Source organism: Artemia sp. Qi Xiang Cuo, chromosome 9, assembly GCF_049724085.1.
Source record: "Artemia sp. Qi Xiang Cuo chromosome 9, ASM4972408v1, whole genome shotgun sequence".
Taxonomy (NCBI): Eukaryota; Metazoa; Arthropoda; class Branchiopoda; order Anostraca; family Artemiidae; genus Artemia; species Artemia sp. Qi Xiang Cuo.
The window spans coordinates 51,419,547-51,695,700 of NC_142802.1; the positions used below are offsets into that span (position 1 = coordinate 51,419,547).

At 36.1% G+C, this 276,154-nt stretch overlaps 4 protein-coding genes across 8 annotated transcripts in view; 2 read left to right on the forward strand and 2 right to left on the reverse strand.

Annotated features, from left to right (window-relative positions):
• The window catches only part of LOC148948775 (thimet oligopeptidase-like), a 136,786-nt gene extending 75,963 nt beyond the window's left edge, over window positions 1-60,823 (forward strand). For all 3 annotated transcript variants that reach the window (XM_089094671.1, XM_089094668.1, XM_089094669.1), the window contains 9 exons: window positions 29,641-29,780; window positions 32,860-33,148; window positions 36,626-36,738; window positions 39,287-39,506; window positions 41,530-41,757; window positions 45,937-46,149; window positions 55,951-56,127; window positions 57,408-57,668; window positions 60,535-60,823. In XM_089094671.1, the coding sequence (XP_088950797.1) occupies window positions 29,641-29,780; window positions 32,860-33,148; window positions 36,626-36,738; window positions 39,287-39,506; window positions 41,530-41,757; window positions 45,937-46,149; window positions 55,951-56,127; window positions 57,408-57,668; window positions 60,535-60,735 (1,842 nt within the window). In that variant the 3' untranslated portion in view covers window positions 60,736-60,823. The remainder of the gene's footprint in view (window positions 1-29,640; window positions 29,781-32,859; window positions 33,149-36,625; window positions 36,739-39,286; window positions 39,507-41,529; window positions 41,758-45,936; window positions 46,150-55,950; window positions 56,128-57,407; window positions 57,669-60,534) is intronic.
• A 58,410-nt stretch (window positions 60,824-119,233) lies between these two features.
• On the reverse strand, window positions 119,234-128,093 carry LOC148948776 (NADH dehydrogenase [ubiquinone] 1 alpha subcomplex assembly factor 2). Its single transcript, XM_089094677.1, has 4 exons — window positions 127,914-128,093; window positions 122,376-122,456; window positions 120,943-121,103; window positions 119,234-119,334 (listed from the first exon to the last, which is right to left on the reverse strand). The coding sequence occupies exons 1-4, from the start codon at window positions 128,047-128,049 to the stop codon at window positions 119,293-119,295; spliced, it is 420 nt and encodes a 139-aa protein (XP_088950803.1). The 5' UTR covers window positions 128,050-128,093; the 3' UTR covers window positions 119,234-119,292.
• Window positions 128,094-128,169: 76 nt separating this feature from the next.
• Window positions 128,170-242,524, forward strand: LOC148948777 (proton myo-inositol cotransporter-like). 2 transcript variants are annotated; one of them, XM_089094674.1, is made up of 13 exons: window positions 128,170-128,272; window positions 135,104-135,286; window positions 152,961-153,058; window positions 157,402-157,530; window positions 194,613-194,772; window positions 209,521-209,616; window positions 217,232-217,319; window positions 223,220-223,347; window positions 225,141-225,304; window positions 228,597-228,705; window positions 234,391-234,614; window positions 238,040-238,192; window positions 240,936-242,524. In XM_089094674.1, exons 1-13 carry the CDS (start codon window positions 128,256-128,258, stop codon window positions 241,151-241,153), a joined length of 1,767 nt encoding a protein of 588 aa, XP_088950800.1. In that variant the 5' UTR covers window positions 128,170-128,255; the 3' UTR covers window positions 241,154-242,524. The 2 variants fall into 2 exon arrangements, with proteins under 2 accessions (XP_088950800.1, XP_088950802.1); XM_089094676.1 differs by lacking the exon at window positions 128,170-128,272 and adding an exon at window positions 133,945-134,012.
• Window positions 242,525-245,945: 3,421 nt separating this feature from the next.
• On the reverse strand, window positions 245,946-258,750 carry LOC148948778 (putative defense protein 1). 2 transcript variants are annotated; one of them, XM_089094678.1, is made up of 4 exons: window positions 258,607-258,750; window positions 253,111-253,273; window positions 248,102-248,324; window positions 245,946-246,106 (listed from the first exon to the last, which is right to left on the reverse strand). In XM_089094678.1, the coding sequence occupies exons 1-4, from the start codon at window positions 258,640-258,642 to the stop codon at window positions 246,043-246,045; spliced, it is 486 nt and encodes a 161-aa protein (XP_088950804.1). In that variant the 5' UTR covers window positions 258,643-258,750; the 3' UTR covers window positions 245,946-246,042. The 2 variants fall into 2 exon arrangements, with proteins under 2 accessions (XP_088950804.1, XP_088950805.1); XM_089094679.1 differs by lacking the exon at window positions 258,607-258,750 and adding an exon at window positions 258,465-258,598.
• Window positions 258,751-276,154: the final 17,404 nt, after the last annotated feature.

The window sequence follows — 276,154 nt, forward strand, 5'->3', positions numbered from 1 at the left end:
GTAACCGCAGCAGTTTTACCGACCACTGCCATGATTTTACGGATGGTGCCACAATTTTCCATTTGATTAAATAAACAGCATTAAAATAGTGACATGATATGTACCGAAATCTAAATCTCGGTTGGTAAATGCCGTGGTTTTACCGACTTGTGCAGTGGTTTTATACATTGTATTTGAAACGGATATTACGCTAATTATTGACAAAAGGTAAAAATGACCAGCCAGTCGGTAAAATCTCTAGCCCCCCCCCCCCAACATTTTGGCTAGTAACGACACTGGTTTGGAGCAGTTTGTCATCTTTGTAATTTTGTATGCATCATAGATACGACCCCCCCCCCCTCCCATAAAAAAAATAATGTAATTTTTGTTCTATAAATGCACATAAATTTAACGTCACTAAGGTGGTTTATTTTCCAAAAGTAAGGCTCTGAACGAATTTTCTCAAACTCTTCACCTATCTAGGTCGTTTTTTCAAGCCTGAAAATTCAAGGGTACCAATAAAAAAAATAAAATAAAATAAATAAAAAAAAAAAAAAAAAAAAAGAGGAAAAAGTTGAGATACACGTTTTCAAGAAAACGTGTATACATACGTACAAACGTATGTATACAGTTTCTCGGCTAAAAAGAGCAGATAAACGTGCCTTACTAGGCAAAACAAGAAAAAAGGTATTTTTGGTAAAACAAGACCGGGAAAAGGCCTTGATTAGCCATTCAAAACCCAAATTCCTGCAAATGCGCAATAGGGGAATTAGAATAAAATAAATGCCAATTAGACTTTACCGCAACATTTAAGAGAAAGAAAATCACAGCGGGTGAAGAAGAAAGGTAGAGGGTTGAGATAAATGGGAGAAATTACGAGGAATTTAAACATAAATGCTTCTTTACACAGGTTTTAAACAATTATTAAGATATCATTGAAAAGAGATTTCCTGAACAAAATACGGTTGATAACTTTGTTTACAACTATTTAATACTTAAAAGTTAGGATCGGATTGCAGAAATTGTATATTTGAAGCAGACCTAAACAAATGCTTAATATGGAAAAAAGTCTAGACAATACATCATATTAAAAGGAAGCCGAAAAACACCTTTAAAATGCGCTGCAGCATCAAGCGACCTGGGCCAACAATAATCTCTTCCCACCCCAATGGGGACAAACTTATTTTGTTTGACCCAAGGTGAATGGTTCAAAAATCTTTGGCAACCTGTCATCCTCATTCTGTAAAACGTGTCCTAGCCATTTCAACCTTCCTTTCATTATAGACCTAGGAAGTGAGTAAAACCGTATAATTTCGCACACTTTGCTGTTTGACACACGACCAGTCAAGCAGATTCCTAAAACTGTCCTTTGACAATTGTTTTGAAATTTGTTTAATAAATCTTCCGTTGCTTTCCGAAGTATTCTCGTTTAAGAGAGTACTTCAAGGCCATTTTCATTACCGTAAAGAGTAACAACGTTTTTATTTAACAAAAATTTGATACTTTAGATAATGAGTTTGGATTAAAAGTTTGACATATCATAGAAATTTGTATCATCATTGCTAGCACTGGAACATTATAGAGAGCTGTTAAAGGGCTCATTTGAAAGGAAATTGCCATATGTAAGTCTAGCTAGACTTGCAACTGAATGCTGCTGAATGGTAACCCGGTCTGTCTTAAAAAAATTGTCATAATAGACAGGATATAATTTCCTTTACAGGAATATCAGGTATCAGGACCATGAAATAAAGTTATAGTGATATAAATTTTAAATTTAACTTTCTTCTTTTCCCTTCAAACTATCATTTAGCCGCTGCTTACGCCCAAAAAAGTTCTGTAACATTAACTTTTGTACTCTAGCGTAATCGTTAATAAAAACTGGTCATATTAAAAAGTTTATGAATACCTTGTAGTGGCTGAATGGATAAAGCGGCGCCTGCTAACCGTGGGTACTGCGGTTCGATTCCTGGCTGTTGCAAGGGCGATATATAATAAATAATATAATTAAATAATAATTAATGTAATTACATAATTTTACTGTAAAAAAATCTTAATAATTTTGCTTGTATATATATATATATATTTTTCCAAACCCTGACAAAAAGGAAAAGTTTGGTTTCAAACAGTTGGTATTGAAGAAATAAAAGTAAAGAAAGAATGGTCCATATAGTTGGAATTTTTTCAAATTAAAGCAACGTTTAAACTTAAAATGATTAGTAAAAATTTAATGTATGGGAGGCAACCCTCCTTTTCACCCATTGCACCAAACAATGACATATTGTATTATATACTAATGATACTCTCAATGAAGAATGTGCTAAATTTTTAAGTAAAGAGTGGATAGGGGATTTCAAGGGCCAGCACCCCCTCAAATATTGGATTATTCAAGTCAGTTTTTAAAATTAAACAACGCCCTTGTCTCCCATAAAAAATCTTGTTTTTCTTACATTTAATTCCAATCATAATCAAACGGAACCATACAGGCTTATCAATAATAAAAATTTAGCAACATTAAAACTTAAAACAAACAAAAATTATTACGTAGGCTATATAAAGTGGGTTGCCCCTCCTCAACACCTCGATCTTTACGCTGAAGTTTTTTAGTACTTTTGATAAAGCTTCTTATTGTTCTAATTAAACGACTTTTGTTTTTCATGAGTCGTTGTTAAAGAATTGGGACAAAATTCAAACTTTAGTGTAAAGAGCAAGGTGCTGAGGAGGAGGCAACCTCTTTTATACGTAATAATTTCTGTTCGTTTTAGGTTTTAATATTGCTCCTTACTTTCAGTTGAAAAAACTTGTTTTTTTAGTTTAATTTCTGATCGTGTGTTTAAACAATGCCAGGAAATATTTCCCCACCTCCACAGAGAAATACCCTCTCCATGGAAATATCCTCTTGACACTTCAATTCCCAGTGAAAATTTACCCAGGACAATTACTCTTAACAACTCCACGCGTAAAATTAAGACGGACAAGAGAAAGCAAGACACATAAAAATTCCCCAAGTGTATAATTTCCCCTGACAAGTTCACCCTTAGAAACTTCCCTCCCCATGGAACATTCCTCCGTGGAAAAACTCCCAGAAGAGAATTCATCCCCCCCCTCAACCCACCAGAAAATGTATGCATACTTCCCATTAACAAATACTATGCGTAAACAGTGGACAAAATGTATAACTTAAAGACCTTTCCCCTGGGACTGGGGGGGGGGGGGGGGTGTTATATCCAAAGGCATAGTTATTGGACCATTCAACTATGATAAACAAAATGGCTATCTCGAAATTTTGATCGGACCATTCTGGGAAAATAGAGGCGGGGGAATGGGCCTAGTTGCCTTCAAATCTTATTGGTCACATAAAAAGAGCACTAGAACTTCTAATTTTTCGTTCGAATGAGCCCTCTCACGATATTCTAGGACCACTGGATCGACAAGGTAACCCCTGCAAAAAAAAGAAGAAAAGGAAAAACAACAAATAAACAAACACGCATCCGTGATCTTCTGGCAAAAAATACAAAATTCCTAATTTTTGCAGATAGGAGCTTGGAACCTCTACATTAAAGTTTTCTGGTACGTTGAATCTGATGGTGTGATTTTCAAAAAGATTTTATCACTTTTAAGGGTTTTTTTGAAAATACGTTAAAGTTTCTCAGACTCGTAGCCGTTAATGGGTGAAACTAAGCGTAATGAAACTTAAATATTTAAATTCAGCACAACAAGCCTATTCTTTTTATACATATATTGGTATCAAAATTCCTTTTTTTTAGAGTCTCGGTTACTATTGAGTCGGGTCGCTCCTTAATTACAGTTTGTTACCACGAACTGTTGATAAAAAATACTTTCTTTGACTACAATACCTTTCCATTTTCAAATTTAAACAAATGAAAAAACACGTGTAATCAAACAGTTCGTGATAACGAACTGTAAGTAAGGAGCGACCCGGCTCAATGGTAACCGAAACTCTAAAAAATGGAATTTTGATACTCATAGATACATCAAAAGAATTAGATTTTAATGCTGATTTCAAATATATAAGTTTCATCAAGTTTAGTCTTACCCATCAAAAGTTACGCGTGAAAATTTGGCTGATTTTAGAAAAGAAGGGGGAAAGACCCCCTAAAAGTTATAGAACCTTAATGAAAATCACACCATCATATTCAGCGTATCAGAGAACCCTACTGTAGAGGTTTCAAGCACATATCTACAAAAATATGGAATTTTGCATTTTTTGCCAGAAGAAAGATCACGGATGCGTGTTTATTTGGTTTTTTTCTCAGGGTTGATAGTATTGACCCAGTGGTCCTAGAATATCGTGAGAGGGCTCATTGGAACAGAAATTAAAAGTTCTAGTGCCCTTTTTAAGTGACCAAAAAAATGGAGGGCAACTAGGCCCCCTCCCACGCTCATTTTTTCCCAAAGTCACCCAATCAAAATTTTGAGATAGCAATTTTGTTCAGCATGGTCGAAAATATGATAACTATGTCTTTTAGGAGGACTTAATCCCCCGAAGTCCCCGGGGGGAGGGCTGAAACTTATGAACTTTACATATAGTATTGGTTATTGCGAAGTATACAGACGTTTTCAGGGGGGATTTGTTCTGGTAGGTGGAGGGGGGTGGGTGGGTCGGGGGTTATATGGGAGGATCTTTACATGAACTAAGTTTTCATGGGGGAAGGGACATTGCTATGAATGGGGTGCCGGATTTCTCATCATTATTAAAGAAAAGGATAAGAAATTAAATATAAAAAGACTATTTTATCGAATAAATGTAAGGAGGAACACCAAATCTTTAAAAAAATAGAAAATACTCTGTATTTTTGGGTTCAACCAATAGTAAGTAACTTACTGATTAAGCCAAATATTTTGAAGTATTTTAATTATACCTAATTATTCTATATAGAGGTCTTGGTGATTAAGGGGTCATTTTTAAGGAATTTGAACAAAATATGAAATTAAGATTAAATAGAAAGTTATTGACTAGGGGGTGAACCCCCTAATATACGTATTAAAAATCTATGAATATAGAGGTTCGTTACGTAAGTTAATTCGTGAGTTAATTCGTAAGTTACGTATATTTATTACTAATGAAAAACGTTCGTAAATAAAATTAAACAAGCTTCGAGAAAGCCATTTAACCAAATAAAAGTAAAATTAATATGCAAATTTTGTTTTAATTATTCGTGTACGGTGATCCAAAATCAAAACCAGCATTAATTCAAAAACGTTCAAAAATTAAATACAAAAAACAAGTTTTTTTTAATTGAAAGTAAGGAACAGCGTTAAAACTTAAAACGAACAGAAATTATTCCGTATATGAAAAGGGGGCTCCCCTCCTAAACGCCACGCTCTTTACATCTATTTTTCTAAACAATAAAAAACTTTTATGTACTTATCTAAACTTGATACACTAAAAACAAACTAAGATGCACTAAAGTAGATATAAAATGAACATTTTGATCATCTTTAAAAATGGAGCAGTATCACCATTATTAAAGTTGAATACAACAATCTCCACGCTAGATTTGCTGGAAAAAAAAACTAGTCCTCCCATATGATATATTGATGAATGCGTAGCTTCATTCAGTAGAGCTAAAGAAGTAAATCAAGGTTAAGTATATCTATACTTCAAAAGCAATATTGCAAATCATAAATGCCAAAAAAGTAAGTGCTATTGCCAAGTTAGCCTGAATAAGACTGTAGTTGCACAGATATTGTGGAGATGAATGTCACTGATAAAGTTATTTTTTAACAGGAATAGCAACCAATCCCAAATGCCGAACAAGTAAGCGTTGTTGCTGTGTTAGCCTCAAAAACAATGTTATTGCACAATTCTTTTTCTGACAGGGATTGCAACCAATCCCAAATGCCGAAAAAGTAAGCCTTGTTGCCATGTTAGCCTCAAAAACAATGTTTTTGCACAATTTTTTTTTCTAACAGGAATTGCAACCCATCCCTAATGCCAAAAAAGTAAGTGCTATTGCCTTTTTATCGTCAATAAGTGTTATTGCAAAGAGGGGGTGAAAATGAATGTCCCTGCTAAATTGTTTTTCTAACAGGAAGGTGGTAGTACTTTTTTCTTCTCTGAATCGAAATTTTTTTATCTAAAGCAAACACAACTGATCCATAGTAAATTGAAGCCTTCCAAAAAAAAAAACAAAAAACCTGCAGCCTTCAGAGCCTTAATAATACTGTTATTATACAGTATTATTAGTGTATAATCAGATGAAAGCCTCTGATAAAATCTATTCTTACAGGAATTACAACCAAAGAAATGTTTATACCCTCAGGCTAAAAAATCGTTTCTTTAGCATTCAGTTTTTATATAAATTCTGAAAAGGAATAACTGTAGACCTATCAATGTAAAGATTTCAAGCGCTAAATGACGAGGGGCTGTACACACCAGAAATGAATACCCGTCTCGCATGTAGTACTAGAATCTTAAACATTTACTTAGAGCCGATTGTGCTTTTTGACCAAAGAAATGCTCAACATTTGTTAGTTAAAAATGGAGGTTGCGTAATTGTAGTATGTGTATGTAGATGTAGAATTGTAGTTGAGTAATTCCAATGGTAACCCAACCTCCCAAACTCAATTTTCGGGTACATTCATAAAGGGGTGCATTTAGAAGGGAATCTCGAGCCCTTTCCCCCTCCCGAAGTGTCAAAATTATATCAATTTTCTATTTTTCTTTTTTTTTTCAAAATTTTATCCCGCAAATTTTTAGAAAATCGGGAGACTTTTTAAGATACTAAATGGGTAATTTTGCCCCCGATAATGTACTCTGAGTATGTATAATTCTAGAATTTTGATTCGATACTTGTATCGAATAATTCTACCTAATATTCTGCTCATATGTTTCTCTGACGCTCAATCCTAATGAAAAATACCAAAGTAAAATAAAAATATAATACTTTAGAAATAAATTTGGGCTATATATTTGAGCACTAGGGGGGGGGGGTAAAGTATAGCGAGTCTGCATGCCTAAAGTGTTAGGTACAATTATTCTGGATGTTATGTAGTAAGAATTGTTTTCTAACGTCACACTGTCCAAATACTTTACGCCCCCCCTAATGTGCAAATCTATAACTCAAATTATATGTTTTCCATCTATTCTGTCACATCTCTCTGTCTTGTCTCACGCTAAGCTGAAAGAAACTAACGAAAAAAAACCGTTCTGTATTGCGTCAATGAATGAACAACTTGAGCGGTTGGGGGGTTTATCGTACAAGTACCTTTGATTCCTATAAGCTAGTATTTTTCATATTTTAAGAAACTCTTTATACTTTATTTTTTGAACCTACTCTTCAATGCTAAGTATCTTAATAAGTTCATTTGGTGTCTACTAAAGTATTTGTACTTAATCAGAAGCAACGCTTTAGCGTTGCCTATAGTAAAGGCCATACGGCTCCAATGTTTTATTATTTATTTATTTATTTTTTTCCCAGAGGCACTTCATATGGAAGGGGTCGTCGTAGAAGCTTCAAAGGGGGCTCATTCGATTGGAAATCGAGATTTCTAGTGTTCTTTTTATTATTCAAAATTGGTTAGAGGGCAAATAGCCCCCCCCCACGCCCATCATTTCCCCAAACATATCCAATCAAAATTTTGAGACAGCTATTTTGTTCAGCGTAGTTGATTTCCAGATAGAAAATATATTTTTGAGGAGGACACTCCCCCCAACCCTCAGGACAAGGGTTTTAAGTTATGCCCTGGGGGCATACAAGGTTTTTATAGAAGGTGTTGTCGTAGAAACTTCAAAACAGGCTCATTCGACTGGAAATTAAAGGGCTAGTGGCCTTTTCAATAGTCGAAAGTGATAGGAGTGTAACTAGCCCCCCTCCCCCTCCACGCCCATTATTTCCCCAAACACGTCTGATCAAAATTTTGAGATAGCCATTTTGTTCAGCGTAGTTGATTTCCAGATAATATATATTTTTGAGGTGGACAATCCACCACAACCCTCAGGGCAAGGGTTTTAAGTTATGCCCTGGGGGCATATAAAGTTTTTATAGAAGGCGTTGTCGTAGAAACTTCAAAAAAGGCTCATTCGATTGGAAATTCAAAACGCTAGTGCCCCTTTTAATAGTCGAATGTGATTGGAGGGAAACTGGCCCCCCCCCCCCTCGCTCATTATTCCCCCAAACACATCCAATCAAAATTTTGAGATAGCCATTTTGTTCAGCGTAGTTGATTTCCAGATAGAAAATATGTTTTTGAGGTGGACACTCCCCCACAACCCTCAGGGCAAGGGTTGTAAGTTATGTCCTGTGGCCATATAAGGTTTTTATAGAAGGCGTTGTTTTAGAAACTTCAAAAAAGGCTCATTCGATTAGAAATTCAAAGGACTAGTGCCCTTTTTAATAGTCGAAAGTGATTTTTTTTGGGCCATTTTGTTGAGCGTAGTTGATTTCCAGATAGAAAATATGTTTTTGAGGAGGACACTCCCCCACAACCCTCTGGGCAAGAGTTTTAAGTTATGCCCTGGGGGCATATAAGGTTTTTATTGAAGATGTTGTCGTAGAAACTTCAAAACAGGCTCATTCGATTGGAAATTCAAAGGGCTAATGCCCTTTTTAATTGTCGAAAGTGATTGGAGGGCAACTAGGCCCCCCCCCCCCCCCCGCCCATCATTCCCCCAAACACATCCAATGAAAATTTTGAGATAGCCATTTTGTTCAGCGTAGTTGATTTCCAGATAGAAAATATATTTTTGAGGAGGACACTCCCCCACAACCCTCAGGGCAAGGGTTTTAAGTTATGCCCAGGGGGCATATAAAGTTTTTATAGAGGGCGTTATCGTAGAAACTTCAAAAAAGACTAATTCGATTGTAAATTCAAACGGCTAGTGCCCTTTTTAATAGTCGAAATTTATTGGAGGGCAACTAGCCCCCCCCCCCCCACGCTCATCATTCCCCCAAACACATTCAAGAAAAATTTTGAGATAGCCATTTTATTCGGCGTAGTTGATTTCCTGATAGAAAATATGTTTTTGAGGAGGACAATCCCCCACAACCCTCAAGGCAAGGGTTTTAAGTTATGCCCTGGGGGCATGTAAGGTTTTTATAGAAGGCGTTGTTGTAGAAACTTCAAAAAAGGCTCATTCGATTAGAAATTCAAAGGGCTACTGCCCTTTTTAATAGTCGAAAGTGATGTTTTTTGGGCCATTTTGTTCAGCGTAGTTGATTTCCAGATAGAAAATATATTTTTGAGGAGGAAAATCCCCCACAACCCTCAGGGCAAGTGTTTTAAGTTATGCCCTGGGGGCATATAAGGTTTTTATAGAAGGCGTTGTCGTAGAAACTTCAAAACAGGCACATTCAATTGGAAATTCAAAGGGCTAGTGCCCTTTTTATCGAAAATGATTGGAGGGCAACTAGCCCCCCCTCCCCCGCCCATCCTTACCCCAAACACATCCAAACAAAAATTTGAGACAGCCATTTTGTTCAGCGTAGTTGATTTCTAGATAGGAAATGTATTTTTGAGGAGGACACTCCCCCCAACCCTCAGGACAAGGGTTTTAAGTTATGCCCTGGGGGCATACAAGGTTTTTATAGACGGCGTTGTCGTAGAAACTTCAAAACAGGCTCATTCGACTGGAAATTAAAGGGCTAGTGCCCTTTTCAATAGTCGAAAGTGATAGGAGTGTAACTAGCCCCCCTCCCCCTCCACGCCCGTTCTTTCCCCAAACACATCTGATCAAAATTTGGAGATAGCCATTTTGTTCAGCGTAGTTGGTTTCCAGATAATATATATTTTTGAGGAGGACAATCCCCCCCAACCGTCAGGGCAAGGGTTTTAAGTTATGCCCTGGGGGCATATAAAGTTTTTGTAGAAGGCGTTGTCGTAGAAACTTCAAAAAAGGCTCATTCGATTGGAAATTCAAAAAGCTAGTGCCATTTTTAATAGTCGAATGTGATTGGAGGGAAACTACCCCCCCCCCCTCGCTCATTATTCCCCCCAACACATCCAATCAAGATTTTGAGATAGCCATTTTGTTCAGCGTAGTTGATATCCTGATAGAAAATATTTTTTTGAGGAAGACACTCCCCCACAACCCTCAGGGCAAGGGTTTTAAGTTATGCGCTCAGGGCATATAAGGTTTTTTATTTAACTTCAAAAAAGGCTCATTCAATTAGAAATTCAAAGGGCTGGTGTCCTTTTTAATAGTCGAAAGTGATGTTATTTGGGCCATTTTGTTCAGCGTAGTTGATTTCCAGATAGAAAATATATTTTTGAGGAGGAAACTCCCCCAGAACCCTCAGGGCAAGAGTTTTAAGTTATGCCCTGGGGGCATGTAAGGTTTTTATAGAAGGCGTTGTCGTAGAAACTTAAAAACAGGCACATTCAATTGGAAATTCAAAGGGCTTATGCCCTTTTTCAGAGTCGAAAGGTATTGGTGGGCAACTAGCCCCCCCCCCCACGCCCATCATTCCCCCACACACATCCAATGAAAATTTTGAGATAGCCATTTTGTTCAGCGTAGTTGATTTCCAGATTGAAAAAATATTTTTGAGGAGGACACTCCCTCACAACCCTCAGGGCAAGGGTTTTAAGTTATGCCCTGGGGGCATATAATGTTTTTAAAGAAGGCGTTATCGTAGAAACTTCAAAAAAGATTCATTCGATTGGAAATTCAAAGGGCTATTGCCCTTTTTAATAGTCGAAAGTTATTGGAGGGCAACTAGCCCCCCCCCCACGCTCATCATTCCCCCAAACACATTCCAGAAAAATTTTGAGATAGCCATTTTATTCGGCGTAGTTGATTTCCTGATAGAAAATATGTTTTTGAGGAGGACAATCCCCCACAACCCTCAAGGCAAGGGTTTTAAGTTATGCCCTGGGGGCATGTAAGGTTTTTATAGAAGGCGTTGTTGTAGAAACTTCAAAAAAGGCTCATTCGATTAGAAATTCAAAGGGCTACTGCCCTTTTTAAGAGTCGAAAGTGATGTTTTTTGGGCCATTTTGTTCAGTGTAGTTGATTTCGAGATATAAAATATGTTTTTGACGAGGACACTCCCCCACAACCCTCAGGGCAAGGGTTTTAAGTTATGCCCTGGGGGGCATGTCAGGTTTTTATAGAAGGTGGTGTCGTAGAAACTTCAAAAAAGGCACATTCACTTCGAAATTCAAAGGGCTAGTGCCCTTTTTATCGAAAATGATTGGAGGGCAACTAGCCCCCCCCCCCCTGCCCATCATTCCCCCAAACACATCCAATCAAAATTTTGAGACAGCCATTTTGTTCAGCGTAGTTGATTTCTAGATAGAAAATGTATTTTTGAGGAGGACACTCCCCCCAACCCTCAGGACAAGGGTTTTAAGTTATGCCCTGGGGGCATACAAGGTTTTTATAGAAGGCGTTGTCGTAGAAACTTCAAAACAGGCTCATTCGACTGGAAATTAAAGGGCTAGTGGCCTTTTCAATAGTCGACAGTGATAGGAGTGTAACTAGCCCCCCTCCCCCTCCACGCCCTTTATTTCCCCAAACACATCTGATCAAAATTTTGAGATAGCCATTTTGTTCAGCGTAGTTGATTTCCAGATAATATATGTATTTGAGGAGGACAATTCCCCACAACCCTCAGGACAAGGGTTGTAAGTTATGCCCTGGGGGCATATAAAGTTTTTTTAGAAAGCATTGTCGTAGAAACTTCTAAAAAGGCTCATTCGATTGGAAATTCAAAAAGCTAGTGCCCTTTTTAATAGTCGAATGTGATTGGAGGGAAACTAGCCCCCCCCCTCGCTCATTATTCCCCCCAACACATCCAATCAAGATTTTGAGATAGCCATTTTGTTCAGCGTAGTTGATTTCCGGATAGAAAATATATTTTTGAGGAGGACACTCCCCCACAACCCTCAGGGCAAGGGTTTTAAGTTATGCCCTGGGGGCATATAAGGTTTTTATAGAAGGCGTTGTTGTAGAAACTTCAAAAAAAGCTCATTCGATTGGAAATTCAAAGGGCTAGTGCCCTTTTTAACAGTCGAAAGTGATGTTATTTGGGCCATTTTGTTCAGCGTAGTTGATTTTCAGATAGAAAATATGTTTTTGAGGAGGAAAATCCCCCAGAACTCTTAGGGCAAGGGTTTTAAGTTATGCCCTGGGGGCATATAAGGTTTTTATAGAAGGCATTGTCGTAGAAACTTCAAAACAGGCACATACTATCGTAAATTAAAAGGGCTAGTGCCCTTTTTCATAGTCGAACGTGTTTGGAGGGCAGATAGCCCCTCCCTCCCACGCCTATCATTCCCCAAACACATCCAATGGAAATTTTGAGATAGCCCTTTCGTTCAGCGTAGTGTTTTCCAGATAGGAAATATGTTTATGAGCAGAATACTCCCCCACAACCCTTAGGGCAAAGGTTTTAAGTTGTGCCCTGGGGGCAAATAAGGTTTTTATAGAGGGCGTTATCGTAGAAACTTCAAAAAAGATTAATTCGATTGGAAATTAAAAGGGTTAGTGCCCTTTTTTATATTCCAAATTTTTTGGAGGGCAAAATCCCCCCCCCCCCCCCACGCCCATCATTCCCCCAAACACATCCAATCAAAATTTTGAGATAGCCATTTTATTCAGCGTAGTTAATTTCCTGATAGAAAGTATGTTTTTGAGGAGGACAATCCCCCACAACCCTCAAGGCAAGGGTTTTAAGTTATGCCCTGGGGGAATATAAGGTTTTTTTTTTATAGAAGGCGTTGTTGTAGAAACTTCAAAAAAGGCTCATTCGATTAGAAATTCAAAGGGCTACTGCCCTTTTTAATAGTCGAAAGTGATGTTTTTTGGGCCATTTTGTTCAGCGTAGTTGATTTCCAGATGGAAAATATTTTTTTGAGGAGGACACTCCCCCACAACCCTCAGGGCAAGGGTTTTAAGTTATGCCCTGGGGGCATATAAGGTTTTTATAGAAGGTGTCGTCGTAGAAACTTCAAAAAAGGCTCATTGGATTGGAAATTCAAAGGGCTTGTGGCTTTTTTAGATGTATATAGTATTTAGAGGGTAACTCGCCCCTCCCCCCCCCACGCCCATCATTCCCCCCAACACATCCAATCAAAATTTTGAGATAGCTATTTTTTTCAGCGTAGTTGATTTCCAGAGAGAAAATATATTTTTCAGGAGGACACTCCCCCACAACCCTCAGGGCAAGGGTTTTAAGTTATGCCCTGGGGGCATATAAGGTTTTTATAGAAGGCGTTGTCGTAGAAACTTCAAAAAAGGCTCATTCGATGGGAAATTCAAAGGTATTGTGCCCTTTTTATAGTCAAAAGTGATTGGAGGGCAAATAGCCCCCCCCCCCACGCCCATCATTCTCCCAAACACATACAATAAAAATTTTGAGATAGCCATTTTGTTCAGAGTAGTTGATTTCTAGATAGAAAATATGTCTTTGAGGAGGACACTCCCCCACAACCATCAGGGCAGGGTTTTAAGTTATACCCAGGGGGCATGTAATGTTTTTATAGAAGGCGTTGTCGTAGAGACTTCAAAAGAAAGCTCATTCGATTGGAAATTCAAAGGGATAGTGCCCTTTATAGTAGTCGAAAGTGATTGGAGGGCAACTAGCCCCCCCACGCCCATCATTCCCCCAAACACATTCAATTAAATTTTGAAATAGCGATTTTGTTCAGCGTAGTTGATTTTCAGATAAAAAACGTATTTTTTAGGAGGACACTCCCCCATACCCCTCAGGGCAAGGGTTTTAAGGTATGCCCTGGGGGCATATAAGGTTTTTATAGAAGGCGTTGTTGTAGAAACTTCAAAAAAGCTCATTTGATTGGGAATTCAAAAAGCTTATATAGCCCCCCCCCTCATGCCTATCATTCCCCTAAACACATCCAATCAAAATTTTGAGATAGCCATGTTGTTCAGCGTAGTTGATTTCCTGATAGAAAATATATTTTTGAGTAGGACACTCCCACACAACCCTCAGGGCATGGGTTTTAATTTATGCCCTGGGGGCATATAAGGTTTTTATAGAAGGCGTTCTTGTAGAAACTTCAAAAGAGGCTCATTCGATCGGAAATTAAAGGGCTAGTGCCCTTTTTAATAGTTGAAAGTGATTGGAGGGCAACTATGCCCCCCCCCACGCCCATTATTCCCCCAAACACATCCAATCAAAATTTTGAGATAGTCATTTTGTCCAGCGTAGTTGATTTCCATGTAGAAAATATATTTCTGAGGAGTACACTCCCCCAAAACCTTCAGGGCAAGGGTTTTAAGATATGCCCTGGGGGCATATAAGGTTTTTATTGAAGGTGTTGCCGTAGAAACTTCAAAAAAGGCTAATTCGATTGGAAATTCAAAGGGATAGTGCCCTTTTTAATAGTCGACAATGATTGGAGGGCAACTAGCCCCCCCCCCACGCCCACCATTCCCCGAAACACATCCAATCAAAATTTTGAGATAGCCATTTTGTTCAGCGTAGTTGATTTTCACACAGAAAACATTTTTTTGAGGATGACAATCCCCCACAACCCTCAGGGCAAGGGTTTTAAGTTATGCCCTGGGGGCATATAAGGTTTTTATAGGAGGCGTTATCATAGAAACTTGAAAAAAGGCTCATTCGATTGGAAATTCAAAGGGATAGTGTCCTTTTTAATAGTCGAAAGTAATTGGAGGGTAACTAGCCCCCCTCCCCAGGCCCATCATTCCCCTAAACAGATCCAATCAAAATTTTGAGATAGCCATTTTGTTCAGCGTAGTTGTTTTCCAGATAGAAAATATGTTTTTGAGGAGGACACTCCCCTACAAACCTCAGGGTAGGGGTTTTAAGTTATGCCCGTGGGGGCATATAAGGTTTTTATAGAAGGCGTTGTAGTAGAAACTTCAAAAAAGGCTAATTCGATTGGAAATTTAAAGGGATAGTGCCGTTTTTAATAGTCGAAAGTGATTGGAGGGCAACTAGCCCCCCCCCCCACGCTCATCATTCCCTCAAACACATCCAATCAAAATTTTGAGATAGCCATTTTGTTCAGCGTAGTTGATTTCCAGTTAGAAAATATATTTTGAGGGGAAAATCCCCCACAACCTTTAGGGCAAGGGTTTTAAGTAATGCCCTGGGGGCATATAAGGATTTTATAGAAGGTGGTGTCATAAAGACTTCAAAACAGGCTCATTAGATTGGACATTCAAAGGGCTAGGGTCCTTTTTAATAGTCGAAAGTGATTTGAGGGCAACTAACCCCCCTCTCACGCCCACCTTTTCCCCAAGCACATCCAATCAAAATTTTGAGACATTTATTTTATTAAACGTAGTTTCAAATTAGGTCTTTGAGGATGACAACTCCCCCACAGTCCTCAGGGCAAGGGTTGTAATTTAAGGATTCTTCGAATCCTTCCCATAATTTCTTATGGAAGGGATGCTCGTATAAACTTTAGAGAGGGCTCATTTGACTGAAAATTGAAAGTTCTTGTTCACTTTTTAAGAGTCTAAAGAGATCGGAGGGCGACTAGCCCCCCCCTCCTCTTCCAAGCTCGAAATACATGAGATAAAATTTTGAGAGAGATATTTTGTTAAAAATAGTTTAAAGTTCTGATAATAAAAAACTCCGGTGTCGACACAGACCCTCAGGGCCCAGGGGTAGGTGTTGTAAGTTATGCCCTGGGGCATAACTTATTAAAGGGGGCTTATAACTTATGAGAAGGGGTTTTGTATGGGAAGAACACATAGGAAATCTATTATAATTATCCAATTATAAGGTTAAAATACATACTCTGTGATAGATACAAAATGGCTTTGGCACACAAAATCATATTAAGGTCAATTCCAATCCGTATTGATTCCCTTGTGTCAGCAAGGGTAATGCTCTAAACCCTCTTATTGGAGCTAGTTTTTCAATCCATGCAAAGTTGTTAATCGCTTTCCACAAGTTATGCAAACTGTCTATCGTTCATATATAAGGTTTTTATCAAAGAGTTAATCGTATAGACTTTGAAAAAAGCCTCATTCGATTTAAATTGAAAGTTCTAGATCCGTTTTTTAAATTCAAGAATAATCGGACAGTAAGAACACCCCCCCCCCCATGCCATAAAAACTTGAAACTTTTTGCAATCAAAAACGAAGAAAAAATAATTAAAAAAAAACTTTCCGAAAAATAAGTTTTTCAAAGAAAAGTAAAGGCCATTTTAATTTTAAGGTCAGGAGATACAAATACCTGTTAAAATTCAAACTCAAAACAACCAGAAATTAATATTAAAGAATAAATGAAACCCAAAACGAACAGAAATTAAATAAACAATCATAGCAAAAAACATACAACAAGTAGTAATATACATGAATAAACAGATCTTAAAGCGAGGAATGCTTTGATTGAATATGAAAATCAAGCTTAAAACGAAAACAAATATTTTGCTATTAAAGTACAAATGAAACTTATAATGAACAGAAATTAAATAAAAAATCAATGCGAACAAACATAAAATATATATTAAGATACATAAATAAATAAACTTTAAAACAAGTGGAACTTAAAATGAATATGCAAATCAAGTTTGTATCGAATTAAAATAACTACAAACAAAACTTTCGGTATCGTCTCACTGCAGAAGCCTAAAACCAACTGCGTCATTGGCGCTTTACTGAAAACCAATTATATTACAAATGTTTTCTTTTGTATTTAATATTGAAAATAAATATTAAAATTGCAGTAAAATTTTGGACTGATGAGCTTTAAGCAATTAATATCATTATGCATCAAATATTCAGTTTGATTTATTAGTTCTTTTCAAGATTGTTCAAGACAAATATAGTTTCACTACAAACAAGAGCTTGGATACTGTCCCCTTCCTTAACGGTAACTAGAAACCAAAAGCCAACTGCGTGATTGGTGTTTCACTGCAAACGAATTATATTACAAATATTTTCTTTTCCAGTTCTTACAGAATTGAAAATAAAAATGAAATTATAGTGAAATATATTCTTGAACTAATGGATCTGTCTAATCTCCTAAATCGGGAACGGAGGAGATAAGTAAAGTTCTGCCCCGTATTAGATGAGTCTCCAACCTCACCCTCCCCCTCCCCTACTGTCTACGCTAAAGTTTTCTTCCTTATGCCAAGTACGCCGCCCCCACCCCAAAAACTTTAATAAAGTAAAGTTTTGTATGGGAAAAACACATATTGAATCTATTATAATTATCCAATTATAAGGTTAAAATACATAATCCGTGATATATGCAAAATTGCTTTGGCACACAAAATCTAATAAGGTCAATTCCAAACAGCTGTGATCCCTTTGTGTCAGCAAGTGAAATGGACAAAACACCCTTATTGGAGCTATTTTTTCAATCCATTCATTGTTGCCAATCGCTGTCCACAAGTTATGCAAGCTGTCTATTGTTCATATGTAAGGTTTTTATCAAAGAGGTAATTGTATAGACTTTGAAAAAAGCCTTATTCGATTTAAATTGAAAGGTCTAGATCCGTTTCTTAAAGTCAAGAATAATCAGACAGTAAGAACACCCCCCCCATGCAATAAAAACTTGAAACTTTTTGCAATAAAAAACAAACAAAAATTAATTAAAAAAAAACTTTCCGAAAAATAAATTTTTCAAAGAAAAGTAAAGGCCATTTTAAAACAAAGCTCAGGAGATACAAATGCTTGTTAAAATTCAAACTCAAAATGACCAGAAATTACTATTAAAGAATAAATGAAACCCAAAACGAACAGAAATTAAATAAACAATCATAGCAAAAAACATACAACAAGTAATAGTATAAATGCATAAATAGATCTTAAAGCGATTAATGCTTAAATTGAATATGAAAATCAAGCTTTAAACAAAAAAAAAAAATAGTTTGCCATTAAAGTATAAATGAACAGAAATTAAATAACCAATCAATGCAAACAAACATACAAAATATATTAATGTAAATGAATAAATAAATCTTAAAACAAGTGAAACTGAAATTGAATATGCAAATCAAGTTTGAATCGAATAAAAATAACTACAAACAATAGTTTGGGTATCGCCTCACTGCAGAAGCCTAAAACCTACTGCGTCATTGGCGCTTTACTGAAAACGAATTATATTACAAATGTTTTCTTTTGTACTTAATATTGAAAATAAATATTAAAATTACAGTAAAATTTTGAACTGATGAGCTTTCAGCAATTAATATCATTATACATCAAATATTCAGTCTAATTTATTAGTTCTTTCCAAGATTGGTCAAGACAAATATAGTTTCACATACAAGCAAAATTTGGATACTGCTCTTCTTTAACTGTAAAAACCTAAAGCCGTCTGCGTCATTGGTGCTTCACTGAAAACGAATTACTCATATATTACAAATTTATTATTTTCCAGTTCTTACAGAATTGAAAATTAAAATAAAAATTACAGTGAAAAAAAAACTTGAACTGATGGATCTGTCAACAATTAATATCTTCATATATCTAATATTCAATTTGATTTTGTTTGTACTTTCCAAGACTGTTCAAGACTCATATAGTTTTGCCATTTTTTTTTAACTCTACCATTTTTTCTAACTAATCGTGTTAGTTTGTTCTGAAAATATTCTATGGCTGCTAGGCATTTTATTTGAGCGGAAAACTGCTCCTCAATCTTTGTGGAACATGCATTTTCTTGCCTGAAACACCAAAATATAATAAAATGTCAAGTTTCGGAGTGTTCCACCACTCGCAAGCAAGTGCCATTGGTATTTTTGAATCCGCATGATCAATTTAGGGGGTTGAGGGTAGGCTAATTCTCGTAGCAGCCCCATTCCGTCGTGGTATGATTCACATTTTCAACACCTGGCGTCCGGACTATCATATAATCTACCAAGCATACAACTACCCCAAATTAGTATCAATGAATTAATGAAACCCAAAACGAAAAAAAACTAAAACAAATATGAGAGTCAAACTCAAAAGGAGCATAAATTAATGTGAGTAGGTTTCAAAACCCCTATGCTTTCTAAAAGCCAGAATATAATTTGTACTTTACTGAAAAAAAATTCAAAGGAGTATACTGAAAAAAAAATGTGCATTGTCAATTTAATATACATATGCTGATATTTATTCCCTAAAATCTTAATTAATTTTTGATTTCTTAAAGTTACAAAAGTGAAAACATTTCAAAGAATTGTTTTTAGTAAAGCGCCAATGACGCAGTAGGTTTTAGGCTTCTGCAGTGAGGCGATACCCGAAGTCTTGTTTGTAGTTATTTTTATTCGATTCAAACTTGATTTGCATATTCATTTTAAGTTTCACTCGTTTTAAGATTTATTTATTCATTTACATTAATATATATTGTATGTTTGTTCGCATTGATTGTTTATTTAATTTCTGTTCGTTATAAGTTTCATTTATACTTTAATAGCAAAATATTTGTTTTCGTTTTAAGCTTGATTTTCATATTCAATCCAAGCATTACTTGCTTTAAGATCTATTTATTCATTTATATTACTACTTGTCTTGTTGTATGTTTTTTGCTATGATTGTTTATTTAATTTCTGTTCGTTTTTTGTTTCATTTATTCTTTAATAGTAATTTCTGGTCGATTTGAGCTTGAATTTTAAAAGGTATTTGTATATACTGAGGTTAAGTTTAAAATGGCCTTTACTTTTCTTTGAAAAACTTATTTTTCGGAAAGTTATTTTTAATTAATTATGGATAAATAACAAAATGTCAATATTTATCAATTTTTCTTTTTTTTTTCTTTTCTGAAGTTTTATCCCGCAAATTTTTAGAAAGTTGGGGGACTTTTTAAGATACGAAATGGGTGATTTAGCCCCCGATAATTTACTCTGAGTGTGTATAATTGCAGCATTTTGGTTCTATATTAGTAACCTATGAGCTAGTATTTTTTCTTATTTTAAGAAATTCTTTATATTTTATTTTTTGAACCTACTCTTCAATGCTAAGTATCTTAATAAGTTCATTTGGTATCTAATAAGGTATTTGGACTTAGTTGAAATCGTTTTATTGAATAAATGACTCGAGCTTTAATAATTTAGATGACTGCAAGTGACTGAATTAGTTTCGTTAGTATTAGTAATTTAGTAATAAAAATAAACTGTTAAGTCAGAATTTGACAACCGGAATATTCAATTTTCTGAAACAAGTATTGTGGTTTTGTTTCCTCTAAAAGTCTTAGAAAACTAAATTATGGAGGATTCAGTTCTATTTTGCCTCAAAAATCTCTAAACGTCAAATATGCCGAACTCGTAAATATAGTGTGCGCAAGGTTTAGTTTAGCTCAAGAGACACTTGCTAAGTTTCATCAAGAAGTATAACATGGTCCATAACATTAAGTTTTGAAAGCTCACATTCTAATTTTTTTTTCTCTTTGGATATAATTTACTTGTAATATTGATCCTTCTATAAACTTAACTTGTTGTCAAGACTGGATAGATTGGTGGTTCTTAAAGCAGAAAATATGCTATCTAGTGAAAAACACATGAAACGATAAATAAAAAAATTAAATATCCTGAAAATCATTTGGGGCTGCTCAACTATGATATGTTTATGCACACTAACCTTTATGTATTTTTCTAAGGTCTAAATTTATGTCTGTGTCCGAATTATTAAGCATTATAAAACGATTTTTTTTTTTTGCCACGTTTCACATTTGTTTTTGTTATGCATTTCTTAAGGCGGCACATCGGTCATTGCTGTCTTCTCCAAGGTCGATACAAAATAAAAAAAATAAGTGAAAAAAGAAAAATATAAATTTAAATCCTTTTATTGCGCTAATTTCATAACAGTTCTAAAATTTTACTTGATTTAAGGCTCCTGCTGCATGGTATGTGGCGTAGAGAGCGTAGCAACTTTGTTCCTCCAGGTGGACCTATCTGCTGCAGTGAAGGAGGCCTCGACAGCAGCAATGTTGGTCATGTTGAGGAACTTCTGAAGTCTGTACTTCCATCTGGTCCGAGGTCTACCCCTCGGGCGTAACCAACCATGAGATAAAGGGTCAAAGTTGTATGTAATTCTAGCAGGGGATGTTGGTGGCATCCGAAAGAGGTGCCGAAACCATCTGAGAGGTCGCTGGGCAATTTGTGGTGAAAATGGAACTTGGTTAGTAAGGGGCAAGGAGTGGTTCATTACTCACAGAATCGTGCCATTGGAGCCCCTCGATTCGACGGCGTTGTTTTGTCTGGCAAGCGTCTATCGTGCTCAAGATGGTGGATTTGAGGCCATATCTCAGTCGCGTAGAGTAAGACTGAGCTCACGGCTGACTTATACATGTCCATCAACTTGTGTCTGGAAATATCGGGTGATCTCCACATTGTATTGAGTCTTCTGACGACAGAAGAAGCTTTCATGATTCGGCTACCCGGTTCCGTGCCCACGGAGCAATCATTCAAAGTCATTCGAAGCCAATGTAGGTGAAGTTAGTAACAACTTCAACTTAGACTCTACTAGTTGTAATAAATTCCAAGAGCACACCTAGGGCTGGTGGCTCGACTGTCTTTTTTTTTAGCCAATTTACTTTAAGCCCAAGTATTGCACCTTCTTCCTGCAGAACATTCAATGCGTGTATTAGCTGTTGTTTTGAGTCAGTAACGAGTGTAAGATCGTCTGCGAAGTCAACGTCGGCGGGACTCGATCTCCAAATTGGAGGCCAGAGAGCAATCGATTGTTTGTTCGAGTCATGGACATCGACTATTGTACAATTAAGCAATTCTAGGGTTACATCACACCCTTGTTGCAAACCAGTTTCGATAGTAACTGACGTGCTTCGCTTCCCATTCACTTCAATGCTGATCTCGGTTTCCTTGTACAGCTTTTCAAGGAGTATACAATATGTGGCTGGGAGTCCGAGAGAACGGACTATATGTCGTCGGCCGAATCGAGATTTACGGTCGGCCGAATCGACGGCAGCCTTAAAGACCACAAAGTCTTTTTGTCTTTTCTACCAGCTGCCACACTGTAAGAATCTGTTCAGTAGTAGATCTCTTGGGCATAAACCTGGCCTGTTGGATTCACCTCTTCCTTCGCAGAAAATGGCTGCAGTGGTCTAGGAAAGTCATAGCAAAGAGCTTTCCGGATGTTGAGAGAAGAGTAATCCCTCTTTAGTTTGATCATATTCTCTTGCTTCCTTTCTCTTCCCACAGAGGTAGGATGATATCCGCAAGCCAGTACCTCGGAACCCTTTTTATTTGCCATACCAGAGAGAAGAGTATTTGGAGCCAGAGCAGCATTGCTGGTCCTGCGTTTTTGAGGAGTTGTACTGATAATCCAAATAATATCGGAACTCTATTGTTCTTCAAACGTTTTGTTGCTGACTGGATTTCCGCCATCGTGAAGGGAGTTTCAATTTTCTTTGTTGACGGTTCATGGATGCTACCTGCTAGGATAGCAAGGTCCTTGTTAGTCTGCACGACATTATTGTCATTTAGGAGATTGAAGAAGTGGTCCCTCTATCGATTTAACTGGGCAGTTTCGTCATTGAGTTGCTGGCCGTCTTCAGACAACTGGTCCAAGCGAAGGAGCGTAGTCCCCTTTAAGATCGCGACGGTGTTTGTAGAGGCTCTCGACATCACCTTTCATAGCAACTTCCTCCGTATTGTTTGTCTTCTTTTCTAGAAAGACTTTCTTATCTTTCAACCTGTTGCGGATACCTTTGAGTCTTCTGTAGATCGGCGTGTCACCAAACAGCCTGGGCCTACCGTATCTGGCCTATAGTTCCGAGTGTGTCTGTCTGGATTCATGGCTTGTTCACGCGCTTCTTTCGTCCAAGTCAAGGACATTGCTTTAAAAAAAACGCCATGCCTCCTCTGAGTCAACAAATGGTAAGAGTGCGTCAAAACGATTCGAGATATCAATAGCATGTCTGGAGCATACTTCAGGTTCTTAGAGGCATGGCATATCAATCTTTGGGGGTCTCGGCTCTGTGTACTGAGCTTTGAGTCGTAGACGGACATTTTCGACTACCAGACAATGATCAGTATTGCAGATTTCAAGTGTACTGTATTTTCTGCAATTACTAATGCATGATCGCCATCTCTGTGAAATAATTATATAGTCGATCATTTTTTTTGGTACGGCCATCATTACTGCACCACATGTATTTGTAGATGTCTTTCCTGACAAACAGGGTGTTTGAGATGACATGGTTGTGAATGCTGGAAAGTTGTAGGAGTCTTAATCCATTGTCATTTAGACGGTCCTGAATAACTGGTCTCATAAAGTGCCACCACAGCTTGTGGCTATCGCACACGGTGGCATTAAAGTCGCCGAGCATGATAACAATATAATGGGATAAGACTTCAAACAGTTCATTGGTCAGGGCCAAATAGAAATTATCTTTTGTTTCAGTTATAGCTTAATTTGCTGGAGCATAACAGATAAGAACTGTCGCTTTGCTTTGCTTGTGACTGAAACGAGGACGGGTGATTCTAGTAGATACTTTTTAGACTCATCAAGGACTAGCCCTACCCCGCTCCTCCTGACATTTTGCTGACCCGAAAAGAAAAGATGATATCCTTCATCAATAGATTTAGGTCCATCCCCAGATAGATGGGTATCTGTTATTCTGGCAGTAGAAATGGGGAAACATCTTAAGTTCTATTGCCAAAAGTGACTTTGCTCCGTGGTAATCAAAAGTCAAAACATTCCAGGTGGCAATACGGAGGCCATCTTGGTCAAGAAGATTCGAACGATGGTCAATTTTTGGTCCACGGACAGGTAAGGGTCTGGGGTTAAAGAAGGTTGGTCATCCAAGGCAGTTACTATGCTTTTCATTGCAATCAATTTTGGGCGGAGGGTTGCAAGCCCAACTGACCCTTGGCGTAAGATCTGATTAGAGCTAGTTGAAACCTAAATACTGAAATCCTTGGGGTGAGCTCCAGCCGCCTCATGAGGTTGAGGCCACCCTTGTAAAGGAGCGTTCGGTTAGGAAAAATCCCGAATCCAGAGGCACGTGGTCAGCTAATAAAATGTGCCTCATCTCCGACAAACTCCACTAACCTCGTGCAGAGGCCGTTGTCCATAAATATTGATCCTACGCCCCACCGCAGTTGTCCTCCTATAGAGGATCCTCCCACGATGGTGTTCTGCTTCACCATGCAATTTAACCATTGCTGGGAAAAAGTGTTGGGACGTGTCCTTACTCCGGTGGGGCATGCTGAGTGCACGTTGAAGGGGCCTTCTTCCCCTCCACCTGTATTTATGACCCCCGGCTGAGGGTGGCCCAGTTTCTATTATGGACCCCCCAGAGACTAGCCCATCCCCTATTGGTCCGCTCCTCTTTCACTGGAGGTACCGGACATATCTGTCGGGGTTTCCCCTCGCTGCCACCTGGGGACGCGCTGAGTGGCCTGGGGGAGGCCCCTACTTAGAAGGTGAATCACATGATACTTCTTTCGTTTTTTCCTTCACAGACTCGCACACGCTGTACTAACACGCTCCACCAATACATTGTAATTTCACTTTGTCTTCCAACTGCAGATTTTGCTGTGCAACATTTTCGCTTGCAATTTATTGGGATTTTTGCTGTTTTTTGTTCTTTGTCTTTTTCTTTAGTTGTTCAGGGCAGTTTGCCATCTTTTGTAATTTTGTATGCGTCACAGATACTAAAAATGATACGACCCCCCCCCCCTGGAAAAAATGATGTTATTTTTGTTCTATAAATGCACATAAATTTAACGTCACTAATGTGGTTTATTTTCCAAAAGTAAGGCTCTAAACGAATTTTCTCAAACTCGTGACCTATCTAGGTCGCCTTTTCATACCAGAAAATCCAAGGGTGCCAATTATATAAAAAAAAAAAATCAGAAAATCTATGGAGCCGTTTTCAAGAAAAAGTGTATGCATACGTACACACGTAAATACTCAGTTTCTCGGCTAAAAATAGCGGATACACGTGCCTGACTAGGCAAAACAAGAACAAAGGTATTTTTTTGGTAAAACCAAGACCGGGAAATGGGCTTGATTAGCCATTGACACCCTCACATGAAGTTGTGACTTCCTCCAAATAATCTCTTCCCAACCCAATGGGACAAACTTATTTTTGTTTGGCTCAGGGTGAATGGTCAAAAAGCCCAATTTTTGGCAACCTGTCATCCTCATTTTGTTAAACGTGTCCTAGCCATTTAAATTTTCCTTTCATTATAGCCCTAGAAAGTGAGTAGAACCGTATAATTTCGCACAGTTTGCTGTTTGACACACGACCAGTCAAACAGGTGCCTAAAACTGTCCTTTGAAAATTCTTTTGGGAAATTTTTAATAAATCTTCCATTACTTTCTGAAGTGCTCTCATTTTAGAGAGTACTTCAAGGCCATTTTCATTACCGTAAAGATTAACAATTTTTTTATTTGACAAAAAATTGATACTTTAGAAAATGAGTTTGGAATAAAAGTTTGACATATCATAGAAATTTGTTTCGTCATTGCTAGCAGGGCACTGGAACATTATAGAGAGCTGTTAAAGGGCTCATTTGAAAGGAAATTGCCATATCTAAATCTAGCTAGACTTGCATCTGAATGCTGCGGAATGGCAATCCGCTCTGTTTTAAAGAAAATTGTCATAATAGACAGGATATAATTTCTTTTACAGAAATATCCTGTATACAGAAAAGTGAAAACCATCAGATAAAGTTACAGTGATATTAATTTCAAATTAAAATTTCTTCTTATCCCTTCAAACTATCACTCAATTGCTGTTTATGCCCAAAACAAGTTCTATAACGTTAACTTTCATACTGTAGCGTAGGCCTTCCTAAACTATAGGTCGCGACCCCAAATGGGGTCGCGTAGCAAAATCATAGGGTCGCAAGAGATTCTAAAGTCAGATATTTAAATACTAAGTAAAATATTTATAACGTATTACAGGAAAAGACATATATTGTAAAGTTGATGGACTGAAGGTCTAGAATAGAAAAATTGATGTGGAATATGCACAGATGGTGCAACATAGATGACGGGAGAAAACAATGATTTTAAGTTGTTTTTTCAAGCTACTCATTATGACCATATAACTTTTACTCACTGCCTTATTCACCGAGAGGCCCTTGCAGCAAAAAAGTTAGCGCCATAATTGAACAATGTTCTTCAGAATGCTGTTAAAATTATAAATTTTATTTAGAGCCATGCCCTTAGCGGTCACTTATTTTCAAGTCTTTGTAAGGATATGGATTCCGTCTATACAACTTTATTATTACATGCAGAAGTAAGATGGTCGTCAAGAGGTCATAGTTAAAGAAGATTATAATTATTAAAAGACGGAATATTTTTTAGCCGAACGAAAATATGAACTTGCTGCTTTTCTTCAAAACGACTTACGGCTATCCAAGCTGTGTTATTTGTCGGATATATTTGCGAAATTAAACGATCTCAACTTGTCTCTTCAAGCAAAAAATTGCGATATATTTTCTTCTAATTATAAAATTGAAAGTTCTATTAGAACGACTAAAATTTGGAAAGATAGGATAGGAAAAAAAAATCGTTCGAAATATTTTCCAGTGTCGACAATTTTATAATCAAGTGTCAAATCATTGTCAAACTTTTATTGCAAAAACTATTTTAAATCACTTAAAAGCGCTAAAAACCTTGTTCCGTACATATTTTATATTAAATATTGATTTCAAAAAGGTAATTTGGATTCAAAATCCTTATTGTATTGATTTAACTGAGATTGATCTTATGCCACTTAAAGCTCAAGAGGAATTTGCTGAGCTTTCGAGTGATTCAAACTTAAAACTACAATTTCCAAGAAAGGCCTTGACTAAATTCTGGATCAGAACTAGGACTGAATTTCACACAATTGCAGATATGGCATTGTATGTTCTTGTATGTACATTGTATGTACACCACATATTCATGTGAAGCTACTTTCTGAGCTTCAACACATCAAACCCCAATATCGTTCATCGCTAAAAAATGTTGAAGAGGTCTTACGTCCAGCAGTGTCAAACATTCCACCAAGATTTAATTTGTTATGCAATAAAAAACAGGCGCATCCATCTCGCTAAAGTTCTCCTTTCATTTTAATTTAATATTTACCACCCAACGACTGCGTTCGAATATATTCGATTGAACTAAGACAGTCAGCATTCTCTTTTATTTATGTTATTGCAAACAAAAAAAAAAATCAATTTTGATGAAAAATAGGGCATATGATTTTTATAAGTATAATAAAACCAACTATTCAACTTTTGTAGAATTTTTTTATTTTAGATTTTTGTATGTTTCTAAACAATTTTTAAAACTATACACTTTCATGTGTACATGTATACTGTTATCTTATAAATGGATTATCAAAAAATATTTATTTGTCTCTCAATTATACTTATATTGGGTCGCCAGGAAATTCGCAATTGTAAATGGGGCCGTGAATTAAAAAAGTTTAGGAAACCCTGCTCTAGCGTAATCATTAATAAAAACTGGTCACGTTAAAAAGTTTTCGGATACCTTGTAGTGGCTGAATGGATAAAGTGGCGCCTGCAAATCGTGGGTACTGCGGTTCGATTCCTGGCTGTTACAAGGGTGATATATAATAAATAATATAATTAAATAATAATTAATATAATTACATAATTTTATAGTAAAAAATATTAATAATTTTGCTTGTAAATATTTTTTTTTCAAACCCTGACAAAAAGGTGAAGTTTGGTTTCAAACAGGTCGTATTGAAGAAATAAAAGTAAAGAAAGACTGGTCCATATAGTTGGAATTTTTTTCAAATTAAAGCATAGTTTAAACTAATGTCTGGGAGGCAACCCTCCTTTTCACCCATTGCACCAAATAATGACATATTGTATTATATACTAATGATATTCTCAATTCAGAATGTGCTAAATTTTTACGTAAAGAGTGGACAGGGGATTTCAAGGGCCAGCACCCCCTTCAATATTGGATTATTCCAGTTAGTTTTAAAATTAAACAACACCCTTGTCTCCCATAAAAAAGCTTGTTTTTTCAACATTTAATTCCAATCATAATCAAACGGGACCATTCGGCCTTATCAATAATTAAATTTAAAAAAAGAAACTTTTTTTAACTGAAAGAAAGGAGCAACATTAAAACTTAAAACGAACAAAAATTATTACGTATATGAAGGGGGGTGCCCCTCCTCAACACCTTGCTCTTTACGCTGAAATTCTTAGTACTTTTGACAAGGAAGAGGAGGCAACCTCTTTTATACGTAATAATTTTTGTTTGTTATTAGTTTTAATGTTGCTCCTTACTTTCCGTTGAAAAAACTTGTTTTTTCATTTAATTTCTGACCGTTTTTTTAAATAATGCCAGGAAATCTTGCCCCACCTCCACACATAAATGCCCCCCCCCAAGGAAACATCCTCTAGACAATTCCATTCCCAGTGAAAATTTACTCAGGACAATTACTTTTAACAACTCCACGCGTAAAATTGAGACGGAAAAGAGAAAGCAAGACATAAAAAATTCTTGCAAGTTCCCCCAGTGTATAATTTCTCCTGGCAAGTTCACCCCCTGGAAACTTCCCTCCCCATGGAAGAAAAACAGAAGAAAATTCACCCCCCCCCCCTCCCACCAAAAAATATATGCATACTTGGTAATAACAAAAACTATGCGTAAACAATGGACAAATTTTATAACATAAAGACCTTTCCCCTGGGGCTGTGGGGGGGAGGTTTGTGTTATAACCAAAGGCATAGTTATTGGACCTTTCGACTATGATGAACAAAATGGCTGTCTCGAAATTTTGATCCGGCCATTTTGGGAAAAAAGAGGCAGGGGAATGGGCCTAGTTGCCTTCCAATCTTACATAAAAAGAGCACTAGAACTTTTAATTTTTTTTGTTCGAATGAGCCCTCTCACGATATTATAGGACCACTGGATCGATAAGATAACCCCTGAGAAAAAAAGAAGAAGAAAAAAAAAACAAACACGCATCCGTGACCTGCCAAAAAATACAAAATTCCACATTTTTGCAGATAGGAGCTTGAAACTTCTACACTAAGATTTTATGATACGCTGAATCTGATGATGTGATTTTCATAAAGATTCTGCTTTTAAGGGGTGTTTTTCCCTTTCTTTAAAAATGAGGCAAATTTTCTCAGGCTCGTAACCGTTAATGAGTAAAACTAAACTTAATGAAACTTATATATTTTAAATTAGCATAATAAGCCGATTCTTTTGATATATCTATCCGTATCAAAATTCCGATTTTTAGAGTTTCGGTTACTATTGAGCCGGGTCGCTCCTTACTTACAATTCGTTACCACGAACTGTTTGATTAAAAATAATTTCTTAGACTACAATACCTTTCCATTTCAAATTTAAACAAACGGAAAAAACACGTGTAATATTTCACATAAGACAAGAAAAAGAAGCAAAGTTTAAATAAACAATACAAATCTGAATATTTTGGCTTCACATTTGGAAGGCTTTATCAACGGTAACGGTAACCTTTATCCAAACAGTCCTAGACATTGTTGGAAGAATCTCTGTGCATTAATTTATTTTACTGTGTGTTTCAACCTTCTTTTCATAGTAGACCTGTGCACATATGGCACACATTCTTTTATGCTTCTTCTGTGCACATATAGAGAATCGAAGGGCTCCTCCCAAGGCTGATCTGATAGCACTGCTAGGAAAATTTTGTAATCAGAAAAATATTTCGCGTTTGTAATTGAACATTTTAAACCCGCCCTTTCCCTGCCCTCTCTTAATTTGGTCCTTCGTGTACCTGTGATAAAATAGGTGTGCTGTCAAGCAGGCTACTTTTTAATCTTGTATTTTTAAAGCCTTTATATGCTGCTGAAATTGATTTTGGCACGAGAAGTTCGTTTCTTGGATTTGTTCAACATTGTTCAAATTCGAAGGAGTTAAGGAATGCAAGCTATGAAGCTGATAAGAAACTCGAAAACTTTGCAGTAGACATGAGGTAATTACTTTTTATTTTCCAAAGTGTGTAAAGTCAGCTCTATAGGATTGAAGGCTACTCTGCAAAACTAAATGAGAAATTTAGTTCAGTGGTGGCTCAATTTCATAAAAAATGTTAAACTGAAACCAAATAAAAAAATATAATGAAGATGGATATTTTAGCCTTTCTTTGTACTTTCCCCTATTTCCAGCATGTCGAAGGGTATTATGGTGGGATTATAGAGGAAGTAGTCTTACATAGTGAGGCTACAAAGCTCTCGTTACTATAAAAAAGGAAGGGGAGTGAAAGCAAACAAAAAGGCTCACTGTGTAGACGAGACATGGTACAAAGATTTTCATCACAGGAGTATTGAACCTGTTGAAACATGAGACTTCAGTAATTTGTTATGTAAAATCAAACAATAAAGTAACTTGTGGTATAATATCGTTCCCACAAGTCTGGATGATTGTCTTCTGTGTGTCTCTCATAGGATAGGGGGTCTTGAAATGTAGAATGGCACTTCCGGCTGTTAAGAGCCAAACCATTTGACCAGCACCAATCCTTTACTTTATCAAGAAGACCTTGAGCTACGGATCTTGGCAGATTACAGGTCCACTGCAGCAATGAAAAAGTTACTATCGTCAGCAAAAAGAACGGTGCACATGCAGATGAGGATCATTAATTTAATAGAAGTGGTTATCATGTTTGCTTTACGCACTTTTTGGTTGTTCCTTGGTCGGATCCTTGCAATACTATTGTTCATTCTAGTTCTGGTTTCAGATCAGTAAGATGTATTTTTTTTTCTTTGATGAAATTAGATCGCCTGTTGAAAGCAAATGTAGGATGTTCGTCTCAAGTTCATTAACTGTGGAGGTTGATCTTGATATAGCATATTTGTTCTATGAAAACTCTCAAAACTATCACCCCAGAAGCTTATGAAAATTTAGTGTTGAATTTACATTGACCTTTATTACCTTATTTCGGCAGGTTTTGCGTGCAGCCTTTTAAGAACCTCTTGGGTGTTTTAAAACGCTCCCTCTAAAATAAATGGATATTTTCGAATGGCATGTTTATTCCAAATACAAATATTGCTGATTTCATTTTTTTTAAATTTGGATTTCTCTTTCTTTTTTTGTTGAAAAATGTTGTATCACGTTTAAAAATAAAGTAAAAGTGACAAAAGCATAAAGTACTTGAGAAAGTACTGTGTGAGCTTCTGCATTTGAGGGCTTCAAGTGTACCTGTTTCTAATCCTCTAGGTCACTGTAGAGAGATATAAAACAGTACGTTCTTCAAAATAATATCTGTCACCTAATGTCTTGGCCCGTATAAAAGCTCCTCCCATATCCTTTGTCTAAACGATCCAGTGTATGTTTCTCAGTTCCTCGATCAACTTTGAAAAACGGCGTGAACTTGTATTATTTTTTTGATATTTTTTGCGCATATGTGCATATTACGAAGTAAAATTTAAGAATCGTGAATCAACAGAAATCCCAACCAAGGAAAATAAACTAGCAAGTAATTATTTTAGTTTTAGTAGTTTAAATATAGCCTATGAGTATCTCCTTTTTTCCACAAAGAGGCAACATTTTTAAAAACTAGTATTTGATTATCTCCTTAATGAGCTCCTCAGTACTACAGACAATAAAAATCAATATCAGTAAACATATGGGAAAAAAGGAAGTGACTAAATTTAATTCAGCTGCGAGTCTGTATTCATCCCAACCACAAAATTTCCCTTTGAAAAAAAATGGATAAAGCTATAGAACTGAAATATCAATGCGAAGCGCTAAATTTCCTAATCAAATGTTTTTTTTTTACCTTGATTATCCTTATATATTCATTCTTTGTTTTTCTTCCCATTCTCAAACCAATGTTATCTTTACCTTTTGCATTATTAAAGCCAGATCAATTATCTTCCTTTTTCTTTTTTATCTCTTCAACATATTGCATTCTTCCTTATCCCCTAGATGCTTGATTCGTCTTATTTCTTTTCCTGTTCTCCAGGCTGTGAATACAGATGCCACACGCGGGCCTACCGATGAAAAGATCTAATGTCGCTTATGTTTCTCTTGGTTTATATGTTCTCTATATATGGAAGTGCAGGTGCATCTCGGTCCAACTTTGTATAATGGTTTGGATTCAAGATTTGATCGTTCTGTTTATATCTCTCTACGGTGCTCTAGGATTAAGTACTCAGAGGATGCTGTACTTTACTAAAACTAAAGTATAGTACCATATTTTCGCTCTTCCTGATTCTAATTATCTTGTTGTATGGCATCCTGTTTGTTTTATTTGGCTGTGCAATTTTCAGGTTGTTTTCTTTTCTGTTTATTCTAAAAATTGTTCGTTTTCTCTTGCTTAATGTTTGTCTGCAAAGATGAAACAAAAGTTTGTTGCAGTGATAGGGTATATTTTCCGGAATTTTTCGCTTGGAATATCAATTTTACCTATGTTTAGAGCATATTTTTGTTGCTGTGCATTAGATTTAGAAATTTAATAAAAAATGTGTTAAATTCTCGAGATTTTAATGTTTGTTTTACAGTAGGGATTCCTTAAATTCGATAATGTTTGTTAATTAGAGGGTTTTTCTTTCTGAACACTATACTGTGGTTTACCTTTTTATTAACTAGCAACAGAGGATGCCTTTCTCTGGAACTGGCATTATTGAACCTTTTGTGCGCCTCTGTAAATTCGGAAGAAAAATTATTCGAAAAAAGAAAATATGTTCTCTTTGCAGGAATGTTTTTGGCTGTTTTTTTTTTTTACTCGAATATTTATTAGGTAAATGAATTGGTATCTCAACCTGAAAAGGCTATTTAATTATTCAAAACGGTCAAATTGCTGTACGATGGAAAATATCAAACCACTTGCTGTCTTGATTTGGGTAATACTCACTCTTGATTCGTGTTGACTAAATAAAAAAAACGTTCCTGAATGAAAGTTAAAAAAAAACTTTTATTAAAAAAAGAGAGTTTACAACTCCAGTATTAATTGGAAAATTGTTCTTATTTTTGCATGTATAGTGTCATTTATAAATGCTTTAATTTATTTATTATTCTTCTTTTCATATACTTACTGATGTTTACCGCTTTTATAGCCTTCGCAAGGACATTTTTGATCGTTTGGTGGCGCTAGTGGATAAAGTAGACATGGGAGCCTTAAAACCTGAAGCAAAGCGCTTCTTAGAACGACTAGTTAAAGAAGGAAGAAGAAATGGCCTTCATTTAGAGGAGACACAAAGGGAGAGAATAAAAGAAATGCAGAAGAGAATGTCAGACTTATCACTGACATTTGGTAAAAACTTAAATGAAGATACTACAAAGCTTCACTTTTCAGCAGAAGAACTTGATGGTCTACCGGACGATTTTATGGAAGCCTTGGATAAAGTAGGAGTTTATTTATCATTTCTATATTTCCTAACTCCTGCTTCGAAAGAGATAGAGAGATAGATTCTTTGGTACATCCTCATCCTCAGGAGCGTCCCGAGGGGGGGGGGTGAGGGGTGCGCCCCAACTTTTTTGGTATTAGGTAAAATTTTTGCCGAAGGCGAAAATTTCGGCAGGAGTTTTGCAAAATCGGCAGAAATTTAGCAAAATTCTTGATTTCGAAATAAATCAGGTAGCGATTCGGTAAAATTTAAGAAGATCACCCCCTAGTAAAACGAGCCCCAGGACACCCCTGCCCATCCTTCTTTAAATTTTACTGTGTTATTGCCTATGAAGATAATTTTTAGGAACACAAAATAGGATAGAAATCCCTATGATATAAATTGCACTATCGTATATCTGGTATGTAGGGAGAGGCTAGGGAAGCAATAATGTAAACCGGGTGATATTGAAATGAAATAAAGATTATAAATGCAGCTTTTCATATATGAACCGTTCATAGGCTAAGTTGATTCCGTTCGCATTGCGTTCAATAATGAGACGTCAAAAATAAGATACTTTACTGATCTCGATAGCAAAATAATAACCAACTCTTTCGGGGAAAATGCTCTATAATTTTCTGTCTTAGTCTACGTGCCTGGGTATCTGGAAGTGACTTAAGTACACGTTAATGATGCGTTATTAAAATTTACTTCTGAAAGCATAACTATGTAAAATCTGATGCCCGAATTTTATCTTTTTTTGCAGGGGGCTCGGGTGTGGACTGGTACCCATTCTTAGTTAATGTCTTGAGCGCATATAGTTAAGAATGTTGCATTTGCTTTGATACAATATTAAATCATCTTAAATATATACTTAGAAGATTTTGTATATAATCTTTATTTTGTTCATAATTATGTCATGGGGATTTTGCTCCACTATCATTGTTTACAAAATTATTTTTTCTGTAGTGTTCAAATATTCTATCTTAGACTTGCTGCATAAAATACGCCATAAAGCTTTAGTCGGCGATTTTGTTAAAAGCAGTATAGAAATTTAAAATACTTGGCCACTTCTTGTAATATCATGTAAAATCTGATGCCCGAATTTTATCTTTTTTTGCAGGGGGCTCGGGTGTGGACTGGTACCCATTCTTAGTTAATGTCTTGAGCGCATATAGTTAAGAATGTTGCATTTGCTTTGATACAATACTAAATCATCTTAAATATATACTTAGAAGATTTTGTATATAATCTTTATTTTGTTCATAATTATGTCATGGGGATTTTGCTCCACTATCATTGTTTACAAAATTATTTTTTCTGTAGTGTTCAAATATTCTATCTTAGACTTGCTGCATAAAATACGCCATAAAGCTTTAGTCGGCGATTTTGTTAAAAGCAGTATAGAAATTTAAAATACTTGGCCACTTCTTTCTTCTTTTCGTGGCTTAGGTGAAAAGAAGTGAAATATTTATATATGATCGAAATATATAACCCCAAACCCCCCCAAAAAAATCTAGCATCTCTGCCCGCAAACACTACGATGGATATTCCTGATCGTAGAGCTTAATTTAACGCTTAAAAAACTGTATATATAAACTAATCACGACAATTCTCTTTCCTGACTTGCTGAGGAAGAATTACATAATTTCAGAAGAGCCACATAGGCAAGGAGTAGCTAGCCTTGTCACCCGTGCCGGGAGATACCTAATAGGTCCTAGTTATTATGTTGTATATCCAAAGCATTCGACACAGGCTAACAATATATAATAAAAAAGGAACATTACTTACGATATATTAGTCACTTTTTTTAGGGGCTAGATAAATGACAATGGAAAACTTAAAAAGGCTTATTAAGATTATGGTACTGCCCCTCCCCCTTTCCCAAAAAATAACTGGCATATGCTCGTCGTTCTGATGATCGTTGTATGGGCTTACTTATGCATAATGTTGGCTGATGTCTGGATTTTTCGGTGGATTCAATTTTTAATTTTGAAATTCCATATATGAAAATATAAAAATCGGCATTTTGACCCCATTTTGTTTTGTTACATATTCTTTCTTATTTTAAAGTGAAATAGTAATACTATAGTTGACGAACACCTTATATACTTCTCTGCAAAAATTTGGGTATTATAAAACCAGAAGGCTGATTACTGACTTTGATTACATAAAAAAAGAATTATAAATATCTATATGTCAAACTGCTTTGGCAAAAAAAAAAGAAATAAAACTGGTAGGTTCAGTTACTTTTTGCGGTTCAAGAATAGCAGTATGACATTGTCTTTGACAGGGAATGGATGCCCTCTCCCATTGTTTATTTGAATAGCCTTTGAAAAATCCTCCTGGAAGGAATTGAGGTAGCAGACATAACCATGAATTTGGTCAGCGTGGGCTCGTGTTTTCAGCAGTTTGCATTGCATCCCCTTAGGTTTTTTTTTTACGGACCTCCTTGCATTTTGAGAAATATTGATTTGAAAAATTAGTTTTCAACTGCTACTACAGTCATTAACTTGTCATTGTCTAACTCGTTAAACATAACAAAAATGGATATGAACAAATTTGTTATGCATTTTTTGACGTTTTTTTGTCAACTAGTCATTGTCTAACTCGTTAAAACATAACAAAAATGGATATGAACAAATTTGTTATGCGTTTTTTGACGTTTTTTTGTTTTCCAATTTATCAACTTTTTCCAATTTATTGGAAATTAACATTACTCCTGTTGTGAATAAAATACTACGGACCTCCTTGCATTTTGAGAAATATTGATTTGAAAAATTAGTTTTCAACTGCTACAGTCATTAGGTTGTATATGAAATTATATCATATTCCGAGAAAAAACAAAAGAGATGCATTTGTTACTGTATCATATAGCAAAATTTAAATGCCCGAAAAGCAAGTAGTTATCCAAGTAGTTCATGCATAATAATATCAAAAACTGTGTTTTAAACCAAATCTAAAGGGAGATATTGTTCGAAGTTTGGAAGCTTTCCAAAGTAGATTTTGCATGAGACCTGGTGTAAGTATGGCTTTAACTTACACAAATAAGTTAAAGCCACCTGCAAGCTCAGCTGCCTTGGGTCTGGAGGCAATGGGCCTTTGAGGCCGGAGCCTCGAGCCAGTTGGATCAACCCCACCACAAATTACAAATTAATTAGTGTGACTTTTTCCTTCTTGTCTCTTTAATTTTTTTTCAAATCATCTTAGTGAAAGGGTTTATGTTGACCTAGACAGAAAATATTGAATGTTTATAATCTTATTCTAATCTTTTGGTGACCAGATTTGTAAAATAAAGCCATTTTGTTCTAAAAAACAAAATGGACAAGCGTTTAATTCACTAAAATTTAAAATGCGACTTTTGTGCAAATTTGACAAAATCCCTGCCTTGAAAACTCAAATACGCTTCCAGTATGTCATATTTATACGCTAGGATAGAATTGGACAGGCTTTTCAATTTGGTCGTTTCAAATAATGTTAATCTTCTGTGTTTTAGGATGAGGAAGGAAAATATGTTGTTACATTACAATATCCTCATTATTTCCCAGTTCTTCGGAAGTGCAAAAGATCTGAAACAAGAAAAATACTTGCAACGGCATACCAGTCAAAGTAGGCATTATTTTCAGTTTCGCAAAGGGATAAACAAGGCTCGGTATTAAAATGAACCAAGTCGGTTTTCTATAACAATAAGTTCAGAATCTGTTACTAAATTCTTTTCTAAATTATTAAATTATCACAAAAAGGGTTACAGTATTTAAGTATTCAACTTGAAAGTAAACGGTGTGAAAAATTATATCCAGCTGGGATTGTTTTAACTGTTGTTAGTTTACTCTATAAGCCAATAGTTCAACCGTTACTTTTTCAGACTTGGCTCAAATTGATACCGAACTCTTCATAGTTATAATTACCTTTTTTAAGAAATTTAATTTTCGTATCTATATTGACTCGTGCACAATGTGCACATTGCCCAATGAGCTACTTCGAATTAATAGAAATTCATTATTTGCTGAAGATTATATTTCACGGTCAAATGCGCTCAGCAAGAGTAGAGCAAATCTACATAACTGACTTTGTTTTCAATTGAATACTGTATTTACTAGAGACTTAAGTTGTTGGAAAAAGGAAGGTTGAATTAAATTGTTTTCTTTGCCCGTTTGCTATTATTTAGTTTGCTTATGGTGTTGTCCAATCGCATAAGATGTGTAATTCCTGTTGTGGACATACCTTCATTGAATGGTAATCTCCCCGGATTGGGGCCTATGTGCTGATGTTTATTTTTTAAATTTTTGGATATTTGATTTGCATAATATAGAAAAACAAATCTTTATCTGAATTAGTTCTCGGCTGTCAAAATTTAAAAACGCGTGTATAAACTTTTCATTATTCTGAGAAAATCGTCTTCAAACTTTCTCAAGTTTTGTTGCACTTTTCCCGCCCATGCGTCACACTAGAAATACGATTGAAGTGAAAAGTAGTTAGGATTAGTTTTAGACAGTATTCTTTCTAATTATGTAATTAAAATACATGCCAAAGTTCGCTGACAGTGTTAAATCTCGATTATTTAACTTTGACAAATGGGGCAAAATGCTTCAGATACGTGTTTTTGCCAGAAAAATATTTGCAGGGGTTTTTATTAGGACATTCTTGCATATACCATTCGATTCACTTCTTTTGAGCTGAATTCAGTGGTATATCTAACTCGGAAAGTGACTTTTCATGTATATAGGCGTTTGTACCTTTGGACGGTCGTTCTGTAGAGATCTAAGGGAGAAGAGAAGATCTAATGACGTTGTAGTCGTGTTCATTCTTTACAAGAAGAAACAGAAAATAATTTTGCGCTTTATCTGAAATAAACGCTAATGTTTTGGTCATTTTATTATTTTAGCAAGAGTTTTGATACTTCGTCCATAATAGCCAAAGTTTAAACAGATAGAGTGAATAAATGTAAGTGTAAAAGTGTAAATAAAATTGTAATCAAAAGAAATTATTTCTTGCCAAGTTATTCACTTTAAATCATCGTCCAATTGCCTCAATTGGTCCTTGTCTTGATGGAAATACTGGTTATATTTCAATCCGTAAATCGCCATCCGTGACACTTAAAAAATATCCAGAGTAGTATAATGCCATTCATTTAAGACTCATCCGCCACTATTGGATTGTATGTCAGTGATGAAAATGTAGCACTTATTTTGTTTTCCTAAAGAGTAGATTATCCTTGCTTTTAATATAAGCAAATTAATATCTGCATTAATGCAAATTAGTATCTGTTTTTCCGTACGTGTGTACGCGGAAATTCCCCTAAGAATGGTCTGCCAAACCCTCCACGGAAAATCGGAAACAGTTGTGTATTAAAAGTGCGCTTTTTGATGATTTCAGGCAATGCCAGAATCTCTTCTGTCTCCCCTTGTTCAAATACCCTTTTATCTTACTCTTCTTGCAAAAAAATACAGGTAAACACAAGCATCAGAAAGAGAGAAATTTTGCTACCCGTTAAAAATGACGTTAAATGACGTTAATGACGTATTTGTTAAAAATGACGAAGGCCATCAGAATCCTTCTTTCTCATTTTTCTCTGTTATTACTTTTATGTGTTTGTTGGGAATGGATTTATAGATTAGATTTTTATCCCAATTATCTTGGATTCAGCTTTAATCCAATCATTTTTACGGATTGGGTTAATTGACTTGAAAAGTGAGCTCAGCCGTTCAAATAATCCATGTGTATTAAACGAACAGCTATTATGTACATTTGTTTATTTACCTTAAATTTTTTTTCTCGAAAAATAGCATTGTAAATTTTTCTGAAAATTGGCTTACTACCATTTTTCAGTGTGAAAACGATGTTGATAAGTCATGACTTCGGGAAATTCGAAATTTTTCGTATGAATTATGTCACAAATACTTCGAATAACTATAATAAATTTTGCTGAAGATGAGTGTCTGTGCTAAATATTTTAGGACGCACATTACAATTTAAATATCAATAGTATAGAAAAATTTTTCAATATAGATATGCATGAAGGTTTTCCGAATAAAATAAAATCTAAGTTGTTTTGCGAAAGGGATAAAAAAAAACTGTCTTACTCAGTCCCCTGGTATTAAAACCTGAACTACATGGCGCTGCAATTGAATACTAGCTATTATTTTTTTCCAAATAGGTGTATGAATGAAAACGTACCTATTCTCGAAGAGTTGATTCGGATTAGAAAAGAAATGGTCGACATTCTGGGTTACCCAAATTACGCAAGTTATATACACGAAATGAGAATGGCCAAAAATCCTCAAAAAGTAGCTGAATTTTTGACAAGTCTTTGCGATAAGCTGCAGCCTTTATGGAAGAAGGAGAAGGAGGAGCTACTTGAATTAAAGAAAAAAGAGGTAAATAAAGTATTTTGGCAAGTGTTTGCTAAATGCTAGTTCAGGCGCTGGTAAAATAACCTATGGACATCTAAAACGGTTCAGGAAAAATGGTGCAATATTTATAGATAGATAAATAGATGATTTTATTGCCCAATCGAAAAACTGTACAAGACCACAAATGGAGTAAATAAATAGACACAGAAAAGACTACACACAAAAAAAAGAAAGAAAATACTATATGTGCTATAATGTTTGAATATACCACTGCATAAAAATAATAGAAAACAACTAGAATGTACTTTTTCAAACAAAAAGAATCGGGAAGAGTAATACTTCCTTCTACTGTGAAGGAGGTAAATCTTTCTACTTTCATTTCGCTGTGTTTATTTGGCTTCGGCAAGGATAAATAAAATAGAACTAAGGGGAAAAATTACAGTTATCAACGATATTATTTCTAGGTTTTTCCAATAAGTTATATTTAATTTATTGTTAGCTTTGCATTCATTTTTTTCTTGGTAAATATTGTTCATGCCAAATAATTAAACTCATATTACATTTGTATACCATTCATGCAAATCATAGCAACAACTGTTAGCACAGAATAATTTTGTCCTGAAGAAACGGGTTTTAAGGACTTTCAAAATTCTCAAAAAATTGTTGTTTTTGTTCATAATTTGAACGTCTTTTTAGAAGAAAAACAAAAACAGACAGTTTAATATGAATCGCAAAAACAGGAGAGAAGAAGGATAAAGAGTTTTTTTTCTGCTTGAAATGAAATGAATCTTTTTTATTCGATATGAAATGGTTTTTGAAATGCCTTGTTGTTTGTATTTCAGTTTTTGTTTGAAATGGAATGAAAAAAGAAGAAGATAAAAGTCAGCAGTCTTGTTTTTCCAGGTCAAGCTATTGTTTTTCAAGCTGGGAGACCCAGCTTTTTCTAGGTTTTGGAGTATACCACATTTTGTCAAAACTTATATTGTTTCATCCATAATACAAGAAGAGATAGAGTCGACTAAATTTTTCATTCTTCATGCTCTCTTCTTTTATTCGGTTGTTTAAAAACCATAGTGTTCAGATTAAAAAGAATGTTTTTCAGTTTTAAAGAGTTTTTTGTGGAAACTCACATAGCTTGTTGTATTTGGTTTTTGATAATGAATTATATTTGATAACACGTTCACTGATTTTAATTTTATTATTGTTTACTTTAATGTGTAGACTACTTATATTTTAATTAGTTGAAATATTCGTTCGTATAAGATGTAACACTATTTTTATTTTATTTAATTTTTGTGCGTACATCCGTAATATTTGCGCATACATCCCTTATTCAGCGTACATATTTTATAGTATTGTTATTTTGGGATTTTTTTTCAAAATTTTGGATTTTTTTTAAGTGAATTGTGTATATCCTGGCCAGCATTCTTTGTTTTGCGTTGACATTTTTACTGAAATATTTCAAATATTAGTGCTAAAGATGGTCTAAAATACACTATTTTTCTCTTCTTTTTTTTTATCCTGCTCCAGCTTTTCACACGTTCGCCTTCTTAATATGCTTAACTTCACAAGGGTCTGCCTTGTAATATCGCCAAGCAAAGAGTATGGTATTTCGAGCATATAACTAATTCTTGACATTAGCAACAGGCAAAACTCAAGATAGAATAACAAAGGATTATGAAATAAAAGAGCTAAAAATCTGACTTGAAAGATGTATACACAATTGCTTGTCATCACTGTGTTGAAAATATAAACTAGGACTCTCTGATGGATTTGATCATATTGTAGACTTCTGAGAAAAACAACCAATAAGTAATAAAACAACTATGCAATTCACTTGATTAAATTTCTAACTCGTCCTATCCTTTTTACAATTTTTGATTCGCAAGTTGCTTTTCTCTTGCCCAATAATTTGTTTTGTTTGTTTTCACCTACATGTGATTTTTTTTATATATAAATCTATTTCTTTGATTTTTTCATTAATTACGAAAATGTGCGACAAAAGAAATTGGAGTTAATGATGAATCAATCCTCTTGTTCATTTCAGTGTGAACAATATTCCTATCCCTACAATGGAAAGATTAATTTCTGGGACACAAGATACTATGCTACAATTGTTGAAGAAACAAGGTACTCAGTTAACAAAGAAAAACTACGGCCCTATTTCCCAATGGAAAAGGTTACTCAGGGACTGTTGAAAATTTATGAAGAAATTCTTGGCTTGAATTTTACAGAAGAGAAAGAGGCGGATAAATGGCATGATGATGCTACTGTAGTAAGTCTTTTTGTTTTGCTCACCGTACATAGCTACTATTCCAGGGGACTTTCTCCTAGCAAACCTATGTTATTCTTAGGTGTAAGGCCGTGATTCTCACTTTATGAAGAGGAGGGATTTAATAGACAAATGCTTTATCCATGGGAATGACCCATCCCTTCCATCTTTTTGAAGGTAAACATATGGATATATTTTTCTATTTCAAATTCACAATATTTTTAATGTAAACCCTCATCTCAGCGTACACAGCTACTGCTCCATGTGGTTTTTCCCCACCAAAAACTTGCGATTTTTTTACGTGGGATATGAGATATTTTAAGAGCTTTAGTGGCACCCGAAATAGCGTGTGGCCGTGGCGTGGTATAAGAGGAGGAAGGGGCGAGTATCTGAGGTGAAAAATCTTGAGGCTGCAATATAGGTACACTTTTGAAATCTGTATTACAAAATTGTCACCTGTTCTTTCTCTCATTGTCTAAGTCAGGATAAATCAAATGTCCCTACTAAGCTGAATTTGCTTTATATTTTGCTGGTGGCGCGACCTCATTTAGTAATAAAGTTCTAATTTTATGTTATTCCTAGTTACCGCTTATGCCTCGGGCTTAGACAACACAAAATAATGATAATAAAAATAACACGAGGAAACATTTTATTTCCAACTACCTGCTTGTGGTGGTAAAACTCGACAAAGGGGAGTATAAAAGATGTCCTATACCGGTCATGGGTAGTCAGAGAATAGAACTTTTTTATCCATTTATTGGGATTTTGTGGGTGGGTTAGAATATGACGGCAGGGGAGAACACCTGAAACCTGATGATCCGAAAGAGCCTTTTGATTAAACCTTCTGCCCAAAGCACTCCTCTTCCGAGCCAGAGCGGTTGTGTAGGAGGAAGTGGAAGGGTCCCTTGACTATATAATTTTTAAACCCCTTTTTTAAATTGTCTATGTGCTGTGGTAAGTGCGTAGTGCCAAGCTTGGCAAGCATACTCTAAGTCAGCTCAAACAAAATGATATAAGGTCTTTGGAGGTGGGGGGGGCGGGGTTGAAAAGTTTAAGGAGAACTGAATGACCAGCTTGTGGGGTGGTTTTGCCAATATGTGATTGTTGGTTTAGGTTTGAACTGATAATCACTCCTAAGAGCTGGGTTTTTCTAAAATGAGTTTCTTGTAAAATTGATTGTAGAAATAAGGGTTCAGATTTCATGAAGTTTATTGTTAAAATTTGTGGTAATTTGGGGGTTTACCTTCTTATCCAGACCACTAGCTTCTGTATTAGCTGGTTTTGGAAGGTACAACATTAGCAACTTTAAATAAACGAGGAGAAACACCAGAAGAAAGAGAGAGGTTAGTTATGTTGAAGATGGGGTTAGAAACAAATTGACTAATTTTTTTTAAGAACATTATAACTCAAACCAAAACCATCAACAGAACGGCTACTTGGAAGCTGAGAAATTATGCAAGAAATTTCGGTATCACTGCATGGGGAAAGGAAGAATGACTTTTCTGCTAAGAGAAAGCTACTTACTCTGCTCTTTGGTGGAATAGGAACCGAAGGGAGTGTGGTGAAATACGAATTGAAGGCGCTCGCTGAAGAATTTTTGTCCACAATAGATCCATCAGCTTTTCTGTAATGACATGGGAAAGAGTTTGAGTTTCTTGCGGGAAAGAGCTTCATTAACTACAGTCCAAACCTTTCGCAAATTCCCCTTACACTCATCAATTCGACGCGAAACAGAGAGCTTTTTGGCTGCCTGTACTGAAGAAGTAAGCACATTTTTATACTTCAAAAGGTCATCCTCTGTCTTACTTTTACCTGCAGCCTTGAACAGAGACGCCTTCGTGTGTGTAGCATTGATCGAACCTCTTGACATTCATGGGCATTTGGGTGTGGAATTCCTTGGCCTCTTTCTAAGATGAAAATGCTTATCCAACAGAGCTCCCATACGACACAAAAATAAACTTGTTGAACATTCAGCATCATTAGCCTCATATATACGACGTATTTTCGACATAACACCTTTAAATTAGGTGTTGTTTTCTTAGACCACACTGCCGTTCTAAGACGAACAAATAAACTTTCAAATGGGGATAAATCTATTTATTTAAACAGTGAAAAAAAAACTGGTACAAAAGTCCAGGTATTTTGATCACATATACAGCGACCTTCTTCAGTAGAAATACTAAAAACTTTAGTATTTCTACTGTTTTTAGTATTTTTAGTATTGTAGTGTTTTTAGTAATTCTACTGAAGACGGTCGCTTTATATGTGATCGAAATATCTGGACTTTTGTACCTGTTTTTTCACTCTCTTAATAAATGGATTTAGCATATTACAATTAAAATCTCCCAAAACACAAATACGTTTTTTAGAGAAAGTCCCCACACAAGAAAGCTGATCAAGCAAATCGTAGAACAGATGTGTTGGAAAAAGAAGGGGCTTATAAAAACAAACAAACAGTATTACATGCAAGCTGGCTTTTCAGATCAATGACAAGAGAATAAACTGTCCTACTATTTGACACTACCGATGTAAACAAGGATTCAAGGTCATGCCTTCTACTAAATTCAGTATCAGATTTTATAAATAAAGAAATACCCCCTGAGCACTTTGCTACCATTCTAGGGATATGAACAGCAACATAACCATGCATATCATAAGCTATTAAATTTTCACCATCAGATAACCATGTTTCTGTTAAGCCTATTACATCAAAAGGGCAAGAGTTATCAGACCACAAATACAATTTCAGACTATCCCATTTATTTCTTATCCCATGCAAATTCAAACAAAATACATTGAAGCTATTATTTAAAGACAGTGAGGGTATAATTTTATAACAAGAATCAATGGTAGTGTGATAATTGCAACTAGGATTAACCATAGATTCAAGAAGAGGGTCAAATGTGTATGCCTCTTTTTTATCAGCACTGATTGGTTGATCAAAGATAACTGAATTAAGAATAGAAGAATTCAAAAGGAAAGAGAAATCACCCATATTTATCACAAATAACAAATGCACACATAGAAATATCAGTGGGATTGCACAAATTATCCAAAGTATTGGGCCAAAGTATAATGTGACACCAGTTGCTATAACGTGAGCTGCAAGTGTGCTGGACTGAAAAACATGTAATAGAAATCAGGCTACATGAAGGTGATAGGATCTCAAACAAACAAAGAGATATCAGTAAAATGGCTCATTTTATTCAAAGTATTGGCTCAGTTTATAATGTGGGACCAGTAAAAATTATGTGAGCTGTATGTTTACTGACATGAAAAAAAATATGATAGTAATCAGCCTACATGAAGGTGATAGGATTGCAAAAAAATATAAATAAATATCAATGGAAAGACACATGTTGTTCCAAGTATTAGCCCAAAGTATAATGTGGGTTGTAAAAATTATGTGAGCTACATATGTGCTGACGTGACAAAAATCTGATAGAATTCAGGCTACACGAGGGTGATAGGATCACAAACAAAGATAAAGAAATTATCAATCAGATGGCATATATTGTTCAAAGTATTGGCCCAAAGTATAATATGGGACCAGTAAAAATTATGTGAGTTGTAAGTGTGCTGACAAAAATATTATAGAAGCCAAGCTACATGATGGCGATAGGATCATAAACAAACATAATAAAAAAATCAGTGGGAAGGCACATATTATTCAAAGTATGGGCATAAACTATAATGTGTGACCAGTTAAAATTATGTGAGTCACAAGTATATTGACATGACAAGAATATAATAGAAATCAGGCTACATGAAAGGACATATCATCCAAACTATTGACCCAAAGTGTAATATGGCACCAGTATCGGTCGGGCGGGCAGCATATAGGACCTCTTGAAGCATGAAGCTCCATTGCTATAAGACAACTCTTGCCTAGAAATAATAAGTAGGTGTGACTTTTTTTAGTTCATAGCTAAAAGATTACTATCAAACTAATGATAAATTTTCTCAGTCATCATTTGTAACTTTAGTACAAAGGATTCTTCATATGTAGCAGATTTACCTAACGTACTGTCATCAGCGAATGCTATTAATTCTTCATGCTTATTGGATTCAGCTATTGGTGTAATTCGGGAATCATATTTCTGACATTGGCTGCACAGCGTTTGTGCAGCCACTGCTGCTGATGTTTTCTATTTTTATTTAATTTTTCTTTTTTTTTTATAGTACCGAGCAAACGATTCCGAAACCGGCGAGCTTCTGGGATATTTTGTACTTGATCTCTTCCCAAGAGATGGTAAATATGGTCATGCTGCTGTATTTCCACTAATCTCCGGTTGTCTGGATCCACATGGCAATCGAATTGTTCCTTTCTGTGCAATGCTCACAAACTTTACTAAGCCAACTTCAGATAGACCCTCACTGTTAGATCATGATGAGGTAAGTGCTTAAAGGAAGAGCTTTATATTAACTATTAGATTTTTCAAACATGCGAAATAAAATGAAACTGTCATTTTTGACGAAATTCCTTGCGCTAAGTACAGGGTGCCAAGTGGGGGGAGGGGGTGCCTCTCTAGATTTTGAAAAATATGCTTTTTGGGTATTTCCATCGGCAAAAATTCCTTTCTTTAGATTTTGAAAATAGGTTTTTTTAATATATTCTTTAAGAAAAGAACACAAAAAAAATTCCTACCCCCAATTTATCATTAATCGGCGCCTCTAGCTAAGTTTGTTGTCATTAGTACTTTTTAGAATATTTCAGGGTATTTTTAACCCTATTCTTTTTTTGTCCTACTCAACTCCTTGTATTCATGAACGATATGGGTAATTGAACAGAAAATAACATTACTCTTTGTGCTGATGACTCAACGTTTTTAGGGCCTTAGAATCAACAAAGTCTTTAGTGTCACCTTCAAAGAATCCCAAGATGGGCACAAGATTGGCTACTTGAATTCAACATTTCCAAGTACGATATCATTCACTTTGGCAGCAGCAGTCCCATCACCTCTACATATTGTTCTTACTAAAGATGGGTGCCGAAGAAAGAGACCTGTGAGTGTTGGTAGATGAACTACTGAAGTTCCGTAGCCACTGGCGACAATCAACTTCGTCAATGTATCCTATCGTAATGACAAAGAGAACCTCAACATCATCAACAATGCTACAAATCGAAATAGCTACAGAAATCGTATAAGAATGAATACATAAAACTAACTGTGTACCGAGTTATACATTAAAATTAAATTCATCTCGTAAGGGTAGCAGAGACACTTCCAACATTACGTCTTGCAAAAAGAATACAACTTCACTGGAAATCATCACTAAAATCTAAGGCACGTGTTGTGAATCAGAATATGGAAGACACATTTTAATCAAATTATTTGCCCAAGATTCAGCATTGTCTAAATAGTGGGTGTATTACCCTGTGTAAAAGGATTCAAATTCATGGATTTAGCAGTACCCAAGTTTTTCCTCTTATAATTTTATAAGGAACTCCCTATAATATAATTTTATAGTCTAGTTTTTAAGTAAATCTATTTGTATTGATAAGATATTTATTCAATAATTATTTTCTAGCATTTGATTGTTTCAACGGCCGGTGGCTGCTTTTTATCAATAAATTTCATATTATATGCTTATCTACACAAAGGCAGAGGGGAAGGGGGAGATATTATAAAGCTATTAGTTTACAGGTTCTGAAGGCAATAGGTGAATAAAAAACCTAAAGGCTATGTTTTTTTTTTCACCTTGAAAAGCCTGCAGCTAAGCACTTGATGGCTCATCTAGGGGGTAGGGGGTTAGCCCCCCCCCCCTGAAATGTTTGTCCGACTCGTAAAAAAGTAATAAAAATGCACATAAACAAATTTTTTGTGTGTTTTAAAGCTTTTTTTTGTACCCCCCCCCCCCCCACCACCACCAAAATGCAATTTAAAAAAACTAATCAATTTTTCAGGAAAAGAGTCGATATATAAGAATTTTTTTATTTTTTTTAATCCCTATTTATGTGACTTTTTTTTCTCTAAACCCTTTTTTCCAAATATATGGAAAATTTATTGTTAAACAAATTATTTAATTGTTAGCACTTATTTAGTTTTCAAAATATCTTAATAACACATTGGGGTTTGAGGGGATAAGAGCATCCCATTAATTAGTTTTAACTTCATTACTAATGAGAATGAACTGGAGTTATTCTCGGTAACAGTTAACTCTCTCAGTATCCGACTCGAGGGAAGACTCTTGGAACTAGACCCCGACGCCGCGCCGACGGATCGACCGAACGCCACCGACGAGAAGCCCGGTCGAACGCCGCCGAAGTGTCGTACCGTCGCCGGCGTGCCGCAGGCGCGCCACCGCCGGCAGAGGCGGTGGTGTTCGGTCGACGTCAAATTAATTTTGCAACAATTCTTTGTTCAGTCAACCGCAAAGTCGGAGCTTTTTCTTCTGGTGTGGTTTAGTATTTCCATTTGCCTGATTAGAAATCAAGCACTGTTTGCATTATTCACAAGTTTTCAGGTATTTCCCCAAAAACCTATGCGTCACCCCGAAAAAAAATTTGGTTCCCCAATTCCCCTAAAATCTCTCAATCATGGTGTCAATTCTAGCGATTTATCACCAGTGACTCTCCCTGCCAAATATTACTTTGCGTACCATAATTCTTCACCACTATCTTATTAATGAATTATTGTCTCATTTGTTACTTTGTAGAAGAACCCGAAACATAAAACATGCAATTGCAAATATTGCAATATACACAGTTCTTCACATGCTGACAAAAAAAGACTCATCTTCATGAAATGAGTTTGTCATTTCGAATGCAGTTTCCTAATCGCTATTTCTTACATCATTCATAGTCAAGAATTTTATTTTTAAGTTGAATAGAATTATAGAAAGCATTCACTACTATACAGCTTCAGCCTTCAGTTGGATTTTGAAATTGACAGCCGAGAGATTGTTTCTACAGTTGAATTCTAAATTTGCATATTTTTTTTTTGCTGTTTTTAGATAAGACTTTCTTAATGTTTAATACTCAATTGTTGAACCCTGATAGAAAATACAATGTTCTTTCTGAAACATTTTTACCCCGCCCCCCCCCAAAAAAAAAAAAACTTCTATTGAGACAAAATTTAGCTATAGATTAAGCTCTGTATAAGGTTGGGGAATTAAAGATTGAACCGGAAGTTACCCCAAAAATATTCTTAATAAATAAATTGTAAATTATTACCTATAGGGCGGATAGGGGGCTATCATTTTTAAATGATAATACCTCATTTTTTTTATTGAAAGCAGGGATGCCAAAAAGATAATTACTTTTTTCATTTAAAGTGGAGACAGAAGAAAATGATATCAAATTCCCTAGGAAACCATTGATATATTTTGATAGACCCCGGGCTCTCCATTAGGACTTTTTCATTGTCTTGGGTATTTTGCGATTTATCATAGACTACTGGCATAATTTGGCTTTTGTGTGTGTTCCCTTTTAATTAGATTCTTTGGATCTTATTGAATGCCGCGGCGAATCTATAACTCAGTTTTTCAGTCATTTGAGATATATCTGAATAATTTCGACATTTTTGTTGTTGTATTTGTACCCCTTTACTCATACCCTAAATTTTTTTTTCAAGGAACACTAAGCTGTTTAACGTTATTTTGTGTTTACCTAGTTAATTATTAATTAAATTATTTTTCTAATGAAAGCTGAGACGGTATCCTATCAAGGTGGTATCCAGAGGGGGGGGGGGTCGGGAGGTATTACATTTAAATGATATATCAAATTTTTTTATTGAAAGCAGGGATCCCAAAAATTTATTTTTTTTTAATTTAAAGCAGAAACGGCATCCTATCAAGGTGATATCCTGGGGGGGGGTGGTGGTAGTGAGCTATCATATTTAAATGATAATACCTCGATTTTTTTTAAAGCAGAGCTGCCAAAAGTTTATTTTTTTTATTTAAAGCAGAGACGGTATCCTATCAAGATGGTATCCAGAGGGGGGGGGGCATAGGGAGTTATTATATTTAAGTGATAGTACCTTGATTTTTTTTTTTTTTTTTTTTGAAAGCAGGGATGCCAAAAAGTTGAAAAGTTTAAAAAAATTAATAAGATTTTCGTGAGATATACTTGATACAGCACTTGCATGGTTTTGTCGTCCAAAGGGAAAGGGACATATGTGTCCAACCCATTTTTTTTCTTATTGATGAAACGGGTTTACTTTGAAAACATTCATTCATAAGTACCTGGCAAATTCACACTAAAACAAATAGGTGTGACAAAAGTGATATTGACTTACCCGCCTAACGTTGCGCTCGAGTGACAGTGGCGCCCTTGGTCCAGTGCCCAAGTAAAATTAAAAAGCCAGATCTTAATAAAAGCGTTAAGTTTGTGTGGTTCAAGGGGGAGTCTTTGACAGTCTTATGGGCTTAGGGTATTAGATGTCGTAACGTTCCTAAGTATATACCTTGGCTTAAAAAATTCGACCACCCCACAAATGATTATCAAAAATATGCTCAAATATAACAAATGTAACATTTGGAATATTATAACACTTTTTTCAAAGCTTTGAAGAAAAGCAAAAAAGGCTAAATACCCCTAACTACGCTTAAAAGCTATTTTAATAAGACACTCTTTGGAGATTTCCATGGAAATGACCATAGCATAAGCTTTCAGCCTGGGTGGGGATCAAGGAAGAGTCTTTGAGTATTTTGACCACATGTGACTTATTGTTGCGGCTTTCTTAAATTTGGTAATTTTTGTGAGCATTTGGAAATCAAAGCTTAAACTCAATAACTGATACTAAGTGTCCTAACGTTTTGCTTGGATTAAAAGTGACGAACTAGGATGAAAATCCTATCATCTTCCATGAGCTACTTTATTCTGCATATTATTTCGTTTAGTTAAATTTAAAACAGATGAGCTTTTCATATTTTATCTAAGAAAATAGCTGGCACTTAATTTTTCTTCATATCAAATATACCAATAAGTGCTTTTTGTTTCATTGTAATTGAAAATTTCTCATGTGAAGTGTTGATCATGTATTTTTCAATTTGATAAATTTACTCCTTTTAGATGCAGTTTATAATTTGACTGATATTAGGTATTTATCTGTTTATAATTTGGAATGAATCCCCAAAAGAAAAAATTAATAATATCCAAGAGAGCAGCCAGAACCAATAAAAAAGCAGCAGTTCAGCCTTAGCCTACAAGACATATATTCTATAAAGAAGCCAAAAAAACTTTAAAATCATTTTTTTTAAATTGTTATTAAAAACCAGTTTTTACAAGAAGTTTTACAAGAGTTTTTACAAGAAGGCTTTTTAGGAATCCAAAAGAGCAAAAAAAAAAAACAATCAATATCAAAGTCGCCCATTTCAACTGTTTTAAAGGTGACAAAACAGATATAGGCAAAAGGCATTAGGAAAAAATTAAGCTTCTAAGTTCAAAGTTATATTAAAAGTTTTTACCCAGATAACTGACAAATTTTGTGATACGGTACTTGAAGTTTTGTATGAGTAATGCTCCATGAAAAAAAACTACTAATTTTTATAATTATTTATGTTAAGAATACATAGCTAATAGATACTTCAACTACTCGTATTATGCAAGGGTTCTGAAACGTCACAGCAATTTCGTTTCTACCAGATTGCTACTTCTCTTGATGAATAACGAAGAAGACCAGTTTCCAGCCAGCGACTTGTGAATTTTGAACTCATGAATAGGCTTGAATAAGTCTTGAATATAAGCTGTATATTTAGAAAGAATGTTGAAAACATTAGTTTGTATGGTCAACTATGAGTACGCTGGTAGCGCACTACCAAGATCTTATCGGCGGCATGACACAACATGATATTTTTGGCCATTCCACCACTGGTCTTCCTTCATCGGCGCGGCGCCGGGGTCTACTTGGAACGATGAAAACCACTCAATTCAGTTATGTCTGAGCGACTCTTTGTTGGAGGGTCAGTCAGAAAAAGTGGATTAGTGATACATAATGGCTTCAGAACAGCAAATGTTTTGAAAGGCATATCTAAAGGTAGAAAAAAGCCAAGAACAAATATCAGACTATCTTAATATAATACCATGGAAAGAGCTTCATATACGATGTATATACTATATTCTTTTAAGCAAATGTAAATTTAGGTTCTAGACGTTTACCCCCCACCCGGCGTTTACCCCCCCCCCCCCAGAAAATACCCCCTCCCGCAGAAAATACCCCCAGAAAATACCCCCTCCCCGAGGAAAATTCCCCCCGTTGAAATACCCATCCCCTGGAAAATACCCCCCGGCTTTACCCCCCCCCCCGTGGAAAACCACGGAAACTGCCCCCCGCCGAAAATACCCCCGTACTTGTGTACTTGTGTATTATACGCCACTCACTCAAGTTTATGCTGTGTAAAACTCGAGAACAAACCGGTTTCTCCGGTAGTTTCTTTCTGCTTAGCGCGAGACAAGACAAAGACAAGTGACAGAATAGATGGTAAATATATAATTTCGGCTATATATGTGCACATAAGGGGGGGGGGTAAAGTAAAGTCAGAAAACAATTCTTACGTCATAATTTGCAGAATAATTGTACCTAACACATTTTGCATGCAGAGCCGCTGTACTATACCCCCTCCCCCCTAATGTGTAAATATATAGCCAAAATTTGTTTCTAAAGTAACGAAGAAACCGGTTTGTTCTCGAGTTTTACACATCGTAAACTTGGTTGAGTGGTATATAATACACAAGTACCGGAATTTTTCAAGGAAAGAGAGTCGGATTTCTCGCTGTTATTTGAAAAGGATCAGAAATTAAATTTAAAAAAACAAGTTTGTTCAACTGAAAGTAAGGAGCAAGATCAAAACTTAAAACGAACAGAAATTATTACGTATACGAAAAAAGTCGCCCCTTTCACAAGACCTTGCTCTTTATGCTAAAGTTTTGACTTTTTTGTCCTAATTCTTTTAGAACGATTCCTGAAACACAATGGCCGTTAATAACAATAAGCTTTGTTCTAAAATTCTATTACAAAAACTTCAGCGTAAAGAGGGAGGTCTTGACGAAGAGGCAACCCCTTTCATATACGTAATAATTTCTGTTCGTTTTAAGGTTTGAAGTTGCTCCTTACTTTCAGTTGAAAAACTTGTTTTTTTATTATTTAATTACTTACAGATAGTACTTATTAGTGAGAAACATACGGAATAAATTTTTTAACAAAGTCTATCTGCCTTAACTTTATCCTAACTTTATCTGCCTTTAAACTTTAACTTTATCGGCCATTGTGTTTCAGGAATCGTTCTTAAAGAATGACGACAAAAAATCAAAACTTTGCGTAAAGTGCAAGGTCTTGTGGAAGGGTTCTTTCATATACTTAGTAATTTCTGTTCGTTTTAAGTGTTGATGTTGCTCCTTACTTCCAGTTGAAAAAACTTGTTTTTTTTTATTTAATTTCTGATCGTTTTCAAATATTAGCGAGAAATTTGGCTCTCTTTCCTTGAAAAATTCCGGTATTTGTGTATTATATGCCACTCAATCGAGTTTACGATGTGTGGAACTCGAGAACAAACCGGTTTCTTCGTTGGTTTCTTCGTTACTTTAGAAACAAATTTGGGCTATATATTTGCAGATTGGGGGGGGGGGGGTAAAGTACAGTGGGTTTGCATGAAAAATGTATCAGGTACAATTATTCTGCATATTATGAAGCAAGAATTATGAAGCAATTATGAAGCAAGAGTTTTGCACAGTGTAAACTTGAGTGAGTGGCATGTAATACACAAGAACCAAAATTTCTTCCCCCTACGGAAAAAAACTCAAATAAAATTCTCAAATTTGGAAAGCCTTATTTTCCACGGGGGGTGGGCCCCGCCCGGCGGGGTATTTTCCGCGGGGGGGGGGGGGGGTGGATAAACGTCGCTATAGTTTTTCCCTTTTTTATCTCTTTTTTTTCTCCTTCCTCTTTTTTTTCTCCTTCTTTAGCTGATTTTAGTTTGTCTTAATTTTTTTTTTAATGTTAATAAATTCGTATTATTTTTTCGAGAATGCAGCACCTTAAAATCATTTTGTGAGTCTCGGCTTTGGCTGGTCGTCACAAAGACAACAATCCCATAATTGAATGCTCCCAGGGGACCAGCAATCGTTGAGAGCTATTGAGAATCTGTGGTTTGACTTTGAAATTTGATTGAAAAAGACCATAAAATTTTACGACCCTTTTGTCGGCCAGCCTGTGAATTAAAACGGTTAGCACCACAGGGAACTCCTGAAGCTGCCAAATTGCTTAAATGATATTTCCTTTCAGTTGATTTAGTATGCTAGAAAATGTTTAGGGACTATTCTTTCCTGAACTTTAAAAAAAAAATTATGCTCTGTTTAATCGAAAAAATTAAATTCACACTTTCTGTGATGTTTTAATAAAACAGTATTCTATCTCCGGCACATAACGGGAGAATTTAAGTGTTCTTTTTCTATGATTTTCGGGAAAGTAGATGCCAGCTTTTAGTTTTCGGTTGTTTATTCATATCTCTAATCCAAGCTCTACAAGTAATGATAAGACCACCCAATAAATTCTAAACAATATGGTCACACAAACTAAAAAAGTTTAGAGTGCATGAGATATAGGGCGATCAATACAGATCGTGGTAACGAACTGTAAGTAAGGAGTGACCCGGCTCAATAGTAACCGAAACTCTAAACGAATTTTGATACCAATAGATTTTAATGCTGATTTAAAATATATAAGTTTCATCAAGTTTAGTCCTACCCATCAAAAGTTAAGCCCCTGAGAAAATTAGCCGGATTTGCGAAAAAAAGGGGGAAACATCCCCTAAAAGATATAGAGCCTTGATGAAAATCACACCATCAAATTCACCGTATCAGAGAACCCTACTGTAGAGGTTTCAAACTCCTATATGCAAAAATGTGGAATTTTGTATTTTTTGCCAGAAGAAAGATCACGGATGCGTGTTTATTTTATTTTTATTTTTTTTTCCCAGGGGTGATCGTATCGACCCAGTGGTCCTAGAATATCGTGGGAGGGCTAATTTGAACGGAAATTAAAAGTTCTAGTGCCCTTTTTAAGTGACAAAGAAAAATATAGGGCAACTAGGCCCCCTACCACGCCCATTTTTTTCCCAAAGTCACCCGATCAAAATTTTGAGATAGCCATTTTGTTCAGCATGGTAGAAAATATAATAACTATGTTTTTTAGGATGATTTAATCCCCCAAAGCCCCCAGGGGGAGGGCTGAAAGTTATGAATTTTACCCAATGTTTACATATAGTATTGGTTATTGGGAAGCATACAGACATTTTCAGGGAGGATTTTTTCTGGTAGTGGGGGTGGGGTTGGGGGTTATGTGGGAGGATCTTTTCATGGGGAAGGGACATTGCTATGAAGGGGGCGCCGGATTTCCGGGCATTCTTTAAAAAAACGATCAGAAATTAAATAAAAAACTAAGTTTTTCGAACTGGAATTAAGGAGGAACATGAAAACTTAAAACGAACAGAAATTATTACGTATATGATTGGGTTCGCCCCCTAGTCAATACATCGCTCTTTAAGCCAAAGATTTTCAGTACTTTCATAAGAATAAAAGAATTGGAACAAAATTCGAACTTTAGCATAAAGAGCGAGGTATTGACTAGGGGGCGACCCCCACACGTATTAAAAATATATGAATATAGAAGTTCGTTACGTAAGTTAATTCGTAAGCTACGTATATTTATTACTAATAAAAAACGTTCGTAAATAAGATTAAATAACTTTCGAGAAAGCCATTTAACCAAATAAAAGTAAAATTAATATGCAAATTTTGTTTTAATTATTCATGTACGGTGAGCCAAAATCGAAAGCTGCATTAATTCAAAAACGTTCAAAAATTAAATTAAAAAAAAACAAGTTTTTTTTAACTGAAAGTAAGGAGCAACATTAAAACTTAAAACGAACAGAAATTATTCCGTATATGAAAGGGGCTGTCCCCTCCTCAACGCCTCGCTCTTTACGCTAAAGTTTGACTCTGTCTTACTGCTCTATTTTTTTAAACAATAAAAAACTTTAAATTTACTGGGACCAAAAGTAAAAAAAAAACGGACTTGATCATTATCTAAAATTTGATCCTTAATTTTGTCCTTCATCTTTTATTTCTGTTTTATATTTGGTCCCCTTTGAAAATTTTTTTGAATCAAAATTGAAACCACAATTTCTTGTTGATAATAAAAAAAAAGACATGGTGTACTGACCATTGTAGCTCTACATTTTAATATTCTGTTGTAGGTAGAAACATATTTTCATGAGTTTGGACATGCTATGCACCACATATGTTCAAAGGCTGAATTTAAGAAGTTCAGTGGTACAAGAGTCGAGAGGGATTTTGTCGAAGCTCCTAGTCAAATGCTCGAAAATTGGTGCTGGCAAGAAGAGCCTTTAAAGAGAATGTCGGGACATTATAAGGTAGATTATTCCCCCTCTCTCTCTTTTTTTCTTTCTTTCATTCTTTCTCTCTCTCTATCTTCGTCTCTTTTTTCACTTTATTGTCATTGAATCAATTTTTATATCGATCAATTTCCTGTGAATGAACGCTGCTATTTAATTTTTGATTCCATTTTATTAAGAAAAAAACTATGATAAGACAATGGTCGACGAATGATATAATTTTCAGATATGGATGGAGGTACCCACGTATGGTGGGATGGGGACCCGTGCTGCTGTGAAAGCTCGAAATTATCGCAAGTTTTCTTATGGTTTCTTTTATTTTCCAAGTAATCTGCCTACTATGTGTCTATTTTTGGATGCTATCCTCCCCCGCCTGTCCCCCATCCCCCTCAAAATAATACATCAGTACGCGTCTGTATCAGAGGTAAATGCGGTTTTCGTTATTTCTCGGAGTTTGCACAATAAAAATGCTTATTGTGCTTATTAAAGCGAATATTTTCGTATGCATGGGCTTTAAAGTGTCCTGAGCTTGTCTGAATGGGATGATTAGCAACATCATTTAATATGCAAACGGAAATAAATTAAATGCCGACTTTCTAGACGAAAAAAATGTCATAAAAATTAGAAGCTAATGTTGATTACAGTTTTTGGTTGTTAATTTAAGAATCAAGTAGGTTGAGTGGAGAGTCGCACGGAAAACGGAATGTTGGAAAATTAACCTCCTTAATTCATTAAGGAGGTTAATTCACTGCTCATTTCTTTATTTCTTGATTTATTCTTATTTGCGTTGTTATTATCTTAATAACAACCCAGGGCGGGAAAGGCTAGTAGTTATGGTAAAGAGATAGATTATTAGGTAAACATGGATTGATAACTGTGGTTGAGTAAATGATTTTGGGGTTGAAATATGGAAAAAGTTTGGTATTTCCGTACAGAACTCTGTTGTCTCATCCTAGGGAACTGAATTTGTTTGGAATTGTGTTGATGGTTGAAATGAATGGATTAAATTGAATTGTGCTCAGTAACTCAGAGTGTGTCCCATATTTTAGGCATGCTTGGCATGCATAAAGACCTTTTGTAAGTGCGAATATGTTTAATTTTAAGTCACGAGCGGCGGAGCATGATGGAATGAGAATGATTGTTTTCTTCTCGTACTGCCTGTAGAGTAGGCTGTTTTCATTACTGGACAAATAAAGATGGCTGTACACATTCATACCTTGAGCCTAAATGACCAATGCTGCATTGTGTAGTTTTTGTTATCACAAAAAATTTTAAATTTCATATATATTGTTTTTCAGACTGGGGAGCCATTACCAAGTGATTTAATGGCAACACTGCGTGCGTCTCGTTTAGCCAATGCGGCTGGTTTTAATCTTCGTCAAATTATTTTGGCTACATTTGATCAGAAGGTACATACAGAAACTGTGACGGATACTGAGAAACTGTTTTCAGATCTTTATAAGACCATATTGGATGTCGAGACCATCCCTGGTACAAATTTCGCTGGAACTTTTAATCATCTTGCCTCTGGCTATCCTGCACAATATTACGGATATCTGGTAAGAACTCTTATACTAGAATTCTATTATTCTACGAACATTCTTGGAGCTTTGGAATTAGGGTGGGGCTGAAAAGGAAATAATCATTTTACTACTATTACTATTAAAAACTCACCGCAGCATCAAGCTGCCTAGGCCAACAGAGCTACGCACGCTCCTCTTCCATCTCAATCTGTTCAAAGTCTCCCTCTTTACACCCTTTCAGGAAGTTCCCATTTTACTTAAATATTTTCCTACGATTTCCTCTCACCCTGACCGAGAACGACCTGCTTTCCGTTTAGCCCTAGGCAGTTGGCTAAAAAGGACAATCTTTGACAATCTGTTTTCTTCATCCGCAGACCGTGCCCTAGCCATCTCAACCTTTGTCTCATTATAGCCATAGGAAAAGGGGTTGAACCACACTTTTCATCTAGCAAATATTCCTGTTTTTGGCATCGCCCATGTTTCAGAGCCATATTTGACCACTGTCATCACTCTAGCTTCCTTATTCCAATCGTGGTTCGTAAACTTATCTTCCTTTTCTTACAAACTGTTTTCAACTGTGGTTAAACACACTGGGCCTTGGCTATTCTACTTTTAACACCTTCACTGCACCCACCGTCTTTACTAATAACACTACCAAGGTAAATGAAGCTGTCCACTTGATCGATCTTTTCCTTACCCATTTTCCCCTTTTCATCTTCACTTATTCCTAGCCTTAGCGACATAATCTTCTTAACATTGATTTTTAAACCTATTCTAGCATCCTTAACTCGGAAAACCTTTAAAGGTTCATTCATTTTGCTCACACTTTCATCTAGGATGCTTAAATCATCAGCATAATCTAAGTCCAGGAAAGTTTTACTTCCCCATACGATTTTGTGTTCTCCCATTGCCTTTCCCGTGCTCCTTAAGACAAAATCCATCAAAATGATCCATATAAAAGGGGATAGAACACAACTCTGCTTAACTCCTGGTCTGATACGAAACCAGCTGCTAACCTCATTTCCTACCTTAACGGCAGTAGTGCTATTCTTTTAAATAGCACTAATCACTTTAATGTATTTATAAATGAAATTTTTCCTAAGCATTGACAATTCGGTATCTAAAAATCAAGCACCAGAGTGTGAGAAATTTTCCATTTACTTCAAACCTGCCGTTGAAAATTGTACTTTTTTTCTTGAGTTTTTTTTGGTAAATCGGAATTTAATGAATTGGTGAAAAAAAGATTGGGTTTTATCTACAAATTTTTATTTTGGAAGCCGTGGACTTTTGTCCAAGGTTTAAATGCTGGCTATCACCTTTCTCTGTGTCAATGCTTAGAAAGAAATATCTGTTGCTCTGGTGCTTGGTTTTTTAGGTTGTGACATTTTACACGGAAAAAATAATTATTTTTTTTCACCAAGTTCGTTCGAAATTTCTGCATAATCCAAAAGCAACATTGTGAAAGTACCGTACGTAAAAGGGGAGGGGGGTGGGGGATTATATTTGAATTTGTTCAAAGGCAATAGCAAAGGTTTTTTTTTAAGAATAAAGTTTTTTCTAAAAAAAAAAAGACCCTTAAATAATGAAAAAGTAGCACTAAGGAATTTTTGACAGCCAGAGCCGTTTCAAGAGTTGATAAGATTGGAAAATAGAGGGTATTGTGTGTTTCATTTAATCTTTTTTAAATGCTTGTTTTATTTTGCAGTCAGTGTTGACTTTTGTAAAATAGCTAAAAATTTGTAACAAAGCCAATTACTTATCTACCCATTTAATACATTTCTACTAGAATGAGGAAATGTTCGCTGTGGAAATGTCAAAATAGTATTATTATTAGAGATGACATTATTTAGCCCTTCCCAAGGAACACACGTGATTTTTCTTGTGTTTTCTGGTCCTTTAAAAAAGAACGGATGATCGTTCATTTCATTGTAAATTAAAAGTTCGCGTGTCCTCTTCCAAAACCGAAACCGATCAGATGACAGTCTGACGACCCTTCAGTGCCTCGTTTTATCCCTGCAGCCCTTCAAGGCACAGGATCAAAATTTCGATATAATCATTTCTATCAGGGCGTTGAAGATCCAAAAAGTATGCCTTGAAGGGTAACATGATACTTTTAGTCCCACAAGCCAGAGTCTCCAATTATAGAAATAGCCCAGATTAAGCAGTCTACAGCTGAATTTTAGTAAAAGAATTTTTTTTAGTATTAACAAGAATACCACCTCCAAATGCATTACAAACCCGGTATAACGAACAGAAATTATCTCAAACATGAAGGTTGACAGCTGCTCCCTTCTAACCAAACATATTGCTTCTAAAAATGCCAATTAGAGATTCGAAAGTGCTATTTACCCATCATGTGTCCATGCTTTTTAATGAACTGAAATTAAAAAGAAAAATAGTAACGAAAAGAATTATCCTTATTAAAATAGTAGGACTAATTATCAAAAATCCATTTTTAAATATTTTCATTTTATCTGAAAGCTTGATTAGTAAAAAATTCACAATTCAAAATGTATATTGTTTTCAGTATAGTGAAAATGGGACGTAACCCCAACTTTGGATAATGAATCAGGGAGGTGGCAGCCCACCTCTTATGTCTTGCACTTTGTATCTGGTTTAAGTTTCACTTATTATGTGACTTTTTCCTGGTCGCTCCAGGTTTAAAATATTGCTATTTAATTTCCTTTAAATATTATTTTTTGTTTACAATAATATATTTTTTTTTTGTTCTAAAACACTCAATCTTAAAAGTTCAAAAATAAATTTTGAACTGGATCGAAAGAGAACAGTACCACCACGTTGGTGAGTACTGCAATATATGCTTTTTGAATAAAAAAAAAATCTACATTCAGTTCTCTTATTATTTCGCAAAAAGTTGATTTTTTTTATGCTTTTTTTCCAGTGGTCTGAAGTATTCAGTGCAGACATGTTTGAATCCAAGTTTGCCAAAGAAGGGGTCATGAATCCTAAAGTAGGGATGGAGTACAGGCGTCAAATCCTTGAGCCTGGCGGAAGTGTAGATGCTGATGTGATGATCCGCAATTTCTTAGGTAGAGATCCTACTATGGACGCCTTCTTAAGAAAGAAAGGCCTCACAGTTTAATTTGTTTTTATTTATGGTTTTGAATTAGTTTTAATGCCCTTTATAGATTTGTTATAAAGAGAAGTTCTATAATAAATTTTGCTCTGTTATTTAAGTAGTTGCTGTTGTGTTTTTAAGGTAATTTCTAAATGAGCATTTTACACCATCTATTAACTGCTATGATCGGACATTTAAAAGGATTCTATTTGAAATAGAATGCACGAATAGGTCATTTGGAATTGCAGCTCATTTTTTATTGATATGAGCGAACTATTGCATCGTTACTCGGGAACGGCTGGAAATCAGCGCTTTGACACTGAAAAAAAAATCTTTTCTGAGGTTTTTACATTCTCCCGTAATTTTCCAGAAACGAAACTGTCGTCGTTCTGTAATAAAATTCTTATGAATCATATAATGTTAGACTCGCGCAAAATGTGGGACTATCTCTTCGAGAACTCAGATATAAGTTTTGCATTTCTTGTAGATGCCATGGATAGACTTCTAGAGAAGCCAAGCTTAAAATCCCCATTCTCAAATTTGCTTCTTTCTATTTCATGAAATTTTCTGTTTTGATTGAATTTCCTGAAACTTAATGCGCATGTACAACTTTGGCTAGGCGTGTAACGAGAGTAGTCGAGCTACTAGAAGAGACTGTCAAATTCAACATAGATTGGTGAGAAGGGACAGCCGATTTCCGCTTAGTCTCAATTTGGGATCTGAACATGATCCAATCTGTAGGGAGAAGAGGTCCCTGAATTTCTTCATATGGGGAACTCAGAAAATAAATTTTTCAGCGTCAATCGAACATGAGTAGAGCAAACAAATTATGTCCTAGTTTTACTTTTAAAGCCATTGGATACCAATTTAGCCTCTTTGAGAAAGGGAGGGGGTGTGATTTTCAGTAATCAAGGTACTGCAAAATAAAGTTTTTGAGTCTCAACCAAACCTATTTAGAATTAACAGTTAAAATTCTATATATGTCTTTTCAAAGTCCAAGATTGATTTTACCTCTGAGCAAAACAGAAGAGGAGTGGCTTAAATTCTCATCATAAGCACATGGAGCAGAAGGACAAGTGGAATACTAAACAAACTTAGTGGGAAGCAAGAGCTAGGCAGATAGCTGTGCCTTTTTATGACCTGCTGTAGATCCAATCTTTGAAGGCATCAGCAACTTTTTTCATTTGTCCAATTACTAGACGGAAAGTTAGAATAATTAAATTGCATCCGTCTCTCCTGAAGATCAAAGTATTTACAAAGAGCATAATTTTAACATTCATAAAAAAATATATTGCTTTTCTGACAAAAAATGATCTTTCAAAGTACTACCCCTCCCCGGTAATTATTCTTTTCAAATTCTGCCCGACGCCCTCCTATATTACAAAAATTTCAGCTCGCATTTTTACTACTAGCCTATCTGTAGCCAATAAAATATAGTTCATAGGCAAAAGGATTAGCAAAGGCTTGCGAATTTTTAGAGTGAGTCAAAATAAGGTTGGATCTTCGATTTCAATTTGAATTTTGAAACGCTTAAACTCAGGTTGTTTTAAGTTTTTCAATCCTTGTGGTTAAAGGTCGCACTATAAATTAAAACTCTTGTCATATTCCAAAAGTTTGGCCAAATATGGGCAAAATTGTTATCGCCAATTTTTCGCAATCCATATGAAAGCAGAACAAGCCGGTGGCACCAATGAAGGGGGGATTCGTCCACCTTTTTCTGGAAAACTGGGTAGTGTAGACTACCGTTCCAATTGTATGTTTTTTAAGTATGTCACAAAAAGAATCCATAAATGGGCTGGTATGCCAAAAATCAGGAAGTGACGACGGGTTGTTTCGTTTTCTGGGAGCCTTATCAAGTTATAGGTTTGAAAAAGAAGCTGTGAGACTTACCAGAAAAGATAACAAGCTTCAAAAAATTCACAGAAATGGTCAAATAAAGAGACTATCTCACTAATTGAAGCCTAGAAGGACAACATTGATGATCGGAGAACTGGGCAAAAAACTGGAGACTGGAAAGCTGGGAGACATGTAGCAGTTTACAGTAATGTAGACTCCTACATGTCTTGTAGTTTTCCGGAAAATGCCGATGTAGACGCAGTCTAAGCTAGGTGCCACCTGAAAGTGAATTTTTTTCGCAGACGAAATTGGTGAGATCGTATCACGATAGCAAATTCGCGTGGTATGCCTCACAGAACGCGAAATTTCAAACATGATTTCTAAAAGACAGAAAAAAAGATTTGTGGATTATTACTGCTTTTATCTTTGACGTCGGAGAGATAAGCTGAAACGATCAAATAGGGTAATCCGAATGGTAATCAAATGGATCATCTGGGTAAGGCCGCTTTACCAAATAAGGGTGGTTTACCAAATAAGGGTGGTTTTTAGAAATTATTGTGTTTCGTCTTGCGAATATCTATTGTGCGACTAAAATTTGACTCGGAGTTGAAAGGTGCGAACTGCAAATTTTGGACGTACGAAGCTAAAAATATTCGTCTGACGACGCCGCCTAGCGTCAGCGAATTCGTCGTCCTCAGGCAAATATTTTCAGCTTCGCACGTATAAAATTCGTAGTTCGCACCTTTCAACTCCGAGTCAAATTTTATTCGCGCAATAGATATTCCAAAGACGAAATACAATAAACTTCTAAAAAATTCGCTTTCTCTGGGCATCTAGCTTTAGGCAAGTATTTCAATTTAAAAACACGTGAAAAGAATTAAGACGAGAAAGAGATTTTGTTGCTGTTGCTCATGTTAGTAAATTTGTAATACCGTGAGTGGTATCATTTCCAAATTTTCGAACATTAAAATGACCCACTGTTCTTAAAGCTTCTGATTTTGTGGGTTTTGCTAAATGTTTGGGTTTGCCTAACCTAGCCTATTTCTCTATTATTGAAATACAATAATAGAAACAGCTTATAAAATTTTAATTGTCTTTATGGAAAACAGTAAAAATCAATGAAAATCTGAAGCATAACTGACAAACAAATATCTTTGTACTTCTTTATCTAATTCTTTTTTTTCTTAAACCTCAAGGATAGCTGGTAAAGTTCTACAAAATCATATTATTGAGTTAGGAATAAATTGAATATACCACTCAATGCCTTTTTTGGTAAAATTCTACTTTAGCTACTTTTGATTATCTTGGAAAGGAGTTTGGTTAGGAAAATGAAACTTTCAGGGATAGATCTACAGGCTAAAGTATGTCCTAGGAAGGTATTTTGAAGCACCTACCTCCACTCCTTCTCTCTCTAGTGGGTCCTGACCTTTGATGACCTTTAAAAATTGGTGTGTTATAAAAAGTGAAACCTTGTAATATAGATCTTCTACTTAAAATGAAGTCCAACAAAATTGTTTCCAGCTTCAAAACTTTGTTCAATCCTGATTTATAGAGTTTTAAAGATATGCAAATACATTTTCTAAATTTTGAAAATTAACATTGATATGGCTTAAAATACTACTCAAATAACAGGAATTGAATTTCCAGAACTAAAGCCAGAGAAAAAAGAATCTTATAACTGAAAATTAAAGTAAAATGTTGTTTTGTCAAAATTTCAATAGGTAGAGAACTGTCATGTAGGCAAATCCTCTAAAGGGAGAAGGAGAGGAGATATGTACTTCAAAATACCTTCCCAGGACATACTTTAGCCTGTAGACCCATCCCTGAAAGTTTCATTTTTCTAGCCTCACCCCTTTCCAAGATAGGTAAAAGTAACTAAAGTAGAATTTTACCGCCTTTTTTTATGTTGATTACGAATATAATAAGCATTTCTATCAGAAATGAATTTCAGCCCCCCCCCCTATATATGCCAATTCAGGGTTAGGTTAGGTATAGCCTATATACAGGGGGGGGGGCGTTTGAAATTAATTTCCGATAGAAATGCTTATTATATTCGTAATCAGCATAAAAAAAGGCATTGAATGGTGTATTCACTTTAGTCCTAGCCTAACTCAATAATATGATTTTTTAGAACTTTACCTGATAGCCTACTGGAGTCTACATTGGTTTAAAAGTTCATATTATGCAGTTTTTGAATTCTTCCCTTCAATCCTGCCATAAGGCATTTTCATCAGAGTGGGCTCCAACTCTGTTCTGTGGTGACAGAATTCATATTTTAAAATCACTGCACCAGCCTATATGTATCCAACCTGTGTTGAGACCCATGGTATCTGAAAAGATGAGTTTAATGATTGCAAAGATAGGTCTGGATTTTGACTTTTTTTCATATAATGCTCAAAAATAATTCTTTTTTTTCAGATAGTAGGCCTTGGCAAAGTAATTCTTAGAGATTGGGTTATGCCTTAGGCTGAATTTGGAGCTTTACTCATGATTAAAACCAGTGTTCCTAGAAACAATTTATAAACAAATATTTTCAGGTTTAGCATAGGCTCTGCTTCTTTTGGGCTGAAAGCCTTGGTAAGGTCTCAGGATTTGATCCAGGTTCTAAGTCAAGTTGTAAATTTGTTCCAAGTTAGGACCCAAATTAAATTAGGGAAGGAGTGGATGTATAGGATTATAGACACCTTCCCAAACTCTTATTTGGACTGTATAGCTTTGTATGTGAGGATTTATTCCAATGCTCAGATTTTTTTTTTATTTCAAAAAATTTTTAAAGGGGGAAGGGGTAGAAGTGGTTGAGTAAAGTTACCCTCTCAGGCCCCAATTTAGGCTGTAATTACATTCCTAAAAGCCCCAATTACCTAGTTATGCAACTTTTGAAGAAAGTTGCTACACTGCATCTGGTGGCTGAAAACATGGGGCTGGGGGGATACTTATGGTCAGAGGCTCAAAGAGATCCAATTTTTAATTTAGAAGTCTACATTTCTAGTTTTTTTTAAATGTATTTAATTCTTAGTTTGTTTTTCTTTAATTTCAGGCTGTTTATGTTTAAAATGGAAAACTGGCTTTGAAAATAGCAGCATAAGTTCTGAAAGTGGTATTTGGTATAAAGTGAGTTTAAATAGGACAGTATAACGCTAGGCTTTTGAATGAGAGCAGTTTCCAAAATTCTAGCTTAACCTAACATGTGTCCTGTGTCTACATGATCAAAGAAGTGTTGTTTGGATGCCCTGAGGCATTTCTTGTGTCAACTCAATTCTACCCTGCCTTTCAATGACCCTTGTTACCCCAATTAGACAACATGTGTCTGCTCTTAGAAATTGTTCTACATTCTAAATTGTGGTCCAAAAAGGTTATTTCCAGTTTCAGTTTCCACCAATTTTCAGCTAATAACTGGTAAAACAAAAAGAGGTACTCCTATGTTAAATGGACTCTTTTATATCCTGCAATGCAAACCCATCACGAAATAGACCAAGATGCATGATGAAAAACAGGTTTACACTGGCTTGTGGGATATAAACAAAGGCAAGAACTATAATTAAACTGTTGTTTTTTGGGGTTTAGGGGGGAAATAGGTACCTAGGTTAGGTTATGTAATAATATATGCTATGCTTAACCCCCACCTCCCCCTAATGTGCCCATATATAGCCAAAATTTGTTTCTAAATTATTATATATTCATCCTATTTTATTTCATTAGCATTAACCAAACTAGCAGTATATAAAAGAGTCTGTTTAACATAGGAGTACCTAAAAAGATAGATCACTTGTTATAAAGATGTTGAAATACAATAAAATAGATATCAAGTATTTTGAATTTGTGTTTCCAACAGAAAAAAAAACAAACAACATTCAGAGAAGTAATAGCTTACAAAAATAGAGAGTAAGCCATACCTCACTAGATCTCTGTTGTGAGTAAACTGAGGTGCTTTTGTTCAAGAGAATTTCTACTTATCACTTCATTTGCATTAAAAACCATCCCTTAAGTTTTACTTCTATACTAAACTATTATGCACTCACAACATCAGCCCTATAATTGAGTATCCTGTGCTTGTCTCCTTTTTGGTTGGATTCCTTGTATAGGTCCTTCAAGGTCTTTAAAAAGAAGGAATTAAAAAATCCATGAACTCTGTACCTTAGTCCTATAAAATTTTCTCAGTTGCTGCATTATTTTTGACATAACAACCTTTTCAGTTATCTAAAAGGGAATGCTGGCCTCAATGCATGACCAAAATGTCTAATTGTGTTATATTTACTTATGTGTTTCATTATAAAGCAATTTCTCTATGCCTTAATCAACTTTGTTTCTAAAAAGTAGTCTTCAATGTATAATGTATAGTTAATACAGTTCTATAGGAATTTAATCACATTGGTTGCTAAAAAGTATCATCCTATAGTATACATGTAGATACTTAACAATTCAATATTCTAAATATTCTGTGTCAGTATTTGGCAGTTACAGTTACAGCATGATTAAACAGGAGTGAAATAATCTATGATGTTACTAGAATCAGCATCAGAATAAAAAACTCCCATTTTTCAAATGAATCTATCATCATGTTTTGTTTTTTTAACAATTAAATTACATCTTGGTTTTCCATTGGTTGTCCAAATATACTTATTACTTAGAGTTGTATAAATGTTTGGTTGAATGTTCTGCTAATTTTCTTGTGATATGAAAAGCTAATAGACTCCTCTTTATTGTATCTAATTATGTATATGGAGAATTCTCTACATTTAGGTATGACAATAAAGTTTGTTGATTAATACTTTGAAAATCATGTAAATAAAATAGTATTCTTTAAAGTATGTCCCTCTCTGCTGTACTGCACTTCTCGAATTGCCTTTTCTAACCTTTAAAACACTTGCAAAATTCTTCATCTGTTGCCCTGGATTTTTGTTAATTTTCTGGAATGGAGAAAGTCACAAGGAGCCAAATCTGGTGAGTAGGGGAGAGGGGTGTTCAAGGATTGTTGTGACTGTTTTGGATAAAAACTGCTTGACAATAAAGGCTTTATCATGGTAGTGCATTCACAACTGATCTTGCCATTAAATTGGGTCTCTTTCTGTGAATTCTTTGAAGCAGTCATTTTGCATCTGACCCTGGAGAACCCATTCTTAGAGCACAGTTCCACATTAGTTGAAAAACAAAACTAGTATGACCTTGATTTGCCCTTAATCCTTTACCTTGAAATCCTCCACTTTCTGGACCTTGCCAGTCACTTGAAGAACAAAATTCTTTTCAGAAGACAGTTCTTGTTAACTAGGTTTGTCATCTAAAGAATTCTCGAATTCGTTTCCCTGCTTTGACAAGGTGTTTTGTCACAACTTGTCACTCAACAGAGTTACAATCAGTTTCCATCATCACAATAATAAAACACATGTGAAGAAAACCAGAGCAACACTCAAGACAACTTTGTCTAAAGATCTGGAAATAATTACATGACTCAATAAAATGAGTCTGAGAATTTTATTGTCATTTTTCATAGTTGGGAGTTTCTCCCCCCCCCCATTTATCTCTTTGTATTTTCTTTTTTTAGTTTTTAGGATATATAGTGTATTCCTTCCCTCCTATTTCTTTGAGAGAGGAGTGTTTCTGTTTTTCAACTCACTTCTTTTAGATGCTGTCATATATGTAAATATTAAAACAGATAAAAAAGGGAAATGCAAACTATAACCCATTATGAGAAAATGCAAAATTGTGGTGCATTTTTATTTTTTCTGATAAAAATGATGTTGACAATAGACATTTTTTTGATAAAAGTTTCTTCCTTTCCTAGTTTTGAGTCCAAAAACCACCACAAATGAAATAAAAGTAAATAATGTTGAATCTGAATCCTTAGCCCCCCTCCCTATGTCAGAATAAAATTATATTGATGAGACCGCAAATTCAATTTAGGAAAAACAAACCTGGACATAGTACTAGAATCAGGATTGCCAGGCAGAGCTAGTGTGGAAATTGGAAATAATTATATAATTTTCTGATAACTGGTATTGTCATTAATTTTTGATTTTAGAAAGCACTCTTGTTATGATGCAATTGTCTTGTTAAGATAAGGGTCAAACAAATGCCTTGATAGAAAATTTTGACATTTTGAAAATTGCAAATCAATCAATTTTGACTTAGTCGTTGAATTGATGTAGCTTGCACTAAAAATAGAAAAATGAAGGAAGTCTCAATATTTCTTTTTCTTGCATTAAGATTTTTTTCTAATTCTTTTGTTTTGCTGTGCATTATTCTGTAATTCTAGATCTTATTGATAAGATTTCTAATAAAGAATTCACCATAAATTATGATTGATAGTGCCATATAGGCCTCATAGATGCCACCAAGGATCAATGAAGCTCCTGGGAAGCAAGAAGACACGTGTCTGATGAAATAAATTACCTGTAGTTCACAGGATTCAAAACATTTTATTTAAAAGCCACATAATAAATAAAGATCCAGACTGCAGATTCAGACTGTTAATTCCTAAAAATGAATGTGAAGGATAAGCTATTGTAAGTTTTACAGATAGGTCCACTCTGGTCTTGCTTTCAGGGGGACTCTGATTTTCTTCAAAAATCAAAGGATCTAATGTCCTGCAAAATTCATTTTTAAAACTAATTCTCATGATATTGGTCCTTTGCATAGATATTGGTTGGGGGGGGGGGCTGCTGCATATCTCACTGTTTGAATACATCAATAAATAAAGAAATTTAAGCCAAAGCTGATTCTAAAAGGGAAGTTAAAAAACATTTCTTCTAGGTTTTGAAAAATGGATGAAGATAAGCCAAACCTAAATCTGGACAAAAGCACCTGGATGGGTTGGATTAACACCTGGGTGCTATATGCTGGTGAAAATCCTACGGACTTCTTTTATTACACATTATTGATTCTTTCTCCATTTTTATTTTTATCTGCGTTATTAACGTGGAGACTAACAAAACAAATAGAAGCCACTGAAAAAAAGTCAAAAAAGAAGAAGCATAGATAATTGGCTGCCATTATACCCTATAATAATCTACCCTAGACAACAAACTCGTTCAACAAACAAACAAACAAATTTTTTTTTTTAAGAAAAAAAAGAAGAAAATGGTGCTAATCTCAAAATGTGTTCCTACTTTTGAAAAATATTCATATAAAGTGAAAGCAAAAGTGGAAAGGGCAATTTAGTCCCAGTGCATTATTATGTTTATTTGGTTTTAAAAACAGATGTATTGCTGCTAAACTGTACCTGTATGTTGGAAATTGCTTTAAAATCAAACTTAGTGCAGCTGTCAGTAATCTGTTTGGATGATATTTGGGGCAAGATTGAATTTGAGGGGTTAAAAAACCCAAACACTTTGCAATATATGTTGGAGTAGTAAAATATCTATGCAAGATATTGGAACATTGGCCAGCATTAAACATGAATAATGCAAAGGATCAAGAAATTTCCTGTCTCTACAGTCCATTAAGCTAAATCATTCCTTTTGTGTTTCTTTTACTAAAAAAAAAAGTTTAAATATAGTTTTATTCTGGCAGAACTATCATTATTACTGTTAATTTTGGAGTTGGTTCGTCTTTTTCAATGTATTTAAACTTTTCTAATTTACAGTTCTCTTTAAATTGAATAAAAGTTTAGAGATAAGTTTGAAGGCTCATATTAAAAAGCACACACCAGACTTTACCCAGGTTTTCCAAAAACATGAGTTTTTCATGCATGTAACAGAGAGCTTAGAAAATGGTAAAGAAAAGGGCTTGCATGCTTAGAAGAAGAGACTGCTTTCTAAAGTACCACTAAGAGAAGAAGGGGATCCCCCAGGATACTTTTTTCAGTGGCCCTCATATCATTCGCTGTTTTTGATAAGGAGTGAATTTACTCTACATCTTATCACAAATTATCTCTACACTCTCTTGTGTAGAGATAAATTTTGTGCCCTTTACAAACTGATTTTGAAGCATATGAAGTCGATAGGATGTAGTAGCAGTTGTTGCACCATTGAAAGCAGATAAATCTATCCTTGGCAGTAGTAGCTAGCCATTAGAATTGTATGTACTGATTGTAGTAACAGATAAATGGGTATTCACTTGTAGTAGTTGAACTATATAGAATAATAAAACGTACATTATATAGCTCTAGATTAAATACCTAAGTGGAGATTTTTAAATAAAACTTACAATCATATTAGTGACTTGACAATTTTCAGCACTTAGTAAAATTGACAATAATGTGTTATCTATAAAGATACGAAAATTACTTAAAATTTAACAAAGAAATTAATTTGTATCTAGATATTTTCTTTAATATTGACTTGTTTGTTTCAAGTTGTACTATCTTTTTGATGATTGATAATCTTGCCTTGCTTTCTTTTTGATGAAGATACAAAGAAAGGTTTCTTGATTTAAAGTTCTAGCTATTCTTCATTCAACATAAAACGTCAAGTTGTACAATCTCCGTGTCTCATCTTTGACCTCTTGTAATTATATTTGAATTAGGACGCCAATCTGAGGAAGCTGTTTTGTGAAAATCAAGTGCGAAGAGGGCAAACAAATACTATGGTTAGAAAGTGCTATAGTAATATTCGATTGGCGTTCTTGGCTGAATGACTTTTATACTTTTTCGATGGCCACTGAAAGAGAAGAGTCAATATTTTTAACAGGAAAATTTTATTCAGAATTTTGGGTGTGTTAAGAACGACTAATTTACTCAATTGGTGGAATTTTTAGACATTTTGTCCTTGTTGGCGCTTTCAAACCTATAAAAACCTTTGCTATATCGTTACTCGTGTTCACTCTGCACGCTTGTAGAAATACAAAATAGGCCTAGTTTTCCTTGATTTCGGTTTCGTCAGTTTTAAGATATGTCCATGCATCACTTTTTTTATTATTTCTGATTCTGGGATTCCTTTTACAAGAGTACCTAAATTTCCACTAGAAATCTAATACCAAGTCCTGTAAAGTGTTGCAGCATCTATGATCCATGGAATACAGGTGTGGAGCAAAAGATGCAGCTATGTTTCATTGAGAAAAAAAAATCTCTTCAATTTAAATGTGCTATTTGCATTGGAACTAGACAATTGTAGAAAGAAATTTCTTGAGGACGAAGTGACAAAAAATACAGATACACTAAAGACTACTCACCTTTTACGGGTTTCCGTATCCACTAAGCTACTGTTTAGGTTCCATTTGAGATGGACTCGAACGATGAATAGTAATTTTGGTTCGTCTGTAAAGTGGTTGGTTTGAGGTATTGAAGACACACACCCTAACCAAAAAATTCAGGAAAGTTCAAAAATTCAGATGACATTTCTTTCTACCAGCAGATGCTCTTTAGGTTTTTATATTAGCATACCCCCCCCAATAAAAAATTAAAGTTCCGTCTGCCCCCCCCCCCTTCCTTCTCCTTTGCATCCTGAAAATTTCAACCCCAGGCTGTTCCCAAGATATTGTAAATTTGGTATTTTGTTAAACTGGAGGCAAATAATTTAATTTGAAATAAAATTTAATAATTTAATTTGATAATAATTTTAATATATCTTCCCAAGTCACAGTTCAATGCCTAGTTACCCTTCCCCCCATCAGTACTCCCCGAAACTTGATACCCATGTCGTTCCTATGACTTTAAAGATATACCATTTTGATGTCCTGGCAATACATTGTGTCTTTTGATTGACATCAATTGTAAACTCTGTGTGGATTATAAGTTCCACAGGAGCAGATAATAGGGCAAAAGCATTTTGGTCGAAACGAAATTATTTAGCCCCTTACCCAATTTGAAGTCTGGTTGCCCCACCCTTGTTATTTCTTTCCCTAACAGTACCTGAAATTTCGACTTCATTAGCCAAGATGTCATAATATATTGCATATTCTATTTAGATGACCTTAAAGTTCTAAATCGTTCCACGAGATGTTCCAGATATTTTACAGGTATGTCATTTTTGAAACCTGGGCGCACTTCGTGTCTCATGATTTAGCTATACCCTCTCCCCAAAAACAAAGCTCAATGTCCACTTGCCTTTACTTCTTCCAAAATCCCTCACTGTAAGTTTCAGCTTGATACCCCAAGCTGCTCCCAAGATACTGCTAATACACCATTTTGGCAACCTTCAAAGGCACTGTGTCCTTCGATATACCTCACTATATGACTGTGTAGAGAAATTGCGTCTTCCATGTAAAAACTAAATGGTCTTTCATTTGTTTGGTTTGTTTCCTTCGCTACTCTGGTTCGATTCACTGTAATTGGAAAAATTAGTTTTTTTCTTTTATCTTCTTCACTTTTTGTTGAATGTTATGCATAGCCAGTTCGAACTCAGAACATTTTTTCGTTAAGTTTATAGGGATTATGTGGCCAAAGCTGTTTTAATTCTGCGAAAAATATGCAAATTCGATTTGTCAATTTTAATTTTTACGAGATTGCAAAATTCCATCTACAGTTAGATAGACAGTCTGATGGTCTTTTTACCCAGAAAATGGCTTTGAAATCATTAGAATACATTTTGAAAGACAATAGATACAAAAGACAATATCATTGTTTATTGTTTTTGGGTTTTAACAAAATTAATGATATTTCACAAAAGTCTTTCACATTTGGTTTCCATTTAGCTAGAAATCGCCCGTCACATAGATTTTTATCGGATGTGTTTCGGGGAATGGTGGGTTAGTTACCTTCCATTCACTTTCGACTATTAAAAAGGGCACTAGTCATCTCAATTTCCAATTGAATGAGCCCCTTTTGAAGCTTTTACGACAACTCTATCTATAAAAACCTTATATGCCCCCAGGGCATAACTTACAACCTTTGACCTGGGGACTCTGGGGGGTTTGTCATCCTTAAATTCATAATTTCCAGAACTTTCAACTACGTTGAACAAAATGGCTATCTCTATACTTTGATTGAATATTTTTGGGGAAATGGTGGGCGTGAGAGGGGGGTTAATTACTTTCCACTCACTTTCGACTATTAAAAATGGCAATTTCCAATCAAATGAGCCTTTTTTAAAATTTCTACAACAACTTGGTGTATAAACTTGATATGCTACCAGGGCATAAATTACAACCCTTGCACTGAGGCTCTGAGGGGGTTATCATCCTAAAAGACCTAATTTCCAGAACAAAATCGATATCTCAAAATTTTGATTAGATTTGTTTTGGAAAAAGGTGGGCGTGAGAGGGGGTTAGTTGCCCTTCAATCACTTTCGACTATTAAAAAGGGCACTAGCCCTTTCAATTTCCAATTGAATGAGCCTTTTTTGAAGTTTCTACAGAATCGCTTTCTACAAAAACCTTATATGCCCCCATGGCATAAATTACAACCCTTGCCCTGAGGGTTGTGGGGGAGGGGTTGTCATCCTTAAAGACCTAATTTCCAAAACTTTCAACTCTGTTGAATAAAATTGGCTATCTAAAAATTTTGATTGGATGTGTTTGGGGAAAAGGTGGGCGTGAGAGGGGAGTTAGTTGCCCTCAAATCACTTGCGGATATTAAAAAGGGCACTAGCCCTTTGAATGTCCAATCGAATGAGCCCTTTTTCAAGCTTCTACGACAAAGACTTCAATAAAAACCTTATATGCCCCCAGGGCATAAGTAGATTGCTAAGTACCATTTCTAAGGGTCCTATGTACCAAACAGGTTCTTCTGGTAGGTAAACAGGTCATCACAATCTTTGTCAAGAGGATTTGCGTAATTACGGGTAATTAAAGAATGAGATGCTTGCATCAACAATACAAAGAATAAGCTCAGATACTTAATAGATTTGACGATTACAAGAGACATTGCTAGAAAGTATTCAATAGCTTAATTGAAAAGTAAAGATAGAATGACATTGTGACTTGACCTAGCTTTACCTCGCCGATGTGATCTGTATAATACATAAGTAACGTTTGAAAAATATTGTCAATTTAAAAAGAACCGGCTGATAAGTGTTTTGAGGGGGATGGGTTGCATAGAGGGGTGACTTGCACGAGGGTTCAGTTAAAGGGGATACAGTTGCACGGGGGGTTTCGGTTATACACGGGTTCAGTTACAAGGGGATTCAGTTGCACGGGGGTATCCCTTTTTTCCAAAATCGGGCTCCCTGTTTTCAAAATCCCTTTTTCTTCTGAGGCTTGGAGCATTTGTGTCAACAATACAAAGAATAAGCTCAGATACTTAATAGATTTGACGTTTACAAGAGACAGTGCTAGAAAGTATTCAATAGCTTAATTGAAAAGTAACGATAGAATGACATTGTGACTTAACCTAGCTTTACCTCGCCGATGTGATCTGTATAATACATAAGTAACGTTTGAAAAATATTGTCAATTTAAAAAGAAATGGCTGAAAAGTGTTTTGAGGGGTATGGGGTGCAGAGCGGAGTTACGTGCCGGCGGGGACAGTGACCAGGTAGCCCGGGGCCCGGGGGGGTTCACTGATACACGGCGTACGGTACCAGGGGAGTCAGGTGCCTGGGGGGTATCCCTTTTTTTTCAAAAATCGGGCTCACTGTTTTCAAAATCTATTTTTATTCTGAGGCGTGGAGCATTTATGTCAACAATACAAAGAATAAGCTCAGATACTTAATCGATTTGACGTTTACAAGAGACATTCCTAGAAAGTATTCAATAGCTTAATTGAAAAGTAACGTTAGAATGACATTGTGACTTGACCTAGCTTTACCTCGCCGATGTGATCTGTATAATACATAAGTAACGTTTGAAAAATATTGTCAATTTAAAAAGAAATGGCTGAATAGTGTTTTGCGGGGGCGGGGGGGCAGCGCGGGGGGCCTGTCCGACGGGGACAGTCCCCGGGGCGCCCGGGGCCCGAGGGGGTTCATGTGTACACGGGTTCATTTATACGGGGAGTCAGGTTCACGAGGGGTCTCCCTTTTTTTCCAAAATCGGGCTCCCTTTTTTCAAAATCTCTTTTTCTTCTGAGGCTTGGAGCATTTGTGTCAACAATACAAAGAATAAGCTCAGCTACTTAATAGATTTGACGTTTACAAGAGACATTGCTAGAAAGTATTCAATAGCTTAATTGAAAAGTAACGATAGAATGACATTGTGACTTGACCTAGCTTTACCTCGCCGATGTGATCTGTATAATACATAAGTAACGTTTGAAAAATATTGTCAATTTAAAAAGAAATGGTACAGGGGCCTGAAGTTGGTTGTGGAGCAACGTGGTAATGGACCAGGGTAGGCTGGGGCACGGGGGGGTACCCCTTTTTTTTCGAAAATTGGGCCCCCATGTTTAAAAATCCCTTTTTCTTCCTATGATATGAGTAAGTGTTTAATAAATAAACTGACTCAGCTCTAAGCTTTAATAGATATCACTTTTAAAAGAGACATTGCTAGAGAGTATTCAATAGCTTAATTGAAAAGTAACGATAGAATGACATTGTGACTTGACCTAGCTTTACCTCGCCGATGTGATCTGTATAATACATAAGTAACGTTTGAAAAATATTGTCAATTTAAAAAGAAATGGCTGAAAAGTGTTCTGAGGGGGATGGGTTGCATAGCGGGGGGACGGGCACGAGGGTTCAGTTAAAGGGGATACAGTTGCCCGGGGGGTTTCGGTTATACACGGGTTCAGTTACAAGGAGATTCAGTTGCACGGGGGGTATCCCTTTTTTCCAAAATCGGGCTCCCTGTTTTCAAAATCCCTTTTTCTTCTGAGGCTTGGAGCATTTGTGTCAACAATACAAAGAATAAGCTCAGATACTTAATAGATTTGACGCTTACAAGAGACATTGCTAGAAAGTATTCAATAGCTTAATTGAAAAGTAACGATAGAATGACATTGTGACTTAACCTAGCTTTACCTCGCCGATGTGATCTGTATAATACATAAGTAACGTTTGAAAAATATTGTCAATTTAAAAAGAAATGGCTGAAAAGTGTTCTGCGGGGTATGGGTTGCATAGAGGGGTGACGTGCACGAGGGTTCAGTTACAGGGGATACAGGTGCACGTGGGGTTTCGGTTATACACGGGTTCAGTTACAAGGGGATTCAGTTGCACGGGGGGTACCCCTTTTTTTCGAAAATCGGGCTCCCTGTTTTCAAAATCCCTTTTTCTTCTGAGGCTTGGAGCATTTGTGTCAACAATACAAAGAATAAGCTCAGATACTTAATAGATTTGACGTTTACAAGAGACATTGCAAGAGAGTATTCAATAGCTTAATTGAAAAGTAACGATAGAATGTCATTGTGACTTGACCTAGCTTTACCTCGCCGATGTGATCTGTATAATACATAAGTAACGTTTGAAAAATATTGTCAATTTAAAAAGAAATGGCTGAAAAGTGTTCTGAGGGGGATGGGGTGCATCGAGGGGTGACGTGCACGAGGGTTCAGTTAACGGAGATCCAGTTGCACGGGGGTTGTCGGTTATACACGGGTTCAGTTATAAGGGGATTCAGATGCACGGGGGGTATCCCTTTTTTTTCCAAAATCGGGCTCCCTGTCCCTTTTTTTCGAAAATCGGGCTCCCTGTTTTCAAAATCCCTTTTTCTTCTGAGGCTTGGAGCATTTGTGTCAACAATACAAAGAATAAGCTCAGATAATTAATAGATTTGACGTTTACAAGAGACATTGCTAGAAAGTATTCAATAGCTTAATTGAAAAGTAACGATAGAATGACATTGTGACTTGACCTAGCTTTACCTCGCCGATGTGATCTGTATAATACATAAGTAACGTTTGAAAAATATTGTCAATTTAAAAAGAAATGACTGAAAAGTGTTTTGCACGGGCGGGTTGGCAGAGCGGAGTGACGTGCACGCGGGTTCAGAGCCAGGGACGCCCGGGTCCCGAGGGGGGGCGCGGAGCCACGGGTGCCGGTATCCGTTGAGTCAGGTTCCTAGGGGGTACCCCTTTTTTTTCGAAAATCGAGCCTCCTGTTTTCAAAATATCTTTTTCTTCTGAGGTTTTCTTCTGAGGCTTGGAGCATCTGATTGCCAGATATTAAAAGTAATGAAATTTCGCATGGAGGTTCAGTTGTAAGGTGTTTCAGTTATACTGGGGTTCAGTTACATGGGGGTTCCTTGTGTTAAAAAAGTAGTTTTTGTATATTTTAAAAGAACTTTACGGGGATTGAGAGACTCAGATGCCTAATTCTGTGTGATTTTTCTTTACTTGATGGTCATTAAAAACGAAATTTTTGTGTTAAATAAGTAGTTTTTATATCTTTTAAAAGAGCTTTACGTGGATTTAGAGAGTCTGTTGAATAATTCAGTTTGTTTTTTAATTAAATGATTGTAATTATAAAAGATATTTGTGTTTAAATTAATTAGTTTTTTTATATATTAAAAGAGCTTTATTGGGAGTGATAGACTCAGGTGCCTAATTCAGTGTGATTTTTCTTTAATTGATGGTCATTAAAAACGAAATTTTAATGTTAAATAAGTAGTTTTTGTATCTTTTAAAAGAGGTTTACGGGGATTGAGAGAGTCAGTTGCATAATTCCGTGTGATTTTTCTTTACTTGCTGGTCATTAAAAAAGAAATTTTTGTGTTAAATAAGTAGTTTTTGTATCTTTTAAAAGAGCTTTTCGGGGATTGAGAGACTCAGTAGCCTAAGTCCGTGTGATTTTTCTTTACTTGATGGTCATTAAAAACGAAATTTTTGTGTTAAATGAGTAGTTTTTGTATCTTTTAAAAGATCTTTACGGGGTTTGAGAGAATCATTTGCCTAATTCCGTGTGATTTTTATTTACTTGGTAGTCATTAAAAACGAAATTTTTGTGTTAAATAAGTAGTTTTTGTATCTTTTAAAAGAGCTTTACAGGGATTGAGAGACTCAGGCACCTAATTCCCTGTGTTTTTCTTTTACTTGGTGGTCATTAAAAACGATATTCTTGTGTTAAAAAAGTAGTTTTTGTATCTTTTAAAATAGCTTTAAGGGGATTGAGAGACTCAGTTGCCTAATTCCGTGTGATTTTTCCTTACTTGATTGTCATTAAAAAAGAAATTTTTGTGTTAAATAAGTAGTTTTTGTATCTTTTAAAAGAACTTTACGGGGATTGAGAGACTCACATGCCTAATTCAGTGTGATTTTTCTTTACTTGTTTGTCATTAAAAACAAAATTTTTTTGTTCAATAAGTAGTTTTTGTATCTTTTAAAAGAGCTTTATGGGGATTGAGAGACTCAGGGGCCTAATTCCGTGTGATTTTTCTTTACTTGTTGGTCATTAAAAACGAAATTTTTGTGTTAAATAAGTAGTTTTTGTATCTTTTAAAAGAGCTTTACGGGGTTTGAGAGACTCAGTTGCCTAATTCCGTGTGATTTTACGTTACTTTGTTGTCATTAAAAACGAAATTTTTGTGATAATTAAGTAGTTTTTGTATCTTTTAAAAGAGCTTTACGGGGCTTGAGAGACTCACCTGCCTAATTCCGTGTGATTTTTCTTTACTTGGTTGTCATTAAAAACGAACTTTTTGTGTTAAATAAGTAGTTTTTCTATCTTTTAAAAGAGCTTTACGGGGATTGAGAGACTCAGTTGCCTAATTCCGTGTGATTTTTCTTGACTTGGTGGTAATTAAAAACGAAATGTTTGTGTTTAATAATTAGTTTTTGTATCTTTTTTAAGATATTTACGGGGATTGAGAGACTCAGTGGCCTAATTCCGTGTGATTTTTCTTTACTTGATGGTCATTAAAAACGAAATTTTTGTGTTAAATAAGTAGTTTTTGTATCTTTTAAAAGAGCTTTACGGGGATTGAGAGATCTCAGTTGTCTAATTCCGTGTGATTTTTCTTTACTTGATGGTCATTAAAAACGAAATTTTTGTGTTAAATAAGTAGTTTTTCTATCTTTTAAAAGAGCTTTACTGGGATTGAGAGACTCAGGTGCCTAATTCCGTGTGATTTTTCTTTACTTGTTTGTAATTAAAAACGAAATTTTTGTGTTAAATAATTATTTTTTGTATCTTTTAAATGAGCTATACGGGGATTGAGAGACTCAGTTGCCTAATTCCGTGAGATTTTTCTTTAATTGCTTGTCATTAAAAATGAAATTTTTTTGTTAAATAAGTAGTTTTTGTATCTTTTAAAAGAGCTTTACGGGAATTGAGAGACTCAGTTGCCGGATTCCGTGTGATTTTTCTTCTTTTCAGTAGAGACACTTGATATGCTAAAAGTGTTTAATTAAAATTTTTTTAAAACTTCGAAATTTTTCAACTTTATTTATTTTTTTTCTTCTTGTACATAACTTAAAATGTCAAAATATGATTACAGTTCTAACAATTGCGCTCTTTGAATGGTCAGAGACACGATGTGACTTTCCCACTGGTATTTTATGATCGGTTATTGACACTACCTAATCTATTGCATGTATTAAATCAGTATTTTTTACGCAGTGGAACGATAAACACATAAGTCATATCTATAAAAAAAAAGTGAAGATGGAGCATTTTAATAAAGTGTGTTTACATAACAAGGTTATTGTAGCATTGAATGCTGACAAAGAGAAGTATTTAAACTTTGAAACAAGTACAAGCAAGTGGTAGCACTATTGGAAATGTATGCATGCATTGTCATGACAGTAAGGAATTAAATTTCTTTGGAATACCGAAAAAATTCAACTCTTATGTTGGTGGTTATGCGAGATTGAGATCTCCAGAGATGATTGCACTCAAAGAGAATGCCAACATAAAAATAATCATTGATGATAGAGGACAACTCCTTGCTACCGTTGCAGGTAACACATTACCTACTGATACATCCAATCGTCACCTTTCGGGTATTAACATTCAACGGAAGATCAATAAAAGAAAGTCATACTCTTCTACTAATATCGTAAACCATATCTTGTCTACGTGCCGAAACTGTTACCTGTGTAAAAATAATGTGATAATAGACAGTGAAACTGCCAGAAAAATAAAAAGGGGCATTGTCAGAAAATATCACGATGGAATATAAAGATGAATCGATGAAAAACAAAGCACCAGCAAACGTTACTGCCATTGCTCAAACAGTCATTGAACCAAATAATACCAAAGACGAAAAGCATATTGAGCCTGTTGATGAGACACCAGTAAACAGTACAGATAATTCATTCAATAAATTTTTAAAAAAACTAAATTAATTAGCTTTTTTTTCTATTTCTCAAAAAAGCTTTTATCTTAGCGCCTCTAGATAGACATTGAATTAAAGAAATTATTAAAAAATTAACGGTAATTAAAAAATTATTTATTTACTTCAACTCTTGGATAAAAACAATCAGGAAATTTTCATTCAAGAAATTATAAAAAATATTTGTAAGTAAGTAACAAGCTCTTTATTGATTTCACCTCTTGAATATACAGTACAGATACTTCATTCAAGAAACGTGATTAAAAACGTTTTGAAACTGCATGCTATTTGTATGCCTTTCCTTGGCACCTTTCCAAACGAGCGGGGATTCCCCACTGGTTCCTACACATTGCAAAAAGTGAGCAGTACGAAAACTCCACGTTTTCAACCAGACTGGTTTTTTAGGGACCAATCAGGAGAGATATGCACAGTCGACATAGCTTTATTTCATTTTTTTTAAGGTTCATTTAGACGGGGTTACGTGCGCGCCCGTAACCTCGGCTAAATGAACCTTAAAAAAAATGAAATAAAGCTATGTCGACTTTGCATATCTCTCCTGATTGGTCCCTAAAAAACCAGTCTGGTTGAAAACGTGGAGTTTTCGTACTGCTCACTTTTTGCAATGTGTAGGAACCAGTGGGGAATCCCCGCTCGTTTGGAAAGGTGCCAAGGAAAGGCATACAAATAGCATGCAGTTTCAAAACGTTTTTAATCACGTTTCTTGAATGAAGTATCTGTACTGTATATTCAAGAGGTGAAATCAATAAAGAGCTTGTTACTTACTTACAAATATTTCTTATAATTTCTTGAATGAAAATTTCCTTATTGTGTGTATCCATGAGTTGACTTCAAGAAAGAAATTGTTACTTTATGAGAATTTTTTAATAATTTATTGAATTAAATTTCTATATCGCGTAGCTAAGAGAAAATTGTTTGTGATAAAGAGAAAAAAAAGCTACTTACTTGCGATTTTTTCATAATTTCTTGAATGAAGTATCTGTACTTTTTACTGGTGTCTCATCAACAGGCTCAATATGCTTTTCGTCTTTGGTATTATTTGGTTCAATGACTGTTTGACCAATGGCAGTAACGTTTGCTGGTGCTTTTTTTTTTCATCGATTCATCTTTATATTCCATCGTGATATTTTCTGACAATGCCCTTTTTATTTTTCTGGCTATTATCACATTATTTTTACACAGGTAACAGTTTCGGCACGTAGACAAGATATGGTTTACGATATTAGTAGAAGAGTATGCCTTTCTTTATTGATCTTCCGTTGAATGCTAATACCCGAAAGGTGACGATTGGATGTATCAGTAGGTAATGTGTTACCTGCAACAGTAGCAAGGAGTTGTCCTCTATCATCAATGATTATTTTTATGTTGGCATTCTCTTTGAGTGCAATCATCTCTGGAGATCTCAATCTCGCATAACCAACAACATAAGAGTGGAATTTTTCCGGTATTCCAAAGAAATTTAATTCCTTACTGTCATGACACGGCATGCATACATTCCCAATAGTGCTACCACTTGCTTGTACTTGTTTCAAAGTTTAAATACTTCTCCTTGTCGGCATTCAATTCTACAAAAACCTTGTTATGTAAACACACTTTATTAAAATGCTCCATCTTCACTTTTTTTATAGATATGACTTATGTGTTTATCGTTCCACTGCGTAAAAAATACTGATTTAATACATGCAATAGATTAGGTAGTGTCAATAACCGATCATAGAATACCAGTGGGAAAGTCACATCGTGTCTCTGACCAATCACAGAGCGCAATTGTTAGAACTGTAAGCATATTTTGACATTTTAAGTTATGTACAAAAAGAAAAAATAAATAAAGTTGAAAAATTTCGAAGTTTTAAAAAGTTTGAATTAAACACTTTTAGGATATCGAATGTCTTTACTGAAAAGAAGAAAATCACACGGAATCCGGCAACTGAGTCTCTCAATCCCCGTAAAGCTCTTTTAAAAGATACAAAAACTACTTATTTAACACAAAAATTTCTTTTTTAATGACAAGCAATTAAAGAAAAATCGCACGGAATTAGGCAACTGAGTCTCTCAATCCTCGTAAAGATGTATTAAAAGAAATAAAAACAACTTAGTTAAAACAAAAATTTATATTATTATGACCACCAAGTAACGAAAAATCACACGGAATTAGGCAACTGAGTCTCTCAATCCCCGTAATGCTCTTTTAAAAGATAGAAAAAATACTTATTTAACACAAAAATTTCGTTTTTAATGACCAACAAGTAAAGAAAAATCACACGGAATTAGGCAACTGAGTCTCTCAATCCCCGTAAAGCTCTTTTAAAAGATACAAAAACTACTTATTTAACACAAAAATTTCGTTTTTTATTACCACCAAGTAAAGAAAAAATCACACGGAATTAGGCAACTGAGTCTCTCAATCCCCGTAAAGCTCTTTTAAAAGATACAAAAACAACTTATATAAAAAAAAAATTTCGATTTAAAAGACAAACAAGTACAGAAAAAAAACAAGGAATTAGGAAGTTGAGTCTCTCAATCCCCGTAAAGCTCTTTTAAAAGATACAAAAACTACTTATTTAACACAAAAATTTCTTTTTTAATGACAAACAAGTAAAGAAAAATCACACGGAATTAGGCAACTGAGTCTCTCAATCCCCGTAAAGCTCTTTTAAAAGATACAAAAACTACTTATTTAACACAAAAATTTCTTTTTTAATTACCATCAAGTAAAGAAAAAACACAAGGAATTAGGCAAATGAGTCTCTCAATCCCGGTAAAGCTCTTTTAAAATATATAAAAACTACTTATTTAACATACAAATTTGGTTTTTAATGACTACCAAGTAAAGAAAATCACACGGAATTAGGCAACTGAGTCTCTCAATCCCCTTAAAGCTCATTTAAAATAAACTATTAATACTTATTTAACACAACAATTTATTTTTTAATTACCAACAAGTAAAGAAAAATCACACATAATTAGGCAACTGAGTCTCTCAATCCCCGTAAAGCTCTTTTAAAAGATACAAAAACTACTTATTTAACACAAAAATATCGTTTTTAATGACCACCAAGTAAAGAAAAATCACACGGAATTATGCAACTGACACTCTCAATACCCGTACATCTCTTTTAAAAGATACAAAAACTACTTATTTAACATAAAAATTTAGTTTTTATTTAAGATCTAGTAAAGAAAAATCACACGGAATTAGGCAACTGGGTCTCTCAATCACCATAAAGCTCTTTTAAAAGATACAAAAACTAATTATTTAACACAAAAATATCGTTTTTAATGACCATCAAGTAAAGAAAAATCACTCGGAATTACGAAACTGACTCTCTCAAGCCCCGTAAATCTCTTTTAAAAGATACAACAAATTATTATTTAAAACTCTAATTTCGTTTTTAATGGCTATCAAGTAAATAAAAATCACACGGAATTATGAAACTGAGTTTCTCAATCCCCGTAAAGTTATTTTAAAAGATACAAAAACTACTTTTTTAAAGAAAATAACCCACATGTCACTGAACCCCTGTACAACTGAACCTCCGTACTAAATTTCATTACGTTTAATATCTAGCCACCAAATGCTCCAAGCCTCAGAAGAAAACCTCAGAATAAAAAGGGGGTTCTAATAATTGGGGACCGCTGCTCGAAAAAAAGTTGTACCCCCCGTTAAACTGTCCCCAATTGGAACTGAACCCCGGGGCTAACCGACCCCCCTCGGGACCCGGGCGACTCGGGCACGTACCCCGCCGGCCCGTCCCCCCGAGCTGCCCACACGCCTGTTCCCCCAACTTTTCAGCTGTGTATATTTAAATTGACAATATTCTTCAATCGTTACTTATGTATTATACAGATCACATCGGCGAGGTAAAGCTAGGTCAAGTCACAATGTCATTCTATCGTTACTTTTCAATTAAGCTATTGAATACTCTCTAGCAATGTCTCTTGTAAACGTCAAATCTATTAAGTATCTGAGCTTATTCTTTGTATTGTTGACACAAATGCTCCAAGCCTCAGAAGAAAAAGGGATTTTGAAAACAGGGAGCCCGATTTTCGAAAAAAAGGGACAGGGAGCCCGATTTTCGAAAAAAAAGGGATACCCCCCGTGCAACTGAATCCCCTTGTAACTGAACCCGTGTATAACCGAAACCCCCCGTGCAACTGTATCCCCTTTAACTGAACCCTCGTGCAAGTCACCCCTCGCTGCAACCCATCCCCCTCAACACACTTTTCAGCCATTTCTTTTTAAATTGACAATATTTTTCAAACGTTACTTATGTATTATACAGATCACATCGGCTAGGTAAAGCTAGGTCAAGTCACAATGTCATTCTATCGTTACTTTTCAATTAAGCTATTGAATACTCTCTAGCAATGTCTCTTGTAAACGTCAAATCTATTAAGTATCTGAGCTTATTCTTTGTATTGTTGACACAAATGCTCCAAGCCTCAGAAGAAAAAGGGATTTTGAAAACAGGGAGCCCGATTTTCGAAAAAAAAGGGATACCCCCCGTGCAACTGAATCCCCTTGTAACTGAACCCGTGTATAACCGAAACCCCCCGTGCAACTGTATCCCCTTTAACTGAACCCTCGTGCAAGTCACCCCTCTATGCAACCCATCCCCCACAAAACACTTTTCAGCCATTTCTTTTTAAATTGACAATATTTTTCAAACGTTACTTATGTATTATACAGATCACATCGGCGAGGTAAAGCTAGGTTAAGTCACAATGTCATTCTATCGTTACTTTTCAATTAAGCTATTGAATACTTTCTAGCAATGTCTCTTGTAAACGTCAAATCTATTAAGTATCTGAGCTTATTCTTTGTATTGTTGACACAAATTCTCCAAGACTCAGAAGAAAAAGAGATTTTGAAAACAGTGAGCCCGATTTTGGAAAAAAAAGGGAGCCACCCAATGCCCCTGAATCACCGTTGACCGGCCCCCGGGGCGAACTGATACCCCCCGGGCCCCGGGCTCCCCGGTCACGGACCCCTCCGGCACGTCCCCCCGCTCTGCACCCCCTCCCCCGCAAAACACTTTTCAGCCATTTCTTTTTAAATTGACAATATTTTTCAAACTTTACTTATGTTTTATACAGATCACATCGGCGAGGTAAAGCTAGGTCAAGTCACAATGTCATTCTATCGTTACTTTTCAATTAAGCTATTGAATACTTTCTAGCAATGTCTCTTGTAAACGTCAAATCTATTAAGTATCTGAGCTTATTCCTTGTACTGTTGATGCAAGCATCTCATTCTTTAATTACCCGTAATTACGCAAATCCTCTTGACAAAGAGTGTGATGACCTGTTTACCTACTAGAAGAACCTGTTTGGTACATAGGACCCTTAGAAATGGTACTTAGCAATCTACTGGCATAAATTATAACCCTTGCCCTGAAGACTGTGGGGGGAGTGTCCTGCTCAAAGGTATAATTTCCTGAACTTCAAGCTTTATAGAACAAAATGGCTATCTCAAAATTTTGATTTGATGTGTTTGAAATGGTGGGCGTGGAAGGGGTGTTAGTTACCTTCCAATCACTTTAGAGTATTAAAAAGGGCACTAGCCATTTCAATTTTAAATTGAATAAAGACTATTTAAATTTTCTTTGACGAATCTTTCAATGACAAAATGGTATGCCCCAGGGACATAAATTAGAACTCTTGTCTTAAGGGCTGTGGGGGGTTGAAATCTTCACAGTTCGACACTCAGAAATTGAAATCTACATTGATCAAAATGGTATTTTTAAAATTTTGAGTGGATATGTTTGGAAATTTGGTGGGCGTAAGAGGGGGGTTAGCTATTCTATAATCACTTTCGATTATTAAAAAGGGTACTAGCTGTTTCAATTTCTAATCGAATGAGCTCTTTTCGAAGTTTCTGCGACAACAAATGGCCATCTCAAAATTTTATTACATGCATTTCTGCAAAAAGGAGGTGTGGGGGAGGGGGTATCCCTCTGATCACTCTGAATCTTAAACAAGGCCCTAGAACGTCTGATTACCAATCCAATGAGCCCCCTCCGAAGTTTATAAGATCACCCAAATTGAAAGGGCACTATCCCTTTCAATTTCCGATCGAATGAGCCTTTTTCGAAGTTTCTACGACAGCAAATAACCATCTCAAAATTTCTATCAGATGCATTTCGGGTACCCTTGCCCTGAGGGCTCTTGGGGGGAGGGGGGGAGGGTCATCCTCAAAGACATAATTTTAGGCCCTTTCATTTACGTTGGAAAAAATGGCTATCTCAAAATTTTGATTGGATGTGTTTGGGAAAATTGGATGTGGTGGGCGTGGGAAGGGAGTTAGTTGCCCTCCAACCACATTCGACTATTTAAAATAGCCCTTTCAATTTCCAATCTAATGAGCCTCTTTTGAAGTATCTACGACAGCAAATAGATATCTCAGTTTCTATCAGATGCATTAAAAAAAAAACAAGGTGTCGGGGGGGGGGAGTATCCACCCACTTAACGCTCTAGATATTAAAAAGGACACCGGGACTTCTGATTACCAATTCAATGAGTCCCCTCCAAACTTTATAAGATCACCCTTTCTATATATACCTTATATGCCCCCAGGGTATACATTATAACCCTTGCCCTGAGGACTCTGGAGGGGCGGGTTCATCCTCAAAGACATAATTTCCGGACCGTTCAGTTACGTTGAACAAAATGGCTAAATCAATTTTATTATTGGATGCATTTCGGGAAATGGTGGGTGTTGGAGGGGGATTAGTTGCCCTCGAGTCAATATAGACTATTAAACATGGCACTTAATTATTTATTCATTTGTATTAGTACCTGTTGTATCTTTATTTGGTATGATTGTTCATTTAATTTCTGTTCGTTTTGGGTTTCATTTATTATTGAGATCTGTGAGTTTGAAGGCATTGTCATGTGCTCTTCGGATTGTTTTGAACAACATGGATATCTCACTTTTTGATCGGATGCGTTTAGAGAAAAAAGGGTTTCAAGGGGGGGGGAGCTAGTTGCCTTCAATCAATTTTGACTCGTATAAGGAAATTAGAACTTGAAATTTCCAATCAAATGATCCTCCTCAAAAGTTCACAAAAGCCACTCCTGCCTAAAAAGTTTATATGTTCCTGGGGTATAATTTACCAACCTTGCCCCCAGACTCTGATGGGTAGTTTTAACTCCAAAGCCCTTGTTATGTTATATTTGGACTGTTTTTGAACAAATATCTATCTCAAAATTTCCATCAAATGCATGTGGGGAAAATAGACCTTAAGGGGGGGGGGGGTAGTTGCCCACCGATCATTTTCCCACTTATCATTTTGATTCTTAAAAATGACACTAGAACTTCTGATTTTTAATCCAGTTAGCCCCCTCCGAGGTTTATACGACCACCCGTTTTATTTAAACTTTATATGCCTCATTGATATCTTACAATCCTTGTTCTGAGGCGTGTTAGGAGCTGTTGACTTCAAATACATAATTACTGGAGCTTTCAACTACGATGAACAAAATGGCTATCTCAAAATTCTCATTGGGAAATGATGAACGTAGGGGGAGAGACTGGTTGCTCTCCAATCACTTTGGACGAGGCGTTGCAGTTTCCAATCAAATGAACCCCTTTCGATGTTTCTACGACAACTCTTCTGTACAAAGTGGCCAGGTCTAAAATAAAAAAAAAAATGGCGGAAGGGGATAGCTGCCCGCCAATCACTTTGATGCTTAACAAGGGCATTAGAAATTCTGACTACCAGTCCTGTGATCCCCCACCAAAAATTATACGACGACCCTTTCTATAAAACCTCATATGCCCTCAGGGCATAACTTACAAACCTTGCCCTGACGGCTCGGAGGGTTGCCATCCTCACAGACATAATTTCTGGACATTTCATCTACGCTGAACAAAATTGGTATATAATGCTTGTGTGTCAAACTTATGGAAAATAACATCGATATCCGTGACAAAATCAGGAGAGCATGCCTCTACATTATCAATGTGATTCTGGCATGCTGCTGCTCTTGCTAGATAATTCACCACTTGACATTTTCCCGGGTTTATAAACATACAATTCGAATTACACCCATTAACTAATGCATTTAAGTCTACCTATAAAAGAGCCACATCAATTAGGAATGAGATATCGCTGTAAAGCTTTACATCATCCTCAAACAAGCTAATTGTACTACGTCGAGAGACCCGATTCAATGTGGGACTCCGCTTAAAAACTATACTCCCCTACACTACAAACAAAAGAGAAAGGAAATCTAGCGGATATCTAAACATAATTAAGATGCTTTATTAGTTTTATATTTTTATTAGACGTAGAAAAATGAAAAAATAAAAAATTTAGTAAGTTCAAAAGTAATAAATTTTGCTTCTTCTTTTTAAACGGAAATACTGTAAACTTCAGTGAATTTGACAAAGATTTTGGCCACCAAGGCATAGAATTTCCAAAAAATGTTCGAGATGTTGGTTCAACTTTCAAGTAGAAATTATTTCCTTTATTTCCTCCATTATTTGGATTATTTCCTCCATTATCATTCTATTTCCTTTTTCAAGTTCTTCAATTCTATTTCTCAGACTTTGGACATAGCTCTTTTTTCTCTCTCTGTAATTTTTGGCGATCTGCCCACCTCTAGTTGTGCTATTGCTGCATATTCCGTGTCGTCTTTTGGTGTACGGTTCTTCTGGCATTTTCCACTCATCATCTGATTCAATGATAGCTGCATTCATAGCTGTATCTAGGTCAAAGTCATAATCAAGCTTCAAATGTAACAGCGTATTTGATGCTCGTGTAATATAAGGTTTTGTAGAATTCTTAACAAGCTCAAACGCACTAGCCATTTCACTGTTCAATGCTTCACAAAATTAAAATTACGAGTTGCTCTTGACAGTAAAGTTACTTTATAAATGAGATCTAAATGTAATAGCGAATTAGTTTGTTATGTAGATTCTTGAGGCACAGCTGACTTTTGGATGTTAGCCAATTACAGCGAGAGTACAAGATGACGTCATTTCACAGACCTTACCTGCTTCTTTGACAAGGGCAAATTTTGTTGGTGACCGTTGAATAATGACTTTTCTTTGATTTCTTTTTTAATGATTGGAAAAAATTAGTATTTTGTAATTATTGAGATTATTAAATAAATTGAATGCAGAGAGTACTTGCTTGTATAATTAAATCAATATCATAGGAGATTGGTCATTTCAAAATTTAAATATTTTTCACATTAAAGAAACTTTACAGACAAAGACTAATCTACTAATCAGTCTTAAATGCAACGGCTTTGAATTCTTCTAGAGTTGATTTTCATTTTAACTTTTCTCGTTTCAATGGTATTCTCTGGGATTTTAAGATAAAAACAAACTAGGAATTCTTAGATAATTTCGGAGACCACACTGCCTTTCCATGACGATAAAATAAAATTTCAAAATAGGGATAAAATCCTTAATAGACAGTGTATAATAAATTTCACAATAAATACCAGATATTTCGGTCACATATACAGTGACTGCTGATGACGGTCACTGTATATGTGACCGAAATATGTGGTATTTTTTGTGAAATTTATTATACACTGTCTATTAAAAAGGATTTTATCCCTATTTTGAATTTTTATTTTATCGTTAGGAATTCTTATTCTAGAATTTTGATGTTACTAAATCAATATGCTGTCTTAGAATTATCAATCCATATGAAGTTGGTTTTATTCGGGGGAAATTTTAGTTTTGCTCCACAAAATGGCAGAATATACCACTTTCACGTAGCACAATTGGTGGGTCAGGACAGTGGTATTATATCATATTTAGGTAACAAAACGTAATAGATACCAAAAATGCAGTTTTTCTGAAAACTCGTATCTCTTTCCAACCTTATTACTTTTGATCACCGAAAAAGGGTACTAGAACTTTGGATTTCCCTTTGAATTAGCCCTCTCCTCATATTCTAGGAACATAGTTCGGTACGATCTCTCCTGGGAAAAAACAACATAAAAACGAAACTTGATGTTTCTACTGAAAAAAAATTCCACATTTTATAAATAATTGCTTGAAACCTCTATAGTAGATTCACATGCTGAAACTGATGGGGTGATATTTATTTACATTACCTGACGTTTTGAAGGTGTTTCCCCCTTTTTTTAAAAATAAGGCAAAGTTTCTCAGACTCATAGTTTTCATGGGTTATATTAAAGTTAATGAATTTTATATATATGGAATCAGGATAAATATATAATTCCTTTGATTTATCTACTGTTTTCAAACTTCCGTTTTTAGAGTTTCGGTCACTATTTGGCCAAATCGCTCGTGATAGCAAACTTTTTGTGTAAGGGGTATGGGAAGGGAATGGGGGATGTAAACCTCAGAATTGGGGCCTTCAACCATGGAGATTATGATGGTAACCTTTTCTTTTCCCCCATCATTTCCAAAAAGCAGAGTATTTTATTCAGTTGATAGCAATGATCTAGCATGATTACAGTCATGCTTGTCCACAGGAGGGGGAAAGTAGGTAGGGGATTCCCTATCCTCAACATTGATCCAGTTATGTCCTCCCTTGTAAAGATTTGAAAATACAAGATAATTTCTGACACCAATGTATACATACTATTAATGTCACATTTTAGAGTAAAAGAAATTGAATTGGAAATTTAAGGGAAATCATTCTAGTTTTTTTTTTCGTATACCAGTGGCGGGCAAGTGCCCAGCTGGCCTCTCCCTACTAAGTCTATCTCTTTCTATATTTACCGTTTCTCGTTTCTTTTTTAAAAAATAATTTGCCCATTTTTGCTGTTTTAAGTTCCCCCATCCCCCCCCCCCCCAAAAAAAAAAAGGAATAAGAGGCTTGTGTACACACATGACCGATTGATCAGGATATGGACTAGTAAAAAAAGAAATTGTGAGTCAAAGACAATGGGGTAAGATATAAAGAAAAAATATAAAAATAATAGTTTTTTTTTTTGCTGTAAAAGCCCTAGGCCCATGGTAGTTCAGAATAGACAGTTCTATTCTAAATAATTTTTACTGGATAAGCAGAAGCATTACACAAATAACAATGCGCAAATAAATTTCTGTGCTCCATCGCTATCTGTATAAATATGTCTTCTGAATAGAGATAACAGGTACCAAGAATAATAGAAATAGAGACAATCGGATAAAGAAAAGGAGACTGAGGATTCAATTTTCGTTTAATTTTTAATTTCAATTTCATAAAAGGATGACAACTTAAATCTGTGCTCTACGGGTTTTCGTATCATGGAGAATACAAAACTATACAATTACCAATAACTTATTAACTTACTTCAGTAAAACTTACCCTCCTACAGTAAAAGCTTCCACTACTATCATTTCAGTCCCGACAATAGTTCCAGGCCAAATCCTCCATGTATTAAATAAATGAAAAAAATGCTGGCATGAAGACTATTGATAAAACAACAATAATATAGTAAAAATGGTGAATAAATAAGTAGTACGCATTAACAATCATACTTTATTTATTATTATTTATTTCATAATTTATTTTTTCAAAAATCCTATAAACGAGTAACACTGTTGGATTTCAAAGGAGAGTTCACTCCAGATTAAATTTCTCACTAGTATTAGCACATTTCTAGTGTAAGCTGGCTTAGCCATAAAAATTAAAATGCGTTAGAAGCCCTATTTTTCGAACGAAAATATCCTAAAGTTCCAATTTCCCATTAAATTTTGTATTTAAAAAATGCGCTGATTTTCCACGGCTCTAAGCACAACTACCTTAAAATGAGCGCCCAAATGGGGCATGTGTACCCCATCTGGCAACGCTGTCGTGCACAAATGCAGGTTGAAAATGAGAGCAGACTGGTCTTTTTCTCGGTAGATTATTAAGGATTACGAAGTTCAAAATTAAAGTTATAGTCAAAATAATTTTGATTTAAAGCAAAAAATTTTTTCACCAATTTCAGATTATGACTGAAAGTATCAATAGTCCCCAAGAAGATGTAAGGTCCAGTGCTGTATTCTTTACCCTTTTTTTTACAGCTGAAAATACAATTTGGAAACTTGTAACTTTTTGTTATTTCATTGAGATTTTATTAACAGGATATGAAGAGGGGGCGTGATAGGTCCAAGATCTGCAATACCAATTGTCTCAGTATAAAAAAAAGTAATGACTGAAGGGATAGGGTTTGACCTTTCTGGTAGCTAGCTACTAAAAGTACGAAATGTCTAATACAGAACCGAGAAACAGGTTTGTCGCTTTCAGTTTTAGGCACATTCAAAATAAAATTCAGTTTTTTTTTATTATTATATTCAGTCTATTTTTAAGGAGGGTTCAAGCGCTTCAAATTAAATAAATCGTCGTTAATTACCAGATTTTAAATTTATGCTTAAAAAAATAACAACATGCTCGTATGCAGGAATTCATTTTCGGAGGAGTGTAATAAGAAAAAAAAATTCTAAGAATGAGCAGCTTGTATGGAAAAATGTGTGGAAAACAAAGAGATGGTGTGGAATTCAGGTTATGGCGATTGACTGGTATTAGCCAACTTTTTAAACTATATAAACAGAATAGTGAAAATAAATAATTTAACAAGTAAAGAAAATTGTATAAATAAAAAATAATAAATTTATTTTTATATTGTTTATTATTGATTATTTTATGTATATTTTTAATTTCTAAATCTTTTAAATATTTACTACAAGATAATAAGTAATATAATAAATAATATACAATATTAAAAATTAATAACATAATTATAATAAATGTATAATACAAAATATAATAACACCTTACCTACACAATCTAATCTGTGAAGTTCATTTATATAAATACGTCTGATGTCACACCCAGAGTATGTTAAAAAAAAAAAAAAAAAAAAAAATATGTATGAAGGTGGGATTTTCTTGCATTTTGGTGTCTGTCAAGCCGAAATTCGTCTTTTAGTATGTTGAAGTAGTATTTTGATTAGTATATTACCTATGTCTGGGATATAGTAGATTCGATCCGAAAATGGGATAGACATATTAACAATAAGTAGCCTACTTAGAAATACCTAGGGGATGTGAATCAGTGATGAGCAAGTACATCTTAAACTTTAATAGTCCTGAAATCTAGCGATGTGATCATTGCTTTGATTCCTACATAGCCGGTGAGTCGAAGTGCTAGCTGTAGTAAACGTTTCAGGAACTGTAGAGCGCCTCAAATAGAAAAGGCTACAATTGTGACTACAAGTTTTAAGAAATCTGAAAACATCTAAGGACTTGGGGTTTTTGTTTATCTTTTTCGTTTTTCGTTTCGGGCGTATATGTCTGAAAAAAAATTGTTTTTAAATTTGACTTTATTGAAAAAGAATCACACAAATAAGAACACAACTACAGGGACTGATCAATGATCCCTAGGGCCTAAACGTTAGCCCCTGGAGAACATCGGGTGTTCATCAGGGTTGCCACCCCTAGTGATTTATCTCTATTTCTAGTCATTTTAATATTGCCTAATTTTGATTGGATGTGTTACCTCCGATCCCTGGTGGTTAGTTACTCTCCGATCACTTTCGACTATTAAAAAGGGCACTAGCCCTCTCAATTTCCAATTGAATGGGCCCCTTTTGAAGTTTACGAGAACTCTATCTATAAAAACCTTATATGCCCCCAGGGCATAACTTACAGCCTCTGCCCTGGGGCTCTGGGGGTTTGTCATCCTTAAATACATAATTTCCAATACTTTCAACTTTGTTGAGCAAAATGGCTGTCTTTAAACTTTGATTGAATGTGTTTGGGGAAATGGTTGGTGTGAGAGGGGGGTCAATTACTCTCCACTCATTTTCGACTATTAAAAACGGCAATTTCAATTTCCAAACAAATGAGCCCTTTTTGAAATTTCTATATAGATAGATAGATAGGTTTATTTTCCATATATCAGTAAAATAATTACATAACAATTTACAAATCCCCACAAAGGCTCCATGGCCTGTAGGAGGGGGATTATGAAAAAATCAAATAAACATTTAAACGCTTAAGATTTAAACAATATAGACATAATATTTAAACATATAAACATAAGCATTTGAACTTTTAACATGTGAAGCATTTGCACATCTAAAAAAAAACAAAAAAAAAAAAAAAAAAACTTGGCAGCAAGCAAAAGTAAAGAAAATTAATCACATGAAAACAACATTTTTTTTACTAGTCTTTTGAAGGTGCCAAACGAGTGGCATTCTCGAGCCGAATCGGTAAGAGTGTTCCATGTCAAATGACACGCAACAAGAGGATTAAAATATGATCTTATTGTTGGTGTATGGGGAATTTGGATATTTAGAGAACTACGGAGTTGATAATTTGACCGATCAGATACAAAAGAAGACGTAAACCTAAGGGACCTAGGAATATCACCATGGAGCTGAAGATAAGCGAAAGACGCACAGGAAAGAATATAAAGTTTTTTAATATCAAGTAACGGTTTAGTTGCCGAACGATTTACATCCTAGAATTAGAATCATTAGAATCATTTATTAACATAAGAGGTTTTGTAGTCGGGGTTTAAATCGCGACTAAATCGCGCTATTATTTAGAAAGTGAATAAAGACACAAAAAAATTATTGCCCATATCACTTATTACAGACAAAAACATAGAAAAAGCACAAACAAATGGCTGGAGCGAGTAGTACAACCCTTGGGCTGGGCTAACTGTGTTGCTTTTGATCTTGTAGTTACTTTTTCTGTCAGCATTGGGGGTAATATATTTCTGTGTTTATCACTTGTCAGAAGAAACTGGCCAAATTTACAGATAAGTTGAAAACGGCGATCGTGGAGTGACGGCAAATTTAGTTGAGACAGTGCTGATTCGTAATCGGTGTACTGATCAGACAGTATAGCCTTCACTGCTCTTTTCTGGACCGATTCGAGTACTTCGCTCATATAGGCAGTGTTCTGAACCTGCGGACCCCATACAGGGCACGCAGACTCTAATATCGGGCGAATATATGTCAGGTAGGCTGTTTACAATTGCGGCACTGAAAAACAAAATCTTCGCATCAGTAAAAGGGTACGCATGGCACAGTTCGCCTTTTTCACTACCCCTTGGACATGGAGGCTAAACGAACAGTCAACGCTGAACGTAACACCAAGAATAACTGCCAACGATACGCTTTGGCATGGTGGAGGGGGGCACTGAAAATCCCTTTTGAGAGGGTTAAATCTAAGAATTTTGTTTTGTTGATTTGGAGGCTGTTTTCAGAATACTGGTCTCTAAAGTTGTCGATAAATGATTCACTGAACTGGGGAATGGTTTGAGACTTCTCAATGAGATATTTTAAGAGGGCGGAAAGGTCATCTACGAATTTGAACCGTTCGTCAAAATCGGCAAGGACGAAGTTGATCACTGCCAAGAACAACAAGGCAGCGAGTTTAGTGCCTTGTGGGGCACCACACGTAAGCTCAGACCATTCTGAATCAGTATCACCCGGGTAGAGACCATATACACTCTGTAGTCGGTCGCGTAAGAAATCTATTATTAATAAGAGAATATGTCTGCAAGTTCCCATAACCTTCAGATTGTTCACTGCAGTATAATGGCAGTATAATGGCATCCTGGATAAGATTTATAGCTTTATCATAAGTATTCGAAAGCGGTTGGAGAAAAGAAGGGAAAGTAGACATCCATATGACTGAACAATAGGAAACATAAGAATGAACTAAGCTGTGAAATAGGATTCTTAGAATTGGTGCAGGAAAGATATGTTTTTGAGTTTTCTTAGATTACTGAGGTTTCTGCAAACCTTCATTTTAATCAAATCAATATGGTGTCTGAAAGATAAATTTTCATCTAGGAGGATGTCTAGGAAACCGACATGGCCATCTTTTGGTCTGCTAATAAAGCCTTTTGATATATAAATTTTAGGTAATTGAGGGCAAGCCTGGTATATACGAGAAAAAACTCAAAAACTAGTTTTAGAAACATTTAAGGCAAGAGAGTTAGCATCAAACCAAATTGAAACTCTCTCGAAGAGGTCCACTAACTTTGTAGGAACCTCATCCTCTGTTCTCCCAGAAGTAATAAGGGTGGTATCATCGTCAAAAGTAACAAGTGAATCCAAGGTATGCAAGCTATAATTATGGGTAGGTGAAATTGTTGGATGACATAGACGACAGCAATGAAGAGGAATTGTATTTGCAACTGCAAAAATTAGGTCATTTATATACATTAAAAACATTACCGGCCCTAAAACTGACCCTTGAGGGACCCCCTGGTCAACACTTGATGGTGAGCGAAAAAATGGATCAACAAAAATTATTCTACCAGACAAGAAAGACTTGTACCAATAAAACGCATTACCTTTTACGCCAAAATGAGAAAGTTTAAATAGAAGAACACTGTGGGTTAAAGAATCAAAGGCTTTACGAACATCCAGAAACAAAGCAGCAGGAATCACATGGGTGTCTAGGGCAGAGTTAAGATAGTTCAGTAAAATTTCACAAGCATGCTCAGTTGAATGATGTGTTCGAAAACCAAAATGGAACTCGTTAAAAAATCTTCAGAAGTAAAAAAATTATTAAGACGACAAAGCATTGCCTTCTCAAATATTTTTCTAAGCACAGACAACAGAGAAATTTGACCGATAGTTGGCTGGATCATTTCGTGTCCCTCCCTTATATAATATGGTGACTCGAGCACGCTTGAGACTACTCGGGAAAATACCATGCTGAAAGGAGAGGTTAATAAGTTTTGTTAAGGGATAAATAATGGAAGGAAGTATGAACTTAATTACTTTAGTCGAAATTTTATCAGGGCCAGACGACGAACAATTTTTCAATCCCACAACAATTTTACCAATTTCTTTCTCTGTCGCTGGTTCCAAAAACATTGACTTCATACAAGGTGGCCCAAGATAAGACCTGAAGTTGGATCCTGAAGGAGAAGAACCAACAGCCGAAGCGGTCCTTTTACCAATATTCGTAAAATATGAAGTAAATGCATCTTGAACATTCAGTTCACCTTCGATGATTTTGCAGTCGAAATCCAAAAAAGAAGAGTCTGATGGAGACTGAAAAGAGGGCCTAAGGACAGAATTTGTAACCTACCAAGTTTTTCGGATATCTTTACCGCAATCTGAAAAACAATTAAAATAATACTGGGACTTAGCCTTTCTACACACAGAATTATAAATATTCATATAAATTTTAAATCGCTGAAAGCAAATAGCTTTCATTGAAGGGCTAGCAGACTTAAAGGCCCTCCAGAAATTATTTTGTTTTCCTACAACTCCTAAGGAGACCAGGGGTCATCCAAGGATTTAGAGGAAAAGTATTCTTAGACTTACGATTAGAAGGTGAAACAGAACAAATATCAAGAACAGCATCTTTAATAGACTCATAAAAAAGTATCAAATAAATTAAAAAAGTCAGAATCACTCTCAAAACCACCCCAAGAAATTTCTGCCAATCTTGACCTAAGAAGCAACAATTCCACTTCACCAAACCTAAAAGGCCTCTTACCAGACTCACAAGTCCTCTCAATAGTCAGTTTATCAAAACAGTATCTAGAGTAAACAGGGAAATGATCGGAAATGTCGCTTACTAAAACACAATTTTGGATCAAGGTAGCCGTACAGAAAATATTGTCTATCAGAGATGACGTACTCTCTGTTATGCGAGATGGGATACATACAGAAGGTAAAGTACCTGCGGCAAGCATGGACGACAGAAAATCCAAAGATACAGAAGACTTTATATCCATCAAGTTTATATTAAAATCTTCCATAATAATTAATTCAGTCGACTGTTTTAGGATGGTATCCAGTAGATCATTAAGGGTGTGTAGAAACAGTGGAATAGAGCCACTAGGAAATCGATAAATAATACCAACAATTAAGTCCTTACCTCCACATTTAATATCTAAGAAAAGTGACTCAAAGACATCTTCGATATTTCTGGATAAATCCATTCTAAGAGAATATGGGAGATTATTAGAAATATACAAAGCAAGACCACCCTTGGCCATCTTTTGTCGATTTAGTCGTTCCATTTTATAGCCTTGCAAATCCAAAAGCATATCATTTTTGGAATCTAAAAAAGTCTCGCATAAACCAACAACGTCAGGTAGCCCATCAGAAACAATCTGTTTTAGATGGTCAATTGAAGAACAAAGACCCTGAATATTCAACTGGAGCACTGAAAAATATTCATCCCGCTTGACAGCCTCCCTCAGACTAGAAACATATTTAATCATTACCGAGTGGTTCATTGCGGTCAAATCACTGTTAACATGTCCGATAGAATTATTAATAATGCTTAAAACATCTAACGGGTCATTTTCAAGCTCAAAAAGTCGTCCTACAACTGGGGGCGTTTCTAATTTGCCAGTAAAAAAAAGACAAAAGATTTTAGATATGGAATTAAATCATAAAATATACATGCACAAAAATATATATATATATATATATATATATATATATATATATATATATATATATATATATATATATATATATATATATATATATATATATATCTAAGCACAATCCGCGAATGATTGAATCTTTCGTATCATTGATTGACCAGGTGGTTTGGCCAAAATTTGCCCGCGGTCAGTCCATACATTAAATTTACAGAAGCAATTTCTTGCCGCATTTAAAATTTCACGACACTTTTTTGTTAGCGATTCTGATAAAAATATTCCACTCTTTGCTAGTTTAGTCTTTGCTTTGAAAACAACTCGAGCTAATTCCCCATTTTTGAAGCGTATTAGCACTGGAGACACTTTAGATTGATTGTTAGAGTCATTCAAACAAAATCGATAAACATTTACAATATTATTGACTTCAAAACCAGGGACCAGCATCTTGTCTTTAATGATAACCGATACTAATTCTTTAGATCATTTCCAGGCCTCTGCCTTACTCCATTCATCACTAAGCAATCCAACATCTTTTCTTGTTCAAAATCATCCACTTTCTTGTTGAAAATCATCCACTTCCAATGACATAATCCTACTTTCCCAGCATTTAACCATTGCAAATAGTCCTTTAAACGATTTTCTATTTTTAGTAGTTTTGGATTGCAATCAATTTAGCTAGAATCAGGAATCATGCTGCCTATAATATCCGGTGCTTGTGTCACTGTATCAGGGTCTGATAGTTTAGCCTTAACTTGATGGGGAATCTCAGCTGTAAGATTCACTTGTGTCCGATTTAATTCATCCTGGGTAAAAGCTATTTTTTGCAGGATTAGGCTAGGTGCCAGTGAGTCTTCTGCAATAACACTCGCTGGGTTTAATGCTAGATAAGTAGGTGATGACGATTTATAAATGTCTGGAAACGAGTCTAATTGGGTAAATGCTTTACCAACATCTTTTTCCGTTCTTTTGCGAGCACTAGGGTTATCCGAAAGTAATTTCAAATTAGACTCTGCCACTTGGTGCTCAGAATGATCGCCGTAGCAAAAAACTGTATATCTCCATAATCCTTTCGCACCACTTTTTGACTGCAATCTATTGATATTTAAGCCAGATTAAATTTGGAATAAATTACAGTGGATTGCAGTGACCGTCAGTTTCGAAATAAGTGAAATAATAAATTTATATTTACGGACTATTTTACCATTTGGATATATTTACTCACTCATATAAGGTCATCTATTATTTTACTATATTTTTAATTTGGTTTGATAATCTGATTATAATTCAATTTTGCTAATTAGCGAGCAGAAGAGGGGAGTTTCTTGTCGCAAGGGAGGTTGTACCTGCCGGGAGTGTTACTCCCTTAAACTGCGGGGATCTGGTAGCAGGAAACTAAGCTTCCTTTGCTTATTGGCATCTGGTTCTTATGATATGTACAGTGAATAATGAATAATGGACTTGTTTTTTCGCCGGTTTTAAATTTTTTGCAATTTAACCGTGATAATGGAGTGAATGAAAACGAAATACTGAAATTTGGAAAGTTGTTTTTTCTGGACATGCCGAGTGTAATCGAAGCTGAAAAACTCCTCTACGATGTGGCTGTACCTGGGACTGAGCTTCCGAGAAGACAGGGGCCGAAGGCTTTGGAAAGCCATCTGAAGGATATGTTAAGTATATTAGAGACGTGTGACGATGAAGACATAGACCTACCAATGTATGTTATTCGTTCTCCAAATGATGAACCTGTCATCCCTGCTTTGGTTTATTCGAGTTTGAACTCGAAATTGAATAGAATGGAACACTTCATAAAGACTGTTTCAAGTAAGTTTAATTTGTATGATTATCACTTTCCACCATTGCCTGCCTCTAAAGTGCCGCCTGCCCGCCAGATGCTGTCAACTGATTGTCACACCCCTGTTGTTGCCTCTAAAGTGCCGCAAAAACTAAATTACCCGATAAAACGCAAAGAAGTGCTCAATAAACGGATCTGTCATGACTCAGTTACCAAGCTGAGTTTGCGAGGTGATAAATGGCTAATCAATGTTAAAAAATCAGCTGCTGAAGAATTCAAAGACTCTATTTCAGTGATTTTAGCAGAATCTCCATCCAAGGTGATAACTAAACGGTTTTTCGGGATAGTCAGAGGAATATCGAAAGAATTAGACCTCTCATTCTTTCAAGGATATCCAGGTGTGGTGGAAGCTATGCGGCTCGGTGACACTGGCACGATAAAGCTTGAGTTTTGTGACTCCATGTCAAAAGCCAAGGCTATGCAAAATGGTGTTAAACTTGGATATGAATATTTATCTGTGAAAGAATATCTGTCGGTACCTTGGTGCTGTCTAAAATGCCATTCGCCACACCATAAAGTAGCTGATTTTGTATGTTAGGTTGTAAAGTGTGCATACTGTGCGGGCCCTCATATCTCCACCAAGGATTCTCCCTCCCGTCTTGATGCAGGCTGCGCTAATTGTAGTGAAAATCATGCCTCCTTTAGTCTTAGATGCAAAGTGCTGAGAGATATCATTGCCAAGAAGAAATGATTGTGACTTTTTCGATTGTTTCGGCTTAATATAAATGGTACTCGTTTAAAGGAGCATATGATTGATGAATTGTGTGACCAGTTTGACATAGTATGCCTTCAAGAACACCTCCTGACTTCTACCAGTATTAACGTGTTAAAAAGAAGTAATCAATCCGTTTTTACAAGTAATGTTCAGGTCACTTTTGCTAGACCTTCTGAAGGCTTCGCGTTCATTGTTAAGAATAACCTGAGTTTTCTCTCTCCAGTGTGTTATCACTGTGTCAAATTCATCTTTGCGGTTTGGTTCGCTAATACTGTGCTGATAAATGTGTATCTCCTATGTAACAAAAAAACTATTTCCTCTTTAAACGTGTATATGAAAGCCTTGGCAAATCTTAAGGCTATTCTTGCGTCTGTTGTATCGACTGGTTATGATTTCATTTTGGTTGGTGACTTCAACACAGATATTAAAATTCAGACGGTTCAATCTGTTATAGTCATTGAGGTTGTTTCTGCTCATAAAGCAGTTGAGAAAAGTGTTGGTTATTCATATATTCACCAATCTGGATGTTTTTATAAAATTGATCATGTGTTTACATGGCCAAATATTAATGTATCAATTGTTCTTGTTCATGAAGACTATCGTGATATTGACCACCTCCCAATTTTGTTCTTTGCTTCACTAGTTGCTTCCCGTTCTAATAGACCTTTGCACAAAGTTCTAAGTGGTTTTACAGGAATAACTGGAGTAGAGCTAATTTTGCACTTTATATTACTACGTTTGTCCGCGTTATTGGGTTCTATAAAAGTTCCTTACCATTTGCTTCAAGCTACTGACCGTTTCTCAAATGATAAGCAGTCTCTAAATGAATATTATGATAAAATAATTTGGTGCTTAAAACAAGCAGAGGTGACTGCTGGTCCTCTAGCAAAAATTAAAGTTAAAACTACAAAACCAGAATGGGTTTCGGATCCAGAATTAAAAGTTGTAAAGAATAAAGCTAAGCTTTGGCTACGAATATGGGTGTCTTGCGGTCGGCCAAATTGAGGAATTGTCTTCGATCTGAAGTATAGTACCAAGCATACTTATAAAAAACGTTTACGGCAGTCTAGGGTATCTGGTTTTGATTTTCCTGTGTCGAGAAAGGAGTGGTCTCATGTTATGAATTCGGATAAGCTTAGTAGTGATTTTTCTGAAAGTCCTATTGCAGTTCATACTTGGGTGTCGTATTATAATGATATTTTCGGCAAGGTGAACCGGGATGTTGAAAAGCTTTTTAGTAATCTTCTTGAGTTATGCTTGCCTGATCATATTTCTCAGAGTAATGTATCAACAGTTTCTACAGTTGATGTTTCTCAAGCTATTAAGGAAATGCAGTCTGTATCTGTTGATCAAGACAGACTTGTGTCTTATCATATCAAAGTAATTTGCCCAACTTTGACAGATCATCTTCAGCTACTGCTTCAGATGTGTTTATCTACTTCTATGGTTCCCGACAGTTTTCTCTGTGGCACAGTCACCTCGGTTTTGAAGCGTGGAAAAACTTCGTCAGAGTGTAGTTCTTATCAACCAATTATTGTGTTGTGCACTCTTAGCAAAGTTTTTGAATATATTCTTCTCCCTTTCACTTCGGAAAATGTTATTTTTGGTGAAAACCAATTTGGCTTTCAAAAAAGGCTGGGATGTCAGCACGCCCATCGTGTTCTAGCTTCCCTCCTGTTGCAATCTGTTAATGATAAATCTCCCCTTCATATCTGTGCTCTTAATCTTTCGAAAGATTTCAATAGTATAGTCCACTCAAAAGCACTCTATTCCTTTTTTTCGATCAATATTAACCTTTCTATTGTCGTATTGTTACAGTACTGGTATTTGAACTCTTTTATTCCGGTGAATTGTAATGGATTAGTTTCTGATTAAAAGGTGTTTCTTCAGCGTGGTGTCTGTCAAGGTGATGTGGTTTCTCCAACTATTTTTAAGTTATGTATTGCTCCTATTCTTTCATCCTTGCCTTCGACTTTCATTTCTAATGGAATTGATGTCTCGTATCTTGCTTATGCGGACGATGTTCTCCTTGTCATTCGTTCTAGGGCTGCACTCTCACATTCTGTCAGCTGGATCTCAGACCAGTTCAGACGGATTGGGTTTATGTTGAACGTTGATAAGTGCGAATATATTTCATTTAATTTGAGTGCGAGTCTCCCCCTTAATTGTGTTTTTTTCTCTATTCCCTGTGTCTCTTCTTTTCGGTGGCTTGGTCTTCACATTACTAATAATCTCAAAACACTTCGGGCTCTGACAATTTCTAATGCAAAAAAAAAAAAAGTTCAGATAGGATATTCAAAAATTGTTGCAAATAGAGGGAGGTACAATAGAAAAGCACTTGGCAAATAATATTCTTCATTTTGCGATCATTCTATTCTTTTTTTATCTGGTTTTCTTCAAATTCTGAAGTCTAAAGATCTGAAATCTATCTGGACTTATTATTTTAAATTTTTTCGGTACCTTCTGTGCCTCCCTCCGTGGTTCCGGAACCGCCATCTAAAATCGCGATTTGGCCTCCCTTATCTACGGGAAAAAGTGACTGTGCTTGCGGGAAAGCTGTCGTTGTCTGCAGGTCTTACTGCGCACCATAATTTACGTCGTTTTATGTAAATAATTGTTAAGTGGGCGAGTTTGCTTTATTTATTTTTTTTTTTTGTTCTTGATGTACTCCGCTTCTTTTTTATAGTGGGTAATAAATAAATTATTATTATTATTATATCAAAAGGCTTGAATTTTGACATGAGCGTAACAATGAAAATAAATAATTACTTATCTTTGAGTTGGCCAATAAATCCAGTAATTTGCAAATAATTTCAAGTAATTGCAAGTAGTTCAAGTATTTCAATGCACGATTCAGATAATTTTAGTGCTGAATACTAATCCAAAGCCACAATCCATAAATAATCCTTAAGCCGTAATCACATACAAGTCACTTGTGTAATCAGATTTTAGCTTAATAAATTTCTGTTTACGCAAAATCAATTGGGCTCCGTGCCTCGGTTTATCCACAAGTAAAAAGGTAATCCATGAAATGTACTTTTTGTTTTAAGATGTGAACTGGTCAGAGACTGAATGAGTACTGACTGAACCTTATATGCCCCCAGGTCTTGCACTGAGGGCTGTGAGGGGATTATCATCCTAAAAGACCTAACTTCATGAACTTTTGACTACGTTGAACAAAATGGATATCTCAAAATTTTAATTGGATGTGTTTGGGGTAATGGTGGGCATGAGAGGGGGTTTAGTTGCCCTTCAATCATTTTCGACTATTAAAAGGGCACCATCCCTTTCAACTTCCAATTGAATGGCCCTTTTTGATGTTTTTACAACATCGCTTTCTATAAAAACCCTACATGCCCCCAGGGCATAACTTCCAACCCTTGCCCTGAGGGTTGTGGGGGGAGGGGTTGTCATCCTTAAAGACCTAATTTCCAAAACTTTCAACTACATTGAATAAAATGGCAGTCTAAAAACTTTGATTGGATGTGATTGGGGAAAAGGTGGGCGTGAGATGGGGGTTAGTTGCCCTCAAATCACCTTCGACTACTAAAAAGGGCACTAGCCCTTTGAATTTCCAATCGAATGAGCCCTTTTTCTAGTTTCTATTTCAAAGATTTCAATAAAGACTTTGTATGCGCCCAGAGCATAAATTATAACCCTTGCCCTGAAGGCTGTGGGGGGAGTATCCTGCTCAAAGGTATAACTTCCTGAACTTTAAACTGCGTGAAACAAAATGGGCATCTCAAAATGTTGATTGGATGTGTTTGGGGAAAAGGTGGGCGTGAGAGGGGGGCTAGTTGCCCTCAAATCACTTTCAACCATTTAAAAAGGCATTAGCGCTTGGAATTTCGAATCGAATGGGCCTCTTTTCCAGCTTCCACGACAAAAATTTCAATAAAAACCTAGTATGCCCTCAGGGCATAACTTATTACCCTTGCCCTGAAGACTGTGGGGGAAGGGTCCTGCTCAAAGTTATAATTTCCTGAACTTTAAACTGCGTGGAACAAAATAGCTATTTCAAAATTTTGATTTGATGTGTTTGGGGAAATGGTGGGTGTGGAGGGGGTGTTAGTTGTCTTCCAATCACTTTCGACTATTAAAAAGGTCGTTAGCCATTTCAATTTTCATTGCAACGACGCTCTTTTGAAATTTCTACGACCGAGCTTTCTATAAAAACCATATTTACCCCCAGAGCGTGATTGACAATCCTTGCCCTGAGGGCTGTGAGGAAGCTCTATTCTCAAAAAAAGAATGTCCATCTAAAAATCAATAATGTTGAACAAAAGGGTTGTCTAAAAAATTTTACTTGAAGTTTGTGGGTAAAAGGAAGTCGTGAGAGGGGGGTTAGTTGCCCTTCAATCACTTTCGACTATTGAAAAGGGCGCTAGCCTTTTGAGTTTATAATCTAATGAGACATTTTTAAAGTTTTTGAGAGAACACTTTATACAAAAATCGTATATTCCCCCAGAGCATAAATTAAAACCCTTGCCCTGAGGGCTGTGGGGGAGTGTCTTCCTCAAAAACATGATTTCTATCTGGAAATCAATTACGCTGAGCAAAATAGCTATCTAAAAATTTTGATTGGATGTGTTTGGGGAAAAGGTGGGCGCGAGATGGGGGTTAGTTGCCCTCAAATCACTTTCGACTATTAAAACGGGCACTAGACCTTTGAATTTACAATCGAATGAGCCCTTTTTGAAGTTTCTACGACAACGCGTTCTATAAAAACCTTATATGTCCCCAGGGCATAACATACAACCCTTGACCTGAAGGCTGTGGGGGAGTGTCCTCCTCAAAAACATAATTTCTATCTGGAAATCAACTACGCTTAACAAAATGGCTATCTCTAAATTTTGATTGGATGTGTTTGGGGAAATGGTGGGCGTGAGAGGGGTTTTAGTTGCCCTCCAATTACTTCCAACGATTAAAAAGAGCACTAGCACTTTTAATTTCTAATCAAATGAACCCATTTTGAAGTTTCTACGACAACACGTTCTATAAAAAACCTTATATGCCCCCAGGGCATAACTTACAACCCTTGTCCTGAGGGCTGGAGGGGTGTGGGTTTTCATCCTCAAAGACCTAATTTCCAGAACTTAAAACTACGTTGAATAAAATGGCTGTCTCAAAATGTTGATTGTATGTGATTGGGAAAATGGTGGGCGTGAGAGGGGGGTTATTTACCGTCCAATTCCTTCCGACTATTAGTAAAGGCACTAGCTCTTTGAATTTTTAATCGAATGAGCCTTTTTTGAAGTTTCTACGATAACGCCTTCTATAAAAACCTTATATGCCCCCAGGGCATAACTTACAACCCTTGCCATGAGGGCTCTGGGGGAGTGTCTTCCTCAAAAATATAATTTCTATCTGGAAATCAACTACGCTGAACAAAATGTCTATCTAAAAATTTTGATTGGATATGTTTGGGGAAATTGTGGGCGTGGAAGGGGTGTTAGTCGCATTGCAATCACTTTCGCTTATTAAAAAGGGCACAAGCCACTCCAATTTCTAATTGAATGAGCCCTTTTCGAAGTTTTTACGACAACTTCTTCGATACGAAGTGCCCTGTTCTAAAGGAAAAAAAAAAAAAATCATACATTGCCATCATAATAATTAAATAATGAATCATTGCCATCATACAAGTTCCTTTTTTTAAATTTACTCTTTTGAAAATTTGTGTCCCTTTTTCATGGTTGCAGTAGTGCTATAATAAAGTTTATAGTAAATAACGGATTCTAGCCCATAGTATTTTCCTCTATGAAAACTATTTTCATAGTATTTTCGTTCTTCTTCTTCTTGTTGCTTCTCTGGGTTGTGTTGTCATATGTCAAATATTTTTTAACAAGCTTGAAAAGGGCCTGGGTTATCAGAAGCCTTTAGTACTCAGTTGTATTTATTTTGTAGTAATTCCGGTAAGGAACATACCACTCTTTCAATGCTACAACCCTTTCCCCTGGACTCTGGAGGGTTGTGTCCACCCTGAAGGCATTGTCATGTGCTCTTTGGACTGTTGTGAACAGCATGGCTATCTCGCTTTTTTGATCGGATGCGTTTAGAGAGAAAAGGGTGTCAAGAGGGGGGGGGGAGAGAGCTAGTTGCCCTCAATCAGTAATGACTCTTATAAGAAAATTAAAACTTTAAATTTCTAATTAAATGATCCTCCTCTAAAGTTCACACAACCACTCCTGCCATAAAAAGCTTATATGTTCCCGGGGTATAACTTACCACCCTTGTCGCCAGACTCTGGGGGGTTGTTTCACCTCCAAAGCCCTTGTTATGTCATGTTTGGACTGTTTTAGAACAAATAGCAATCTCCAAATTTCCGTCAAATGCATGTGGAGAAAATAGACCGTAAGGGGGGGGGGGGTATTTGCCCACCGATTATTTTCCCATTTATCATTTTGATTCTTAAAAATGGCACTAGAACTTCTGATTTTCAATCCAATGAACCCCCTCCGAAGTTTATACGACCACCCTTTTCATTTAAATTTTGTATGCCCCGGGGCATAACTTACAATCCTTGTTCTGAGGCATGTGGGGGGCTGTTATCTTCAAATATATAATTACTGGAGCTTTCAACTACGATGAACAAAATGGCTATCTCAAAATTGTCATTGGGAAATGGTGGACGTAGGGGGAAGGAACTGGTTGCTCTCCAATCACTTTCGACTATTAAAAAGGGAACTAGGGGTTGCAGTTTCTAATCAAATGAGCCTCTTTCGATGTTTCTACGACAACTCTTCTGTACGAAGTGCCCTGGTCTAAAATAAAAAAAAAAAGGGGAAGGGGGGGGGAGTAGCTGCCCTCCAATCACTTTGATTCTTAAAAAGGGCATTGGAAATTCTGACTACCAGTCCTATGATCCCCCTCTGAAAATTATATACGACGACCCTTTCTATAAAACCTCATATGCCCTCAGGGCATAACTTACAACCCTTGTACTGACGGCTCGGAGGGTTGCCATCCTCACAGACATAATTTCTGGACATTTAATCTACGCTGAACAAAATTGGTATCTAATGCTTGTGTGTCAAACTTATGGAAAATAACGACCGATATCCGTGACAAAATCAGGAGAGCATGCCTCTACATTATCAATGTGATTCTGCCTTGCTACTGCTCTTGCTAGATAATTCACCACTTGACATTTCGCCTGGTTTATAAGCATACAATTGGAATTGTACCCATTAACTAATGCATTTAAGTCTCCCAGTAAAAGAGCCACATCAACTAGGAATGAGATATCGCTATAAAGCTTCACATCATCCTCAAACAAGCTAATTGTACTACGTCGAGAGACCCGGTTAAATGTGGGACTCTGCTTAAAAACTATACTCCACTGCACTAAAAACAAAACAGAAAGGAAATCTAGCGGATATCTAAACATAATTAAGATGCTTTATTAGTTTTATATTTTTATTTGACGTAGAATAATGAATAATAAAAAAATTAATAAGTCCAGATGTAATAAATTTTGCTTCTTCTTTTTAAACGGAAATACTGTAAATTTCAATGAACTTGACAAAGATCAAGGCATAGAATTTCCAAAAAAAATTTCGAGATGTTGATTCAACTTTGAACTAGAAATTTAAAGCGGTCTATTTCCTCCAGTATCATTCTATTTCCTTTTTCAAGTTCTTCAATTCTATTTCTCAGACTTTGGACATAGCTCTTTTTTCTCTCTCTGTAATTTTTGGCGATCTGCCCACCTCTAGTAGTGCTATTGCTGCATATTCTGTGACGTCTTCTGGTGTGCGGTTCTTTTTGTTCAGTGTCGTCTGGTTTTGTTTTGTGGTTATACCTTGACTCAGTGCTGCTCTTCCTTTCTTCAGTTTGTAATATTTTTTGGCCGACGCTATTCATCTTTAACATTCTTCGTTTTCCCAATACAATTTGACTGGCTTTCCTGGCTCTTAGTTCATGTTCCGAAATTTCTTCAGGCATTTTCCACTCATCATCTGATTCAATGTCAGAAAACTCATAGCCGCATCTTCTTAAAGCATCATCTTTAGTTTCACAAGCTTCATCTATGTCAAAGTCATATTCAAATTTTAAATTTAACAGCCTATTTGATGCTCGTGTATTATAACGTTTTGTAGAATTCTTAACAAGCTCAAACGCACTAGCCATTTCACTGTTCAATGCTTCACAAAATTAAGATTACGAGTAGCTCTTAACAATAAAGTTACTTTATAAATGAGATGTAATGAAGTAATAGCGAATGAGTTTGTTATATAGATTCTTGAGGCACAGCTGACTTTTGGATGTTAGCCAATCACAGCGAGAGTACAAGATGACGTCATTTCACATAACTTACCAGCTTCTTTGACAAGGCCAAATTTTGTTGGTGACTGTTGAATAATGACTTTTTATTGATTTTTTTTAATGATTGGTAAAAATTATTATTATGTAATTATTGAAACTATTAAATAATTTGAATGCAAAGAGTACTTGCGTGTAAAATTAAACCAATATCATAGGGGTTTGGTCGTTCCAGAATTTAAATGTTTTTCATATTAATGAAACTTTACATGCGTAAGACTGATTCTACTAATCAGTCTTAAATGCAACAGCTTTGAAATCTTATAGAGTTGATTTTCATTTTAACCTTTCTCGTTTCAATGGTATGCTCTGGGATTTTAAGAAAAAAACAAGCTAGGAATTCTTATTTTAGAATTTTGATGCTATTAAATCAATATGCTGTCTTAGAATTATCAATCCTAATCTATTAAAGTTGGTTTTATTGGGGGGAAGTTTAGCTCCACAAAATGGCAGAATATACCACTTTTGCATAGCACATTTGGTGGGCCAGGACAATGGTATGATGTCACTTTTAGGTAATTAAACGTAATAGATACCAAAAATGCAGTTTTTCTGAAAACTTGTATCTTTTTCCAACCTAATTATTTTTGGTCACCGAAAAAGGGTATTAGAACTTTGGATTTCCCTTTGAATGGGCCCTCTCCTGATCTTCGAGGACCATTGGTTCGTTAGGATCTCTACTGGGAAAAAACAACATAAAAAAACTTTATCTTTCTTCTGAAAAAAAACAACAACAAAAGTCCACATTTTATAAATAAGTGCTTGAAACCTCTATAGTATGGTAGTTTCACATGCTGAAACTGATGGGGTGATATTTATTTACATTACCTTTAGGTGATCTTTTCAATGCAAATCTACATAAAATACGCTTAAATGATCACCAGTTTTGGAATGTGACTGTGAACATCTCTCTTTAATGTTGCGTAGGTGCTAAATCCAGTGTTGGCAATACAGGAGGAGGAGTGCGCCAGTGTCCCCTAGGTTCTTGTCCCAGCCTATATTTGGAAAATGCTATTTTTATCTTTTTTATTGGAAAAGCCCTTATTTAGTATTTTTGACGAGAAAACTGGAAAGAAACTCGAAGTTAATTTTTTGGGCTTCACTTGGCACTTCGATGGTGTCATCAAGTTGAATTTATAAAAGGGATTAAATGTGAAAATTAGTTTTTAAATGAGCCCTTAAAAAGCTCTGTATTTTGGTCCAGTTCCCGGCTAGCGGCGTAGAAAAAGAAAGGAGAAAAATTAGGACTTATCAGGGCTATCCATAAAAAAAATGATTGTCCTTTTTATTATAGTGAAGGGGGATTGTAAGTTTCCTTTAGTTTAAGTTTCGACAAAGGCGATTACAAAGGTGTACGGAACTCGCTTTTTATTTTTATTTTTCAAGGAGCTTTTATGATTGGTTTAAACTAGTACTGTGTAATTGTTTTGATAGTTAAAAACAACAATTGCTAAGTACTTGCGTACAAAATTGCGACAAAATTGCCGCTCTTTAAAGTAATTTATTTGTCTATTGTTTGATTTATCAACTGTTTGATAATTACGTCAAGCATGATAAAACATCATTAATAAACATTTACCACAGTAAAATGGCTGTGGATTCAACTCCGATGAGGGAGGATCGAAGTTCGAGTCACTCTGTAGTAACATTGAGATCGTTGTTTGACTCTTACCAATGTATACTTCAGACCTTATAAGAATCCGTCAAGTTCTGTTTTATTTTGGTTTTGTAGCATATGACCATCGAACAGTGAAGGACTGCTACTGCACATCAACTTAACGTCTTTGCAGTAGAAGTAATCATCGGTGAATAATTTAATAACAAAAATCTTTTACTATTAAGGAATAATTAAAACCCAAAATGAAGAGAAATTAAACAAACAATTATAGCAAGAAAATATACAACAGGTATTAATATAAATGAATAAATAAATCTTAGAACGAGTAAAACTTCAATTGAATATGCAAATCAAGCTTAAAAAGAACAAATATCTTATAGTATTAAAGGAAAATTAAAACCCAAAACGAACAGAAATCAAACAGACAATCATAGCAAGCAAATATACAAACATGTACTTATATAAATAAATAAATGAATCTTAAATCAGTAAAAGTTAAATTAAATATGCGAATCAAGGTTAAAGCGAACAAAATCACTACAAATAGGGTTTAGCTACTGGCCCCTTCCCTAACTGTAAAAGTATAAAGTCTACTGCGTCATTGGCGCTTAACTGAAAGCGAATTATATAGGGGCTGATAACCCCTATGCTCTCTCCAGACCAGAACACAATTTGCGCTTTACTGAAAACAAAATACGTTTGAAATGTTCTTTCATATATGATAAATTATCAAAACACTAACGAAGAAATGTCAGTATATGTAAATTCAACTGACAATACACAGTCAATTTTTTTTCTTTTTTTTCAGTAAAGTGCCATTTGTGTTCTGTTCTTGAGATGGTATAGGGGTTATCAGCCCTACTCATTTTAATCTTTGCTCGTTTTGATTTTGACTCGGCTATTTATTGTAATTCCTGTTCGTTTTGAGTTTCATTTATTTATTTGTTGTAGTTTTATGCTTGGAAGATTATTTGACTTTATTCTGCTCATTTTTGGTTTAATGGAGCTCTTTACTTTTCTTTGAAAATTGGTCTTGTGGAAAACGTTTTTTAAATTAATTTATGTTCGTTTTTTATTGACACAGTTTTTTTCATGGAAAAACAACATTGTAGATCTTTTCAGTTTTCTTTAATAAGAATCCATAGTATGGGTTGCTATTTGTATGTTGGAGAAATTTTTCAACTATTTTTAATACTGACATAAGCAGTATTTTTTATTTAATTTTATAGCTTCTGAAAATGACCTGGAAAATAAAACTTAATATCATTCCCGAAAAATTCTATCCATGCTCTTTGACAACCTGGATACACTTAAACTCTTTTTATTTATTTAAATTGTAAGAGCAGAAGTAGTTATAGTAGTATCCCCGAAAGGTTAGACTGAATACCTCCAGTCGTTCTCCAAATAATTCGGTTGTTTCTTATTGGCAATGATTTAAAAAAATGCCTTTTGATTTATTTTAAAGCAAAATTTAGTTATAAAGCATAATGAGAAAATTGCATAATTGTGGGGGGCTGACATACCAAACATACGTAAAGACATAATTTCCGAACCGTTCTACAATGCTCAACAAAATCGTTGTCCCAAAATTTTGATCGAATACGTTTGGAAAATGCATGAGCTTGCTTGGGTTATCCACCCTCCGATCACTCTGAATCTTAAAAAGGACCCCCTTTTTAAGATTCATCACGAATCCAATTAATCCCATCCAAATTTACACGATCACTCTTTCTATATATAACTCAAATGACCCCAGGGCGTAGTTTATAACCCTTGCCCTGAGGGCTGTAGGGGATTTGCCATCCTTAAAGATATAATTACTAGCCCTATCAATTTCTAATCGAATTAGCTCTTTTCGAAGTTTCTGCAACAGCAAATGGCCATCTTAAATTTGTTGTTATACGCATGTCTGCAAAATGCGAAGTGTGGGGGGGGGTATCCAACTTCCGATACCTCTGAATCTTAAAACGGGCACGAGAATGTCTGACTAGCAAACCAATGAGCTCCCTCAGAATTTCATATGATTACCATCTCTATATCTACCTTATATGTCCTCAGAATATAACTTACAACTGTTGCTCTGAAGGGTATAGGGGGGAGGGGTTATCCTCAAAGACATAATTTTGGTTGGAGGGTTAGTTTCCCTCGAATCACTTTGGACTATTAAAAGGGGCACTAGCCCTTTCAATTCCCAATCGAATGAGCCTTTTTCGAAGTTTCTATGACAACAAATAGCCATATCAAAATTTCTATCAGATGCATTTCGGGAACCCTTGCCCTGAGGTCTCTTGGGGGAGGAGACATCCTCAAAGACATAATTTTCGGCCCACTCATTTACGTTGAACAAAATGGCTATCTCAAAAATTTGATTGGTTTTGCCTGGGAAAATGGTGGGTATGAGAGGGGAGTTAGTTGCCCTCCAACCACATTCGACTATTTAAAATAGCCCTTTCAATTTCCAATCTAATGAGTCTTTTTTGAAGTATCTACGACAACAAATGGATATCTCAAAGTTTCTATCAGATGTATTTAAAAAATACGAGGTGTCGGGGAAGAAGGAAGGAGTATCCACCCTCTGATTGCTCTGAATCTTAAAACGGACACTAGGACTTCTGATTACCAATCCAATGAGCCCCCTCCGAAGTTTATACGATCACCCTTTCTATATACACCTTATATGCCCCCAGGGAATAACTTATAACCCTTGCTATGAGGGCTCTGGGGGGGTCATCCTCAAAGACATAATTTTCGGACCTTTCATTTACGTTAAACAGAATGGCTATCTCAATATTTTGATTGGATGGTTTGGGGAAACGGTGAGCGTTGGAGGGGGGTTAGTTGCTTTCGAATCACTTTAGACTATTAAAAATAGCACTTGTTTGTTTATTCTTTTATATTAGTACCTGTTGTATGTTTTGTTATGATTGTTTATTTAATTTCTGTTCGTTTTGGGTTTCATTTGTTCTTTAATTGTAATTTATGGTCGTATCAAGTTTGAATTATTGTAGGTTACTATTTCTACTGATTTAAAGTTTAATATGGACTTTACTTTTCTTTGAAAAACTTCTTTTTTCGAAAGTTCCTTTTTTTAAATTTACTCTTTTGAAAATTTGTTTACCTTGTTCATGGTTGCAGTAGTGCTATAATAAAGTTTATAGTAAATAACGGATTCTAGCCCATAGTATTTTCCTCTATGAAAACTATTTTCATAGTATTTGCGTTCTTCTTCTTCTTGTTGCTTCTCTGGGGTGTGTTGTCATATGCCAAATATTATCTAATAAGCTTGAAGAGGGCCTGGGCTATCAGACCCCTTTAGTACCCAGTTGTATTTATTTTGTAGTAATTCTGGTAAGGAACATACCACTCTGTCAATACTGCAACCCTTGCCCCTGGATTCTGAAGGGTTGTTTCTACCCTGAAGGCATTGTCATGTGCTCTTTGGACTGTTGTGAAAAACATAGCTATCTCACTTTTTTGATCGGATACGTTTAGAGAAAAAAAAGTGTTATGGGGGGGGGGGCAGCTAGTTGCCCTCAATCAATGTTGACTCTTATAAGGAAATTAGAAATTTAAATTTCCAATCAAATGATCCTCCTCTAAAGTTCACACTACCACTCCTGCCACAAAAAGCTTATATGTTCCCGGGGTATAATTTACCACCCTTGTCGCCAGACTCTGGGGGGTTGTTTCAACTCTAAACCCCTTGTTATGTAATCTTTGAACTGTTTTTGAACAAATAGCTATCTCAAAATTTCCATCAAATGCATTTGGGGAAAATAGACCTTAAAGGGGGGGGGAGGGTAGTTGCCCACCGATAATTTTCCCATTTATAATTTTGATTCTTTAAAATGGTACTAGAACTTCTGATTTTCAATCCAATGAACCCCCTCCGAAGTTTATACGACCACCCTTTTCATTTAAATTTTATATGCCCCGGGGCATAACTTACAATGGTGGTTCTGAGCCGTGTTGGGGGGGGGGGGCGATGTTGTCTTCAAATACATAATTACTGGAGCTTTCAACTACGCTGAACAAAATGGCTATCTCAAAATTCTCATTGGGAAATGATGGACGTAGGAGGAAGGGTACTAGGGTAAACTGCAACTAGGCGTTGCAGTTTCCAATCAAATGAACCTCTTTCGATGTTTCTACGACAACTCTTCTGTACGAAGTGCCCAAGTCTAAAATAAAATTAAAATTGGGGGAAGGGGGATAGCTGCCCTCTAATCACTTTGATTCTTAAAAAGGGCATTAGAAATTCTGACTTCCAGCCCTATGATCCCCATCTGAAAATTATACGACGAACCTTTCTGTAAAAACCTCATGTGCCTTCAGGCATAACTTACAACCCTTGCCCTGATGGTTCGGAGGGTTGCCATCCTCAACCCTCCGCTGAACAAAATTGGTATATAATGCTTGTGTGTCAAACTTATGGAAAATAACATCGATATCCGTGACAAAATCAGGAGAGCATGCCTCTACATTATCAATGTGATTCTGGCATGCTGCTGCTCTTGCTAGATAATTCACCATGTGACTTATATATCGGAAATTCAAAGGGATAGTGCCTATTTTAATAGTCGAAAGTGATTTGAGGGCAACTAACCCCCGTCTCACGCCCACCTTTTCCCCAAACACATCCAATCAAAATTTTTAGATAGCCATTTTTTATTCAGCGTAGTTGAAAGTTTTGGAAATTACGTCTTTAAGGATGACAACCCCTCCCCCCACAGCCCTCAGGGCAAGGTTGTAAGTTATGCCCTAGGGGCATATAAGGTTTTTATTGAAAGCATTGTCGTACAAGCTTCAAAAGGGCTCATTCAATTGGAAATTGAAAAGGTTATTGCTTTTTTCAACAGTAGAAAGTGATCGGAGAGTGACCAACGCCCCTCTCACACCCACCATTTTCCCTACCAAATCCAATCAAAATTTTGATATATCAATTTTGTTCAAAGTAGTTGAAAGTTCTGGAAATTAGGTTTTTTAGGATGATAAACCCCTCAGAGCCCTCAGTACAAGGGTTGTAAGTTATGCCCAGGGGGCATATAAGGTTTATATAGAAAGTTGTTGTAGAAATTTTTAAAAGGGTTCATTTGATTGGAAATTGAAATTGCCCATTTTAATAGTCGAAAGTGAGTGGAGATTAATTAACCCCCTCTCACTCCCACCATTTTCCGAAAAACATTCAATCAAAGTTTAGAGATAGCCATTTTGTTCAACACAGTTGAAAGTTCTGGAAATAATGTATTTAAGGATGACAAACCCCCCAGAGCCCCCAGGGCAAAGGTTGTAAGTTATGCCCTGGGGGTCTATAAGGTTTTGATAGATAGAGTTGTCGTAGAAACTTCAAAAGGGGCTCATTCAATTGGAAATTGAGAGGGCTAGTGCCCTTTTTAATAGTCGAATTTTAATAGTAACTGGGGGGTAAGTAACCTCCCTCTCACACCCACCATTTCTCCAAACACATCCAATCAAAATTTTCAGATACCCATTTTGTTCAACGTTCTAGAAAGTTCTGGAAATTAGGTCTTTGAGAATGACACCCCCCCCCCTCCAGCCCTCAGGGCAAGGGTTGTAAGCTATGCCCTGAGGGCATATAAAGTTTATATTGAAAGCGTTGTCGTAGAAATTTCCTAAGGGCTAGTTGGACTTGAAATTGAAAGGACTAGTGCCATTTTTAATAGTTGAAAGTGATTGGAGAGCGACTAACTCCCCCTCCCACGCCCACCATTTCCCCAAACACATCCAATCAACATTTTTTTAGATAGCCATTTTGTTTAACATAGTTGAAAGTTCTGGAAATTAGGTCTTAAAGGACAACAACCACCCTAACAGCCCTTAGGGTAAGTGTTGTAATTTATGCCCTGGGGGCATATGTCATGTTTTTAGAACACGTTGCCGTTCCCAAATGTGTTCCTTTGTGAGGAAATCAGAAAGCCTATGCCCTTTTAAACTGACGACATCGATACGAAGACTTGGAATTTATATTGTAATGATAGCTGTCGGTATAACGTATTATTTTTTTTTTGTTCTTGTTGTTGTTTAGACCAGGGCACTTTGTATCGAAGGAGTTGTCGTGGGAACTTCGAAAAGGGCCCATTCGATTGAAAATAGAAAGGACTGATACCCTTTTAATAGTCAAAAGTGATTGGAAGGCAACTAATCCCCCTTCCACGCCCACCCTCCCATTTGCCTTTTATGTTGAAAAACTAAATGTTGCCTTAAGATTAAATCAAAATGCACTGTGTTAAAGCTAATCCCCAATAGGGCATCTCAGCAGTATCGTAAGAACGACTGAAGGTATTATGTTCATACTTTTGGGGCTACCTCTGCTCTTAAAATTTAACCAAATCAACATAGCGTAAGTGCATCCAAGCTATCAGAGAAACTAAACATATTTGTTTGCGAATGGTATCAAGTTTTCCATTTCAGGTCAACTAGAGGAGGTATGAAACTAAATTAAACACCACTATTTGTGTCCAGATTTTTAAAAGTGTGTATGTTGCTAAAAATTGCTGAAAATTTTTCTCAAGCATACAAATAGCAGGCCAAACTATAAAGTCTTAAAAAAACAAAAACATTTAAAGTATTATTTTTGTTTTCCCTGAAGAGACTATGTCAATATAAAACGAACAGAAATTAATTAAAAAAACTTTTTCCACAAAATAAGTTTTTCAAAGAAAAGTAAAGAACTCCATTAAACAAAAAATGAGCAAAAATAAAATCAAATAATCTACCAAGCGTGAAACTACCACAAATCAGCATCGATAAATAAATGAAACCCAAAACGAACAGAAATTACAATAAATAACCGAGTCAAACTCAAAACGAGCAGAAATTAACGTAAGTTGAGCTCAAAACCCCTATGCCTTCCCAAGGCGAGAACAAAATTTGCACTTTACTGAAAAAAGTACAAATGAATGTGCATTGTCAGTTTAATATACATATACTGATATTTAGTAATCAAAATGTTAATATTATTTGATTTATTAAAGTTATAAAAGTAACAACATTTATATCGATGCCCATCGTCCAAGGTTTTCACATCCAAAAAGCGAAGTATATTATCAAAAACGTCAAAATTTTGAATGGCTCCGACGCATGTAAATGTCTTGGAAATTATTACAAGGGTGGAGTCCGGTATTTTCGGCTCTCACGAGGAATTAAAATCCAGATCTACCACAAGGAGAAGTTGCAAAGAGCATATTGCAGATAATTTGAAAACTGGTGCACATAGCGTTTTTTTTTTTGTTATTTACTCTAGTACCTACAAAAACCTTCGATACAAAACGGCTGGCGAAATTTTTGGGTCCTTTATTGAGCCCCATTCGGGGGGGGGGGAGCAATTTTGTTTTTATTGTTCCTAGTAAATTGGGCGCTCATCAGCCCCAAGATCTAAATATAAAAGTTTCGAGTCAACTAGGAAAAAAACTTTTAGGCCTTTTATTAATCCAGTTATGGAGAAGGGGGGCTTGCTCCAAAAGTTTTTCTGTAAGTGAGGTACCTCTTGGCCCTTGGGCTACAAGTCACGGACTGATCAGGGACAAACAATTTCTTGACCTATATCTGGGACTCCTATCCCTTCCCACAACAAAGTGTGGTTACGAGTCAATCACACACCTGAGATCGAACAAACCTGTCTCTCCCACTATAAAATTTATGTGTAACCAATCGGTCATTTGTATTGGATAAGGTCCTTACTTTAGGGGCTTGATGGGTCATGCCAACCCCCGAGGCGAATTAGTGGACATTTCAACCTTTTGAACAAAATATTTGTCTTAAACCATAACTTAAGACCAAAAAAAAGGTAATGCAGTAGAATTTTATTGACAAATTTTAAATACAAAACTATTTAGATATTAGATACCTATATTCTATCTTCGCGCTTTGGGAACGGTCTTCTTTGGTCCTAAAAAAGAAAACTTCAATTAAAGCACTGGAAACGACTAAACATAAAGATGCAAATGGTTAACAGCTCTACAAACCACTCGGAAGTCAAAGGATGAAAACCCAGAAAATTCATTTTTGGACTTTTTTTGAATATTTGTTCTTTTTTTTGGGGGGGGATTATCGTGGGAAATTTTTTATAGTAATTTTTACAAATATTTACAGGAAACTTGTTTTGATGGGTAGTTATTAGGTCTTCTCTACATTATCCCCACCCAGATTTCTACATTTCCTAAGCACTTCTTGGCCCTCCAAATTTTTATCCAGAGGGCAAGATAGGTTCCACATCCGGGGAGTCAGGGGATATGGGATCCTTCAGGGGAAAGTTGTGTTGGAACACATGGAAAAAATACACCTAAATGTGTTTTCAAGATGTCTGAAAACCTATTTTGGGAAACTATTTTACAATGGAGCCCAATGGAAAAAAAAGTAAAGGTGTCATTTGCCTGCTCTGTGTCTTCAATAGCACATTTTTCTTCAAGCGGTAGTGAGGAAAAGTTACTATGTAGCAAGGGCGCTACTAGGTTAATTTCTAAACCTTATAAATACAATACTAAACAATAGAAACAATCAAAATTAAGTACTGATGCGAGGCTTTTACTAAAATTGCAAGCAATGAGTTGCTGCATACGACACTAGTATAGTGCAAACAAGCTTCCGGATGGGTGATGGTGAGTTTCATATAAGCTCGGCTTTTCTTGCCAGCTTCGCCCCTAATATTGAAGTGCCTATCCCCCTTGCACTTCCCTTGAGTCCCGCGCCAGGTGGAGGAGACTAAAACTCGCAGTCGAACTATGCGCTATTCCAACATCCACGTGTATCACGTCATTCAGTTGCATGCCGTTTGAAAATGGTGTCGTAGCAAACCAAAAGGTATACCCTTTAAATCGCCATTATCGAAACATTATACAGGACTCCTCCTTTAACAAGAAGGAAAATCACTTTTTCTGCATGGCCAGCGCTGATTCGTCCTCTTTTTTTTCTGCTGCTTTCTTTTCTTCGTCACTATTCGGGCACTGGAAAATAATGGAGTTTAAGGGCTCATTTAAAAACTAATTATTATATCTTGTCGTTTTTTTATAAATTTGAGCCAATAAAGCCGTTAAAAGTGCCATATAGTACCTTAAAAGCGCAATTTTATTGACATTTCTGGAACGGAGAGGTTGCGGCGAACACATTGACGTTATGAAGAGCTAATTACGGGCTCATTTATAAACTATTTTTTATATTTAGTCGCTTTCATAAATTCGACTTAATAAGGCAATCATAAAATGCCATAAGGTACTCAAAAGATACACTTTGGTTGTTTTTCCATTTCTTGAATGAAAACAACAAAAAGGGTATTGTCCAATGAGAAACTTGTTCTACAATTTATGTAACAGGTGTATCAACCTCACCTCTTCAATTTTTGAGGGGGGGGAGGTTTTTGCCTTTCTCTCTAACCAATGATTCATCGAATGAAATAAAAATTGTAAAACAGAGTCAAAACTATAGTGTAAATGTTTTGAAAAGAAGGAGTGCCTCATTTCTTTTTAAAAAGGCGCAGAACTTGGTAGTTATATAACCTTACCTTGCGAGAAAAGTCCAGAGGGTCATTTTCCTCAACGCCTCTTTCTAGCCTCTCAAGCTCCTCCAAATTTCTGGCATTGATTTTCTTCATTTCTGCTATTGACATGCTCTTAGAAATTTCTTCTTCCGTGGGAGGGTTAAATCGTCTTTTCCTCAACCAGGCTAATTTGAGAAAGATACAAAAAAATTAGACATAGACTTCTGAAAGGATGATCTACCATTTTTTCAGGACTTTCACCGACTAACAGTAACCTTCAACAGTAATTTAACCGACACTCATAACTTTCATCGACTGACAGTAAATTAGTCAGTTGTATTTCCTTATTTTCCCAGTTGAAACTTGTTACAGAAATTTACAGAAGAAACAGACACGAAAAAGACAATTATCGCAGGTCATTTTCGCTCCAACTGATATGAATTTAATTTTTCAATTCAGCCATATATTCAAATTATTTGTTTTCCCAGCTACTTTTGCTTTAAGCTGTTTCAAAAATGAAGGTTGCTCGTGTTATTCGTGCCAATAAATCTCTTATTCAGACCAATTTTCCAATTAGGGGATTTTTTAAAAGTTAAATTAATCGCAAGATTTCTCCCTTTAAGGGCTTTTAACTCGTCGACTCCCGAGTTAATTATGGGCTTCTAGAAAGGGCAAGAGTTAGTCTACCTAAGGCAACTCAAGAGTTAAGCCGCGAACATATTGCTAAAGATTATTAGGAGCAATCACCATACATTGGCGTAAAACATTTTGAACCTTGGGGGGGGGGGGGGGGGGTCTGAGAATTTTCATGGGGGAAGTCACAACAGAAAAATAGAGAGATCCTTAAGGCCTATGTCCCCTGTAGAGTGTGTTATTTTTCTCCCCTCATACGGTTTTGATATATCAACGAAAGACGAAATTTTTTTTATAACATTCCATGGCTGAGGATCACTTCTATCCATCTGTCGAATTACATTTATATTATTTGGTATGCATGGTTTTTTACATTGAAAATACGCTGAAAATAGTTGAGAAAGGACAATTTCCCTATTTTTTCAAAGCAAGTTTGGATTATTCCCCAAGGAAAAAGTGTAAGTAATATCACAATTCTGTTTCTGTAAATGAATAAATTTGAGACTAAAGAATCCAATGGTATGAGTATCTTATCCTTTTACTACAATTTAGAGCTGCAGAAATGTCGCAAAAGTGCTTGTTTTAGAAGGAACATATACCTTACGAAACTATGTTTTAGTTTTTCCCGGGGGGTTCTTTGAGCCAACCAGGGCTGGGAATTCCTTCCCACTTAAAAGTTATGTTCCATATGTAAGGCAGCCAATTCAGCCCCACTTTTCCCCATTTTTTTTTTTTTTTTTTTTTTTTTTTTTTTTTTTTTTTTTTTTTTTGCTAAACGACGTATAATAGTTCTATAAATAAAGTGAAAGAATATAATCCGTTACCTTCCCATTCTGCAGGAATTTCAACTTCAAAGTTTTCTTTTTCTTTGGGCTCAAACCAACGAGCAGTTGTCGAAAGGGTACCTGTTAAGATGCACAGAATTAGCATTTAAAAATATATAAAAAACAAATGCAACATAAACAACGCATTGACACCATGACGGTACAATGAAATTCCACCTAGATGGTGACGCAGAATAATAAAATTGGTTTTCAATTATTTTTATTACATTGTTGTCTCTTGTTACTCATCGATTGTATATTCTACTTTCTGGAAATTTGCATGAAAAAGATGCTGCACCTATTGGTTAGATTCAGGTGAAATATTCGTTTTTTATTCTTCTTCTTTTCTTCCTACTGGCCATTTTTTGGAAGGGGGGGGTTAAGGATGGCTGGTAGTGAGTGAGTAAGTAGGGTTGAGTAAAGGTAATTTTTACCCATACATGTTTATAAACTTCAGGTTTTTTTGTCGATTTGTTTATCAAATAAAACCTTATTCTTAAAAAAAAAATATTCTTTTCAAAACCTACTTCTCTGATTTTACAATAAAAGAACTGTTTGGTTTGAAAACTACTACTACTAACAACTCACCGCAGCACCAAACCACCTGAGGCCAACACAGCTATGCACGCTCCTCCTCCATCTCAATCTATTCAAAGCCTCCCTTTTTAAACCCTTCCACAAGGTTCCCATTTTCTTTAAATCTTTCTCTATGACGTCCTCCCACCCCAGACGAAGATGACCTGCTTTCCGTTTAGCCCAAGACGGTTGGCCAAAAAGGACAATCTTCAGCAATCTGTCATCTTTCATCCGCACAACGTATCCTAGCCATCTTAACCTTTCTTTCATTATAGCCCTAGAAAGCGGGATTGAACCACATTTTTCGTACATCCTACTCCTTGAAATGCAGTCAGTCAGCAGGGTACCCAGAACAATCCGTAGGCAGTTCCTCTGGAAAACATCTAGAAAATCTTCATCCGCTTTTTGGAGTGCCCATGCTTCAGAGCCATATTTGACCACTGTCAACACTGTAGCTTCTAATATTCCAATCTTGGTTTACAGACTTATCTTCCTATTCTTCCGAACTTTTTTTAACTGTTAAAAAACACCCTGAGCCTTGGATATTTTACTTTTAACATCTTCACTGCTCCTACCGTCTTTACTAATAATACCACCAAGATAAGTGAAGCTGCCCACCTGATCAATCTTTTCGTTACCCAACGTCACCTTTTCATCTTCACTTACTCCTAGGCTTAGTGACAGTCTTCTTAATATTAATTTTCAAACCTATTCTAGCACCCTGAACTCGCAAAATCTCTAAAAGTTCATTCATTTTGCTCACACTTTCATCTAGGATGCTTAAATAAAAAGAAAAGCTTTGATTTTTTTTTCGTGCAAAATATAATGATGGGATAAGTTCTGTATAACGCCAGCCATTAATTTAATTTCTCACAAAATATCTTTTATAAGTTTATATATTTGTACCACCAAAGCTCTGATTCCTTATTTGTTGGTACTTCCACTCAATCCTGATTATTGTTAGTTGTTGGTTGCTGGTTATCTTTTCAGGCTTGGTTTCTTTTTCTCTCTCTCCACTCTTTTCAATTTATTACTCGGATCCATGACTCATCCGCAATAAAAATGCCGCAAAAAGTGTGTTGCAATAGATTCGTAGAGTCAAACATCTTACTTAAATTATGCAACTTTTGCATTAGTTTTCTTTTACTGATGGGACACGGTTGGATTGGTTGATCCTGTATGATTTTTGTCAAATTCTGAAACCCATAAAAGCTGCTGGTTGATGGCAGCGTCCCACTGGCATTTCTAGGGCTCTGATTTCCAATCACTGTCGACTAACTTTTGAGTAACTTAATTGAAGTTGCACTGGTTTTTAAACAATGATTCTTTTTGCAGGAATAGCATCGCAGTTTTACTGAATATCATCTAATTTTGCAAATTTTGTTCATTGTTGGTCTTCCAGGGCGACATTAACGCCTAGTCTATCCCTTCCCTTTCAAACATTCGTGCTTCAACTAGCGCTTAGTTAGTTTTTTTTTAGATGAGGCATGGCATCTTTAAGGCCCTCTGACCATTTATCAGAAGCCACTTAAAGAAGCTTGACGTATTATCATAGTTATTCTGAAAGCTTGACGTATTTCTGAAAAACGTTTTCGGAAATCTAGGTCGTTGATGGACTTTATAGTAAAATAATATGAGCCCCTTAATCAGGTATGCTTTTTTTTTCAAATACTTCATCTTGAACTACCGAAGAATCAGCTGAGAATAAAATTCGACTATAAGAATCTTAATTAGAAAAATATGATTTTACTGACGCGAAAATACATTTGCTGAACGGCGCTCGGAAGGCATTTCAGGTCTAGGCGCAGTAGCATACTACTTGAGGATTTGTCTTTTAACTCCTGCTGCTACTGAAAACTATTCTCAGCACTAGACTGCTTGAGGTCATCACACCTGCGCACGCTCCTCTTCCGCTCCAATTTGTTCCAAGTCTCACTCTCTCCTCCCCCCGCTAGAGTCTTTTTAGTTTTAATCCTTTCTTCTGACCCCTCCTGCCTTCGATTAAGTCATGATTTTGTTTGTTCCCAGCTACATTGTCAGAAGGCGCGATTTTTAGTAGCCTATTGTCTGAAAAATGTAACCTGACCCAAATATTTCCTTCTTTTTAGCCATAGAAAGTGAATTGAACCACTTTGCTTGTACAGCTTATCAGGAATTCAAACGAACACCCAAAACTACTCATAGACTATTCTTATGAAAAAGATCTAGCATGCCTTCTTCAAACTATTGAAGCTTTAGGTTTTAGAGATATAATCAATTTCTGCCATTCCTGTCGCTTCTAGTTTTCTAGACTTGATTCTAAGACTGATTTTCCTATTCTTCAAAATTAATCCTAGCTGTACAAAAACTCAGTATGCCTTGGCTATTCTACTTTTTACATCTTCACTGCGTTTACCATTATTAGTAACACCTAGTTAAGATATTCACTCCGTCAATTTCATTGATGTAAAATATCACTTCTTCTTAATCATTTATACTTACTTTAATTCGGAGATTTCAAATCTATTATTGCGCCCTGAACCCTCAATCTTTCAAGAAGTTCATTCATTTTGCTTAATTTTTATCTAAGAAACTTAGATCTTCTTCTTAATCTAAGACTAGGAAAGTTTCACCTTCTCATTTTATACCGTCACTAAACTCGCTTTCTACCTAATAATATTATAATACATACTTATCTGATATACATAACACGGATAAAACTTTTACATTAGTCGTTTCTTTCAGCTGATTCAAAATACGTGTTAACAATCAATAACACTCAGTACTAAAGGGGTCTATAAAATCGGTGTTACATAATATACCATTTGTATTGCAGAACAGTTTATATTATCAAAGCTTTCCTACATAAGGTCTTACGAGTTCCATACTTTTTTAAAAACAAACCTTACATAATTACATAAATTACCTGTTTTTGGTGCTTTGACGACTTTGTCAAAACAAATTTGAATAATTTGACCTAAAATGTATTCCTGCGTAGGATGAGGTTAAAATGCAATGAGTCAATATCTCAATAGCAATGCTTTGGCCAAAAATGATTAATTCAGTTACCAAAACAGAAAAAGAATTGTTGATAAAAAAAAGAAGAAAATATAGTCATACTACAGAGGAAAGCAAATTTTACCAGAATATAAAAAGACTGGGGTTTGAATCTTGCCCCAGGGCTTAAAGACTCACTGAGGGTGAGGTTGCGGCGACCTAGTTCAAAAAAAGTTCTTAAAAAAGCAACCTAGCGAAAAATACTTCTTGGTTGCCATTAATTGTTCGATATATCTTTTTTTTCAGATTCAACCTTGTTGTAACTTATACGCCAAAAATCTTTTTCTAATTCTTGAAAAGAGCCTAAATCCACCCAAAAACAAGTCAAATTGAAATAAGAAGTGGGTCATTGAAATCGCGATTATCGAAAGCGTTGGACTAGAAGTTTAAAGTCCCCATCTTGAAGACCAGGAAAATCACATTTCAAGTTCCATGGTTAGCAGTGACATGCCTCCTCTTTCCCCCATACTTTTAACTATAAAGTGTCCCAAAAAGCTCTCAGTGAGCTTTTAAATGCTTTCATTTTGAGCCATGCAAGTTAACGAATTGAAGGGAGCTTTTGATGACGTAAATCTGACTAAGTTTAACACGTACATATTCCTTTTTTTGGCCAATAAAGTTCGTCTTCCTCCGATTTTGATACTAAATGGCTTCAAGGTTTAAATTATTATAATTTCTAATAGAAGTATTAACACCCCCCCCTCCCCCCGAAATTTTCTTTTTTTAACCTCTTTTTTTGCATGGTTTCCTAATATTCTATGATCCAATGTTCTGTATGTGATTACTAAGATTTCATTGACCTGTCACACTTTTCAGTGAAGCTTCTATATATTGGTATTCTTAACGCTCTAGCCCACACGTCAAGGAGTAAAAAAAGAAGAAATTAGGGTCATCATTTGTTCAACTTCCAAGTATAAGTCCTCAAAAAAAGAATGATTTACCAGGATACTTTTCTTGTTCTTTTCGCCTATACGGCTAGAAACCCTAGGCTTTTTTATGACAATTCATTCACGTAAAAAAGAATTATTGCATTTGTAGGTTATTATAAAAAATTAAAACTGGACTAGGTGAATTAGTATGACAGACTTACCCAATAATGAGCAATAGAAATAAATTGTTCTTCATATTTCATAGCAAAAAAAGAGAAAAATCCAGAATAAATACTGAGATAATCTGATAAAGAGATTTAAAGAAAAATGAACCGTCTCAAGGAGTTTACACTTTGAACTAAAGATAGATGAACGTCCTCGTGTGAGCAGTCAGAGATGACGCGAGACTAGAAATAGCTTAATGGTCTGAAAGCCTTTTCCTAAACAAAATTCAAGAATGGAACCATTAGCTATTATTCCCACAAAGTAACTTAAAGCTAGTAGAATTCATGATATGGAATTGAAGCAACAATATTGTTTTCTTTTTGAATAAATCCCTTTCAAGTACTAAGGCCACCAAAATAAAAACGGATTTTCCCCCCTGGACCCACCTAAGATCTATTCATACTTAAAAACTGCAATTTTCTAGGATTTTCCTTTGGTAAAATTATGAAGTTTTTAGGGCAGCGTTACAATTTTGTCAGTGAACGTTGAATACAGTTATTATTTTTGAAAACTGAGTTAGAAAGTGCAAAGGGTTCCTCTGATCGACGCTTAGGCAGCAGTAGCACTTAAAGATGGTTGTTTAATCTTTAGAAGGCAAGCCATGATTAGGACAAAAGTACCTCTAGTCACCTGTAGCCCAGAAACATGTGTGTGCCGGATGGGGTAAGCATCAACTCCATGCCCCTTCATTATCTAAAAATCTTAATCAGTATTGTAGTTTTCCCTTATATACAGTATGTGCTGCTTTGGTACCATAATGACTTCATGCTCTAATCACCAGCGCCATCTCAATTACACATAAGTTTAACTAAAAAAAAGCTGAAGAAACTACCTTTTTTAGTGCTTCCTGAGTCTTCATAGTATGCTGTTCCATAAATATCTTTACCAGCTAATCTTTTAGTTTCTGGAAAAATTCCGAATAATTGTTGTGTGTATCGAAGTACCCTTTGTAAGATTGCACTTGACATTTTCTTGAATGTCGTAACACTTAGCCTAGGTAGCGCTGAGGTTACAAACTTTATTTGTCATTTAGGTATCAGTTTAGACTGAAGTTTTGATCCTGGACAGCGGAGCAAAAGGAGTCGTTAAAGAGATAAAACTCTCAACCTACTTGACAAGCCAGATTTTAAAAAAGTCTGTAAAGAACTAAATTGTGATGTGATGCCGATTGACAATGAGACCAGCCAGTCGGTAAGATTAGTTGCTCCCTCAATCCCTTTCCACCACTACCGCTCAGGTGGGCGGGGAGAGGGTGTAGTTTATTCCACATCTCATAAATGTTTTTGGGATTGTTTGTTTATCAATAAATAGTATTCAGGAACTAGAATTGAATTTTATAAGCATTCTAACGCCCCTTTGTTTATTCATTTTTTGTTACTTGTATCTGTAATTCTGTCATATTACCTGAGACTTTTTTTCCGAGTGAATCTTAACGGATATTTTTTTTAGGCAGGAAACCGTAGTTGACAATGCTATAAAGCTTTTTTTGCAAATCGCAATTTTGCGCATTATTCACAACCAGTTCAAGGATCCCAGAGAAGACTTCTTGACTAATAATTCAAATTCCAAATTATTCGAAACATAATGAGTTGCCCAAATTATTAATTTATACTACCCATATTTGTTCATGATCCAAAAAGGCTTTGACATTCTATAAGCAGGAGGCGTCTAAAAATACAAAGCAAACTATAATTATATAAAAAAAAAAATCATAATTCGGCAAAAAAAAAGAAATATCATATATTTCAATGGACGTAGAGCTCAAGTTGCACGATCTGTTCTGTATTTTTTGCTATTTATCACAATGAAATAATATTAATTCTTAAACTTTCCTTCTTAAAGAATTTTTTGATTTTTTTTATCAAACAGTTCGTGGAAACAAACTGAAAGTAAAGAGCTACTATTTCTAACAGTAACTAAGACTCTAAGGGATGAAGTTTTGATAAATTTAAAGCTATACGGCAAAAGTTTTGAGCCTGAGAAAAATTGGTTTGCTTTTGAAAGAGGGGTCAAAACTCCCATAAAAGTACGAGCGACCTCGATGAATATTATATGGCCGAATTCAGCATAGAACCAATGTTGAGAGCCAGTGGGTCCAATTTTAATTCCCAGTACTTCAAGGAATTGTATTTTCTTTTGAATCTGCTGAGGTAGCTCATCATGTTTGTTTTTAGCGTTCTTTCGCGGAAACATTGGCTAAAATCTTGTTCACAGCCAGCTATTCGATCTACAAATTGACGAAAGTTGCTATCACTATCATCACTTACGCCACGAACGAGCTATCTGCTGTCTTCCAAGCATTTTTTAAAATATCCATTACCACCTTAATCCTTCGTCAGTTTTCAATTAGTTTCTTTTTCAGATTAGTTGTGCAAGAGTATAAACTTAATATCTTGTTACCAAATAGGAATTGAAATAGCTGAAAACATAAGCTTTGCATTAATATGATTGCTGTTAAAATTGTCTTAGATTGAGCACTTCAACTATTAGTTAATTGACTTACTTACAAGGATACCTTTTTAGAAAAAAAAAAACAATTGCACTATTTTAGTATATTTATCCATTTAGTGTTTCATCTATATTCACATATCCATATAATTCTTATTTTTCTGCTGATTCCGAAAACATAGTTTTTTTATCTTAACTTTCCTTATTATTTCCTTATTAACTTTCTAAAGTTATTAAATTCATTTTTTTTTCTCAGATGCCAACATATAAATCTCCCAGACATCTGCATTTCTTGGGTCATAATTGCACTTATCTAAAGATATGTGCAAAACTTTTGGGTATTAACTTGGTTTGGCCCCACCTCTTGATAATATAACAAGAAATTAAGCCCATCCAATATCGTATAAACAGTAAATTACTTGTGATTAAAAGACTGGCAACTAACTGACTCTCTATGTTTGATTTCTTACGAACGAAAAGACGGGGTCAGGGGGGGGGGAGAATGTTGCCGTTTCGATGTCCTTGTGCTTTAAATAGACCAAATTCTTGCGTAGGGCTTGCTCTCATTGAATATTGTCAAGGTGACTTAGAAAGCGGGTGTCTAATTTTCTTTATCTATTGACTGTATCATACAGCCGTCTCCATTTACCAAGATATGCTAGACATGGAACAGTTAAAAAAGTGTAGCCAGTCGTCACCATTTATTGTTTCGGAGTCTGGTTGAAAATGCAAGCCGTAGATGCACTTTCATCAAAATAATATCACATGTTCTCGCTGGTTCGCTAGCTAAAGACACTGCAGAACTACAGGAAATGGGTTAGGACTATAGGAGCCTGGATAACCGGATTTCATTTGAGTTATAGTCCGAGACCTCCAAATTCCAGAGATCTTGAAGTTCAAAAGCAAATTATTCAGGATTATTTTACACACATTTGGTGCGGTGTGGCCGCGTGGCTAAATCAAATTTATAGTGCACTCATTTACACCACCCGTAGTCTAAAAATTCCGTCGTAGAAGCTCTTGAAGGTGGATCTTGGCAATAAACTTTTACTTTTAACTTTTGCACCAATCCCAGTGAAATTGTGTAGGTTATACTGACAGCATAACCACTTGGAGATAGATTGTGAACAATTTATGCGTATATGTACAAGTATATGTAGATATACAAAACTTATACAAAGATATACAAAACTTATACATATACAAAACTTTATCTCATAAAAACAAAACCATCACTACTTTTCAATATAGTCTCCCCTAACTTCAACGCACTTAGACCACCGATGCTCAAGTGCCGCAATTCCAGCATGGAAGAAGTCTTGTGACTGGGAATTGAACCACTGATCCACAGTGGATATCAGCTCCTCATCGTCACCAAAACGCTTTCCACAAAGGTCGGACTTCATGGCACGAAACAAGTGGAAGTCGCTTGGGGCCAGATCCGGACTGTAGAGTGGGTGAGCCAACTGTTCGAAGCCCATCTGATTGATTGTGGCTTGTGGCACGCAGCTCCTGTGCACCGGCGCATTGTCATGAAGAATGAGAACACCACGAGTCAGCATTCCTCGCCTCTTCGTCTTGATTGCCTAGCGCAACTTAACGATCAGATCCGAGTAATAGGCACCAGTGATGGTAGACCTTGGGCAAGCAGTCGATTAGTAGGAGACCTTTCGAATCCCAGACTGAATGCCCGACAGACCGAAGAAGACTGATGCCATCACCTTGCCTGCAGAGGACTGGGTCCGAAACATCCTTGGAGGATATTTTTCGTAAAAGAACTTGCTTTTTCTTACTTTTCTCTTGAAGTTCTTTATAGTTTTCAATGAGGTGTCAAGTTTTATTAGGTAGAATGAAAGCTTGGCTTATCCTAGATATACTATGTTTGACTGCAAGTTCTGCATTTCTCGGCTATGAGGTCCCTAAGAATTAACAGGTAAGCCTATACTTACATGTGGGGTAAATAAACATAATTTTTCTTACATCTTACTTTAAATACTTTATATTTTTCGATGGGTGTCAACTTCAGATAGAATGGAAACTTGGATTTTTATAAGACAGCCTCTGAAACTAGAAAAATCAATGTATAAGTCTTTCAGCAATTTTAAATTGATATGCTATCTCAGAAATTTCAATGCTTTTTTGGCACCTTTTACGCCAAAATGGTCATCCTGAACCCCGAAATGGAAGAAAACACCACTTAGCTGTGGCAAAATCCTTTTAGCCACTTAAAAAGGGCACCAAAACTTTTAATTTCCATTTGAGCGAAGCTTCTTCTAATTTTCTGGAACCATTGGTTCCAGACAAACAAACTTACAAAGAACAAACTTACAAACTAACAAACAAATAAAAATCCATTTATAATCTTCCTTCTCAAAAAAAATTTCATAGTTTTGTTGACAGAGGCTTGAAACCTCTATTCTGTTGTTCTCCAATATGCTGAATTTGATGGTCAGAGCACTTGCCCTTTTACGGGTGCTTCCACTTTTATAGAAAATCAGACAAAGATTCTTAAGCTGGTTACTTTTGACGAGTAACTTTAAACTAAATAAACTTCAATTACATGGCATCACCGTAAAAAGTCGATTCTTTTGATGTTTATACTGTTATCCTGTTTTAGAATTTCGATTACTTTTAGCACAAGTCACTCCTTAGTTACAGAACGAACTGTATAATTTACAATTCTTACTTCAAGGCCATTCGATACCTGAAAACCCTCTCTGTGAGCCTCGCGCTGGTTGACAGTCAAATGGCCCATAAGCAAAATTTCCCAGCATTACAGGGAACTCCCAAAGCTACCAAATTACTCAGCTGATATTTCCTTAAAATTTTGGTAAAAATTGACATGGGATATTAAATATGTTAACAATTCGAAAGACTAATAAGAGGCTGGTTTAACATAAAGAAAAATATAATCTTTTACTAATTGTTAACCAAAGTGCCGACGGTATAAATAATACTTACCCTGTGCCGACAAGGTTTTCAATCAAAGCGGGTAACACCACAGGAAACTCTCCCAAATTGCTTAAATGATATTTTCTTTTGATCTGATTTTTAACGTTTCGCCTGTAGGTGCACTTGAGAATTTCTAGGGAATACCTTTTTCTGAAAATAAAAAGAAAAAAAAATTCAAACTTTCTAATGATGCAAGTTTCATGATGTCTGAATATCTTTATCTCCTGCACAAAACGGGCGAAGTCCAATGGTATTTAACTTATAGTTTTCTATTGTTTAATCGAATCTCTTATTCAAGCTCTACATGTTGTGGCAAGACTGCCCAATCAATTCTAAAAGTTTGGCCACACAAACTAAAAAAGTTTATAACAGACGAGATAGGGCGATTGTTTAAGGTACCAAATCCCCTGAATTAGCTTCACAACAACATTTTTTTTTATCTACTAATTTCCTTTCTTTCTTTTCAGTAAATAAATTGGTTCTTTTTTAACGGGGATTAAACAGTGTTTTTTTCTGTTTCTCATTGTTTTATCACTTCTATTGATTTTTTTTTTCAAATTCAAAAGAACACTTCGACCTTGTATTATCAACTATCATGTTTCATAACGAAGGTTATGTTTAGAAGTGATACTGATATTTTATTCTCAGAATTACTAATAACAATACAGTAGCTACTAAATAGTCTTGTATTTTAGTAGCTACTAAATTTACGTTTTTTTTTCACAGCCAAAGTTCGAGCCAGTATTGGTTAAAATTCAGCCTAATTGCCATGGCTGATAAAAGGCTAAGCCAGACCTCAAGAATACTCCTTGGTAATAGAAGAGATAGTGTTTTCTACTATTAGCAAAATTCCACGTTTGTGTTTATGGAATATTAATTAACATATTTTACAAGTCCAGAGTACAACTTCGCAACCTTCTAAGTCTTAGTCCAGGGCTTCACCTTTTCTGAGATTATTGTCTACGTAAAAGTATGATCTCAGTAAGAAATAATACAGGAGCATGAATCAGAAGAAAATAAGTATTTTAGAGTCATAGATGTCAGTATAGGATAATTTGTAGCTGTTACTGTAAAAAAAGAAAAAAGAAGAAGGAGGGACTCATGGAAGGAAGACCGCACAATAGAAACGAGGAAGAAAAACAAGAAGCCTAAAGCAGTAACTACTCATAGCATTTCATAATGTTTCGAAAATTTCCTTCAGGCACGTTATCCTTTTAATTCAGTTGATACGAAAATACCGTTTAATTGCTATGTGAACTGCTAGTGCATTAGTCCTGGACTTATTTCCAGGATATCTTTTATCTCCTTCAGTATAATAAATCATCTAGTAGATAATTGTTCTCGGATGTCGTGGGTAACTGATTCCACAGAAACATTCACAAGCTTACAGATTAATTTTTGATACTGCGCACCCGCATATTCTCCCTTGAATGAAGAATCGAATTGGAACCATTCGGTTATTAGTAAAAGGTGATTTACCCTGTAGAACGGAAATGTTTTTGCTTTGTTGAGTAGTTGCTCTTCAGTTTTGGTAAGGAGACGTTTGTTCACAGTTTCATTTGTCAGTTGCTTCAGTTTGTTTATTTGAATTCTCGCCAAATCTGTTATAACAGCTTCCTTTGAGCGAAAGATAGATTTATACCTTATAGTCCTAATACGTGCACGCTTAGTCGGTCAATACAATTCTTTTTCCAGTGTCTTATTCAGTTTTGGAGGCATTTAGAACTTTCTTTTTTTTTCAAAATGTTTTCATTTAGGCTTTTTTTGTCTATTAAAAAACTTACCACTTCAAAAACGTGAGGGGATAATTTTACAGTTCAGCTCTTCTACACTATCTACTTTTTTGCTACTTAAGCCCTTTGGAACTGTAGTAGCCAAGCTCAGTTTCCCATGTGTTTTAAGAGCAAATACACTCAAAGAGTTCAGAATACAAAATAGATAGTAATCACAAGTTTTCAGAATTAGAAACTTAAGATTTTCAAGAATTTTCTATTAAGTATGATCTTCGAACTTTTAAACACCAAATTAAATTGAATTCTCTTAAGTATGGTGCAGAATAGAATGCAGAGCCACTGTTGATGTTTTTTTTTATAATATCTAAGACTGTACTATGAGCAGGATTGACTGTAAGGACACTGGTGACATTTTTTATTTTGTTCATGGTATTTTTAAGCACTGAACAGGATTGACTATGAAACCACAGATAACATATTTTTATAATATATAACTGATGCGAAGGATATGGATATTATCATTCTATAAATGGCCAGGTTCACACTTTTGAACAGTGAGAAAGTAAGAAAAATCTTGCTCGAAAATGGGTCGCCCAAAAACAAAATTATCCTAGAGAAAAATGAAGATGTAGTGTTTTGGACGGCTCGTCATGATCGCTGCTTGTTTACATAAATATATGCATTTGGAGCTTATTAATTAGTTATATGACTACTCCTTCCATACGAAATGGCCTGATCAAAAGAAAAAAAAGATACATCGAAGCCACAGCACTCTTTACTTTGCAGCTCTTCTTCTGCCTATGATAAAAAGATAGAGCTTCAAGAAGGGGCCATTTTTTCTTTGTTAATTTAGCTTTTAGCTTGCTAACTTATGTTTTTTTTTCTGAAGAAATATGATTAACACCAAGTATCAAAGTACTTCTGATGCTGTTTTTGGAAATGAAGACATGGAAAGCAGAAAATCTCTCAAACCAACAAGACTAATGTACAACTTGGCATTATTTAGTGCCCTTGGTGGCTTTTTCTTTGGGTATGATACCGGAGCTGCTTCCAGTGCTATTGCTATAGTAAGGTAAGAAATAGACCCTGTACTAGGTACACAATTATTGTATCAAACAGTTCGTGGTAACGAACTGTAAGTAAGGAGCGACCCGGCTCAATAGTAACCGAAACTCTAAAAAACAGAATTTTAATACCAATAAATGCATAAAAGGAATCAGATTTTTATTCCGATTTTAAATATATAAGTTTCATCAAGTTTAGTCTGACCAATAAAAGGCTATGCGCCTGACAAAGTTTGCCTTATTTTCGAAAAAAGAGGGAAACATCCCCTAAAAGTCACATAACACGAATTAAAATCACATCATCAGATTCAGCGTCACACAGAACCGTATTCTGGAGGTTTCAAGCTTCTATCTGCAAAAATGTGGAATTTTGTATTTTTTTTTTGCCAGAAGAAAGATCACGGATATGTTTTTATTTGTGTGTTTGTTTGTTTTTTTTTGTTTTTTTTCTTCCCAGGGGTGATCGTATCGACCCGTTAGTCCTAGAATATCGTGAGAGGGCTCATTCGAACGGAAATTAAAAGTTCTAGTGCCCTTTTTAAGTGACAAAAAATGGAGGGCAACTTGGCCCCCTCCCACGCTCATTGTTTCCCGAAGTCACCCAAAAAAAATTTTGAGATGGCCATTTTGTTCAGCATAGTCGAAAATCTAGTTAATATGTCTTTGAGGATGACTTAATCCCCCACTGTTCCCGGGGGAAGGGCTGCAAATTATAAACTTTGCCCATTGTTTACATATAGTATTGGTTATTGGGAAGTATACAGGCGTTTTCAGGAGGAATTTTTTTTTCTAGTGGTGGCTCGGGGTCAGTGTAGGGGTTACGGGGGAGGATCTTTCCATGCAGGATATTTCCTTGGGGGAAGGGACATTTCTATGAAGGGGTGCCAGATTTCCCAGCATTATTTAAACGATCAGAAATTAAATAAAAAAAAAGTTTTTTTTTAACTGAAAGTAAGAAGCCACATTCAAACTTAAAACGAACAGAAATTATTACGTATATGAGGGGGGTCGCCCCCTATTCAATACATCTCTCTTTACGCTAAAGTTTTTCTTATTACTTTCAAAAGAGCTATCTATTATAATTAAAAGGCATTTGTGATTCAGGGGTTTGTGATTCGAACGAAATTCGAACTTTAGCGTAAAGAGTGAGGTATGACTAGGGGGCGAACTCCCTAATATACGTAATAAAAAAATACGAATATAGAAATTCGTTACGTAAGTTAATTCGTAAGTTTCGTCAGAACAAAATTTCGAGAAAGCCAATTAGCCAAAAAAGGAAAATTAATATGCGCATTTCGTTATAATTATTCATGTACGGTGAGCCAAAATCAAAGCTGCATTAATTAAAAAACGTTCAGAAATTAACTACGGTAACAAAGTACTGAAAGTTACCTGAAAATAAGGAGCGACATTAAAACTTAAAATGAAGAGAAATTATTCCGTATATGAAAGGGACTGTCCCCTCCTCAACGCCTCGCTCTTTACGCTAAAGTTTGACTCTGTCTCACAACTTTATTTTTTAAAATAATAAAAAAAAATTAAAAATTATTCCGTATATGAAAGGGGCTGTCCCCTCCTCAACGCCTCGCTCTTTACGCTAAAGTTTGACTCTGTCTCACAACTTTATTTTTTAAAATAATAAAAAAAAATAATAATTTCTGTTCGTTTTAGTTTTTTTGTTTCTGTATAATAATTTCTGTTTTTTTATTTCTGTATAATAATTTCTGTTCGCTAAAGTTTTTTATTATTTTAAAAAATAAAGTTGTGAGACAGAGTCAAACTTTAGCGTAAAGAGCGAGACGTTGAGGAGGGGACAGCCCCATTCAAATACGGAATAATTTCTATTCGTTTTAATTTTTAATGTCGCTCCTTACTTTCAATTAAAAAAACTTGTTTTTTTAGTTAATTTCTGAACGTTTTTTAATTAATGCAGCTTTGATTTTGGCTCACCGTGCATGAATAATTAAAACGAAATGCGCATATTAATTTTCCTTTTTTGGCTAATTGGCTTTCTCGAAATTTTGTTCTGACGTAACTTACGAATTAACTTACGTAACGGATTTCTGTATTCGTATTTTTTTATTACGTATATTAGGGAGTTCGCTCCCTAGTCAATACCTCGCTCTTTACACTACATTTCGAATTTTGTTCGAATCAAAAACCCCTGAATCACAAAGTCTGTTTAATTAGAATAGATAGCTTTTTTGAAAGTACTAAAAAAAACTTTAGCGTAAAGAGTGGGGTATTAAAATAGGGGCAAACTCCTTCATATACGTAATAATTTCTGTTCGTTTTAAGTTTTAATATTGCTTCTTACTTTCAGTTAAAAAAAACTTGTTTTTTTATTTAATTTCTTTTTATTTAATTTCACACCATCGGATTCAGCGTGTCAGATAACCCTACTGCAGAAGTTTCAAGCGCCTATCTGAAAAAAATGCGGAATTTTGTATTTTCTGCCAGAAGAAAGATCACGGATGCGTGTTTATTTGTTGTTTTTTTTTCAGGGGTAATCGGATCGAGCAAGTGGTCCTAGCTATCGTGAAAGGACTCATTCGAACAGAAATTAAAAGTTCTTTTTAAGTGACCCAAAAATTGGAGGGCAACTAGGCCCCGTCCCACGCGAATCGTCTAATCAAAATTTTGAGATAGCCATTTTGTTCAGCATAGTTGAAAGGTTGAATAACTATGCCTTTGGGAAAATCACGACCCTACCACAGCCCCTAAGAAAATGTCTTTAAGTTACAAAATTTTCCCTATTGTTTACGTATATTATTTGTTATTGGGAAGTATGCATACATTTTTTTTGGGGGGGGGGGAATTTTGTGCTGGCTGGATTTTCCCGGGGATATTTTCCATGGGGAGGGAAGTTTCTAGGGGGTGAATTTTTCAGGGGAAATTTCACACGGGGGGATTTGCCAGAATTCCAATACAAAGTTCTTCTTATTTCTTGCGTTCTCATTACCGACTCAATCGTAAGCGTGGAGTGTTAAGGGTAATTGTCAGGGGTAAATTTTCACCAGGATTGAATTGTCTAGAGAATAAACCCCTGGGGAGGAAGAATTTTTCTGTTAAGAAGTAGCCAGATTTCCTGGCACTTTTTAAAAAACGATCAAAAATTAAATAAAAAAACTAGTTTTTTTTAACTGAAAGTAAGGAGCAACCTTAAAATTTAAAACGAACAGAAATTATTACGTATATGAGGGGGGTTACTCCTCCACAACATCTCGCTCTTTACGGTAAAATTTGGATTATGTCCCCATTCTTTAAGAACGACTCCTGAAACACTATGTTCGTTTAATTAGAACAATAAGAAGCTTTTTTTTTTCAAGTAGTAAAAAACTTTAGCGTAAAGAGCGAGGTGTTTTGGAGGAGTAACCTCCCTTATATACGTAACAATTTCTGTTAGTTTTAATTTTCAATGTTGCTCCTTCCTTTCAGTTGAAAAAACTTGTTTTTTTTTTTAATTTAATGTTATTCAAGGAGCGTTCAAAGTAAACAAGACTAATTAAGTTTCAGTCAATGAGAAAAAAAGAGATATGTGGAAATATACCCCTTCACAGATAAGTCCTTTAGATACAACAATGTAAAGACAAGTTTAAAGGTGATCGTGATTGCCAAAGCTTCTCTCAAATTTGAAATTTCAATGCATTTCACCTGTTTTCGCAGAAAAACCTTGAACTAGACACATAAGGCCCCAATAGTTTTTTTTTAATTTTTGCAGTCTCAGGCTTTATTGCTGAGGCAAGATTTGTTACTCTGATGAATTGGTCATTTAGCGTTAACCTCAATACATTTGGTATTATATATCTGGTAACAGAGAATACTTAAAATGGGAGGCTGACATTGGTTTGGGGGCTTTGGGCTTCAGGTAATCAAAACCACATTCTCAAATAGAATTCAATACCACACTTGAATGAAATTTGAATTCTACGAGTCCCAGCCCAAGAACAAGAAGGGAACAAATCAGTCTCTCTAAACCTACTTTCCTCACGTTGGCTCCAAAATCAAACAGTTCGTGGTAACGAACTGTTAGTAAGGAGCGACCCGGCTCAATGGTAACCGAAACTCTAGAAAACGGTATTTTGATGCAAGTAGATACATCAAAAGAATCAGATTTTAATGCTGATTTCAAATATATAAGTTTAATCAAGTTTAGTCCTACCCATCAAGTTTCGCGCCTGAGAAAATTTGGCTGATTTTCGAAAAAAGGGGGAAAGACCCACTAAAAATTATAGAACCTTAATGAAAATCACACCATCATATTCAGCGTATTACAGAACCCTACTATAGAGGTTTCACGCTCCTGTCTAAAAAAATGTTGAATTTTGCATTTTTTCCCAGAAGAAAGATCACGGATGCGTGTTTATTTTTTTTTATTTTTTTTTTTCCCAGGGGTATTTGTATAAACCCATTTACCCTACAAAGTAGCGAGAGGGTTAATTGGTATGGAAATGAAAAGTTCTATTGCCCTTTATAAGTGACAAAAAAATGGAGGGCAACTAGGCCCCCTCCCATGCTCATTTTTTTCCCAAAGTCACCCGATCAAAATTTTGAGATAGCCATTTTGTTCAGCCTGTTCGAAAATATTATAAGTATGTCTTTTAGGATGACTTAATCCTCCGAAGGTCCCGGAGGGAGGGCTGAAAGTTATGAACTTTACCCAATGTTAACATATAGTATTGGTTATTGGGAAGTATACAGATGTTTTCAGGGGAGAATTTTCCTGGTAGTGGGGGAGGGTGGGGGGGTCGGGGGTTATGTGGGAGGATCTTTCCATGAAGGAAGTTTTCATGGGGGAAGGGACATTGCTATGAAGGGGACGCCGGGCTTCCAAGCATTATTTAAAAAAAGATCAGAAATTAAATATAAAAATAAACAAGTTTTTCAGCTGCAACATCAAAACTTTAAACGAACAGAAAATATTACATATATGATTGGGTTCACGCCCTAGTCAATACCTTGCTCTTTAAGCCAAAGATTTTTTAGTACTTTCATAAGAGCTATTTATTCTAATTAACGGCCTTTGTGATTAAATGGTCATTTTTAAAGAATTGGAACAAAATTCGAACTTTAGCTTAAAGAGCAAGGTATTGACTAGGGGGCGAATCCTCTAATATACGTATTAAAAATATATGAATATAGAAGTTCGTTACGTAACTTAATTCGTAAGTTACGTATATTTATTACTAATAAAAACGTTCCTAAATAAAATTAAACAAGTTTCGAGAAAATTAATATGCAAATTTTGTTTTAATTATTCATGTACGGTGAGCCAAGATCAAAGCTGCATTAATTCAAAAATGTTCAAAAATTAAATAAAAAAACAAGTTTTTTTAACTGAAAATAAGGAACGACGTTAAAACTCAAAACAAACAGAAATTATTCCTTATATGAAAGGGACTGTCCCCTCCTTAACGCCACGCGCTTTACGCTCAAATTTGAATTTCTAAAAACAAAAATTTTTTAAAAAATAAAAAAATTTATAGTAAAGATCTAGGCGTTGAGGAGGGGACAGCCCCTGTCATATAACGAATAATTTCTGTTCTTTTTAAGTTTTAACGTCGTTCCTTACTTTCAGTTTAAAAAACTTTTTTTTTTTTTTTTTAAAGACTATAGTACATACTATAAGTTGTATATATTCATAAAGATGTACATTTTGTTCTTACTTTTGCCAGCGCTTCGAAAGTAATCTTTTAAAAATAATTTGTTTAGTTTTGTTGAATTAAAAGCTAAAAATTGAAAGCTTTAGATTAAAAGCTAAGACAACGCCATGTATACTGGGACCGAAATTTTACATATGTGCCCTAAGGAGTGCACCACTTTCGTAACTGGTACATCTAATGTAATTGACTTGCACATTTTTGTTTTTGAACCACTTTGGTAGCCAGGTCCTAAATTTTTTGGTCTCCTTTAACAAGTTCTTTAATGCTATGTAAAAAAAACAACTAATTTTGAAAATTAAATACTTCCAAGACATCCTACTTATTTTCAAAAAATATTGTTTGGTTCTTTTTTCTCTGTGGGACGTCATTTTGGGGATGTCCTTGGGGGCATGAAGAAAGTTTGAAATGAAGTCAGTCAATTGATAAGATGGACAAGGTTTGCCCAGGAATCAATATCATTGGAGGGCTTCTTATTCTGGAAAATTTCTTTATTTTCTTCTCAACTTTTGGTCTATGTCACTGTTTTATCTTGCCAGTTTGATCTAATTGTTTATTTAAATTCAAAACCTCTTCCTCATAGGGGTAACAGCTAGGCTACCGATTTTGTGAATTGATATACCGACTTTAGCCCAAAATATGATATTTTCCGTGTCCATGTGCTGAAAACCCCTTCAAAAATTAAAGAGCGAAGCTTTATTCTTCGGGCAGTTTATCAAATTTTAGGCTCTCATGCATCCAAGAAGAAGGGAAAGTATGCCAAAAAAATATTTATTTAGTAACTTATACCTTTACTACGGCAAATTAATTGCTGTAATACCCTTAAATGGGATAAGAAACAATCGTCCTTGGTAAGGAGCTTAAGCAAGTTATTTCGATAAACTTTCCCTCGATATTTACCACTTGAATAGATTCTCATTATGCTTAGCAGCTGAACAAATTTTAATTACTACTTGTTTCCCAGGTTATAAAACTCCGATGCGGGATCTAAATGTTTCCATAGCTCCGTGATAACTTCGCTTTGATTTCCTTCCGCTTAGAAATTTCCCAATTTCCTAAGGAGAGGTCCTATCAAATATTTACAGGCTAGAAATAACATAGAAAACGAGTAGGGATTTTTAACTTCATGTAGTATACAAGATCACTGCAAGTGCCCATTTACAGGGCTTTATGTGATTTATCTGAAATTGACTGTAAGTTAAGTATTTAGAATTGGATTGAGATGTTTGAAACTGTTTAACTTAGTGAAAAACTCAGGGTGAAGATTGCTGTACAGTTTTCCTGTTTTTTAGCAGAGACTAGGTGGGAGAAGCCGTATGTTAATTTTGTTACTCATGTGTGGTTGGCAGAGGGACGTTAAAACAAGACTACCAACAAAAAAGTGTCTAAGAGGCACGTCTAATTCTACTAAGAAAATTAATGAGTTTGGGAGTCAAATCACTTTTGACTCTTAAAAAGGGAACTAGATCTTCTAATTTCTAATTTCGACTTCGAACTTCTAATTTCGAATTCAATGAGCTCCTTTAAAAGTTGTCAATGATATTGCTAGCTATGATAGATCAGCACTGCCTATGATAATGCTTATATACCGTTTTGAAAGTTTATTCCTTTAATTGAAATTTACCCTAAACTTTCCCTAAAAGTTTCACCTTAATATCCTTAGCGTCATTAGTTACAGTAATCGTAGTAGTATTATTAATAGTATACACATAGTGCCTTCTGGCTAGTCCAAAATTCACCGCAACTTACCCTGAACTTAATAATGTATGCCGTTCTAGAGATATTACTTTGTCACTCTTTTGACAATCAACATGCTCATAGTTCCTTTTGATGTAGTTCATCATATGTCTAAATATTCCTTGAAAGTTTTACCTTAATACCCTTAGCTTAGGTAGTAGCAACTAGGTATGTAGTAGCAATAGTTGTGGCAGTAATAGTAGCATTAGAAGCAGTATGCGTATAGCAACTTTGGCTTTTTTCAACACCCCCTTCAACACACACTGTAAGTTTCAACTTAACACCATCAAACGTTCCTGAAGCATTGCTGATCCGTCCTCTTGGCAACCTGGTGGGCATAGTGTGTTTCGATTTAGTTCAATACAGTTTCAATATTGCGCAGATTTTTCGTCTTAATGCCTTTAGCTTTAATAGCAGTAGTATTAGTACCAGTAGTAATAGTACTACTAGTAGAAGTAGTAGCAATAGTGTGAGTAGAAGCAGCAGTATTATGATACAAACACTGTCATTTGGTTAGTTCAACATCCACTGCAACTGTTTCGACTATAAGTAGTGTAAGTTTCAACTTGATGCACCAAACTGTTCCTAAGATATTGTCTTTTGAAAACCTGCATACAGACGGCATGTTGTTCCTCAAAATTCCCTGAAAACTTAATATTTATACCCTTAGGCATATTTTTAATAGTGGTCACAGTAGCAATATTAGTAGTACTAGTGGTAGTACTAATAGTAATAGCACTAGCACTAGTAGCAGCAGTACTATTAATATATTGCCTTATGATCAGTTGAACATCCCTCTCATCAACTCCTGGAAGTTTTAACTTAATACAATTAACTGTTGCAATGAGGTTGCCGATATGTTCTTTTTATAACCTGTAGATTCATATACTTCTTGAAATTTTCATCTTAGTTCTCCTAGCCTTATAAGTAGTTGTAATTGCAGTAGTAGTTGGAGAACTTTGGTAGTAGTAGTAGTTGTAGCAGTAAAAGCAGCGGTGGTAGTAGTGTCAGTAGTAGCATGCAAATATTACCTTTTGGTCGATTGATCCTCCCCTTTAAGCATCATCTGAAAGCTCCTAATTAGTACACAAATCTACTCTTGAGATACGCCCTTTTGACAATCTGCATGCACATGGAGTGTTTTGACTTAGTTCAAATTTCCTCTCTATATTCTGTCAAACCTTCACCTTCATATGCTTAGCCTTAATAGGAGTAGCATCAGTGTAGAGTGGTAGTAGTAGGAGCAGTAGTAGCAAAAATAGTTTTGTAATAGTAAAAGTAGTAAAAATAATAGCAGAAGTATTAATAACAGTAGTAGCAGGTACATGTTGCCTTTTGTTCAGTTGCACATCCCACTCATGATGCACCACAAGTTTCATCTTGATACGGTAAGCCGTTCCAAAAATATTGCTGATACACCTGTATAAGTAATCTATATCCACATATTATGTTTTTATTTATTGCAACTTTTCCCTCAATATTTCCTCAGATGTACATTTAAATATCCTCAGCCTTGGTAGTGCTCGTTACAGAAGCAGTAGTTTTAGTGGTAGTAGTGATAGTAGTAGTAGTAGTTGTAGCAGTAACCGTAGTAGCGTGGGAATATTTCCTTTTCGGTCAATTGATCATCTCCCTTAGCATTTCTTGAAAGTTCCAAATTAATATACTCAATCATTCCTGAGTTACGCCCTTTTGACAATACGTATGCACATAATGTGTTTAGATTTAGTTCAACATTCCCTCAAAATTCTCTGTGAAGCTCATCTGAATGCCCTTCGTCTTTTTGGAAAGTAAAGGTAAAACATGCCTATCCTTTTCAATAATATATACTATATGTAAACAGTGGACAAATTGCCTAACTCACAGTCCTTGCCCTAAGGGCTTTGGGAGGGTTGGCATCCCAAAAGGCATAATTACTGAACTTTTCAACAAAGCTCAACAAAATGGATGTATCAAAGTTGTGATTGGATGTATTTTGGGAAATGATAGACATGGAGGGGGGGGTAGTTGCCCTCCAATCACTTTGACTCTTGAAAGGACACTAGAGCTTCCAATTTCAAATCCAATGAGCCCCATCCAAAGTTTATACGACCATCCATTCCATGAAAACCTTATTTGCCCGCTGGGCATAACTTACAGCCCTTGCCTTTGGGCTCTGAATGGTTGTGTCAAACCTGGAGGCATTGTTATATGTTCTTTGGACTATTTTGAGCAAAATAGATATCTCAGAATTTCCATAAGATTCGTTTGGGGAAAAAGGGGTCTGGAGGGACGCTATTTGCCCTACATCACTTTTGACTCTTAAAGGGGAAAAACCTTTAAACTAGAACTTTCAATTTCCAATCAAATGAGCTTCCTCAAAAGTTTGTATGACCACCCCTTCCAGTAGAGACTTATATGCCCCCAGAGCATAACCTATACTGCTTGTCCCCAGACCCTGGTGAGTTGTTTCCACCTCGAAGGCCTTGTTATACAGACTAAAAATACAAGATTCTAATCAAGTCCCTGCAATTGGGCGTAGTTACCAAAGAACGATGTGACCTCTCTGTATTTTCTTTTTTTTCTTGTTTTCTTCCGACCTCTTCGCATAGAATCTCCAACTGAATGAACCTTCTCTTAAGATTTTACCTCCAAGATTCTTTTTTTCTTCTTCTTTTCTTCTTCTTTTTCTTCGGACAGCTTCGCATAGATGGACTTGTCGTGGAAACTAAAAGTAAGGCCTATTCTTTTGGAGATTCTTTAGAAGTTCTAGTGCCCTTTTAAGAGTCAAAAGTGATTGGATTAGAGTAAGATGCTTTTCTGCCCAAAATTATACGGCTTAACAGAGGCAAAACTGAAATAGGTCTATAATTCGAAACACTGGTCCTCTCACCTATCTTAAATAATGAGATCACATCTGCTATCTTAAAACAATCAGGGAAAATTCTTGCTTTAAAGCCGTGATTCCCAACGTGGGGCGCAGGCCCCACCGATGGGCCCTGGCAATATTTTGTGGGTCATGGGTAGAACGTGCACCCTTTGACTAAGTGTACTTTAGATTAGATCCTTAATTTTGAAAAAAAGGTTTTTCATGTTAATGACGTCACATTCATATACATTTAAAGAAAAAACCTATATATGATAGTATTGGGAAAACATCGTGCATAGCATAAAAAGTCTTTTATACAGGCAATATTTTTCATTAGTATAAAATATGCCCAGAGGACGACCCGAAAAAAATACCAAGTTAATGGCCTTTTAAGCTTCTTCAGGTGAATACGTGTAAAATTTTGAAAAACAAAATTAAAATATCAAGAGGAGGGGGGCATCGGAATTTTAGAAATGCATAGGTGATTCATGGCCAGAAATTGGTTGGGAAGCAATGCTTTAAAGCAAGAGCTAAAATCAAACAAAACCTTCTACAATTGGTGGCAGAATATATTTTATTACTTTTAAATTCAATTCTTCACCTCCAGCTGAACTTGACTTCATATAATGGGCAATATTATCCACCTCCGCACAAGTCATGGGCATTAAATGAAGCGACACATCAATACCTGCAGGGAAAAATTATAAAAATTTATGTCTTCTGGTGGCTGAACAATCGATAGATCTTGCCCTGTTTTTGAAAAATGTTCAAAAAACACCAGAAATCTTTACAGGGTTACACGGTAAAAAAAAAGCAGGAAAAAAAATTTTATTGGTATAATAATCTAGTTATAACAAATACGGTGTTTGGTTATAAAATGAACCATAAGTTAACATGGTATTCAAGTGATAGTAAGACAGCAAACCTTATTGATTATCTGAAGCAGAAATCTACCTTGCACAATCCTCATTTTGATCTTATTATTTATTTCGTCTTATTATTTATTTCGTACTTCAACAAGGCTAGACGTGCGACGGGTTTTTGACCACGGTAATGATTTCAGATTTAACATATTCATCTTTATTGTTGAAAAATAGAAAAGAAACAGTCTCCCATTGACCCAATAAGGACTTAGGAGGCATGTGCTGCATTTTTTAAAACACAATTTATCATAAAAATCACTATCAACAAATAAACGAAACCTAAAACGACAGAAATTACAATAAATAATCAACTCAAAGTGAAAACGAGCAGAAACTACTACAAACAGGAGCTTGGCCAGCGTCCTTGAGTCGTTGTCGTTGAGTCGTCTGGTATTTTTACTACCATCGACAAGGCTTCTGGTCATCTTAAAGGAGGCGCAAAACATGTCATTATTTCGGCACCTTCTGCTGATGCCCCAATGTTTGTAATTGGTGTCAATCATGAAAAGTACGATCCTTCAATGAATATTGCTTCAGCTGTACCTAAACGTAACCAAATGTACCTAAAGTCATGGTAGCCGCTTGCTAACTCCGATACTCTTATGAAACAAACTGATAGAAAATAGATGGCACCATAATGTACACCCTATTTTTAAGGTAAAGCAGTCATCAATACTTTCTAGTAAAAATAAATGTTTGACTCTTATGACTCTACATGTGGCTCCCAGTTCGGGGGAGGAGGTGGAGGTAATACTGGGCTGGTAATACTGTCCTGGGCTGAAAACCAAAAAAATGCTAATAAAAGCAGTTTAACCCTGTTGATTATAGAGTTTGAAACGATGAATTATATTTGAAGTGGTTTATTTAGTGAATTTTCCCAAGAATCGATAGTTTTAACTCTGTGCAAAATATTGACTCCTTATGATTGTAAAAACTTTTGAGGATCTTAACCGTTATATATGTCTCCTGGTTGAACTTCAAGTATTATTTTTTATTAATTCTATGATATGAAACGGATTTTTAAAGCATAAATCCCAATCACCCAATGATTCTCTAATAACTGTTTAAGTACCACTTTTAGCTATTTTATTATCGTTTTATTAATTTTCACAAACAGGGTTCAGAAGATGATTACTTTCTGCAATTTTTATACCATGGGGGCACCAACGGGGTCACCGATTACACTTCTAATAATTTGCTGTCTTCCTAGGAGATTCTTCATTTTCTTTAAACTTTGAATGATAATAGTTTTGTTTCGCAGCTCTTAAAGCACGATTGTAAACATTTCTATATTTTTTTTATAAACTAAAATAGATTCTTTACTTGTTTCATTACGCATATGCTTGAAAAATTTAATGACGAATACAAAATACAAAATTCTTGTTTATCCAAGGTTTTTTAGGAGCATCTTTACGACTAAATGATGTTAATTTGGCAGAACAACACTCTTCGATAAGTATTTTTGACTGAAGACACCAACAACTCATTTTTTGATTAGGGTCTTCAGTACTATTATTAAGAGTAGACCAATTTAACGCCCAGGTTGGTAGAAATAAGGATAGATGGTATCCCAGCTTAGGTAAATTTGGTGTAGGAAAAGAAAACAGTAATGGATACAGACTTTTGCAATTTTGTAGGTATAACAATCTAGTTATAACCAATACGGTGTTTGGTCATAAAATGGCTCATAAGCTAACATGGCATTCACGTGATGGTAAGACAGCAAGCCTTATTGATTATGCTATAGAAAACCGAAGACTGGCAGGATCAATACAAGATACTAGGGTATATAGGAGTGCTGTTATTGATGTTAAAAGTAAAAATCATCATCTAGTAGTGCCAAGGGTTAATTTAAAGCTGAAATGTCGGAAGGGTAATTACCTCCCTGGAAGTTATGATGTTAGTAGACTCCAGGATGAGAATTTGAGAGCAACTTTCCAGGAACAGTTGAATACTAAACTTAAGAGTTTAAAATTTTATAATGTGGATGATGGTTGGAATAATTTTAGAAAAATAATTTGTGAAGTTGCTGAAGGTGTATTAGGGAAGAAAGCTAGAACTGCAACTAAGAATATTAGTTAAAAAGCTTTATGTTTAATAGAAAGGAGAAAGGACTTGTACAAGAATTATCTGAGTGATAGATCGCATGAAAACAAAAGAAATGTAAAGAAAGTGGAGAAAGCATTGAAATATGAGCTAAGGAGGTGTGAAGTGGAGGCCATGGATAAAGTTGCCGAAGATTTAGAAGATGCAGCTAGACGGCATAATAGTAAAATATTGTACTGGCACGTTATCAAATTGAGAGGTAGTAGTCAATCCGGACTTGTCCCAGTTAAAGATAGGAATGGGGTGGCAATTAGCGATAAGGAAAAAGCTAAGGCGAGATGGGCCGAACATTTTGAGAATTTGCTTAACCGTGATAGAGTTGCAGGAAAAAATATAGAGGAAAATGAAAGTTTGTGATACCTTGGATGTGAAGGAAGATTTGTTTTGTGAGGAGGAATTAGCACCATTACTAAAAGGATTAAAGAATAATAAGGCTCCAGGTGCTGATAGGGTAGTAAATGAGTTTCTTAAATATGGTGGCTCTGAGGTTAGAAATAAGTTATTGAAGATTATGAATATGATTTTTGAAAAAGGGGAAGTACCTAACGATTTTAGGAAAACCTTAATTAAGCCGCTTTATAAGAAAGGTGATATAAGTGAGTGTGGTAATTATCGTGGCATTAGTCTGGTCTCTGTAGGTAGCAAATTGCTTAGTAATATGATACTTTATAGACTGAGAGATGCCGTAGACAAAGTTTTAAGAGAAGAGCAGTGCGGTTTTAGAAAAGGTAGAGGATGTGTTGACCAAATTTTCACTCTTAGGTTAATAATTAAGAAGTGCCTAAGTTTTCAAACACCTTTGGTCCTCAGTTTTATAGATTATGAGCAAGCGTTCGATTCTGTTGATAGAGGAGCTTTAGCAAAGGTTTTATCCTTGTATGGTATACCAGACAAATACATTAAAGTGATTAGTGCTATGTACGAGAATAACACTGCTGCGGTTAAGGTAGGAAATGAGGTTAGCAGCTGGTTTTGTATTAAATCAGGAGTTAAGCAGGATTTTGTTCTATCCCCCTTTATATAGATTACTTTGATTGACTTTGTTTTAAGGAGCACAGGAAAGGCAATGAGAGACCACGGAATCAAATTGGTAGGAAAATGTCTCCTGGACTTGGATTATGCTGATGATTTAAGCATCCTAGATGAAAGTGTGAGCAAAATGAATGAAGTTTTAGAGGTTTTGCGAGTTCAGGGTGCTAGTATTGGTTTGAAAATTAATGTTAGGAAGACTAAGTCACTAAGGCTAGGAATAAGTGAAGATGAAAAGGTGACGTTGGGTAATGACAAGATTGATCATGTGGGCAGCTTCACTTACCTTGGTAGTATTATTGGTAAAGATGGTTTGAGCAGTGAAGATGTCAAAAATAGAATAGCCAAGGCTCAGGGTGTTTTTTCACAGTTAAAAAAAGTCTGGAAGAATAGGAAGATAATTCTACAAACCAAGATTAGAATATTAGAAGCTACAGTGATGACAGTGGTCAAATATAGCTCTGAAGCATAGGCGCTGCAAAAAGCGGATGAAGATTTGATAAATGTTTTCCAGTGAAATTGCTTAAGGATTGTTCTGGGTACGCGGCTGACTGACCATACTTCAAACAATTGGTTATACGAAAAATGTGGTTCAATACCACTCTCTAGGTCTATAATGAAAGAAAGGTTGAGGTGGTTAGGGCATGTTGTGCGGATGAAGGATGACAGATTGCCGAAGATTGTTCTTGTCGGCCAACCATCTAGGGCTAAACGGAAAGCAGGTCGTCCCCGTCTGGGGTGGGAGGACGCCATAAAGAAAGATTTAAAGGAAAGGGGAACTTCGTTGGCGGGTTTGAAAAGGGAGGCTGTGAATAGATTGGGGTGGAGGAGAAGTGTGCGTAGCTATGTTGGCCTCAGGTGGCTTGGTGCTGCAGTGAGTTGTTATTAGTAGTAGTAGTAATTAAACTGGGAATTTCGCGACTACAAACTACAAAGCGTTTCTGCATTTACAGTAACTGAGGGCTCATGTAATTTTCCTGCAATCAGTTGGTGTGTTTTCGCCACTCTCAGCAAACATGATAAAAAAAAAAAAAACAAAAAAAAAACACTATAATTATCAGACCATCGACTATTCATAAAATTTACTTGTGGATCGCCAATCTCAAACCCCATTAAATGAATAATGAAATATCCAGTAAGGAAACATAGATTTGTACGGTACTTGTCTAGAATCCGGTAAGTATACGCGCCAATTGTATTGAAGATCAGATAGGCATTTTACCGGGCAATGCCTAGATGCTGTATAAACAAAGGGTTTCTCACTCCGGGAACTATATTTAAACTTTAGCTTTTTGGGGTTTAGGGGGAATAAAAGTTACCTAGGTTGGGTTAGGTTACGTTACGTATTTAATATATGCTATGGTTTACCCCTCCCCCCTAATGTGCAAATATATAGAACCAATTTTGATCATAAACTACTATATTTTCATCCTTTTTTTTTCATTAGCATTAACGAAAATTCACTTATCGCCCACTTACCGGATTCTAGACAAGTACCATTTTTACTAATTGGAAGTTAGTCTAACAGGGACAATAATTCGTTTATGAAATTCTCTAAATATTGAAGACAGTGGCTTATACCATATTCCCACAATATATCAGAATTTCCAATAACTGATTCAAAGCAAAACTTTTAAAAATAATTTCCTTATAAATACGAAGGTCATCCCTAATTTGAAATGATATATTTTTATTCACACATGCTCCTAACTGACAGGGGGTGGGGGAAGTAACTGTATGGTGAGCTATTACTTGGGAGGAGACGGTAAATTTAAACTAGATGACACTATGACACTATGCTACCAGGTTATCAAATACGTTTTATTGAATTTTCTAGGGACAGCTTGGGGGCCGGAAGTTATCATTTTTAAGTTGCATAGTAGAAGGAGAGGCGGGGGGGGGGCTTAAATTTTTTGACGCAGGTGCGTCACAAAATTTGGGGCAGGTACGGATGTTGTGTCTCTAATTCACCTACACATTTTGCGCTTCAGGCCCCAATGAGAATTAGCATTTATTCATGTCCAAGTATTGAGGTAAACTACAAAAGTACAAAAAATTAAAAGTATTTCTGACAATGACCGGCAATAAAACTATGTAATTGAAAATTAACAAAAATTAATTTAAAGAAGCACTTTTGAAAAAAAAGAAGTTTTCAAAGAAAACTAAAGAACCATATCAAAACTAAAGTTAAACCGAACATATCTTACTATGAATGAATAAACCAAATCCATTAAGAACAGAAATTAAAATCAATAGTTACATCTAACATAAAGATAACAAATAGTGCTACAGATGAATAAATTTACTTTAAAACAAACACAATTGTCACAAACAGGGGTTAGGGTTACAACCACTTAAACCTTCTATAAGGGAAAGTGTCATTTGCGCTTTACTGAAAACATAATGTATTTTATTGTTGTATAACTGAAACTTTGAAAAAACAAATTACCGAGTTTCTAGGAATTAATATTGTTTAATATTGAACGGTTAGTCTACTTTCATTGGTTTTTTCTAGTCATCATGATTATTGTAGTGAGTTGTTGTTATTGTTTTTGTTGTTGACGTTTTTATAAACTGAAACAACACGATCTAAAATACATGATTTTTTTCAATAAAATATAAACGACACTTAAGTCTCTTAGAGGATTTGGGAGGAATGGAAGGAGTACCATTCTTGTTTGTGAATCTTGATTAGCCCTTTGATATAATTTGTTGTTGTGTTGCTCCTGATATTATGATAAATAAAAACACATTGCTCGAAACACAAATTGTTTTCAGTAATTTGCAATTTACGCTATAGTAGTTTCTGTTTGTTTAAAGTTTGATTATTCATTTTAATTTTTGTGTATTTTCGGACTTATTAATTTTTATCTAAAGCAGAATCTGTTACCTTTATCTCTGATGTGATTGTTTGTTTTTAATTTCTGTTTGTTGGAAGTTTGAATTATTACTGAACTTTATTTCAGCTTTTCTTAAGTTTTACTATGGCTCTGCTTGTCTTTGAAAACATTCTTTCTTTTTTAAAATTAATCTTATAAAAGGCAGTTTTTTTCTAGTAGTAACTTTTGCAGCTTTCTGAAAAGGAGATTTAAATCGATAAATAAAACCATCAATTTGGAAAATCAGGGACATTTTGGGTCGTCTTCCAAAAGCGTGTCAAGAAATATCTCTGAGTTTATTTTTGCTGATACCTTGAAACAGTTTTGTTAGTACAAGTTGTCAGCTACAAATTTTTTTTACTCTGAATAATACCTATTATATACTTTTGAAATAAAATGATGCTGTTTTAAAGAGATAGATTAGTGTTTAGGTAGATTCCAAATTGATCCAGTGTTCGCAAAAATCAAAGTTGCATATTATTTTCTTTGTTTTCATATAGGGAAGAGTTCCATTTTGAAGATGTATGGCATCAGGGCCTGATCGCGGCAGCAATGGCTGCATCTTGGCTTGTCTGTATACCTGGTGGAATTAGCGCAGGTAGGCGTTTTTTAATGTCACTCAGAATACGATATTTTGTATCAGACCCTGAACTTCATCTTGTTCTCGGCCCAGCAGTAACTTTTTTTGTTTTATTTAGATCTCCATTAGGGAATATCTTCAATTTGTTTTGGCCCTCAGATGTTTAAATTTTCTGTCAGGCTGCTTAACCAGCGAAAAAAACCCTGCCGTCTGCATCGTCAGTTAACAATTTAAACTAAGAAATCGATGTAGAAAGTGAATGTGTTTTGCCTGAATGAAAAATAAGAAAAAAATGATAGTCTAATCTTTCACGAGAAAAGGAACTTATTCTATGACTTATTCTCTTACAAAATTGTTGTCTTTACCAAAACTAACTACTTACCAAAATGTAGTGTTTGATTTTTTGTTCTTGGTGGATTGAAAGTCCAGCAGGAACCAACGAACTAAAGGATAAATCTAGATAGTGACCCATTTTGATATTCAATGTGTGTTAAAGTTCCTACTAAGGAGTCAAAAGAATGCTATAAAACTATAGAAAAGCAGTTAAAACTATCACAAATTTAATTACGATATTTAATTGTTTATCCATTCCTTTGTTGACTCTTTAGATTCAAACTGGTTTAACTCTTGATGCGAAGAAAAAGCAAGAAACTACAATAACTAAAAAACTAGACGTTTCTTGTGACCGGAGAAAAAAAAGAAGAAGTGAGAATAACTGCAAAACGGACAAGTTACGCACACACACACAAGTAGATTTTGACAAAGAACTGTCGGTTACAGATATCGAAAGCGGCCGTTTTGAACCCACTTCTCTTATTTTTCAACGAGTATAAAAAAGAAGGAAAATCAGAACCCTGATTGAAAAACAATATGACAGTACGTTACTGAGGTTTCGTTCAATATGTCCCTCAAATCATGCTGATGTCCCAATTTAAAAACATAATTACTACGAAGCTGTTTTTGTAATGTGTAAATAAAACGAACGAGTTTTTTTTAACTAGAAGTGAGGGCCCCCCTTCTAGAAGAACGAGGGAAGGCCCTCGTCCTGTACGCTAAAGTTTGACGTTTTGTCATAATTCTTTCGGAACAACTCCTGAAGCACAAGGACCATTGAATTTTGATGAGAAGTTTTATTACAGATTTTTAAGACTTTATCCTAAGGATAGATAGTTGAGGAAAGGGCAGCCCCCCTCATATACGGAACAATTTCTGTTTGTTTAAGTTTTTATGTTGGTCCTAGCAAGATCAGAAAACTTGCTTGCGTATATAATTTCTTATTGTTTTTCAAATCGTACCAGAAAACCCTTCCCTCCCCCAGGCGTAAAATTTCTCCCGAAAAACCCCCACCAGAAGCTTTCCACCCATTGAAAATTCTCTCCGTGGAACACCCCCCCCCCACCCCACAAAAACTCTTTGCCAATTTTTTTTCGTATATCTTTTAATAACAAATAATGTATATGAGCGATGGGCAAATTGTGTAACTCAAAGCCCTTTTCCCAGGCACGAAGGTGAGTCATGTCCTCCTCAAAGGCATAATTTTGGGACCTTTTTACTATGCTGAATCAAATGGCAATCTCGAAATTTTGATGCCTTTGCAGGAAAACGGGACATGGGAGGCTACTTTTTGTCCAGCAATCTCTTTGGTCATTTGAAAAGGACACTAGAGCTTTTAATTTCAGTTTGGAAGATCCCTCTCCCGATAGTCTCGGACTATTCTTTTGATACGGTCAACCTATGGAAAAATACAGCAAACGAATAAACACGCATCTGTGATCTTTCTTTTGGCAAGAAATGCAAAATTCAAGATTCTTATAGATACTGGAAACGTATACAACTCTCTGATATGCTGAATCTGACAGTGTGCTTTTCATTAAGACTGCTTGACTTTTTGGGAACCTTTTCCCCCATTTTTGAAAATCAGGCAAATTTCTCAGGCTCGTAGCTTTTGGAGAGTAACATTAAACTTGGCGAATCTTGTATATTTGGAGTCAGCATAAAAAGCTAATTTATTTGATGTATTTGATAAATTCTGTATCAATAGAGCTTCAGTTACTATTTGGCCGATTCGCTCCTTACCTTACAGTTTGTTCCCATGAACTGTTTGATCACCTATTAAATTCTCTGCGCCTGCTAAAACTCGTTTCAGATTAGTTCATAAAACAGAAGAAGAAAGAAAAATAAAAAATAAAAACCGTTTTTTATTTATTATCGGGAAAGGGGGGAATGTTTGATCCTAGATGGGCTCATAAAGACTAAGGCTCTCAAAGTGAAACTTCAGGGAATGTGGAGAGAGATGTTGAAATAAATCAAAAGACACTGTCTGCGTCCAGGCTTAGGGGGTATCTGCAATATCTCAGGAACAGTAAAGGGATTTATTTTGAAACTTTCAGGCCATGTTGAGGAGGATGTTGAAAAGTGATAGAAGCGCAACCAGCCCTCCCCCTTGCAGTTTTAAGATGCTACCTTCCTTCAACATTAAATTTCGAAATTGTTATTTTATTCAGAATAGTCAAAAGATCCTATAACTATGCTTCCAGGGATGAAATGACCCACACAACTCCCATGGTAATGGTCCTAACTTATGCAATTTTTTTCATTTTTCACATATAGGATTTATTATTAGTAAGTTGAAGAATTTTTGATCCTGGGTGGGTCTGAAAAGCGAATGTGGGTCTGAAAAGGGAAACTTCGGGGAATGTTTAACTAAATCAACTACGTGAATCCAGTTTATCAAAAGGGTGTATCTGGAATATCTTAGGAACGGCTAAGGGTATTAACTTGAACTTTTCAGGCCTACCATTGCTACTGTGACTGCAACTACGAATTTAACTGCGGTTTTGTTCTTTACTTGATTACCAGTAAGGAGACAACTATCACAACTGCTACTGTTACCATTTCATCCCGGCTCCGTCTTCATAATGCCTGAATATAGGCTTAAACTATGTGTAAAACTTCGTTTATTTTTTTGTTTTCTATTTTTTTTGTACATATTTCTCATAAGAAAATAATACCAATAAAAAAAGAAACAAAATCAACAGCATTTTATATATAGCCTAGGGCTATATATACTGCACGGTAGCAACTATGATATTTGGAAAGAACGTTAGATGGGAAATCGAATGGTATGTTTATCTTTCAATTAGCAAATTAATTGAGACTTCGGTATACTTACCATCAAACGTCCTTAAACTGAAAAATAGAATACTGAATAAATGAAGTTATGAATAAATGAATTTTTCCTTCGTTCAATGTGAAGGAAAATATTGTGTCTGCCCGTTTGCACCTAAGTACAAAAATTATACAATGAAATTTGTTGGCACAAGAGCATATCAAGAGCTATAGTAGCTAAAGAAAGACAAAATATGTTGTAAACGTGTAAAATGTTCTATGTTATTCATATGCAAAATATTTCTTTTTAGGACAAATTTGATATTTGACACCAAATGTAAACTATAAAATTGTTGCTTTCAATGTTTTTAGTTGTCAACATAACGTTTTTTAAATGTAAGTTATATACATATTTACAAGTCCTATAAATCCTGTAATTTAAATCCTTTTACAAAATTGTGTGCCCACAAAAACCTTACAAAACTTATCTAATTAAAGTAAAATTATTAAGACTTCATAGCTGACCGTGGGGCTAGAGCATTGCAATGTATAAAGTAGAAACTGTAAGCAAAGCGAAAAGTAAACTTTCAGCTTCTGATCAGCCTTAGTTAAAGCTTACCCGAAGGTTAGCCATAAGTTTCTAAAAATCTGTGCCTAGACGTGTTTTACGAAGAAATAGTTGTGTGGGGTTTAGTTGAGCGGAGTTGATTTGAATGAGTGTTGAGTTACACAAGGGGTCGAGATGAATGGAGGCGAGTAAAAAGGGAAATTGATTTGCATGGGGCTGAATTGAATTTGGGATGAATTGAAAGGGGCTGAAGCGTATGTCGTCAAGTTAAAAAGGATTCACTTGCATTTGATTGAATTGCAGGGGGGTTGAGTTGCATGGCCGTTAAATTAAATTGGGTTGAGTTCAACTGGGGTTGTATTGCACGGGAGTTTAGTTGAATGAGTTTAGTTGAATACCGTTAAGGTGTATAGAATTGAGTTGAATAGGGGTAAAATTAAATGGGGATTAAGTTGAATAGGAGTTGAGTTGAACAAGGGTTGCTAACAACAGGTTTGGGTTGAGTTAAATAGGAACTGAGTTAAGCGGGGTTCGAGCTGAATGGGAGTGAATTGACTGGGGGTTGAGTTGAACGGGAGTTGACTTTAGCGAGGGTCGATTTAAAGGGGTTGATTTGTATATAGTTGAGATATATGGGAGTTGATTAACAATCACATCTAAAATAATATGTATGTCATGATTCTAGACTTTTTTGGCCGTCGTCCAGTGATATTAGCCGCAAGTACAGCATATGTTACCGGGGCAGCAGTTTCAGGATTTGCTGAAAGTCCACACTCACTTCTAGTTGGCCGAGTAATTCTTGGAGTTGGAATAGGTAAGTACTTTGAAAGTAAAAATGTTTTCATTTATAATTTTTTAATGAAAACACGCCGAAAAGCAAGACGTTCGGACAATGCCATTACACAACTCGTTTAAAAAGTCAAAGACTGAAACCCTTCCTTACAACAGTAGCAAAAACAAGCTACCAAGTAACTTAACTGACAATATTCGTGATACCAGGAATAAGCCGTGTGAGTTATTTGTGCCTCATTATGTCTTCTGCATCAAAGGGAAGTTGATCTTTACTTATTCATCTGTGTCTTGTCACTCAGCTTAGTCACTTGTCACTTCTGCCATCGTATGAGTTACTTGTTCTCAACAAGAATCATTTTAGTGATTTCTTGCTTACCCTGCTTTATAATTTTACTGTGATCCGTCATCTCTTAGCTCTGGCCGACGACCGACTTTGAATGCGATTGAAACGAGTTGCCGCATGCCTACCTTTTTACTAAAAAATATACAAGGGGTGAGAGAAAGCCGAGGGGAGGGGGATTTATAAAAAGGCTTTCTGTTAAGTTTGGCCCTTTTTTTAGACGGATTAAAGTTTCTTGCATGATTTGGCTTAAAGAAGGTACAATATGCACAACTTTCCATGGAGAAATTGATGCTGGAATGGCCAGGTGGGATTTTGAAGCGCCACTTGCACAAATTCTGCCTTTAATACCATGGATTGAAATTGTTTTATTACTCTTATTCTGCTTCAAGCAAAAATATGTAAGGAAGGAAGGGGGGCTTATTTTAGGGGGTGTGTTTATTTTAGGGGCAACAAGGGCCTATCTTATGTCTCCAGATAATTGATGCAGGGAATAACAAGTTGCCTCATTTTTTTTTATGTACAGCCCAGCAATGAAACAATGGTGTCAATTCATGAACATTTAGGGCGGGGGGGCAGAATGTATTTTTCAAAATATGATCGATGGGGCATATTTGTCGTTTTTGAATTTTTTTTTTGATGAGAAAACAAAAAAAAACGTATTTTTCAATGAAAATACGACTACAAAAGATATTTTTCAAAACAAAGGTGGGGTGGGAGTAAAAAGGTGGGGAGGGAAAATGCCCCCTGATCCCTCTCCTACCTAACGTCGCTTTAGCTCAGATTGTAGTTTGTAAGTGTGTGACTTTAAAAAGGCTAATTACCTGTTTTGGCGGAAAATTGTCGTAATTCACGTTACGACAATTTTTCTGTTTTTATAGCACTTCAGTTCTCCTTTTAGACTTTTGAGAAAAGTCTATACTTTCCAGTTGATTATATCGTGAAACCCGCCTTTCCTGTTCGCCAATTGTCGACAAATTGGAGTGACATTTTGCCGGTAATTGAGGCGGTAAAGAAAGACAATATTTTCGGAAACCTTAGAGAGATACAAGGTCCAGTTCACTGGGTCGAGTTCACGGGAAATTACCCGACACTAAACGACAGAACACAAGCGCTTCCTAAGAGGAGGACTAAAGTAGACCCTCTTAAAGAGTTTAACTCTAAAACGGAACAGGTATTTCATTCAAATATAACAGAGGTCGTAGGTGAGGCAGAGAACCCGGCAGAGGGGATCAGTTGTCCTTACAAGAAGGGAGAACAACAGAGTGTGAAGCTTTTGCCCGAGGTTATTTCTGAAACAGGAGATAGTAAGGCAAGGACAGAGAAAGCGGAAGGAAAGGTAGGGATAGAAGTATTGCCAAAAGTTTTAGGTCTTCAAGTATTCAAGTCTTACGTAATAAGAATCTGATTACAATGGACGCAGCGCAGTTTAACCAGCTTATAACATCGCACATGCAGCTTTTGACGGCAATAAACCCCCTAACAACAAGTTTGGCGGGTCAACCTGCGGCAAATCAGCAGCAGTCTACAGCAGCACAAGCCACAATTAGGCTCAAGCTAATGAAGCTGACAGATAATGACAACATAGACTCATTTTTAAGCATGTTTGATAGCACTGCGATGGTAAATGGCTGGCCTAGGGAACAGTTTGCTACACAGCTGTATCCAGTTCTATCCGGTCCCGCATTAGAGACGATGTCACGTTTATCGCTGGATACATTTGCTGATTATGATGCGGTTAAGACAGCAATATTTGAGAAGTATTCTGACACAAATAAAACGTATCGCATACTCTTCCGAAGAGGAAGAAAATAAGGCAAGGAGTCTTACGGAGAATTCGGAAGGAAGCTGGCAACCAACTTCAATAGATGGCTCAGTCTAACATTGCTGAGAGCGCAAGCAGAGAACCTGGCGGCAACAAGTACCCGGCCAGCCAGAGTGGTTGTGCCACTTAAGGATGTAGAAGATGTTTTTGAGCTTTTACAGGTGGAACAGTTTACGGAAGCAGTATCGTACCACCTGCAGGTAGCCCTTCGTGAGAGGCAGTTTAAAATTCTTACGGAAGCTGTTTCTTTTTCGGAAGCTAGTGCCCTAGCTCGTAAAACAAAAAAAGATGGTTTGAAGACGGGTGGCGAAAACAGAGATCAGTGTCCGGGCAAGGAGGCAAGGAAAAAGAGGATTTTTGACAGCAAGCGTAAAGGAGGGGTGAGCAGTCATCAAGCGAAAGCTGAGTCCAAGGAGGGAAGCTCGCGCGAGAGTCACCGACCGCAGAAAGCAGTAGAGCCTGCTTTGTGTGTGATGACACGTCACACTTTGCAAAGAACTGTCCAAGGAAAAAGCAGCAGCCAGAAAATACGCGACAGGGTTTCCTGGCTGAGAGCCCGGAAAGGCCCGATCACCAGGAGTCGGCAGAGGAAGCGGTAGTGCTTCATGGCAAAGTAGACGGAAGGAATGTTGAAATGCCGGTGGACAGTGGAGCGGACATAACAGTTCTGCACTCGGAGTGGGTACCAAAAGAGTCATGGTGCTGGGAGGAGCCTAGAAGCTTAAGATGTGTACATGGTGACACACACGAATACCCTACAGCATTATTGGACGTACGGGTGAAACGAGCAGATGGTTTTCTTTTTGAACTTCCAGTGAAGGTTGCAGTCTCGGATCGGATCCCAAAGAAGTTCCGGGTAGGGAGAAATGTTCCATAATTCTCGAGGCTGGTAGATTCGGAAGTTGATGTGTTTGTGACAACGGAAGCCAGAGCAAGCAAGCCGGCTGAGTTACAAACGGATATTTCGGAGGCAAGACAGTTTGACTTTGACGACTCAATGTTATCTGGAGGAGGAAAAGCACGGAAGAATCGGGAGCAGAAGCGTAGAGAAAGGAAGGCCGCTTCTCAGAGCAGGTTAGACGGAGAAGAGGCTCCGATGAAACCTCGACAGAAAGGGAAGGTTTTGCTGAGTTACAGAGGATGGATGAGACCTTGCAGGAATTCTGGATGCGGGCTAAGCCGAAACCTACAGAGGCAAAAATTTCATTGTAAGGGATGAGATGCTTTCCCGAGTTGTCAAGGATAATGATTGGGACGAACAGAAGTGGCAATTAGTGGCTCCTCCTGCCTACAGAACAGACGTGCTGAAACTGGCCCATAATTCACCTATGGGAGGGCATATGGGCAGGCAACGAACTACCGACAGGATTTTAGAAAGATTCTTTTGGCAAAATTTTTATCGGGACGTAGCAAAGCATTGCCAACAGTGTCATGATTGCCAGATAATAGCCAGGAAAGGTCAGATAGAAAAGGTACCATTAAAACCACTTTTGATCATTGAAACTCGTTTCCACAAAATAGGAATGAACCTAGTGGGACCTCTAGAGCGCATTAAAACTGGTTTCAAGTGGATCCTAGTGATAAGCGACTATACAACCAGATATCCGGAGGCTATCGCTCGACCCATTCACAGAAGATAGCTGACGAATTGATCAAGTTTTTTTCTCGAGTAGCGATACATTCAGAGATCCTGACCGATAATGGAAGTAACCTCATCTCCAAAGCAATTCAGAAACTATACGTGGCCCTTGGCATTAAACCCCTTCGTACCAGTGTTTACCACCTGGAGACGGATGGATTGGTTGAGAAGTTAAATCGGACCATAGTGCAGGTGCTAAGAAAATTTGTCAGAGACGAGCTGAAGAAGTGGGATCAGTATCTTCCTTATCTTTTTTTGTCAACAGGGAGACTAAACAGGCTTCGACAGGTTTTTCACCATTCGAGGTGATCTATGGGCATCACGTCAGAGGACCACTAGATGTGTTACGAGAGGAGTGGGAGGAGAAAAAGAAAGGTGCGCCTGAATTGGTAGTCAGTTACCTGGTCAATATGCGGGAACGACTTAGCAAATGAACCGAGACTGTACATCAAAACTTATTGGCAAGTCAGGAATGACAAAAGTCAGGAACGACCTGGTATGATCACATCCGGAAACCCAGAGAGTTTGAAGCGGGAGAGGAACTGCTGGTCCTCTTACCGTGTGGAAATAGGAAACTTGAGATACAGTGGCAAGGCCCATACAAGATCTTGAAGAAATCCGGGAGCGTGGATTACCTAGTAGAAATTCCTGAGGGGAAAAAGAAGTCAAAACTTATCCACGTAAACCTTCTTAGAAAGTACCACAGGGCAAATCCGAATGAAATCTCATTTATTCAAGCAGACAGCTTTGCGGAAAAGTCTGGAAGAGATGACAGACTATAAGAGTACAGGATATGACGGAGACTTCGAGGAAGCCCTCCAGACATCCATAAATGGAATTTTGAGTCATGGTCAGAGAAGGGAAGTAGCTAAAATCTTGAGAAGATACAGAACGATTCTTTCGGACAGACCTGGGAAAACTGATCTCGGGATGCATGAGCTCGATGCAGGCAGTAACCCAACGGTGGGGAAAAAATCCTATCGAGTTCCAGCAGCGAAACGGCACCTGGTAGAAACCGAAGTGCCTAATATGCTGCAAGAAGAAATCATTAGACCGTCGGAGAGTGATTGTGCGTCAATGATAGTCCGGGCAAGGAGGGAAGCAAACAGAGGAGTTCTGACGGAAACCGTAAAGGAGGGGAGAACAGCTATCAAGCGAGAGCTGAGTCCAAGGAAGGAAGCTCGTGCGAGAGTCGCCGAGCAGAAATGAGAACCTGCTTTGTGTGTGATGACACGTCACACTTTGCAAAGAACTGTCCAAGGAAAAAGCAGCAGCCAGAAAATACGCGACAGGGTTTCCTGGCTGAGAGCCCGGAAAGGCCCGATCACCAGGAGTCGGCAGAGGAAGCGGTAGTGCTTCATGGCAAAGTAGACGAAAGGAATGTTGAAATGCTGGTGGACAGTGGAGTGGAAATAACAGTTCTGCACTACAGAGATCCACATTCAGAGATCCTGACCGATAATGGAAGTAACCTCATCTCTCAAGCGATTCAGAAATTATACGTGGCCCTTGGCATTAAACCCCTTCGTACCAGGGTTTACCACTTGGGGACGGATGGATTGGTTGAGAGGTTAAATGGGACCATAGTGCAGATGCTAAGAAAATTAGTCAGAGACAACCCGAAGAAGTGGGATCAGTATCTTCCTTATGTTTTGTTTGCCTACAGGGAGACTAAACAGGCTTCGACAGGTTTCTTACAATTCGAGCTGATCTATGGGCATCACTTCAGAGAATCATTAGATGTGCTACGAGAGGAAACAGTGGAGAAAAAGAAAGGTGCGCCTGAATTGGTAGTCAGTTACCTGGTCAATATGCGGGAACGACTTAGCAAATAAACCGAGACTGTACATCAAAACTTATTGGCAAGTCAGGAATGACAAAAGTCAGGAACGACCTGGTATGATCAAACCCGGAAACCCAGAGAGTTTGAAGCGTGAGAGGAAGTGCTGGTCCTCTTACCGTGTGGAAATAGGAAACTTGAGATACAGTGGCAAGGCCCATACAAGATCTTGAAGAAATCTGGGAGTGTGGATTAACTAGTGGAAATTCCTGAGGGGAAAAAGAAGTCAAAACTTATCCACGTAAACCTTCTTAGAAAGTACCACAGTGCAAATCCGAATGAAATCTCATTTATTCAAGCCGACAGCTTTGCGGACAAAAGTCTGAAAGAGATGACAGACTACAAGAGTACAGGAAATGACGGAGACTTCGAGGAAGCCCTCCAGACATCCATAAATGGAATTTTCAGTCATGGTCAGAGAAGGGAAGTGGCTACAATCTTGAGAAGATACAGAACGACCCTTTCGGACAGACCTGGGAAAACTGATCTCGTGATGCATGAGGTCGATGCAGGCAGTAACCCAACGGTGCGTAAAAAATCCTATCAAGTTCCAGCAGCGAAACGGCACCTGGTAGAAACCGAAGTGGCTAAGATGCTGCAAGAAGAAATCATTAGACCGTCCGAGAATGATTATGCGTCACCGATAGTGCTAATACCAAAGACAGATGGGACGGTGCGGTTTTGTGCCGACTATCAGGAACTAAATCAAATTTCCAGGCAGAATTGTTACCCATTACCTTGCCTGGATGAGATCCTTGAGGGAATGGGAACGGCTAAATTTATCAGCAAGCTAGACTTAACCCGAGGATATTGGCATACAAAAATGCACCCTAATAACATGCAAAAGACAGCATTTGTGACACCAAATGGTCTATACGAGTTTGTTGTATGCCAAATGGTCTATGCCATTCGGGATTCAAGGGAAAGCTCATAGATCGTGTTCTTAAAGATTTAAAATCCTGTCGCTGCTACATTGACGATATTATGATCTTCAGTGACACTTTCGAGGACCACCTGTGACATATCGAAATGGTGCTACAGAGATTGCAGTCAGCAGGGCTGACAGTCAATCCAAGCAAGTGCAGGTTCGGGGATACAGAAGCAGTCAAGTGGACTCCCAATGCAGAACTGGCATTTGAATCTCCAAAGGAGGCGTTACTTTCAGCCCCAGTTTTGAGAAATCCAAACTATAACGAGCCCTTCATATTGCAAACGGACGCGAGCGACAAAGGACTGGGGACAGTCTTGACACAGCGGGCTGACGGAGAGGAATATCCTACTGGCTTCATTAGAAGGAAACTGTCACCCACTGAGAGTTGATACTCCACGGTCAAGAAGGAGGCTCTAGCAGTAAAATGGTCAATATCCAAGTTCCACTACTTCCTGGTGGGTCGGCATTTTTTCGTCGAAACTGACCATGATCCGTTACGGTGGCTTCATGTGATTTCGAATCAGAACAAGAAATTAGCTCGGTGGATTCTCGCCCTACAAGCATATGATTTAACTATTAGTAGTTGTCCAGGGATTGCGAACGCTAATGCTGACGCCCTGTCAAAATATCAGGACTAGGCGCCCCTTCCTCGTTTTGTAAATGCTGTACATAAATTTTTCTTTTCAGGATCAAGAACGAATCGTTCTCGCGGAGAATATAGATCTGCCGGAGCACCTGTATGGATTCACCTTCGGTGAGGTAAGCCGGTTGCAAATAGCAGACGGCACACTACAGTATTACATAGAACTGGCGGCGTTTGAAATAATGGATCCAAGTGACGCAAAATACGCATGGGATGAGCAAGGAATCTTAAGAAGGTTCTTCAACGATCAACTTCCCCAAATCGTCGTGCCCTTGAGATTTTTCCGTGAGTGCCTAATCATGGAGTGGCACGTCAGAAAAGATGGTTTTCACAGGTCCGATAAAGAGGTGGCTGATCATATTTTACCGGAACACTTTTGGCCTGGGCTATTTAAAGATATGAAAAGCTACAGAAAGAATTGTAACCATTGTCAGGCAGTCCGGTTGAGACGGGGTCAATCTATGACCACATGTGTGTCGTAGGGTTAAGCCAAAGTGGCGCCTCTCTTGTAAATAGTGCTCAAAGTGGCCCTTCCTCTTTTTTCGTCATAAATGAGGCCTCGAAGGAAGAACTCATGAAAAAATACCTAAAGGGGATGGGATGTGATGGTTTATCTTTTTTCTTTTCTTTTTGTTAATTTCACGTCGTGATATTTATTTTCTCAGATTGTAGTTTGTAAGTGTGTGACTTGAAAAAGGCTAATTACCTGTTTTGGCGGGGAGCCGAGATACGAGCTAGTCTGGTTTTGTATGAAATTCGCAGACCTTTCCTGAACTTTGAAGAATAAACACCTCTGTTTCAAAATCTTTGCACTTTGTGAATTTAGATAGCGATAAGGGTTTTTGATTGAGACCAATTTTATGACTTGGGCTCTAATTATTGGTTGCTGTGGAAAAAGTTGCCACATTAACTGTTGCTTTAAAGCTGGCATATTCCCTGACTGCTTTAAGAAAGCAAATGTGACTCCATTATTTATGGGAGGCGAGAGGACTAGTGTGTCAAATTATAGACCCATTTCAGTTTCGTCTCTATTAAGTAGTATAATTGAAAAGTTAATTAATAATAGACTTTATGCACATCTTGAGGAATTTAATATATTACACCCTAATCAGTTTGGTTTTAGGAAAGAAATAAATACGGAACAGGCAATAGCATATTTAACTAGTTGTATAAATGAAGCTCTCGTCAAAGGTTACCGAGTTGCAACAATTTTTTTAGACATCATTAAAACTTTCGATACAGTGGATCATTCTATACTTGTTAAAAAGTTACGAAGTATGGAGTTTGTGGAAGATTTCTTAATTTGATAATTAGTTTCCTTTCTGATCGTTTACAAAGAATAAGAATATATGGCTCAATTTCTCAACCATTGCTAATTAGATGCGGTGTACCCCAAGGGTCTATTTTAGGCCCTTTATTATTTTTTATTTACGTTAATGATATCTTCTCTTCGGCCACTTGTGAATAAGGTTTCAGACTTTTACGAATAAAAAGACTATTATTTCTCTCCTGATATTTGCTGATGACACAGTTCCAATTGTGTGTGCGGAAACGACTGAATTGTTAGTTACTGCATTTTTTAATACTATTCAAAAGATATCTATCTGGATGAGGTGCAATAAGATTGCTATTAATTATAATAAATGAAATTTTGTAGTTTTTGGAGGGTCTGGTAATTGTTATCCATGGATATCTTCAGTTGAAGCTGGGGGCATTGCAATATGCAAATGTTGGCATAATTCGTAAACTTAAACATTGTTTTCCGTATGAAAATAATCCGTATGTTATATTTTAGTTTAATTCGCCCCTATATTTGGTATTGCAGTTGAATATGGTTGGGAACTTTTTCCTCAATCCTTCGTCCAGCCCCAGTTTTTTAAAATATTGTTATTAGAATACTTGCTAGTTTAAGCCCTTCTGAACCGTGTCGAGACGCTTATGCTAGGTTGAAAATACTCCCAGTGGCTGCTCTCCGTGACTTTTATACTGGTGTTCTTATGTATAATTGCGTCAGAGGTAAGTCCACTTCTTTTCTAAGAGTGTTCACGCAAGTTAATGAAGTTCATTCCCACAGCACAAGGTCAATGAACAAAATTTATATTAATAATTGTGTAACGTCTAGGTCAGGGTTTTCTCTTATCTTTAGAGGGACTAAGCTATGGAATTTGTTAAATGAGAATATTAAAAATAGTAATTTAAGTGAATTTAAAAGGCTGTTGAAGAATGAATTGTTTTCTAAATATGATTTTAATGATGTATGTAATAGGATGCATAGTTGCTGGATTAAATTGGTATTAAAACATTAAAGGAAATGTTTTAGTTTTATTGAGGTGTGCTAAGGAAGCAGTTGAGTGTGGAGGGTTAAGCGAGTGATAGCAGTGTATATGATGTTGTAGTTGTGTTTCGTTTTTACACCTCTTCTGAGGTTTATGTTAAGTTGTTTTTTTTTTCATTTTTTAGTTTTTCTTTTGATTTGTTTGGTAATACCTCCTCCATATCATGTTGTGGCATTTGGAGGGGATGTGTTTATTTTAAGATTTTGTCAATAAAGGTTACTAAATAAATAAATAAAAACATGGATCTTTTGGGTCTCTAAATATTTTTTGTTTATTTTGTTTTTGCTGTTGGAGTAAACCTTTCAATATGAATGCAGAAACATGTTCAGATACTCCTCTCTCGCATAGACTGCAAAATTCACTTCTTTGGCATACACTGCAAAACTGCAAATATGCTGCTCACACTGTAGGCTCTGGCTCAAGGAAAAGCAAAAGCCATACTTTTTGGCCTCAGGCAAGAATTATATGTAACTTTCGAAAACGTGGTATTTTATTAATCAATTAAGCAAGATGTCTATATTTTCCGTAAAACCGCGGAGGTGGTAAACTGATAACTTTCTTGGAATAAACTGAGATTAATGGATTAATAGGAACAAAAGCTCCTGGGGGAAGGGGTACCAAGTCGAAAAACTGCATAAATTTGGGACTTATTTAGAACACTTAAGAATTGACAAGAAGGACCATAATACATTTTAGTTTTTCAGTGGTGGTGGGCGGGGGTTTCGACTTATTCAGCATGCCATAGAAGGCCTGAAATTCCGTGGGGACTGACACAAATATGTGCATTCAAAAGCACCTTTAATGTTTAACACATGCTGTAATAGTGGTAACAAACACAAGTTCTTTATACTTGTGATTGAACGCCTTATACTACTAACAACTCACTGCTCCTGCTCCGCTCCTCAACTCACCGCTCCTCAACGCTCTTCCTCCATCCCAATCTATTCAAAGCCTCCCTTTTTACACCGTCCAACGAAGTTCCCATTTCCTTTAAATCTTTCTTTATGACGTCCTCCCACCCCAGACAAGGACGACCTCCATTCCGTTTAGCCCTAGACGGTTGGCCGGAAAAAACAATCTTCGGCAATCTGTCATCCTTCATCCGCACAACGTGCCCTAGCCACCTAAACCTTTCTTTTATTATAGCCCTAGAGAGCGGTATTGAACCACATTTTTCGTTCAGCCTATTGTTTTAAATACGGTCAGCCAGCCGGGTACCCAAAACAATCCTTAAGCAATTTCTCTGAAAAACATCCAGCAAATCTTCATCCGCTTTTTGGAGCGCCCATGCTTCAGAGCCATATTTGACCACTGTCATCACTGTAGCTTCTAATATTCTAATCTTGGTTTGCAGACTTATCCTCCTATTCTTCCGAACTTTTTTTTAACTGTGAAAAAACACCCTGAGCCTTGACTATTCTACTTTTAACATCTTCACTGCTCCCACCATCTTTACTAATAATACTACTGAGGTAAGTGAAGCTGCCCACCTGAACAATCATTTATTTACCCAACGTCACCTTTTCATCTTCACTTATTCCTAGCCTTAGTGACTTAGTCTTCTGAACATTAATTTTCAAACCTAATCTAACACCCTGAGCTCGCAAAACCTCAAAAATTTCATTCATTTTGCTCACACTTTCATCTAGGATGCTTAAATCATCAGCATAGTCTAAATCCAGGAGACTTTCCTCCTCATCTGATTCCGTGGTCTCCCATTGCCTTTCCTTTGCTCCTTAAGACTAAGCCCATCAAAATAATCCATATAAAGGAGGATAGAACACAACCCTGCTTAACTCCTGATTCAACTCAAAACAAGCTGCTTACCTCATTTCCTACCTTAACCGTAGCAGTGTTATTCTCGTACACACCACTAATCACTTTAATGTATTTGTCTGGTATACCATTGAAGGATAAAACCTTTACTAAAGCTCTTCTATCAACAGAATCGAACGCTTGCTCATAATCTATAAAACTGAAAACCAAAGGTGTTGGACAACTCAGGCACTTCTCAATTATTAACCTAATAGAACCGCACTGTTCTTCTCTTAAACCTTTGTCTACGGCATCTCTCAGTCTAAAAAGTATCATATTATCTAGTAACTTTCTACCTACAGACACCAGACTAATGCCTTGATAATTACCACATTCACTTTTATCACCTTTCTTATAAAGTGGCTTAATTAAGGTTTTCTAAAATCGTTAGGTGCTTCCCCTTTTAAAAAAATCATATTCATAATCTTCAGTAACTTATTTCTAACCTCAGAGCCACCATATTTAAGAAACTCATTTACCACCCTATCAGCACCTGGAGCCTTATTATTTTTCAATCCTTTTAGTACTGTCGCTAATTCTTCCCCAGACAACAAATTTTCCTTCACATCCAAGGTATCACAAACTTTTTCATTTTCCTCTATATCTGTTCCTGCAACTCTATCCTGGTTTAGCAAATTCTTAAAATCTTCTGCCCATCTCTCTTAAATTCTTTCCTTATCGCTAATTGTGGCCCCATTCCTATCTTTAACTGGGCCAAGTCCGGATTGACTACTCCCTCTCAATTTATTAACATGCCAGTACAATATTTTACTATTATGCCGTCTAGCTGCATCTTCCAGATCCTCGATAATTTTAACCATGGCATCCACTTCACACCTCTTTATTTCACATTTTAATGCTTTCTCCACTTTCTTTACGTTCCTTTTGTTTTCATATGATCTATTACTCAGATAATTCTTGTACAAGCCCTTTCTCCTTTCTATTAAACATAAAGCTTTTTCACTAATATTCTTAGCTGCAGTCCTAGCTTTCTTCCATGCCCTTTTTTACCCAAATGCATCCGATAAAAATTTGCGATTGCCATTTTGTTCAAACCGATTCAAAAATTAGATAAAGAAAGCTCTGGGGTCGACACACCCCCCCAGGGCCTGGGGGCAGGCATTGTAAGTGCTCGTATAAACTTCAGAGAGGGCTCATTTGAAAAGAAATTGAAAGTTCCAGTTCAATTTTCAAGAGTCCAAAGAGATATGAGGGCAACTAGCCCCCCCCACGCCCTTTTCCCCCCAAATCTATCTGATAAAAAGTTTGAGATAGTCTTTTTGTTAAAAAACAGCTCAAACATCAAATAACTAAAACTCCGGGTCGACACAAGCCCCCAGAGCCAGGGGGCAAGTGTTTTAAGTTCTGTCCTGGGGGCTTATAAGGTTTTTATGTAAGGGTTGGTCGTATAAAGTTCAGAGGTGGCTCCTTTGATTGGATATTAAAAGCTCTAGTTACCTTTTTATGAGTCAAAAGAGATCGGAGGGCATCTACCCCCCCCCCCACACATACACACAAACCCTCTTTTCCCCAAATGCATCCGATCAAAACTTTGATATTCCCAGTTTGCTTGAAATAGTCTAACGATCAGATAACAAAACTTCTGGGCCAACATACCCCCCCCCTCAGAGCCCAGGGGAAGGGTTGTAACTTATGTCCTTGGGGCATATAAGGTTTTTATGAAAGAAGTGGCCGTATAAACTTCGGAGGGGACTAATGATTAGAAATTGAAAGTTGTAATTCCCTTTTTAAGAGTCAAAAGTGACCCAAAGGCAAATAGCCCACCCAACCTTCTTTTCCCCAAATGCGTTCGATCGAATTTTTGTAAATTATGCACCGGGGATATATAGGTTTTTATGGAAGGGATGGTCGTATAGGCTTCGGAGGGGGCTCATTTGATTGTAAATAAGAATTTCTAGTGCCCTTTTTAAGAGTCAACAGTGACCGAAGCGTATATAGCCTCCCCCAAGGTCTTCTTTTCCCCAAAATACATCTATCGAAAATTGTGAGATATCCGTTTTGTTCAAAATAGTTTAAAGATCAAATATCAAAAACTCAGGGGTCAACACAACTCCCAAGAGCCCGGGGAGAAGTGTTGTAAGTTATATGCCCGGGGGCAGATAATGTTCTTTGTAAGGGGTGGTCGTATAAACATCATAGGTGGCTCATTTGATCGGAAATTGAAAGTTATAGTTACCTTTTTAAGTGTCGTCAAAATTTATCAGCGGGCATATACCCCTTCCCCCCTCACACCCTCTGTTCCCCAAATGCATCCAATCAAATGATTAGAAATTGAAAGATCCCTTTTTAAAAGTCAAAAGTGATCCGATGATTAATGATTAGAAATTGATAGTTCCAATTTTAAAGCCAAAAGTGATCCGATGGCAACTAGCCTCCCCCCACCCAACCTAAGGCCTTAAGGATCCAGTGTTATCTTTTTCCCCAGAGGCATTTCATATGGAAGGTTTGGTCGTATAAACTTTGGAGGGATCTCATTTGATAGGAAATTGGAAGTTATAGTGTTCTTTTTTAAGAGTCAAAAGTGGTCGGAGGGCAAATAGCCCACACGCCCTTTCTTCCCCAATATGACAAAAGTATCCGATAAAAATTTCAAAATAGTTCGAAGATCAGATAATAAAAACTCCAGGGTCGGTACAACCCCCCCTCCCCAGGGCCCAGGGCCAGGATTTGTAAGTTATGCCCTGGGTTATATATGGTTTTTATCAAAGGGCTGCTCATATAAACTTCAGAGGGGGTTCATTTGAATGGATATTGAAAGTTCTAGTTCACTTGTTGAAAGTCAACAGAGATGAGAGGTCAACTAGCCCCCCCCCACCCCCTTTTTTCCCCAAACCATCTAGTAAAAATTTTTAGATAGCCTTTTTATTGAAAATAGTTCAAACACAAGATAACAAAACTCTGGAGCAGACCCAACCCCCCAGATCCCAGTGGCAAGTGTTTCAAGTTATACCCCGGTGGCATATAAAGTTTTTATGTAAGGGATGATCGTATAAACTTCAGAGGTAGCTCTTTTGATTGGAAATCGAAAGTTCCAGTTACCTTTTTAAAATCAAAATTAATCGGAGGGCATCTACCACCCCACACCCTCTTTTCCTTAAATGCATCTGATCAATTTGAGATAGCCATTTTCTTTGAAATAGTCCAACGATCAGATAACAAAAACTTCAGGGTCAACATACCCCCCCCCCCAGAGCCCGGGGAACTAATTGTTGTAACTTGTGCCCCGGAGGCATATACTGTTTTTATGGAAGAGGTGGTCGTACATACTTCGGAGGGGACTGAAACGATTAGAAATTCAAAGTTGTAGTTGCCATTTTAAGTTCCCCAAAAGTGATCCGATGGCAACTAGTCCCCCCCACCAATCCTCTTATCCCCAAACGCATCTGGTCGAATTTTTTTATATAGCCATTTTGTTCAAAATAGATCATACATCATATAACAATAACTCCAGGGGTGACACAGCCTCCCAGAACCTGGGGGCAAGTGTTGTAAATTATGTCTCCGGGTCATATGAGGTTTTCACAGAAGGGATGGTAGTATGAACTTTGGAGGGGACTCATTCGATAGTAAATAAAAATTTCTAGTACCGTTTTTAACAGTCAAAAGTGATCGGAAGGTAACTAGCCCCCCAAGGCCCTTTTTCCCCAAATGCATCCAATCAGAATTTTTAGATAGCTATTTTGTTCAAAATAGCTTAAAGATAAAATAACAAAAACTCCGGGGTTGACACGATCCGCCAGAGCCCAGAGGCAAGTGTTGTAAGTTATGCAACGGGGGGGGGGGGTGTACGGTTTTTATGTAAAGGCTGGTCGTATAAACTTCAGAGGTGGCTCATTTGACTGGAAATTGAAAGTTCTAATTACCTCTTTAAGAGTCAAAAATGAACGAAGGGCATCTACCCCCCCCCCTTACACACACCATCTTTTCCCCAAAAGGGTTCAATCAAATTTTTGGGATAGCCATTTTGTTTGAAATAGTCCAATGATCAGATAACAAAAACTTCGGAGTCAAAACCCCCCTCCCTCCATAGCCTGGAGTAAGGGTTGTAAATGACAAAACAGAAAAATTGCAAAGAAGAGAAAAACGAGGACAATAACAGCCAATGAAAAACAGAAGAAAAGTTTTGCAAATATTTCAGTTGAGACCTCCGCTCAACCGTCCTCAATGCAGAATAATAAATAGAATAAACACCCTTTAGTTTCAATGTATATTTTTAGGTTTACTTTTTATATTGTCCTTTGGACTTTTATATGTATTTTTTATCATTTATTTATTATTATTATTTATTATTTATTATGTATTTTTTATATGTATTTTTATCCTACACTGAGGACGGTTGAGCGGAGGTCTCTACCGAAATATTTTCATACATTTTCTTCTGTTTTTCGCTGCGTATTGTTGTCTTCGTTTCTGTCTTCTTTGAAATTTTTCTGTTCAGTCATGATTAGCCAGTGTGATCTCAGGAATTATTTATGGTTGTAACTTATGCCCGGGGGCATATAAAGTTTTTATGGAAGAGGTAAAATTCGGAAGGGGCTCAAATAACTAGAAATTGAAAGTTCTAGTTCCCCTTTTGTGAGTAAAAAGCAATCTGGTGGTAACTAGCCCTCCCCCTCACCAATCGTCTTTTCCCAAAATAAGTCCAATTGAATTTTTGAGATTTTCTTTTTGTCCAAAATAGACCAAAGATCAAATAATCAAATACCCCGGGGTTTATGTAACCCCCCAGAACTCGGGGGAAAGTTTTGTAAGTTATACCCCGAGGGCATATAAGATTCTTATGGAAGGAATGATCATGTAATATTCGGAGGGGGCTCATTCTATTCGAAATTGAAAGTTCTAGTTCCCTTTTTAAGAGTCAAAAGGAACCAGAGGCCTACTAGCCCCCCTACCCTCTTTACCCCAAATCCATCTGATCAAGTTTTTGAGATAGCCATTTTGTTAAATAAGTCGAAAATTCAGATAAAAAAACAGGGTCAACACACCCCCCCCAGAGCCCGGGGACAAGTGTTTTATGGTATGCCCTGGGGCTTATAAAGTTCTTATGCGAGGGTTTTGAAAATAGTTCAAAGATCAGGTAAGCCCAACCCCCTGCCTAAACAAAAATTTCTACAAACAAGAGTCTGGGCTTTACCTCCTTCTATTACTGTAAAAGTCTAAAACCCACTACATCATTGGCGCTTTACTGAAAGCGAATTATATTACAAATATATCCTTTTGTACTTATTACAACCATGAAAATAAATATAATAATTGCAGTAAAATTAAGTTTTGAACTGATGAGCTTTCAGAAATTAATATACTTATATATCAAATTAATTTAAAAAAAACAAAGTTTTTCCGAGGGAAATAAAGAGCAAAGTTGAAACTTAAAACGAACAAAAATTATTACTTCACAGCCTATCTACAATAGATCAATAAAACCAATGCAAATAAAATCAACTGGTGATATTTCCCTATTTTTGTAACATTACAGAAAACTAGTGCTTCACTGAAAACACAAAACAATATAGGAGTTATGGTACCGTAAAAGTAAACCTTTTAAGGACACTTTTAACAGCATAAAAATAGAGCATTTTTAGATTGTTGCTTTATTTATTTTTTTCCTTTAATTTGGCGTCATTTCTGCACAATTAGCTCAGTTCAATGATTGACTGTTGTTTTGGATATGAAAAGGACATTTCATGATTATTTTGTAGACAAGTTCTAAGTGTCACTACAGACTTGCTTTAGAACTTGTATCATAGTTTAAAATATCCGTTTTATAGAGAGAAATAACTGGATTTCCAGAGTTCATATTACGGTTGATATTTTCGTCATTTCGAGTAGTACTAGGTGAGACCAAGAACTTACCAGATAAATCAATCCATTATTTTATATGCTGTGTAATGAATTTAAACTTATTATTTTTCTGCCTAAATTTTGAAGATAATTTTAATTGTATGCAGAAAGTCATTGATATCACAGCACCTGTAGCACTATGAAAAGCGTTATAGATTAGTTTGCTGTTGTGAGGCTACGTATTTACTTTTGACTCCTAAATCAATATTCTTGTTTTTTATATTTGGCTTTTGTGTTTTCAGTAAAGCGCTAGTTTTCTGTAATGTTACGAAGATAAGTAAACATCACCAGTTGATTTATTTGCATCAGTTTTATTGATTTATTTTAGATAGGCTGTGAAGTAATAATTTTTGTTCGCTTTAACTTTCAACTTCGCTCTTTACTTCCCTTGGAAAAACTTTGTTTTTTTTAAATTAATCTATGCTCATTTTTGATTAAAATTTAACTTAGAAACAACAATGCTATGAACTTTTCTATTTATACAGAATAATTTCTGTTCGTTTTAAGTTTTAATGCTGGTAATTTCTAATCACCTCCAATCTAGGGGAAATAAGACACCACAACCCTTATTAAGGAGCTTAACTAAGAAGCCAAGCTTGAACAAGACTTGAAGGAAAAAATAAGTTCAGAGTGAAAAAACATAGGGTCGTTTCTTTTTGGAAAAAAAAAAAAACAACAGAAGAAATCGATCTTTAATTCTTAGTTTTAAAAACTTAAATTTAGTCACACTTCAGAGAGAAGCTCTAGGCGAGTAGCTTCGACACAAAAGGTTAACTGAGCGAACAGGTTTGTACATCGACATTCTTGCGGAAAATTTTGCTAGCTCAACATAAATGTGCCCTAGGCTTAGGGATTTATTTGACCTGTCCCTGAATAAAAAGCCACTCATTACTCAGAAATTAATGGAAATTTCAAAAAAAGATCATTTTTTGTGTAGGTAAGATAAATGATATTGCAAACTAAGTTTGTTTTTATTTCAAAAAATTTGGGAAGAATTACCCGAATTCCCCTACAGAACTGTTTTCATTTGTCTTTCTTCCTCTTTGGATACACATTCTTACGTATGGAGAGAATATTACAGTGGAATTGTCAAGAAAATAAGTTGAATAAGTAAGTATAAATAAGTAATCGTTCTTTTAATATACAACTTTGAGTGGTTCCAGAATCACATGCCTACACTTCTCCAACTACTTAGTGGCAAGGGGTTGGGACCAGGGGCGTAATTTGCTATGGGGTAGAGGGGGCAAGGTCTCCTCCCAGACCTGAGTTTTCCTCCAGACCCCAGTCCCCCCCCCCTTTCCAGCTGAAATTTAGTTTCTCCGAAAATCTTGTTGAAACTAAGATAAGCCTGCATAATTCAAGCATCCACTGAAACAGGTCAGTTTTCTTCGTACATCTTTACCTTTTTTATTACTACATGGCTAGATTTTCAGTTTTCTCTGTCATTTTCACTTAATTTGGGAGAACTGGCTCCAACTTTGACCCCACACCACAGGATTTTGAAAAAGTTGCGCCATTCGTTGGGATATGGATTTGGAGATCTACTCAGAACGTCATTGCAAACCATGAACGGGATAACCTCTATACTCTTTCGAATCAAAATGCTTGACCAAATACCTTCCAGGAACATGCTTTTTAAAGAATAAGTGCATCGCATTTACAAAAACAGTGAGATTTTCTGAAAATGATCGTATAGAAGGGAGAAAACCATAATTGAAAAAAAAACAAAAAACACCCAAGCTAGAATCGAACGCATGGCATTCTATTTCGAAGTCAAACGCTGTACCAACAAAACCACGCCTCTAATAAGCTGATTTGATATATTAGTATTTGTACCTTAATTGTGTAGCTTATTAAGGGGATTTGGAGGAGGAACATAAGGGAGGTGTTCTTTCAAACCTCCAGTTTAGCGTATTGGACTATAATTATTACAATGATGATATCGTTTTATGCTTCCAAGCTTTTATAATTAAGAAGGGACACCAAAATTGCCGCTTTAAGTGCCATTTTGAACTTGCTGGTAGTTGAATTTATAGGAAAGACGAAGATATGAGCAATATCTTTTATATGAGTTACTAAAAATCAGTCTAGATACTTGCGATACCAATACGCCCAATAACAATATGCCAATACCGATACGCATGATATCGATATGTCTGATACCGATACAGTGCGCAGCCCTTTCCCCAGGGACTAAGGAGGCTCATATCATCACCAAAGCCAAATATTTTTACCTTTCAACTATGTTCAAACGGCTATCTCAAAATTGTGACTGGATGACTTTGGGGGAGTGGGCCTTTAGGGATGGGGATTAGTTGCCCTCCAATCTTTTTGGTCAATTAAAAAGGCTACCAGCCAAATTAATTTCCGTTCGAATGAGCTATATGATGTTCTGGTCACCCCCTAGCCTTGATAGAAAAAAAAACGAAGACAGATCAGTGCTACCCATGCAAAAAAGTCATGTTCGTTGTTGTTGAAGGAGGGGGGTTGTAATTTCCATTAACCAGGTTTTTAACAGTCTGATTCTAATGGTACACTTCATTTTGATCTGACGCCAGTTTTGAAGGGTTTCAGACTTTTTTCGAAATGTACAACAAATTTCTTTTCGCAATAAACTTGTACTTTTAAGACAAACCGAAATAATAGTTACCATTCCTGAAATGTTGTCAGATGGCAATTTTTTTCACTAGGTAGTTTTTCTCTAGACGTGCTTTTTAACTTTTGGTTACTATGGGCTGTGGTTCGCTCTTTACTAAGGTTGCAGCTACCGCTACAACCATGATACCTTCCCGGGACATACTTTAAAAAATGAGCCTAAAAAATGACTGAAAAAAACACCAGATGCTGATACCGATATTCCCGATACGATACATGCGATATCAATGCGCTCAATACCGATACGGGCGATATCGATACGACCGATACCACATACAGCCCTTCCCCAGGGACTATGGAGGGCCATATCATCATCAAAACAAATATTTATTGGACCTTTGAACTATGTTTCTCAAAATTTTTATAGGACTACTTTGGGGGGAGGGAGCCTGTAGGGAGGGGGGCTCTTTGCCTCCTATTTTTTTGGTCACTTAAACAAGGGACTAGAAAATTTAATTTCCTTTCGAATGAATCTTTAAACATCTCTCTATGATGTTCTGGTCATTTGATAGCCCTGGGAAAGAAAAAAAGGAGGACACACATCAGTGCTACCCATGCAAAAAAGTGACTTTCCTTGCTGTTCAAGATGGGAGACTATAATTGTCCTACCAAAAGGTTTTGGACCATGCTGATTCCAACGGGGCACTTTATATTTCGATCTTAAGCCATTTTCAAGGGGTTTCAGGCTCTTTTTTGAAATCACCATAAATTTCTTTTCGCAATAAACTTTACTTTTAAGATTAAACGAAACAATAGTTACAATTCCTGATTCACTGTTAGCTGGAAATTTTTTCTCACTAGGTATTCTTAATGAAAACGCGTTTTTTTTCACTTTTGTTTACTATGGGCTGTTGTTCGCTCTTTACTAGGTTACAGCTGCCGCTACAACCATGATATTCAGTTTAATTTTATTGGTTATTTCCATGACTGTTCATGGCAAATGTAGTTTCACTAGAAACAAGAGTCTGGATACTGCCCCCTTCTTTAACTGCAAAAGTCTAAAGCCTATTGCGTCATTGGCGCTTCACTGAAAACGAATTATATTACAAATATTTTCTTTTCCAGTTATTACAGCATTAAAAATGAAAATAAAATTACAGTGAAATAAAAATTTGAAATGATGATCTTTCACCAGTTAATAGCATTATATATCAAACATTCAATTTGATATCTTTTGTTCTTTCCAAGATTGTTCAACACACATATAGTTTTCAGTAAAGCGCCAATGACAAAGTAGGCTTTATACTTTTACAGCGAGAGAAGGAGGCAAATATAGCTTCACTACAAACAAGAGTCTGGAATACTGCCCCCTTCTTTAACTGCAAAAGTCGAAAGCCTACTGCGTCAGTGGTACTTCACTGAAAACAAATTGTATTACAAATATTTTATTTTCCAGTTATTACAGCATTAAAAATGAAAATAAAATTACAGTGAAATAAAATCTTGGACTGAATGATCTTCCAACAGAAAATAACATTATACATCAAATATTCAATTTGATTTCTTTTGTACTTTCCAAGACTGTCCAAGACGCATATAGTTTTCAGTAAAGCGCCAATGACGCAGCAGGCTTTAGACTTTTACAGTGAGAGATGGAGGCAAAATTCAAACTCTTGTTTGTAGTGATTTTTGTTTGTTTCAAGCTTGATTTGCATATTCAATTTAAGTTTCACTCGTTTTAAGAATTATTTATTCATTTATATTAGTACCTTTTGTATGTTTGTTTACTATGATTGTTTATTTAATTTCGGTTCGTTTTGGGTTTCATTTATATTTGAATAGCAAAATATTTTTGTTTGTTTTAGGCTTGATTCTGCATATTCAATTTAAGCTCTATTCGTTTTGAGATTAATTTATTGATTTATATTAGTACCTATTGTTGTTTATGCTATGATTGTTTATTTAATTTCTGTTCGTTTTGGGTTTCATTTATTCTTCGATAGTAATTTCTAGTCGTTTTGAGTTTGAGTTATTGTAGTTTTTTACTTCTTCCAATCTTAAGTTTAATATGATCTTTACTTTTCTTCTGAAATCTTCTTTTTTGGCAAGTCTTTGTTTAAACTAATTGTATGCAATGGGTCGATTGCATAACTTACAGCCCTTGCTCTGTGGGCTCTGGGGGGTTGACATCCCGAGAGACGTAGTTACTGGACCTTTCAACAATGATGAAAGGTCCCTCTATCAAAATTTATTTTGTATGTGTCTAGATAGTAAATGGGCTTGGGAGGGGGCCACTTGCTCTTCAATCACTTTTGACACTTAAAAAGGGCGCTAGAACTTTTAATTTCTAATCAAATGAGTTCCTTTAAAAGTGTCTATGATAACAGTGCGCTGCCTGTGATATTGCTTATATGCCTTTTTTAAAACCAGCATGCATATAGCTTTTTCGTTTAACTGAAACTCCCCGTAAAAGTTTCAACTTAAGACCCTTAGCTTTATTAAATACAGCAATCGTATTAGTAGTGTTAATAGTGTACCCACAGTACTTTTTAGTTAGCTAAAAATTCGCCACAACATACCCTGATAGTTCCAACTTGATAATGTAAGCCATTCTTAAGACATTGCTGTTACGCCCTTTTGACAGTTCAGATGCTCAAAGTTTGTTTTGATTTAATTCAGTTTCCATCTAAACACTCATTGAAAGCTTTACCTTAATACCCTTAGCTTCAATAGTAGCAATAGCTATGGTAGTAGTAGTAGTAGTAGCATTAGTAGCAGTATTTACATATTACCCTTGTTTTTTCAACATCCCCCTCATTACCCGCTGAAAGTTTCAACTTAATACCATAAAACATTCCTGAGGGATTGCTGATCCGGGCTCTTGTTAATCTGTATGCGGATATTGTGTTTGTATTTAGTTCAGCCCTGCTTCAATATTTCCAAAATAAGTATGCTTAACTGTATTAGCAGCATTAGTAGTACCAGTAATAATAGTAGTAGCAATAAATTTAGTAGTAGTGGCGTTAGCTTTAGTAGCAGAAGCAGCACTAGTAACAGTAGTAGCAGCGGTAGTAGTAACCGTAGTAGTAGCAGTAGTATCAGAAACAGTAGTAGTAGGATGTAAATATTACCTTTTGGGTAGTTCAACATCCCCCACAACAAGCCCTGTAAGTTTCAGCATCACACACCAAGCTATTCCTAAGATATTGCTGATACGCCCTTCTGACAACCTGCATGCAGACGGCATGTTGTGATTCAATATAACTTCCCCCCTGAATAAGCCATGAAAATTTCACCTTCATACCCTTAGACATAGTTGTAATAGTAGTCACAATAATAGTAGTAATAGTACTAGTAGTAGTTGTTAACAGTAATAGTGCTAGTACTAGTAGCAGCACTTGTATTAACATATTGCCTTTTGGTCAGTTGAACATCCCTGGCCTTGGAAGTTTCAACTTAATACAATTAGTCGTTGCTATGATATTACCGATATGCCCTTTTCATAACCTGTATGTCCATAGTTTGTTTTAATTTAGTTCAACTCCCCCCTCAGCACTTCCTGAAATTTTCATTTTAATACTCTTAGTTTTAGTAGTAACTGCAATAGAAGTAGTTGTATTAGCAGTGGTAGTAGTATTAATAGTAGCATATACATATTGCCTTTTGGTCAATTGGTCTCCCCTTTAAGCATTCCCTGAAAGTTCCAACTTAATATCCTAATTCATTCCCGAATTACGCCCTTTTGACAATCTGCATGCACATAGTTTGTTCTGTTTTAGTTTATATTTCCCCTCAATATTTTCATAAATTTTCACCTTCATACCCATAACCTTAGTAGTACTAGTGTCATAGTAGTAGTGGCAGTAGCAGGAGCAGCAGTAGCAGTAGTAGTGTTTATTAGTAGTAGTAGTAACAACAATGTCAGCAATATTAATAGCACCAGTAGTATGCACATGTTGCCTTTTGTCCAGTTCAACATCCCCCTCATGATGCCCTGGAAGTTTCATCTTGATATGGTAAGCCGTTCCAAAGATATTGCTGATACGCCCTTTTGACAATATGTATGCACATAATATGTTTTGATTTTGGTCAACTTTCCCCTCAATATTTCCTCAAAATTTTCCTTCAATATTCTCAGTCTTGGCAATACTCGCTACAGATACAAAAGTTGTAGAGGTAGTAGTAGTTGTGGTAGTAGTAATAGTGTCCAAATATTGCCTTTTTGGTCAATTGATCCTCCCCCGTATCATTTCTTGAAAGTTCCAAATTAATACACTCAGTTGTTCCTGAGTTACGCCGTCTTGGGGCACTAAAGACCAAACATGCCCACTTTTCTCAATAACAGTACTAAATGTAAACAATGGGTGATTGCATAGCTTACAGTCCTTACCCCCAGGGCTGTAGGGGGTTGACATCCCCAGAGACATAGTTACTAGAACTTTCCACTATGCTGAACAGATTGGCTTTCCCAAAATTTTGATTGGATATGGTTTTGGAATTAATGAGCGTGAGAGGGGGGCTGGTTGTCCTCCAATCACTTATAGAAATTTCAATTTCCAATCGAATGAGCTTCAACGACAACTCCTTCTATATGAAGTGCCTCGGTGAAAAACAAATACATTGTTCCCATATCGTTCTTTACTTAGGCATCGCTATTACTCTGCCTATGATCAGCAGGAATTTCTAGAAATCTGTGTTTATCTTTGTTTGTATAAGCTCAAAAGAAACCAAGCATCATCAAAATTGAATTGCCACTATTGTTGAGAATTCCGTTCGGCCATTGACCATTTGCTGGTGGACCACAACCGGGTAATATACACTAGCAAACGGTGGCCGGCGTTTACCCCCCCCCCCCGGCGAATACCCCCCTGGAAAATATCCCCCCTCCGGAAAATACCCCCGCGGAAAATGAATATAGTGAATGGGGGGGGGGTGTTTAACCCCCCGAAAAATGCCCTCCCCCACGAAAAATACCCCCTGCTTCGGAAAGTAACCCCCGCGGATAATACTCCCTCCTTGGAAAATACCCTCGTGGAAAAAACCCTCCCCTCCCCAGTGGAAAATAAGGTTTCTAAATTTGAAACTTTTTAATTGAGTTTATCTTTTAGTTTTAGTCAGTTTTTTTTATATTTGAAGTCAGAAAATAATTCTTTCTTGGTATATGATCACTAAAAAATTAAAGAAGAATAGCGAGGTATCAAAATCATATGGAAGCCTTTTCAACACTAATGGATTTGTGTTTTTTTTCTAAGTTTTTTAAGACACTTCTGGTGTGTAAATTCCTCTTTTTCCTGTTCCTTAGCACTTTTCAACAAAACTATAAAAAAAAAACTCGAATAAAAGTTTCAAATTTAGAAACCTTATTTTCCACAGGGGGAGAGGGTATTTTCCACGAGGGTATTTTCCAAGGAGGGGGTATTTTCCGCGGAGGTTACTTTCCGAAGGAGGGGGAGGGGTGTTTTTCGTCGGGAGGGTATTTTTTGTGGGGTTAAACACACCCACCCTCCATTCACTATATTCATTTATGTTATTTTACTGTGTTCATGGCCGTATATTTGGCTTTAAAATACACTTATTTGTCTATCTATCTAATATGCAGAATAATTGCACCAAACACATTTTGCATGCAGACCCGTTATGCTTACCCCCCCCCCCTTAATGTGCAAATCTATAGCGCAAATTTATTTCTAAAGTAACGAAGAAACTAACAAAAAAAACGATGTGTTCTCGAATTTTACACAGCGTAAACTCTAGTGAGTGGCGCATAATACACAAGTACCAAAATTCTATCCCCGTACGGAAATTAAAAAAAATAAACTCAAATAAAATTCTCAAATTTGGAAACCCTTATTTTCCACGTTTTTTTTTGGGGGGGGGGGTATTTTCCGCGGGGGGGGTATTTTCCGAGAGGTATTTTCCTCGGGGGGTATTTTCCGGGGGGGGGGTATTTTCCGTGGGGGGGGGGGTATTTGCCGGGGGGGGGGGGTATTCGCCGGGGGGGGGTATTCACCTAGAACCCTAGCAAGCAAACACGATTATATTCGATACACCAACATTTCGACAGCTCGGAGGTTCCGATATTGATTTTTCGTGCCCGCTAGTAGGGGCATTTGGAACTGCTCAAATGTTAATATCCAACATCAAATGGTATAATTATGACAGTGAACTCGATAAAACGAGTGTGTTTAAATGGTCTCCGACAAAACAAAGTAATAAACATAGAACTTAGTGAAACGACTTTCTAGTGTTGACAAGTTAGAATTTATAAGCTTGGATATCTAAGGAGAACATTCTGGGACAATCTAACAAAAAAAAAAAAAAAAAAAAAAAAAAAAAAAAAAAAAAAGTTAAGAATAGTCAAAGGAGATGGCTACTTCAACAAGATGGAGTCGTAACACAAGTGATGGCTTACAAAACTTACATCTTACAACTTACAAAGCTCTTGTTATGTGGCTTGTGGTCCAATGGGTTACGCAACTTACATTGACGCTCTTGTTATGTGGCTTGTGGTCTAATTTTCCTAAAGCAGGGTAATTCTTGTGTTTACTTGATGTCTCTGGAGATTGAGTCTATTTGATCGTATTTGTTCATCCTTTTAACCAGAGATTTTACGGCTTGACTGATTTTTTCAGTTAAATAGGTTAACCTTGAAGGAGCACTTATTAATTTGGCTATTTGTTGTTTCTGTTTGTGTTGCAGCTGTTTTTTTAAGCTCTTTACTTTATTAATTTTTATCTTTAATACTGGTACAGTCATTATAGTTTAAAGATATTCTAATGAGGCTTACAAGGCTTACAAATCGAATCTTTATTATATGACAATTGTAAATGTCCATTAACATAAATGTTAATGGACATAAATGTCCATTGTAAATGTCCAACCTGTGTAAATGTAACAATACGATTTACCTTTTATGGAGAGCGCTAGATATATAGACATGTATTGTAAAATTTGTTTCAGATTAGAGATTTGATTCTTTATTTTTCATTGTATCTTTAATACCATATTTTAACAAAGACAAAGTCACTATCTGATGGAGCCCCATTTAATGACTGGATAAATTCGTGAGTAACATTAAAGCTCACTGACTGATCTACGCTTTCATGGATGTAAGCCTTTCACAATCTTTTGTAATCGTTATCGATTTAGCAGAGGCCTAAATGGATTTCTTTGACATAGAAAACTTCCCCTTGAACACTTCAATCTCTTCTACTCGGAAAGAAATGCTCCGTGTTTCCAAGGAGGTATGGACATTGACAAAGCCTTCTTTTTTATGACCCCAGGAGCTGAAATTATTCGTCCGGTTATACTGTTTCGCACTATAGATGCAAATATTAAGGCACCTTGTAGCATATATTAGCTAATTGCATAAATTACCACAAGCTAAGGATTTTGTTTATAATTCCGGAATAAATTGTCTACAAAATAAAAAGAAAGAACGGGAAAGGAGAGAGGCAATTCATTATCTTGGGAAGTTTATAATGACTGAAAATGTTCCCAGAGTATTTTACAAGCCTTTAATTCTATATGGCACTATATTTCCCAACAAAGAGTTTACGACATGCAGTGAAAGCTTTGGTTTTTTTTTCAGTGGGCTATTCAAATATTTTCCCACCCAAATTAAAGCATCCCGATACGTCCTCTGTTTAATAGGATCTTTTTTCTTAATTTATGTTGATTCGGCTACAAACTTATTAAAATGTTAAGCTCCTTCGGTGAAAACTTTTCTGCCTTCTCACGTGTTCAAAGATTCTGTTTTAGCCACCTTACAGGAAATTTTAGCCTTCTGAGACACTGTCATTCTTGTCTATGGATACTTCGGCAAAGAATTCTTTCTGCAAATGATGTGCCATCTAATTTTGAGTGGCTGAGTGTTGAGTGTGAGATTCCCCTAATACTCTATGCATATCAACCTTAGTTCTGCCCTAGGATGTATGGATGACAGGCGATCTATCAACAAGTAAAATGACATCATTTTTATACAATTCTGAAAAAGGCTTCTACCAGCTTTGCCTTTCACTCAAACTACCTGTCCTGGCTTTTTTTTCAATTAGTCATGGATCTCAACTTTTTATCACAGTCCACCAACTTGATTTTAATTCAAAGTTTTGAATGTTTCTGATTGTTCTTGGTGGCTGTCATGCTATCTTTAATTTTTCTTAGAAAGTTCGGTAAATTTTTTTGTGGTTATTTCAAAACTCAAGGAACTTTAAATTTGGGGATGAATAAAAGCAAAGGTAAGAAAGCTGAAAAAATGAAAAATTTAAGAATAAAAAAAGAATAGTTTTAATGTTTAAATCCTTAAGCTTTGCATAGACACTTTTACCACCACTTAGTTTAATAAGACAGCTGTAGTGGAGCCTCAAAAACTTCCATGTCCATGTTTGTGGACATCTCGGTTCTAATTGAATAATCGACAAAACTAAGATGTTTGGGCTTGGAGTTTTTTTTTTTTTTTTTTTTTTTTTTTTTTTTTAAGAACTACATGATTATGATTGGGAGTTTAATAACTACTGCAACGTCTTAACATTTTTTACAAAAACTTTTTTTTATGAAAAGTTAATCTCAGAAAGGCAGTTTGAAAACAAATTCTGAGGAATTTTGGGAAATAATATTGAATTTCATCACATTCATTAAACTACTCATCACTGTACCTTGCGTTTTCTTCTGCGTGTTCTCTATCTTATCGTCTCTGTCTTACTTTATCTGTTCTATCTTATGTTTTTCGTTACAGTATCTTAATATTATACACATTGGAAATAAAACTGAAGTTTGGGCCTATGAAAATATCCTTTGTTATTATATTTTATCATAAAAGCTATGTTACTATTGATGAAGGTTAGAAAATTGGAGCCTAGTACGAATTAATCTGTATAGGGAAGCTGAACCAGAACAATGTTAATTTCACAAAAATCGAAAGTGGTGTAAAAATCTTAACCCTTCATTGCAAAGTATTAAATATTTAAATCTTTTACATTTTTTGGAACATTTTGCCAGCCGCCTCGAGCCACTTTTTGACTATAAATTTGTCTTTTCTCATGATCAGTCCAGGAAAGTCATGAAACAGGTAATAAAAACAGAAAATAGATATAAAAAAGCTTGAGTTGACTTGAAGTTTTTTGTTGCTCCAGAAATCCCAGACAAAGAAAAAAGAACACAACTAAAATAGACTTCGAAAGTTGCCCCTGATCCTTTTAAACTTCAGGAATATCTGTCTCCTGTTTCCCCAGGGCTCCATTGGCGAAAAAAATGATACCATCCATTCTGAAGCAAAATACCCTCGATTCTGAAGTCCAATCCTGTCGGACTAAGAATGTTATACCTGCCAGCTGCTCAGGACTTATTCATGGCTTCCAAATCTTCCAGGAAGCCATTTTGGGAGAAAATATGTCAGCACATAGCATGTTAGTGGGCACTGTACTTTGTTTGTCTCAGACACTATCAGAAGGTGCTTAGCTGGCGAAAAGAAAGTAAACCTGACCTGAACTATCTTGAAAACCGTTTGGGTTCTACAGTTGATTTAACCAAATATTTAACCTATAGTTTTAACAGAAGCAAAAATAAAAAAAAACGGCAGAAAAACATATGTGATGTCTGTGCTCACATAGAAAGGTAGCATCTACCCAATGGTATCATAACGAAAGGGTTTTAAGAATCAAACTGCGTATCTGTTTCATTATTTTGTGGATGCAGCACTAGCAGATGCGTTCCAAGAGTAGAGGGGTAATGGCTCTGAAGTTTCTGTTAATATATTATAGCCCAGTGTCACTCAGAGCCATGTGGTCAAGAGCATAGCAATGAAAACGTCTCGGATGAACTCAGCCTAGTGTTTTGACCCTGAAAAACGGCCAATCCCTTCACCAGAAGCAAGAAGAATGCTGAACTTACCGGAATTCTGCGACCTGACGGATAACACTCGGTTCCTACGGTCAGGATTCTGTAATAACCCATGATGGATGTGATCGCAGGGCTGAATCATTCCCTGATTAACAAGAGAAAACAACCACTTTAAGATATTTCACTAAGAGATATCTTGTAAGGATATTTCATAAGAGTTCTATTTGAAAAATCTTCTTAATGCACAATGTTGTTTTCTCTATACTTTCGACTCGATAATATGATTACACTGACAGTGTTATAAATGTTCATGTTTTTTTTTTTACTCGCTACAGAGAAATAAAGACAAGGGGAATATTATTTCTATGCTCAGATCCCAGGAGGCTTGTGATATTAAGTTGTACTGTTCCAAGGGTAACACTCTGGCCCTGTTCAATCAGTTCGTTACAAGAAAGTGGTAAAGGCTTACCATCCACAGTCCTTATGGAGGGTGTGGTTTTCATACTTCCCGCGCATGACGCGCACTGGATAAATAAATGAACTTAGACCGCTCAAAATTAGCTGATCCGTTGTCTTGATTTATTGGTAAGACAAAGCTGGAGACAAAAAGCCCGCCTTTTTATTTTATCGGATTTTTCTTGTGCTGCTCATTACAGTACAGGGGCAGATCCAAGATTTTTTTTTCAGGGGGGGGGGGCAAGATAGGTTGATCCGATAAACCTGCGGTAGGAGCAAGTTTAATTAAAGCAAACTTGCTTTAATTGATTAAATTACACAACTTTATACTACATTAAGGGGGCGCCCCCTCGACCCTCCCCTGGATCCGCCACTGTTATAGTATCTTAGCATTGCACGCAAAAGAAGTAAAATTGAAGTTTGGGTCTTTGGAAATATCTTTTGTTATTAGAATTTATCATAAAAGCTATGTTACTATTGATGAGGGTTATAAAATTGGAATGATGCCTATACCAGGGCGTAACTCCCCCCCCCTCTATTCTAACTTTTGACAGAAAGGTAGATATAACTTTCCCTTTTGACCTAGAATCACCCAAGGATTTTCAATTTGAAAGATCAAACAACAGCATTTTAGGTAAGTAGGACATTGGCCCCTCAACCCCCTTAGTCATCCTGCCACAAAATCTTTCAAAGAAAAGTAGGAGGGTTATACCTTCTTTGGAGTCGAGAGGCGTAGCTAGGGATTTCAGCGCCCGGGGACAATGGCAATTCTTACGCCTACTCCCCCCCCCCACCCTCACTACCACTATATACAAAAAAAACTCATCCAAGTTGTTGGAAATCAAGTTTTGTTACTCCTAGGCCTATATGAAAAAGAAAGTTACCAAGCAAAATTTTGATGATGTCTAACCCATTAAACTTGTTCTATTTCCACAAAATTATACTAGTCGTGTAAAACTAGGGAAAAAGGCCAAGCCTTGGCATTTGAGAAACAGAAATATTTTTGACACAAAAATATTCATAAAAAAAACACTCAATAACATATCCGAAGTCGCTAGAAATCACCTGTGCGGAAATACCCTTTTCCAGTGAAAAGAAGGGAACAGATGGAAAACCTCGAATTTGAATTTCTACATTTTTTCTGAATGGAAAGGTCGTTTTCTATTAATTCAAGTTGGTGGAGACCAAAAGTGACACCGATATCGAAAAACTATCATTTAGAAACCAATTTCCACCGTAAGTGAGGTTTGAATACAAATCACAATCTTAATTTGTTTCATATTTGCACACAAATGAACACCAAAATGTTCAGAAATAGGGAATGATAAGAAAAGGGATGATAAGAAAGAACATAGAGACTTTAAAGAGAGTCAGAGCTTAATAATAAGGATTAAAGGCTTCTTAGTTATTACTAATTCGTGGTAGTACTTGTAGTCAAACAGTTCGTGGTAACGAACTGTAAGTAAGGAGCGACCCGGCTCAATAGTTACCGAAACTCTAAAAACCGGAATTTTGATACCCATAGATACATCAATAGAATCAAATTTTATGCTGATTTCAAATATATAAGTTTTATTAAGTTTATCATATTTGCACACAAATGAACACCAAAATGTTCAGAATAGGGAATGATAAGAAAAGGGATGATAAGAAAGAACATAGAGACTTTAAAGAGAGTCAGAGCTTAATAATAAGGATTAAAGGCTTCTTAGTTATTACTAATTCGTGGTAGTACTTGTAGTCAAACAGTTCGTGGCAGTATGGAGCGACCCGGCTCAATAGTAACCGAAACTCTAAAAACCGGAATTTTGATACCCATAGATGCATCAATAGAATCAAATTTTCTATTATTATTATTATTTATTTATAACCCGTCGTTACAAAAACACAAGACAGAGTATAATAAAGATAAAGAAAAAAAAAAGAAAAAAAAAAAGGGACAAATAATACATCAACGGATACAAACGAGAAAAACACTAAACTGACAAGAAATAAGAAACAATTCTACACTTGCCTACTGCTTGAGTAAACTATGCCAGGGGTGGTTACCAATTTTACTGTTAAAACGGGAAATCTGATTTTCAATTATGAGAGTGGGATCTGCCAGTTTATACCTATTAATGAGGTATGTGTTACGTGTCCAGGGGGGGAGTCTTAAAAGGTACTTAGCATATTTAAAAAATATTGCTCGAAGTTTCTGTTTAGTGGTGTATGGAAATGTTCGCCAAAAAGGGCTCAGGTATAAAAAATGGGGCAATGCTAGTGCAGTATACAGCCGAGCAAGGATAAACCGGTTGAAGCTGAACTTCGTTGCAACCAATCTGCTGTATGCAAAACCGGTACGCTTTTCGAGATGCTGAATTAATAGCTGTCGTGTGTGTCTCAGCGTTTTACCAATCAGTAGTCCAAGATAAATGATGTGATCTGCTGGCTTAATACTTGTCTGTCCAAGGTCTATGGTAGGCGGGACTTGGTTTTCGGGCCAATTAAACAGTAATACCTCTGATTTTGCAGCGTTAAATTCTAGGCCTATCGCAGCATATTGCTTTTGAAAAATAGCAAAATTGCATTCGATGCCACCAATATTCCGGCTCATATTTAAAATATCGTCAGCATAACAAAAAAGAGAAAGGTCAACACCATCCAGAACACACGTTATTTGGTAATTTTCCTGTGCTGGAAGAACACTGTTATTAAAAGCCGGGGCAGAAGTAGGAGCACCTTGCCGGGCGCCTTTTTGTACTGGGACGGTTGGGTAAATTTCCCTTATATTCTTCTCGGGCGAAACAACTTTTATTTGTGCCTGGAGGTTTTCATACATGTCCTTTAATAGCATTATGACATCTCGTTGGACGCCTCTCTTTCCCATTTCTAGAATAATTTGGTCGTGGATAAGGGAATCAAACGCACGCTGGACATCATGAATACCGATCGCGACCGACTCGCCTGAGCTTTCAGCGTCAATAAGGACAGAAGCCACGACGCTTAGCGCATGGCCACAACCAAGACCAGGTTGAAAGCCAAATTGGGAGGGTGGTGCATAGCATTTCTCATTTATTTCTTTAATTATAAGTAGCTCAAAAATTTTGCAAAAAGTTGTTGATATAGTAATGGGTCGAAAAGACGTACAATCTTCCAGGGGTTTCCCCTTTTTTGGCACAGGGGTAAGGGACCCTATGCAAAAATTACTGGGAACCACACCTTGCACAAAAATCATCTGAAAAAGCAGGGCAAGGTGCTGACTGAGCATTGAAGATGAGTTTTTTAAATGAAGAGTAGAAATTCCATCAGCACCTCGTGACTTTTTCTTTTTAATGCGACGGAGCACGTTCTGAACCTCGGATACCGACACAGTAACGTCAGAACGGTCGGTGCTTGATAGGAAATTATGCAGCTCTGCCTTGTATTTTGCGCTAAGAGTCGGACAGGGGATTTAAATTCTTGTTCGTAATAAGTTCTCCAAGATTCAAGGGAAATTGAAGATGCAGCAAAATTCGGCTTTCTTTCGGAAAGAGTCTTCCATATAAGGTCAGGATTTCGTAGAGCATCTTCAGAAGACTTAGCAATTACATTAGACCGGTGGAGAGCCAATTGTTTTCCAAACTCTCTTTTTGTAAGGAGTCTAACGGCATTTACAACCCCAATTCTCGGCCGTCCACACTCCTTCCAAACAGAAAGCCAAAATTTTGCCTGGTTGCATGCATTAACTAGGCCAGCATTTTGCGACCAACCTGAAACTTGCGTACCGGTCTTAATTTTCTTTATGGGAACAGCAGCTTCCTCAGCTGAGCGAAGAGCGTGTGTAATTTGGGCAGCATATATATCAAGTTCAAGTCGGGCCTCTTTCGGTTCAATTCGTCGTGACTGGATCCGAAGGTTAAATGGGATTTTAATTTTAGCTAAAATTTCATCCGAAACTTGCATGTAAACAGACGTATTAACATTATTCCAATCCCGTATTTGTGTCCATTTTTTTTGTAGTTTTTGCTGCGTTATTTTGGTGTGGATGCTCAGATTGTGTAGCGGGAGGTGTGATTTGCAGTTCTATTGAAAAATGGTCAGAAGTAAAAGTAGTGTCAGACACCCGTACTGAAGTAGGGAGTAGGTCTTTAGAGCAAATAACATGGTCTAAATTAGAAGTACTTCCTGTGTTATGTATGTATGTAAAATTTTGGTTTTTTTCTAAAACGGTGAATGTATCATCTAGGAGACCATGTACCATACTTTCACGATCACCGGTAAAAAGCGCGTTAGTTTCAGTAAATTCAGCACTCATAGGACAGTTAAAATCACCTAATATTACACAAGGCAATCTTTCTAATCGGATTTTGCTAAGACATTCAGCTAATTTACGTAAACTTTGCGCAAATTCGGAATGAGATGCGTCATCACGATAGTCGGTTGGCATGTATACATTCACAACAACAAAATTACACACTTGAACCGCTAGAATGTTTTGCGTTGAAAAAAACAACTTTGATTCAACATCGTTTCTAATATACGTCACGAGACCCCCGGAGGGGCTTCCTTGGTCCTTTTTTCTGACAGCAGGCACAACATACATGTTATTAGCACGGAAAATTTCCAGTTGACCTACAGAAATAGGAAGAGCAAAGTGCTCTTGGATACACACAATTTGATTGCTTTTTAGCATTTCACAAATTATTGGGTGCCTTTCTGCGAAATTCCCATTCATATTCCAAGATAAAAGGTTCATTGAGTAGCACGGGCAAGCCTATTAGCTTTTGAGTCTGCGTTTGCAGGTTTATTTGCCGAGCAACGGACGCTGTAGCAAGAATGTCCACTAGTGTTGCAGCTTATGCAAAAAAGCGGTTGTTTACAGGGATTGAGACGATCAGATTTATGTTCTACGGATCCACATCTGGAACATTTGGGCTGATTGGTGCACTCGGATGCTAAATGACCGACTGTATGACACGAGTAGCATCGTCTTGGAGTGAACACGAATACTTCGGCGGGTAGTTTTTCGTAGTGCACTTTAATGGAGTTGCGAACGAAGATTTCGAGCTCGTGTCGTGACTCAAAATAAACTTTGAACGCACGAGAGGATCCATATTGCATAACTTTTGTAGCTCGGGGGATAAGTTCGTGCACTGACTGCTCATTCAGGTCTTCAGGGACGCGCTTGAGTACACCAATATAGCTCGGTGAGCGTACGGACGCAGTAACACCACATTTATCACTTTTCAGTGTTGAGGCAATTGTATCAGCAGTTTTCTTAGATTTCACCACTAGTTTCCAGTCACTCTTCAGTTTACGAAGCTCACTTATTTCCTCGCTGTTCGGACAGACCTTGTCAATAAATTCCTTTCGCTCACTAGGTGTATTTAAACTGTCAGGTAAGTTTTTGAGGACAACAGCGTAACTGGGCCGGAGGGGGGGGCTCCTCCGCGGGTTCGCTCGGTTTCCAGGTCAGTGGCCGATTTTGTGCCATTTCGTGTAGTCCATCGACCTTACGCTTGATTTCGTTGAGCCGACAGATAGCTGTCAGTGAGGTGGATTCCCCGACAGTAGGAACAGAGCATGGCGTTAGGATCACAAAGGTAGGAATCAGCTTTTTATCGCGAGTTGCAGCTTGGTTAAACCATCTGCACATATCTATTACGTTCTCATCCTCCTTCTTACTATGCTTAATCAGCCGGGTCTCGACTTTTAGCTCCTCATGCAGTACAGCTTTAGCTTCAATAATTTGCTCAAGAGTGAAAAAACTCAGGGCAGTTGCCGTGATCACTTCTATTTTCAGTCCATCATTCATGACACGTGTTAAAAAGCTCAGTACCGGATTGATAATAAGCTTTTCACCTTTATCTCTTTTCTCCGACATTGCAATCGGATGCCAAAGAATAGTCCAAAAATCAGTCCGTGGGCGTGCTAATAAGCGAGGGAAGCGTAGTTTCTTGCTACCTGATTCCCACAGTTTAAGGGAGTAACACTCCCGGCAGGTACAACGGCCCTTGCGACGAGAAACTCCCCTCTTCTGCTCGCTTATTGGTAAAATTTAATTATAAATGATACTATAGATGGCGCGCCAATTTACTCAAGAAAAAGATGGCGCTGGTAAAAAGGCCTAAAGAAAAAGCCCTATTCCAATAGTTCAAGTTTTTACAAACACTACTTAGCAGATAATCTATCATTAGAGGGTAAACAACAATAGGAAGTAAACTTCAAAATAATTTAGACACTTTTTCCAGATAACAACAAGGAAGCAAACTCATCCATAATAGCATTGAAATACTATAGATGGCATTAAAAGCGATTGCTATGCTGATTTCAAATATGTAAGTTTCATTAAGTTTAGTTTTAACCATCAAAAGTTACGCGCCTAAGAAAATTTGCCTTATTTTCAAAAAAAGGGGGAAACACCCCCAAAAAGTCTTAGAACTTTAATGAAAATCACGCCATCGGATTCAGCGTATCAGGAAAACTTGATGTGGAAGTTTGAAGCTCCTATATGCAAAAATGTGAATTTTTTATTTTTTACCAGAAGAAAGATCACGGATGCATGTTTATTTTTTTGTTTGTTGTTTTTTTTCCCAGGGGTGATCGTATCGATCCAGCAGTCCTAGAATATCGTAAGAGGGCTCATTTGAACGGAAATTAAAAGTCCTTTTTAAGTGACAAAAAAAATTGGACGGCAATTCTTTCTCTTAAAACAATAAAAAACTTTAGCGTAAAGAGCGAGGTATTGAGGAGGGGACAGCCCCTTCATATACGGAATAATTTCTGTTCGTTTTAAGTTTTAATGTTGCTCCTTACTTTCAGTTAAAAAAAACTTGTTTTTTTTTTTATTTAATTAAGGCTAAAGAACGAGATGGGATGATTTTGACTGCTTGAACATCTTTCTCTCTTACCCTGATTATAAATCCCAAAGGACATCGGCCCGAGTACCGATGACTCGATTCTAGGGAGAACCGAAATTTTCTTGCCTAGTTGCCTACATACTTTGCAGTTTATACGTTTCTAGGTTTGGCATCATCAACTGTTACAATGTACATCGGTGAAATGGCACCAACAAATTCTAGAGGAAAGCTAGTCTGCCTCAATGGCCTGCTGCTTAGTCTGGGAAGAGTTGTAGGTGCTCTGGTTGCAGTTATATTTCGAAGTGATGAAGTGTCTGGGTGGAGGTTTGTACACAAAAATTTTTTAAATTAATTTCTGTTCGTTTGCAATTGGTTAACTTCCCTGAACGTTTCTACTTTATACCCTATTCCGGCCCTGAGATATCTGGCCTATACCATTTTGATAACCTGGATTCACTAAAACTATTTTGATCAAGTTCAAAAGTTCGTTTTGATCAAGTTTGATCAAGTTTAGTAGATCAAGAACAGTATTAGAAATAGTAACAAAATTAGTAGAAATATTGTAGCCTTGTAATTGTTAGCTTAATACCCTAAGACGTTGTTGGTATGTTGCTGATATACCCTTTTGATAACCCACATGTACATAATGGGTTTTAGATAAGTTTAATTACTACTGCTTCTAACAACTCACCAGAGCACCAAGCCGCCTGAAGCCAACACAGCTACGCACAATCCTCCTTCATCCTGATCTATTCAAAGCCTTTCTCTTAACACCCTCCCAGGAAGTTACCATTTCCCATAAGTCTTTGTTTACGACATCCTCCCACCCCAAGCGTGGACGACCTGCTTTCCGTTTAGCCCTAGATAGATGGCCGAAAAACCCTACTTAACTCCTGATTTAATACGAAACCAGCTGTTAACCTCCTTTTCTATCTTAACCACAGCAGTGTTAATCTCGTACATAACTACTAATCACTTTAATGTATTTTTCTGGTATACCATACAAGGATAAGACCTTCGCTGAAACTCTCCTCTCTACAGAATCGAACCCTCGCTCATAATCTATAAAACTGAGGACTAAATGTATTTGGCAACTCCGGTACTTCTCAATTATTAACTTAAGAGTGAAAATTTGGTCGACACATCCTCTACCCTTCCTAAAATGAAGAGCAAATACTAGGAATGTTATTTTTATCATACTGTTATTTATACTTCTTATAGGGTATTTATGATGATAATACTCATTGAACAACATAAATTTATATTTAAAAGAAAACTTATTCCTCGATCATGTGACATGGCAGTGTCAATGTTGGGAAAAAAGGGAGCCGGACCATTAGTAATCCCTATGTTATATGAATAAAATAAAGCCAGGGAAAACTATTCAAAATTGTATACAAGCATTAATTAAATTATTATCCGAAATTTAAATGTATTTAATAATTGACTTTAACATTATTAGGTATGGTATATTTTGTATTTATATTTAATCTTCTATGCTACTTCTACTACTAACAACTCACGGCAGAACCGAGCGGCCGGAGGCCAACACAGCTACGGAAGCTCCCCCTTCATCCCAATCTATTCAAAGTGTGTATCTGGAATCTTAGATTTTATAGTTTTATAGCAATAAATTTGTATCCGACTCCTTTACAGGCTATGGAGCCTTTGTGGAATATAGTGTTATATTTGTCATGCGTTTTTTTTTGTTAATTAATTTTGAAGTTCATTAACGCCAAACCTGAAATAAAATTCACAACAAAGTACCTCATTTATTTATATCGATTTGAAAGAGCTGTAAAAACTTTATAAATGTTCATAAAGCCTGGAATCAGAGAGAGGGAGGGAGGGTTAAGACAACAGATCATAACCTATGAAACCCAGCTATGTAAATATGACCCTTTCCTGATAGTGACTTCAACGAGGTTTAAAATTTTACTGCATCTAATAAAATATGCCTTCAATGCCGCCACACAGTACGTTACTTTTGAAGAGACGGACATTTCAAACGTGGGAATAGAAATAATAGGACTAATTTTCTTTCGCCATGACTGTACTTTGGAGCGTTCGTGCTCTGACTGGATTCGGTAGAGGGCTTCCTAGCCAAAAAACGAGCTCAGGGTTGCCACCGTCAGTAGGATTTTACTAGATCTAGTAAAAAATAAATCTAGTATATTTAGAGGATCTAGTAAATTTTCCGAAATCTAGATAAAAGTCATGACTTGTAGTAAACAAAACTTTTGTTATTTTCCATGAATTCAGAGGAAAAAATTAGGGTCCGTTCATTACAAAATCTGATTTCGATTACGTTATATATTATTGCTACTATTGCTCTTATTTTTGCGATTTTGTGTCAACCCTAGCGCTTAAAAATTTCTACTTTTCTCTCGGCTTCTTCTTGATACTCGCTTTGAAAAGCAAACTATTTAAAATCAGGACTGGTATGCCGGCTTAATTTGTTTTCAGAAAATTTTTCCAGACTCTCATAACCGATGCTACGTTTGTTAGTTAGCCTTGTTCCCTTTTAAAGACGCTGCTGGAAACGAACTTTTTCCATACTTGCCCAAGCTCTTTCTAACTCTCTGCAGCTTGCCCCATTCAAGTGCTGGAGCAGAGAGACAGTTCTTTATTTTGTTAGTCATCAAAACTAAAAACCGGAATAGGCTAAAGGTCTTGAGTGTTTCGTCCCTGATGAAAACGAAGCAACTTGTTCTCAGGTCGTCAAGTGGAGTACATGATTGGATGATCCCCAGCGATTTGACTCGGGCTATCAAGACATGGAAACAAATAGATCCCTTCCGTCAGAATTTGACACTGGTTGATACTTTCAATTTGGATGAGACCAAGGACGATTAAAGTCTTTTAAGTGCGACTTTTTTTTAATTGTGATTACATATTTTTCTTCTTACTTTTCAATTTGTATGATTTGCCTGACCTGAAGACTATTGACACAATGTTATTTTTTTTAACTAATTATTGAATGTTATACAACTTTTCTATTTCTTGGCAGCCCTAGTCCAATTTGAGGTGCACTTTTTAATTTATATATTTTTACAACTAAACCGGTAGGCTATTACGTTATTTCCGCTTTGAAGTGACATAGATTGTATTGGTTTTTGATTTCCTTGAATACGAACGAGAGAGAATCCAGAAAAAAATCAGTTAAAAAAAAACCTAAATTAGTTGCTTTAAAATTTGCCAGAAATCTTTGTAGGCAGCTTATCCCTTATTTAAAGACCAGCCCAATTAGTGTTTTTGAACTGGTAAATTTCCACTTAAAAATGTAAAACACGAGGGTTTAGATTTGGAACCTAAAAACGGAAGCTGGGGGGACAAATATTTAAAGCTCCCAGTTTCAAATACACTTCAGATGCTTAGCAGTCCAATGCCCGAATTGCTACGTTAATATGATTTTTAGCTGTTTGTATTTATTAACTGTTTTTTCATTTTTTAATATATCTAAATTTTGTGGCCTGAAGACCATTGATAAATTTAACGCCGGGCTTCACCAGCAGGATTTCCAGAATATAAGATTCCAGACTGTTGTTTGACGTCTTGGATACACCGCATCTGGAATATGAAGCTTATCCAGTAGTAAAAGGATTTTTTAACTTATGGGTTTCCGTAATTTTCAATCATACTATGAAAACGAACGAAAAGAGGAAACGAGAAAAAGAAAAAGAAAAAATAAAAAAAGACTGTGGAAATCCAATTGATTATCCTCTTATAGTAAAAATCGATGCTTGATGGTGCGTGGCGGTAGCCGCACGCGCAAAATTTTTTTTGAGCATTTAGTAAAAACAGATGCAATTTAGTAAATTTTTCCTCTCAGATTCAGTAAACTCTTCAAGGCCAGGGTGGCAACCCTGAACGAGCTGCTGGGCAGTTGTCTCCGAGCACCTGGAAAGTCAGGACAGGCATTATTACATGACGTGTTTTCTATGAGTGGTGCAAACCGAAAATGCAGCGTTCGTTAGAGCAGAGGTACACGATTAAATTATGTGTGAAACTCGGTAAATCTGCAACAGAGACTTTTGATATGATCAAGCAGGCTTACGCAGATGTTGCTTTAGCAATAACTGGAGTATTTCGGTGGCACCAGGCCTTTTTGGAGGGCCGGGAAGAGGTCGCTGATGCAGAACGTGCTGGAAGACCTTCGACTTCGACAAAAACCGACAATGTGACTCGTTTGCTCAAAGTTTTGAACCCAGACCGTGGACTAAGTATTCGTTTAATTTCCCAAATGTTAATTTACCAAAATCTGTCGTTCATGACATTGTGACGGTACATTTGAACATGCGCAAGGTGTGCGCGAAGGTGGTCCCAAAAGTGCTCACTGACGACCAGAAATTGCGGAGAGTGGAAGTGTGCCAAGAAAATTTGAACGTGTGTGAAACAGAACACCAATTTTTGAATAACGCAATCACAAGTGACAAATGCTGGATCTTTGAGTATGATCCCGAGACAAAGAGGCAATCTTCCGAGAGGCACACTTCGGCCTCTCCTCGCCCAAAAAAGGCAAGAATGAGCAAATCCAAAGTGAGAACGATAGTCATTGTCTTTTTTGACGTCAAAGGCATCGTCCACCATGAATTTGTTCCTCCTGGACAAACCGCCAACGCACAGTTTTATGTGGAAGTGCTCAAGAGAATCAACCGAAGGGTCAATCGGGTTCGACAAGACATCGCAGCCAACTTGAAGCTGCACCGCGACAACACCCGGCTCACACCGCATTTCTAGTGAACAGCTACCTGACCAAGGCTGGTATCCCAACGCTTCCGCAGCCGCCGTACAGCCCAAATTTGGCCCCCCGGACTTTCTTTTGTTTCCTCGCCTGAAAAGGCCGTTGAAAGGCAAGTATTTTGAGGCGAAAGACGGGATCCAAGCAGCATCCCCCGCGGCTCTCAAGGCTATTCCGGAGAATGCATACCGTGACGCCTTCAATGCTTGGAAATCCTGCTAGCAGCACTGTATTGACGCAAAAGGAGCCTATTTTGAAACTTTTCAAAGAATTGTAAAGATTGACTCAATAAATATTTTTAAATCGATTCAGTCCTAATACTTTCTGGACAAACCTATATATATATATATATATATATATATATATATATATATATATATATATATATATATATATATATATATATATATATATATATATATATATATATATATATATATATATATATATATATATATATATATATATATATATATATATATATATATATATATATATATATATATATGTATATATATATATATATGATATATGATAGTGATAGTTTATATATATTTATATATATATATATATAACTATATCTTATTTCCAAAGGCAAATCCAAAGAATGAGCTCTTTTTGTCGAAGCATTGCTGTGCAGAAGTTGAACCTTTATTTAAAGATCCTAGTTAAAGGGTTACCAGCCTCGTCATACTGTGTGTAGTTCTGGGTATGCTAGTAGTGTAGCTATAATATAAGGTAGCAGAGTGTCCCCCCATATAGCTACAATGCTTACAATGAGGGTGTCGCCCCATGCAGCTATAATGATAGGTACGGGGCAGGTAGCAAATTACTGTATCAATTAAAGAGAGCAGGCAGGTGTAGCTATAACAGTTTCAAGCGGGCAGTCACCCCATGTAGCTATAACAGTTTCAAGCGGGCAGGTAGCCAATGTAGCTATAAAAGTTTCAGGCGGGCAGGTAGCCTTTTTTTTATGATCAAAATCACCGTACCATAAAAATTCGTGCTGTTCACGAAACCATGGTTTTGGTGTTAATTCTCATGTTTTCTGATTGAGTCATGGCCGTTCGCATATCTAATGTTAAACATTTTTCTTCATTATGATATGATAATAGGCGTTGACAGAAATGAAAATGGTAAACCATCTGAGGGAATGGTAACTCCTATTCAGAGATACATATTTTTTTTATTTGGGCGATTCTCAACTCTGTACGGTATAATACACAACCACCATTTGAACAGTGTTGTAAGGTCCCCTACCCCAACCTCAAGGAACCCTCCCCCCAACTTTTCCCCCTCCCCAACTCCTGTCCCTAACCTCCTCCTCCCCAACCCCCTCCTCCAACCACCCTCTCCCCACCTCCGAACCCCCCTCAACCCCTTCCCCGACCCCCCCCCCCCGCTTTTTTTAACATGATATATTTTTTCAACTTTTTTTTACATCTCTTAGAATGACATGTAACATACATACAACAACAAAAAATCAAATTTAAAATTTTCCAAATTGAAAATGAGAATGATATCGAAATGTTAGTCGTGACTTTTACTATTAGAAAAATACTGTTTGTAGTAGCACTTTTTTGTAACTAAATTTTTTTTGGACTTCAAAATTATTCAACTTTATTTATTTTTATTTTTTGATCAAGTAGAACAGAATATTTTTTGTGCGATAGTTTTGACATGGTAAACCATGACAAAACACTACTGAAATATTCCAGCTCTTATATTTCAACAAAAAAAAGTCCAAAATGAACTTTGAAACATATTAGGAATGTAACAGTGACATGATAAACAACTACGAAACACTACAGAAATATTCCAACTCTTACATTTCAACAAAAAAACATCCAAAATGAACTTTGAAACATCTAGAGAATGTAACAGTGAAAAGGTAAACCACGAAAAAACACTACTGAAATATTCCAACTCTTACATTTCAACAAAAAAAAATCCAAAATGAATTTCGAAACATCTTCAGAATGAAACAGTGACAAAGGTAAACACACGACAAAAACACATACTGACAATATTCACAAACTCTTACATCTCACACACAAAACACAAGTCCAAAATGAATTTCGAAACATCTTCAGAATTCACACACAAAAACAATAAAACATCAACACACACACGATCACAAACAAAAAAACCCACACACACGCACACCCACAAACACAAACACACACACACACACACACACACAAACACACACACACAAACACACACACAAACACACACACACAAACACACACACACACACACACACACACACACACACACACACAAACTAACACACAAACACATACCACACCAACAACAAACACACTCACGAAATAACGCACACACAAGCAAACACACACAAACACACACACACAAACACACACGAGAACCAAAACCCACACACACACACACACACACACAAACACAAACACACACACACAAACACACACACACACACACACACACACACACACACACACACAAACACACACACACACAAACACACACAAACACACACACACACAAACACACACACAAACACACAAACACACACAAACAACAAAACAAACACAAACACACACACACAAACACACACACACACACACACGAAAGAAAAAAAACAACAACACAAAAGAAAGACAAAACACACAACACACAAACACACAAACACACACACACACAAAAATAAACACACAAAAACACAGAAAAACAAAAACAAACACAACAACATACACACAAACACCAAAAAAAACACCAAAACACACAAAATAAAACGCAAACAAAAACACACAAAAAAACACAACAAAAACACAAAACAACCAAAACAAAAAAGCACAAAAACAAACACACACACACACAAACACACACACACAACACACACACACACACAAACACACACACACAAACACACACACACAACACACACACACACACAACACACACACACAAACACACACACACAAACAACAAAAACAAAAAACACACCAAGACACAACACACAAACACACACACACACACACACACACACACACAAACACAAACACACACACACACACACACACACACAAACACACACACACACACACACACAACCACACTCAAACATTCACTAAAACACAAAAACAAAAACACACACCAAAAATACCGCACAACCACCACCTAACAAACACACACACACAAAACACAACAAAAAAACAATCAAAAACACACACACACACACACCCACCCCCACTAACCCACACTCCCACACCCCCACCCACTCACACACCCACAAACACAAACAAAAACACACCCAACCAAACACACACAAACACCCAAAAACTCACTCAAACAACAAAACCATCTCAAAACAACTCAATCACAAACACACACACCCTCACACACACACAAACCCAAGCACTCCCAAACAATCACGCAAAAACACACACAACAACACACTAAAACAAACAAAAAAACACACACAAACAAACACAAACACACACACACACACACACAAACCAAAACACAAACCCACACACAAACACACACACACAACCAAACACAAAAACTCACACACAAACACAAACACACACACAAAATAACACTCACAACCAAACAAACAAGCCCAAAAACAAAAAAACTCAAAAACACAAAAACACACACGCCAAAACACCCAAACAAACCAAACCCAACACACACACCCCCAAGCCCACAAACTCTCCCAAAACCAAACCCACAAACACAAACCAACACCAACACACACAACCACAAACACCCACACAACCACAAACACACCCACCCACACACACACTCACACCCACACCCACTCACACACACACACACACACCCACACCCACTCACCCACACGCTCAAAAAACCACCAAAACTAACAAACACTAACACACCAACACACACACACACACACACACACACACACACACACACACACACACACAAACACACACACACACACAATCAATCAAACACAACCACCCACACACACACACTACCACCCACACACCCAAAAACACACACGGCAACAGACAAACCCACACAAACAAAAACACAAAAAACAAACACAAAACCACCCACAAACAAACACACACAAACACAAACAAACAAAAACAAAAACAAAAACACACACAAAAAAACACATACACAAACACAAAACACACAAACAACACACACACACACACAAACACACACACACAAACACACACACACAAACACACACACACAAACACACACACACACACAAACACACACAACCACCAACAAAGACACACACACACAAACAAACACACACAAACACACACACACACAAACACAAGAAAACAGACACACACACAAACACACACCTCCAAACACACACACACACAAACACACAAACACACAAAAACACACAAACAACCATATACACACACACACACAAATACACAAAAACACAAACACACACACATAAACACACATACACACAGACAAAAACAAAAAAACACACACACAAACTCAAACAACAAAAAAACCGCACACACAAACCCCCACCCACTCAAACACACACTCCCACAAACACTCACCCAAACGCCCCCACACAGACACACACACGCACACACACAAACACACACGTGTGTCTTTGTGTGTGTGTGTTTGTGTGTGTGTTTGTGTTTTTTTTGTGTGTGTGTGTTTGTTTGTGTTGTTGTTTTGTTTTGTGTTGTTTTTTGTTTGTTTGATTGATGGTGTGTTAGAGAGTGTGTTAGATGGTTTTTTTGTGTGTGATTTTTTGATTTTTTGTGTGTTTGTGTGTGTGTGTTTGTGTGTTTGTGTGTGTGTGTGTATGTGTTTGTGTGTGTGTCTGTGTGTGTGTGTGTTTGTGTGTGACATTCTTAAGAAGTTTAAAAATTCATTTTGGACTTTTTTTTTGTTGAAATGTAAGAGTTGGAATATTTCTGTAGTGTTTCGTCGTGGTTTACTTTGTCACTGTTACATTCTGAAGATGTTTCAAAGTTCATTTTGGAAGAATGTAAGAGTTGGAATATTTCAGTAGTGTTTTGTCATGGTTTACCATGTCAAAACTATCGCACAATAAATATTCTGTTATACTTGATCAAAAAAATAAAAAATAAAAAAATAAAATAAAGTTGAATAATTTCGAAGTCCAAAAAAAAATTTAGTTAAAAAAAAGTGCTACTGCAAACAGTATTTTTCTAATAGTAAAAGTCACGACTAACATTTCTATATCATTCTCATTTTGAATTTGGAAAATATTAAATGTGATTTTTTTTTGTTGTATGTTACCTGTCAATCTAAGAGATGTAAAAAAAAGTTGAAAAAATATATTCTGTTAAAAAAAAAGTGGGGGGAGGGGGGTCAAAAGGAGGGGGTCGGAGGGGGGTAGCAGGGGGTTGGGGGGGTTTAAGGACAAGAGTTGGGGGAGGGGAAAAGGTTGGGGGGAGGGGGTCCTTGGGTTGGGGTAGGGGACCTTACAGCACTGTTCAAATGGTAATTGTGCATTATACCGTACACAGTTGAGAATCGCCCAAATAAAAAAAAATATGTATCTCTGAATAGGAGTTAGCATTCCCTCAGATGGTTTACCATTTTCATTTCTGTCAACGCCTATAATCATATCATAATGAAGAATCATGTTTAACATTAGATATGCGAACGGGCATGACTCTATCAGAAAACATGAGATTTAACACCAAAACCATGGTTTCGTGAACAGCACGAATTTTTATGGTACGGTGATTCTGATCATAAAAAAAAGGCTACCTGCCCTCCTGAAACTTTTATAGCTACATTGGCTACCTGCCCGCTTGCAACTGTTATAGCTACATGGGGTGACTGCCCGCTTGAAACTGTTATAGCTATACCTGCCTGCTCTCTTTAATTGATACAGTAATTTGCTACCTGCCCCGTACCTATCATTATAGCTACATGGGGGGACACCCTCGTTGTAAGCATTGTAGCTATATGGGGGGGACACTCTGCTACCTTATATTATAGCTACACTACTTATGCTACTAACAACTAACAGAAATCAAGTTGAAAAAAAAGTTCTTTCAAATGAAATTAAAGGCGATATTAGAATTTTAAACAAAGAGAAATTATCCTCTCAATACCTAGTCTTCGCACTAAAGTTTGATTTTTTGTCCTAATTCTTTGAGAACGACTGCTCAGACACAATGAAAGATGATTTGGAATGAGGAATATATATAAAGCACTATCTATTATTTCTTAAGAATGTAAGAGCTAATTGATTTGCATTTGCTTTAAACATTACTAGTTCCAGTTCAAATTTTTCTAAAGGCAATCGGTTGCAAATTTATTGTACTCGCACATTCTTTCAGTATAGCACTATAAAATTTCCATATGAACTGGGGGAGGCTGAGGTAGGGACAGCCCTCTTAACATGTGAAACAATTTCTGTTCGTTTTGAGTTTTAATGACGGTCTATGCTGTGATAAAAAAAGAAAATTGGTAATTTAAAATTATTCGTTGTCTTTGAATTTTTGTGGAGTTGATGTCCCCTGAATGTTTAGTTTGTTTTATGGTGGCTTTCTTTGCGCTATGACTCCCAGGCCTCAGGTATGATTATCAATATTTATTGGTGAAACTTATATAGTTCACTAAGGAGTAGCATTCATAAAGACAGGTTAAATTTTATTGTTTTCGCACCATTTTATTACAGTCTAATAATTACAGTCTGTTTCGACGACAGGAATTCGCTTATAGTAATATTTTTTTTTTATTTTTTTTTTTTGAGTCTATTTAATATAATTAATTAATTTAGTTTATTTATTCTAATTTTTTCTATAGTTTCTATTTTATTTATATTTCCTTTTCTTCTCCTTCATATGTGAGTAAGTGATCATTTTAAATTTTCTTTTGTTTTTTATCCTTGAGTATGTAATTCATATGTCTTCCCTCTTTGTACAGGCCAATGAGCCTTTGAGGGATTTATAATATCTAATATTGTATGTGTATTTAATAAAGAATAAAACTTATCTTATCTATCTATCTTATCTTTCTTACTCTTCTGGCATTTTCTTTCAAATCTCTTGAACTTTCATGCCTGATATTAACCTCTGCTTGGTAACAAGGAAGCTGGATTTTGATCTCGGCTACAGCAATCCACCACAGGGCCTGGGATTTGGTTATGGTGATGAGAATATGCGAAACCGTCTCCATAATAATCCAAATGAGAAGAAGAAAGATGAGAGATGCAGGAGACATATATACATATATATATATATATATATATATATATATATATATATATATATATATATATATATATATATATATATATATATATATATATATATATATATATATATATATATATATATATATATATATATATATATATATATATGTATATATATATGGATACATATGCATATGAAATTATATGGAATTATATTTTGATTCGGGTATCCATGCACAACTGCTTGTCTCTGCGTTTAAGAGAGGTCTTGACAGATCTATAATTGCTACTTATAGGAACATGTATTTTTAGTTGACGGTTAGAGTAAGGGTACTAAAAACCAGAGCCCGACAGTATGCGATTTCCTCATACGAAAATACGAAAAGGCATTCGCCAAGGGGCTTTATCATCACCGCCTCTTTATAATATTAAATAAAAAAAAACAAATTTTTTAAGCTGAAAGTAATTAGCGACATTAAAACTTAAAACGAACAGAAATTATTCCGCATATGAAAGGGGCTGTCCCCTCCTCAACGCTTTGCCCTTTACGCTAAAGTTTTTTATTGTTTAAAAAATAAAGTTGTGAGACAGAGTCAAACTTTAGCGTAAATAGCGAGGCGTTGAGGAGGGGACAGCCCCTTTCATATACGGAATAATTTCTGTTCGTTTTAAGTTTTAATGTCGCTCCTTACTTTCAGTTTAAAAAACTTTTTTTTTTTAATTTAATTTCTGAAAGTTTCTGACTTAATGCAGGTTTTGATTTTGGCTTACCGTGCATGAATAATTAAAAAAAAAATTTAACATTAATTTTACTTTTATTTGGTTAAATGGCTTTCTCGAAACCTGTTTAATTTTATTTACGAACGTTTTTATTAGTAATAAATATACGTAACTTACGAATTAACTTACGTAACGAACCTCTATATTCTTATATTTTTAATACGTATATTAGAGGGTTCGCCCCCTAGTCAATACCTTGCTCTTTATGCTAATGTTCGAATTTTGTTCCAATTCTTTAAAAATGACCCCTTAATCACAAATGCCGTTAATTAGAATAAATAGCTCTTATGAAAGTACTAAATAATCTTTCGCTTAAAGAGCGAGGTATTGACTAGGGGATGAACCTAAACGTATACGTAATATTTTCTGTCGTTTTCTGTTTTTATGTTGCTCCTTACTTTCAGTTAAAAAACTTGTTTTTTTTATGTATAATTTCTGATCTTTTTAAATAATGGTGGGAAATCCGGCGCCCCCTTCATAGCAATGTCCCTTCTCCCATGAAACCTTCCTTCATGGTAAGATCCTCCCACATAATCCTCGACCACTCCCCCCCACACCCAGAAAAAAAATCCCCTCTGAAAACGGCTGGATACTTGCCAATTGCCAAGAATAACCGCTAACAGTGGTTAAAGCTCATAGCTTGCAGACCTCCCCCCGGAGACGATTGGGGACAAAATTATCGCCAGAGGTGTTTATATTGTATTTTTGAGAGTATTGAATAAAATGGCTATGTAAAAATTTTGATCGGGTGAATTCTTGAAAAAAATGAGCTTGAGAGGGGGCCTAGCTGTCCTCCATTTTTTTTGTCACTTAAAAAGCGCGCTAGAACTTTTAATTTCTGTTCGAATAAGCCCTACCACAATATTCTAGGACCACTGGGTCGATACGATCACCCCTGGGGAAAAAAACAACAAAAAACAAACAAACAAATAAACACGCATCCGTGATCTTTCTTCTGGTAAAAAATGCAAAATTCCACATTTTTGTAGATAGGTGCTTGAAACCTCCGCAGTAGGGTTCTATGAAACGCTTAATATGATGGTGTGATTTTCATTATGGTTCTATAACTTTTAGGGGGTCTTTTCCTCTTTTTTCGAAAATCAGCCAAATTTTCTCAGGCGCGTAACTTTTGATTGGTATGGCTAAACTTGGTGAAACTTATATATTTGAAATCAGCATTAAAATCTGATTCTTTTGATGTATCTATTGGTATCAAAATTCCGTTTTCTACAGTTTCGGTTACCATTGAGCCGGGTCGCTCCTTACTTACAGTTCGTTACCACGAACTGTTTGAAACAGTATCATCGAGGCTCAGAAGAGGGTGAAAACGTGCTTTATTTTTCGTGGAATTGATTTGTCTCTTGTTAATTATGCCAACGACATTTTAAATCTGAGTAGATCCGTCAGTGTCATAGAGAGTAATTTCAGAGTTTTGTCTAATGAATATGCTAACATAGGCCTAGAATTCAACTCCAGAAAAAGCGAGGTGGTTGTTTTTAATTGTCGTAAGAATGAGTTGGCGCCTGTCATATTTGCACTAGGTAGTAATACTGTCACTGCAGCAGCATCAATGACTTACCTTGGTTTGCCAATTGGGTCTAATCTTAAAGCTACCCGATCCTGTCTAATAAATGATCTCAAACAGAAAGTCCGAAAAGCGTATGGGATGATTTTGTCACGCAAACGTCTATATAACCGCTGCATTCTAGCACGGATCTTCAATTCCTTTGCCACCCCTCATATCTTAGCTTTGTCACCTTTCTGGTCTTTGTTTACTTTTGATGATAAAAAACAATCCGTACAGTCTTCTATAAGTTTGCAAAATATCTGCTTAGCCTTCTCCCCTGGCGAAGAAACCGCCAGATTTCAGCACGTTACGGACTCGATGACCCCTTCGTCGTGATCGCGACCAGGAGGGAAAAGTCCCTGGAATCTTTAGACCCAATGCATAGTATGTTTGAAGCTATAGTCAGTAATGTGTAATGGTTTTCTTTTTATGTAAAGAGTCTCTCCATTGTTTGTTTTGTTGTTTTTTTTTAGTTATTGAAGAATTAATTTAAGTTGTTCGTTTTGTTCGATGTGTTTTATTGTTTTCTTTTCATTTTTTTTCTACTCCATTTTTACTTTTTTGTATTGCTAAAGATGGGTAATAAAAATCATTCATTCATTCATTTATATAAACATTTACATATATGTTTATTTATTTTTTTGTTTCATTATAGGTTAGAATGAAGGATAGGTCAAGGTATTTAGATTAGAACATAATGTTTGCAATGTTCCTTCATCTTCTTCCTTAATCATGTAGGTTGTTCTTTTATTAATACATTTTTCAACTTACGATAAAGACTTTCTTTTTCAATTTTAGGTACATGCTTGGCCTTGCAACGATTCCGGGATTGGTTCAATTTGTAGGATTTCTTTTTCTTCCAGAAAGTCCTCGGTGGCTAATTTCGAAAGGAAGGCAAGATTTTTTTTTTTTTTTTTTTTTTTTTTTTTTTTTTATGGAACAAAATTCTGGAGAAAATAGATCTCTCAAAATTTTGATTGGACGTTTGTTTTGGGCAATGATGGGCGTAAGAGGGTCTGGTTGCCCTGTAGTCACTTTTGACTCTTAAAAACGAGCATTATAACTCACAATTTCCAATCAAATAATCCCCATCTGAAGTTTATACGACCACCCATTCCATAAAAACCTTAGCCTATATGCCCCCAGGGCATAACTTGCAACCCTTGCCCAGGACTCTGAGGGGTTGTGTCAGCTCTGGATGCATTGTTATATATTCTTTGGACTTATTTGAACAAAATGGGTACCTCATAAATTTTGATAAATTGTGTTCGAGTAAAATAAGGTGTAGAGGGGGGGCCAGTTACCCTCCATCGCTTATGGCTCTTAAAAGAGAACTTGAACTTTCAATTTCCAATTAATGAACCTCGTTTAAAGTTACGGCTGGGGTTGGTTGCCCTCCAATCACTTTCGATTTTAAAAAGGGCACTAGAACTTTCAATTTCCAATCGAATGAACCTCTTTCAAAGTTTTTACCACAACTTCTTTTATACGAAGTACCCTAGTCAAAAAAATAATAATAATACATTGTGCCCACATCGCTCTTTATTTAGGTAGCGCTATTGCGGTGCCTATAATTTGGCTAGTAATACCATTACGAAAGTTCAGTATCAGTTACAGCTTCGACATTTAGTGTTGATCATACCGAAAATTTGGACTAAAATTTTTTCCCCTTTTGCCGAAAGCTTTCTTTTCTCAACCCGTCGAATATGTTAATGTAATCATATTAGATTATGGACAAAAAGTTGCAGTAATCACAACATTTTGGAGGCCACTTGCCTGAACATCTCCATCGAATGTGCCTGACTAACGATTAAAGCCGTTTATTTTTGTTATTGATAAACCTGGCACGGAAGAAAACAATCAATTATTACTAAAATGCTGTTTTTTTTTATATGTAACAAAAACTATTGTACGGTACATCTTTGAACATATTTTTTTTATCGTCAGCATTATTAAAAATTGAAAAAAAAAATGCTTGCCTTGCCTACATTTTTGTGACAGCGCCAGTGTCACCTGTATGTTTTATAGATAAAAGTGCACAGTTATTTACAAAAATTTAGGGGGGAGGTACACAAAATATTTTTTAATCTCTAAGGGGGAAGATTTGTCGTTTCTCTGTCTTTCAATGATTACACTAAAAACAGCATTTTTCAACGAAAATACTCCAAAAGAAATGGTATTTTACAAAATCTTCCACCGGTGTTCCAGTAATTAAACTAGCTCAAGTAGAGTAAAAAAAGTTCCTAAATAGATAGCAGAAAAACTGGGGTTCTTAATGGACAAGGCAAAAGTTCTGAAAAGAAAAGTAAACAGTTCGGTTTAACCACCACCAGCCAACACTCACAGATCTGGAGGATACACCAAGGGAAATACAATTCAGGAAAATACAGGGGAGAGAGACGAGAATTTTATTGAGGAGGGTATCAAATCCTCCACCACTATTGGAGATCTCTAGCTTCACCAGAGTAATCTGGCGATGTCAGCAGGTGTCAGAGTCAAATCGATGCCACTACTAGCTTAAATTAGAGAAGAGTATTGTAGCTGAGTGGTCCACTGTCTCTCGTGGACTATTCTGCTCTCAATCTTCGTAAGCTGATTGGCCTGCCAGGGTCCTCCCCGGCCCCACTATTATAAATCTCCTGGCACATTGGTGCCACAATCAATTCGAAACACTGCGTGGGTTTCTACGCACTCTGCCCTTTCCGATTTCTGACAACCGGTAGGGATACGCCACTTGTACTTATTGCTATGTATAAGTGCCAAAATAATAGTCCCAAATTGCGACGGGCCTCGAGCTCAACAATCGTTTGAAACTCTTCATGTCCCCTAGGAAAGATATCTCCTATAACAGGGCTCTCCCTGTAAATCAAGCCTCTCTGTAAACTTTAATCTCTACCTAGGTTAATCAAGAAGTCAAAAGTATAAAATAAAACAAAGCCTACTATTCAGATCAATGTCATAACAATTAACAAGAACTGAAAAATAACTTTTTTTGTCACTTAGACTAAAATAAAAGTCACCCGGGGTTTGACGCAGGAGGACCAGCCAATCAAAACCCTCACAGGGTGCGACGCAAAACTACGCGTAATCTAGAATCACAGTTTATATAATTATCCACTATGATCTTTCCCTATCTCACCCATTATAAAAACCCGGACCGCGGTGCGAGTGCTCCAGAGAACGTTTTTGCAGATATAAACATAAGCGGCATTAGATCTTTTCACGGGTAGACAAAGAATAATCACCTACGGAACAAGTACTGACAAAACCACTTGGCCGGCTCAACCAGTAAGTGGACAATAAATGCAGAAATAAGTGGGAGGAGCTTTTTGTTCGCACCGAGAATTAAGAGCCAGAAATCATCCGCGGTAAACTTACTACTACTACTACTACTAACAACTCATCGCAGCACCAAGCCGCCTGAGGCCAACACAGCTACGCACGCTTCTCCTCCACCCCAATCTATTCAAAGCCTCCCTTTTTACACCCGCCCACGAAGTTCCCATTTCCTTTAAATCTTTCTTTATGACGTCCTCCCACCCCAGACGGGGACGACCTGCTTTCCGTTTCGCCCTAGATAGTTGGCCGAAAAGAACTACCTTCGATAATATGTCATCCTTCATCCGTACAACGTGCCCTAACCACCTCAACCTGTTTTCATTATAGACCCAGAAAATGGTATTGAACCACATTTTTTATACAGCCTATTGCTTGATATACAGTCAGTCATCCGGGTGCCCAGAAAAATCCTTAAACAATTCCTCTGTAGAACATGTAAAAAATGTTCATCCGATTTTCAGAGCTTCCATTCTTTAGAGCCATATTTGACCACTGTCATCACTGTAGCTTTTAACATTCTAATCTTGGTTTGCAGACTTATCTTCTTGTTCTTCCAGACTTTTTTTAACTGAGAAAAAAAAACCTGAGCCATGGCTATTCTATTTTTAACGTCTTCACTGCTCCCACCATCTTTACTAATAATACTACCAAGGTAAGTGAAGCTGCCCACCTGATCAATCTTTTCATTACCCAACGTCACCTTTTCATCTTCACTTATTCCTAGCCTTAGTGACTTAGTTCTTCCTAACATTAATTTTCCAACCAATACTAGCACCCTGAACTTGCAAAACCTCTAAAACTTCATTCATTTTGCTCACACTTTCATCTAGGATACTTAAATCATCAGCATAATCCAAGTCCAGGAGACTTTTTCCTCCCCATTTGATTCCGTGATCTCCCATTGCCTTTCCTGTGCTCCTTAAAATAAAGTCCATCAAAATAATCCATATAAAGGAGGATAGAACACAACCCTGCTTAACTCCTGATTTAATACAAAACCAGCTGCTAACCTCATTTCCTACCTTAACCAAAGCAGTGATATTCTCGTACATAGCACTAATCCTCGATAATTATGACTAATGCCTCGATAATTACCACACTCACTTTTATCACCTTTCTTATAAAGTGGCTTAATTAAGGTTTTCCAAAAATCATTAGGTACTTCCGCTTTGCCAAAAATCATATTCATAATCTTCAATAACTTAGTTCTAACCTCAGAGCCACCATATTTAAGAAACTCGTTTACTACCCTATCAGCACCTGGAGCCTTATTATTCTTTAATCCTTTTAGTACTGTTGCTAATTCCTCCTCACAAAACAAATCTTCCTTCATATCCAAGGTATCACAAACTTTTTCATTTTCCTCTATATTTTTTCCTGCAACTCAATCTCGGTTAAGCAAGCTCTCAAAATGTTCGGCCCATCTCGCTTTAGCTTTTTCCTTATTGCTAATTGCCACCCCATTCCTATCTTTAACTGGGACAAGTCCGGATTGACTACTACCTCTCAATTTGTTAACGTGCCAGTACAATATTTTACTATTATGCCGTCTAGCTGTATCTTCTAAATCCTCGGCAATTTTATTCATGGCCTCCACTTCACACCTCCTTAGTTCATATTTCAATGCTTTCTCCACTTTCTTTACATTTCTTTTTTTTTTCATGTGATCTATCACTCATATAATTCTTGTACAAGTCCTATCTCCTTTCTATTAAACATAAAGCTTTGTCACTAATATTCTTAGCTGCAGTTTTAGCTTTCTTCCCTAAGACACCTTCAGCAACTTCAGAAATTATTTTTCCAAAATTATTCCAACCATCTTCCACCTTATCAAATTTGAAACTCTTAAGTTTAGTATTCAACTGTTCCTGGAAAGTTTCTCTTAAATTCTCATCCTGGAGTCTACTAACGTCATAACTTCCCGGGAGGTAATTACCCTTCCGATATTTCAGCTTTAAATTAACCCTTGACACTACTAGATGGTGATCTTTACTTTTAACATCAATAACAGCACTCTTATATACCCGAGTATCTTGTATTGATCCTGCCAGTCTTCGGTTTACTATAACATAATCAATAAGGTTTGCTGTCTTACCATCACGTGAATACCCTGTTAGCTTATGAGCCATTTTATGACCAAACACTGTATTGGTTATAACTAGATTGTTATACCTACAAAATTGCAAAAGTCTGTATCCATTACTGTTTTCTTTTCCTACACCAAATTTACCTAAGTTGGGATACCATCTATCCTTATTTCTACCAACCTGGGCGTTAAAATCTCCCAGTAACAACATCATATTTCTACCTGGGACCTTGTCTATTTGCTCCTGTAACTGTAAGTAAAATTCATCTGAGTCACTAGTATCTCCATCAGTCGGTTCTACAGGGGCGTATACTACTATAACTGATACCCTGAGATTTTTAGTCATAAAATGAGGAATTAATATTCTATTTTTAATAGCTTCCGATCCTAAACAAGACTTAACACCGTCTTTATTCATCATCAGCCCTACTCCCTGTCTTTGTACCCCATCCTTCCTGCCTGAGTAAAACAATTTTCTATCACCTATTTTCAAGCTTCCTACCCCTTGGATATGAGTTTCCGAAGCCCCGCAAAAGTCCAGTTGAAATCATCTGAATTCATCAGTAAAAATTTCGATACAATAGTCATTTTGTAACGTCGTAACATTCCAAGTTCCAATTTTCATGTTCTTTAAATCATTGAAATTTTTTTCGCCTCAGGAAAAGCAATGATCCCGGATACCAGTGCAGGACGGGGATCACATATCTTCTCAAGTCTACACCGAGTAAGCGGTGTAGACTTGTAAGCGGTGTAGACTTACTGGTATATAATATACCTGTAAGCGGTAAACTTACTGGTATATTATATAAACTGTGTCTAGAATGTATGAGTTAATCCTCCCTTTCACCCCAATTCAGTCAAGCTGACGTCCAAAGATGCGTTTTTAACAAAGATTATCATTTAACTGTGTAGTTACCGTCCAGCTAATTTATCTGTCTACGAAACAAAAGTTAAAAACACAATTTCTATTATAGAAAAGAAAACCAAGGACTACGAAGTAAAAGGAAAGGGGGTGGGTGTCACAGGGAACCTCAGAGTGGGCATAATTTAAATTAACTAAAGAAGCAAAGAAAAAAGGACATTTATCTGATGAAAAGGGGCCAAATATCCCAAAAGAGCCTTTTTTCGCTTAGTGAAGAATCAAACACAAAAACAAAGGCATTTTTAAAAATCTAAGGGGTAACTGCATGCCCTCCTCATTGATACTCCTGTGTCAAACATAACCTACTATTGAAAAATTATCCATATTGATAAAAGCCTAAAAAGCGACTAAATCGGTGATTTCAAAATCCAAAAGCATGTTGTCTGGTGAAGCAGCTAAATTACAGTTTTAGTGATTTTTTTTTACTGATTTTTTTCAAGACTCTAGAGATTTTTTTTTACCTGGTGGTAACCTTGAACTTCAATCACAGTAGTTCAAAAAAATGAAATATAATCTTAACACCTAAAATTATTTTAGGTGTTGACACTTGGCATCTAGTTCAGTACTGATAATGGTGAATCCGTGGCTTTCAAACCTTTTCTTATAATAAACGGCGGAGTATAGTATCAAACATGTACGTTTGAATCCATTTTAGGTGGGAGGGGAGGGGGGTAATTCGGGGCACAAATTTGAAAAAGGGGAACAAAAAGACAATTATTTAAAAATCAGAAAAAGGCGAGGATTAAAGTTTCGTGAGTTTGTTAGGTCTCAGGCCAAACTCCTCAACATGTTCACGTTCAGGTCAAGCTTAAATACGTCCAGTTTTTTATTATATAAGATCATACACACACTAAACAGTGCAATTACAATATGAAAGTAAAGTCAATAAAAAAATTATGATTAATCAATTTTGCTAAAGGACGGAGGAAATTAATTCAGCTACAATTTGAGTTGTGCCACCTATAAGATCTGCATTATCAGTAAATCTTATCACCTTACATTTGCTCTATGCCGTTTTTGTTTGCACGATTCGTAGACGCTGTAATCAGTCAAATAAAAAAACACTTTTTTTTAACCCTTTCCAAGCTCGTTTATATTGAACTATTTTCCAGTCATTTTTTGAACAACACAGGCATAAAGCTAATTATTTTCTTTTTCCATACACGTATTGTGCTTGTCGTTTCTACAGTTTTTCCTTATTCTCTTATATGTGACTACACAGTCCACTTTACTTTATTCCTAGCTTATGGACGCATCCACCTTCTTTTTAAAAATGTGTTTTTTTCTTCTCTTTTTAGAGAAGAAAACGTCTTTTTTCATAATAGTTGCAGAAATAGCTACAACTTAGTAGAGAGCGGAATCCAGCCCATAGTGGCCAAAAATTTTAAAAGTGAGTTTTAAAAACAAACTATCAATTGAGGAAAAATAACTTTCTGAAGCTGATTCAGAAACGGTAAATGCTATTTCGGCTAATCTTACAATCAAAAGTTTTTATGCGAAAACAAATTTATGCAAATTTATAAAATAGCCTGAACCCCCCTAGAAGACGCTGCTGGATTACAGTTCCCCATTTTGAATATAAAGGAAAATAACTTCTTCTCATGGGAAGCAGTGATGTGTCTCCCTTTTTTCGTTTTTTTTCCTCAGGCGTGTTGGTACCGAACCAGTGACTGTAGAATGTTGGGAGAGGGCTCATTTGAAAGATGATTATCATATCTAGAGGCTTTTTTCTGTAACAAAAGTTAATATTAAAATAAAATGTAAATTTGAAAAAAACTACGTTCTTGTATACAAGATAAAATAGCATACGTATCTTTTGAAAATTTGCTTTTCCGGGTTTAGGTTCATATTTAAATGCTTCCAGGGGACTAAGCTGCAAAAGAGTGCTCATTGCCAAAAAAAGCCATTTTTTTCTGGATATTACAAGAGCTTTTTAACTTCTTATTTTTTGGCCATCTAGGGGAGAATGATAAACGCCCGCTAACCTTCACCTGAGGGTGTCATTGAACACTGACATTTAACTAATATCCTTTCAGATTAACGTTTTGTTAAAGCCTTCTAGTTCCAAATTCACACAGTTTTAGGATTCTTGAGAGGGAGAATCAGGTTTCTATAAGCACTCTTTTTCTTTGTGTTTAATCTTTATTTACTTCTTGTTTCAGATTGGAAGATGCTAAACAAGTTTTATCTTCATACAGGAATACTGAAATGGCTGCTGAAGAATTCAAGTTCATCGTCAAAAGCCTTAAAGTTAGTTTTGTATTTTCTTTATTTATATTTCTAGAAGGGAATCTCGTACTGAGGCTCGAAGGTGATAACTTCTAAAATTCTTTAAAAACTACTGTTTGGATCAATATTAGGAATTATGTATAACTGATAAAAGCAAATAGTAAATTATATGTCTTCATCTGTCCAAATTACTGTCCAATAGCTCTGACGTCCCCTCCTTCATAAAAACGTATGATACTACTAATACTAGTACTAACAACTCACCGCAGCACCAAGCCGCTTGAGACTAACACAGCTACGCATGCTCTTCCTCCATCCCAATCTGTTCAAAGCCCCCCTCTTTACACCCTCCCAGGAAGTTTCCATCCCCCTTAAGTCTTTCTTTGCGACATCCAATCACTCTAACTGCGGACGTCCTGCTTCCCGTTTAGCCCTAGATGGTTGGCTGAAAAGGACAATTTTTGCCAATCTGTAATTCTTCATCCGCAGAATGTGCCCTAATCATCTCAACATTTCTGTCATTATAGTCCTAGAAAGTGGGATCGTAGAGCCTACTGTTTGAAATACGGTCAGTCACTCGGGTACCCAAAACAACCCGTAGGCAATTCTCTGGAAAACATCTAACAAATCTTCTTCTGTTTCTTTTGGAGTGCCCATGCTTCAGAGCCATATTTGACCACTGCTATCAGTGTAGCTTCTAATATTCTAATCTTGGTTCGCAGACTTATCTTCCTATTCTTCCAAACTGTTTTTTAACTGTGGAAAAACAGCCTGAGCCTTGGCTATTCTACTTTTAATATCTTCAAGTCACCCGCCGTCTTTCACAATAGTGCTACAAAGGTAAGTGTAGCTGTTCACTTGATCGATATTTTCCTTACCCAACATCACCTTTTAATCTTCACTTATTCCAAGCCTTAGCGACTTACTCTTCTTAACATTAATTTTCAAACCTATTAAAGTACCCTGAACTCGCAAAACCTCTAAAAGTTTAATTATTTTGCTCACACTTTCATCTAGGATGCTTAAGTCATTAGCATAATCTAAGCACAGAAAAGTTTCTATTCCCATTTGGTTCCGTGTTTTCCCATTGCCTTTCCTGCGGTCCTTAAAACGAAGTCCTTCAAAATGATCTATACAAGTGGGGATAGAACACAACCCTTCTTAGCTCCTGATTTAATACAAAACCAGCAACTAACCTATTTTCCTACCTTAACCAAAGCAGTGATATTCTCGTACATAGCACTAATCGCTTTAAACATATGATACTTTTTAGAATTTAAGTAATCCTAGGATTGGAAATCTTCTCAATGAATGAAGGGATCCACTTCGAAAAGGTATTTAAAGCGGGTTGTTGGATAGTTCATAACAAATGTATTAAAGTTAGATGGTGCATCAAAATATAAGATCGAAGGCGCGATGTGAAATCTTAAAATCCCCAGACTATTTAATCTAAAATCAGCTAACTTCAATATTTCCGTTCTTCTCTGCTTCCTCAGTCGAACTCAATAATGTCATTACTAATCTAACAATTTGGCCTTACTTAAACGTATTGCCAGCCAGTTTTGATATGTGGGCATTTTCTTTTTTTAACAGTGGTGAAGCATGGAAAATCTTATGTTTTGATTAGATAGATGATTTGTATTGTGTAGTTTGTGGTGGTGGTCTTGAATATGTAGGGAAAGGCTTGGAGAAACTTAATTATTGGGGTTGCAGTAGTAGCTACCGCCTAGAAAATAAGGAAAAAAGGTGCAAAGCAAGTGAAATCTAAGTTTTCAGATTCTATAAAAGTACGGAATGAACAAAAAAAAATTCTGAATGGGGAAAATAATAGTTATCACCTTAAAATGCAGCCTTAAATAATTCTTTTAAGACAAAACAAATATTTTAAGAAAGGATGAACACTCCCTGAGAGAGGCATAAAAACTTCACAATTAGGCAATGTTCAGGTGCCCTTTTCAGCAGGCTTTCAGAACTCGTAGCCAAACCCTATTGAAAGTCATGTTTTGCGAAGGGTACCACATAAATATTCTCTTTTTTAAAATGGGACAGAGTATTAAAGGGATATCTCAAAATACAGAACAACAAAAGATCAATCTGAGCTCCAGGAGTAGGCCCTATTTGTTAAACGTTTTTACCATAAATATGATCGTAGAAAATTCCAGCGTCAATATGAAAGAACCGAATTATTTCAGAAGTGAACAGAACTTAAAAGTTTGAAAGCTCGAAAATTATACTCAGTGTAGAGATAAAGCTATTCCTTTTTTTTACTCTTGGATGATATTAGAAAAGTCAATCTATACGTGTTTCACTAAATTCAGGTTCAACTTGAACTAGTTTTTATCAGAGGTAGCGCAATAGCGCTGCCTAAGTGAAGAACGATGTTGGCACAATGCATTATTTTTTTTTGTTTGGACCAGGGCACTTCGTATCGAAGGAGTTGTCGTAGAAACTTTGAAAAGGGCTAATCTAATTGGAAATTTGAAGGGTTTGTGCCCTTTTTAATAGTCGAAAGTGATTGCAGGGCAACTAACACCCCTCCCACGCCCACCATTTCCCCAAACACATTCATTCAACATTTTGAGAGAGCCATTTTTTTCAACATAGTTGAAAAGTCCAGGAATTATGTCTTTCAGGATGACAACCACCCCAGAGCCCCCAGGGCAAGGGTTGTAAGTTATGCCCTGGGGGAATATAAGGTTTTTGTAGACAGTGTTGTCGTAGAAAATTCAAAAAAGGGTTCATTCGATTGGAAATTTAAAGGGCTAGTACCCTTTTAAATAGTCGAGAATGATTTGAGGGCAACTAACCCCCCTCTCATGCCCACCATTTCCCCAAACACATCTAGTCAAAATTTTGATATAGCCATTTTGTTCAACGTGGTTGAAAGTTCTCGAAATTACGTCTTATAGAATGAGAACCCCCCGCAGCCCTCAGGGCAAGGGTTGTAAGTTATGCTCTGGGGGAATATAAGGTTTTTATAGAAAGTGTTGTCGTAGAAACTTCAAAAGGAACTTGTCGTAGAAACTTCCTTGATACCCTTAGGTTTATAAGTCGTAGTTTTTTGCACCAGTCAATATAGTAATAGCAGTAGGAGTACAGTTCATAGTAGTAGTCTCAGCTTTAGTAGCGGTAGTAGTAGCAGCGGTAATAGTAATAGTAGCAGTAGTTGTAGGAATAGAAGTATTATTATTATGATGCAAATATTGTCTTTTGGTTAGTTCAACATCTCCCACAACAAGCGTTGTAAGTTTTAATTTCGCACACGAAACTGTTCCTAAGATATTGCTGATATGCCCTTTTGACAACCTGCATACAAATGGCAGGTTTTAATCCGTACAACAGAAATATTCTTTGAAAATTTCACCTTCATGCCTTCATAGGCAGTGGATTTTGAGCTAGCCAGAAGCACTATGTGTATTCATTTAATGCTGCTTCTACGGTTACTGTAACTAACGACACTAATGGCAGAATCTTTAAAGTTGAATCTTTTAGGGAACGTTTAGGAGGGGTTTCAATTAAACAAAAAATCTATGTGCATGCAGGTATCAAAAAGCCATATAAGCACTATAGGGCACATAAGGAAATAAGCAGCGCTGCTCCATCATAGCTAGTAGTATCATTGATATTTTAAAAGATCTAATTTGATTGAAAATTAAAAGTTATAGTGCCCTCTTAAGAGTCAAAAAGGGTTCGAGGGCAATCAGTTCTACTCTTTAGCTCATAATTTTCCAGATACTTCCAAACAAAATTTTAAGACAGTCATTTTGTTCAGAATAGTTGAATAGTCTAGCAACTACATGTCTGGGGTTATTGGGTAGCTCAACCCCACCCCCCCCCAGTTATGTGATTTGCCAATTGTGCTTGAAAACTAAATGTTTCTTTAAAATTTAATCCAAAGACGCTGTTTGTATGCTGGTTGCCAATAAGATATCTCAGCGATATACCAGGAACGACTGAGGGTATTAACTTCGAATTTTGGGGGCTTACTCTATTGCTACATGTCGGCTTATAATTTTACTAAATTAAAACAGTTTAATTTTATTCGGGATTTGAAAGAGCAGAGATATAATTTTTTGGGAACCGGATTAAATTTTTTTTATCAGGTCAACTAGAGGGTGTGTATGAATAAGTTAAACACTACTTTTTCCGTTATGATTTTCAAAAGAGTTCATGTTGTTAAAAATTGCTGAAAAAGTTTCTCTAGCATATAAATAGCAGGCCAAACTATAAATTCTTAAAGGAAAACCGGAAAGATTCGAACAATTATTTTCTTTTTCTCTGAAAAAGACTATGTCAATATAAAACGAACAGACATTAATTAAGAAAAACTTTTTCCACAAAATAAGTTTTTCAAAAAAAAGTAAAGAACTCCATTAAACCAAAAATGAACAAAAATAGAATCAAATAATATATCAAGCATACAATTGCCACAAATCAGTACCAATAAATAAATGAAACCCAAAACGAACAGAAATTAAAATAAATAACAGAGTCAAACTCAAAACGAGCAGAAATTAATTGAGTAGGATTCAAAACCCCCTATGCTTTCTAAAAGCCAGAATATAATTTGTGAGGTACTGAAAAAATTCCTTTAAATTTATTCACTTTTATAACTTTAAAAAATCAAGAATTAATTAAGATTTTAAGGAATAAACATCAGCATATGTATATTAAACTGACAATGCACATTCATTTGTGAAACTCATATTTTCCAGTGCCTCCACGAATACAGAGTAATATTTGTGTGTGATCCCCCTTGAAACCTGCCTCCTTTTTACCTCCAATAATGCAGATTAAAAATCATTGAACTTGTTTGATATGAACAAGGTGTATCTTGGTGAAAACAGAATGGTATCCCTGCATTCCTAGCCATAGATTCTTGGGAGGATCTATATATCTATCCATATATCTAACTAAGGCTGGGAGCAGAAAGGTTGGGAGGGGGTGCAAAGGGGCCTACTCTTATCATTTAATTACACGGGTTAATAGCATTTGCATGGTTCTGGCTCAGACAAATTTCAACATACCAACCTTTGTGCTAAAAAGCTGGTAAGCGTATATGGAGCATTAGGAGGGGATCTTACTCTCTTTGACTCTTCAATTATACCGAGTAAAGATTCTTGCATAGGACCTATTCAAGCAAGGTACAGTGTGCTTATCTTCCTGCTAGAGAGTTAGCGAAGGAAAGAGTGGGGAAATATTGGAAGGACCATTGACCTACTTCATGCCTCCGGTAAAGGGTGATTATATTACTTTTATCAAGCATAATACGCATGATTCTACTTCTAAGAAAGTACAACATGGCTGCCCTTATAAAAAAAAAAGATTATTAAGAAGAGCGTTGAAGGGTTCATAGCCACTTTACACCTCCAGTTATACTGATTAAAACTACTTTTGTGATTCTGGTTAAAAATGTATATGCGTATACGCGCATATAAATTTCCAAAAGAAAATGGTGGGTCTGGGAGAGGGTTAAATAGGCAAAGGGCCAACTTTAATCTCCAACAATACATATCCGAACTCCTTGTCAGATTTTTGTTCTAACAAGATACAAATGCCCATTTTCTACAATACTTTATCCGTAACATAAGGGAGTTGAAGCTCTTCGATAAACCCTAGGCCCACAATGGTTCTCTAGTCATACAGATCGAAAATATATGCATTTTTCTGGCTCAGATAATGTGCAGTATATCTTCCTACTGTTGTGCAAAAAAGTTGATAGGGGTGTTAAATTGATTGAGGGGTTTTATAGGACGGATAACATATCTTCTAGAAGGATAGACAAAATATAATACAAATCGCTTTTATGTAATTGTACAAAGGAAAATCTATCAGTCTTCTGGGAAAATCGTCGCAGAGAAATGTGTAAATAGTTAAAAGCTATAAAAAAAAATTACAAAAATAACATAGTTTATTTTTAGGTCTATGAAAAAGAAGATAAGGCATCTCTTGTTAGAAAAATTCTCTACGACCCTAATGTGAGAAAAGCATTAACTATTGGCTGTTTGCTTCAGATTTCTCAGCAGCTCTCTGGAATAAATATTGTCATGTAAGTTTTGCCTTATTCCTTAAAGACTTACTGATAGTATTTTAAGCAGGATGTGATAACTATAAATGTCTAGCAATTGTTTTTTTTTTCTATTTTGCTTTTCTTCATTCTTGTTTTCTTTTCCTGAAAATTTTCTTCTAGTAGTCATACTTTAATCTTTCAAAATGATTATTCTCGAGTACTGCACTTACTCAGCGTTTTCATACAAAATGCAGTCAATATAACTGTTTTACCACCTTGAGATTAAATGCTATACAAATATGATATTTCTTAGGAACTACCTCAAACGGATGGCCCTGAAGAGAATCCCTTACAGGGAAACAGTCTGGGTCAGTCTGCAATCCCTCCAGAATCAAGCCTTATGCCTATTTTCTATCATAGTCTACTGAATGATCTCAAAATGGTAGATATGTTATTCTTGGGCCTGATTACCTCCACAAAATCAACACATATTTTCTCGACTGTGTTTGGATGACATTCCTGGGAATGGTTACGTCAATACACACGTCCACCTATTAATGAATTATTTCTTATCCTAAATTCTTTGATCTATTGATTCTGTTATCGGTCCTAAATATAGCAATCTTTCACTTATAGGCACACAGCGGAACCTCGATAACTCGGGTCTCGATAACTATAATTTTAGGGTGCTAAATGTTTTTTTTTTGCAACCACCTTTGACAATGATATATTTATACATATATAGATATACATAAACATAAATATATATATATATATATATATATATATATATATATATATATATATATATATATATATATATATATATATATATATATATATATATATATATATATATATATATATATATATATATATATATATATATATATATATATATATATATATATATATATATATATATATATATATATATATATATATATATATATATATATATATATATATATATATATATATATATATATATATTTACATAAACAAAAAATATAAATATATATATATATATATATATATATATATATATATATATATATATATATATATATATATATATATATATATATATATATATATATAAAATATATATTTATATAAAATTACCTGACTCATTCATGGTGACCGAATGTCCAAATGGCCTACCATCTAGCCCAAGTGAAGCGAGGGTGATCAAAAGGCCGAAGGAGTGGGCTTTTTGATTGATAAAGAGTCCATTAGTCTGACTCTTTGTTTAGTTTGCCTGTATAATCCAAACCTTTGAATTTAAGAAACTTTAAACACCAAATTTGTGTCAAGTTCTGATCATGTCCTCATAATGTCAAAGTTTTATATTTAAAAAATATGAAAGTTTAGAGTTGAGCTCTACAAAGTCAAACTGACGGATTGAAAACTTCTGTGGGTTTAAATTAACTAATTGCTTAACATCGTTTCTCTCGGAGAATAGAAGTAAAGTTTTATTTGAAGATGTTGAAAGTCTTTTTTGTTTTGCAATTGGCGGTGTATACCATTGTTTAATAACTATTATTTCAGGTTGAGCGTAAATGGATACAAGAAACATATTTTATGAATTAACAAACTTTAATTTTGAAGATTCCTAGCTAACTCAATCTTTTCCTTGTAAGATTAAGTTATCAACCTGAGGTTGCATTCGTTTTTTCTTGCTATTTACGGATCACCAAGACTGCATCAATTCTTTGCTATGTAGTCGTCTTATTTTGTTTGGTATTTCCAGCTTATTATCAAGCGACTGCTTAATAAAGTTAAATTGGTTGTCTCTCGGCTCATAGTTTAAAATAAATTTATATTTTTAGGTACTACAGCAGCAGCATTATGCAGATGAGTGGTTTCATAAATCCTTATGTTGTAACATGGCTTTCAGTTGCCATTACTACCATTAACTTCGTTTTTACTGCTGTAAGTATCGTGACAGTGGATAAAGCTGGCCGTCGGAAACTGGTTCTGGCTTCTCTAGCAGGTAATTCCGGAATCTGAAGACAGTTATTGCGCAAACTAAATGAATTCTAACTTGCGGATTTTAAAAAATATGTCTATTAATAACGTTTAATAAAATATTTCAGCTTGAATAAAAAGCTTTATATTTCAATTCAAGTTTTTTCTCTGCCAAATTTTATGTTTTCAAGTCATTTTCTTCCTAGTTTCTGCTTTGAAGACCCATAATCAAATCCAGCTGATGTGCTAGCCGTGAAATAATGTCAGCTCTTTCTGTTTTTTTTTTTAAAATAATTTTCCCAAATATTTGCATGGGTTTTATGTTCGAACCCATTTTTTTTTTTTTTTGTCTTCGGTCTCGCATCATGCTTAGTTAGCCAAAAAACTTCAAAGTCAAAGAAATGAGGGTTGAAAGTAAAATTATTGCTTCTTTTCAAAATTAGTAATTCAATTTTTAATTATGGTAGTATTTTGAGTAGAAACACATGCCAAAGCCGACATGACCTGAATGACTGTATTTCCCTTTATATCTTTTCCTTTAATCCTTGATATTTTTTATTCTTAAATAGTTGGATTTATTCCGGACGTAGAGTTAGGAGTCCTTTGAGCCTGGTTTAAACAAGTCTGGCACGTTTTGACAAATTTTTTTATGTTTTGTGGAAAATACGATTGAACTAGTTTAACATAACTGGCAGCTGCAAAATACCAGAACAGTAAGTAAGTAGCTTGGGTTATACTGTAATAATTTAAGGTATAATTTTGTAGGGCTTCAGGAAAAACCAACCCAGTCGTAGAATTGGGTCTGAGTGACCTTTTAAATTATTTTTGTTTAAAGCTTAAAAACTTTAAACCGATTTTTGCCAATTGAATATTCCCTACACAGCAGCTAGACCATGCTTACAACTATATAAACAAACACCAAGAAATTGTGGATTTTTTTTCTTTTTTTTTCTTTACAATGACATATTAAGCTAAAAGCAGCAATAAATCGGTTTTATTTTATCCGCAATTCGGTGAATGGAGCTGGCTGCTTGATGGTCAGCGAGAGAGAAACAGGGAGCTTTCTTACAAAAATGTTGGGACACAGAAACTATTCGTTCTTTTTACTTGCTTAAAATTAAAAAAAAAAACATTTTGGTTTTGTGTTCTTTTTACTGGATCGAAAATTGACTTAAAAACAACAGGTAAATGCAGCAATAGGTGAAAAATTGTATGTTTTTTGGCTCCCTTGTCTGGGACACCCTTAAGGAATTACTTAATCCGGTAAAAGCATATGACGAATGTCGTCACAAAAATAAACCAAAGCAATTCAAGCACAATTTTAACAGTGATGTATAGGACACTATTTTTTCTTTTTCTGTTTGGTTCGGCTATTAAGTACAGTTTCTTTTCCATAATATTTTTTTAAAGCCCTTCTTTGAAAAGTTTTTTGTGATGGCTCTCTGGGGATAACTTTTGATGGATGGCCCTGTTGTTTCTGATTGTTGAGGAAATCTTTTCGATCATAATTCCGGACTATAAGTAACTGTGTATTTAAACAAATCTAAGGGGAGCAAAAGATGTTTTTTAAAACCTAGGGTGGCGTGGGGGAGGGATTTTTTTAAACTTATTCAATGAAAGGCATCCGAAGTAAAATAATGAAAAATCAGGGAATCAGGGGAATAAAAAATCTAGGGACAAGGTAAATTTCAACCTTGGGACTGGTCGTCACACCTGGTTTGACCTAGGGGGTGGTCGTCACACCAATGGTCATAGAAAATTGGGACACAGCTTAGTCAGACAGAGAGTTAAATTTTGAGTACCCTTTTTAAGTAGCCGAAAAGATTGGGCCATAAGAAAGTAGTGTTTTCTGCTACTTTAGGGCACCAAACCACGATTTTGCTCACTTCGTGTTGGTCTCAAGGATGAATGTCCTTTTCGTAGCATTGTTTTACAAAATTTTGACTTGAATGTAAAAACGGGAGCAGGAGAGAGTAATATCCCTACTTCACCTTTATGAAAAAACAAGAAACGAGACTGCGGCCAGTAGAGAGAAAAGATGAAAGACTAAAACAACTTTCATTCACATTTAAAAGACCCTTGGTCGTACAGCTTGTTGTTACAAACTTTAAGTAAAGAGCAACATTTGTCAAAAGAAACACGGTTTTAAAAAGTTTCGATCACAGCAGATACAAAAAATCTATTGTTCGTGCTGACTCTGAATATGCAAAATATATTAATCTAAAAGTTAATCGTTGAAAGCTATTGTCACATGAAAATCTAGACAATTTTAGAAACAGGAAATGAACTTTCCCAAAAAGTGATGTCATCTTGATAGAAACTTCGCACCTAATTTCACCTATGAATTAAATTAAATTCTGAATTAAATCCTGATTTAACTTTGCCTAATTTCTTAGGCAGAGTTAAATTTTTCACCTCTTTTGTATGAAATCCCTAAATTAAATAAAAAAATCTTTAAATTAATGAAAATCCCCTAAATAAAATCACCAAGAGCTTCAAAATTCGCCAAATTTGGTGATAAATCACCAACGGTGGCAACCCTGATTGTCGCTTGTTTCATGCCTTTTGCTTTAGGTTTTCGGAGCCATTCGTCATCTTGTATGATTTCACATGCGTTGTAGATGCCAAAAACGATAGTACAAGGGGTGGCCCTGTGAAAAAATAATGGGCTTTTGCTCTTTAGATACATATGAATGCGGCGTCATTTACATGAAAAAACTATTTTTCAAAATTAAGTTTCTAAACACATTTTCTTAAATTCGTGACGCATTTAGATGGTTTTTTCAGGCCGGAAAGTCATAGGGTGCCAATTTAAAAATAATATGGAACACTTTTTGACAAAAAAAATGATACATACATAAATGCACTAGGTACGCAGCAGGCTTGTATATATTTGATTATCTCATCTTGCATTAATATAATCATTGCTTTCTTTTTTAATTTTAAGTTATGAGGTGTCAAGTCAGCAATTTCTATTAAATTAAGAAACTCTGGCGTAAATTAAATCCCACCTTCCTATTTCTCCTTCACAGACTCACTCAAGCTAAACTAACACGCTCCTTCATTCCATTGTAATTTTGCTTTCTCTTTTAATCACAGATTTCGTTGTGCAACGTTTTCCATTGTAATACGATGTGATTTTTGCTGATCCATGTCTTTTTGTTTAAATCTTTAACATCTCTGTGTAAATGCTAAATTTTCATCTAAAGAGTCACATGTTTTTGTTTCGTTTTAAATAAAAAGTGGCTTATTAAAAGTTAAAATGAGTTTTAAAGACTTAATTGAACATATTTTTAAATAATAATGTATGTTTATAGGAGTTACTCTATCACTTGTGCTCCTGAGTTTAAGTTTTGTTGCAATAGATTCACAATCTCCGCCAGTCACCTCCTTCTCTGATAAACTGGATACATGTTCTCAGGCGAGGTAATTACTCTTTCCTTTTACATTATTTTTGTTGCGACACTGTTTCTGTGTTACCTATATTTTAAGTGTACTTCTCCGTTTCAAATAATGGTGAAAAACTTCTTTAAAAAATAGGCAAATTGAAAGAGCTATCGAGCCTTCGATAGTCCATGATCTTCAACGTTTGTTTTCGTATTAAATTGAAAAGTCAAAGCTTCTGCACTTATGGTTTTTTTGTTCTTATTTTAAAGAATGGGCTCGAGAAATGGTAACTTTAATGCAAATTTGTCTGTATTTTATTTCTTTTTTGTTCATTTTGACACTTTTTTGCAGTATCCTAACCACGAATGTATTTAAATGTGTTGCAACTGCGCTTAACAAAAAAGTTTAGCGCTACATCTTGCGAAACAAACCGTCGGCTGGGAGGATGATTGTCGTATCTGACTCGAGACGAGTTTCAAGAAAAACGCGATTGAAGTTTGAAACGCGATATCTTTTATTTAATGACGAAACCGGGATTTTTTTTATTTCGACTGTAGTCGCACTCAAGGGCTACAACCTGGTTGAAATTTCGTTCACCTGGAGCAACTGGATATTGAGATATTGCTTGTTGAAAAACAGATACGACAAAACGCTCGCGGAAATTTCTTTTTACGGAAAACCACTACGACAATTTTGCTCTGAAAACTAGCAGCGTAAATGTCTTATCTCTTAGGAACTCAGTTTTGCAAGCTTTAAATTTTAATCAATTTCGAATATAAAAGCATAAGAAAAACTCAGCACTACTTCGGGTACAAAGAAACATCGTTCCAACGAAACTGGACCTACTTTTTTATGTTTTATCGAAAAATGCTTTGTAGTATGCTTGGTCCTCCAGCGGCATGAACTTTAGGAGGCTTTTCACGTCCTTGATCTTTTCCTCAGGCAAGGAAGAGAGCCTAGGGAGTGGGCCTGGCTCAAGTAACTCCTCAATCACAGTAACTTTGGAGACTCCCCTTCCTTTTTTAACTACTGCAGCCTCGGGTGCAATCTTCACCAGTTCATGTGAGGCAGAGCCAAAATTCTCCTTGTAATACACTCTTTTGTGCTCAGTTGAAACAAATCTCAGTTCCTTGACTTTTGTGAAGGGAACTTTCGAATATCCTTTGTATTCTTTGGAGCAGCTCTGAAAATCTAAGAAGTCAGATCTTTTCATTTGGATCACAATGTACGGTTCCTTTTTCCTAGCTGTAATCATAAGTCGAGTGAGGGTCAGAGGTGAATGAATTTCCAATTTAGCAAAGTAATGTTCGATGGCACTATGGACAGCGTCCACTTCTTGGATCGATGAGTGTCCTGGCTCGCAAAACTTCATTGTAATGGACTGAACATGGGGGAGCTTTTTCAAAGTATCCTGCATTTGGTAGCTCATGATACTGTTCCTATTTTGCGGGACACAGGAGTCAGACCACGTTATAAGCTCTTTGATATTTGGATGCCCTGAAAAGACTTTTGACAATATAGCTGCCACTGCACTTGCAATGTCATTTCCGGTCCGCCCTCCAATCAACTCAGACCAGAGAGCACAATAGATCTCCTTTTTCGTCTGTTTACTTGGATCTGGTTCAGCACTGTCCTTGTAATGCAGCACAGCAGTCAAGTTATAAGTATTGATCTTTCTTTTGTAAAAGAAACAAGATGCGTTCCCTCTTGGCAATGCAAATACATTTTCCAGAACAAAACAGAGGACTGGCTTGGTAAGCAATCTATCCATATCTCTTTCTACTTTGGTTTCTGCTTTTGACCTTTTATGATTTTCAAAAATAGCTCGTTTTTCGTCAGATACCGTAGTTCCATTCCTGCGTGCAACATCAAATTCTTCGCACAAATCACACCGGTCATTTTTTGGTGTGTGGAACGACAAGTTAAATTCCGTATTGAACACTTTCCTGTATACAGTTTCTGAGGCACTCTTGCGGCCCTCATCTTCGCACTTTTCACAATATAAGCTATACATCCGAGCCATGTTCAAGTTAGACTCCAAATATTGTTTGGAAGTCTCAGCCCTTCGATAGTGGGACTCGATCTTTGGAAAGGAGTTAATGTGGTTACGTATGAACTCCATGTCTTCCTCTGATGTTTTGTTTTTGGCGATCTTCTTCCTTGGAGGCGTGGGCGTTCCGCAGGTATTCTTCTGCTCGTGAGCGTAGTGCACTCTCCTCTCGGTTATGTCGAACGTTGTCAGATAAAAAGATCTGCAAACCTGCCTTTCTTTTCCGTTGATGACAACAAAATACTGGTAGGTGTTTTTCCTCCTTGTCACTTGTTTTTTGTTTTTCTTCTTAGGCAGGCACTTTGTGGTTTTCAGATAAAACATTTTCTTAATTTCAGCAGACAATTTCCAGAAATTATCAAAAGCATTCTGTCTTTTTTCGGGTGGGATTTTGTGACATTCGTAGAAGCAATCTTCAGTACACTTTGAAGGCTGCACAGAACGGACTCTGCTATGCGTTTTCTTAGTCTTGGGGTTAACGTAGGCAGTCCCATCATTATTTGCTGTCTTGATCTTAGTTTTTATCCATTCGCTTTCATTCCTCAATCTTTTTCTCGTTGATTTTTTTCCAGGGTCAACGCCTTCTGTGCCATTCCTATTTCCAGCTACAGGCTCTGTAAAAGAATTTGAACCTCTCTCGACATCTTCAAAATAACTAGTTTCATTATTCCGATTAGCTTGTCCATAATCAGTCGAAACATAAACCAAGGACAACGGGGAATCGGAAAGAACTCTTTCACCTGCATCAGCAAAGCTTGACTCGTCTTTGTAAGAAATGATGCTCGGTTCATTTGCTGATGAGCACTCAGCAATACTCGGTGCATATTCCGAATCTTCGTCAGAATTCTCAAGGTCTTCGTCAGAGCTGTAAAAGAAAAAAAAATTATAGTGGTTACTCCAGCGATGGGCTCAGTGAAGAACTGCAGGTCAGGAAAATGAAATTTTCAGTAGACTAAAGATAGGCTTTGTAAGGATAGACTAGTCTAGGCCTAGTAATAGCAAAACATATTTTTAGCTCTAATATTTATTAAAGGGGAGAAATCAGATAAAGAAAAAAAGGAAATATACCATTAGATTTTCTATTTCCTTGTCTATTCCCCCACAAAGCCAGATACACCTTTAGGCTTAACAAAACAGTTTGATTTTTCTTTAAACTAGCTTTATTTGGTAATACACATCAGCTGCTGATGAAGAACTGGGTATATTATCCAAGCACCCCTGGTGTTTGGATAATCACTAACTTTGGACAAGCAACCGAGCATAATTTGATTCAAATAGAGCCTATATTTCCAAGCAAGCTCTTAGTCTTGCATATGTATAGATTTAGATTACCTTGTTGGGATTAGCTCAATTTGATCTCAGAAACTTTTTTATACTGAAAATTAAGCTTAAAGAAAAGTTAGCAAACCCTAGTAGCCTATTTTTTCTTTACAGCACATGTCTGGGATTGAATCTATTTATGTTTGAGTGGTTTTGTATCCTACAAGGCCTATAGGATCATGTGTTTAAGATTGGTCAGTATTTTCTAGAATTAGCCTAGAATTAGGCTATGCTTAAACTAAATTGTGTATTTGTCATTAGACTCTACTATTAACTATCAATGCATTCAAAACATTCAGCAATCCATATGGCTAAAATATTCAGCCTAATCAAATAGCCTAGGCTAGCCTACTTGTTCAAGAAAATTTGATACTTCCTTTGAGTTCTGCAAATTAGCAAATCGCATTATGAGATGGTGCAGTGGTACAATAATGTGCGTAAATAGACAAGACAATTCTGTTATCTAGGAATAGAACCATATTCCTAATTCAATGCTGTTTCCAAATCAAACTATATATGCACCAAAAATCATAACAAATCAGGTAGCCTATTTGATATACTCTTGGGTAAAGGTGCAGTGTAGCTCCCCCTGTACTATAGGATGCAGAGACCCTACTCTATACTATACTATAGGGTGCAGAGGCCTAGAAGAAATCGACACTTTACCTGCCAAATTCATCAAAAATTGCTTCAAAATCCCTCGCCAAGTTTTTCCTTGGACGCGCCATTTTCTTCTTCTCTGAAGTGCGTGACGGCAAAACAGCCAGATACGACAATTTTCCAATACGACAATTTCGCTAGCGGATTATCAGCGATAATGTCCGATACGACAAATGGTTTTTGGTCTTTTACTCAGGAACGGTAGCCAGTAGAGCAAAACAAAAAGCAGATTCAGATTCTACGCAAAATTTTGCACTAGATGGCATTCATAACTCAATTTTGGCCGGAGATGCCTAATACGACAATCATCCTCCCAGCCGACGAAAAGTGTAAAACACTTCTTTTTTAGAGTTTTGCTACCTTGTGGAAAAGGGTCACTCCTTGCGTACTTTTTAAGGTACTATTGGATTAGATTACATATTACGTCTTACGTCATGTGAGAAGGAGTCTGAGCAGCATTTAACTTCTTTTTTTATTGATTGTAAATAGAAGGAGTCTCAGAAGAGAAGGAGTCTGAGCAGCAATTATTTTTTTTTTCATTGATATTAAGTCGTCAGTAATTTACAACGCTTGAAGAAAAATTTAGAATGTTACTACTCAGGCAAAAGGCCTATATCTCAAAGTTGTCAGAAAAACCTTTAAAAACACAAATTGATGTAAATATATACAGAGTATCAATATTCGTCCAACTCTATTTCTTAAAATTTAAAGGAAAGGGATTAAAAGATTTAAAAGGCATTGTAACCTAGTGGGAGGTGGTATAAATTAAAGCTTTTGAATTTACTGAAATTGAGGAAACGCTTGCGCAGGGAGGTCTGTCTGCTGCAGTGAGTTGTTAGTAGTAGCAGCAGCAGTAGAAGTAATGTTACTTATAGTGTCTTCTCTTATAGTGGCTCTGAGCAAATACGTCACAACCTTAGTTCAGTTGCTACCTGGCAAAAACAGGTTTTTCAATGGCATACCGGGATGTGTACATCAGAATCGCGCATATGCGAAGGCGAAGTATGAATCTTGTGTGGTTTTAAATGTATTTTACTTTTTTTAAGGGAGAGTATAGCCTTTGTCGATACTGTACGATTGTTTTTTTTTTCACCCAGGAAACAAGTTAAGAAATCAAGGAAATCGTCAGTCAAGCCTAAAAAGACTTTGCCTCCGTTTTTAAGCTACAGTGATTTGGTTTGCCGTGAAAAATTTCCCGTTTAAAAAATTTCCCTTAAAAAATCTCTTCTTGTTAAAAAAAAATCCCAGCCTGAGTAAATGCGTCGTTCAGGCAAATGAATCAGTTAGATGCAATACTCAAAGTTTTGGCTCACCGACAAATAACTTTGAACAAAAAGAGGTACTAACTTTGGTTCACCGAAGTCAGCTTATATTGTAGCTTGCCAAAGAACCGAATTATCTTTGATTTGGTTGCAAGTAAACAAGACTGTCTGAAATTCATTTAGAAGAATGTAACCTCATTTAAAGCTAAAAGCATTTTCTTGGACGCTATATGTGGCAATAATACATTAAAAGCTATTTTTAAAACTGTGCAAAATCCATATTTTTGTCTTTCACCTCTGCGCCCAAATATTAAAACATTAAAATTTGTTTTTGAAGGAAAAATTCTACGTCTTTGAATTGTCGTTGTGTCTTTAACGTTCAGCAATTGTCAACCCCATAGAACTATAAATATTGTCAAATTTTGTTTATAGGTTCTGTAATGAATGTGTCAACAATGTCTACTGTGGTTTCTGCAAAGTCGGAAATTCTACGTTTTGCTTGAAGGCAGACCCACACTTATCCCTTTATGGCTCAAGTCAATCCTTATGCTCACCGAAGTCGGGGGAAAACAATTGGTCTTTATATTGGTGCCCATCTGACTATGGCTGGATGGCTATTATGGCTCTGGTTACGTATCTAATGTTCTATTCACCAGGTTAGTTCAAAATTTTTGATTGAATTGAAGTTGAGAATTGTATTCTTACCTTCAACTGCCTTTCCCTTGTCTGAGGGCCCCACCAATACACTAAAACAATCCATGTGGGCTACTCAAACACAGAATAATGAGAATAGAAAAGGGGATGCTGGGCAAAAAAAGAAGCAAAAATACAACTTCACTTCATTGTTTACCTCTCGAGATGCAAACAAATACTTTGATGTAAGTAGCAGCAAATCTCTTCAATCTCTTTGGATAGTTATTAGTCGTTTTTTTCCTTTTAATATCGGTAGTGTATTTGGGTCTTGATTCCCCTTTTCTTGTATTATTGCTGGCTGAGAATATTTTTTATGTGTTGTCGGATGTGGAGTCTGCTGTGGCGTGGTGACTAATTAATCTTGCGTCAATTGATTTTCTTGTTTATTTTATTTTTCAAGTCTTTCATTTTGATTTAGTATTGACTATCCATTTATTTCTTTACTTATTTTTTAATTGTGTAAAACAAACTTGTCTCTCTACCTGATATTTATATATTTAGTATGCTACGTAAATTTTTATACCTGGCTCTGAAAAATTATGGCTGCAAGATTCAGGCTGCGTATGCATCTCTGGCTTGCAACGTTTCGTATCTAATTAGAGAACACCGTTCTCAGTTAAATAACAGCCTAACACTTCCTCACCTACTTGCTCTTGCTCGCGTTTGGTCTTTTTTTTAACTGTGGTAAAAGAAAGCAAGTTCACCACCATTTTTTTAAATTTACAAAGTATTTGATGGAACTACCATAATGAACTCTTTTCTGCAGCAAAAGTATCGATTGGTAAACATAGCTGGGGTTAATGAGAAGCGTATTCGTGATTTCTCTACTAAATGCTAAAAGTCCCCCTATCTTTGGTCATTTTTGTTTGTCTCGGGATCGTAGTCGTCCAAGTATGTTTTCGTTGTTTCTTTTTGTTTTTCTTGATGTTTACTTCGTCTTTTCTGGGCCTTGCCCATTTTTTTGTGACGGGTTATAAATAGATGATGATGATGATGATGAATCTGAACCTGAGCCTGAAGGGTCGAGAAGAACGCAATAGTCACCCTATAATTACGAACAAAAATCATTATATACGAACAAAATCACTACAAAGTAGACGAACAAAAATCCCTACAGACAAGAGTTTGGCAACTGTCCCCTTCTCCCTCCCCTAACTGTAAAAGTTTAAACTCAACTGCATCAGTTGCGTTTTATTGAAAACTATTTGTGTCTTGAGATTAAACTGAATATTTGACATATAATGATATCAATTGTTGAAAACTAAGCAATCCAAAATTTTATTTCACTGTAATTTTTATTTTCAATGTTGTAAGTACAAAATAAAATATTTGTAAAATAATCCTTTTTAAGTAAAGCGCAAATGAGGCAGCAGGCTTTAGACTTTTAAAATTAGAGGAGGAGGAAGAGGGCCGTTGCAAAACTCTTGTTGGAAATGGTTTCGTTCGTTTTAAGTTTGATTCGAATATTCAGTTTAAGTTCTACTAGTTTTAGTATTTAGTTTTTTCATTTATATTAGTACCTGTTGTATTTTTGAATGTCATGATTGTTTATTTAACTTCTGTTCCTTTTGGGTTTCATTTATTTTTTAATAGTAACTTCTGGTCGTTTTGAAGTTGAATCATTTTGGAATTTATTTCTGCTGGTCTTAAATTTAATATGGCGCTTTACTTTTCTTTGGAAAGTTTCTTTTTCGAAACATTAAAAAAAATTCATGTCTTTTTGATTGCCAAATTTTCATGTTTTTCAACATTCCCCATTTCAAAATCAAAGTTTTTTCAATAACAGTTTCAAAAAAGCATCAAAACATCAAAGTAATGTTTTTTTCAACATTAAGGTTTCAAAGTTCAACATATCCCTCAATATTCCCTGGAAGTGGTCACAAGTACACGTATTAGCAGTTGCAAGCACTCGCAGTCACAGTCGCAAGTTGTTACAGTTGGAAGTAGTTACATTTGGAGTCGGAAACAGCCTCATTTACAGCCGCAATACTAGCAGTAGTAGTATTCTCCTAAAAGGGGCTTTTGGGTATGGTGATACCGCTTTTCATTTCGATCTTAAGGAATTTTGTGGGGTTTCGGGTCACCTTTTGAAATTCCCACAGATTTCTTTTTTGCAACAAACTTTTATCATTAAGACCAATCAAAACAATAGTTACCATTCCAGAATTAGCTTCAAATGACGATTCTTCCTTGCTTGACAGTATTTTTTGAAAGCGGGTTTTAATATTTCTGTTCTTCCTTGCTTGACAGTATTTTTCCAAAACACGTTTTAAAATTTTGGTTACTACGGGATTGAGTTTTTTACTAGGTTACCCTTAAGGGCAAAACCATGATATATGGCTCCTGTCCCTATCTGTTTCTTGGCGTACAAAATTAAGATACATATCGGTTGCAGCGGTAGCTACAATCTCGTAAGGTACAATCTCGTACAATCTCGCAAACCACGACCCATAGTAACCAAAACGGCAAGTGAGAGAAAATCGCCCACTTTAAGGAATTTCAACCATTATCTAAATTAGTTTTAACAGTAAAAACACTGAAAAGTCATATTTAGAATTATTCTTATGAGCTTTTCAAAGATAAGGCTTACTTTTTGTTTAGCCAAGACTAGGTCTCCTTGATTGAAAGGCACATGTTTGAATCATGGAAACGTATTTTCTTCGTATTTTGTTCAATTTCGTCGTAAGACACAGTGCAAAGTCATATTTAGCTCTTATTGTAAGCTTTTCATAGAGAAGGCCCATTTTTAGCCAGGAATTAATTTTTACATCAGTTAAAAAGCAGAATTTCTACACAAAGAATTGGAGACAAGAAAATCCTTCGGAACCTCGTAAGGCGGAAACTCTTTTTATTGAGAAATTTGCACGCAAGATCAACCTCCAAAAACTCAAATTTGTCAAAAATTTAGAGCGAGAAACTTTTCTGGTTCGGAATCAGCACGCATTTTTAGTCGTTTGATTAAAGAAGCATTTGTATAGCAATTTATTCAAAGTCAAACCACATTTTTGCTAGACTAATATTGAGATCAAATTGTTAAGTTTTCAGAAAAATCCAAGTGACACCGATTTTTCGAAAAAAATAGCCTCTGGTAAATATGTTCGTAACAATTTAGACTTTTTTGTTCATAATAATATTATTTGTTCCAGGTTTGATTTCTTTATATTTCATACTTCGGCTTTGTATACTTTGTTCTTATGTTAGAATTTCTGTTTTTAAAAGGATTAATATCACTCTTTACTTTTCGCTGTTAGAGTGTGTTACTCTGTTCTTTCTAAGCTTAATTGGTTAAAGTATTATGAAGTTGATAATGCCTTAATGCATTTTTTCTTTACTTTAAAAAATTTACTTTCCAGTTGGTATTACATTTCTATAAAATATTTTGTCCTAGGCATTGGTCCCATACCCTGGACGATCAACTCAGAAATTTACCCAACTTGGGCAAGAAGCACATGCAACAGCATTGCAACATCTTTTAACTGGTTTTTCAATCTACTGACGTCATTTACTTTCTTGTCATCTGTTTCTGTTATTGATAAACAAGGTAAATCTTTTAATAGAATTTATTGCACTTTAGATTGCTTCTCTGATGGTTATTTGCTCGTTGAAAAATTGAATCTGAAGGTCAGGGACGTGTGCAGAATTTCTTTTGGGGGGAGGGGGGAATAATAAAAAAAAATATTTGGTAATTGGAATGAGAAGTGCCCTGGAATTTAGAAAATTTCGTATTTGGGAAGCCCTAGGCTCTGCCCCCCCCCCCCCCCATTGCGTTTGTCCCTGCTGCAGATGATGCAACTTTTCACCCAATAGATCTGGTAGCTCTTGGGGCAAATTAACACCCCCTATCCAGAAAACTGTTATATAAACTTGTAAAATGGGTAACGCAATCGCCTTTAAAAAATATTATTCATGGTGCCCTTCTGCCATGGCACCTAATGCAGATTTTGCTTTCCGCTTGAATGGCCCTGTTTTTCCCTAGATAGTGTTCTTGAAAATTATGCTTATGGGTCTTATATTATTCTTGATGTCTTCTTAGCCAACCCACTGAATTTTTCCAAAAATATTCTTTGGTTAAGTATAAGGAGGGAAGCATATAAAAGAAATATAAATTAAATTCATCGTCCGGTACATGTTTCTCTGGTGTTGATGTAGACCCTTATTACCTGGATTTAACCCAAAAGAAGAAGAAAAAATAAAATCTAAGTTATAAAACTGATTTCGAGATCAAATTAATAGATAACAAAATATTGGGAATTCTGCTCTACTGTCTCAAAGCTCTATTTTCTGGTTGCCAGTTTCCTGCAGCTTAAAGACATGGGAATGAAAAGACGCTGGTTCGAACTATGTTAGTTATTAGGGTCTTCATTTCCGAATTCATTACCTATCGTCTCAGAGTGTTCCCACATCAGCATAATTTGATTTCCATTGGATGCTAGTCTGTTTCATGCTTTATTGTATTCCAAATCACTTCTCACTCGCTCTTAATATTCTTAAGAGCTTTAGTCGGTCCCTGGGTATAGATTAAGATACATATATCCCACCTTTAGTTTTTAATTTAATCAATCTCTTAGCTGCCTATTTTGTTCCAAGCATTTCATCCTTGAAGACCGTAGTAAGTTCCTGTAGATGATGACTTGTGATCAAATCAGGGCAATTTTCCCTTGTCCAAACCAGGGCGTTCTGGAATATCACTAATCTAGTCCCAAATTTTGCGTGATCTTCTGAACAATCTCTTTGACAGGTTATTCTGGTGAAGCCCTTCCATCTCCTGCTCTACGTCGTCTATATCCGTTATGGCAATATAAAATTGCTTTACAATTTTTACCAAAGGAACAATATTTCCCAAAGGTATCTGCAGCTCCTTGCGCCTATTCAGTAGGATCTACAGGTGTGTATATGTATGTCGATTTTTCCATTTCCTATCTGTTATATTTGAATCCCTTGATTAGCAATCTTTAGCGTGGCAGCACTTTTGTTGCTTTTTTCTGTAAGAAATTCTCTACAGGATAAAGCCTTAAGAGCTGAAGCAATCATTAGGCAACCTAGACTTTCTAACCATTATTAAGTGATTCGTGTGGTTAGTCATATTTCTCCAGACCACTACGCCATACGTAAAAATTTGTCGATTTATCGTCTTGTCAATCTGGTCTGGTTTAAACTTAATCATTTTTTGCTTTTTTTCCAAAAAATCTTTGGCATTGGATTAGAGAAGCTGTAGTTTTTCGAGCTTTTTTGACGCAGTAGGCTTGTTAGATAGCTGATTATCATCGAAAATAATACCAGGAATACCACCCTTTTCTTAGTGATCTTTACTTGGCTGTAGCTATCGCTGTAACCATGATATCGGGTGACCATACATTTTTAAAGTAAAGGAAGTTCCTAGTATTTTTGTAAACCTATGCCTAACTCTTTTTAAGGAGCAAAACGCCGTTTTATTTATTTTTATCATATTTTGCTTCATCCATATAAATTGAAAAAACAAATATAAGCCCCTTTCTTGCTAGTTTTCACCATTTGTTCCTTTTCCTTTCTAAAAGTGGGTGAGTCCAGAATAACATGACTTCAGATGCAAGATCAACTACTGAATACTGACCGCAAAGATTTGCAGTCCTACAGAATATATGGCTCCAACCGTGTGACATACCTTGAAGTCGCAACTTTAAAAAGGAGTGAAAACAGGTTCCCTCCTGGGCATCTAAAAGTATGAATCGTATTGATTGTGTTGAGAACTTCTGGTGACTTTAATCCTTGGATTAAAGAGTCCTGACCAAAACCATAATTTCTGAAAGGACATATTCTGACTATTCTAATGAGGGCGAGGTGACTTAAAGGGAGGGTGAAAGCTCAGTAGTAGCCTCGTATTTTTTCTCTTTCCCTACATTGTACTTGTAATTTTTCTCTTTCTTTCTTTACCTCTCAGTGCTAGAGATTCAGTAAAAATCTAATTATAAAAAATCTAAGCTTTTTAAATATCTTTATTCGTCTTTTGGGAAATTGTCGGTTTTTACTTCATCTATTTTCCCCGCTATTTTTTCAATTTCTTACTTAATTCGTCACATTTAGTAAGTTCGGCTTAAACGTTTTTGGTTGTTGAAAAAAATAAGGTTGATTTATTTTTAAATAAATTAGCAGAAAAAAAAACTAGAAAACTTTGAAAATGACAAGTCTTCAGAAGCTTTTTTCATCAAAATCTATTTCTATTGACTTTTCATGTGTCCCCTCTTGTCCTCACACGTGGATCTCTGTGACTAAAAGCTTTACTTGGACTAATTTTTCATTCCTTCCAGGTACCTTTGGGGTTTATGCTGCACTCTCGTTCATTGGATTAGTCACCTTTTATTTATTCTTACCAGAAACAAAAGGCATATCTTTAGATTCTACAGAAGATGTATTCGATTCACGTTCGAACCGACCCTCAAAAATCAATAGAACAGTAATTAAACCAGAATCAGTTCAATATGTGAAGATTAAAGGTATTGACGTCAGCGGTGAAGATGATGAATGATTCATGGAAACTACGCTTTCTAATTTTAATTGTTTTTACCATGGAATAATTTTTATTTGTTCGTAGGACAATCTGCGTCCGTCACCTCTATTATTATTGTTGTATTAACTTTTTTTTCAGTGGATGTTTTTTAACGTTTCGTCCTTAAAGAGGCCATAGGAGGCGTTTTTTTCTTCAAAGGCAATTTGTCAATTAAACATCAATAGATTCTTAGCAAGTGCCAGTTTTACTTTTCATCTAAACAAAAAATATAACCTAAATAATATTGTTTTCATCAGCTCATTGCATGATCAAGCTGTCGCGCCGGTGAATACTGCTCCAAAGTCTTCGCTTTTGTTAATTCTGAGAACTTTCAAGGATGACAAATCAATTTTTAAAATGGTATCCCAGGCAATCCAAGGGCGTCCAGCCTTTCTGTCCCCCTTTCCAGGCCACTATTAGTAGAATTAGTATCTTATAATTTATCAAACGCTTCCAAAAGATCTTAGATCAAAAAGGGAAAATTGGATTTATATTTGAATTCGGTCGATTTAGATTCTTGTTGTACATTTTCTTGCGAATAATAGCTTCAAATAGCCTTATAATTATCTTTTTAGCTATGTTGTTAACTATGGATGTTATTTTAATTTTTTAAAAATTCCTCTGAATGTTATTTTAATTTCTCAAAAATTGCTCTTTATCTCAAAACGGTTCAGTTGAATTTAAAAGAGCTCGAAAAGGGCTAGATAAAGAAAAAGTAGGTGAGTTGAAATGTTTTCTTTTACTACTTGTGCAAAGATATCCTACTATGTAGGGCTTATCTACATTTTATTAACTTACTATTAGTTTTATTTTCTTGAATTAAATAAAAAGCTAACGTTGGAAACGGCCTTTGTATGGAAGAAAAAGACATCGAGGTTCTATACTTAAACCCAGATAAAAAGAGAAATTTATAAATGCAACCTAAAACTAACAGGGACATATATGTTTGTCCTTTTTTATTTCGCTTTTCTAATTTTTTCCAGTAGGGGAGGGTGGACATATTCTAACTAAAGTAAAAATGCGAGTGTGCCTAAATAAACGGCAAAATTCATACAGATGACATAATCTGCTTGAAAGTACCAATAATTATGTTTTTTGCAGTAAAATTTCGCCTACTTAAACGGAATCAGGTAATCTCTTGTGATCGTAGCAAATTTGCTTCTCGCTAAATATCTACAAACTGCAAAGTTTCAAGACTTTGCAAATCCACTGAGTAACTGCTTAAAAAACTGCTGGACTTCCTAAGATATTATGGTTTCTACAAAAATTTATATGCGTCATAAAGGTTTATTTTTAAACAAGTATATGTTCAAGGTGTAAGGATATCAATTAAAATTATATTCTTGATGATTGGCTTATTGTTTGTTTGTTTCAAACATTCAGGCTTATTAATAAGTTTCAGGAAAAACCGGAGAGAGACCAAGGAGTATAACTTAGATCTGAGATAGTGTAACGTCTAACGCTCGTTAATCATAACTGTCAAATATAGTGAATGGCAGTTGTTTTAATAATACAAAATACTGTGCAAGCCAGGAATTGAAAGAACAGAAATAAGCCCTAGGATCAGAAATAAGTCCTTGCCACTCACCGTAAAAGCATGAAGTACCGGATAGTTCGGGATAGGAGCCATGATAACTTCCATTGCAATAGATCAGTGTTGTCAGGTTTGAATACTGATGGATTCCTCTTTACACAATTTTATCAAGAGGTTCTCTAAATAGTGTCAACAGTATCAAATTTCCTAGAAATTGCCTATAGTCCCTAACGTGTTCGAACAGATAATATTTATTCATCATTGCTATAATTCAAAATATTTTAGGTCAAATTGACAAAAGCTTTTTTTCTTGTCTTTAAACTCGTCCCGCGCAAACATCAACCTTTGAAATTCAAACTACGAAAAATTCAATTTGCTCTTTACTAGACCTTCTTGATAATAAAAAGCCGAGGAATCGATTCCCGCTGTGGCAAGTTTGAGCGACAAGCCTGTTATTTTCCCTTGTAAAAAAGACTCAGCAACAAAAAAGACGATTTGACACCCTAGGCGCCAGCAATGGCTCTTGGGGAAAGACGATTTGACACCCTAGGCGCCAGTAATGGCTCTTGGGGATATTCATCCTTATCCTTATCCTTTACTGGGTGACCTATTGCTGCAACCATGGTCTGGGACAGAGACATTAGACGTGGCAATAAAAAATGCTTACATGAGAAATTACATCTTGCTTTAGTGCCATCAAGACATATCTGTAATAACCCCATAGGCATTAGCTTTCAAATGAACCCTTAGCCATCTCTTACAATATTCCAGTGTTGTGTTAGTGCCAGGGAAACAAATAGTGATAAATGTGCTAAAATATGATTGCCTGGATTTCAAAAGTAGGAGGAGGGGTCTGAAAACCTCATGTGAAGAATCTTTGTATATAAGAAATTCAGTGGTATAGTTTCCACTCCGATCTGTCACAGATTTCGGAAATTTTCAAGCTCTTTTTGAAGTTCTTGAAAATTTGTTTTCGCAATAAACTATTATTGCCAAAACAAACCTAAATAATAGTAGTCATTCCTGAATCAGTGTCAGTCGTAATTCTTTTACAGTTGAAATTGACTTAATTTTTTTTTTGAATAATCGGTTATAATGTGCTGTAATTTTCTCTTTATATGATTGATTCTGTTCTTGAAACCATAATTTCGAGTATGCGAGTTTATGACCTATATAAAAGGAGTTACCAAGAAGAGGCATGATCCTTATTGTTGAAGTTTTTAAATGCGGACAATCAAGTTAATAACTCCTCTTTGAGGTAACCTTCTTTAAACAGAATATGTTTACTTAAAACTTTTTTCTGGGATTGCAAACAGTCCCGGATCTCCTTTATGTTATCTGAATTTCCTGTTGAAATGGAGTATAGTTTCTCCATAATTAATTTGCGATATTAAAATTTAGAACGAGTACTAATAACCTCTTAATAAAAGGGCAACTGCTATCCTGCTCTTTTTATGCATGATACAGTTTACCCTGTGCTCAAAATAGAAGCGGATTGGAACCCCAACTACTACTACTAACAACTCACCGCAGTACCCAGCCGACTGAGGCCAACAGAGCTACGCACGCTCCTCCTCCATCCCAATCTATTCAAAGCCTCCCTCTTTACACCCTCCACAGGAAGTCACCCTTTCCCTTAAATTTTTGTTTATGACATCCTCCCACCCCAACAACGGACGACCTACTTTCCGGTTTAGCCCTAGACGGTTGACCGAAAAGGATAATCTTCGGCAATATGTCATCCTCTATCCACGGAACGTGTCCTAGCCATCTTGCCCTTTCTTTCATTATAGCCCTAGAAAGCGGGATTCAACCACACTTTCCGTACAGCCTACTGTTTGAAATACGGTCAGTCAGCCGGATACCCAGTACACTCCAGAGGCAATTTCTCTGGTAAACATCTAGCAAATCTTCATCCATTTTTGGGAGTGCCCATGATTCAGAACCATATTTGACCCCTGTCATCACTGTAGCTTCAAATATTCTATTCTTGGTTTGCAGACTTATCTTCCTATTTTTCCAAACTTTTTTCAACTACTAAAAAAAAACACCCTGAGCCTTGGCTATTCTACTTTTAACTTCTTCACTGCTCCCACCGTCTTTGCTAATAATGCTACCAAGGTAAGTGAAGCAGTCCATCTGATGAATCTGTTCGTTACCATTTTTTATCAACACCATTAAACTTAGCATATTCTCTTTTAAATTTAAAATAAATATTTAAATCTATTTTTAAATTAATTTTAAAACAAATTTTGCTTTCAATCTTTCATAAGTTTCAGAGAAGGGGAGCTGTAAAACAGCTTTTACAAAGAGATTCAAGGCGACAATACCGTCCCCTATAAAAATTGACTCGAGCTCATTTCGGACTTCAATGCTATTTTAATAAATTTTTGAAAAACCATTTGAGGCATGAAAAGACCATTTTTTTATTGCAGAACGAGGTGTTTCTAATTATAATTAGGCAATCAAATCAAATGTCAGAGGTCAATGCCCAACTGCTCAAAAAAAAAGTCAATGTTCAACTTTCTAAGGCCGGTATTCTAATACGACCATGGAGGAGAAACAGAAAAGGCTAAAGCTATACTTTCCAAATGGCCCCATAGTAAGGAAAAACTTGAAAGCTCTTTTTGATTACCTTTATCAGTTATAAGCAGGTAAATTTATCGAAAAGCTGGTTGAATTTTGTTGGGTTAAATAGCCTGGATTGAATTCTGCACGGGTTGGTTTTTGTGGGTCAAATTTTACTAAGTTGAAATTTACGCTGAATTTCCAAACTAGAATAGACTATTTTGAGATTGGGTTTATGCATACAATACTAATTGTGTCGGTAATTGTGTTTTTAGCACTAAAAAAATAAGCCAAATCAATAAAGTTAGAAGCCTAAAAATTTATGCCGAATGATTTTGGAACCATGAGAATGTGCAAAGGGAATAAAAAAAAAATTGCAGATAAGAAAATAAAAAATGGAAATGTGATGCATTAATAACAAACTTACAAGGACCGAAAATTTTACAAGCTGCCACAACGCCGTACTCTTTACCCTCATTAAATCATAATTGAAAGTTGAAACAGTAACAAGCTTGCGCGGCTGGAGGCTCGGCCACCATTTTAATAAAGCAAACGATAATAGGTGGCGTAAGGCTATATTTGCAAGGGATGTAGGCCACAGCGAGCTTAGAAGACGATTAAAAGCCGTTAAACCCGTTTTTTCTAGTAAAACGTAAATTTGAAAGAAAGATGAAAACAATCTCTTTTTATTCTTCCTGAAATATAAAGATGGAGATCACAACGCACTGGGTTTAGAGTACAGACACAGAAAACATAACATAGTACATTATTCCCTGGCTTCAACAGGAATGAAAGTCCAGTAATTCTTGTAGTTTTTAACGACAGTCGTTCTGAAAAAAGAAAGGACCAATCACTAAAATATTTAAACAATTAAATACAATTTAATTTAAACAATTAAATTAAATAGTTAAAAACATACACTTAACGTAATTTCAAAAACAATCATTGGAAAATCTTTACACCATTACAATTTCCAAACAGATATTCCTATTTAAGAACCTCCAAACCAGTAAGTATTTGGAACTAATAGCAAGCGCTTTTCACATATTGCCAGTTATCATTCAGGATCCTCGAGACGATTGACTGACACTTTCTGACCAAATTGACATTTTGGAATAAGACGGCTATGACGGGGCAAAGGAAGATTTCGAACCATTAATTTGGATGCGAGAGACCCTTGGCAACTGCATCGATTGTCGGTCTTCTTCTGTTGATGAAGACCAATGGGCATTGGGCAATTGTCTTCTGTTACTGAAGTAGCAGAGAAATGTTAAGGCGCTGAAGTTTTACGAAATAATGAAAGAAAAGCGTGAAAAGTATTTCCCAGTCTCTGGTTTTTCGAAAGAAATCCACCTTAGAAAATGAATAAGAAAAATAACTTATGTTAAAGGTAGCAGTGTTAAAATCTACATCCAATGCAGACGATCAGAAGCAAATATGCCACTGTACAAAAATGTAGCTTCTGAAGTTGAGGGGCCTCGTAAATAGCTTTTAGATAGTTTTTAACTGTTTGGCTAGTTGAATAATAATTTAGCCCTATAATAGTAAGAAAAATTTCTATTTGGTACAAGAGGGCAGAAACGTGTCATTTACTATGTCATGATCTTCATTGTTACTTAAGAGGGCGCTGGAACTCAAAATTTCAGTTTAAATAATTCATCTCTTGATATTTTACGGTCACTGGTTCAATACAACACCTTCTGGCAGCAAAAAACAGCATGCATCCGTGGCTATCCTTCTCAGAAAAATACAAAACTTCCTAGTTTAGGATATAGGGTGCTTAAAATCTCCGATATAGATTTTTTTGGACACGGTGAAGTTTGTATCCAAATCTTTCCCGTTTTTTAGTTTTATCTCTTTTCCTAAAATTATGAATACTATTTTACAATAATAACACTGAACGGGTAGCTTTCAAGTGATAAATTTACCAAGTATGGTGAATTACGAAGTATTGTAGACAGTGAATTACCATCAGCATGTCATTGACGCATTACCGATTTCTTTTGGCACGTAAAATGTCATCAAACGTCCGCTTTTTAGAATTTGGGTTTTCTGTTGACATTTCCAATGAATCACATGCTTTACTCTTAAGATTAGCCAAAATACAGTTACGATTCCTGAATCAGCTTCAAACGGTGATTTTCGCTCACGTGACTTTTTTTTTCAAAACGACTTTTTAAACTTCCAGTTACTATACGCAGTGGCTGGCTCTTTACTATGTTGCAGCCACGGCTGCAACCATGAGCATTTGTTTCATCCTGTTGCTTTTCCTGTGATTTTCTCTCCTTTGTTGCTTCCTTCTCGTCCTACATATTTTCTGTTTTTGTTCTTGTGTTCGTTGTCGTGATCGTTTACTTATTTTTACGGCTTTTAGATTTTCCTATAATCCCATTTTTTATCCTTTTAAATTGCTTGTGTTAAATCACCTATGAGCTTTTCTTCTCAAGATATAGTTCTGCAAAGGCTTAAGGGGGTGGGTGGTATCTCTCCTCATCTTCTGGGCTACCTTTGGTTTGGTATTAAAATTGAACAGAAATTAAACAAAAAAGAGCCTTTTTTTAATGAAAGTAAAGAGTGGCATGAAAATCTAAGACAAGCAGTAGCATCTCCTCGTCTCCCAGTTTCGGACTTTTTAACTTTTTTGACACTATATGGACAATAATATTGTCCTCAACGCTTTAGGAACGACTGTTCAAGCACAAGTACACTCACAAATGATTTCAGTCTAGTAACATACTAATTTAGCGTAAGCAGTGGTGAGCCCCTCCCCTCTAATACAGAACAATTTTGGCTCATCACTTATTTATCCTATTACAAAAGCCTACCTGAATTGAACAAAACCTTCTTTGACGTCTGCAGGTGGGATCCATGTTACTGTTACGGTCGACTTTGCTTTTCCATTTGAGTGAGTTACAGCTCCTTTGCACTTGGATAGTTTTTTAACCCCGTTTGATTCCTTCCAATCACCGAACAGTTCACCTTCTTCATCAAAAGCGGCAACAACAAAACCTTTAAATTTGTGGTCGTCGTCTGGTGCTTCGATTGTAACTATAAAAGAAACAGCAATAATTTGATTCTTGGATTTTTGTTATGGCACTTTGGTTATGAATTAAATAAAAAAATGATTAAATAATTAAATTCAATTCAGTTTTTCAACTGAAAGTAAGAAGCAACACTAAAACTAAGAACGAACAGAAATTATTCCGTATAGAAGAGGTCGCCCCCCTCCTCGATACCTTGCTCTTCACGTTAAAGTTCTTTAGCACTTTAAAAAAAGCTCATTAAACGGCCTTTAGAAGTCGTTCTTTAAGAATTGGGACAAGCAATTATACTTTAGTGTAAAGAGCAAGGTACAAAAGAGGGGGCAACCCCCTCATATACGAGATAATCTCTTTTCTTTTGAATTTTAATGTTGCTTCTTACTTTCAGTTGAAAAAACTTGTTGTTTTTGTATTTACTCTCTGATCGTTTTTCAAACAATACCGGTAAATCTGGCTCCCTCTCTCCGAGAAAAATGCCCTCCCCTTACGGGAAACTTGTCCATGGAAAGTTTCTTCCACGTAAAATACCCCTCCCCTCGTACAATTCCCTTCAGACAACATCATCCTCGCTGAAAATCCCCCCGTAAAATTTCTCGCCAACGATTCCGCTTGGAAAAGTATCCTTAGCATGCATTCATCTGAAAAATACTTTAATCTCTAATCATTTTTTCAATCACTCCAGAAATCCCCCTTCCGTGGGAATTTTTTTCCCGGAAATCCCCCCCCCCTCTTTTGGGAAGTTACTTCCGCGTGAAATTCCCCCGTGGAGAATTTTTCATGCAAGAAATTCTCCCATGAAAAATTCATCCCGCGAAAAATTCCCTTTCCACTGAAGAATTCCCCCAAACAATTCCAAACCCGCTGAAAATTTCCCCTGGAACATCTCCATATACAAAATTGAGTCGGCAAAAAGAAAGTAAGACAAATAAAAAGCATTTGGTATAGAAATTCTGTCAATCCCCCCAATGGAGTACTTCCACCCTTTTTCGAAGATAAGGCAATTTTTCTCAGGCTCATAGCTTTTGATGGGTAACACTAAACCTATAGAATCCTATATATCTGGAATCATCATAAAAAGCGAATTCTTTTGATGATGAAAATTTGATGATCAGATTAATTGATATCAAAATTACTATTTAGCCAAATCACTCATTACTTACAGTTCGTTACCACGATCTGTTGGATACACTTATTGATCTATCTTATCATTCTTTCTTCTTTTTCCAAAAAAACTTTAAAACCAGTCGTCTTATAATACAATTTGTGGTGCTAGTCTTCAAGTTGTGAGAAGTGCAAAATGCAAGCGTCGTTCATTGAAAAGAAAAAATATCATAAAAACTCCAAATAAAAGGGATGGAAGTAAAATTGGAGCCACATTCGAAAACTTCCCACGTGTCGGTTACCGATCTCTTTAAGACTAAATTACATCATAGACTGGAATCTCTGTCGGAAGCTGTTGATCGTAAAACTAAAGTAAATCATAACTAAAAATGGACTCATAGTTAGCATATAATTCGAATTTCTCATGTGCAAATCATGGGCGGTATCTATTTTTTTTAAAACCAAATTAGTCAGTTTAGATAGGTTGTCATTCAACCATTGAAGATAGTTCAATTAAAATGATCATCTGGACGATCATCTGGACGAAGCTGCGAACCCGTTTCGGCAAATAAGCCGTAGAAGTCCCTAATGTATTTGTGCCATAATATAGTCAACCTTGTCAAATAGCGAGTCAAGATTTATGAATAATCTGGATTATTCGTTGATTTCAACGTCCCACAAATCTTGTACAATAGATCAAAGATTGAAATGGCTTTAGTTTGATTTTAAATTCGTACATAAGCTCTAAAATTCATAGTAAAAAAGGAAAACATTGTTCCAAGCTGAAGTTTCAACCTTATTAAAAAAAATTCAAATCTGTTAGTTGGAAAAATTACGTTTCAGAGTTAAACATAGCCCAACCCGCCGAATTACGCACAGGATTCATTATTGACGCTGCGGTTGTGCATAATTTTGTTTTTGTCCAAAGATGTAACTGCAATTTGGCTCGCACAGAGAGAAGAACAAATCTAATTTCCACACAACTTAGTCTCCGAAGAGCCTCTGATACAATGCTCAACTTACTCCCCGCAGGATTGGATAAACGATGGCTTAAAAATGATCTTGAGCGCAAAGCCTCTTCCACATTAAAGCAGATGCTTTGTGTCTGCGTTGCGATCGAGTTGAGCTGGCGTAGTTTAGTGGTCTTCCGTATTTAGGCGAGAATCTTTAAAATCTGTTAACGCTTGAAGACTTGTATAATTTTAGAAATAGGAATTAAACTTCCCCAAAAAAGAATTGATGGAATCTTAATGGAAGTTATGCAATGAGATCAAACATGTACAAGAGTCCTAAAGGCAGTATCTACAAAACAAGAAATTTATTATTTTCCATATGATGCGGAGGAATATTCAAATGATTACTGATTTCATCACTGATCTCCCTTCATTAATGAGATGGGACCCTATATCAAAGAGTTCAGGGTAACGGAGCGAATCGACCCTATAGTAACCGAAATTCTAAAAAACAGAATTTTTATAACAATAGATAAATACAAAAATGGCTGTTCATGCTGATTCCAAATATATAAAGCTCATTAAGTTTAAATTTATCCATCAAAAGCTACGAGCCTGAGAAAAATTTGCCAGATTTTCGAAATAGAAGGGAAACACAGCCAAAAGGTCAAGCAATCTTGGCGAAGATCACATCATGAGATTCAGCATAACACAGAACCCCACTGCAGATGTTTCAACCTCCTATCTACAAAAATGTGGACTTTTGTATTTTTTGGGCAAAAGAAAAATCATTGATGCGTGTTCATGCGTTTGTTTTTGTTGTTTTTTAGAACAACAAAGATATCCGATCAAAATTTTCAGAGAGCCGTTTAATTCAGCATAGTTGAAAGATCCAGTAACTCTGCTTTCAGTGATGATATGACCCTCCATAGTCCCTAGGAAAAGGGCTGTAACTTGCATAATTTGCCCATGTTGTTAACATATAGTAGGCTATTTGTAATTGGGAATAATACGGAATTTTCTGGGTAATTTTCTGCAGGGAGGGGGAGGATTTTCCATGGGAAAAATTTTTCGTGGGAGGAAATTTTTCGAAGGAGTTTTCCCAGAATAATGTTACACCATAGGGAAAGGGATTTCCTGGCATGATTTGAAAATCAGTCAGAAATTAAGCAAAAAAAGTTTTAAGTTTAAAAGCATTAAAACTTAAAACGAACAGAAATTGTTCTGTATATGAGGGAGGCGGCCCTTTCCTCAGCCTTGCTATTAGTTATGCTATTAAAATAAACAGAAACGGAATTTTCACAAGAAGTTTTTTTAAGTAAAGAGCGATATCAAAACTTGAAACGAACAGAGATTATCCCGTATATGAGAGGGGGTACCCTTTCCTCAATCCCTGGCTCTAACGCCAAAGTTTGACTCTTTGTCCCATTTTTTTTAGAACAACTGCTTAAACACGAGGCTGTTGAATTAGAGGAAGAAGTGTTTTCAAAGCACTATAAGACTTGAGCGTAAAGAGTGGGGGGTTGAGGAGGTAGTATCCCACCTCATATACGGAATAATTTCTGTTCTTTTTAAGTTGTAATGCTGCTCTTTATTGCATATGAAAAGACCTGTTTTTTATTTAATGCTAGAATTCAAACTCATAACGATTTGTCTGCTATCCAGTAATAAATGCAACTCCTTTTGATTTGAAGTGAAGATATCGTTAAGAAAGACCATTTTTAACCGTCACTTTGCAAGTTCGCCTTGATTTACCAGAACTCGTTCTATTTGGCATATCTTTACACCGATGAATCTTCAAAACTTGCCCTTTTGATTTATATAAACGATATGTAAGGAAGGATAAGCTAGGGACAGAATATATGGTAAGGAATGGATAATGTATCAAATAATAAAAAATAGTAATAACGTAATATCGAAAAAGTCAATAATAATGTATCAAATAAGCATTTTTTTTTCAATAATTTAAGGGTGGTGAAAAATATTGGTGTTTCTTAGTCAGAAATAACGGATAATTTTGCTGGCTATGCATTATTCTCCTAAATTGTATTATTTAAACAGTATTTGCTATTGACCGTGTGTGACTCTTTACAAGGCTACTATCACTGTTGCAACGTTCGTATAGGTATAAACTTATAAAATAGCTAAACAAAATTTTCCTCAAATCTGATGACCATGTAGGCAGCTACGAAAATAATGTTACATTCTAGGTAGAATGGTGTATGACACAGGTGTCTACGGTAGACCATAGGCACAGGAAGGTCGGATACAAGCTTGAGAACTGAGGAATAAATATTGGCGGCAAATCCAGATGCAGAATTGGGGGTACACCAAGAGTCAAGATATTTCTTATGTTTTTTCTCGCGGTTATAACGAAGAGATCAAATAAATCAAGAAATTATTAGAAAAGAGGTCCGCTGTTGAAAATCTATTAGAAATACGCAAATTTTATGAAATTTGAAGTGAGTCCCTTCTCCTTGAACTGCGTTTCTTGAGGAAAAATTAACAAATGGGCTTCGTCAATTGAACTGGAATGTGGAGCCTGACTCGGAAAACACAAAAAGCTCGCTTTGCTTTTTTTGTATGTCACCTTATCGTAGCCAACCGGTGCGAGATCGGACAATTTTTGAACTTAAAGCAGTCAGATGATTACAAAGGTGTTACATTTTTATATAGGTTGACCAATTTGACTTCTACAAAGGATTACACGCCACAGCATAAAAAAATATTTTGACTTACCAGTGACTTCGCTTATTCCATTGTCAACATCAAATGTGTCTGAGCTTGCAATGGCAGTGTATGGAAACGTTTCTTCCTCTTTAGCCACTGTGCCAAAATGGCGAGGGGCCCAGCTATTACAAACAGAGGACGGTGCGCCATTTGGAAAACCCTGACATACTACCTGAAAAAGGGTACTTTCCCATTATATGGGCACTTCTAAAAAGTCAAGTTTGGTTAATGCTAATGGAATAAAATAAAATAGGATGTATATATAATAGTTTAGAAACAAATTTGGGCTATATATTTGCACATTAGGGGGGGGGGGGGTGTAAAGCATTGCATATATTAAATACGTAACCTAGCCTAAACTAGGTACCTTTTTCTCCCCCCAAACCCCAAAAAACAACAGTTTAAATATTGTAAATTCAATGAGAAACCACGCTCTTCGATCAATTTAGATAACAATTACCCGCTTTACGAGTCTCCATCACTGCCTTCATTCGACTGTCTATAGCAGAAGTGCCCATATAATGGGAAAGTACCAAAAAAAGTTTTATTTACTTATTCCTTGAATTTTTTTCTATTTTTCACCCTGAAATTTTGAGGCCTACGTTGAAAGCATAATTCAGTAATTTAATCATTAAGCTTACTCAATGGTGTATGTAAAACACCTTACAAGGTTTATCGAAACCAGTATTTTACCCTAATTACTTGATGACTTAATAAGCATATCGTATTTGATTCGTTTAATACCTACTCTTTATAATATTTTCGGCTGAAAATATTTATCTCCAGCCTATATTTGCTATCCATCGCCTCGCCTCACCTGGCTGAGATAATCGAAATATTTTCCAAAGAATAATGTTTCAAACAGCCCATGGCACCGAACTGTAAGTACGGAGTGACTCGGCCTAATGGTAACCGAAACTTTAAAAAACACAATTTTTGATAACAAATGTGTCATTTTGATGCATCAAAAGAATTGGCTTTTTATGCTGATTCTAAATATATAAAGTTCATTTAGTTTGATGTTACTCATCAAAAGCTATGAGCCCGAAAAAATTTGCCTGATTTTCGAAAAAGAGGGAAGGGGAAACAACATCAAGAATTCAAGCAATCTAAGCCAAAATCACACCATCAGTTCCAGCATATCAGAGAACCATACCATGAAGGTTTCAAGCTCCTATCTTCAAAAACGTGAATTTTATGGTTTTTTTGCAGAAGAAAGATCACGGATACATGTTTATTTTATTTTTTTCCCTTAGGGCGATCGTGTCAAAACAATGGTCTTAGAAAATCGGGAGGGAGCTCATTCAAACGGAATTCAAAAGTTTTAGCACCCTTTTTAAGTGATCTAAAAGATTGGAGGGTACCTAGCCCCCTTCCCAGGCCCATTTTCCCAAAAACATCCAATCAACTTTAGCATAAAGAGTGAGGATTGAGGAAGGAGCAGCCCCCCCCCTCATATACAGAATAATTTCTGTTCGCTTTAAGTTTTAATGTTGCTCCTTACTTTCAGTTGAAAATTTTTTTTTTTCATTTAATAGCAAGAAGAAGAGAAAACTGCGCTCAAGGAAATACTCTTGAAAATATCAAAAGTGTTTTTTAAGACTTAATTTCAAATCCTGAAAAATTTTGATCACGAGAAAGTAATTAGAGCATCTATACAAAGAGACGGCTTTATTCAGTTTTATCTTCATTAATACCTATATGCAATAACAAAGATTTTTCACATATGCTAAACTTGTCTTAGTCTTTGAATATTAGTGGGACAAACAAATGCTTGGGGGAATCAGAAATACAAGATGACCATTCTTATCATCACTATGCAGTATTTGGACAGGAGCCAATTAACTCTTGGTTTTACTCTAAGACCATCTAAGAAACCTGGTTTGGCCAAATCGTCCCGCGCTTGGGGAGGGATTTTTATTTCGTCGAATATATTATAGTGCAATCAAGTATTTTGCAGTAGGTTGCATAGGAGGCATCAAGACATGGCTATTTGTAGACAGAGAAAAGCCAAGACAGATAGTCCAAATAATTGAGAGGTTAGATTAGGTTGAGAGGTTATGGAAAAATAATAATACAAGCCCAACCCCTTGGAGGCTTTCAAGCTAACAATACCAACGAAGGAAACAAAATGCAATATCGCGATTAAGATTATTGAGATACAATGGATTCAACCGAAAAAATGTAAAGGGGGGGGGGGGGATAAAAAAGATTAATTTTCAAAGTTGATTTTTTTTTCCAATGACGATACCAAAAAAGATAGCTTTAAGCAAAAATACGGTAAGCTTGTAGTACACGACTAATTCTAAATAAAATGGTAATAAAATACACGTATTGCCTTTAGATTCCGTATTTAATGTTCTTACCAAATATGATAGTTGCTTTTCTGACAATGCTCTTTCCTTCTGGGGGTCCCGGATATAGCCCAAAATAATATCTTTCTTCGTTGTTTTTCATCTCTTGAACCGTCATGTTTTCTTTGTCAACGGATTTCTTTCCTTTTTAAACCGTGAAAACAATTGGTCTAAGTTATTGCAGTAGAATCATCGGATAAAAAATACCATTTAAAAATAATGTAAAAATGTAGATAACAATGGAAGAAAACATGATAATCTGATTAATAGAACACGCTGCATTTTATTGAGTGAGAATTTCATCATTTCGTGCTGTATTTTAGTTTTGTAAAAATCATATGGCAATACCTGGGACAACCCGAGGGAGGGTGTAGACTTCCAAAAAAGTGACGGATAGTTTTTCGGAAGGAGCATAAAGTAAGGAATCTAAATTATTCCGTTATTTCTGTCTGCAAAGGCAGTTATTCGTCGTGTCTTTCCAGTTTAGTAATTTCTCTCTCCTTCGTTTATTTTCCCTGTTTTCTCTTTTCCTAGTGTTTCGTGTTTCTCCTTTTTGTGTTTTTCCCTTATATATCGTTATTATATATATATATATATATTTTTTTTTTTTTTTTTTTTTTTTTTTTTTTTTTACTTTATAGTAGTGTTTATTCTCTTTAATCTTTATTTCATATATATTGTTTGATTTAGAGGAATATTTATGGTTGTTTTAGTGCTTTATTATTGTGTTGTAAGGCCCACAACAAGCCAAGCTTCTTGGGCCAATTAATTTTTCTTTACGTTTGTAATAGAGTTTAGTATTAATAAAATGATTGATTGATAAATGTAATACTTTTATTGGTACTTACCTATTAGCCAGAAAACACGCGAGAAATTGTATAGCGAACATGATACAAGAAACTAGTCAAGCAGCACCTTATCAAGAGAATACCTTTGGCGCGCTAGGCAAAAAGGGGTTTTTCACTCCGTGAACAATATTGAAACTTTAGTTTTTTTGGGTCTTGGGGCAAAAAAAGATACCTAGGTTAGGTTCGGTTAGGTTATGTATTTAATGCACGCTATGCTTCACCCCTCCCCCGTCTAATGTACAAATATACAGCCTAAATTTGTTTTTAAACTATTATACTTTCATCATATTTTGTTTTATTCCATTAGGATTAATTAAACCTCACTTCTCGTGTGTTTTCTGGCTGATACATAAGTACCCTCTTATTTTATTAATATAGTTCCTTCAGAAGTGGTCGTGTACTTCAAGTTAACCAAAAATACAAAAATAAAAAAAAGGTAATTTTCAGAATCTGGAGTGGGGGCCTAAAAATGTAAAGGAGTGACAATTGCCTTCCCCCCAAATATTTCTTCATATTGATGACAATTTGCCCCTATTGCACCGCACATTCGATGATTTGTGGTTCTAATTCTCGTCTTTTCAATTGAGACTATGTCCCTTATGGCAGCTATAGATTTAGTCGGTTTGCTTATGGCAAAAAGATAATAAACTACTTCATTAACAATATTCTTCAGCCAAATTTATGAATTATTTTATTCTTCGACTATTATTGAGAGTAATTTGAAATTCTGCCAATTATTCTTGGACGATTGATGACGCGCCTTAAGTTTTCCAACAATTCCTTCAAATTTTGCCGATAATTTTTAAAGAAACAAGTAATCAGGTTAAAAGTGCATTCATAAGATTACAAAAAATATTATAAGAGTTTCGTTGGCACTTGTCGGTTATTGGAAACACATTCAAGAATTACATCTCAGAAAGCCGGTTTCATAGCTACAAAAAACAAGGGATGGATGATACAATGCATTGGACTTAAACAGAATGCATTGGATCTGTATAATTTGGGTTATATATTTGCACATTAGGGGTGGGGTTGGGGATTAGCTTATGTTAGGTTGGCTTTCCATAAATTTTGTTTCTAAAGTATTATTTTATCACCATGTTTCGTTATTTTTCATTAGGATTAACCTAACTTCGCTTTTTGGTTGCATGCTTCCAATAACCGACAAGTACCGTTTCATTCACTTTCAAAAATCTGTTGCAGAAACAGAGGTTGCGAGTGAGGCAGCCTGGGTGACTAACGTCTCTCAATAAAGTGTGGAAGCTATAAATACTCAGGTTATCTTTCAAAAATAAGATGTATCTCTCAAGATGCTTTATTTAGTTAATAGCTCTTCTCGAAAGGAAATTTGTAACCCTTACTATTCTGTTGTAAATATTTGGTACTCTTCTATTAAACGGACTCTTTTATCTAGTGTATATGGAATGTCAAACTGCAGACGCGACGAAAAACCCGTTTTTACGGGATGATTCAAGACACTGCTATAGAGAAATACAATGTATAGCGTGGTTTTAATTGCGTATAAGGTATTAAAAGTGTTTTTTTTGGGCTTTGGGGGGGGGAATGTACCTAGGTTAGGTATTTAATATATGATATGCTTTGCCAAACAACCCCCCCCTAATGTGCAAATATGTAGCTCAAATTTGCCTCTAAACTATTATATATTCATCTTATTTTATTTTATTTCATTAGCATTAAACAAACTAGCACTATATAAAAGAGTCCGTTTAATAAAAGAGTACCAAATTTTTACCTATTCTTGGCGATACTCAATAATGAATATCCGATTTTGAAGCAGGGTGGAACTTGTTAATTAGCTGGTAGACACGCAAGATCGATGCTAAAGGAAACTAGTCAAACGGGTATCAGTCAAGAGAGAATTGGATCGCAAAGCGTGGTTTGTCATTGCGTTTACAATATTTAAACAATTTTTTAGGGGGAGGCTAGGGGGGAAAGGTACCTAGGTTAGGTTACATATTTAATGTATGCTATGCTTTACCCCCACACCCCCCTAATGTGCAAATATATTGCTCAAATTTATTTCTAAACTATTATATTTTCACCGTATTTTGTTTTATTTCATTAGCATTAACTTGACTTCTCGCGTGTGTACCAGCTAATTGAAAAGTACCAGCAGGGCATATAAGCAAAACTGTCTTACCACGCAAACAAGTTTAATCATAATATATTTCCACATGATCGTTATTCTTCCTTTAATGGAAGTTTCAGATCAAACTAAAACATATATTGTCGAAACACCTGTTTAAATTCTTGTCTAGGGGGAACATCTGAGACGACCTTACCAGGCAGATTAGTCCAACTATCAGATTTTTCCACATGGTAGTTTCAGCTCTTTCCTCCCGACAGCCGAATGTAGACTAAATATCATTTGTTCATACACCGGTTTTGAGCTTTAAGGCCATTCTTTTCAAAATGTAAAAACCTCTTTTACAACACCCATTCAAATTGGAAGAAATCAGCCTTGACCAGTTTTTTGTCATAATTATTTTTATTTGCTCCTTTCAACAGGATGGATCTGCGACTTAGAATAACAAACCAAGAAATCAAAAATATCCCCCCGCACTGGTTTTCCTAATCAAAGAGAAATTCAGTCTATGACAGTACGAAACAGTATGTATTGCATAAACATTAGCTAGATGAATAATTTATTATGTTCTTTGACTGTGATTAGATAAAAAAAATTGTCAACCGAAAGTAAGGACCAACGTTAAAACTTACAACGGCAGAAATTATTCCGTACAGAGGGGATTACCCCCCTCCTTAATACCTTGCAGTCTAATTCAGCGTAAAGAGCAAGGTATTGAGGAGGGGGATCACCCCTTCGTACACGGATTAATTTCCGTTCGTTTTGAGTTTTAATGTTGCTCCTTACTTTCAGCTGATAAGACTTTTTTTTAATATAATTTCTGATCGTTTTTCAAATAATGCCGGTAATCTAGTTCAACCTCCATGAAAAATTCCCTCTCGTTACGGGAAACTCCTCCTTGGAAAGTTTCTATCATGTAAAATACCCCCTCCCTCCTTGGAAACTCCTCCTTGGAAAGTTTATATCATGTAAAATACCCCCTACCTCCCCCCCCCCCGTATAATTCCCTCCGGGCAATACCATACTCGCTGAAATTTCTCCCTCCTCTCCGTAAAATTTCTCGCAGACGATTCAGCCTGAAAAATTCTCCTTAGCATACTTTCGTTTGAAAAAGACTTTCGTTTTTCCGGTCACTCCGGAGATCCCACTTTCTGGGGAAATTTTTCCCGGAAATTCAAACCCACTGAAAATATTCCCCCGGGCAATTCCCCCGGAACATGTCCACATACAAAATTGAGTAGTCAAAGAGAAATCAAGACAAATATAAAGAATTTCGTATAGGAATTCTGTCAAATCCCCTCACTGTAAAATTTCATCTAGATAATTCTCACCTGGAAGTTTTCCTCCCACAGAAAATTATTCCCAAGGAAGCCCACCCCAAGCACAAAGTCCCTCCATCCTCCGAAAAATGTCATAAGTTATAGAATTTTAAAAATTTATAGCTTAAGACCTATCCCCAGAGGCTGTGGGGGGGGGGCTGTTAAGTTATCTAAAAAGACATAGTTTTTCGACCTTTCAACTATGCTGAATAAAATGCCTATCTACAAATTTTTATCGGACGATTTTGGGGGGCCTGTGAGGGGTGGAAGGAAAAAGGGGCGTGGGTGGGGGCTAGTTACCCTCCAATCTTTTTAGTCACTAAAAAAACAATAGAACTTTTAATTTCATTTCCAATGAGCCCTCTCTGATGTTCTAGGATCATTGGTTCGATGCTATCACCCCTGGTAAAAAAACAACGAAAAAAAAAAAAGAAAAAAAAAAAAAAAAAAGAAAAAACACCAACAAATAAACACGCATCCGTGATCTCTCTTCTGACAAAAAAAAATCCACATTTTTGTAGATAGGAGCTTGAAACCTCTACAGCAGGGTATTAGCGTATCTCTGATACGCTAAATCTGATGGTGTGATTTTCATTAGGAATTTATAACATTTAGAGTTTTTTTCCTCGTTTTTGAAAATCTAGCAAATGTTCTCAGGCTCGTAGCCTATGATGAGTAACACTAAGCTTAATTAATCTTATATATTTAGAATCAGCATAATAAGCCAGTTTTTTTTATATATCTGTGGATGTCAAAACTTCATTTTTCGGAGTTTCGGTTACTATTGAACCGTGTTGTTCCCTACTTACACTTCATTACCACGAACTGTTTGATTACGTTCTTTAAATGTTTCACAGCTTGCAAAAAATTATTCAAAACACAACCAAATATAGGTTGCGAAAGATGGCTCCAAAATAGGCAAGTACATGGGGGAGGAGGGTATTCCCAAAATCTTGAGGTTTGCTATTTTCCTATAATAAATATAGAAAAAAAATCATTAAAAAAGAAGTTTTTCTCAAAAAGTTAAGAGCTATGTAAAAACCTAAGACGAGCAGAAATAAGTCCCATAGAAATGCAAACTCAAATTGAACAGAAATGAGTATCAATAAATAGATTAAACCCAAACCAAACAGAAATCCAAATTACACGTCAAGCAATCACAATAGGTACTGCTATAGATGAATAAATGAATCCTTAAACGAATAGAAATTAAATTTAATCACCAGCTCAAACTGAAATCGAGAAGAAATTACCGCAAAAGGGGAACAGGTTTACCACCCCCTAGACCTTCCAAAGTCCCTAGTGCCATTTGCGCTTTACTGAAAACGATTTGTATTTCGACCAGTGTGTTTTTATTTGCCCTGTAAGTTGCACACTTATGAGAGATGAAAAAAATTTAGGGCCCATTTTGGGACGTCAAAAAATAAAGCAGCTAAATTTAGTTTCAAATTTATTTTCTGCATTGGGTTTCATGGTCCATCTTAAGTTTTTTGGTCTATTTACTTTTCTTGGTCCATCTGACCAAGAAACTAAAGACCGTCATTTTAAAATTGATTGGATTGAGAAATATAAGGTCCCATTTCTGTGCATCCCGAGTCTTTTATTCTTTTGGTCCGGAATGATTAAAAATATTCAAAGTAAAGTAATTGGACTGATAAAGTATGAGGAGTTACAGGTCATTCTCTTGTGAAATTGATTTTTTTTTCTCTCTGAGTAAAAGGGCACACTTGACCCAAAGGGTTACGAATATAAGTTTCAAGCTTCAGAGAAAAATTGGCGGTCCTTATTTAGACGAACAAATAAGAGACGAAAATGTTTTGTATCCTTATCCCTTTCCCTAAGCATAATATTTTAAATCCTCTTGTCCTCCCAGGATGCTTTCTGAAAGCTATAATTTGAACCTCCGGGCGTTTCTATGGCGTTGAAGATACGATATTTTGATGCCTGAGTGAATATACAGCCTTTTGGTACCTAATCTATATTTTTCAATACACCACCGCGAATAAATCCAAAGGTCCTGAAAATTTAAACTTCAGTTACCCACCTATGCTGCTCCTGATATATCGCACATATAATATTTTGGTAGCCTGAGTACGCATGACGTCTTTTGTTCTAAATCGCTACTTCATCATGAATAGACTCTAGTTATAGAGGACCTCACAGTACTAAATCTGGATACCCAAATCCTTAGACCTTTCCCTTTTGCACCCACCCTCCAGTCAAGTTTTGATGTCTACTTGCCACTCCCTTCCAAAAGCTCCGTAAATGTTTCACCTTAATCCCCAACAGGCCGTTCCCAGGATATTGCAGATACATTATTCTAATCACCTGGCAACATATAGTGTCTTTTAATTTACCTGGCTACTTGCTTAAAAAAAAAGAAAAAACAGGCCCGATCGAGAATTATACGGCTAAAACGTTTAGGTGGATCGGAAAAAAAAAAAAATTTTAGGCCTCCTTCAACTTCCTCCAAGGTCTATCCCAGATTAGAATTTCTGGCTCACTTGTTCCCGAAAACCACCTAAAAATTTTAACTCCACTCTCCAAGCTGTTCATGATATAATGCAAATATGCTATTTCGATTTACGGGTACGCATGGCTGATTCGACGCCACTTTCCAAAAACCCCAAACCACCTTGTTCTCCAAAACCGACTAAAAATTTCAGCTCCATTCCCCAAGCTGTTTGTAATATAATGCAGATACGCTGTTTCGATTTACCGGGTACGCAAGGCTGATTCGTTGCACATCACCACTTCACCATGAATAGATTCTAGTCCAACCAGTGTTCATAGTACAAAAATAATATTAACAAACAGATCGGTATCCAACTTCCTAGAGCCTCCCCCCCCCCCAGTCAAGATTTCACACTTGTTCTTCCCTCTATAACACTCCCTGAAAGTTTCAGCCCAATCGCTCTAAATGTTCCCAGGATATTGCAAATACAATATTCTGGTCACCGGGCATCACAAAGTGTCTTTTAATTTACCTTGCTGTTTAACCGTAAATAGATTGTAGGTTCTATAGAAGATTGTAGCGCAAAAACGTAGAGATGGATAGGAGATAATATATTTTTAAGCCTCTCCCCTCCCTCAAGTACACTTTAGATCTACTTGGTCCCCCTTAACAGTCACCGACAGTTTAAACTTATTACCCCAATCATTTCAGTTACTGAGCTATCGCAGATACACCACTTCGATATCCCCCTGCCATTTAGGGTTTTTGGATTTACCTCACTGCTCAGACGTTAAAAATCCTAATCTGCATGAAGCCTTCTAGTGCAAAACTGTTTAGAGGGAAGGAATACAATAATTCCCCCTCCAAACGAAGAAAGCACAGTTTGAAATCCCCTTACCCCACCATACTACTTAAAGGTTTGAACTACATCCCCCGAGCAATTTCTAAGATACTACAGGTATGCTATTTTGGTAACATGAATACCTACACCGTCTTTGGATTTCCCTCTGCCTCCCCCCCAGTTAAAATTTGAGATGTACTTCTCCTCGCAACCCCTCTGAAAGTTTCAAATTGACCGCCCGTGCTGTCTTTGAGATATTGTCGAGACGCTGTTTTGTTAACCTGGGTAAATATTGCGTTTTTGATTTACATGACTACTTCATCATGATTAGATTACAGTCTCATAAAGGCCTAAAGAGTAGAAGGGCCTTATTGACTCCGAACAGTACACCAAATATGGGCATAGAGTCATTAGGGAGAACACGTGGTTAATGTGGTCAATGACCTCTTTTTCCAAGGTCAATGTTGTTGTTGTTGTAAGTGCACGCTCTCAGCGAATGTCAAGGTCGATGTTGTTGTTGTTGTTTTTGGCACGCTCTCAGCGAATGTTATGATCCAGAAATAGTATTTGTTGTTGTTGCTCGAGCCAAATGTTATGAGTTTCCCTGAAACAGTTAGATCACGTGTTTCCTTCTCAGCCAATCAGAGGGCTTTGTTTACATAGTAGCGGCGGGGTGAATATAAAGAAAGGATTTTTGCTATAGTTTTATTAGTCTGTGAATAGAATTCAAGGAGTGAGAAGAAGAACAGTTTGACTTTACTCATTTGGATATATATTTGTGATGGCGATGAGTGGAATGTTTACCCTATTAGAAGTTGATAGTGGAGTTGATGATAATAGTACAAGAGCATCAAACATTGCGGTGGAAATTACGAAAGGATCACGGCTTTGTCTGGAATGGGATGCAGTATATGCAAGATATGTGATATTCTTGAGCAAATTTAAAATGGGGGATCAATTATGTTTCACCGCTAAAGTTGATATAGCACACTTGAATAGACTTCAATGTGCTTTAAGTGAATTAGTTAAACAAATAGAAGACAGTAAACAGTATCAGTAAATGTTTATGTTCTGTATTGTTGATGTTGTTGTATTTATTCAATAAAATTGTTTCGAAATCGAAAATGTTTTCTTTCTTTTCTGGTTAGGGCTAACGAATCAGGATTAGTCTAGAGTCAGCAGTCGGAGTGAAATGACTGAAAAATGAATAAATTTGAGAAAGAGAGAATTAGATCAAATCTAGTGTTTATGGAAAAACATTTGATTTTGGATGATGATTTTTTCGAGTTATCTCTTAAACGCAGGATATTCTCTTGTCAGGAAACACTTGACAATATAATGAGGAGTGATTCTCCCCATTGGACTATTGTATGAAACTTTTAAAATGTGATTCAAATGCTTATAGTCAATTTATTGATATATTAATTGGAACAAAGCAGAATCATATATTGAATATACTTTTAAAAACATTGCCAAATGGATTCACAATAGATGGCTCCCCCATTATTCAACAGAGGTAATGTCACAGATTGCCGCCTCTCTCCCCCAGTTTCATCACGTAAACCTCCTCGAAAGGGGAGATTAATTTTAGTTGATGCTTTTAGTTGGTTTACCACGTACCACGACAACATTTAGAATAATTTCCCTTTTTAAATTACAAAAATTTCATATTTACAACAATTTATAAATTTAAAAATATTGATTAATATAGTGAAAATTGTAAATTATTTAATCCTTGTAAATTACATAGAGGCTATGCAGTACAAATTAAAGGATGTAATTCATGCCTTGAGGAGGTATGTGACTCTCACCCTAGCGGGCACCTATGCTCCAATTGTCACAATGATAAATGTGATCAGTGGGAGAATACTTACCCCGCTATGATTGGAAAGAATCCTAAACGTGATTTTAGTTTATTTCTACGAGATTGGTATCGTCGTGGATTTAAATTATTCTGGGAAGAGGAATCTGGCCTACGATTCAACTGTTGGGGTAACAAGACAATTTGCTTTCTACGTCATCGCTGTGATGACACTGCCTACTATGACTATAAACCATGTTATTTTTATTTGTCAGTTACCAAATGTGAGTCATCACTTGAAAACACTGTATGTTATATTGCTTCTAATAGTCAGATTAAAAATCATGAATTTCATAGTATGGATGCTAATAGTATCACTGACTACAAAAGGCGAAACGTCAATAGTGGAGTCACACCGCATTGTAGAATTTGCAACCTTAACTTAATACCAACTCTATATTTAAAAATAGTGGATTCCAAAGGATTTACCAGTATTAGTGACTCGCGACAGTTGAACATATATTAAAGATGAGGAAAGCTAAAGTGTATATTTAAAGACATTGTTGTATATATATATGAATTTTATTAATAAACAAATTCAAAAACATTTTTTAAGCACTTTACTCTTAGGGCACTGAAATCAATACTATATAGGTCTGAGAGGATATTTTCCACTAGAAAGTCATTCAGACGTGGATTGTCAACATAAATGTGGAGAAACTGCTTGTAGTGCAATACGGGTAAAAATGAAGAATTCATACACATTTTCAACTAGCTAAGGGTAAGTGTTTTAAATATGAGCCATTCTGTTGCGAAAACACAAAAAAGTTAAAAAAAATACAACTTTTTCCTTTATTACCTCTGTAAAAAGGGTAAAAATTTATAATTCATACATATTTTCAACTAGATAAGTGTAAGTGTTTTAAATATGAGCCATTCTGTTGTGAAAACACACACAAGTTAGAAAAAATACAAAATATTCCTTTATTACCTCTGCAATACGGTTAAAAATGAAGAATTCATACACATTTTCAACTAACTCAGGGTAAGTGTTTTAAATATGAGCCATTCTGTTGCGAAAACACACAAAAGTTAGAAAAAATGCAAAATATTCCTTTATTACCTCTGCAAAACGGGTAAAAATGAAGAATTCATACACATTTTCAACTAGCTAAAGGGTAAATGTTTTAATTATGAACCATTCTATTGTGAAAACACACAAAAGTTAGAAAAATGCCAAATATTCCGTTATTACCTCTGCAATACGGCTAAAAATGAAGAATTCATACACATTTTCAACTAGCTAAGGGTAAGTGTTTTAAATATGAGCCATTCTGTTGCGAAAACACACAAAAGTTAGAAAAAATACAAAATATTCCTTTATTACCTCTGCAAAACGGCTAAAAATGAAGAATTCATACACATTTTCAACTAGCTAAGGGTAAGTGTTTTAAATATGAGCCATTCTGTTGCGAAAACACACAAAAGTTAGAAAAAATACAAAATATTCCTTTATTACCTCTGCAAAACGGCTAAAAATGAAGAATTCATACACATTTTCAACTAGCTAAGGGTAAGTGTTTTAAATATGAGCCATTCTGTTGCGAAAACACACAAAAGTTAGAAAAAATACAAAATATTCCTTTATTACCTCTGCAAAACAGCTAAAAATGAAGAATTCATACACATTTTCAACTAGCTAAGGGTAAGTGTTTTAAATATGAGCCATTCTGTTGCGAAAACACACAAAAGTTAGAAAAAATACAAAATATTCCTTTATTACCTCTGCAAAACGGCTAAAAATGAAGAATTCATACACATTTTCAACTAGCTAAGGGTAAGTGTTTTAAATATGAGCCATTCTGTCGCGAAAACACACAAAAGTTAGAAAAAATGCAAAATGTTCCTTTATTACCTCTGCAAAATGGCTAAAAATGAAGAATTCATACACATTTTCAACTAGCTGAGGGTAAGTATTTTAAATATGGGCCATTCTATTGCGAAAACACACAAAAGTTAGAAAAAATGCAAAATGTTCCTTTTTTACCTCTGCAATAAGGCTAAAAATGAAGAATTCATACACATTTTCAACTAGCTAAGGGTGGGTGTTTTAAATATGAGCCATTCTATTGCGAAAACACAAAAAATTTATAAAAAATACAAAATGTTCCTTTATTACCTATGATAATCTTATAATAATTAATAATTAATAAACATTTTAATATAGATAAGGTTGAATTTTTGAATTATGGGCCATCCTATTTCGTAAACACACAAAAATTTGAAAAAATGAAAAACGATCCTGTATTAACTCTGCAAAACGGCTAAAAATGACGAATTCATACACCAGTTCACCTAGCTAAAGGGTTAATGTTTTAAATATGTACCATTCTATTGCGAAAACACACAAAAGTTAGAAAAAATGCAAAATGATCCTTTATTACCTCTGCAATACGTGTAAAAATTAATAATTCATACCCTTTTTCAACTAGCTAAGGGTAAGAGTTTTAAATATGAGCCATTCTTTTGCGAAAACACGAAAAAGTTAGAATAAATACAAAATATTCCTTTATTACCTCTGCGAAATGACTCAAAATTAGAAATTCATTCACATTTTCAGTACCAAGTCCTGACCTCCCTATTTGAAGGATATGAATTAGAACCATGGGAACGTAATTTCGTCGTATTTTGCTTATTTTTGTTGGAAAAAACACTGAAAAACCATATTAAGAGCTATATTTGTGATTCTTTCACTTAAAATTCCTTTTTCATACCAAGCCCTGATCCCCCCTAATTAAAGGTTATGAATTAGAACCATGGGAACGTAATTTCGTCATATTTTGCATTTCCCACAAGAGGACACTTTTCGAGTAAAAGTAAAGAGCTACCAGACTAAACCAAAGATATGATTAAATATTAACGAATAATTGTTCAAACTTAAATTTTCTGTATCACGGGAATGGTTTATTTTCGAACCATTATATCTACCAAAGGTACAATACCTGAGTTAAACTAAGAGGTTTCAATTTCAGAAAAAATTTTTCATATTTTGCTTATTTTCGTTGGAAAACACACTGAAAAGACATATTATTGAACTCACATCAAACAGTGGCGGGCTTGTATTTGAAGAACCTTCCATTATTTTCTATCTTGCCCTCTATTTCAGCATATACTGAATTTTAAAGCCTTTCAAAGCTCTTAAATATACTAACCTAACGGTTATTTATTTATGAAATTGTGCAAACTGTTGATTTAGAACAATAATTACCTTTCTTTACATCAATTAACACTCACTAGATTTGCCATTTTTCACTCGCGGAGAATGGTTTCAAAACAATACTTCTTACATCGCATAGACTAATTGTGTCAAACGAGACATCTTCAATGCAGATTAATTAATTGTTACGTTCGATTTTGTTTTGGACATAGGAGAGCATCAATTATTGAATAATTACAACAACAACAATAATATAGAGCATGTACAATTAACTATACTGTTTATTGTCCTCGATATGTTTCACCAATGCACTTAAAGCACATTGAAGTCTATTCAAATGTGCTATATCAACTTTAGCGGCAAAACATAATTGATCCTGCATTTTAAATTTGTTCAAGGATATCACATACTTTGCGTATACTGCATCCCATTCCAGACAAAGCCGCGATCCTTTCGTAATTTCCACCGCAATGTTTGGTGCTCTTGTACTATTATCATCAACTCCACTATCAACTTCTAATAGGGTAAACATTCCACTCATCGCCATCACAAATATATATCCAAATGAGTAAAGTCAAACTGTTCTTCTCACTCCTTTGAATTCTAGTCCCAGACTAATACAAATCTAACGAAACTTCTTTCTTCGTATTCCCTCTACCACTGCTATGTAAACAAAGCCCGCTGATTGGCTGAGAAGGAACCATGTGATCTAACTGTTTCAGGGACCGTCACAGCATATGGCTCGAGAGCACCAACCGCAAATGCTATTTCTGGATCATAACATTCGCACCGAGAGCGTGCCAAAAACAACAACAACAAAATCGACCTTGACATTCGCTGAGAGCGTGCACTTACAACAACAACAACATCGACCTTGGAAAAAAGAGGTCATTGACCCCATTAACCACGTGTTCTCCCTAATGACTCTATGCCCATATTTGGTGTACTGTTCGGAGTCAATAAGGCCCTTCTACTCTAAAGTACCAAAACTTTTAGGTAGATTTTAGACAAAATGTGTTAAACCCTTCTCTGCTCCTTCCTTAAAGTTAAACTTCAGGGCCTAAATGCCCTCTCTCAAGTAAGACCTATTCAAATTGTCAAATCAATCTCCCAAGCAACTCCCAAGACAGAGCAGATATGCCTTTTTTATAGGCGTGCAATATATAGCGTCTTTCGATTTATCTCACTACTTAACCGTGAAAAGTGAGCTAGAACTGGGGAAAAAGGGTGGAGTAGGACTAAAAAAGACTAAGTCTAGCTAGGATATCAAAATACAATATATTCAATATCTCAGAAACAACATGGCGAATGGAGCTAAAATTTTAAGGTGGTTAAGTAGGAAGGACAGGTCTCTTCTAACATAAAATCTGAAGCCCTCCTATCCTTCCTACTTAACCACCTTAAAATTTTAGCTCCATTCGCCATGTTGTTTCTGAGATATTGTATATATTGTATTTTGATATCCTAGCTAGACCTAGTCTTTTTTAGTCCTACTCTACCCTTTCTCCCCAGTTCTAGCTCACTTTTCAATTGCGATCCCTCCTTAGTAGTCCCTGGAATTTTCAACTTTATGCCTGAAAGTGTTCTCGAGATTTTACAGGCACGCGATTAGATAGCATTACCACACATAATGTCTTTTGATTTACATTTCCACTTGACTGCGGATAAATTATAACGCCACAAGAGCTTATAGCTTCTTTACTACCCTCATCCTTCCGAGTGGACAAATGGCTTTGATTTTTTAGCTATTTGCACTGGAGAACTGGCAGCAGTTTACAATGGATCCATCTGACTGCCACAGTTCGATTCAGAGTGCTTTGTTTGCTATATACGAGATTTTTCGGTCTCTATTAGCAAATTAAAGTTTGATAATGGGACATGGAAATTGATGAAAACTCGGAAACGCAGTAGACACGGAGGCAGAGATGTAAGGAAATGTTTTATAAATTAAACCATTAAAATAGGAGTACAGAAAAAATTAAGCTTTGTAGAAAAATCAGAACTTTATTTCAGATGAGGTTTTGTCACTAAAGGACATAGCGCCATCTGATTGGAGGGAGCCGAAGTTCATTATCCACCCCCGTGCGATGTTGGTTCTCAATCCAGTAAATCCGCCAAGAAAAGGCCACAGCCAAAGAAACAAAATTATTGTCTGTCTTTAGTTTACTTTATTTCTTTGTTATTGTAATTATCTGTAGTAATTTAACATGCCTGTATTCTATTTCAATGCTTATTTCCATTTTCGGTGCTATTTCGAGTCTGGTATGACTGAACTACAAGTTTCACCTCATTTTATAAAGAATGAATTGTTGCTTTTTAGCCATTTTGTGCATGTAGATTTCTAAAACGTGATTTTTTTTCACCAAACAATCTGGAAAAGCTCGTGTTTACATTGAAGTGAAGTTTTTATGCAGTACAGAAACCGTTTTTTAAGGATTTTTATGTGAAAATAATCCTCTAGAAATTTTAATGGTTGGCTGAACCGTGCGGAATCATTTGGGCAGTCTTGTACGAAAGTTTCCCTCTGCCCCCTCTCTCTATCTCTCTTTCTTTGTCTTTCTCTCTCTCTCTCTCTCTCTCTCTCTCTCTCTCTCTCTCTCTGCCCATCTGTCTCTCTCTCAGGCTAAGACGAATTTCTGCTTTACCCCCACAAGTCTCTCTTCTGTTTTAGTGACTCTATCTAATGCTCTGACCATGATCAATGAAAATGTTGTGGAAAATCTATGCTACCGGTTGTCTGTAGGATAGCGTGAAAATATTTTTTGGATCATAGAACAACATTGTTTAACTCTTTCCCTCTCCCCTAACACAAAATTTGAAACCTCCTTTCATCAGCCTCCCCATTTCTTCGTCAAGAGTATCAGAAAGATTTAGCTTCATCCCCGCAGTCGTTCCCAAATAATGGCAGATAAGTTAGTTCGACTACCTGGATGTACAGAGTGTCTTTTGATAACCCACTTCCCCTTTTCAACTCAAAATTTAAGATCCCTTATCCCCCCCCTCCCACACCGCGTGAAAGCTTCTTCTTGATTACCCAAGTTATTCGCGGGAAATCATAGATAATTTGAAAACCCAAGGGCACATAGCTTCTTTTGATTTATTCAGGCACCATATCCCCATTGTTTCCAGATTATGCTTGTATTAACCTAAGAGGTATATCAGAACCTCTCAACGGTTCTGAGCAAAGTGATTGTCTCAAAATTTGGATCCACAATTTTGGGACTTACGGGAGGGAGCAGAAAATAAAATGGGAGGGGGGAATCGATGCCCTAAAATCAATTCTAACCATTAAATTGGCATTAGAGCTGGCAATTTCAAGTCGAACGAGCCCCTCAGAAGTTTCTACGACTTTCCTTCCATAAAAAAAGGGCCGAAAAAAGAAGATTTTCGACCCTTTTCTCGGCCTTTGTTAGGCCTGCTTATAGGTGGATCAATGATTTTTTCCGATTCCTTCGTCTACATTGAGGTTCCCTTTGCCCAAGGACTTGGGAATATAAGCTTAGAGTTGATCAGGGAAAATATGTTTTTGGCTCTTATTGGAGGGAGGAGGCGTACCTCACGACTAGAAGTTTCAAACTCAGCTGCGACAAAACGTTTCTGGGTTCATTTATGGGTTCCCTACACTACCTGGCCCACAACAAACTGTTTCATGCTTTTGACCCATAGGACGATACCTGAAATTATCCAGCCAAGCTCAAAACCCAAGATCAAATAATCTCCCCTTTTCCGATGTAAAATCCTATGTTAAAATCATTGTAAATTTCCATTATTTTTTGCCATGGCCTCAATGGGTTCGGGGATCGTGTCATTCCTGGAGTCATATTTAACAGGCCTTTTGATTATTAAGTAATTCTTTCAAAATTTTGTGGGCATTAGAAGGGCTCTGGTTGACCTCCAACCATTGTCAACTCTTAAAAGATCACTAGAATACTCAATTTGTAATGAAATAAACCCTCTTTGAAGTTTTTGTGACCACACCTTCTAAACAAAGTGGGAAAGAAAAAAAAGACAAAAAATAAGTAAAACAATAACGAAAGTAAATATTTATATATTGTAGAAAAAAACTAATAAGCCTTACGTTTTTACGGCAAAAAAATATATATTGTTTTGTGTTTTCAGTAAAACACTAGTTTTTCAAGATTCTAAAAATATAATGAAAGCTAACGAGTCATTTTATTCGAAGCAGTTTTATAGGTATGTGTTGCGTAGGATAAGGACCACAAATTTTTGCTCTTTAAGATAAGTTAGATAAGATTTTATTCGTTCAATACACATACAATAATACACTGTCCTAATCCCCCCAATGGCTCCTTGGCTTGTAATTTCGAGTTTTAACTTATAAGTGAATAAAGAAAAAAAAAAGAAAACACAAAACTAAACATATAAATCATACATTGAAGACCTGTGGGTCTTTGCTAAGGCTGCACTAGTGCGGGGCTCTACCTCTGATTTCGTATTTTTTCATTCAGTATACCTAGTCTTAACCCTCTTTTTGAAGTAGTTCCCTAAATCCTGCTTATCTGTCCCTAAAGCATTGCAAAGTCAACCTCCTTCAGGCTGACATGAGATTCGATATTCCCTTCATAGAATAAATTTTTAATGGTACTCCTATAATGTCTGGGAACAAGAATACCAAGTTTGTAATTGGCGCAAGCTAATGTATTTACTGACTTGCCTAGACTAATGAAGGTTTGACGAAGGTACATCCCAAAACATTCACAATAGTTTTTTTGCCACATGTTTGATTGCTTCTTTCAGCATCAAGGCAGCCGAAGTAAAAGTGCAAATGCACTTGGCAAGACTTATTAACACATGTATACAATTTGATTCAACTATTGCATATATTGAAATCTAATAATCTTTACGACAGAAAGGTCCTTCACCTAATACACTAGACAAACATTATCAAACAGGTCATGGTAAGGAACTGTAAGTAAGAAGCAATGCGGATCAATAGCAACCAAAACTCTAAGAAATAGTCTTGATAATAATGGATATATCAAAATGATCGAATTTTGATGCTTATTCAAAATATGTAAAATTCATCAAAATTTTTGGTACCCATCAAAAGTTACAAGCCTGAGAAAATTTGCCCAATTTTTGCAAAAGGGAGGAAACACCCCCAAAACATCAATTGATCTTAATTATCATCACATTCAGCATACCAGAGAACCCTACTGTAGTGGTTTCAAGCTCCTATGTACAAAAATGTGGAATTTTGCATTCCGCATGAGGGCTCATTTGATCGGAAATCAAAAGTTCTAGTGCCGTTTTTAAGTGACCAAAAATATTGGAGGGTAGATAGCCCCCTCCCACGCTCATTGTTTCTCCAGAGTCACCATATGCAAACTGTGAGATAGCCATTTTGTTCAGCATAGGTGAAAAATCTAATAACTATGTCTTTGAGGATGACTTGACCCCCTACAGTTCCCGGGGGAAGGGCTGCAAGTTATGAACGTTGCCCATTGTTTACATATAGTATCGGCTATTGGGAATTACACAGAAGTTTTCAGGGGGGATTTCCTGGTGAAGGGGGTGGGGGTCGGGCGGGGTACCTGGGAGAATCTGTTCACGGAAGAATTTTTCATGGGGGAAGGCAATTTTCCATGGAGGGGAGCCAGATTTCCCAGCGCTATTTAAAAACAATCAGAAATTACATAAAAGAATCAAGTTTTTTCAACTGAAAGTAAGAAGCAACATTAAAACTTAAAACGGGCAAAAATTATTACGTATATAGAACGTATATTACGTATTTACGCCCCCTCGTCAATACCTCGCTCTTTACGCGAAAGTTTTCTTAGTAATTTTAAAAGAGCTATTTATTCTAATTAAACGGTAATTGTGATTTAGGAGTCATCAAACAGTTCGTGGTAACGAACTGTAAGTAAGGAGCGACCCGGCTCAATGGTAACCGAAACTCTAAAAAACGTAAATTTGAAACCAATAGATACATCAAAAGAATCAGATTTTAATTCTGATTTCAAATATATAAGTTTAATCAAGTTTAATCATACCCATCAAAGGTTAGGCGCCTGAGAAAATTTGGCTGATTTTCGAGAAAAGGGGGAAAGACCCCCTAAAAGTTATAGAAACTTAATGAAAATCACACCATCATATTCAGTGTATCAGAGAACCCTACTGTAGAGGTTTCTAGCTCCTATCTACAAAAATGTGGAATTTTACATTTTTTGCCAGAAGAAAGATCACGGGTGCGTGTTTATTTGTTTTTTGTTTTTTTTTCTTTTTCCTAGGGGTGATCGTATAGACCCAGTGGTCCTAGAATATTGTAGGAGGGCTCATTAGAAGGGAAGTTAAAAGTTCTAGTGCCCTTTTTAAGTGACCAAAAAAATGGAGTGCAACTAGCCCCTCTCCCACGCTCATTTTTTTCCCAAAGTCCCCTGATCCAAATTTTGAGAAAGCCATTTTGTTCAGCATGTTCGAAAATATAATAAGTATGTCTTTTAGGATGACTTAATCCCCCGAAGTTCCCGGGGAGGGCTGAAAGTTATGAACTTTACCCAATGTTAACATATAGTATTGGTTATTTGGAAGTATACAGACGTTTTCAGGGGAGATTTTTTCCTGGTAGTGGGGAGTAGAGAGGGGTCAGGAGGTCCGAACAGTACCACGTGGTTTATGGTTTTCTCAGTGAGAATGAAAAAACAGGAATTTTCTCACTTGAAAAACCATGAATTTTGTCACATTTATGGTTGTTTTCATGGATGGTTATGTGTGTTGTTCGATTTATTTGATGTTTTTCTCGGATGTCAACATCAAATTATGGATGTTTTATGGTTTTTTGTCAGTGAGAATTTGAAAAACATGAACTTTGTCACATTTATGGATGTCAACAGCAAGTCATGGATGTTTAATGGTTTTTGTCAGTGAGAATGAAAAAACAGGAACTTTGTCACATTTATGGATGTCAACAGCAATTCATGTCTGTTTCATGGATGGTTATGTGTGTTGTTCGATTTATTTGATGTTTTTCATGTCTGTTTTATGGATGATCCAGAAATAGTATTTGATGTTGTTGTTCAAGCCAAATGTTATGACTTTCCCGGAAACAGTTAGATCACGTGTTTCCTTCTCAGCCAATCAGCGAGTCGGATACATCCTCCTTCTCAGCCAATCAGAGACGTGCTTACATATGATTTTCCCCGTTACATAACAATTCACCCTTGAGATTTCGTATATAACGGACATGCAATGTGATTAAATTATCAGAAAGTATTTTGACACCGTGTATTTGACAATATATTTGACAATGTAGTATATTTGACAATGCCTCAAGTCTAACACCTCCATTGTAAGGTGAAAACAAACTGCTTCTTCGCGTGAAAAGTAAGGGGAGTGGGTTTAAGAAAAAGATACATTGCTTTATTATGCGTAAATTGAATAGCACTTTTACCATATCTTTCGGTTGGGGTAGGGGATATTTTTCCATGTCTTTTCTCAGGGATTATTTTCCGTGGGGGTTATTTTCCTCGGGGTGTTTTTTTTTCTGGAGGTGTGAAAAATATACAAACTAGGCCGGCCTTTGAACGGCTCAGTGAGTCGTAATTCTCAGATTCAAAAGGACGCGATATCTTTCGATGGGGGGGAGGGGATATTTGTCCATGTCTTTTCTCAGGGATTTTTTCCGTGGGGGTTATTTTCCGGGGGCTGTTTTTTTCTGGGGGTGTGATAAATATACAAACTAGGCCGGCTTTTGAACGGCTCAGTGCGTCGTATTTCTCAGATTCAAAATGATGCGCTATCTTGCGGTGGGGGGTGGGGAGATTTTTCCATTTCTTTTCTCAGGGGTATTTTCCGTGGGGGCTATTTTCTGTGGGCTGTTTTTTTCTGGGGGTGTGATAAATATATAAACTAGGGCGGCTTTTGAATGGTTCAGTGAGTCGTAATTCTCAGATTCAAAAAAGGATGCAATTAGTATATTTCACGAAATTTTTTACGTTGTGCTTTCTTAGTGATAAATGTGTTTTCTAGACAAAATTATAGTTAATAACTTTCTTTCTGTAAAAAGGGGGCAAATTATTTAGATACTAATTTTTTCTCTTCTTTTTAAGGCAAATTGTGAAGAATGCGTGCCCCCTTCTTCCAAGAAAGCG

Excerpts from the sequence above, each read along its gene's own strand:
- LOC148948776 (XM_089094677.1), bottom strand. The coding sequence starts at position 128,049 with ATGTCAAGTGCAATCTTACAAAGGGTACTTCGATACACACAACAATTA. Across the intron at positions 122,457-127,913 it reads CTCAGGAAGCACTAAAAAAG|GTACCCTTTCGACAACTGCT; the intron begins GTAGTTTCTTCA and ends GCATCTTAACAG. Across the intron at positions 119,335-120,942 it reads CTCTGGACTTTTCTCGCAAG|GACCAAAGAAGACCGTTCCC; the intron begins GTAAGGTTATAT and ends TTTCTTTTTTAG.
- LOC148948777 (XM_089094674.1), top strand. Across the intron at positions 135,287-152,960 it reads AGTGCTATTGCTATAGTAAG|GGAAGAGTTCCATTTTGAAG; the intron begins GTAAGAAATAGA and ends GTTTTCATATAG. Across the intron at positions 209,617-217,231 it reads TGGCTAATTTCGAAAGGAAG|ATTGGAAGATGCTAAACAAG; the intron begins GCAAGATTTTTT and ends TTCTTGTTTCAG.
- LOC148948778 (XM_089094678.1), bottom strand. The coding sequence starts at position 258,642 with ATGTGGAAAAATCTGATAGTTGGACTAATCTGCCTG. Across the intron at positions 253,274-258,606 it reads TAGTTGGACTAATCTGCCTG|GTAGTATGTCAGGGTTTTCC; the intron begins GTAAGGTCGTCT and ends ACCCTTTTTCAG. Across the intron at positions 246,107-248,101 it reads GAAGGTTTTGTTCAATTCAG|AACGACTGTCGTTAAAAACT; the intron begins GTAGGCTTTTGT and ends TTCTTTTTTCAG.